Raw genomic sequence first — 270,879 nt, 5'->3', positions numbered from 1 at the left:
ATGAAGACGACCTGTATAGGACGTCGAAACGTCGGAATAAAATAACATTTGCCAGAAGAGCTCTTTAAACTTGATACTATGCCTGGCAGCAATAGCTTAAATAGTGGAGCACTTTGTCATATACGGACTAAATTCGTTACATTTGCTTTACCTTTATGTTTACGAATCGTTGCTAACACAGACTTAATACTGTTGTCTGATCAGAATATCAATTGATAATTAACTATAAACAGTTGTAAGGACAAATCAAAAGGCAACTGCAAATACTACCAATTATAAGGCCCAGTGTTTAATGGACAACTTTACAAAAACATGACATTTCGGTCGTTGAAACAGAATAAAAAGCACCGATTTTACGTACAGGGACATTTTTACATTTTTACGTACGTACATAAGCTTTCCAACGGCAAAGTTTTTACGCCCTTTTGTTGAATATCGATCAGCGACAGAAAAAAAGGGCAACGTGTTGTCTAGAATCCTAGCGTAAACTGGCGACCGCGATCCAGTTGATCGATTTCAGCCCACTAGCGCCTGTTTCGCAAAGGGGCGTGTCATCCAATCCAGTGAACACTTTAACTTTATTTTAAGATAAAGGGTTCTTGTTCTTGATTGCACATTTGAAACCCCTATATTGCTTATTGTGCCTAACTGAATTGAAGGAACATGCTTTAGGTATAGCTTGTACTTATAGCTTGTGTACACATAATTACACATTTGCAGAAACCCAGCCAGCTTTACCCAAGTGTACCCACTGCCTTACATGTTCTGAAAACACAACTATTATGTGTTTTGTGGCAGATAACTATGTCCAAGTTGCTCGAACTTGCAATTGTATCGTTGTGTGTCGCACTCTGTTATCGCGTTTGGTTCGCCGATCACGCCGATGTCGCCCGACCGTCGGCCGCATCGCAAGACTGGGAGGAGCTGTGGCAAGAAGCGAAAAACCAACACAACTATTCGAAATCCATTGAGAAGGCGACGGATGGAATATACGTGGCGATGAACTATGCACTGAGCAATGTGATTATGATAGAAGATACAGTCAATATGTTACGTCATAACATAAATTTAATGTCTTTCGTGGGCTATAGACAGACAGTGTAGATGACCCTAAAGTGCAGTGGTTCCCAAACTGAGGTTCGCGGATATGTGTGGGGTGTGCGCAAAAATTTTAAAGCGTTACCTATAAGGTAAACACTCTATAAGGTAAAAACGTTACCTATAAGGTAAACAATTCTTTGGATTTGTCTTAAAATTGCAATTAAGTACCCCATTACACAAGCAAACTCATAATCTGAAAAAAGAAATAAATTTGGATTCTGAACTTTTTTGTTTTGCAACACTCGTTTTAATTTGGCAACTGCAAATACTACCATTTATAAGGCCCAGTGTTTAATGGACAACTTTACAAAAACATGACATTTCGGTCGTTGAAACAGAATAAAAAGCACCGATTTTACGTACAGGGACATTTTTACATTTTTACGTACGTACATAAGCTTTCCAACGGCAAAGTTTTTACGCCCTTTTGTTGAATATCGATCAGCGACAGAAAAAAAGGGCAACGTGTTGTCTAGAATCCTAGCGTAAACTGGCGACCGCGATCCAGTTGATCGATTTCAGCCCACTAGCGCCTGTTTCGCAAAGGGGCGTGTCATCCAATCCAGTGAACCCGCTGACTGAGCTCACCTCGCTCGCTTGGATTAAACTTTCCGCCTGGTGTGGCAATAGATTCATGTTTTGGACTCCGTTAGGTGCACAGTGGTGTATTTTCACATGTTAAATCTTTTGCTTAGCGGTAAACTCGCGTTTAGTTTGACTGTCAAATGAAAGCGCCTGTAGTGGGTATAGTAAAGGCGCATCGCAAGTAGGTAAACAGCAGTTTTGTGGCCGGCGCTTGTACGTTGCAACCTGAGTTATTTGGATCTTTGCGCGGCTTCGTTGTTCCTGCCAGGAGAAACATTTCACACGGAGACGCGGTTTGAGCGCTGTGACGTAATGACAAAAGATGGCGGGCAGGCATTTTTGTCTCGTTAACTTAAGTAGTTGAAAAGTTGAAAAATATTATTTAAAACTTTTACAATGATGCTGCAAAGTATACAAGTGGTGTTTCTTGGTTTCCAAATACTAGGTTTTGTTTATAATGGTAGATATTAATGATTTTAGGTAATCATTTTGCTTAGGCTTGCAAGACTGCAAACTTTGAAGCAACAAACAGAATTTCAACAGCATTTATGGCAGCAAAAGTTTGCGGGCTGGCGTTTTCCGATTCGCAACTCTTCCGGCAGAAGAGTTTCCTCTATTATGTGCTTTAGATTACCTAAATATGTTTAGTCAGATGGCCAGAACGTTTTCCACTTTTGCGAAGGATGCTTATGTAGTCATAACCATTTTATGAATGCAGACACTTATTAGGCCCTACAGTGTGCACATGTCCAGCAATTGTCCTGATATCGGAAAGCAATGTTTACTGACCTTCACATAATGGATAACTGCTTTGGGAGGTAAGCTGGTAAGCAAAGATCGTGTTTGCTATACAATGCAAGCTTGTTTGGCTGATGTCCAACATAGCCCCATTGTGTAAACAAACCATTGAACATGCCACAATATGAACAAAAGTATTTGAAAAGATGGAAATTAAAATGTGGAGATTAAATAGAAATGATAAAGTAGGAAGTGTGTTGATAAAGTAGGAAGTGAAGTAAGGGTGTTTTTGAACTTTGCCAGTTATTTTTTGTTGTGTTGTTTAAATGAGGTTACATACAATTATCTTTGATTGGTTTGGTTTTGCATAACTTGGGAGTCAGATTTGTCATAATTGTTAAATATATATGTACATATATATCTTCCATAACCCAAAATACAAGCAGTTTCAGCAAAAAATTGCAGTTGACAGGCAGTTTAAAATGTAATGTTTAACCTTTATACATTTATAGCAATGCAAACAATACAAAATGTGTAGGATATAAAACAATAGTAAGCAAAATTCCCTTTAGGTTTCTTAAAGTTGTATGTATTCCCACATTATGTGCTTATATATTATTTAACACTTTAACTTTATTTTAAGATAAAGGGTTCTTGTTCTTGATTGCACATTTGAAACCCCTATATTGCTTATTGTGCCTAACTGAATTGAAGGAACATGCTTTAGGTATAGCTTGTACTTATAGCTTGTGTACACATAATTACACATTTGCAGAAACCCAGCCAGCTTTACCCAAGTGTACCCACTGCCTTACATGTTCTGAAAACACAACTATTATGTGTTTTGTGGCAGATAACTATGTCCAAGTTGCTCGAACTTGCAATTGTATCGTTGTGTGTCGCACTCTGTTATCGCGTTTGGTTCGCCGATCACGCCGATGTCGCCCGACCGTCGGCCGCATCGCAAGACTGGGAGGAGCTGTGGCAAGAAGCGAAAAACCAACACAACTATTCGAAATCCATTGAGAAGGCGACGGATGGAATATACGTGGCGATGAACTATGCACTGAGCAATGTGATTATGATAGAAGGTACAGTCAATATGTTACGTCATAACATAAATTTAATGTCTTTCGTGGGCTATAGACAGACAGTGTAGATGACCCTAAAGTGCAGTGGTTCCCAAACTGAGGTTCGCGGATATGTGTGGGGTGTGCGCAATAGTTTCAAGGCGTTACCTATAGGGTAAACACTCTATAAGGTAAAAACGTTACCTATAAGGTAAACAATTCTTTGGATTTGTCTTAAAATTGCAATTAAGTACCCCATTACACAAGCAAACTCATAATCTGAAAAAAGAAATAAATTTGGATTCTGAACTTTTTTGTTTTGCAACACTCGTTTTAATTTGTAGTAATGTTTCGCTGCCTTATTCTGTGTAAAGTGATTTACAAGAGTTTACCCAAGAGTCAGCAGACTTTATGCACAGGTAAACCATGTCTGTTACCACAGAAGGCTAAAAACCCCACCCTGTCTATGGTGTCATGGGATTTTGCTGCGCATTTAATATAATTAGAAAGGGGTTGGATGTTGGTAACAACCAAAACCATGTTATGACAAATGCATTGATGTGATCAGAGCATTCTGAGTGTAAATCTTTCTGTGAAAAAATGTTGAGAAAACTGAAAGCATTCTGGGGATAGGTGGTTAAACTAATTTATTAATTTACAAATTTTTAACTAATTCATAAATTAATTTTTTGTAACTGCAAATTACTCGCACAAAACATGTCTTAAAAGTGAAAGCAATGTAGCCGACAAGTCAACTCTGGTTGTGAAATGATTTTGCAGGGTAATAATTAACCTAGGTTGGCTTTTTGTCGTTCAGACCAGGGAGTCGAACCGCTTGTTATGCGGGTTCAGGTTCGGTTCGGGTTCACTTCGTTCGATTTTTAAGATTCGGGTTAGGTTCGGGTTCACTTCGTTTTGTTTTTAAGGGTTCGGGTTCGGTTCAGGTTTTTAAAAATGTATATTTTCGGGTTCGGGTTTTGTTCCGGTTTGGGCAAATTATTCGGTCCGATCCGGTTTGCGGTTTTTAAACCGGTTCAAATTTTCATTCGATTTAATTTAATTCTACCCATCATCTACCTGGCCTTATCAAACTCCAAAATTATTTTCACCGTGCACTGTTATTTTTGACACGCCCTATAAGTGTTATCTCGCGTATACTTTAGTCAGTTTAGTGCGATGTTTTGAAAATATGAAACACGCTGCATTTTTTTACTGGTTCAGTTCCGGTTCGGGTCCAACGCAAAACAAAACATGGGGTTCAACTCCGGTTCGGGTTTTTAGAAAATCGTATTTAGCGGTTCGGGTTCGGTTCGGGTTTAATGAAATTAACCGCTCAAACCGGTTCGCGGGTTCGGGTTCAGTTCCGGTTCGACTCCCTGGTTCAGACCACTGAAAAAAAAACATGGTCAACTTGAATATTATTAATGTGCTCTCTAAGCGTTACCGACAAGATCTCTCTGTGTCATTTTCTTTATTTTTCTTTTGCTTTGATATAGTGTGTTCTATGATTTAGTAAAATATTGGCATAAATAGGCCCTTTTAAGCTATTTAGTTGAAGTTAAAGTTTTTAAGAGTAATACTTACTTGACTTCCAACAACTCGAATCTACCTAAAGTTCAAAGGTTAATACAAACGGATAATTCAAAGCGCTGAAAGTCAAAATAAAATTCTATGTTCGGTTTCTTAAACGAAGCTCGTTGAAATGAAAACCCTTAATGCTTTATTTTAACTCCATTTTGCACCATTTAATATGTATGATAGACATACACTTGTTGTTGTTTTTCTGAAAGTTTAGGAGAGGACGGAATCATAATCGTCGACACTACGGAAAGTGCAGAGGTTATTGAAGAAGTCATGCTCGAGTTTCGAAAAATCTCCAAGAAACCTCTAAAGGCAATTATTCTCACACATTTCCATTTGGGTAAATAACAACTTTTACAAGGTTTTTATAGCTCCTTTGTGAACTTTTATCAAGTCGTGTTTCTTAATTTTAGATCACATTCGTGGTGTTGATTGGCTGCTGAAAAACGCAGAGGGCCCAGTGGAAGTTTATGCGCACAGACTGACCACAAAAGAAGTGTCAAGGAGCTGTAAGTATTGAGAATTGGGTAACGAAATTTTCGGGTAAACACATTCAGATAGCTATACGATCACTGTTTTTCAGAAAAGGGGTAAGGTCATCAAAATCGACGGCAGTTCAGAGGCACATACAGTCCTAGGGGTTGCTTTTCACGGCGATATGCAGGTATTACAGATTAGTAGCGTTAGTAGAAGTTAATAATGGTAGTTAGTAGTAGTATTGTGTAGTTAGTATTATGTAGTAATTAAATTATTATTAGGTAGCACATATTAGACGTTGAGTCATCAGCTACTGTTGTGTTTGTTGGGTCAAGGAGAAAAATGGCGTCTGGAAGGCAAATCACAAATTGGGCAAATTAGATCTATTATGTGTTTTACAGTGGTAGCGGTGGCAGAAAAGTCAACAACTAGTGAGCTAGAAACAACAGTTTTGACTAGAAAGAGTGCAAAGACGGTAAATATATAGCAACGTGACATACAATAACCCAGGCACTCTGATGCTATTTGTCTTTTTCGTGGGTAGCAAGATTTTTTCGTATTCACTGTGGCAATTACAATTGTTATTATTATGACAAATTGTTATTATTATTATTACAAAACGACCTGAAATTTTATATTTTTTTATATTTTTGACATTTGAAAGAAATTATAAAGCTTTTCGAAAAGTACATTAGTACTAGAAATACTACCATTTTGTTTAAACAAATATATTACTTAATTGAGTTTTTAGTTTAATGACTAGTAAGTTTACCGCTGAATGCCGCATACTCGTTTGATATTCTAAAAGTAGAGTCAATGTAGAACCACTGTAATAGACAATAGGAGTGCTTTCGACAGAAGCTAAGAGTGTAAGAACGTAAAGTATACGGTCTTGGCTTGCATCAGTTTTTGTTTTCTGTCAAACGGTGCAGAACATTACGTGATGAGGCTGTACATGGGGGTTATATTAAATTCTCAAGAGTCTAAGGAATTGTCATTTTTACATGATTTTGTTTTTATATGTAGTAATTACCTCACAATCTGGAGTTCGTCGTGCCATCAAACAATTCGGGATTGGCCTCAATGAAAAAGCAAAGCGCACGGTTCCCGGACCAAAACTGCGACTTAAAGGAACTCAACAGTTCGTTGATCTTCAACCGACACACGTAGTGGACGATATCCTCGAAACTACAGTTGCAGGTATCAGTGTTATCGTCCTATTTGATATCAATGGCGGTAAAACTAACACAGTAGAAAGGATAACCTTAAATGAAAAAGACCAGAGTCTTTCACAAAGCACAAATAGTTAGTAACGCGCCGAATCAGCATAATTTGGGTTCTGGTCGCAACCGAAGATACGGCAGGTTTGCCAAACAAAATAGAAAAAAAATAGATTCGGCCGAGGAAATTCTACAAACAGAATATTCGGTACATTACAACATATAAAGTGTTGTACTTAAAACTCTTAACCCGTCCTATACTTACTGTTTGCTGTATATCCGATTTACCAATATGCATCACATGTACGATTATTAAGACACAAATGACTATAAGTTAATTTTCGGTTATGTTGTACAAAACCACGTCGTCTGTTTGGTTTTAGGGTGTATGATTAACTCTTTATTTCTGTTAGCAGTTGGATTAAAACCAGACAACATAAAAAACCTTTTTGTTTTGTTTAAACAGGGGTGCAATTAAAGTTGATTCACATTCCTGGAGAGACCACCGACCAAGTTGCGGTTTGGATTCCTGGAAAACGAGCCATTCTACCTGCTGATACCATTTACCAGGCCTTTCCAAACATTAGTCCGCTGAGAGGAGACTTTCCTCGAAGTGCAGTTGACTGGTATACGAGCATCGATAAACTTCGCTACTTGCAACCAGACTACTTGATTCCAGCACATATGCCTCCAATGAACAACCAAGCAAAAATATTTGAGTTTCTGACCACGTACCGAGATGGAATTCAGTTCGTTCACGATCAAACTGTTCGTTTAATCAATGAGGGATTGCACGTGAGCGACATCGTGCGGAAAGTGAAACTGCCACCCTCGCTCGTCAATCTGCCGCATTTGAGGGGTTTGTACGGAACGGTGGAATGGGCTGTGCGGGCTGTTTATGCAAACTACACTGGATGGTTTAGTGGAGAAGCCCACGACGTCCACCCTCTGACAATAAAGGAGCGAGCTCAGAAAACAAAAGAAATGCTAGAAGATTACACTTGCAATTCTACTGGCTTGGATGCCATGATTCAAAGTTCTGAACAAAACGCTATAAAGTCAATGGATCATTTCAAACAGACTGGAAATATTTTGTTCATTGAAAGTCAATGGGCACTAGAGGTCGCCAACGCTGCCATTGTTGTATCACAAGATGGTAGCAGAGAGAATGAACGGGCAAAAAGGGCCAAGATAAATGCCTTGTTGATAATGGCTCGTTATTCTGAGGGCATTAATGCCAAAAACTACTACCTCTCGTGTGCCGCAGAGCTTGACGGAAGTTTCAACATACCGGACTTTGGAAAGGCGAGAAAAGTGGCAATCAACAAGATGGAAATTACCGACTTGTTGACTCTTTTCACCAGGAGAGTAAATCCCGAAAAATGCGACTCATACAAAAAGATCACAGCTATTTTATATTTCACCGACTTAAACAAAACCTACGGCTTTTTACTTCGTAATTGCGTTATTGAATACATCGACGATAACGCTCGCCTCCCTGAAACGTATGACGTCAAGCTGACAATGACGTCACAAGTATGGCGTGACTTATCGAGCAAGGAGCGAGGTGGAATGTCAGCTTACATGTCTGGAGATATGGTTGTTGATGGAAGTATGATGAGTTTTAAAGCAATCACAGATACAATGAAATAATCTATTGTTGTGGTTTTTAATTTCCTTTGTCTTTTTTTCTGGTTTGTTGTTGTTTCGTTGAGCTTCCAGTAAGTATTGTGTATTTCCATTTCAATCCAGTGTCAAAAAGCGCTTTTTTGCCCAAAAGCTGCCTCCTATTTTCCATCACATCATTTCTGTTCAGTGTTGTGCTTTTCCGTTCAGTATTTATATTGTATTGATACGGTTTATGCAATTTTGTCTTGTCTGTCGAATGGAGCTGATTTTGTTAATAAATGTTGATTTTGTCAATCGAGCTAGAACCGGATTTATATAACCACTTAGAAAAAAAGGTGAATGCAACGTTGAATATACACAAGTACTCTGGCAGTTATGTTTTTGTTATTAAAGTTACTCTACATTTATATAAAAAAGGCTTAAATCACAACGTTAATTACCTAAAATTACAAATTTTTGTATTCAGGCCAAGTTGAACCGTAATTGATTTAAAAATTCAGTGTTTCTAAACTAGACACAGGATAAAAGAAAATCGTGTTTACACATACAGGCAACGGCCCTGACATAGGCACATAGCACCTGCATAGTTGAACCAGCAGGCAACTGGAAGTTCGCCTGTAAATATTGCCAAGTACCGGTATTGCTCAGGTTCTTGTAAAACAAACATTGCTCAGCAATAAAAGTTTGAAGCTCAAAGCGGTGTATCCAGTGCACACTTATTCAGGTGTCACTGGGTAATGGGTCAGGCAGGCAGCAGTCAGATTTGGGTTTGATTTTTTTACTTAGGGATTTTTTTATTCCTTCGCAATAGCTTGAATTGGGTTAACATTTCTTTTCTGGGTACAAGTGTCAGAATTACGCAAAAACCATCACCAATTTGGAAATGGTTGCGAAAAAAAAGGGAACAGTTTGTGGGTCAACCCGCTCCAGCTAAATGTGATTATTACAAGGATTTGTTGCTATGGGTTTCTATTAAAGAATTTAGCGGGGATTTTGAATTCCTTTTTAGGTTTTTTATGGTTTAATCAACTTGAATTAAACATATTTATCGTATTTACATAAAAAAAATATTTACTTTTACTTTAAAGTTTTACGGTAACCTTAAAATGCAACTCTAGTTTCCCTGGAGTTCGTAAAGGGCAACATGTGCCAATACACTGTTTATGAACAGGGGTAAAACTGAAGGTAATACACATTCCCGGAGAAACTCCAGATCAAATAGTAGTTTGGATTCTTGAAAAGCGGGCACTTCTTCCTGCCGACACCATTTATGAATCTTTTCCTGATATTGGTGCTTTAAAATCCGACTTCCCTCGAAATGCAGTTGACTGGTATACGAGCATCGATAAACTTCGCTACTTGTAACCAGAGCACTTGATTCCAGCAAATATGCCTCCAATGAACAACCAAGCAAAAATATTTGAGTTTTTGACAATACCGAGATGGAATTCAGTTCGTCCACGATCAAACGGACAGACTGACCAACGAGGGTTGAACGTGGGCGATATAGTGCGGAAAGTAAAACTGCCCCTATCTCTCTCCAATCTGCCACATCTAAAGGACTTTTACAGTACAGTGGAATGGGCTGTGCGAGCTGTTTATGCAAACTACACTGGCTGGTTTAGTGGAGAAGCTCACGAAATATATCCTCTCACTATTAGACAAAAGAGCACAGAAAAACAAAGAAATGCTAGAAGACAGTATTGGTAATAGCAATAGTGGCGTGGATGCGATGATTCAGAGCTCTGAGCGAAACATGAAAAAGTCAATGGATCATTTCCGTAAGACCGGACAAGTGCTCTACATCGAAAGTCAATGGGCACTGGAGGTTGCTAACGCCGCGCTGGTAATCTCGCTGGTGGGCAGCAGAGAGTACGAACGGGCAAGGAAAGCAAAGATACATGCTCTAATGATGATGGCTCGTTACTCCATAAGCATTTGCGCAAAAAACTACTACTTGTCGTGCGCAGCAGAACTTGACGGAAGTTTCATTACACTTAAGATTGACAACGCAAAAAAGGTCCTAATTAACAAAATGGAGATTGGTGATTTGTTACGTCTTTTCACTATGAAAATGAATCCAGAAAAATGCGACTCTTTTAGCAAAATCGCAGTCGTTTTACATTTCACCGACTTGGACAAAACGTACGGATTCTTATTTCGCAATTGCATGATTGAATACATCGACCACGACGCGCGTTTCCCCGAAGCATATGACGTCAAATTGATGATGACGTCACAAGTATGGCGTGACTTGATGAACAAAGAACGCAGTGGAATGGGGGCTTACGTGTCCGGGGATATAGTAGTTGATGGAAGTATGATAAGTTTTAAAGCAATCACCGATACAATGAACTGAGCTTTAGTTTCTTATTGTCTCTTTCTATTAATTTTTCTGTACGTTGTACCTACCTATTTTGTTCAGAGCAGTCCGTGTAATTTTGTCTAAGAAAATGTATTTTTTGCATAAAAGACGCAACAAAGCTAGTGTCCAAATAGTGTTTGTTTTGCCAAGAGCAAAGGTCAAATCTCCCCTTGGGGTGAACTGAACATGGACTTGCATTAACACATTCGCTTTACCGGAAACCTGTGTTCAATGTGGACAAATATTTAGACTTCTTTAAATTTAAAGTCTGTTATGCTTATACTGACTATAACTGAGTTTGTTCGGAATTGTCAAAAAATACTTTTGTAGGATAAAATGCTTTGAATAACGATTCAATCTGTATGTTCTTCTAATAATGCACGAATTCACAAATGCAAACCAGTAATGTAAAATCATCCACTGATTCGTAGCCTAACGTGAGAAGTTGACTTACTTCTGAACTATGTTTCAATTAAACCTCTAAGAGAATCATGGTTATATTTGTTGGCAGTTAGTCCACGAACTCCCTGAAAAATGTGAAGACACCATTTTGAGAAAAAGTGGTATAGGCCTATATTTGTTAAGCTTTATAGAATATTTACCTAGCGCAGAAAACCATTGCGCCGACGAGAGATTTGTAAACGGGCGTAAAATTGAAGCCCGAAACGTGGCCCGAACCCGAATCGTTTTTGAGAAGCCCGTATAGGCCCGAAAGTTTGATTGACGGGTCCTATACGTAGGAAAGACAAACAACAAACACAATAAACAATAATAGACAGTGGGTCTTGAACAAGTCGTTTTAGGGCTGTTTGACATGAGGTCAGGTCCGGCAACTGGCTAGCTAGTTAAATGTATTCAAAAGAAAAATACCGACTCAGATTGGCCCGCATCAAGTCTGTTTCTTTGAAAAAACCTAACGCAAACTCGGCCCGACTAACAACTCTGGGTGACACAAAACCTATTAATCTTAGTGGCGAAGTCACAAACAAATTATTTTCAAAACGTTCAGGTAATTTCATGACTTAAGTTATGTAATGATTTGAAATTTTAGCCACGAGTAGGCTATATTATTTTATCAGATAAAACTCATTGTAACGTGTAATTACCCAAAAATTTCGCCACACTGACAGCTGTTGAAATTTACTCATGATAGTGAAAACGGTTATGCAAACTTTCGCCTGGTTATGTCCTTTAAGCAGTTGAAGTTTGTAATCGCTGTAACGTCGATTGCGAGAACTACCACGATTCATCACGACGTTATTAAGGCAAAGGTCAACCCCAAGAGCAGGTTTGTTTAATCACTTTGCCCTACATTCGATTGATACCGGCAATTCGTGATTCAGCATTTTAGGCTCGGTTTGATCGAGAGCGTTGTACCGCAAACAATCATCGTTAAACTTAGAGGCCGGCACTTGGAATTTGAAAAAAATGGATCAATAATGCATTTAAACCAAGTTGGATAAAAAGACAAAAACTCAAAATACTTAATTTAATAGATTTTTCTAACGAGGCATAATAATTTGTACACAGGCAAAGTTATGAACATGTTTTCATGTAACCGCCGATAAAGTCACGCTATATTAAATAGATCAGAGAACACCAGACCTTAAAAGGCGTTATTTTGCTTTATAGTCAATTTCCCAAGCACATGTAAGTTCTTCTTTGAGCAATTCACAGTCGACGTACGTCACGCCGTTTAAGTTAACCTATAGTAGGGTGGGCCATATTAGGATAACAAATACTTGGCAGGCCGCACAGGAGAGAAACTTTTGTAAACAAGGGCTGAATTTTCTATTCTAATTTACCTCATGTTTTAAGATCTAAATAAGATTACCACCAAGCAAATCTGCTAGCACTCAGTTACAACTCCTTTGAAATTGCTGCAAGTGCCGATGTTTGCAACTAAGAGAATTTGTTTATGTCGCCATTAAGAGCGGAAAGGCTGTTGTTGGCTCACGATAGATACAACGACGTTCTACTTGATGATGTGCAAATAATGTACTGCAATCGTTTCGATGATATATATGCAGAATTTGTTCGCAGGCGGCACAAAAGCTACGCCGCATGCGACCCGCGCGCCAGTCTTCCTGAAGCAGACAGAGTAAAAGTGGTAATAACGTTCAAAGTATGACCTGCTTTAGTCGTGATGGTACAAAGTTGCATACCGAAATTACGTTTTATGTTCTGACCATGAACCTCACAGCGCTTTTGCAGAGTCAGTGTAGCTTTCTGTAACCAACAAAATGCTTTAAGTGTAACACAGTTTATTGTAAAAATAAAGGCAGAAAGCGACATGCTTTATTCTTGACGATTTTAGCAAAAGCTCATAGGATCATCAGTGACATGATAAACTGCTTTTTAGACAAATTTTTTGATCAGACAAAAATCATTGCAGTTAAACCATCCGAATTCTTTAAACGTCCAAATGTATTGTGATGTAGGCTTAGAAGTGAAATTATTGAGCATATAGTTCGCAAGTTCTGCAGTAGTAATGCAGAAAACGAATATCTCAAATATTTGTTGTATTACGGTCTAAAATTTGCTTTGTCCTCGTAAGAAAAAAAGTTGTCTAAACAAAAACGTAATCTTCTTTGTTCCTGGCCAATAACGGCATTGTCCGTTTATTTGCTCGACAATTTACGATGCATTCCTTAAACTCCGACCCCTTAGAGCAGGGGTTCCCAACCTTTTTACGATCTCGTACCACTTGGACGCTCTGTACTGCCACGCGTACCACTTCTTGCAGAACAACTAATTTAATCGAATCAAACGCTATTTGTTTAAGCTATAAGCAGTAGAGGATATCTACCAAGAGCAATCATTTGACAAAATTAACCCACTGTCCCACAGCGTTGCACGGCTTTTCAAAGCAACTGTGCTTCTTGTTAAAAATTGACATGACCTGTATTGTGAAGATCATAATGATACGAAACAGCAGGAATAGTTACGTAACAATAACAATAGGCATCAGAAAAAAATGTAAACAAAACCAGATAAACAAAATATAAAGTTGTGAATCAAGGTTTTTGTGAAAAAACGGAAGCTACTTGCGTACCACCTGAAAAACCTTCGCGTACCACTAGTGGTACGCGTACCACCGGTTGGGAACCCCTGCCTTAGAGAAAAGAGATTTCTCTAATTTCGTGGCCATCAGTAGGTAGCGCCTCGCTGGGCCCACTTATACAACATGAGCTTGGCTTGTAGAACAGGCGCGAATAACTTGTAAACACGCATGGTATGTAGTAATCGCGCTAAACATTCAGTTGCATGCGGAATAAACAAAGTGCGGTAAGCCGGAGAATGAGAGAAAATATGCTATTTACAGATGTTTAAGTGAAATCTTTTAATAATCATTAATGCGTTTTTCGTTTCGTTGCATTGAACAGAATCAGAAGCCAATATTTATTAAATCTATCATTTGCATGTGAGATATATGGTGGAAACAGCAATTGTATATATTGAAGGCTATTTTTGTTGATATACGATGACAACCTGGTTAAAGTTTGGGTTGTTTGTGTTGTTCGTGGCATTGACGGCTCGCTACTTCCTCCAGCGGACGAAGAAGTTTATAGCACAACATTCGCCAGAGGTCGCAGTGGAGCAAAAACTGCGCGAGCACTCGAAAATTTTTGACGAAGCAAGGATCGTTAAAGTAACAGACGGCGTGCATGTTGCAATTGGATTTGCGCTAGGAAACATGATAATGATCGAAGGTATTTATGGTTGGCATGAATCAATTTTATACAGGTCCAAATGTTTTGTTTCAAATACAAAATGAACTTTGTTAACCCAATGTGCACAAGTATTTCAGATCTTTTCGTTAAAATACTATGCTCGGTTTCTACAGGTAGATACGGAGTTATTGTGGTCGACACAACCGAAAACAGAAACGTGGCTCTTAACATATTTAAGGAATATCAAACAATCGTCAATAAACCACTTAAAGCAATCATTCTTACCCATTTCCATGGTGGTAAGTTCGAATAAGCTTTGTAATCGCCCAAACCAATTTATGAATTAAGATGATGAGCAAAATAGGCTATTACAAGATTTCTTAAAGTTGTGATTGAAACTTTAATGTAAGTAATACACGCCAATTCCCCTTTTCACAACACAGATCACATTTTGGGGGCCAAGGCGTTAGTGGACCAGGCGGAAGGAAAAGTGGAAGTCTTCATGCATTCTACCACTGAATTTGAGTTGCGGAGATACGGTGAGAGTCGTATAGTGAAACGAAAACTCGAGGCTACGAATAACAAAAACAAACAAAACTAAGACCATGTAGTGGACTTTAAAAACCCGGAAGTGCTTGGGACAGCCAGGGACCACTATTGACTAATGTTACTGGAATCAATCTTCATTCAACGCTATAAACCGGAATTAAACGTTGATTCTAAGTCGGTTCCTCTGTTTTTGTTTAATACCTAATTAACTTATTGCGTATTTTTGATGTGACGTGCTGTCCTACTATTGTTTCTTTGTTTGCAAATATATTGTATGTCGTAGTTGCTCTGCACCTGTTTGGTCAGACGCAAAGTCTATTACATATACTTTGGTCAGACGCACACTCGCAGGTGGCTTACACCTCGCTTCTGCGCACCTTTTTATCTATCGTTTTTATGCGACGCTTGTTTCGCACCTTTTTATCATTCTTTTATGCCACTAAAGCAGTGGTTCTCAAACTTTTTAAGCATGCGGCACATTAAAAAACTACAATTTTCTTTTGCGGCACACTTCGCAGGTAAACATAAAAAACTTATTCAAAGAATGTTAATTTTCAACTTTATTCTGATGCCTATGGATGTTTTTCATTACCAATAACAAAAATATGAGCTTGTAAACGTTGTTTGCACACCAGTATTTTGTCATGGAATCCTAAAACACGAGGGAATGTTTGCACTTTAAAATAGGAAATATTTCGCGCAACACTTGGAAATCTCTCATGGCACACTAGTGTGCCGCGGCACACAGTTTGAGAATCACTGGACTAAAGTGTATATAAATGGGTGCAATTGATGTGGCCTTCATATAACTGATGATGGCATGAGCATTTGCCGAAACGTTTGAACAATAAAGCATGTCGCTTTTTACGTCCATTTGGGCCGTTATTTTCACCATTAAACTTATGAACAGATCCGTATGTAGTGTTACAAACAAAACTATTTTTCAAAACAAAACTGAAAGAGGAGCAACCCATGTATATTTTTGCAAACAGTGTAACCTTCATGTGTACTTGATATCAAAATACCTTATTAAATGAGATTTTTTCTTCACAGCTGCAACAAAGGACGAAAATATTCGTCGAGTTGTCCGTCAGTTTGGAGTTAAGCTGCGCAAGGGAAGTGATCATGTAAATTCAGGAATAGGGCCCTCTCTGAAGATCGGTGGAGTTTACGAGTTTGCAAAAGCAACACACACATTTGACAAACATGCTACCCATACTGTGGCAGGTAGAAGATTCGTTCCAGCACATCGCTGCGTTGGTACATGACTCAATTAGAAGCACTAATAACCGCTTCTATACCGCTGACAAAGAACGGTTGTAACAAAACTGATCAAACTTTAGGGCAAAGTTAGTACAAAAAACGGTTTAAGAATAATAATAATAAAAACAAGCTGGAATGTTATAAAAAATCATGAGGATTTTTGAAATTGTGAATGTAATACATTGTAGCAATGTAAAAACATCATTCTGCAAAAGTATCTAAAAAATATCACAATTGTAAAAACTTCTAGGCATTACCTTTGAACTTCTACACACGCCCGGTGAAACAGACGACCAGATTTCGGTGTGGATTCCAGAGAAGAAACTCCTGATGCCGGCTGACAACGTCTACGAGGCTTTCCCCAATCTCTACGCAATCAGGGGAAGTCCATCGCGCAACACCGAGAAGTGGTTTCGCAGCCTCGATGACGTGCGCGCACTCGGGGCCGAGTACATGGTGCCCTCCCACACCCGACCCGTCATCGGGGCGCAAAAGATTTATGACATCATCACCCACTATCGTGACGCCATACAGTACGTGCACGACCAAACGATCAGGTTGACCAATAAAGGTTTTCGCTTAGATGAGGTTGTGGAGAACGTGAGGCTGCCGACCAAGTTGGCCAACCATCATTGGTTGCAGGAGTTCTACGGAACTGTGTCTTGGTCCGTTCGAGGAGTTTACAATCATTACTTCGGTTGGTTCGATGGAGATCCTGTGAACCTAAACCAATTGGCAAGATCTGAGCGAGCCAATCGATGGCTCGAATTACTTTCCCCGGATCAACCAAAAGGAACTTCTGCATTGGACAGAATTCTTTCCAGTGCTCAGACAAGTCTGAATAAATCCGATGACCGGTACCAAGCGAAGGGAGTATTTCTCGTAAATGAGCTTCAGTGGGCGCTAGAGCTCTCCACCATCGCTTTAGACTGGAGTGCAGCAAATCGCCAACATCGCTTAAACGAAGTTAAACAAGTAAAGTACGATGCCTTACGCGCTCTCGGTGCCAGCAGTAAGAATGCCAACGCCCGAAATTATTACATGTCCTGCGCTAGTGAGCTTGACGACGGAGCGCCCCCTGCTGGAAAGAACAAATTGCAGGTTGCAAACACAATGAATTCAAATATGGACACGATAATGAAACTAGGAACCACTCGACTTGATGCAGACGCCTGCGACGAATCAATCGTGGTCAATTTAGTATTTGTTTTTACAGACCTTACAACCTGGTACCGTTACATTTTAAGGCATTGCGTTTTTGAGTATACACAGGGATCCGATGTAGCTAAATTACCTGACTCATTTGACGTCATGCTCACTATGACGTCAAGGGTATGGAAAGAGATAGTGACGCAGCAAAAGTTGGCCATGATGGCATACGAAGACGGAGAAATACAGTTGAATGGAAGCCTGACTGATTTCAAATCGTTCCTTGCTGTTTTTGAAATGGGAGCATGACTTTTCTAGACTCTACTAACTAGAAAATAATTTTCTAGAAAAAATTTGCACATAATTAATCCATTTATAAACCGATATGAATAAATTTGTTGTAACAAATTACACATTTTAATAAACTTGTTCTTACATGCTTGGGTATACTTACTTTAAAAACCACACAAATAACTGACATTATTATTCATCTAAATACATTTTTCTACTTAAATCCTTCGGTTGGAATAGACTTGTTGAAATGATCCGTTATGAACCAAAGTTATTGACCATTGCTTTTCCAAGTGATATTAACAACAACTGTTGTTGATCCAAATACTGAAACCAAAATCCTTCAGTCCAAAATTTGAAACTTTAACATCTGTAATGCAAAATGTAAGTCAAAAATTTTCGAAGTTGCTAACATGATGAAACCAGCAAGGCTACCTTTTATTTAAGCTGTATATGTACTAATCCTAACCAAAGTTAGTGTTTTAACATCTGACACAAACTTATTTTGACCGCTTGTCTGTCGTTCTTCATTCAGTAAGGCACACTGCTTTACTCTTAATAAATAGGTGTCTACCTTTTCCTAACTATAGCCACACCGAAAACTTGCCAGCACACATAAATTGCTTGCAACAACGATAAGCAAAACAAAGTTCCTTCTTGTAAAATCAAGAATTTGCTTCAATGCTTGAGGCATTTTACGCCTGCCGCTTAAATCACAAATCAGGACAATGCGTGAACTCACAAACTGATACAGTTAGGGCACTTTCATTGCCAATTCAGTTCAAACTTAATTTAAACCAGACCAATACAACTGTATTATATTTGCCTAACTGTGTTGCGCAAAACTTAGTATACTCCTAGAACTTTCTAGTTTTGCGTGAGTGAAATAGGTTTAATACACCGTTGCAACCAAACATATATCTACAGTTTCGAGTCGAAACTTTCGACTGATTCTATTTTTACAAGAAATGTTTGTTGCACAATTAATGTGGTTTGTGACGTCATTATAGTCCTTGTAGTCACCGTTCGTCCGGCCAGCACTTAAGAATCCGTGTTGTACAAAGAGGTGATATCTTGGCAGACCAGGCAGCACCCTGATGCCTCGTCGCATCAAGTTCTCAGTTCATGTAAAGTTTTAGAAGTTAAATGTTAACAAAAATGAAACACAGTATAGCATACAACAAAGTATTGAACAAGATCTACAAAAACAAATTTGACTCTACAGTGTGAATACAAGCTGCAGTGGATACCATTTATACACCCCTCAACGGACATCTCGAGGTCTTAGTCATTTTTCTACTCGTCGCAAACACATTGTAGATATGGCAACTAGCTGGATAAATGATTTCGTTAGGGCTGGTAGCACTCCGGTTCTTCTTTGCCGTAGAAATCTTGCCAAAAATCCGGAATGACTTTATGCGTGTGTAAATGGTCGCCATTTTGTAACTTCTTACAGAGATGACAGAATCCCATGACTTGGAAGTCTTCGTGCCAAATAGCCACGTGGTCGTCCTCTACCTCTCCTTCGCGGATTTTAAAAAGCGGATAAAACCCAGGCATGGTCCACCATCTGCAAAAACACATGTAAGTATTGTCAAAAACGTAATTTTTGGATGACTGCCAAAAGATGTACCTGAAATACTCTTTATATGCTGTGTCATTTGTTTCTAAATATCGAAGAAACTCCGCAAGTAGCTTTGGATCATTGTTAAAGTCTTCCACGTGTAGATAGGAGCCCGGCGGAGCCAAACGTTTCACGTTGTCTTTGGATGAACCTAAAACCACAGGAACCAGCCCAGCATACAACCCATTGTACCAAAACTTCTCAGTGATATAGTCTTTGCAATTAAACGTATTTTCAAAAGCAAAGTAAAACCTAAAAATAAGAAACACACTTTAAACTGCCTTTATTAAAAAAAAGTATTAAAATACAGGTCAGGGCAATTTCGTACCAAGTTTAACTAGACATTTAGTGCTTTTTTTGCTTTTCTTTGACCACAAAATTGTAACCGTCGCAAGGTAACGAAATCATAAGGATAAAATATGCATAAAATTATAGGTTATTGCAAGCATTTTTATGCAAATATATATTTTACCGAATTTTGTGTTACTGAAATTTTCGCGTTAAAATAAAACACCATAACCAACTCAAATTTGCCTGGTAACTGTGTGTCTTGAGCTAGTCGAATTTCTATGCTTTTGTATTTGAAACACAAGGTTAACAGATATTTCGTACCCAATATGCGCCAACCTACTTGTATTCTTGTAAAGCCTCGAAGAACTTGTCGTTGTCATAGGGCAGATATTTTTTTGAACATGCTCCAAACATATCAAACTTATACTCTCCTTCCGTTTCTATCCGTTTGCCAAATTCCATTCGGGCTTTGGCGCCCTTCATCAAGTCGCAATCGCTCACAACCCAAGCCGCACCTTTTTTCTTCGTCTGCAAAAGAAAATCAATAATTGATTAAATTTGGGACAAGTAAAAACTGTAGTTTAATTGAGCTCTACGAATCGCATGAAAAGGCCAGTTGTGCAGCCGAATAAACTCTGGTTATTATAACAGCATAAGTACCGCAGATAACTTAAAAATAAACAAACTTTTCGTCCACCATGGTTGCATATTTAACCAATTTGTCGTTCAACTGGCGTGATGCTAAAAGCAATTCTCGTTATTTTGTATATTTTATCTCTTGCAATTTACGGAGAGAGTATGTGTAAATATTTTTCGTCGAACCTTGTTTTGTTTTAATTTGCCCACCAATTTACGACGTCCAGCGATGTTTTGGCTTTTAGTTATTGTCAGTACAACGACGATTCACATTTTTTATGATTTGATTACAACACAAATATTTACTCTAGATTTATCTCAAGTAACAAGTTACCAACCTGCAATAATTTTTCAAACATAACATCAAATTCTTTCTCTGAAGTAACCAGTTTTAGTTCCTTGTAGGACGATTCGTTGGCTCTACACAACACAATAAACAACCATAAATGTAAATGAAAGCTAGAATCACTAAATTGACAGCACAATTTAGTCGCAACATGTGGAACAGACCGAGCCTGGCCACTGTACGATTCCCAAGTAATTATGTTGTAATTTTAGACAAATTTTCTATCATTTTGTGCAATTACATAACATTTAAAATATGTACTGTAGTTTACGCGAGACTGTTTGTTGCAAATAATATACATGGCCATTGAATACCTTCCCACACGATGCAAAAACCAATCCCTTGCGCTGTGTGGCATTAGGGCATTAATTACGTCCGAGTCGGATCTGTAGTGCATTGACCAGTTGAAGAAATTCTCATAGCCGTGCAAGTTTCGTCGATGAAAATTATTAGTTGTCCAAGCACTTTCACCACACCACCACGCGAACGCCTGGTCCGGACGCCTGCACGAGGAATCAAAGTTTAATTTTTTTTGTACAGGGGTCCGTTTCACGTATAAGTTCACAATTTTAAACGTTGTGACCACTAGAATGGTATTCTCTAATCCGAGGCAAATGAAACGCGTCGTACGAAAAATTCTTTAAATGATGGAAATGTGGCTATAATGTGACAACAATATCTATAATTATTTTCTTTTGTCATATTTTACCGCCGACTTAGTAGTTATGCAAACCTGTTACGATTTTGACTAAATTACTTTTATGTGGGTGTGTGGAGTTTCTATACAAACCCTTGTTTAAACAAAATGAAAAAACAAATAAATTCCCTCACATTCGATTGTAAACTACGAGAACCACCAAAAAACGCAAACACTTTTTACAATATTTTTTTGGTTACAAACTGAGAGTTTTACTCCCATTGCAAGCTGTGCAAAAACTACTGAAAATCCAATATACCTGTAACGCATGTAGGGGTGATTTTTGACTTCACTTGTTGTTTTCTCCATCCAAAACACAACGGCGTCACTTTCATTGAATCTCGTTATGTTATTGGTCAGTTCGCAACCATTGCCACATACATCTGTGTTTGGCAATTGCCATCTGTGATTGGGGAATGTTGGGTTCCATAAAAGAATCACCGGCGTTTCTAAAACATTGCACACAAGGTAAAGATCAAATGGAAATACATGTCCCATTTAAACCAAGGTTTTTCCTTTATCTCTATTTTTCTTTGCAAAGATGTGGGATGTGATGTAAGTTTAGAAATAATTTTACCAACTTATGTTTGGTCAAGTTATGTTAATATAACACAATACAAAAAATATAACCTTTTGAACAACATTTGGTTATTAGAACTTGTCTTCTATACTTAGTTAATTGCTTTAGTTTCTTACTTAGTACTTGTATTTCTAAATGGTGATGCTAATGCATTAGCGAAAGAATCAATGCAAGCCTTTAACATGTTTTTAGTGGTACTGAAAATGCCCTCTGGCGAGCATGTGACATTTAATTTTACATTAACATTTTGTTAAATGTATCCGTAAGTTATAACGAAATCCTCTAGATAGCAATTGATCTTGTCAAACTATAAAATACAGTGTTTCACTTTCCTAACATTTTGTTTGGTCAATACTACTGCAATTTATTGAAACTTTATTTAAAAACATTCCGAACCGAGCTGGCTTCCGTGTTGTGTTCCCTAAAACAGTGGTCAGCAACCGCCGGTCTGCGTCCCGGTACTGGTCCGCGACGAGTTTGCTACCGGGCCGTTTTATTTTTCAGGTTAAATGCTCTAAAACATTTTCCCCATGTATCCCGGGGATTATAAACTAATTTGTGTGTTTTCATTGCTAAATATTTGTAGTTTTTTTGAAGGCCGGTCAGCGATAAAATTTCAGTTTAAAAAACGGCCCGCAGTAGAAAAAAGGTTGCTGACCACTGCCCTAAAACAAAGCTACTAGTTCACCAAATGAAAAGAAAACCCGCGCCTTTTGATACTATTTTAAAGAGTCAAAGTTGTTTTGGCTAGTCTAAACGAGAACCAAGTTTAAAACATTTTTTTGCACTACCAACATTAACGTACTAAATGTTGTTGGTGTTGTTGTTGCAGGTTTTGAGGAGATCGCCGTAGCTGTAGTCAAAACTTGCCTTGACGTTTCCTGGACTCTAAAACTATCTGTCAAAATAAATCTTTGTGGTTATAATAAGTAAGAGATAATAGAGATCACAACTAATTTTGACACACACGAGGTCAAGAAAAAAGAACTCGTCGCAGTTGCTTTACCTGAAAGGAGATTTCATTAAAAAGAAAAGGTTTGACACACGCAATGACGATTGTACACTAAAACTAACAAAACTCCGTCAAATGAACACATCTAATTAATAAATAGTAAAGTTTTTTGTCTCGACGCTCAGAGTTACAATCAGAAATTCTGATTTTTTGTTAGTTAAATATTGAATGAAAACTAAATATAAGTATTTGTGACATCTAGTAGACAATTCAGGTTCCCTTACCGCTTTTTGAAAAATTGACATTATTTTCATTATTCCTTAATATTGTAGATTGTAGAAAGTCAGGAGTTGCTTTTGTTGACGGTATCATTACTTTTGTGGTTGCATTTCTAAACTCCTGGAAAGCTTCATGAAATTTGTGATACCACAAGGTTGCTGAGAAAATATAAGGTTTGTGTAAAAAATAACAAATCGACTACGTTAAAACAATGAAAATTTTAAGGCACCTTTTAAAGCAAACTAATATTTTCTTACCATGGTTGGGAATGGGAAAACTGTTTTCATATCTCCAGTTGAAGTAGAAGCCCATGCAAGCAAATACGGCCAAGAAAACCGATATTTGTGCAAACAGCTTTCTCATAATTCTAGTTTAAAAACAGCAACATACAAATACAACTCTGCCCGTACAAAAACAAAGTTAAAGCCAATCAGAATGTAATCATATACTGCTGAACGTGAGAGTACTTCTTTTCTGTTTGTCTTGTCATTAGCAATCTTTGTCGATTCAAGAAACATTACAAACACACCGAAAATCTTCTGTACTTATTGCTAAGATCAACGGTTTCCAAGGTGTTTTTATTTCGTGGCTAAAATATCAGTTTGTGTCTTAATATATGCTCCCAACATGGCTTGAATACTTTAAAGACAATATTCAGAAAACTTTTCACGTTTTAATTGGTGAGTTGTAAACCTGAAACAATGTTTTAACAATGAACTTTTTTAACATTAAATGTTTTGGTTTCGTTTCAGGTTTAAAAAGTTCCACCTAAGCCAAAACCTTGCCAGAAAGGACATTATCAGCCGAAATGTTTCTGCCATTCGAAGCTTCGGACATGGACAGGCAGTACTTAATAACGAACAACATATGCCAAATCTGATAAAAACGACACACACAAGAATGGTTTATATAGAAACACTTGCCCGTTGCAGTACAAGTTGTCTCTAATATCTGTAACTGACTTCTTCCCTTTCGGTTATTCGCCTCACTACAAAGTGTTAGCCCAAAACACAGCACTCCTGACGGCAAAGCAGAGTAGGAGGGTAATTTTTAGTTAAATTGGTTATTTAGATCACCACCTACCAAAAAGATGAATATTACCACTGTTTGGAGAAACGTACCAACTGACACGTGATTGCATACACATCATTAAGCAGATTAAGCAAACAAACCAGGGCGAAATTTCAAGGCAATAATTCTCGCAAAAAATATGTCAGGATCATTAATATCAGCTACTTCTCTGCAAAGAGTCTTTGCCTTGCAAGTGATTCAACTCACGAGATTTTACAAACATGATCGCTTTATCGTCTATTTTTCTGAACACTTAACTGACGGCGGGGAGCAGTCGCGCAACTAACACAGTAACACAATGGCACAGAAATACGACACAACCTGTCAGCATTGTGTGTCTACGACCAACTAATATGCCATATAATGACTTCATCTTTCCTGAAGTTGATATCATGTGTTGTTGTCTCATTGCTATTTTAACCACTGTGAATGCAAACAGACGTGCGTGAGATCTTTCTTCAGTAATATAGATACCATTTTCAGTTGTATAAATTCGTCAGTAATTTACGTAACTGGCGCATAGCTAATTGCAAGTAAACACATAGCACATAGACTTATGGTAGGTTTATACATTCAAGTGTAACTGTCTATTCAACCACAATCCTCCGATTCTGAAAGCTGTCTGTGGTAAAGTCATTTTATGACACAACACGCTATATAAGTCAAACAAACATTTGAATTAAGTAGCAAGAACTTGGTCTTACAAATAACCACAAACGTCATAGACACTCGGCACCCTCATCCCTTTTACATTAGGTTATGCGCATTTGTCCAATCAGCATCTCTGGGTGAATGGTCTCTTATTTTTAGGTCAACGTCTTTAACACGCGATTTCGTATTGGAAAACTTTATGCACAGCGCCACGTAGGTGGACAAGCTCGTATTTGGTTTGCACGCAGTGTTTTATGCTTCGCTAAAACTGCTAGCTTAGCCTCATTATCGGTCGAGTGTAACGAATGTAAGTCAGTGTAACTGACCACTTCTTCTTTCGAGTAACTGTCTTTCTCTATCTCTTTTCAAATAATTCTGACTCGTCTTCCGTATATAACTTATGAAGTGTAAGAGTTTATAGTAGAACACTCCGCTGTGCATTTCGCGTTTACGTTGTAGATCGCTGTATTTCATGTCTCTATGCGTATACTCGATTCTTTAACTAGTATTTTGCTAAATATATTTCTAACCATATAAAATGCAGTGGCGTTGTGCTTTACTTCAAGATAGGCAACCAAACAACATAGAACTCACTTGCGTCCTTATGGCTATCGTGTGAAATAAATCATACTCAATTACCAGCAGATGTTCGAAAGACACAACATTATGAATACACTGTTGCTGCCAGGCATAACGTATTAACAGAATTTTTAGCTCTTCCGGCAGTTTTTTATTGTAATATTTTTGTGTGTGTTTCGCCGCCCTTTTCGCTTTATAATAACTTGTGTTTGCAATGTATGTCATTACCCTGATGAAGGTGTTTCGTATGGGACATCGAAACGTTGGCATATTACAATAAAAAACTGCCGGAAGAGCTAAAAATTCTGTTGACACAACATTATGTTTATCAAGGCAGCATAAGGCAAAATACTGTATATCAACTGGTGGTCCGCGGCCCACTGGTGGGCCGTGACGTTATTCCTGGTGGGCCGCGAAGCTTTTCAAACTATGACAATACTAATAAAAAAGTTAAAAAAATTAACACAGTTCGTGAGAACGTACTTTATAAAAACCTATAGGTTTAACTATATTACTCTAATATTACTTAATATGAAATCCGTATAGGATTTAACGTTAAACAAAGCTTTATCACACAAACAAACTACAATTGTCACGTCACAACAGTATTTAAACTGCAATTGTCGCATCACAACACTATTAGTAACCATCACGAAATCGAAGACACGAAAGAGTCTTAACACTGAAACACTAAATCAGTGGTTCCCAACCGGGGAGGAATTCCTCCCTAGGGAGGAATTTTAGGAGTTCAGGGGAGGAATTTCATAAAAACTGTAAAAAAAAATTACATTGGAAATGTTACACAATATTTTTGTACACACATTATTATGTCCATTATAATTTGGACCCGGTTCACATTTGGAACCGGTTGTAAAGGTTTCTGAAATGGACATCCCTAATTATAAGGTCTATTTCAAATTGCTATAATTTTTTATGTTAGCCTATTTGTTTTTCGTCTTATGGGGAGGAATGAATAGTTCGAAAATGGGCAAAGGGAGGAATGTAACAAAAAAGGTTGGGAACCACTGCACTAAATGCTGCATTGCGTGTAAGCTTCTCTCCCAATAAACTCCGACTTGATGTCTTCATATCAAATCAGATTAACAAGAGTATTGCTTGTGTGGTTATTACTTTTGTTTCTTATTTTTTGTTCTCAGTAAACGGTGGTCCGCCAAAAAAATTTTTTTGAAAAGTGGGCCGTGAGGTGGAAAAGGTTGGGAAGCACTGCTGTACATAACGATATAGCACTCTATATAAATGTCTTGAGTAAGATTTTGTTCTCTGCAAAGAGTCTTTGCCTTGCAAGTGCTCCAGCTTACGAGATCTTACTAACATGATTGCAAAGGAGATTTATCGGTTATATCCTTTGAAACACTTAACTAACGGCGGGGAACAGTCGCGCAAATAGCACTATGGTACAGAAATGCGACACAACCTGTCAGCATTGTGTGTCTACGTCGTAGACTCTACGACCAACTAATATCATCTTTCCTGAAAATTTTAACAATAGACTTCGTTTGAGCGATGTTTTGGTTTCGTTTCAGGTTTGAAATATAGGACATATTCAGCCGAAATGTTTCAGGATTTCGAAACGGGCTATAGACAGGCAGTACTTATAATAACGAACAACAAATGCCAAACGTGATAAAAACGACACATACAAGAATGGCTGATTTACACCGGTTAATTCTTGTAGTCTGTTATGACATTACACATACATACATGAATGGTATATTTTTTGGCCAAAACGGTAGTGGGCAATTTGAAAAGCTATAGCCTTAATACGAAACAATCAGTTCAGCCTATTTTTGGAGAAACGTACCAACTAATACGTGTTTGCATCCGCTTCATAACCAGGTCAATCAAACAAACCAGTTTGAATTTTCAAGGTAATAATCCACGCAAAAAATATGTCACAAGCACTAATATCAACTACTTCTCTGCAAAGAGTCTTTGCTTTGCAAGTGCTCTAACTTACGAGATTTTACTAACATGCTTGCAAAGGGGCTCTATCGTTTATATCCTTGGGAACACTTAACTGACGGCGGGGAGCAGTCGCGCAACTAGCACAATGTTACAGAAATACGAGACAACCTGTCAGCATTGTGTGTCTACGACCAACTAATACGTTCAAGATGACTTTATCTTTCCTGAAGATTTTAACAACAGGCTTCGTTTGAGCGATGTTTTGGTTTCGTTTCAGGTTTGAAAAGTTCCGCCTAAACCAAAACCCTGCCAGATGGATATATTTAGCCGAAATATATTCAGCAGCTATTCGAAACTTCGGGTCATAGACAGGCAATACTTAATAACGAACAACACATGCCAAACCATGTTTACGATAATTACTGACTAAAACACCATTTTGTATCGTCAATTTTTACTCCGTTAGACAAATATTTGCTCATCAACCGCTCGTAGTTTTATAAAAATAACCAAGTTTATTTATTCTCCAGGTCATGTTGTCACAAACTAAGAAAAAGTAAAGAACTAAACGATTCTGGAACAAGGACGTTTATGCTGCTCTTCGTAATGAACATTACATCACAAAGCTGAGACATAGTAAATGAGTGCGCTCAACATGTTGTTAAAGTTTTGTTGTGGCAAGACGTAGTCATACTAAATAAGAGTTGTTTGTGGTCATCGATTGTTTTAGTTAAACAACTATTATAAATGTAAAAGCATAGAGCCAATAAATGATAAGCTGCAGACAGTGCACACTGTTTCGACCTATAAGGTCTCATCAGTGCAGCTGGTGACGAGAGATCGGCCGCATTGGCTAGTGCAGCCTTTCAACTATTATAAAAATGTATGGCGTCATTTCCGTCTCTTTGTCATCGTTTAAAATAAATAAAGGATGTCAAATCAATGAGTTACCTGGGAGAGATGTTTGTCGGGCGTTACAAGACATTACAAAGTTAGAGCTGAACTAGCTTTGGAAAACTCTCCAAAGTAAATCAATGCAATCACTTATTTTAAGAGCATAACAAAAAGCTTTTGGTAAAATGAGAAAAAAAAACTTGAAAAAACAACAACGTACTAGATAAATTTGGGTGCAACTTGATTTTAGTTAGTAACACAATTAAGGGCTTGTGTTCGTTGCAAAAACTCGAAAATATAATTTGCACTTCGATACAAAGGCGGATCAAAACCACATTTATACCAGTAAAATTAAATTAGTGATGCATTCCAAAAAGTGATGCAGTCTTGCCAAAACTGTCGAGGGCAGTTTTACTATCTGTAAACTGCATACAAAACAATAATTTATGTTGGTTAGGCACACAATGACACACACACACAAAAAAAACAGTTGTATCCTAACAGAAAGACTTGCTTGTTGGACTACAAATTGTCTCTAATATATCTAACCGGTTCTTCTCCTTCAGTTAATGGCCTTATCAAAAAGTGTCAACACAACACTCCAATGGTGGTATTTTTAGTTGAATTGATTATTTGGGTCACCACTTACCAAAAAGACAAATATTAACACTGCGTGGCGAAATGCAACATGGTGTGATATAGCGGAAAAAATGGTGTGATGACAACACAGACAAAGACTAATTCTCGTTTTCTGTGAAATGTGCTCAGGTTTCAAATTTCACTCTCTATGTTTTGCGAACATAAGGCAGGATGTCTTTTTTGCACACAACTCGTTTTTTTGGATGGTAACAAAAACGTTTAGGCTTGCCGTTGTTAAACAAACTAGAACCATGGATCTAAAAAATGAATGACTAATATATTTTCTCGTAACTCTCGTACCTTTTATCCGCATATATATTTTCTTTTTGGAGTGTAAAAATGAGACCTACGACGCAAGCTGGAGAAACGTTACACACTGTTTTATAACTACCAACTGACACCTGTTTGCATACGCTTCATATGCAGGTTAAGCAAACAACGAGCAAAAATTTTCAACATGATAATCCTCACAAAAACGGTCAGAATCACTGAACTACTTCTTTGCAATCAGTTTTTGCGCTTTATTGTTTAAATTCGTCTGAACACAACCAACGGCGGGGAGCAGTCCCGCAAGTAGCACAATGGTATAGAAATGCGACACAACCTGTCAGCATTGTGTGTCTCTGCGACCAACTAATGTGCCACATAATGACTTCAACTGTCCTAGAGATGATATCACGTATTGTTGTCCCACTGCTAATAAAACTGCTTTGGCAGAATTGTAAACAGGCCTGAAATTGGAGCGCGAAACCGAAAGTACAAGCCCGAACCCGAATCGTTTTTGAAAAGCCAGTTTAGGCTCGAAAGATTGGTTGACAGGCCCATACATTGTCGCCCCTGGAAGGACCAAGACAGCAAACACAAAAGACAATTGGTCTTAAACAAGGTGTTTCAGGGCTGTATGACATTAATTCAGGTCTATAGCAAATGGCTACTTAGCTGGGTAAATTTATTCAAAAGTAAAATACTGACACAGAGTGCAAACTAAGGCCCGAACTTTGAACAAACCTAAGTACGAACCCGACCCGAAAAGTTCATTTTCAGTTCTATAAATTCGTCAGTAATTTACATAACTGGCGCATAGCTAATCGTATGTAAATACATAGCACATAGACTTACTGTAGGTTTGTATATTTACTTCAAAAATCAAAAAATGGGCATGGGGCCACGTTTTAACCGATGGTTTAAACTTCAATTGTAACAGTCTATTTAACAACATGCCTCCAACTCTAAAAGCTGTATAAATGTAATGTTATATCTTACGAATGTTAGCTAGTAATTGGGTCATATTTGTTTCACTCGATCGCCACAAGGACGTACGTGAGTTCTATTTTGTTGGGTTGCCTATCTTGAAGTAAAGTACAACGCCACTGCATTTGACTAAAGACGAGTCAGCAATATTTAAAAAGAGGGAGAGAAAGACATTAACTCGGAAGAAGAAGCGGTCAGTCACACTTGACATGGCAATGATTATGGGGCTAAGCTAGCAGTTCTAGCGAAGCATGAAACGTTGCATGTAAACCAAATACGGGCTTGTCCACCTAGGTGGCGCCATGTTTAAAGTTTTCCATTACGAAATCGCGTGTTCAAAACGTTGACCTAAAAAACAAGAGACCACTCAACTAGATATGCTGATTGGACAAATGCGCTTTATCTACATAACCGAATATAAGAGAGGTGAGGGTTCCCAGTGTTTACGACGTTTGTGGCCATTTGTGTAATCAAGTTCTTGCTGTCTAATTCAAATGTTCCTTTGGCTTATATAGCCTTTATGTCATAACATGAGGTAACAAGTAAACCGTATAAATGTCTCGAGTAAGTAATTACCTTCAAATAATAAAAAAACGTCCCAAATTTGCAATTGCCCTTCGTTTAAGGATCTAACAAGTTTCTATTAAGTGAACAGTTTTGCCGCATGACAATACAAAGTCTACTCTAGATCTAAATCTGCGCACAAGCTCAAATCCCTGATGGACTAATTTTGGTCTGGGTTGATTCGTACCTGCTGCATACAAAGTAATCACAACTATGGATTATAAATGCTTGTTCTTCCACCGACAAACTATATAGTGCGGACATGTTAGCAGCAGAACAATGTGATTAGACGCTGTCCTAATTTACTTCTAGGCCAACAGAACAATGTTGAAACTGCTATGAAGTCAATATCTGCTATAAGACTAAGCAAACCCATCAAACATTGAATAAATTCCTTCAAAAATAAATTAGGAACCAAGGAAAGTTGCGCAATCACAACAAATTGGAACAAACAAAAAGATGAACATACACTAAAAATATAATTACAAATGTTGTATGTCGTCCAAAACAGAATTAGAAAACACATGTTGAAGAGAGAAGACCCACCTAATACACTTTATTTTTTCATGCAAGCACCTGTGTCTTATTTGTAGAACATAAAGAAATTAGGGTTTTTTGGCACATCGACATATATATCACGTATACTTTAGATGAAATTGTTCAAATCAAAACAGTCAACTACAGCTGAGGAGTATTCAATAATTTAAATGTTAAGTAAACACGAAATACAACATAAAAAATTCCAATGGCTTTGAATGTCTAAGTAGACTTCATTGCTTGAAGAACTATAATGTAGAAATCTTTAAATACACTGTAAATTATTTTGGAGAAAAAAATCGCAACATTTTGGGTAATAGGCTACCTGTAATAACCTATCATCACTTACGCACCAACGAAAACGCCAAGAAACGTATTCACAATTAAAATGAGGTTTCAATTAAATTCATAAAGGTTCGAAATGACAACATACTGCCTGTCACCGTCAAGCCTCCAGTTGCAAACTGGATAACAGTACTGCTCTCTTGCACGACCATTTCACGCCACGTAGTGGACGTTGTGGTAAGGGTTGCATCAACGTTAGGTGGCACTGCATCTGGATGTTTACGGTACTCGACCATACAGTTGCGTACAGTGTAGTAGTACGACTTCTGTATGTCGGTGAACACCATACCCACAGTCAGTAGCGTGTTCTCGTCGCATTCCTCTGCTTTAAATCTTAACGGAAAAAACGACATCAGCTCGTCTATGTTAAGATGAGTCAAGAGCAAGTCGCGCAAAGAATTCTTCGTCATGAGCAGTTTAAGGCCGGATTCAATCTCGCGTGCAATAGTCAGGTAGTAGTGTCTCGCGTTGGCGTTGTTAGAACACTTCGCGAGGCTACGTAAAACGCGAACGTGCAGTGATTTCGCTTCTTCTTTCACTTGATTTTCACTTGCTTCTACTGCCAGAGATGACAGTTCAAGAGCCCACTGCAGTTCATCGTTCATACACTCCCCTATTAATTCAAATTTATCATCAGACGCTTTGAGGCTGTTTAATGCGTCTTGCAAAATCTTTGCATCTGCGGTTGCTTTTGAATCTCTCGCGAGTAGCTGTTTCCATCGTCCAGCGCGCTGCGCTTTGGTCAGCGGGAAAAGGTTAACAGGATCGCCGTCGAACCATCCAATAAGCGAATCGTACACACCTCTGACCGACCACGCTACTGTACCGTAATGTTCCTGCAAATAAGGGTGTGCTGCAAGCTTAGGAGGTAGTTTCACTTTGTGAACGATTTCATTCACACCAAAGCCCTTATTCATCCACCGTACAGTCTGATCATGAACGTACTGGATTGCGTCACGGTAAATCGTAATGACGTCATTGATCTCCTTTTTACCACTTAGGGGGCGCGTATGGGAGGGCACCATGTGTTGCGCCCCCAACTGGCGTACTTTGTCCAGACTTTTGTACCATTTTTCGCAACTCCGAGGCGGACTACCACGTATAGCGTACAGGTTCGGAAAGGTTTCGTAAATATTGTCAGCGGGAAACACTACTTGTTTGTCTGCAAGCCAAACTGTAGTTTGATCGTCTGTCTCACCCGGCGTGTGGATAAGTTCAAAGGCCACACCTTGTTAAAACATACAAATATGTTTGGTTTGAACAAATTGAAGCTCTTTTAGCAGTCTTTATTATAATATGCCGACGTTTCGATGTCCCATTCGAGACACCTTCACCAGGGTCATGACATAAATTGCAATAATGTTTTGTTTTTGAATAACGTCGATTCTGTAACGTTCTGAATATAAGCAAAAACATGCAAGACAACGTAAACATTGACAGATTCTCGTTTTTTAAACTTGCCACATGTTGACAAACACTTTATTCAACGTTTAAAAAGCTAGAAATCGGGTAAAAAAGCTTGAAATAGCCAGTGCTAAGAACTTAGGTATTAAAATGAGAAGGGTACTTCGAGAATTGAAGCCATAGTGCATATTTATGTTAAATTTTTTCCCCACCTGCTAGGTTAAAAGTTTCTCTGTCTTTGTACGTATGAGTTGCCTCTGGTGCAACATGCATCATATTTGCGTCCTGCATTAACTGTGGCCCAATACCAGCGTTTATTTTTTCCTTGTCCTCATCCAAAAATATTCCAAACTGTCGGCTTCCTCGGGCAAAGTTGATTTCCCCCAAACGTACTGAAATTGATTTGGAATCACAAATTGTAAATTTTTGTACTAAAACAGTACATTAAACGAAACACCTTCGCGATATAATAGTACGATATTATGCTATTGATGTTAAGGGTCGCTTTCAAGTCTTTTTTTCTTCAAAACTGAACATGGATTGATAACTGGATTCAGCCCTGAAGCGTCTATGCCAGGGTTTCCCAACGTTTTTATGATCTCGTACCACTTGGACGCTCTGTACCGGAACGCGTACCACTTCTTAATTCGATCGAATCATATTTTATTCAGAAGAAGAACCAAAATAACACTAAAGCACCACAACCAACTTTGATGAGATTTTTGTTTACGGTCCACCATAGTAGCCAAACCTACAAATGTGATAGTCTAAAGTTGGTAACAAAATGTTAGTTACAACTTTTTGTAGTTTCTTTCCTACATTATCACATTACCACCAGTATCGCCAGTAAAGTATAAAAGAAAATATAAAGGTCTGAATACAGGTTTTTATGAAAAAACGGAAGCTACTCGCGTACCACCTGAAAAACCTTCACGTGCCACTAGTGGTACGCGTACCACAGGTTGGGAACTCCTGGTCTATGCAGACCAGCAATCACGGCACTTTCACATATGGCACTTTTTCTACCCTACGACTTTCCATTTTGGAATGTTTGATCACCGGCTTATTCGGTATATCGTCAAATCAAATGGGCCTGGTGTACTGCGATTGATATGATATATATATTTTTAAATACTACTAGCCGATGAATTAAACTAGTTCGTTGTGGTTTAAACAAGGTCTTGCTTATTCAAAACTTACCAAAACGGGCCAGTTCAGACTTGGTGCTCTCGTGCATGTAAATGTGAACTTCAGGGTGTTGACGTAGAAGAGACACTGCACCAACGACATGATCTATAAAATACGAATATCTTATAATCCGTTGATAATCACAAAAAACAGAAAAAGGGAAAGTATGTACCTAAATGGAAATGAGTTATAATGATTCCTTTTAACGGTTTTGAGGTTATCTTTCGCAGATCTTTAAAGGCTTTCATGGCTACGTCTTCATGTTCCATAGTATCAACCAAGATGATTCCATCAGTGCCTATATATATATGTATGCAAAAAGGGGTTTCATATATTATAGCAGCCATTTTAGTGATTTATAGTGATCAGTACTGGTTGACCAATCAAATACCTTCACATAGATTACAGCTACGGCGGATATGCTACCACAGAAAGTCTCAATGTTACGTTATTACGAAAATAAAGTTTCGTTTAAAAGTAAAAGTTAGGAGTTAATTTAAGCCCACCTTCGATCATTATCATGTTTGCCAATGCGTAACCAATAGCAACATGCACGCCATCGGTTACTTGGACGATCTTCTCCGAATCAAACTTGCGCGAATGTTCTTTAAGGCTCTCGAGCGCCCCCACGCGTTGTACATCTCTGCCGTTAGGTGGCAACCTTGAGCCACTAAACCACCGCCATGCCACCGCGGCGCATATTGCTATCGCTGCACACTTTATGAACGCGTTGACCATACTGTAAATGTACACAAATCATAAATACTTTTAAGTTCGTTAATAAGTTACTACCCATAAAACGCAAAGACTGCTTTATCGAAATTATAAACCGCCTTGGACTTGTAATGCTTGTTTCACTTCTGCCATAAGTTTAATTCTGAATCTTTTTTTATATTACAGGTATTGCGCCAATTTGAAGATTTCAAACGTATTATAAAACGTACACCTAGGATTGATGACAATAGCTTCTCATATTATTCGCTACTGCTTATGCGCATCCTGCCATCAACCTAATCTTTGCTCTACTTTCTTTCTACCTGGATGACAATCTTTCCAATTTACAGGGTGGTGATTGCAAAAAAGGCAACTAAGGAACAATAAACGCAGACTGAAAACAGAGCTTGTTTGATAACAAAACTACCAGATACCACGTAGACAGTGAATTTATTTAATTGCAAACATTTTGCGTTTGCATTTTCATCATCAGTGCAAACGGTAAACACTATATCCAAACCTACTGGTAGTTTTTTTTAAGAAACTGCAGTATCACTTGGTAAAATAAAAGTAAAACAAAATAACAACAGTAAAGCTAGCACACCTCATGATAGCTGTAGATTTGAGGACATTCATAAATGCTGTACATTTGTGGTCAACTACCTTACACGAGGACTGATAAAACTGTGCAAACAAGTTCAGTAACTTAATCTGGCCTAACGGACTGTCAACAAGCTATTACTTAAATAGGGCTGTTTGCCACAACTGATTGGACATAAGTTGTGTTCCAGGAAACAACTTTTCCGAAAGTCGTAAGGGAGCCGCTTGTAGTGCTATCATGCCCAGTCACCCAGCAGGGCACCAGAGAGAAGCCAGCGCCCAATCGCTTTACTCTCTGGTCAGCAGGGCCAGCAGCTTAAGCTGAAGTAAATAGCGGCAGCATGGTTAGAATGAATGTACACAAACTCATGTCAAATCTTTTGACCAATAACTCTTTGAAACTTAAAATCTCTTGCTTAGATTATATGCGTATGCAATTGTACTGGTTACGCAGTAAATTGCAATGTATAAGAAAGCACACAACTGAAACATGTCCTGTCAAAAGTCAACACAGTAGTATGACCTGAAGCGTAAAATATCAAGACTGCTCAAGTGGAACGAAATGGTATCTTTTTTCATCTCCAAAGGGCAGTAAGAGTGTTTCACCTTCAAAATATTCTTGTTGGTGTCAAAAAGTCAAATTTCTGTACAGTATCTTGTTGTTGTCACTCGCTTTGCATTGAGGTTTGTTTTGCAACTTTGTTTACAATTTAATCCGAGTTAATTAGCTTCACTTGTCATTCTGCCAGAAAAAAACGAAAAAAGCAAGAAGAAACGAGAGAACGTCAGGAATGATCGCGTAACAAACAGCTTGGCCAAATTGAAATATTGGCGAAATACGTTAATTTCAATACAATTTTTGAAATCTTTTCGGGCCCATTATTTTCTTTAAATTCGCAACATTGCTTAATCTGTTCTTCTATTTTAATAATCGGTTTTCAAAAAAGTGAACCAGACTCGATTATTACAGCAAAATGCAATTAACTAACATCCACTTTGAGACAAATGCCAATAGTGACGAAATATGCTAACTTCAATATAATTTTTGAAATCTTTTCGGGCCTATTATTTTCTTTAAAATCGCCAATATTCCAATATTTTAATTTGGCCAAGCTGTTTGTTACGCGATCATTCGTGACGTTCTCTCGTTTCCCTTACTAAGTTGCAAGCCATTGTTTGTATGCCAAGCGCTACCTTAGTGTAAACACTGTTGTGACGGTGAGTTGTAACTGATGCTGTTTGGCAATGCCATAAAGTACAACGCGTCTTGCCTCGAAACAAGCATGCCCTTTTACCGGAAACCTGGTAGTCTGAAGCTCGTTGAGTTCAACTATTTCCCAAACCAAAAATATGCTTTGAAAAGAGTGAGTAAAAAAACTTTTTGGCAAACATGAAAACAGTAGGCCGATGTGCACAGCTTTTAGCAAGAAAATAAAGTAAGGGGTGAATTGCCTAATTAGTTTTTCGGACGGAAATTGCCTATTTTATCATTGAATCAGATTTATTGTTAATAGTGCCGGGGATCCTGTGTACAAAGCTCTGACGTTATTCAGGGTTTATTTTGAGCTTAATTCTCTCCATAATTTATTTATGCCACTAAAAAAACATTGAACTGTTTTATGAAGTGAAAACATCGATGCATTATAATCGCTACAACATTTACAAACATGTTTGAAAACGTTTTGCATTAACCAAAGATAGCCATTCGACATATATTGATGGACTATAAAATATTACATGGCATGGGCTATACACAATCCCACGTATTTTAGATTTTAGAAACCCGGCTCCGTCAGGTCAGACTTTACACCTGCCACTGACACCACGTAGCCCTGCAGTGCAACCTGTCTCGGGTCGAGTTGCCGGCGACTAAACCGGCTCCCCCACTAGTTCCAACTTAAGTGAGGCGGGTGTGTAAACCCCAGGACTAGTCAAAGTTCTTGAGATCCAACGGTCATTCATATCTAGGTAGAAGATGAACATTACCAGGTTCTTGTCCAATGAAACACAACGATGAGCACATCAATCATTCAAAGCATAGATGGAAGAATGTGGTTAGCTGAACAAAGTGCCCCAACGGTATCAGTACTACGGGAATCACTTGACTTGACTTGTAGAAACCAAATTGCGACAAACGTTGGGTTCAAATTTCCTCTATAGGCAGTGATACTGTATTTCACCTAAAATATACACCTGTAAAGCTTTAAACACAAAAATCGCATAAAATTCAGAAATCTAGATCATCAATTTTAAGTTTACCTTTCTTGATGTTTTGTTTTACATTTTTTTACAGAACTATGTTCATACGCTCCACAATAACGGTGAAACTGGAAAATCGAGTAACAAAAAAAATGATTTGGGGCAAAAATAACTTTTGTCAAGAGTTGCACTAGGCACATTGTGCACTCAACCCTCTGACACATAGGCTATATCCGACAACTTTTGTTGTTGTATTTGTCATTTAAGTCAAAACACTTCAACATAAAAAATGATTAACAGATGTATAGGCTCCGCTAAGCACGATTTCCGCTCGGAATCACGAAGAACGAAGGAAAGGAGTTTGTTGGTTTTGCTTTGTACAATCTTGAACATTTTTTTTCGACATACTCATTTGAATATGGCTACGTGATCGCTGTTTTACATAAAGTTGGCACGGACTTGTGTTGCGTGCATACATTTTTGCGCAGCTTGGGCATGGTTGGACAGAATTTGTAAATAGGTTTTTCAATATTAACCAAATACTTGCGTTTAGTAAACTGTATTTAACTTGAAAATGGGTTTTAATTTGGCGTTTTTGTCACATCTTTGATTGTTTGTAAACTGTCAATAGTTTTTTTTGTGTGTTTAGGATAAAGAGAGGACAAAGAAAATGGGTTGCAATTTCAGTTACGAGCCAGAAAACAAACTACCAGAAATTATTCGATGTCACAACCATAAAAGACCGGACGAACTTCCTGACAATTGGCAAGCAAGGGTGGATTTAGCAACAGCTTGTCGTGGATTTTACTTGTGAGACTGCATTAATTCATATGCTTTTTATTCTTTTTTATACATGGCTTGGAGTTAAACAAAACGACTACAACTTTCACAGTAAACGCCTTCAGCAAGATGTAAGGGCTAAAAGCTAAAAAGTAAAAATTTCGTATGTTTCTCATTAGCTTCACAAAAGATTGACTAGAAGGGAATTAATGCCAATGTTACATAGTGGTAAATTATTTCTTAAATTCTTTAAATATCAAAACCTACGCTCCAAACAAGGCTTTTAAACCACAAAACCTAAGTGTTTTATTTCTTAAACAATACTTCTTACAGTTTAAGTGTAACCAAATAAAATGTAAACAAACGCTTTGGTGTTTACAGTTACGGAATCGGACTGAGAAATGCGATGTTTAACCACGCAGTCGCTGTTGCTAAACGAAAGGATGGAACCGGATCCTGCTATCTGCTAGGGCCTTTTGGAGTGCTTTGGAAAGGTAGACTTTATATGAAGTAAATAGAATATATATTCTATTTCCAGAATTTGATGGTTGTAATCGAGAATACAAAGCACGTACGCTGTAAAGAGACCAATTGTATAACCAATAAGGTATTTTGGCATATTTGAACGAATAAAATTTCCCGTAGGCTCGTACAGCAACCTACGGCATGTATTACTAATCAAAACCTACAGCATGTATTACCGAGCATATCCCTCAAAATTTTGAACAAAATATGTAGAATCAAAGCGCATAGCAAGTTCTTTATATTGGTGCAAATACCCCATTAAATGTTTTCATTTAACCTTTAAGTTGAATTAGTTTTCAAGATAACAAGCGTTAAAGTGTTTTCATTTGAGTAATATTGTCTCAACCAGACGTCACACCGGAATCGATTGTGGAAATCGATCTTTCGGAAGGTGAAAAGGCCTGGGAAAGTTTGAGAATGCCAGATACAGCTGTGCACATCATGATCGCACTGCAGAAGAATCGGCCTGACTGCATAGCTGTGTTTCATTGTCATCCAATTTACTCACTGAGTCTTGGTAAGACGACGGGGACAATGTAGATGCTAATTTTGACACGTCCACAGGAACACATCATAACGTTTTCGAGCGCTGACGTAAAATATAAGTTAGTTTCCAGATGCTTTTTACGGCTCGTTGTTCAACGTTAAACTAGTGCAAATAAACCAATGCGAGTATTAAGGGACAAATGTACACAATAAATTAAATATAATATTACCTTTTTTAAACTAAATTCAACATTACCATTATAATACCATGTGTGATACATTGCTGTTGTACCTCCCCAAAACGAGAGTGTAGAATTTTGACGGAAATCTAATTTCTTTACTAATTGTTTGTTTCTATGGGATTAGCCCCAAATGGTTCATTTAGACCAGTGACACACCCAAAAATAAATGATAGTGCAACATGTTTGTCAAAAAAATAATAATGATTTGTGCCGTTTTTTCAAGCATTTTTATATAAAATGACATAGTTCATGCGAAACACTATGAATAAGCTTGACGTATTTTAACTTCTAGCATGTACGAAAAACGCAAAGATTGAACAACTGAATATGACTTTTATGGAGCTCTGCCATGACATCGGATATTATGGAAGTAAGGTGGAAGATTGGGAAACTTATTACAACGATTGGTTCCAGACGTTGGGAAGTAGGTTGCATTTTGAAATCCCGATACAAATTGTGGTCGTACGCAATTTGGGAAAAGTAATGTCGCAGACATGTCGATACTAATGTCGATTGGCAGAGGTCAGCATTTTCAGGGCAATGATACATCGTTATTTCATAAACAGAAAACAAGCACGTCCTCTGGTTGGCCAATCACGGTGTCACTACGATCGGGCATTCGATAGCACAAGCATTTGAAAAGATGACGGCGATGGAACAAGCTGCCGAAGCTCAGGTAAAACTGTTGAGTCGTTCTCCATAATTTTAATGCATTTAAAAACAAGACATATAAATGATGTGTTACCACAGTACGATGCAACCTTTTTTGCCGAATAAAACGTTAATACATGATTGTGGAGCTTCGTTAATCGATCAAAATGAAAGATTTTAATGACACAAATGTGATACTTTGTTAAGCAGACGTGCTGCGGAATTTAACCTGAACAGCATGTGTACTGTTTGGAACTAAATCGTTTTAAGTCTGAAGTTAACTAACATACTCCACCAAGAATAATCCAACAAAGTTGTGTGAAGTCACCTAAATCAGAACATAACTTCTGAAACGCCGTTTTTACCTAGTCGTAACACTTTGTTTATGTATATGTTTGTAGGTGAAAGCAATGAGCACGGGTCAACCATTGAGACTTCTTGCACCAGAACGCACCAAACAGCTGATTGAACTTCTTCAGGACGACTATCCCGATCACGCCCAGGCTCATCTCGACTCATTTAGAAATTTGTTGCCAGAAAATTGCCTAAAGCCCGACTCCTAGACAGTGATGTCTTTGGTATTATATACATATTTTATGATAGCAATAGTCGGTTATCCCAAGTTTCATTTCATTTCTTAGAGTTGTACACAGTGCAAAGATTTTCTCCCGATCTGTTGAAATGTTGCTTTTAGTGTAAGCTATATGTCTTAAGTTGAGCAACGTACATAATATGAAAAAGGTGCAAAGCATTATATTATCTGTAGTATTATTCGACTTTTATGTACATTATAAACAATTAAAGCAACACCATATAGTTTTAAAATTCTTTTTAAAAAACATACCTTTATCGTTTTTTTTGGCAAATATAACTGTTCCAAAACATTCTTTGTCGGTTTTTGTCCATGTTTTCTGTCAAAGGGAACTATTCAGTTCACATTTTGTCCTAATTGTATCAAATAGGCTACAACCACCACACATAAACAACCCACACCAAGTCAAATTAGAGTCAGACAATATGGTAAAAGAGTGTAATGCATTGCGAGAAAAAAACATATTTTTGCAAACGCGTTGCTAGAAAAACATAGTTAAGTCAATTTTATACAAGTAATACATTTACTAGAAGCAATAATGCTCAGGTAAGTGCTGGTTTGCTTTATCAAAATGAGAGAGGTGAATGATATGCTGTAAATGACAACAGATCGTAAAGCGTTTACTTAATTTAGTTCGCTGTTTTGGTTTCGGCGGAACCTGTTTTGTGCTGGAAAGATTAACGACCCGAGGAAGGAGAATTGTGACAAAGCTTTTGCCAAAGATTCCGTGACACAGCTTGAAAGTTTTTGTCCCGAAAACTGTAAACTACTACATTGACGAGGCTGCAAAGCAAAATAAACAAGTCTTAAAAATTAATAAATTAAACACTGCCTGGTTATTCAAAGAGTAATTTGCTATATATTTCCTGAAAGGTCAGAAGTTGCATTTACCACAGCAAACAGGTACATCTCATGTAGGCTCCCTGTTTAAATTCTCGTGTTTTTAGAACAGACCTGCTATAGTGAAATAAAAGCACTTGCCTGTTTAACGATGCCAATGGCATAAGGATCAATGACACATAACTGTTGACGTCGCATGATGTTATTCCGGTGTAAAAAAGCAGTATCGCCACAACTCCTGGAACTAATCAAACAATATTCGGTGAAAAATTTGTAATGAAGTGTTTGTTATGTCTCTTTGAAATTGTAAGTCGAGTAGAGCTTTTCAGGTTTAGGTTTAGAAACAAGTTTACCTAAAACGGGCTTTATTCGTGACTGACTTTACACTAGACCACATTTGTGTAGCAATTTCACCATAGTGAATCCAAACATCGAATCTAGTTATGCTTTTATTTAAACATTCTTTCGGGTTAAGGTCGGGTATTAGGCTTGTAATTTTGTATTCAACCCGGGTCCAGACCAAATTTCAGACCCGCTTACAACTCTATAGTTCCCTTAGCGACTTTTAAAAAACGTTTTTGGTCTCCCTGATTTTGGTTATCTCTATAGCGAAAGATTTTTTATTCAGATCCTTTATCATCAAAGTTGTATTTAGCTAACCAAGGCAAGCGATGTGGTTTCATACAATATTTCATATTAGTTAGTCGGGTATTGGTTCACAGTTGAATTGTTACATATTGTACAGGATACCATTAACTTTGGGTAATTTATGTAAAAACATGCATAAGGGAAATCACTTCAGACAGTACGACGTTTACGTTTTTTCCCAACATTTTATACTTATGGTTAATGTGAATCCGATCTCCATTAATGCCAAACTTTTGCAAATTGAAATCTCTGTTTTTGAAGGACGAGTATGATCGTTTTGAAGATTCTCTGATTTCCGCGTGCTGGCGCAAACGAGGCAACCCGTCCATACAGTGAAGAAGGTCTGAACACAATTTTCGCATATTGTTGCACTGTTATCAGCAGCATAAAAAGCCCACAGGTCGACTAAACTGTGTTTTAGCCGAAAGCAGTGAGACAGACTACAGACTCTAAAACAGCGGTTCTCAAACTGGGGTCCGCGGTCCTTTTGGGGTCCGTGAGGCAGTTTTGGGTGGGCCGCGATAAGGTAGTAATTCTATAATCTTATTTGGGGTCAGTTTGTGCCACCAAATAAGTTTAAATCAAAGTAGAATTGAGAATCGACTGTATCCATTGCTAAACAATAGCCTTTATCGCATGACAATTATCAAAAATGTAATTGTTCGCGCACAATCGTAATGTTTTTTTATGTCTTGTCTATGATGTCACATGCTGTCTTTGGATCTTTGTTATGCGCAATTTTGCATAACTAGCTAAAATCCTGCAATCAACTTTCGTTTTTCTGAAATACACATTTAGGCTTATGGACCGCGAGCCCTCAAAATAATGGCGAAGGGATCATTTTGAAAAAATAATGAAAAAGTTTGAGAACCACTGCTCTAAAAGAACGAGTTTCGAAGTTCACCTTAATTTAAAAGAAACAGGACAAATAAAACTTGCCTGACATTTAATAAAGTTTCGGATATTATAATTTTGTACTCTCACCATTGATAAAAAGGGAACGATGACAAAAATAACCATGATAGAAATTTCCACCAACACAACCCTCTCGATTTCCACTTGAATCTGATACACGTACAGGAAAACGGTTTGGCAGTAGCTGGATACGTAACGTTTCCAATCTATCACTGTAAGTAAAAGACTGGCTATCACTGCAATGCCTCTAAACAAGGGGATTCCCAATTAAATGTCATGATACAAAATGGGGTCAAAATGGTCAACATGTCACAAACCATGGTGTCATCGGGTAATGAACTATTCTAAACAAAATCAAAATTTCACAAACGGGGGTGCCGCAAGGTAGCTCACTGGGCCAATGCCTTGTTTTTGTACAAAACAAAATTACCTGGTATCAAGCTCGTTGCTATTGCACCAAACCAAATAAAAGCGATCCCGACAAAAGTGGGCCTACTTCCAGTTGTCCTATATCTGAACGGCCACTTGATGGCGGTCCAGCGCTGTACGGCGAGGAAGTTAAGGTGGTCAATCGAGGCAACAAAAGTGAGTGCAAAAAAGAGAGAGCCAGCTATCGCCGTTGCTGAATTTTCTAGCTGCTTTTGTGCTATGTCCAGTTCGGATGAAGTCACTTGAAGGGTCCAGATTATATTAGGTATGATCACCAATAACACGTAAGCACCTGTTGACATTAATGTATCCGTATTACGATTAGCTGGATCAAATGAAACAATCTGGTTGTTATATATACTCATATATGATTTACACATTTATATGATTTACACATTTTCACTGTATTAACAAAAAAATCCATCTCAAAGTAAACATTTCCACGCGGTCCACGCATGCTGTTTCAATTGATAAAATAAATAATGAAATAGAATTGATGTAACGTGGATAGATAAGCAGAAATACCGTTGATTAAATCAGCGATTGCTAGAGAAGCCTTCACGTATCCCAGCTTGGTCCTGCCTTGATCTCCGTTGAAAAATACAGAACCGATCACCATCATGTTACCAACGAGTATGGCAACTGCCATCAGAACAAGCACAAGAATAATAATCGTGGCGCCAGGCAAGCTTAACGAAACAAGAAGAGGCGGTTTGTCGTGCATTGTGGTCCTCAGCTTCAACAATAATAACTGATAGGGACTTGACATGTGGCTTATCGCTATGTAGTAATAAATCCCAAAAAATCTTATTTCGTACATGTGAATAAACATTACGACAGATCCATAATAAAAAACGTTGTCAAAATCATACCAAAATAGAGAGCTGAAAAGAAAATTTCGCCGTGCAGTTATAGTTAACAACATCAACTTGTTTATCATACTTTTAAAAGCAAGGTTTAGCTGTACATTATTTTGTAAGCAAGCAGTAAATACACTATGGCTAAATAGCACATATTACTATCAAACACTTACCTGCATTCACTGCAAGCGTAAAGCGGAGTCGTTAAACAACTGTTGTAAGCTTGCTTGGAGCAAAAACCCGGCATTCCACAAAGAGAACCGTCTCTAGTGCGATCAAAACGAAAATAACTAGTATTCGTCATTTCGTTAACGAAATCTTATGCTAAAAGTCTCACACAAAATTGAAATCAGCTGTGTCCTATACTACTAATTGGCTTGAACATAAACTAAAAACAAATAACAAAAACACGACAGACATAACGTGAAGGTGAACAATGTTTTTCCTACTTCATTAACTGTCAGACTCCAAGCTCGGTAGTGAATGTGGTATCTCAGAAAATATTGATTGCACTGTTGACTTATTGACATGACTAGCCCCAAAAAATAACTCTTACATCACTTCATATATATATTGATTACGGTGGAAAATGGCTATACCCCATAATCTGGCACGTGTACAGTATTGTTGTACAGATGCGTGATGGATTTACAGAGGAAATTGTATTGTCCCACATAAAAGGCTGTCACGTGTTTCAGCGTCACGTGATATGTACGATCGGTTTAGTATGAAAACATTTCAAGCTGCTCCCCAAAAATTGGTGGGCATTCAACACATAAGACTTTTTTTGTTTTGCCTGAAAGCAAGGCCTTAGAACCTCTTTTTAAATCTTTTTTATTGCATCCCTCTTAGGCAATTGTTTGTTTTTGTGTGATAAAAAGATTTTTTTCTTAGCTGTACTTTTAAAGTTACAATTTAACCACTTAAACATTAGTTTAACGTTAAAAATCAATAAAAAAGATTTGCTAAACCACTCCTTTGAAATTAAACGTAACCTGGATTTATTAGGGATATGGTATATTGATCCATTGCAAGCATGTTGTTCGCAAAGAGTGAAACAACCGGTTGAAACTATGCCCAAACTAATCACCTACATAAAATCACACGGTTTAAGGGTAATCTATCGGTTATTTAGCACGTGTCATTTCCAAGGGCAGTGGCATAATTCCCCCCGTTCATTTGGCAACACCTTGCTACCAGACATCCCAAACACACCTTCATGTGTACAGGTAGCTTGTCGATTTGAACACACATCAGCTTTATTCAGGTTGAATTGTAAACTCAGCAGAAGCAACGTACAACTCTTGTTCCAGAGGGATCGTTTTTCGTAACAAAGGGTAAAGGTTGAAGTTGTTTCAGTGAAGAATATCTAAACCAAGTTTACAATATTTTTCAATGTTGAGTGCCACGTACACCAAGAACTTGTCGGCGACGTAGCCGACTTTAATCAGAAGTTACATTGTCCGCTTAAATGTAGTTCAGCACTTTCGGCATTAGAAATCTGTGAGTGGGACCTGATGACAGACAAGACAGAAAGCTTTCCCACACGCACTTGTGAATTACAGTTTCTGAAGCACCACCAGGGCACATGTTAGACGTTCGTCCACCTTAATGTTTACAAACCGGTAATATTTTTACCGAATGTTGGGCGTTAGTGCAACGTGCTGCTGATTTGACCTAGTATTCTTCAGCTTTCTTACCATTTGGGGTAACATTGCAGGGGGCTAACTGAATCAATTCTTTGCTTGTACGTTTGTACGGTCCAGCCAGTTTTAACGCTATTTTATAGTTAATACAATGGCTACAATTGGCCCGAAACAGGTAGATGTCTGATGAGCGCATGAAGTCTATATAGCGTCCAAAAACGACACATATTGCTGGAGGTTGGGCTAATCCACTAAAGAGCATCTTCAACCTCTCGTCTCTCCAGTTCCCTTTTAATTTTTAAATTTGAAAAACCCGCAGATGGGTCGCACTACCTATGGCTATCTTAGCTGCGGAGACAAACTCTCGGGACTTTACGTTGCGCACTACGTCAATTGCCAAACTCCTGTCAGAGAGTCCCTTGGCAAGCGCCAAAAATAGCACTTCGTTCTTTCCAGGGATTAGAGTGCACGCGGTAATTAGTTTGGTTGTTGAATATCATCCATGCGTTCATGTAGTAGTACTTGGCCGTGGTTAAGACCATGCTCATTTGCTTTGGATACTAAATCGTCATAAGATTGCTTTTATACGCTAGCGTCATGCGGTAATTCCACTAAAAAATCTTTGTTGACATGCGTATGCAAGAAGTATTTTTTTACTTCCTATGTTGCTCTCATGTTGTAAAGTACATATTAAACTTCAAAAACAGTATTTAAATTATTACCGCTCGTAAAACTAGGCAGCTTCACACACAAGTTTAAAGCCACGAGAAACAGGGTGCAGGGGTGTTCACCAATTAGTAGCGCTATTATTTTCGCGCCAAAGGTAAAGGATGCTATAACGTTGAATTCAACGGTTAGCCGGAAAAAGCAATGAACACACTGTGCAAATCTCAACAAACACATCGGCATATAAGCAAACCTGGCTTTTCTAATTTTCACAACGCGATTAAATTCGACGCAAGTTGCATTTGGTTAATTGATAAAAAACGAAACCAATTGACACCAAAGTTTTGCACTAAATTGACCAATATATGCGCCAACCTAACAAGATCGCCAGGTTAAAGATACACCGCCCTCTCGTTAGAAGGCTTCAGGGCAAAAAGCCACGTGCTATCTAAATTTTGATTGCAAAAACGTCTTAAAGAAAAAAAGTGAAGATGTGTATGTTAGTGCAACGCGCTGAAATAACGTAATAAAGTATTGGCAAAATAGTGATAAAACAAATAAGTAATGATGTTTACTACGAAAAGGAAATGAATGACATAGCATAGTGACGAGCCAACCACACAAACCCAGTATTCGTGACATAAGTGAAGAGAAAATGCGGCGTACAAAGTATGAAAATATCATGTTACTCATTTATTTTCACCTAATTGAGTTGCAGTTCTAAAATATGGGCATGACTTCTGTTTACAAGGTTAAAAAATTACGGGTGAAACTACTGCAAATACATTAAACCGGTTGTAAACTTTAAGTGTTGTTGTGGTCCATGGAAGCAAGTTATGTTTTTACCACTTTGGCAAAAACGGGAAAAATCAATCTAAATGATTTGAAAGGTAATGCCTGTACGGGTAAAAGGGTAAAATGAATAAAAAACCATTTGGATTAAGAAGGAGTTTCTGTCGGCCATTTAGGCTCATTCTAATCAATCTGTTCGCAAAACATATTTGGAGCAAACGACTAAAACATATTTGGAGCAAACGCCGAAATGACTTGATACCTAAATACTCACCTAAGTCGTTTCGCGTCGCAACACATAATTGGTGCTGTTACATCTTAATGCGTTTTGCTATTTTTTACCCCGAATGTTTTTGAGTTAAATCATCAAATTGCCGTAACTAACCATTAGCTTACAACAAGATGACCACCCAACAAATTACGATAAACTTTAGTAACCGAAATTTAACCCTTTTAGGTGTGTACATAATTTCGTTAGAACAGCTAAACACTATTATATGACTTCCTGTACAATACAGTACTGTTACCGACTGATCAATAGATGGAAGTCGAAGTTAACATGTAGGGAAGTTTCATGACAGTTAATAGTTTGTGTTAGACGTTGGTCGGAAAACCCTCGATTCTTTTCTCAGTTAAATAAATTGAGCACGTAATAGCTTACGACAGCAGTAAACAGAGAAAATTCGAGAATGCAAACAGGATTGCCGGTTTCCTTTGACATTATTTATTGTAGTCAATCTTGACATGATCGAATTTGTACCTTAACCTGTAATCTGAGGTTTGTCAAAAAAATCATGTTACAGTTCAATTGATTTTTTTACAAGCTGCTGCGAAAGGTATAATGTTAGGCATTTTTGTCACATGAGTTTTACAAGGTGGCAAACATTGGAAGTTGTTTTTTAACAAACAATATATTGATACTTCTGTTTTTTAAAAGAAACAGCACACGCTTATTTTGCAAATTTGGAAAACTGAATTGGAATTTTGCGAAACATTCGAGCTCCTTTTAAATGCATTGGTTAACGGATTAATTCGTTATTCGTAATCAAAATATACACGGGCGGTAGAAACACTTTGCTGTCTAAACAAGGACATCCTTGTTGTTTAATCACTGAGATTAGTTAGTTTAAGTCCTACTGCAAATTAGCAGAGTGAGAACTAGTGGTTTTCAGGCAAGAAACACGTCAGCGTCTGTACGTATCAACGGCACACAAAAGTTTTCAAGCAACTATCTTAAAAAACAAATAGATGTAGAGTATATAGCAGATTTTCCTGTGACAACTGTAAGTGTGTTAACTTAGTTGAAAAATCCTTTCAAAAAATGTAAAGTTTCATAAAGTTTTTAACAATATCTTTACGCTTGCTTTTCAGTGTAACTTACTTTAGGTTGGTAATTCAAACTGCTCGGTTCGCAATGGCGTCAAACGCGTCTCTTGGAATCAGATTTTGTGGAGTGCCAGGCTTCTGCCAATTTTCGGCCCAAAATGCATGTCAGTCTATACCCCTGTACAAATGCCAATCCTGCAATTATTCCTTTGCTATAGCGCATATTGTAATAGCCTCCCTGCTTGCGTTGGCTATATTCCTCGGTAATGGATTAATTCAATGGTCGGTGTTATTTGGAAGAAAAGGAAGAAGATCTTCACTGGATCTAATACGTCTTTCCCTTTCGTACTCAGACATGCTTATGGGTAAGTATAAGATTTTTAAATTAAATATTTATAAATCAGAAATACAGTACGCTGTAAAAAGTGATGTAACAGTATAACAGGCAGTGTTTCATGTGTTATTTAGAAAAGTTATTTTAGCTTATTTAAATGGCAAATCATTGTTTACAATATAAGAGGAACAAAGTTTTTGTCGAATGGCATGAACCTTCTTTTTTGGTACAGGGAAGGTCACTTTTAACAAAATGGGTTATGAAGTTTTAACCTGCCAAAATAAGCATAAACTTGTTTATTTTTAGGGGTCAGCATTTGCGCCACCCTCATACCAAACCTGTGTTTTACACTTCGGTCCACAATTCATGAGCTTGACATTTTTAGTATGAAGGTGTCTGATACTGCAAAGGCTCGGTTCCTTGGCGTTTTGTTCATTGTCAGCTACACTAACTCTATGTACCATCTTATGGTGATCAGCAGCTACCGCTTGGTGGCGATAACGTGGCCACTATGGACCCGGTCGGTAGGAAACAAATGTATCATTGGCGTGGTTTGCAGTGCTTGGTTTTTCGCCTTGACTTCAGCAACTTCAGCAGGTAATTAAGGATAAAGAATATGGGTGACGTCAATTTGTTCTTGGTGTTTTAAAATTTAAATGATGTTGCCATATTCACAATTCTATCAACAATTAGGAATTTCCTTTTTTACATATAGCTTGTTAATTAGTAGACACTTCAGCTCTGGGAATATAACCTGTGAAGTTGATAAAATGTTCAATTTTTAATGATTTTTGTATGGTTTAGCATCTACTACGTAGCCTATTAAGGAGAAATGAAGTGTAATTTGGCGATAAAGGTTGAGAATCACTGATATAGGCATTAATTCCAACTTCTTTTGTAACACAAAAGTGTATACCGTTAAACTTATTTTGGTCCCTACCAAAACTTTGTTTCGGCTGTGCCAATATCATAGATTGTTTGGTTGTGCATGCTGTAGACGTGATTCTTCTTATAAACTGGTCAATACGGTAAATACAACATTCAGATCTAATTTAGGCTTATTTTTTGCTCAGTTTTTAAAGTTTTAGGTTGGGCCTAAAATACATTACCCGCTTTTTACTTTGAAGTGTTTTTCAACTCACACATCCTCTTCAGCTACTATCAGTCAAGTTTTATTTTCATGCCCGCCTTGAGAGCTGTACAACATGCCATGAATCACGGAGAAACGATATTTCTTGCTTTGGCCTGCGTCATTGTTCCATATGCTGGAATGGTAAGTAGGAATTAAGAATCATAGTACGCCAGGCCCATTGAAGGCGTCAAACCGATCGGCCGGTCACCAAGCATTCACCACCATATGTCAAGGCGTATGGAAGAAAAATCCCCTACTGTATACGAATCTGACATGTGCAGCATACGAGGAAGGCAACGGTGCTTGTGGTTCAACTTTCAACGGATTCTCCACTGAGCCTGCGTAACTCAGTTGGTAGAGGGCGAGTACCGGAGAGACTCCTGACGTGGGTACGAATCCCACTACAGGCTAGATTTTTCTAGCCCACGACTTGCCGTGGTGAGTGCTTGGTGACCGGTCGATTCGGTTTGGCGCCTTCAATGGTCCTGGCGTACTGTGATGCTTCCTACTTTACGGTGTGCCGTGAGCGCTGGTCTGCATAGTAGACGCTTCAGGACTGATCCAAGTTATGAATTTATGTTCATCTTTCTGAAGAAGTTTAATTATACAATGTTTTGGTGTCATTCGTGAACTTTGTACCTGTACTGACAGCAAGATGCGTGCAAGCTAAAATGTATGCAAAATTATCTAAAAACCAAACCTTTTCCGCCCAAAAAGCGCAACCAGGACCTCGATGTCAAAAACCCCAATTTGGCAACAAAGGCACCACCCTGACAACACTGTTCGAATTGCAGACTGAGATAAACATTTTATTTAACATCATTTAAACACTTTTTACTTATCTTGCAGACCTCTTTGTTTTTCACAACCTTAGTGGTTCTTCGCTACAAAATGCGTAAGTCCGCCAGTCTATTTAGGCGTGGAGCGGAAAGTAGCAAAAAATCGTACAAACTCGAAGTTGACATCATCAAAACAATTGGATTAATGTACACCGGGTTCACGATAGCAACATGTAAGTGGGCCAATTTTAAACTGCAGCGCACATTAGATATCGTTTATACATAGAACATAACATTTCGTCCTGTTTTTTGCAGTGCCATTTTGCGTTGTTGTGACAATGGAATTTCGTAATGTTTTGACTTGCGGAGAAGTCGGACTTCCAATAATGACAGCTACACTCCTTGTGTGCTCAAACAGGCAAGTATCAGTTTTGACGACATCCCCAAACAAGTCAAAACCACGCATTTTTTCTCCCCAAAAACGTTTGCAAGTATGAACCGGCAAAACGATCCTTTGGGTGCCCAAAACAAAAATATATTTTTGGGTTCTTTGTAACATTCTTTTTTGAGTAACCTGGTGTTACTTATTTAAATATAGTTTGGCGTTTCAACTTTAGGGTATGATAGGTTTTTGGTGATGTAGGAAAAATAACTTTTTTGGTATGGTAACTTATAAACACTATTTTTGCACATTTTTTAACAGTTTAGTTAACGTGTTGGTGACGAGTTTTCGAGACAAGGAGTTCCAACAATCGGTATGTCGACTGTACAAGTCCATGCGCCATTGGGCGACGGGGAAAACCGAAAAAAATCGCCCCATGAACTCCGCTGTTACCAGTGTAATGTGATATGTTGCATCCACCGAATTTGATCCGCACATCATTTCAAGGGTATAAGAACAAACTTTTGGTCCATGTTTTGTTTCGTTAAAAAAGTTTTTTTCATATTTTTATGCTGTTGAGCAGAAATGTTTCCATTGGTTTCCATGTGTCACCCAGTAGGTACCTGAGTATATTGCAAGAACCGATGGACTTACAAAAGGAAGCCATACCAGTGATACAAGCGTGTCCTAATTGCAAGCTTGATTTCTTTGAAGTAAGTCCGAGTCCGAAAGGTTTTGAAACTGCGACACAAAACTTACCTGCAGGCGCCCATGTTTGTATCATTGAACACATATTCCTTAACTCAGTAGTTCTCAAACTGTGCGTCGCTTTAACTTTCCAAGGGCGTCGCAGAATAGTTTCGTTTCCTGGCTTTTTGTTGTTGTATTAATAATAAGTTTCTACATTACTCACAGTACGCCAGGCCCATTGAAGGCGCTATACCGAATCAGCCGGTCACCAAGCATTCACCACCATATGGCAAGGCGTAGGCTAGAAAAATCTAGCCTGCCGGTGGGATTCGAACCCACGACAGGAGTCTTTTAAAGCGCGCCTTCAATGGGCCTGGCGTACTGTGATTTATATATGAGTGTGCCGTGATCGCTGGTCTGCATAGACGCTTCAATGCTGATCCCAGTTATGAATTTATGTTCATCTTAAGTTTCTACATTATTATTATTTTTTTGCTGGTGCGTCGCAAGTCCAGAAAAACTTGTCCAGGGGCGTCGCAACAAAAAAAAAATTGAGAACCACCGCCTTAACTAATGGTGTGAATAAAAACTTTTCGAAAAATCATCGAACTTTTTATTTGTTTTGCAAAATGTTGTTTACGGTGTATAATGTTCTTTCGCCACTGAAACTTTATGTGGGTTTACAGTCTGCCAAAATGTAAGATATTGTAAATGAAACAGAAACATAGTACATCGCGTAGTAGCCTACAAAGGAAACCAAATTACAAATCCAAGCATCCTAATGCCCCTATCACAGACAATGTTGTATTTTTAACTCTATTTTTGACAATGTGGTTCAATGCGTATAACTAGTGGCAACAACACTAGATTTAATTCATCGCTTGCTGCCCAAGATTCTAAGTAGTCGTTTGGGCATAGTCACTTCTTCCTCTGGTTGTGCTGATTCTGCTAATTGTTTTGCCGAGTTACTTTCTTCCTCCTTTTGCCTGGCCAGTTCTTTTTCCAGTTCTACTTTGTGCAAAGGTTTCTGGCATTCCAGTGCGGGGCTGTGTAAAAAATCAATACAACAGAACGTGAAACCGAAAAGGGCTTTAGCTATTGTTTTCAAATATACTGTACTATACGAATGATTCTTTGGAAAAGGTAGACTTGTTTCCATTGCGGACATGCTAAAGGCACTTACTTTTCAGGATCAGGTTCTTGGACCGGTAATGTTAAATCATGGGCTTCAGTGGCTTCTGAGTCATCCGCAAGGTGGCGGTGCCGAGCAGCCCCAGTTGAAATGAATTTCATTAAAAGTTCCAACGCTTCTTGGTTTACCTCTATGGCCCCGTCAGGAGATATTTCATACAACTAGGTCACAAAATATGGTTATTACTTATTTATAAAAGTTTTCAGTGCATAAAGTATGAATAATCGCTTAATCAAGCAAAGAGCACAATAACTATTATTGGGGCAAAAACAAAAAAATTGAAAGTGGCATAACACTAAAACCATTCAGTGCCATTCAGTTCTCTAAACTGATTTTTTTGCCCAAACTGAACATCAACAAAAGTTGCCTGCAAGAATAATTAAATACTCTAGCACCTTTTAAAGATACAAAATGCATTTTCTGATTATATTGTCACTATCCAGCCACCAACAAAATTGAACTGTATATAAATGAAAAAAGGGGCATGTCTGTATAATACCTTCACACTAGTTTTTCCATAGCATAAGTTTCTCATTGAATTTGATTCAATATTGTCAGGGTCAATCGCTATTGTGTTGAGTTGGTAGCAAAAGAAGGACAACCACTGTCCATCTGTCACAATAGTCTGTAATAAACACAGTAAATGATAAGGCATATATTGCACACATTGTTCAGTTCTTTTGGTTAGTAATAATTAGCATACAACATGTTGAGTTAAGTTTATTTCACTTGGTGAAAGAAAAAATAGCAATAAAACATTGAGCTATAATAGTGCAATACACATAGAGATTTGCTTAGCAGCAATGGCCGGAGCAGAGCCAGAACCTGAGTACTTGGACCGAGTGTCGCTGTTTTTGATGCTCCGCATAAGCAGTTGCACAAACTGACCCAGGCATTACATTTGCATATTCATGTCCTGCTAACATACAAAACTAGCGTTTGAAAGGGTATCCAAGAACCAAAATAACTGTTTTTTTTTAAGGTTTCAGACAGTGAAAATATGCATATTTTTGGGGCCTGTACAGCCTAATACACATTGGTGACATAAGGACCCTTGGAAAGCTATAAAACTAGTATGGAATTGAGAATGTTTGTGACATCACAATGCACCGACCTCAGAGCATGGAGCATTAACATGAGGTGCTTAATGTTTGACCAAACAGAACGTTTGCATTTTTGGCCCATCCCTAGTGTTTAGTATAACTCAGTGGTTCTCAAACTTTTTTATTGTCGGGGCCAAATGGTATTTTTTTAGTGTGTAGGGAGCCGCAAAAAAACGAAACCTTGAGAAAATCGCTAAAGATTATGACTTTGAAAGCTAAAATAGCAATGTTTGGTGGTTTTCTGAGGTCTGGTGCGAGCCGCAAAATAAGTAGTTGGGAGCCGCATGCGGCCCCGAAAACCGAGTTTGAGAACCACTGGTATAACTGAATGATAAATAAATACATGACTACCACATGCTTCAGATTGACATTTGCATTACAAAATGTTTGCATTTTTTAGCCACACCACAAAATTATTCCAAACAAACACACAACAGTTGTGGAATGTTGTACCTGTGAGCAGTAGGGTTGGGCGATATCATTGTCCATCCAGTGCATATCAAAGTGAGCTTGTGCTGCATTCCACACCCATCCACTCATTATACCATTGGCCTTCAAATGCTCTTCAATCTCGTTTGTGATATCACCATGTTCCATACCATCCTCATACCAATCACGGGAGTAGCTATGGAGAAAACGTGACATGTGTGACGGTTTCATATAATGTCTCAAAACTTTTTGGCAAATGTAAAATTGTTTAATTCTGAAAAGGAATTAATTAGTGTGGTCTAAATGGCATACTAATATGAATTTCTTTGTCCTAAAATATATTAACATTTGTATTTGTTCTGTATAAAAAACGCCCTGACACGTCCTTTAGTTGTTATATTAATCACAAAGGTACAATCGGATCACAACAAAGGGGGCATGGGCCAAAAAAAGGTTGAAAAGCACTATAAACAGGGTTGCCATCGACATGAAACCAAAAATAAGGACAACCGAAAAATTAACTTTTCATACGAAACGAAACAAACGTTTTTGAACAAATATTTGCATGTATACGAGCCATGACATATCATATGCAATATTTGGACCAGAAACAATCTGTTCCAGCAACTCCTTGTTTATAAAGAATACTTCGTGCATCTCATGACAGCTCAGGTCTAGGTTTACTTTTACTTATAGCAGGAATTTGACTGTCATTTCACTAGTTTGTTCCTTGTAATTGTTGAAAATAAGACAAAATAAGGACGCAAGTCAAAAAGAAGGACATTTCTTAGAAATAAGGACAATAAACGTTTCTAAGACATAACCCTTCAAAATAAGGACAAATCTTAGAAATAAGGACGGTATGGCAACCCTGACTATAAACCAACCACCTCAATTTGATACATAAGCTATATATTGCTGCAGGCATAATATCAAGTTTATAGAGCTCTTCTAGCAAATGTAATTTTATTGCCAGAAGAGCTCTATTTGCTAACTGGCTCAGTGGCACACTTGCCAAAAGTCGAATCACAAATGCTACGCTGCTGCCATGTAAGTTGCACATGTCAAATCCTTATTATGGGATTACGAGTACGACTTTAGTAAATAAACATATTATGAATATAAATGTGCAGTCTTACTCATGGGGTAACAGATGCAACTGGGTGTGACCGTATGGTTGATCAGTGCGAATCGGAGGCACCAAATCACCGAGACGCTCATCATTAAGAGCAGTCTGGTAGTTCACATACTGGTTCCCAACGAACATTCGATAACCTGCAAAATATCAACAATTGAAAGTTGGAACAACAACAAAAAGACAAAGCAATTTGACTTACCTGCTGATATTGAATTTCTGTACTGGTCACGGGGCACCCCTAAAACATGTGGGGTTGTGTAGAATGTTGGAATTTCCCCAGACATAGAAAAGTTACCAGCAGTATTTGAAAAGTTTGAAAGTTGTTTGTCAGAGCGTATCTGTTCCAAATGCATAAAGTTTTTCAGAATATAATTGACACATTCTAAAGTAACAAATATTTTTAAAATACACATTTGTGACGAATACAATGGCATAAATAACTATAAAGTGACAGGGCATTAAACTTATAAACAAATCTCTGCATAATGTTCCAAAACACTTTTATTTTAAAAAACAATCATTTTTTAACAAGGGAAGATATTTACAATTCCACCAGAGTAGGATACAGAAAAACAATAAATTCAAAAAACAAACAAACAAAAGAAGCATGTAGTACACAGAAACTTATTGATGCAACACTTCAAAACAATTTAGTACAATACATGCAATCATTTCATTTTATTGAATCTATTTCCAACAAACAAAATTATATGTAATAAAAATAATCACAGAAATATCAAACACCCTAAGGTCGCCAGGCACCAATATAAGAGTATCTAACTTACTAAATAGTGTGTAATAACCTTGTGTTACCTGCAAAAGTGGAGAATCGTGACTCTGATAGGCTACTGGTAAATCATCACTCTTAGTCCATTTCAAAAATCCTCTTCCTCGAAACCAAAACATTGAGTTGTTTGCATCATAATCTACAATACTGTTTTCCAAAAATTCATTTTCTGAGATTTGTGAACTGACAAGATACTGAAAGATTCTTGTGAGAATTTGTTTCTTTTGTTCATGCTTTTTCTAAACACATTTTTTACATTGGTTATTTAGATGATTTTTACATGTTTAGGCAACTTCCACAACTTGCACATTGACATGTAGCCTTTATTTAATTTTTTAAAACATGCTGCACTGCATGATTTTATTTGTAAACATAAAAATTAATGCATATTGTGTTGCTTTCAACAAAAGAAATGAGCATATATATTTACCAAAGAATCATTTTCATCAGAATGCATAGAGGTATATAATAAAGAGTCTTGAACCACTCGTTCTAAATTGTCTATTTCCTCTTTACTAACAGTTGCATTTTCAACTTGATAAGGCAATCCATGAACATATTTCGTGTGTGTCAGGTGCTGATAAAAGTATGACATATTGGTGGTAGAAAATTGGTGGTTGAATGGGCGGATGATGTATTTTTTGTAGTTGTGGTTGTCAAGGAGTAGAGGAAAAAGCTGCTGAAGCTGCAAAAAAATACGAAGCAATTATGTTTCACTCAGTTTGATCAAGTTTTCTTGCAAATACCTGCAGAAATATCTTAACTTTTGACAGGACAAAGTGTTGTATTATAGGTGTAATGAAACTTAACTGCAAACAACCCAAATTAACTCTATCGACAATACAATCTGTGTGTACTTTGGAAGATTTTGCTACAGAATTGTTCAAAAGTCTATTGAGAAATATATTGGCCTATACCAGCGGTTCTCAAACTTTTTTATTGTCGGGGCCAAATGGTAGTTTTTAAGTGTGTAGGGAGCTGCAAAAAAATGAAACCTTCACTAAAAAATCACTAAAGATTGATACTTTGAAAGCTAAAATAGCAATATTTTGTGGCTTTCTGAGGTTTGATGCGAGCCTCAAAACAAGTTGTTGGGAGCCGCATGCGGCCCTGAAAGCTGGGTTTGAGAATCACTGGCCTATACAGATGAAAAAAAGTGACATCCTTTACTGTTCAGGTGTCTCAGCAAATGCTCATGCTATTATGTTTCAACAACAAACCATGTCACTTAAGTCTATGTTGGCTATTTTATTTCTCATTCGTCTGTGTGTAAATAGACATTTTTTATCTATATCAAGCTGAGTATGCAGTAGAGTTCCTTCTCGAGAAATTCTCGTCGAGAAATCTCGAAAAAATCGAGTCTCGATTCTCGAGAAATAAATAAAAATTTCTCGAGAAAAATTACATCACTTTTTTTTTCGTTTCAACTCGCCCTTTGAGCGCACTGGACACATTACTGTCTTATTTTGCTAACGAAACAGCGATTTTTGACGTACGTTGCTGGTAAACTTTCACCTTTCCTAAGCAGCAGTCACGCTTAGTTGTGTTATATCTAAAACTCGGACTAACAGTCGCTTAGGTTTTTGCTGGTTTGCTAGCAAATCACTACCTGCGATCGCTACTAAAAGCAAAAAAACATACAATTGGAATGTTTTTTGTTTGTTTTTGTTACAAAATCGGCTTAAATAAAAATTTCGAGACTCTCGAGATTCTAGAGAAATGAAGTTTTAATTTCTCGTTTCTCGAGAAACGAAAAAGTCGAGAAATAGAGGAACCCTAGTATGCAGCTGGCAAAATCCACATTTACCGACAAATTATTGGGAATATCTCACCACTAATCAAGACTTACATTTTCAGCATCAAAAAGTGCTTCTCTTTTCCTCTTATAGTTGATATCAAATCCTTGTGCACGTGGATGAAAAGGGATCCATCTTTGTGAGTATTGGTCAAACCATCGACTGTGTTTCCAACTTGCCTTATCAGTGTCCGAAACAGGATATTCTGAAAATTTTTTGCATAAACTTAAAACTAGGGTTCCTCTATTTCTCGACTTTTTTCGTTTTTCAAGAAACGAGAAATTAAAAATCCATTTCTCGAGAGTCTCGAGTCTCGAAACTTTTATTTAAGCCGATTTTGTAACAAAAACAAACCAAAAAATTCCGATTGTACGTTTTTTCGCTTCTAGTAGCGATCGCAAGTAGTGATTCGCTAGCAAACCAGCAAAAAACAAAACAACTGTTATAGATCTTACGCAACCAGGCATGACTACTGCCTGGGAAAGGTGAAAGTTTAGTGGCAACGCACGTTAAAAATCGCTGTTTCGGAAGCAAAATAAGAAAGTTATTAGAGGCGAGTTGAAACGAAAAATACACGTAATAATAGGTGTCGCATTTACCTTTTGTTTAAGATACGTGACATAATTTTTCTTGAGAAACTTTTAATTATTTCTCAAGAATCGAGACTCGACTTTCTTGAAGAGAATTTCTCAAGAAAAATTTCTCGAGAAGGAACTAATTAAAACCCACAAACTGTTTTACAGGTTATTTCCCTGCAACCTGTTTTTAAACTCAATGGTAGTAAAGGTGTGGGTTTGTAGTAGGGCTTCTCTATTTCCCGTTTTTTTAACATAATTAAATCAGAGTAAAAAAGATATCTTTAACATAGCCACGGGACATAATGCTTACCCCATGTCTTTCTCCGATTGCTTGCCAAAATTGGTTCTTTGTATAATTTCCAAGGCAGTGGCTTGCCAGCCTGTCGCATCCATCTCTTATCAAAGTAAGCTTTTTTCTTCTCGTGCAAATACCCGCCGGTGGAAATCTGACGCGAAACTATCTCACTCGAATTAGGCGATGCAAACACCCAACGCTTGGTAAAGTCTAAAGATGCACGCTTTACAGACATTTTTTGGACGCGGTTACATTTTGTTTGCCGAATATTAATTTTAAATGATCTGAAAATAAATCTTTAAGATGTTAAACATGTGTGACAAACCAGCATTTTTCACGACTTTCCAATATTTTCTCATAAATCTTTCCTGTTTTTTACCAGTATTTTTTCAACAACATGTCTGTGAATGTGAAGTCATGCGTGTTAAAAAGTCATTCGTCCATAAATTTTAAACTTTGTATTAGCATACGTACATAACTTTAGATTTATTTATTAACAGAGCCGAGTATTCAAAAAAGCACATAACAAAAAAAAACTATGTTCGGTCACTTCCGCTTAAATAAAGTTTTTTTAGGTCTTTACCAAAGAAGTACAATAAACCGTTAAAAACTAATCAAAAGGAAAGTTATGACACGAATATAAAAATTAGATTATCTTGGCATATAAAACATAAATGATTTGAAAGTGACGTTTTTTTACACACATCAAATTGAACACATAGCCATCGATACGCGTGATTGAATTCAAATGAATGCATCATGCTTATTGATCAGAGCTGAAGCCGCGAAGTATCGAAAATAGGAAGTCAACCTTCAACCCAGCGCAAATGTAAGTTGTTATGATTTGCTGTCACATAAAACCCTGGCCACTATATGGCCGTCGTAATCATATAATGTGTTGCAATATGGATTGTTTATGATGCTGCCTTGTTGCCAAATTATGGACTTTGAACCTTTAAGTGAAAACGTCAGCTCTGATCTGGTTTACAACTCTTGTGATTAGCAAATGAAGAAAAGAAGTGTTTACTTATGTGACTAGTCACCATGCAGACAATTAAAGTCCATTATTCTGAGACTGGTGCATGGTGTTCTGCACAAGTTGTTTAAAAGTTTAGTTGGAAAATCTGGTTCTGAATTTACAATCATTAAGGCCAATGTGAATCTCCTTAGATCATATGTATTTCTTAAAGTCTTTAGCAACTAAAAATCTCCGAAGATTTACAGCGCCAAGAAGAACATTACTGCCAACTTCTGTCAGTCGAGATTCACTTTCATCAGAAGATCCAATTGATGTCGGTAAGGACGTAAGTCTGGTGATTGAAGACGGCATAGATGAAATGACAAGAATGGATGGTAGGTATCTTAAATACAAGTTAGTCGTATGTGTATGTTGTGTCACTAAACAGATCTAAATGCTGATCATGAATATGAAATGTGTTAAATGTATGTGATATGCAAATAATGATTTGGTAGTGCTTGACAACTTGCAATAAACTGTATTATTTTCTGTCCAAACATGTTTCAGGTACTATGGAAATATGTTGTTATGACCTAATTTATCCATCAACCTTGTTACACTAGTTTATTTAAATGTCTCAGCACACCTAATTTTTTTTGTTTTTTATTAGGTTCAGTACGGTCCAGTTATGACAGTGTTATGCATGAAATGAAATTAAAGGACAGGGAAGAGAGAAGCAGACTTGTAATTTGGAGGCAACCCTTTAGAACTTTGTATTATTTCATCATTGAACTCAGCATTAAGATTCGGCAACTAATAATTAGGTGTGTTAACTTTGTTCTAACGCATCTGATTTAAACCTTTGATGACAGTTTGCTTTTGTATTTCTGTGTCAAATGTTGGTATTTTCAGTCAGAATATTAGGTAAATTTTGCATTATAGCAATGAGTTTTGCTTTGACTGTTGCATTATACTTCTTTGGTAGGTTGATGAGGAGAAAAACATCAGCTTTGGTACTTGCCTTATGTTTATTTGCAATCATTTTGTATTACAATGAAGGTCCCCACACAGAGGTAAGTGTCTGTTGCATTGTACCGAAGTCCTAACACAAGTTATCACTTTGCCTGCCAACTACGAGTTATCTCATAGTTGCCGATCTAGCCAGTCTTGCCAGATACGAGTATACTTGTAGTAGACTTTTTTCATTGCAACGCACTTAAAACGAGCTGGCCTCTCGAACTAACGTCGTCGATGCATTGGTGGCAACGTCGAGACCCCTACACCAGCATGTTACCTACGAGTTAACTCATAGCATGGCACACAAAATATTTCGACTTGATTTCAGAACGCCACTAAAACATATTTGGCAAGTTTGAGCACAACATAGGAATATCCCTTGGCAGTCAACGTGTTAATAACATGAAATTATTTCACTGTTTTTTTCTGCAGCATTAAAGTCTAAGTTTAGGGCATGACACATAATATTTGTTTGTTTTTTTAATTGACATTTAAAAAAAATCATTTTAGTATTTATGCAAATGGAACAAAGTTATTGCTTGGTGTGCTTACTGGGTTGGTTTGGGCATCTTGTCTTCTGTTGGACTTGGAACTGGTTTACATACCTTTCTCCTTTACCTTGGGCCTCACATTGCTGGTGTAACGCTTGCTGCTTTTGAGTGCATGTCTGTTGATTTTCCAGAACCTCCATATCCTGACCAGTGAGTATCTATGTTTAGAAAGTTTATTTGTGTGTTCTGGCTGTCACATTTTGTATGTTTATAAATGCATGCCACATTGCTAAAACCTGGAAATCTCTGTTTTTGTGCTAAAATCTAACTGTTTTGATTCCATGCTGTTTAAGTGTTTCATGTGCCAATCTTTTTTCTAAAATTGTCATTAATTTGAGTTTTTTGTTGGTCGTTTTTGTGTAACAACTTTTTTGCAGAATTGTTTGTCCAGAGCAAATGGAAGACACCATGACCATTTGGACAATTATAAGCAAAGTACGATTGGAAGCATTTATGTGGGTATGTACCAGTCGAAATGATGTTAAACGTTAAAAGTTTAGCAGCATAGTAACTGCAGTAATTTGTTGCTTGGATGCACAAGCCTTGTAGAACTACTTTGTTTGTTGAGTTAACACCCAATCACATATGTTAGGTTGCTATCTTAATGGTTTAACAGTGGCTAACATTAAAATGTGTATAGTAACTATGACTAAAAAGTCATAAACTATTTTTTACACTGGTTGTTAGATGCATTTCTTAATTTGCAGAATACACTGTGGCATGTTAAATGATAAGTTTTGTTTGAAACCATAATTTGTGAATACATGTGACTTGGGTTTATTAAATACTTAACTGATGTCAAATTTTGATAATAATAATAATGCAGTATAGTTTTCTGAAAATGCTGATGTTTCTTTCAAGACGAAAATGCAAATAAAAAATTGTGTAGGGTGCTGGAACTGCTTTGGGTGAACTTCCACCTTATTTCATGGCACGAGCAGCCACACTTTCTGGTATTGACCCTGATGATGAAGATTATGAGGAAGCTGCTCAAATGTTTGAAGCTGACTCCCCTGATGATGATAGTATAAGTACCAGGGTTAAAATTGGCATGAAAAAGCTGGTGCAGAAAGTTGGCTTCTTTGGTATATTATTGTGTGCATCGGTAAGTTACAGCAGAAAAAAATATTTTGCTGCTGTTTTTATTTCACTGTGTAAACTATGCACTAAACCTGTGGTTTCCGGGCTATTTTTGACACGACCCAAATACTTAAAAATGTTGTTTTGTGGTTTCTTGGGCCCCATGAACATACATTCTTACTATTTGGTTGTATTTTTTCTGTAAATCCGGAAAGCTTTTTGAAATCAAAAAATCAATCAAATATTATTCATTTTCATTTAACCCGAACTTTAGAGCTGGTATAAAGCATATCAGCCAGATAACGCTCAGCAGTGAGTTAACACATAAGTTATGACAACACCAACAGAATTAGTTTTCATGAAAATACAATTTAAAACCTTGGAAAATAATGCAATGAAACGAAGTCAAAACTCTTATTGTCACAAAAACAGGCAACCCAGCAGAATTTTCAGCAACCTATATGGGGGCAAGCACTGTATTAAATTGTATCAAAATTATATGATGCAGTAGATTAAACTATTTTTCAGATTCCGAACCCACTTTTTGATCTTGCCGGAATCACATGTGGCCACTTTCTTGTTCCCTTTTGGACGTTTTTTGGTGCAACATTAATTGGAAAAGCTGTAATCAAAATGCACATCCAGAAATTGTTCATTGTAATGACGTTTAGCAAACATCATGTTGAAATGCTAGTCGACTGGCTCGGGTAAGATTAAACTGCATAAAAGTGCCAAATGTATCGATGCTTAAAATCTCCAAGATAGTGTTACTGTACTTACAAATGCTTGCACTATTTTAACAATGTTTATACTGTGTCCTGTATACTTTTAGGTATATTCCAGCTCTTGGGCGCCATCTGCAGGCTCCGTTTAAGGAGTTTCTTCAAAAGCAGAAAGCAAATTTTCACCACAAAGTGGGAACGCAATTACCAGCGGTAAGAAATTGTATATGTGCTTGTACTTTTGCTCTAAAGATCCTCAAATGTTAATTTAGCCTGTGTTGAGGATTTTTATTGTTGCGTTTCCATTTCTAACGTTGTGTTATAAAATTAGTATCTCATTTCGAGCCCTGTGTTCCTATGACGCAGTAGCATTTCATTTTGATCCACAAGCTGAGTAATTCTTAATGTTGTGTACTTTTAGGAAATGTTATTGCCCTCTTTTTGACTTACATATTGCGGATGTTTCGTTGAATCTTTCTATTTAATCTTTTTACTTACATTACGCATACAACACTGGACTAGTTTTGTTTAAACTCAAGCCCTAACCCGGCCCGGTTTGACAACTTGGACATGTTAGCATTAACCAACCTTAATTTATTTTTTTCTTGTTCTCGTTTTTAACTCATTGTTTCTCACCAGTCTGAAAGTTGGTTGGCTTGGTTCTTTGAAAAGCTGATCATTGTCATGGTTCTTTACTTTGTTATCTCAATCGTGAACTCAATGGCGCAAACCTACATGGCGCGCAAACAGAAAGCCATCCGTGATCTTAAGATGCAAAAGTAACGCGCAGATATCCTTATTTGTTTGCCAGGTAACTTACCATTGTAAAAGTGTATAAGAACTGGTACCAATAAATCGCTTTTCTTTGTGACAGAAAATGCTGTTTTGCTGCTCGAGACGAAGAATGTGCAAATACAACCAAGAGATACCATTTTTACTGCTGCATTTTAAGTGAAAATAATTTTGTTTATTTATTGTTCACCGATTTTTTTTCTGTGTTTTGTGTGGTGTGTGAGTTGTGATTAACCCTGCCTAGGAACAGAGTAAAATGAACGAGCCTTCTGCTGTACGTTTCGGTGCATGTCAACAAAAACCAAACGCGACGTACGGAGAGGGTGTCTGCAGCTGTATTGCGGCCTGCGACATGTAAAAGCGGTTACATCCACACATGCTGTTTGGATATAGAAGCCTGTGTTTTTCTAAGAAGTTAACGCTGTGTTTTGCTGGTGGCAATCGCTGACACGACAATCAATGTGAAGGCTTAGGATGTTAAAATAATATGTTTTACTAAGCGCAAAGTGTGCCCGCACATATACAGGTAACAAAACGAGTCTTTTAACAAACAAGTACACTAGAGTTTTTATAAAAGAAACAATTAGTTAAAACCTTTAACACTTCTATTTTAACAAATACTTTTATAAAAATGGATAAGTCTTGGAATGTCATTAATAGCAAGGTTAACACTGATGAGACGAAAAGAAACAGAAAAATTCCCAACCAATAAATATACAAACCAGCCATAATTGTCCAGAGCCAACTGATTAATTATTGCAGTTTAAAAAACTATTAAAAATCAAAATTATAAAAGCCATAATATATACAATACACATAACTTAATTTGTTTCGAAAACAAACTCGACCAATAAACAAATAGTTTTTACAAAAAGCACAAAAATTAGGTTTAAAAGTAGAAACACAGTGGAAAACCTTTACCGCATAGCGGCACACTGTGATTTGGGTTTTTGATTTATAAAGGGTCGGCGTTCAAAAAACGACACAGTCTCTCTTTTCGATAAAGGGATTGGTTTTAGAATCGATTCCTATGATTAAAGGATCTTCTGGCATTCGTTCTGTAATGAATTCCATAACCACCTTGCAGCCCTCGGATGTCTGTAAGAAAGAAGCGGTTGTAACATACAGTTTGTTTTTGGTACTGCACGTGTATTATAGGCCACGGGACGCTTTAAATGGTAAAATTAAATTAACCAGGCACTGTTTTACTTGACAACTGCTGTAGGCTATATCACTGTTTTGCCAGATTTCAATAAAAACGAATGCCCGTTAGGCCTATTTGTTGTTTACAACCTTGCTTGGCATTTGCCTTTAGCACAAAGGCTGTAACGTAACCAGTGGTTTCCTGTTTTCATGTCGGGTCATTGTCGATTGTGACCAAAAAGTCGTTAAGCACAATCTACATATTTAAAATAGCCTGCTGAATATATTCACTGCCCTTTGTAAGCAGAAACTGGAAGATGGCTACATATAAATTGATCCACTATTTAACTTTGCCCATTGTCAAAAGCCTACAGCGCTATATCGACCAGGCGAGAGTCCCTCACGAATTCAATCCATTAAAACCTGACATGGCTGACCCGTGATCAGTTCCTTTTGTAATCCCAAAATCTTTTCGGGATTAAAGCTCTTGTGACCCTTGCCAGAGTTTATCGATTCGGAATGCTATATTCATCTATGAATTGAACTGTGCCGCATACGCAGACATAACCACTTTTTCGTTACATGTACAGGGGCAGAAACCACACATAAGCATTATATTCACCACATTTTATCAAAAACGATTTTCTGAGAACAGCTAATTCCACCAACCTTTGTGCGAGAAAGTAGATTCTCCTTCTTTAGTTGGTCAACATACTTTTGCAAGTCTTCGGGGCTTAACAAATCTAGGGGATCCTCCTCTACTTCTTGTGGTGGAGCCTGTTGTCCCTCCATTACTTTTTAAAGACTAACAGTTCTACAGCACGACTAATAATTAAATCCTAATGCAGGACGATTTAAACACCTTTTAGAAAAAATATTAAACAGGATATTGTTAGTCAGTAGAAAAAATTAAAGACGGTTTGAGTTGCACATAAATCATACACAACATCAATAAACAATCATTTTAAGCTGGCTATACTTCCCTGACCTCACGTCATTATCTGTATCCGATTTTATGAAACTATTATGACGACCTAATCACTTTATGCCAGATAGAACGTCTGTAGCAGTGATGCTTAAACGCGGCTCTCAGGGCCGCATGCGGCTCCCGATAAATTATTTTGCGGCTCCCACCAAACCTCAGAAAACCACAGAACATTTCTAGTTTAGCTTTTAAAGTAATAACCTTGATTTTTCGAAAGTAATAACCTTGATTTTTCGTTTTTTGCGGCTCCATACACACTTAAAAAACTACCATTTGACCCCGACAATAAAAAAGTTTGAGAACCACTGGTCTATAGTACCTTGTGTAAAAAATATTAGCATTTGCAAAACGCTTGTAGAAGTTGCTAGTTCAGCACAACTGCCTACAGCGCACCGCCAACAACTCATCAATGCCGACACTGTTCTGAACTGACCCTCCGCGTAAGATCTACAATGGTGCCATCGATCAGGCCTCACAACGGTGGCTTAATCGCCTTGCATCTGTTGCATAATACCAGTCAGTGCACCCTTCATTAAGCGTACTGGTATCCACTTGGTGATAATACGAAAATCGCGGCCCACAAGAATCCGACTGTACGTTGCTTGATGAAATAAAATATTGGATAACTGCTAAACTGCATGATGTGAACGTTTATCCACCAAACAGCAATCTGCCATTTTTTAAAATTTTTGCACTGTATTAAATTAAATTAGTTCCATATGTTCCTAATTTGTCATAGCAGCTGGTGAGCGAAAACGTTTTACATGTCATCTGGTCCATCCTACACCTTTTGCATTCACATTTACCACGGTTTGTGCGTTTCCGATTACATAATTTCGTCTTAAAACTGCATCAACCCGATATACGTCCCTTTTGTCATTATTTCTTTTGCGTTTTTGTTTATATGTGCTGCCAAGCGACAGCCTGGCCATCTTTTTCGTCCGTCCGTTACATATGCTACAATTGCCACGCCAATATTCATAATTCATGGGGAAGCATGTAAATACCTTGTATGAACCGCGAAATACAATTGATCGTGCACTTCTACTATCATCATGATGAACACCCCAATGTGCATTACTGACCTATAAATGTATTGTTAACGCAAAGGGTTTCCCTGCCGCAGGAGCAGCTAAAACACTTTTGTACAACGACTTTCCTGTCTGGCCCCAACATAGCTACAGAAAACATTTACTGTCCACACTATGTTTTGTTTGTCGCCGGCAAACGCCTACACCTCTCTTTAAGACTAACAAAACACGACCAATATATTGCTAGCACTGAGTGTCGTAATAGCATCACATGTAATTAACTGTCAAAACAATGTTAAACATGGTTAAGTTCAACTAAATTTGTCCGGTTTTCTGTCCTCTAATCTACAATACAGACGGCACAACCTGTAACCAAAGCCTTTACATACGTAGGTGGTTTGAAACATTAACCAATTCGTTGATGGCTGACGTGTTTTCCACTGGCTTCCTGATTCTGTCAGCTCATCTACTACTATAGTCACCGCGTTAAGCAGGCGTCAGAAATTGACATTACCAGTTGGCGGTTTGAGGTGTAAAACGTCGTGTCTTTTAGTAGTCTGTTATGAGTGACCATTTCTAGCGTTTTCCAGGCACCCTGACCTATCTTAAAACAACTTTAGTTCAACCAGTTTCTGTCTAGTAGTCTACGTTTACCCCACTGATACGTACAAAACAAATGTTTTCAAGGACTCTTGTTCGCTCAAAATGTCTCGATTCTCGTAACTCACTTCTAAGCAAACATCTTAACTTGGTCGTAAGCAGACAAAGTCTACTGTTGTCACATTTTGGTTTGTTGTGATTGCGTCGAAAATGAAAATATATGCTTACTCGTTGTTTCCGTGCAACTGTCAACATGCCAACCTTAAAAAATTCAATTGGTCACAGCCCGCATGTAACAGAATGCTGCGATTGTTCGTCACAAACAATTAACTTATGTTTGGCAGAATTTTGAACGTGGCAGCAATTTTTTAATCTAGTGCTAGTATAAGGTGGTTTACAGCTGGTAAAGATGTAGCCTATAATAAGCAATTTGGTAATCATTTTTTGAAAAGGTAGAGGATGGCACTGGAAAGGTAACAACGCTGTTTTTTGTTGATTCCGATTTCGTCCGGTCTATTTAAATGTTTATGAAATATATCTATCGTTTTATTTGGGTTCTGACAACATTGTGTATATTATGGTGTCATTATATTTGCACTGTAGGGGCTATTAGGCCTCATGCTGAGGTGAACCGGTGAAGATAATAAATTCATCATCTGTCTTCTAATTACACCACCGCAGTTAATTAATACCATAGTAATTAGCGCGTCTGAATTTAATGGTGTGATGAAATCATGTCTATATTTGAGTCTTACAGGTGATAATTGGGTGTTTTTTTAGACTTCAAAATAAGTTGAAGCACATTTAAGTGCGCTATTACATAGACCAGATTTAGCTGTAGACTAAAACCATTAAAAAAATACTGTATTAGGTATACAACACGACAAATCATATCATGGCTTTCAGTGAGGATTACCTAAAATGAAGCCTTGCATGTAAAAGAATAAATAAAGCCGTGTATAGAAGCAATATTTTGCATAACTCACATGTCTTTTTTATAATAAACTTGATTCATGCCAAGGATATAGTCCTATAGTTAAACTATATTCTTGGTAGTTATTAAGTTTACCATAACTTATATATAGTATAGAACTTAGAAATAAAATAAAATTGTCTACCTTTTTAAAACATTTCAAACAATAAACGTAGTTTTGTTGCCTGGCATATGTAAAGTTTATTACTAATGTAGTTATTCTGTATGTCTCTTTCACCGATCGATTTATTCTTTTTAAATACGATTTCGATGTGTTCCATCTCAACAAGTAAATACGTCTTCTCGACCGTGTCGTTTTTCCCTTTGATACATTATTTTTATTTTTTAGATCTATTGACCTACAACAGTTCCCAACCGGGGAGGAATTCCCCCCTAGGGAGGAATTTTATGTTTTCAGGGGAGGAATTTATAAAAACTGTAAAAAAATTACATTGAAAATGTTACAGAATATTTGTAAAGGATTCTAAAATGGACATCCCTAATTATAAGGTCTATGTCAAATTGCTATAATTTTTTATGTTATGTTTGTTTTTCGTCTTGTGGGGAGGAATGAATAGTGTGAAAATGGGCAAAGGGAGGAATGTGACAAAAAAGGTTGGGAACCACTGACCTACAATGTGCTTGGATTAGTTTACATGCTTGATCCAAAAGTAAAGCGGCTAATCGAAGGTTTGTACAAGTGTTGATGTAGAGTTATGTTCAGAATTCCCAGTAATCCACGTTTTGTTTTTATTATTTAAATGTTTTCTACAAAGCAAACACTGACATACTCATATAGGCATTGTGAACTTTTGAAATTTCTTAAACAGTTTTCTCTGCAATGTACCATATTGCAATACCAATTGAGCTGTTTAAACCTCAATTACAAAATGGGCGAATCGTGTTTTAGGTCTATTTTGTCTTCTAAACTCGGAACGGAAAATTATTGGTTTGTGTTTTATTAAACGATTTTGCTTGTACACACGAGTTACACACACGTTAGTCAGTAATCACAAATACACGTATTTGGGAGACGTTGTCTGTGCGCAATTGAGCCAAATACGTCAAACAAATGTAAAGCGAGTTTTAAATCGAAGCATTAAACCCTTTAATCCAGGGGTTCCCAACCTTTTTACGATCTCGTACCACTTGGACGCACTGCACTGTCACGCGTACCACTTCTTGCAGAACAACTAATTTGATCAAATCATATTCATTCAAAAGAATGGCCTACTAAATAACACTAAAGTACCACAATTAAATTGAATGAGATTTTTGTTTACTGTAAACAATTATAAAGTTGCGAAACCAGGCTTTTGTGAAAAAAACGGAAGCTACTCGCGTACCACCTGAAAAACCTTCGCGAACCACTAGTGGTACGCGTACCACAGGTTGGGAACCCCTGCTTTAATCGTTACATAGCAAAGACGAGCTAAAAAGCGATCCGTGTACGACAAACTTTCATGCATTTATGGGTGTAGAAACTTTTTTTCACCCATCTATAAGTTTGTATTTTCTAAAAAAAAATCGCTGGCAGTTATAACGGTCATTTCAAATTCTGCTTCATACGAAATTACGCATTCGGGCGATATTCCACTCTCTTTAAGCATTTCACTCACATCGGAAACAAAAACATCAATCACATTTGCGCAGTCGTCTTTAGTATCACGTGGCAGAATTCCATGACCTTTTGTGATAGCATAGTTCTTTTGCAACATCATCGAGTTCATAACATCAGTTATGTCCTTTAGCTCCCAATTGTCGTAGATTTGATGAAAAATCTCTTTTGATTTTTGCTTTGTCGGTATACCTTCAAAAGTCTGAGGATAGTTGTCTTTTATTTCGCGAAAAATTTGAACCAATTTGTCACTAGTGTTGTTGTTGATTGTCTTTTCCATGTGGTAACGGAAACTTGATGTTAGCTGCCTTTGAAGGCCAGCATTGGTTTTAGGAGTTATTTTTGGGACATCATACCCAATAACTGCAAGGCAGCCATCTGGCTTCAACACTCTTTGTGCTTCGGAGAAAAAACTGTCGATTTGAAACCAATGCATAGCTTCCGCAACTACCAGTAAATCAGCACTCGCATCTTTGGCATCAATTTTTTCAGCACTTCCGACTTGGTAGTTTATATGATCAAATTGACACAGTGTTTTTGCCTGTGCAATTTGACTTTCACTGATGTCAGAAGCAAGAACGTTCAGAAAAAAGGGAGCCAGCACATTAGTAGCTTGTCCACTGCCACATGCAACTTCCACCATTAGTTCGTGTTTTTTACCCTTAAGGTCAGATCGGATCTTTCCAACTATATGCTGAGCTATTTTGTTTTCGTAAGTAGGACGTCCTTTCGCGTATATGTCACTGAAAGTTGGGTTTTCAAACAACCGTAGTGATGTTTGGTCCATTCTTGCTGCCAAAATATTCAAATAGTACTATATAACAACCAATAGCTCCCTTCCGCTGCAATTCAACTGAACTTAACGTTCAAAAACAAGGAAAAAAGCGTTTTTGCCCAAAATACGCTAGCCGATACTAGTTCACACCTTTTCGTTTTTCGCAGTGTGAAAAGTTTGGGGCATAGGTTTGATTAACGCGTGGTTATTCATGTATGACTGACAGTTCAAACCGCCGTTACGGCCCAGAAGATTTTGCTGACAATGTTGCTTGAACCTATCAAGGCCATTGTAACAGTCGACACCTTTCAGACGTTGAACAAATATTTACTTGATCAACCCATTTGGATCGAAACTGTTGAACTATTGTTTGTATTTTTTGGTTGTGTCCAACATATGTCAGGTTGTTTGGCATTGTTGGGAGCAACGTTGTAAGTCATGTTGCACCTGAAGTAAGAAGTCATTTATGTTTTTAGTGAGCTGGGCTGATTGTGATGCAAAAACAGGGATAGCATATGGTAAAGCATGCAAACAGTTTGAATTGCACTAACACATTAATCGATTTTCGGTTTAATCCCTTTGTCTAAATTTGCTTTTTACCATATCTTACTTTTGACCTAAAAATCGACATGCTTTATTGTTCAAACTTTTCGGCAACAGCCCATGACATTATAACGGTATAATCTAGAGACAGGTCGATATGGTTTTGGCGATACCGATTTCGGTACTCAAGTAGGCCGACAACTGATACTTAAAGCGGCTGTTTTGTTTGCAGTATAAGGCGCTCGTATATCGATACATTTTTAACTGACAAAATCTCAAACGTTTAACTGAAAACGTTAGGTGAATGCGGGGCAGAGTAATAAAAATCGTAGTCCTAAAGTCGTGCATTGCTATATGTATTTAAATATAAACGAACCTAAATGTGTACAAATATAGTTAATGAAAGCCATTCCAGAGCATCAACGCTTTGGACGTCGATGTGCCTTAATATCGATCAGCGAATGGCCAATGCTCAAGGCAGAGACACTGTTGCACCAAGCAAAATTAAACATATAGTTACGATCGTGTATTGCAGAGTTGATATCAATGTTTAAATGCGATCACTGTTACTATGGTGGAAGAAAGAGGTAACATTCGTCAGCAATACCTACAAGCCGTGATCGTGTTTTTTTTAGGCAGCCACACCTGTTTAAAAACGTGTATAATTTCAGTGGTTTGACGTGTGTGTTTTTTAGACGTAAATAAAGGTTATACCGGCTGGTTTTGTTGCTGGATTTAGGTACAAACGAATGCGTGGACGTTAGCGTTGAATTTGTCTCCTAAATTAAATGAATTTATTACTTCTTCATAAGTTACATATGGGCTGTTTTCGAAAATTTGTGGAAATCTTGTCATTAGTGTATAATAGAGCGGAAACGAAAGTTGACTTGCAACACAAATTCAAAGATGTTAAAATAGTCATCGTTTAAAATTTTGTCACAAATAAATGCACAGAAGCCATAAATTTTGTTGCTTTACAATGTTATACATATACTGCCTGCTAAAGTTGGTTTGTACATTCAGTTGAAATTGCCGGTACCAAATATGCATAAACTAATCTGTTCATATGTTAAGGTCAGTTTTTACTTAGTTTATGTACACTGATTTTTACACACAGCAAGTATTAACAGTAAACAAGCACATATGGCGTAAAAGGTGAAGCATGTATAATATTTTTGTAGTGTACTATCCATCAGAAAATAATATCGAGAACCATGCAGTTTTAATAGGAAAAAACAGGGCTAATAGTTAACATTTTCAAATGCTTGACGCGGAAAAATTAATACAATGAACAATATGATTGAATATTTGTTTAAAATGGCAATTAACATGTGATTCCAAAATGAAAGAAGCCGCTTTTACATTAAATCAGTGGCAGTAATCACAAACATTTCAAAATCTGCTTCATACGCAACTACACAATCGGGTGATATACCGCTGTTTTCAAGCATCTCGTTTACATTACTCACGAAATCATCAATTACATTTGCACATTCGTTTTCTGATTTACGTAATACGCTTCCCTCAGTACCTTTTGTAACCACATCATTTTTTTCTAATATCATTGAGTTAAGAAAATCCTTGATGTCCTGTATTTCCCAATCGTCGCAGATGTGATGAAAAACCTCCCTTGATTTCTGTTTAGTCGGTATTGCCTTAAAAATGTTGGGATAGTGGTTTTTTTAATTGGCGATAACACTGAATCAGTTTCTCGCTAGTGTTGTCAAAGATCACTTTTTCATTGGAAGCTGATAATCTCGAAGTGAGATGCTTTTGATGGCCAGTGTTGGTTTTAGGAGTTATTTGTGGACGAACATATCCAATCACGACAAGACAGCCTCCTGGTTTCAACACTCGAAGAACTTCACCATAAAACTTTTCCACATCGAACCAATGAAGAGATTCTGCAGCTATAAGTAAATCAGCACTCAAATCATTGGCATCAATTTCTTCAGCACGTCCCACTTTGTACTTTATATGATCAAATTTACTCAATGTTTTTGCCTGTGCAATTTGACTTTCACTGGTGTCAGTAGCCAAAACATTATGAAAGTAAGGCGCCAACACATTGGTAGCTTGACCACTACCACATCCAACTTCTATCATCAGTTCGTGTTTTCCATCAACATATTGGATTTGATACTTCCAACTATATATTGAGCTATTTTGTCTTCGTAAGTTGGACGTCCCCTTGCATAAAGATCGCTGATGGATGCTGTTTCGAACAACTTAAATGATGTTTGGCTCATTTTTTTGCTTATGAGTTGTTTTCTCTTGCAAATAACTAATTCTATATCGAACTCGACGCTAAAAACAAAACTACAAGCTTTAATTAACCGTTTATGTACAAACATTTCAATGAAAAGGGGCCTGTTAACGTCCACATGGACCTTTTTGATATAAACAATTTAAAAGTTAGTTATGTAACAAATTTATTCCTAGTATCTTTTTTCTACAAAAATTCTGCACAGAAAGTTGCAATGGAAGCGATACACAGTTTGTTTTTTCTGTATGTTTTTCCCCAGCAAAGCGAAAACTGACAAACCCAGACCTTAACTTTAGGCAGGGTGAACAAATCGTTTTCTGTTCGAAACGTACGTCCTGAGTGATTATTTATCAAAACACCGTAACTTTGAACGATGGAACACGCATTTGCAGCACGACTTGCTTTTGTGACGCTTAAACATGACCGGAAACAAATTAGTCAATTTCGAATCTTCGGAGCTTTTTTGGTGTATACTTGGTGAAACCAATTCACTTGCTTAAGTACGATATCCAATCGTAAATGTCTCATACTGCTAGCTGAACAAAATTTTGCTGCCTTATACATACTTTTTTATTGCAGTTAAACAGACCTTTAGGTTGTTTGCAAATTGTGTGACTGACAGTCGTTTACAATTCCAAAACAAATCACTCGATCACAGCAGCTTTAAGTCTGATAGTGTTCAGTTAACTGGTCTTTACAAACTGTACGAGCTTCGATGTCTGCGAGGTACTTTGTATTTTATACCATAATAACAGTGTTCAGCTCTAACAAAAACGTCCGTTTGAGCGAGATTTTCGGTTTCAAACCCAAACCAATAAAACGTCAGCAAAATCAGGTTGTATGTCAACCAAGGATGGCAGTGCGGTAGGATACGTACGACGTACCTTGTTGCTAAGAGCGTACCGTACAACCGTATCTACCAAAGGTGGGCAACCTTTTTGCATGTGCGGGCCAAAACGTAGCGAAATATTGTGTCGGCGGGCCGCAACGATGGTCATGCAATAACATAGCAGTGCCAGGCAAAGTCAAATACACAATGATTTTGTCTTTGTACGTAACAATGCCTCTTCTTAGTTATAGACTAATACCTATTAACGTATAATGTAACAACTCTTTCGTACAAAAATGGGATTTAACACACATCCTGTCCGGCCAAATAAACTAAAATACCAGTCGCGGGCCGCTCAAAAGCTGCTCGCGGGCTGCATCCGGCCCGCGGGCCGTAGGTTGCCCACCCCTGGTATATACCGTACCAAATGTCAAAAACTGTCAAGTACAATACCACAGTACCGTACTGTTCATGCGTACCGTACGTTGTCTTAAACCTTATGTCAGTGAATCCGTCTAAAAAAGCTTGAGGTCCATTTTCGTAACACCCCCATAACCTTCTTTTTCTGTACATTATGTCAGTTTATTAATGAACATAAAAATCGCGTTGCAAATGCTTGAAAAATTAATGTGGTCTTTTCGTTTAGAAATAAATTAGTCACAAGTTGTGGTTTTATTTACAAACCCATGTCACTGATCTACCTTTAAATATTTTGGTCCTATTCTGCGACGGCTGTTGTTTATCTGTGCAGCTTCGATATCATGGATCAGGGATCTTCAACCAGGGTTCCGCGGAATCCTAGGGTCCTGCAACACTCACCAGGGTTCCGTGAAGTCTATAAGGGTTCCGCAGCGGTTCCCCGAGTTTTTTTGTAGCAATTCAAACATCTTTGTTGTAAACAGCAACGATCACCTGTACAATCTAGTTAACCTCAGTTACGCCATTGATCAACTGTGACGTAATAAAATCTGCCGATGCGAAATGCCCAGTACAAAAGTGGCGAACTAAACACATTAGTTTTAACACACATGGAGTTAAAGTTAACACACAATGAGAAACAAATATAAATTTTGCCACTGGTTTTAAAGTAGTATAAAGTTGACAGTTTGATTGTCAAGTAGGTAGGCTACTTCCATGTTATGTGCTCTGTGGAACGAATGTCCGTGTCACTGCGACTCATTCCGGTTTTCATTTGCGCAGTTTTCTTTTCAGAAAATTGCGTTTCCAGCGTCGAAATCGGCCCGTTTTTGCGAAGCAGTGACAAACATTCATTCAGATAGTTCTAGATTTTACTAATTTGTTATATACGTAGTTGAAGTGACTGTGATCTTTTTTTTTTAAATTCCGACATTTGTTTTCAGTGTCGGGTTTCAAAAAAATTGTCATTTCAGGTGAAAACGAACTAGGAACCATTTTTATTTTCAACCTTGTAACTAGGTTCACAAACAATAGGTAAAATATTACAAACTAGGTTAACTGTTGTATAAAAAATGATCGGGGTCAACCGATCAAAATTCTAAACCGTATTTGGAAATACAACGCTTAATGCCAAGTATTTGGTGTGTGCCTGAAACCGACAGCAAAACCAGACCGTTACCGTTATTCACAAGAAACAAATCAACTAAAGTAAGAAACTTACATCAGACAACGATTTCTGAATGGCGATGGGTGGCGCAAAGAACATTTGTCAATAATTGTGTAAAAATCTCAACGGTTGGGGCTGTCAGGGTTGGGAAGAGGTTTTGTTATGACAAGAAATCATACTTAGACACTTAGTTCCTAACGTAAATTACTTCCCAGATCAAGATAAATTAAAAAGAAAACATGAACCAAGTTGGAATTTACCAAATTTCGGTAATTTGACAATCTCATTCAAAGTATATTTCTTAGTTGTGACTCTCAGCCTTTCATGCACCTTGACCCCCCGAAATAACTTTCGAACTTCGTACCCCCATAAGTAACCCCTGTAAGCCCTGTGGCTCCCCATCGAAAAATCTATGCAGCAAACTTAACAAAATAGTAAAATCTGTGTCATATCTAGATAATATTTGGCTAAACCAAACCTCAATATGGACAAATAGTGTGGGAAATAGTCGACTAAATCATTTGCACCGACAACCACAGCACGAAGTGGGTTCTATTTATCGCCAAATATAACAGGGCTATCCTCAGATTTTTTGACGCAATACCGGCTAAGCAGAAAATCAATAGGACATGAAAGATTTTCTTAACTTAATGATATTACACAAACGTGACGTGATTACAAAGGTTGTTGAGGATAGTTTATTACGTAACTCTGAAAACGAATGTGCAAATGTGATTGATGATTCTGTAAGTAATGTAAACGGGATGCTTAAAAACAGCTGTATAGCATCCGATTGTGTAGTTGCGTATGAAGCAGATTTTGAGATGTTTGTGATTACTGCCACTGGTTTTATGTAAAAGCGTCAACACGCATAAACATCAAATAGTTCAGTCATTTTTTATTTTGAATTTTCATGTCAAATTCCAACTTTCTATACAAGCATCCAATCGTATTTCTTGTTGTATTAATTTATTTCCCGTCACGAAAATGTTAACTAAAGGCCTTTGATCTTCTTTCTTCTGTTGTTGAAACAGCACACTATATGCACTATTAAATTTATTGCATTTTTAACACCATGTGCTTGTTAATGACTGCTATGTGTAATAATAAGTGTACATAAACTAAGCAACAACTAACTACGAAACACGAACGAACGAACGAATTAATTGATGCAGGGTGGTTTGCTTATCGACAGACGAATCATTCCTCTGTTAGAAATTTATTGTTTTTTGTAACGCACATCTTGTGACGATGTTGGTTGACCCTATATTGCTTTGTTTTCTATGTGAAAAAAGTTTGAACGCAGTGTGGGATTTGGGCGTGTTTAATCAGGTATGACCGTCCGTACCAAGCACCGTCACGGCTTGTAGATTCTGTTGACGAATAACCCCTTCTTTCTAGTTTCCACTATACAGCAGATCAACTCTACAATAAAATTTCATTAAAACCGGCCAGTTCAATCATCGAACTTTTGGTTTTTAGTGTTGTTTTATTGTGTGGTCAAGATTTGAGTTAATTTCAACTCTATTTGTCAACAGTAAATGGGGTTTGCAGAGTCATGGTATGTCCGCTTTTTTTGTTACATGCGAAAAACAAATACAGTCAGAACACAAGTTGCATTTTATACGATTCAGGAGCGGTTTCGGATAGTTTCAATGTCCACTGTTTCAAAAACATTACTGCCCAACAAAATCTCCGATCACATTATACACGTATTTTGAAAATCATGTAGCAAAACGATTTACCCAACATGTTCAGTTGCCTGCATTTTTTAACTTGTTAAATGCAAGCCCAAATATTGTCGGATGCCTTTAACTTCATAATGACCTTTTTTTAAGAAAACGACAGGTTTTACCACAAATGTATTGTAATAGTAAGATGCAGACCAGAGTTTTCTAAATGTAGATGTAACATGTATTTTGGTTTCAAATCTTTTACGGTTTACTCAAAGTCATTGGCGGTTAACACAATCATTTCGAAATCTGCTTCGTACGATTTTACGTGTTCAAGCGACGTCCCGTTGCTTTTAAGGATCTCTCTTACATTATGAACAAAAGTATCAATCACCTTTGCACATTCGTTTTTAGATTTTCGGAGTGCCAATCCATCAGCACTCTGAGTACTGTTATCACTTTTCAGGAAAATCATTGAGTTAAGTACATCAACGACGTCCTGTAGTTTCCAGTCGTAGATTTGATGATAAATCTTCCTCGATTTCTTTTTAGCTGATATGGTATTGGACTGTTTCATAAAAACAGATCTGTTTTTATGAAACAGTCCAATACTATACTGATCAGAAGCAAGAATCTTTCTTTTATACATTTTATTGTCTGCGGGAGATTCGTTTAATAACAAAACTGTTTCAGCTAGCTGATATGGCTTTGAAAATCTGAGGATAGTGGTTTTGGATTTCGCGATAAATCCGAATCATCTCCTCTCTGGCGTTGTCGATGATTACTTTTTCAATCGAGGTTCTAAAACTTGATGATAGACTTCTTTGAAAGATGTCGTTGGTTTTAGGAGTTATATTCGGGTAAACATACCCAATCAGGGCAAAGCATCCTTCTGGTTTTAACACTCAACGAACCTCAGAAAAAAAACTTGTCATAATCAAAGAAATGAACAGCTTATGCAGCTATTAGTAAATCAGCAATGGAATCCGTTGCAGAAATCTTTTCAGCCTTTCCCACTTGGTATACCAAGTGACTATAGTTTACATGATCAAATTCACTTAGTGTTTTTGCCTGTGCATTTTGGCGTTCACTGATATCAGTTGCATGAGCTTGATGAAAATATGGAGCCAGCACATTGGTAGCTTGGCCACTACCACATCCAACTTCTGCCATAAGGACGTGTTTTCCGTTTTTTTTTCCTGTTTTGCACCGGATACTTTCAATTATATGTTGAGCTATTTCTTGGGTGCATGTAGGCCGGCATCTTGCATAATGTTCATTAACATAGTGTTCACTTAAAATAACCGGAATTGTGCTTGATTTATATAGGTTTCACCTGACAAAAAAACTGACAAATTCGATGAAATTTGGACTTCTATTTCCCAAAACTAGTATTGTAACCTGACATGTTTGTGGTCATCTACTAACAACTCTAACTGTAATCTCATCACCAATTTTACTTGAATACCAGATCGACTTCTGGTAGTTTTGCTTATGTGCGCATGGTGCTATTCGCCCTAATCATAACACACAAAGCAAAACGCAAATATTAGTAGCTTCTTTAGTATGTGCAACTAACAATCAAACTTGATATGCAGTACGATGTCTCAAATAAGGGTCAATATTTCTGAATCTGCAGTCTGTCTGTAACAAACCTGTTAAGACCTAAATTATTTGGCAAAGTAATTGTCAACGTCATTGTATGGCCACCTAGTATTTTTTGTTTTAACGGAACGAAACCTATTAAATTCGGTTGCTTATCACCTATCGAGGAATCACGACACGGAAACACAGAGCATGTCTAATGTAAGAAAACGCAGTTAAATGCTCAGAAATGAAAGACAATTTCTCAATCGCCATCACATTCCAAAACAAGGAAAACTCTGCATAATTTTAATCCTTGTAGCCTTGTCGGTATTATGACTGTTCATATTTCGATGATGTGTATTAAATATGCTGTAATTTTATGTTTCAACAGTCCAGTCGTTTGCAATTAAGTACTGTTGGTATTAACTCCAAACGCATTTCGGAAGTGACATTGGATACTGAACCCACAGCGGCTGATGCAGAAAATCGTGCCAGCATGAGTTACTGCAACTACCTTAAAAATCAACAGAAAAATGTTTTATTGTTTGTATGTGCTGTGATCATAAATATGTGGAAAGTTGCACTTTACTCAAATTCACTGGCAGTTATAACTGTCATTTTGTAATCAGCTTCATACGATGTTACGCTGTCGGGTGATATTTCGCTACTTTCAAGCATCTGGCTCACATTAGAAACGAAAGCATTAAGCACCTCAACACGTTTGTTTTCAGAGTCAATGGGAAACGTCTCATCTGGACACTTCAACAGAATCGCTGAGTTGACAAAATCACAAACGTTTTTCAACTTCCATGTATCGTAGATGCAATGAAAATATTCTTTTAATTTTTGTTTAGCCGGCATAGCTTCAAAAATCTTAGGATAACCGTTTTGTACTTCGTAGTAAATGGGAACTAACTTCTTGCCGATATTATCAATAATCGTATTTTTGACAGCATTAGTTAAACTTGCTGTAAGCTGCCTTTGGACTCCATTGCTAGTTATTGGCGTTACATTTGGATGAACATACCCAATCACGGCAAAACATCCTCCTGGTTTCAACACTCGACGAACTTCCGAAAAAAACTTGTCCAAATCAAAGAATTGAACTGATTCAGCAGCTACCAGTAAATCAGCACTGGCATCCTTGACATCAATTTCTTCAGCACTTCCAACTTGGTACTTTATGTGATCAAATTGATTACCGGCCTTTGCCAGTGCAATTTGACTTTCGCTTACGTCAGTTGCAAAAACATTATGAAAATACGGTGCCAGCACATTGGTAGCTTGGCCACTTCCACACGCGACTTCTACCATTAATTCGTGTTTTTCACCCTTTATCTTGGTTAGGATACTTCCAATAATGTGCTTTACTATTTTGTCATCGTAAGTAGGTCTTCCCTTTGCATAAAGATCGCTGACAAGATTCGTTTCAAACACACGAAACGAGGCTTGTTCCATAATTTTAACCTATTCCAGTTTGTTCTTTCAGAAGCTAAATCTGTAAAGTATAGGATAAATTTGTTATAATCACAGTCAATTTCGTAGCCCAATGAACACCAGCCTCAAACACTGAAACTTTGCATTAATATTCCATTCTAACCTAAAGTATGAGCCTCTGCTGCAGAATTTTCACGGTCAAAGGCTGGTTCCTGTTTGCAGCGCAAATAAAACGTTAATGAAAACAGCGAGTGGATTGCTCGCTTAGCCAAATGCGTGACCAATTTCCTGATGTAGTGTCACGACTCGCTTTGCCTTTTTTATTCACGTTCTGGAATATTTGTTATTTGAGTACTGCTTTTCCGTCTGGACGTGTCCTAAACGAAAAAAGCATTTTTTTTTTTTTCTGGCAACATTGCTTAAAAATGGTGATGGTTACATATTACACAGATACATATCGAAAAAGCGAATTTTTTTGATGTGGTTTCGTTGCTAAAAGCTGGTGATAAAACCTAATTAAATGTCTAATGATGTATATTGAGAAACTTTAATTCAGTGTGATTTTGTATCACATCATTACTAAATTGTCAATAAAATACACATTGCATATAACAACTGTTGCCACCGAGTTGTAAGTTAAAGTCCACATGAGTCCGTCTTTATGCAGATGTAAAACCAGTAAGTAAAGCTTTTGGAAGCCTAGTTTGGAAAACCACTTGATTGGTAAAAACACATCTTACGCAAACGGTATTGGACTACACCAGTAGTTTTTAAACTGTGCGTCGCGACGCCCTGGTGCGTCGTTTCAATTTTCCAAGGGCGTCGCAGTTCGTGGCTGAACTCAGTTTATCTCATACAAATGAGGTTAACACTTTCAGTGCGGTTGACTTATATCTGGCCTACGTCCAAAGACGTTTTGCGTAGAGTGCGGATTGACGTAAACTTACGTCAAACGTTTTTGATTAAAAGCGACTGCCCGTTAATGTACGTCGAGACCAAACAGTACAAGCAGCAAGTGCGTGATAGGCGCGTGTCTGGGGCGACGCTTGGCGGGCATTAAACTTGGTTTTAAATTTCTCATTATTTTTTGCTGGTGCGTCGCAAGTCCAGAAAACTTTTCCAGAGGTGTCGCAACAAAAAAAGTTTGAGAACCACTGGACTACACAATTTTTGGCCCCTCCCACATTTATGTCTGTCTGACCATTTTAGCTGCTGCACAGTTCACATCCGCTTCACTAAATGGAAACACAGCCGGTGCAATGAGAAGGCGGCAACCATTGCAAGGTCTGATGATATTCAGAATCATCTGTAAAAAAACTTTAATTTGCGGTTTTCCTATTTCTCTTCTCTATAGAACTCGAAATCCTACGTTTATTGCTTGCATTCGATTAAACAAATTCTCAACATATGTCCAGATCCAACTTCTTTCACAATCTGGTGTTTTTTATTACCTTGGAATGTGTACTGAAGTTAATTTTTTAATGGTATTGGAAACATGTTGTTCAGGTGTGATTTTTTGAAGTTGCTTTTCAACATGGAATCAATGCCTGTTCATTTTTCACTAAGTCGACTGACGCAAAACTAGAAAACGATTATTATGGTATAAATAATCACAAAACAACCCTATCATTATTAACAAAAAAAATTGATATCATTACTATGCACAAACAGGCAGTTAATTTGTGGAAGTTGTCAGTTTTTGTTCACAAACTGACTTTCATAATCTGTTATAGCCCAGATGGTCTGATTTTGTTCTGGCAAATTTTGGCCCGCAATAGAATTCATCGTAACTGTTGTTGATCTTATTTCCGCACTTGTGGAACTGCATTAACCAACCTTAAAACCTAATACTCACTCTCTCGACTTAAATTTTCGGATACTTTATTCCACCTATTTTTAATTGCAAGTTTTACGAAAACCAAGGTAGACTTACAATGACCAGGTAAAATGTCAGTTATTTTTGGGTGCGGAAAATGTGAATACGATCAGAATACGACATTAATACTGTAAAAACGAAAACAAACACCTAATAAGTTTTGTATGTGCACTTTTACATTTGCTTGTCACTATAGTCCAGTGGTTTCCAAACTTTTTCATATTTTTTTCAAAACGGTCCCTTTGCCATTATTTCGAGGACTCGCGGTCCTTAAGCCTGAATGTGTATTTCATAAAAACGAAAGTTGATTGCAGGATTTTAGCTAGTTATGCAAAACTACACATAACAATGATCCAAAGACAGCATATGACATCACAAACAGGACAAAAACATTACGATTGTGCGCGAACAGTTGCATTTTTGATGGTTGTCATTCAATAAAGGCCATTGTTTAGCAATGGAGACAGTCGATTCTCAATTCTACTTTGATTTAAACTTATTTAGTGGCACACACTGACGCCAAATAAGATTATAGAATTACTTCAACCGCTTCGCAGGCCCCCCAAAATTGCCTCACGGACCCCTAAAGGACCGCGGACCCCAGTTTGGGAACCGCTGCTATAGTCCAACAGCAATTATTTGTTATGTTATCATTGAGTTAATTAATTTTATCATTGACTTTGGCTCCGAGATTCTGTAAACCCGGTGAAATTTCGTCTCGAACCAAATAACTGTTCAATTTTTTTATGCAAGCCCGAAGCTTAACGAATCGATTGATCACGTTCAAAAACATTGTGCCCAATCCCAAACAATGACGACATTTCCTGAAGATTGGGGACATTATAATTATAATGGTTACAGCGGTAACCCTATCAATGCTGCTGTATCGGCGAATATATAAGGGAGCAAAACGATTTCTAAATGAAATAAACTATGTTAATCCCATAAACCAATCTGGCAGAAAGACCACATGGAGCTCTATTGAATAGATAGATGGTTGTATGCAACAACCGAATCTAAAACCGAATCTAGACGGGTAATTATTTTCAGTTTATGACGGAAACAGCTATTAAATGCTCGACCTATCCATTAGTTCTGTTGATTTTAATGCTATGAACTTTCATAAAACAGTGTTCAAAAAACAAAAGTAAAATGTGTATTTAAATAGAATTAATGTGATATATATTGTACTATTATGTGTTCAAGCTTTACAAAAATTCACTTGCAGTTACAACAGTCATTTCGAAATCAGCTTCAAACGATATTACGCAATCGGGCGATATGCCTCCTATTTTAAGTATCTCATTCATATTATCAACTAAACCAGAGATCTCGTTAGCATACTCGTTTTGTGTTTCACGCTGCAATAGTCCATCGGTGTGTTTTGTGTTTAAGTTATTCTTTTGAAGTATCATTGAATTAACAAAGTCTTTGATGTCTTTTATCTTCCAGTGGTCATAAATGCGATGAAAAATCTTTCTTCGTTTTTGTTTAGCCGGAATTGCTTCAAAAATCTTAGGGTAGCCATTAAGCATTTCACGAAAAGTGGCTACTAACTTAATGCTGTGGTTGTCATAGAGCATTTGTTTCATGACGTCTGTTAGCCTTTTAGTTAGCTGCCTCTGAGGGCCTGTACTGGTGTTGGGAGTTAATTTCGGATGAACATAAACGATCAGGGCAAGACATCCTCCTGGTTTCAACACTCGACGAGCTTCAGCAAAAAACTTCTCCAAGTCGAACCAATGTATAGCTTCTGCAGCTACAAGTAAATCAGCACTGGCACTACAAGCATTAATTTCTTCGGCGCATCCAACTTGGTAGTTTATATGATTAAATTTATTGAAGGCTTTTGCCTGTGTAATCTGACTTTCACTGATGTCAGTTGCATGAACATTATGAAAATAAGGAGCCAGCACATCGGTAGCTTGGCCACTACCGCATCCAACTTCTATCATCAGTTCGTGCTTTCCATCCTTCGCCTTGGTTTGTATACATTCAAGTATATGTTGAGCTATTTCTTGGTTGTAAGTAGGGCGGCTTCTTGCATATACGTTACTGATATGTTCAGCTTCAAACAACCGGAAAGCTCTTTTATTCATTATGTTCTGTCCATATGATTTTTACTTGACAAAACCTGCCTATAATTTGGCAAGTATTTGTGTTACACCAATTCTGTGCTCACTAACCAAACAGTTGATAATAAATCTTCGCACCAATTTCGCTTCAGCATCAGATGAACTTCTGGCGATTTTGACAATTGTCAATCATTAATGGTATTATAGCTTGATACAAGCGCTAGACCTTACGAATCGGTTTGTCACATTCAAACATAATGTGCCGAACCCCAAACATTGACGTCATTTCCTGAATTTTGTTGCCGTTAAATGCCACATCATTAACCATTTTAATTAGTGTTGTACCGAATCGGCGAAATTTCGATTCGGCCGAAACCGAATATTCGGTGGTTTTGCCGAATACATTCGGCCGAATCAACCGAATCATTTAGGACGTCACGCGAAGTCGTACGCTACGCGTTTGACATGAAAATATAAGTTTATCTACCAGGCAATTAGTGCAGAATGGTTGTGTTTCGTCCCTATTTTCCTCAAGCATGATTGCCAACCCGACAATGAATTACTGATTATTTGTCTGCAGTGGTAAAAACGATAATGTGTTAAAAAAGATAATGATTGGCGCGATTTTCGTTGGTACTATGCAGAAACGACACGTTTAACGCTTTAAATATGTTTTCGTAAAAGATTCGGTTTCGGCCAAATATGTGTTCGTAAAAGATTCGGTAACAAATTATTCGGCCGAAACCGAATCTTTGCAAAAGTGGTCGATTCAGCCGAATAAATTCGGCAAACCGAATATTCGGTACATCTCTACTTTTAATGCTTCATCGGCGAATATAGGAGAAAGCACAACGGTTTCTAAATAAATTGAATTATGTTAATCCCATAAATCAATATGACAGATAAGTCGATATGCTGCTCTATTGAATAGACCAGCGGTTTCCAAACTGGGGTCCGCGGTCCTTTAGGGCAGGGGTCGGCAACCTTTTTTGTACTGCGGACCGTTTTTAAAACTGAAATTTTATCGCGGACCGGTCTTCAAAAAACTACAATATTTTGGGGAATAAAAACGCATAAATTAGTTTATAATCCCCGGGAAGCACTGGCAAAATGTTTCAAAACCTTAGGCATGAAAACGTATACGGCCCGGTAAGAAACTTCTCGCGGACCGGCGGTTGCCGACCACTGCTTTAGGGGTCCGTGAGGCAATTTTGGGGGGACCGCGAAGCGGTTGAAGTAATTCTATAATCTTATTTGGCGTCAGTGTGTGCCACTAAATAAGTTTAAATCAAAGTAGAATTAAGAATCGACTGTCTCTATTGCTAAACAATGGCCTTTATCAAATGACAACTATCAAAAATGCAAATGTTCGCGCACAATCGTAATGTTTTTTGTCCTGTTTGTGATGTCACATGCTGTCTTTGGATGATTGTTATGCGCAAATTTTGCATAACTAGCTAAAATAGTGCAATCAACTTTCGTATTTATGTAATACACATTTAGGCTTAAGGACCGCGAGCCCTCGAAATAATGGCAAAGGGACCGTTTTGGAAAAATATGAAAAAAGTTTGGGAACCGCTGGAATAGACGGTTGTATGCAACAACTTTTAAATTATGTAAAGTTACTACCTTGCGCAAAAATGACAGATTTAGCACCAGAACCAAATCAAGACGGCTTAATCTTGTCCCGTCTTTCAATTCTGGGTCCACAAGATGCTCTCAATGTTATGGTTACAAACTTCAAAAAACTGGTTTAAACAATAAATGTAAAATGTGTATTTATAGATTTAGTATGATAAATACTGTAATATTATGTGTTTCAAGCTTTACAACAAATCATTGCAGCTACAACAGTCATTTCTAAATCAGCTTCATACAAAATTACCCAATCGGGTGATAAACCACTGTTTTTAAACATCTCAACAAAAAATCAGCGATCTCGTTATCAAACTCGTTTTTTGATTCACGTTGCAATAGTCCAACGAAGTTTTTCGTGTTTGAGTCATTCTTTTAAAGTATCATTAAATTAAAAAAATCTTCCATTTCATTTAACTTCCAATTGTCATAAAGGCGATGTAGAATCTTTCTCGATTTTTGTTTAGCCGATATTGCTTAAAAAAATCTGAGGATCGTCATTAAGCATTTCACCAAAGTGGCTACTAACTTAATGCTGTGGTTGTCATGAAGCATTTGTTTTATGGCGTCTGTTAGGCTCTTGGTTAGCTGCCTCTGAGGGCCGGTCTTGGTGTCACGAGCTCATAAAGTTTATGACATAAACGATAAGGGAAAGGCAGCCCTTAGGTTCAACGCTCGACGAACTTCAGGAAAACGTTAGAAAACGCAGTTAAATGCTCAAAAATACAATAACTTTATTACTTAACGGCCATCACATTCCAAAACATGGAAAATACTGCATAATTTTAAACCTTGTAGCCTGGTCGGTAATATGAATGTTCGAATTTTGATGATGTGTATTAAATATGCAGCATCATAGTAATGTTTACGTTTGCATATTTCCGTCGTTTACCGTTAACTATTGTTGCTTTTAACTCTGTTCGCTTTCGTAAGTAAAAATTAACTTTCTTATACTGAGCCCATGCACTGCCTCAGCGGCTGATGCAGAAAATCTTCCTAGCATGGTTACTACTTACTACCTCAAAAATCGATGCAAAAAATACAATTTGTTTAATTGTTAGCATACGCTGTGATTAGAAAGTTGTGGACATAAAGTCGGTAGCAAATAGTGGACAAGTTGCCTTTTACTTAAAATTACTGGCAGTTATAACTGTCATTTTGTAATCAGCTTCATACGATGTTACACTTTCGGGCGATATTTCGTTGTTTTCAAGTATCTCGTTCCAATTACGTACAAAAGTATCAAGCACCTTGGTACGTTTGCGTTCAGATTCAATGGGAAACGTCTCTTCTGGACACTTCAACAAAATCGCTGAATCGATAAAATCCCAAACGTTCTTTAACTTCCATGTATCGTATATGAGATGAAAATATTCTTTTGACTTTTGTTTGGCCGGTATAGCTTCAAAAATCTTAGGATAACCATTTTGTATTTCGTAGTAAAGAGGAACCAATGTCCTGCCCAGATTGTCAATGATCGTTTTCTCGACTGCATTAGATAAACTTGCTGTAAGTTGCCTTTGAGCTCCGTTGCTAGTTGTTGGCGTTACATTTGGATGAACATACCCAATTAGGACTAAGCACCCTCCTGGTTTCAACACTCGACGAACTTCCGAAAAAAAGTTTTCCAAATCATAGAAATGAACAGATTCTGCAGCTATCAGTAAATCAGCACTTGCATCTTTGGCAGAAATCTTTTCAGCACTTCCGACTTGGTAGTTTACATGATCAACTTTACTAAGTGCCTTAGCCTGTACAATTTGACTTTCACTGATGTCAGTTGCATGAACATTATGAAAATAGGGAGCCAGCACATTGGTAGCTTGGCCACTACCACATCCAACTTCAACCATTAGTTCGTGTTTTTCACCCTTCAGCTCAGATCGGATACTTCCAACTATATGCTGAACTATTTTATCATCGTAAGTAGGTCGCCCTCTTGCATACCGATCACTGACAGATGCAGTTTCAAACACCCGAAGAGGCGTTTGGGCCATGATCTTAACCTATTGAAGTTTGCTGTCTGGCAAAAGGGCTCTAAAACAGAATTGTTGTAAAGTAAAAATCTTAGTCTTTTGAACACCAGCCCTAAAATCATCAGTAACTTATTTTAAATTTGTTTCCAACTTAAAGCTGTGCGACCATATCTGTCTGTAACCTTATCACAGAACACTGTTGCTGAATTTCAACGGCGAAGTCTGTTTACTGTTTGCACATTGCAATCACGTATACAACCAGTAAATAACTGCCTGTTTAGCCGAGTGTGACTATTTCCTCAACGCGATGTTACGGCTTGCACTGCCTTTTTCTAAAGCAATGAAAAACTGCTATTGCGAAAAAAATGGTTTTGTGTGCAGCTCGTAAAGATTTAGCCGTTTGACCATATTTCAAACGAGAAAAGCTAACAACATTGACTGGGAAATTGCCAAAATGATGGCCACCACCAATGCCTTTTTTCTTTTTTAAAAAAGGGTCCAAAAAACACATTCCACATCAAAGAGGTTTTTACTGCTTTTTTACTACTCTTGTTTGTGCTTTGCAGTTTAACTTCTCTACAATTCGTTACAGCGCAGTTTATTTCAAGACAAATATTTTTATTCCAAAGTGGTTTCTTTGCTAAAAGCGGGTCAAAAAGCGGTCGTCAGCAGACTTATTTAAAAAAAAAAGCAAATTCAAATCGTCACTAGCGGAACATTTGCGAGAAGACCATCTGAGTATTCTCTAAGCTATTTGTTGTTTTTTTCGCAGAGAAGGCAACTGTACAGTGTGTGTTGCAATATAGAAACGGCTTAGAAGGGTGCATAGACTGTACAGGAATGTATAAACAAGAAGCAGTTGTGAAAGTAAGCGTCTCAGGATCTTTTCGATAAAAAAGCGAACTCAAATTGAGTGCTTGTTTTGGGTCACATGACAGTAGCTTGCATTTCTAGGCCGTCGTCCTCAATATATGGCGGAGAAGGAGTAGACGAACTGGATTCGCTGCCGCTGGTGGAAGGATACTTTGGAGCAGGTTCGGAAAATGTGGAATCAATCGGAATGAAACTGATGTTAGTGATCTGAAATATCAAGATCGTTTTAAACTAAGGTTTTGTTTTGCAGTTTTCAACAAAAGGACAGCTTTTAAACATTTTAATACACTGATACAACACACGTAAAATTATGAATTGTTTTTTTAGAAAGTTAATGGAATTTAGCATTCTCAGGCGCATTTTAGTTCATAGCTGTTGGTGTATTTCTATACGGTTTTTTAATGCATTTGCTCGCTGCGATCGTATATTAGATTACATATTTTGATGTGTGTGTCTATTCTTAGCTTATTTGTCCATTTCCATTAGTTTTGAGAAAACCTAATCATATCAGAATGTAAGTTTTGTCACAAATGCAATATTTGAAAATCTCACCATACGCATACTTACTCCGTTGTCCATCATTTCGCTTTCCTTTAGTTTATCTTTAAATACAGAAGTCGTTGACGTGGATGTTTCCAAATCACCGCCTTCTTTGTTTTCTTTGTACATCTGCGGGTCAACCGGGTCCGAACCCAGTCTAGTCCATGCCTTGTAACGCTCAGGAATCCAACAGAAAATCCAGTGGTCAAAAAAGAAATATAAAAGCCTGGAGTCAACTTCGCGACGATTCCTCCATCCACCTAATGAATTTAAAATTTGGACCATTGAGTTGACTTGCGTTTGTTTTGGTTGGTATAAGATCATAGGAACACAATTACATCACAATACTTTTTCTGAAAATAGCATTATTTGCATCAAGTTTTTAAAGCAATTCATTTTCATTAAAAACCATCGAGCCAATAAATAATAAGCTGCAGACATTGCACACTGTTTCGACCTATAAGGTCTCATCAGTGCAGCTAGTGACGAGAGATCGGCCGTATTGGCTAGTGCAGCCTTTAAACTGGAGTGCCGTTCGATGCCCGATCTCTCGTCACCAACCGCACTGAGACCTTATGGGTCGAAACATGCCGTGTGTACTGTCTAAACCAGGGGTTCCCAACCTTTTTACGATACCGTACCACCTGGACGCTCTGCACTGCCACGCGTACCACCATAGAGCACTAATGTGCTCTACAGTGCTCTATGGCAGGGGTCCGCAAATAGTGGGTCGCGACCCAAATTTGGGTCGCGAGACCTTCCAGTCTGGGTCGCGAAATATTTTATTTACCATGAATATAAGCGTCGCATCTACAGTATTAATGAACTTCGGCTTTTTCCGACCTTTTGATTAATTTTTACATAGTTACGTATGACTACGTAACTGTTACATACAGTCTATGTAACAATGCAACAAGATAAGCGCACCTGTGCAAGCATGCGGTTCTTATTTGTTAGAATAAATACGTTCGTTTACCTACTGTTTTATGTGAAAATATCAACTAACAATAGCATAATCCTAGTCTTAACATTGATATTTAGTTGTTTAGTATTTTCCACAAACTTACATGCTAACAAAATGCTTGGGTCGCGAGAATTTAGAGCAATTTTTAGGGTCGCGTCAAAAAGTATTTGCGGGCCCCTGCTCTATGGTACCACTTCTTGCAGAACAACTAATTTGTTTGAATCATATTTCATTCAACGCTATCTTAAGCACCAAAACAGTAGATATATCTATCAAGAGCAATCATTTGACATAATTAACGCCCACTGTGCCGCAGCGTTGTTCGGCTTTTCATAGCAAGCAGCAACTATGCTTTTTGTTGAGAATTGACATGACCTGTATTTTGAAGATCGTAATGATACGAAACAACAGGAATAGTTACGTAACAATGACAATAGGTCTGGGGACTGTTTTTTTGTAAACAAAACCAGACAAACAAAATATAAAGTTGCAAATTGAGGTTTTTGTGAACAAAACAGAAGCTACTCGCGTACCACCTGAAAACCCTTCGCGTACCACCAGTGGTACGCGTACCACCGGTTGGGAACCCCTGGTCTAAACCAAATCATTCCCGTGTAAACGAACGATTATGTCTGATTCCATTAGGGCAATCAGGGACATGGATAATATTTTGGTCATTTTAAAAGTTAAAAGTAGAAAGTGTAGCTAAACTTATACAGGTTAAGCCGAAAGTCACACAACAACGTGTTCAAAGCGTTTCTATAATTGACCAAAATGTCTCATTTTTGATAACTTTTAGTTTTTATTACTTGCTACCTTTACTAGCCTCTGCATGTACCGCTTTACCAAATAAACAGCTGCGAATTCTACTTTACACACATCAAACTGTATCAGAATTATTCTGCTCATCTGTTGATAAAGAACTCTACAGTAAGAGTTTGTGTTTCAATTTACTTACATGTCAGAAGACTGATAATGAGGCCTGTGAATAGGGTGGCAGCAAAACCAATACAGCTGTAGTATACATACGAGATTGAATACAAATCCAATACTCCCCCTGTCATTGGCTCAGCAGTGGTTGCTATCGGCGTTGTGGTCATAGGTGTTGTAGTCATTGGCAATGTGGTCGGAGCCGTGAGATTCTGAAAACGGCCAATATCAAGTTTTTGCCGGATAAAAACTAGAAAAACAAACTATTTCTACAACAGAAAAACGACAAGTCTCAGGTTACAAGGTATATACTAATCAAAGTGTGTTATGGTTTTAGGCCTACAAAGCAGATACTGGGTAAACTGTTGTTTGTTGGACAGTTTTTTTAAAAAAGCAGTTTTTTCAAGTGTTAAAACTTATATCAAATATTGGAATGTTTGGTTAGTTTAATTTAAATAAACAGTTAACTTTCATCAGAATAACACTTATGTGATTTGTGCATCAGTGTTTCAGGAACAGGGCATCCAACTTTTGTGTTTAAAAATAACTCAAGCTATGTGCTTACACAAAATGTTTCGTTGTAATAGCGAGGAAGAATGCGAGAAAAGCTGTTTCCAGCTGCTGCAATCTCATCGGAAAGTAATTCGCTGCCGATGTAAACCCAACATGACATTGTCAAACCAAGTACCAGTCCCACTCCCGCTCCCTGACAAGAAAGTAAACAATAAATAGTCGATTTTAGTTATTTCTTACATAGAAATCATAATAACTAATCTGCAGATACGAAATCGTAAATATGATGTTTATGAAATTGTGGTACGCCAGACCCATTAAAGGCGTGATACCAAATCAGCCGGTCACCAAGCATTCACCACCATATGACAAGCCGTAGGCTAGAAAAAAATCGAAACTTCAGGGTCGATGTCAGCTATTCATCTATGTCTTAACTGATTGTGATGTTTATGTGATTTCATATCTTACCAGCGAGTTTGCAAAGTTGAAGAACATGCCAAGTGTAAATAATCCAATGAGCGGGCCACCGACCAATCCGAGAATACTAAGAGCAGCCTCAAGGACGCCACCTAGCTGTGACGCGAGATAGGCCATTGCCAGGCACAATCCACCGTAGACGATCACAGCAACTTAAATCAAATTAAGTCAGTATAAAATAGAAAAAGTTGAATAAAACGAAGTAACAAAGTAGTTAAATTACAGTTTTTGAAAAAATAATGTTTCAAATGTGCACAGTAGTTGCCTTGCTGTGTTTGTACGAAGTTTGTTAAATACTCATTTCAATGAACATTCTTGAAGCGATTGAAGGCTTTTAATTTGTGAATTTTATAGTCAAGGCGTGACAGTCACAAAAGTCACAAGTTTAACGACCAGTAAAAAAACACGCCTTAAAAGTTTCAAAGAGTACATAAAGTCAACGTAACCCAAAGATCAAGTGAAGTTTTAAATATAGTTCAACCCCCAAGCGGGGTTTAAGTCGTTTCCGATAATAGTATTTAGTCAACGGAATTTTAGCATGACATTGTATTGTTAAATTTTGGACATAAATTGTTTACTGCTGCTGCGTATCTTTGCAGAACTCCAATATTTTACAAACTGTAGCCTACGATCATTTGTTTTTGATGATATATTTGAAACCGAGCAACACGTGAATTTTGTAGATGATTGTCCTTTGTTCAAATTGTAACCGACTGATGATTAGATGTAACTGAGGTATTATACTTAAATACCAACTTACTCTTTGACGCCCAAGTGTAATGTCTCTCCTTCCAGCTTGTCACAGGTTTAATAAAGTCCTCCACGGTTACACACGACATTGCGTTGATTCCCGAAGATACGGTGCTGCAATACAAAACACACATGATTTATGTTAGTACAGATAAAAAAAACATCAAACCGCACTTTTTGTGTGACCGTAATAACTTTTTTACATATATGCCCGGTGGTGGGATTTAAAATTTTTGTCAGTCGGTTCTATCACAAAAGTTATTTTTTTAGCCGGCTCTGTTACAAAAATCCATTGACAGTAACCAGTAATGCTAACCGGTTCGCTGATCTCATAAAATTTCGTAAGACGGTTCTATAGAACCGGTGCAAACCTGCTGAATCCCACCACTGGATATGCCACAACTGTTTTTTTAAGTGTCCCTAAGCTACGCAACACATCTTTCAACTTTTGCCATACCTTCGTTTTTGGAAAGATGTGAATAAATTTATGTTCAAGATTTTTTATTTTTGCTGAAGAAGAAGCTTTAAAGCGTTTTTAGGCTCAATACATTTCTACCTGGTTTGAATATTTTTTTAAAAATGTTTAACAACCGAAAAAAAAAATTACAAGCAAAATACCTGAGACTTCCCGAGAAGACACAAGAAACAACTAATCCTGTTGTTCCTGGGTTGTCTTTAAATATTGCAAGAGAAAAATACGGCAACAACTAAGACAAAAGAAACATTTTTGGTAACCCACATAGCTAAAAATCTTCACAAACTAAACGTGAGGAAGTTAATTGTCCCTGTTTTTACACAGTTACATACGTTACCCAAAGGATTCTGGCCTAATTGGAATACCCCACCAAAACGTCAACCATACAAATTCTATTGTAAAAAATTTTTTGAATTGGAGTGTAACCTATATCGAAAATGCAAGTAAAACAGTTAAGGTACCGTAAACACCTTTTATAAATGTACAAAACTGTACAAAACCAAACTTAGAATAAGATGAATATTTATGAAGCGTGGGACGCTTTTATATTTCATACTCAACGGTTCACGAAAAACAATTGTCAGCAACAGTGGAATAGTGCACTGGTAAAACCAGCGTGTTTAGACCTATATACCCAAATTACGTTTTAGTTGGTTTGGTTGTAACATTTTTGACTTTGTTTTGACAGCTTGGCTCGGCCTTACAAACTATGTATAGTTTAAACCTGCCACAACGGCTTTAACCACCAAAAGCGACATTTCCGGTTGAAATGTTCCGGTCAACCGAAACTTGTTTTTACCTGATCAGGTGCCATCACAGCTCCCGCATCTAGGGGATCGCATCCGTGGTAGTAAGCGTACATAATTGCACCATTGAGACAACACAAGCTGATGATGATCACCAATCCAAGCCAGTTTAGAAACAGTGCTCTGAAAGTATACAAATAATTAATCAACATACTTTGTGATCATTAGTCATTTTTTACTGGAGATGGAACAGTTTTATCTTTTTGTTTTGCCACACATTTAGTTTTCGCCTGATTTCTTTTGATTGTGTCGTATCGCGATAAAAAAGCGTTAAATTTAAACTAATTTCCAAAAAACCTTTGCATATGTTGTATATGCTGGGACGGTATGAGTGATTTTTGTTGACAAATCATGTATAATCTGGATTTGTCCTATTCAAGCAATATACAGTATGAGGCAATGGTATGGATAATGTACATATCTGTACGTTCCAATCTTGTCAAACAAGCTTGAAATGATGTTTTTGATATCCACAAATATGTGTGCGCTATAAAAATCGGTTTCTAGGAAGACGAATCAAGTTATAACATGGATGAGACATAACGCAATAAAAAGTGCTTCACAAAGAAATTAAACGTAAACGCACCACACCTATGTTTAAATGTTTGGATTTATTATTTAGTTTTATACCCTTTGGCTTGTCGTTCAGATTTGCAGGCAAGGTACCGTTGGACCATGGACTGACTGACACCGTAAACTCCCAACCACAGAAACGTACCACCGACAACAATCGTCCAAAATGTGTGTCGAATTCTCGGATCTGGTTCAAAGCTGCGTGAACAAAAGCAAACAATCAGTAAAAGTAACATGTTAGCTTTGTAATGGGGATTTCGCAGGTCTGTCTTTGTTTTAGCGTTTGCCTGCAAACATACAGAGCACACTTTATCAATAAATTTCGAGTGCCGGGCATATAGTCTTTACGCAATATTCCATTTTACGGAGAATTTGCACTTGTAAAGCTGCCTGCGTGAAAATGAAACTTTTTGATAGTTTGAATCACCGTCATTCAATTTTTCCACTGCTTCTTTACGTTTGGTAGATGCTGTTATTTTTTGTTTTTGCTTGATAAAATTATTTCCCACATAAGCTAAAAACAAGGCATATTGTTTCGTCCGACGACAAAGGTTCTCAACTTGTTTCGGGCCATGGACCACTGGCCCAGAAAAATAATACCGTGGACCATTTCTTTTTGGAGCACGATAAAAGTACGCGAACGAAACAACCATTTGGGCTTGAAACATAATTCTTTAAAATCGATTTTCAAGGAGTGAGATACAATTATTAACAGCCAACATTTTAAAGCTCTTTCAATGCATTATATGCAATCATCTCTAGTTTATCAACATATCTAGTGGAGGTCCTGTGGACCACCCAAAAAGTCATCATGGACAACTGGTCCATGAACAACCAGTTGATAACCACTGTCCTACGAGGTCCCATTAGTGCAGCTGGTGACAACAGATCTGCTGGATAAGCTCATGGCACCTTTCGGCACTCCAGTACGTTGGACATAATAAATCTTTTTGACATGTTTTTGGAAAATATTTCAGTATGTTGGTTTGCCTGGCATACGTAAAAAGAAGTTGCCTTGAAATGCCTCAACTGAAACAAAATCAACACCAATGTTCCAAAATACAGTCAAAAACTGGTGTTGACTGTTGATCATCAATCGCGCCAAAGCAAGTGAGTTATCACACTTACTGGATGAAATCAATCCTTCCGTTTTCTTCACAAATCTGCCAGGCTTTGTCCAGGCCTCCAACTTCAATTGAACCCTTTATGGTTACTGCCAGAAATCCAGCGAGCATAATTACAGCCTGGAACACATCTGTCCATATAACCGCCTTTAGGCCTCCCTGCAAAACATCGTGTTATACGATCAAAACATGTTTTCGGCTTAGACTACAACCACTCATGGTCCCTATAAAAAATTTCAATACCACGTTACATAAAATTTAGCTTTATCTTGTTTGGTTTCAGTTGCGATTTAGCATAACTGCTTTTGCTTTTCCTAGAGTAGTACCGATTTGGGTAAGTCACATTATGTAGAACCACTGGTTTCGGCTAAGGTGGAGACATTATAAAAACGTAGTTGTGTTTAGTCATTAAAGTGTCTTTTTGACATCACCTGGCAAACTAATTCGAAATTTGGTGTTTCCCAATAGTTTTGCATAGGGACGTTTACAAACTAACAGTGCACTTGAAAATGACCGAAAATATCTAGAAGCAAATTTTAAGTTTACAAAGTTGCCGGTAATTACCAAAGTGGTGTAGAACGTGCATACTACTCCCGTTGTGATAACAGCTGTCCACAGATCCAATCCGGTCACTGTAAAGACGTTGTGGGTTAAATACAAAGTTTGCTAGATTAAAAAAAGTTAAATCTACGAAATTTGGGATCGCACCTTGATTTAGAGCAAGCGCTGGAGCATACATAACTATTCCACCGTACAAGACGTTTTCCAACACAAAAGTAATTGTTCCTAACGCCCGTACCACTCGATTAAACCTCCTCTCAAGATACTGTAACAAATATATGGAATATAGGTTACTTTTGGTAAACTTTGTGACGATGTGTGGTTTAGCGCTATTTCGTAAAAATAAAATGGATATGAAAGGAATAAGATTAGTATTTTAGAAAACTTTAACACTGAGATGCACACAAATTATTATTATGGATGTATACACAAGATATATTATGCTACGTAACGTTTTTGCTGGTGGTTTACTACTGGGAAGACCCCTCAACAGGTATGTAATTACTAGCTGAATTCCACATGTGAAAAAAACACTGATGAAATTTTTCACTTAGATAGTTTCAGGCACAAGGAGGTGCAGAGAGTAACATATATATGATAATTACCTCATAAGTGCTCGAGATTCCCAGACGGTAAAACACAGGAATAAATATTTCCGCTGTTATAATGGCGACCAACAACATCGCGAGGAGAAACCTGTGAAGCAAATATTGGTTTCTGACGCTATTAAATATTGCAATGACGTCAAATGCGATTCGAAGAACCCGTGACTCATAAAAAAAGACTAAGAACACAACAAAGTCATGCATTATCAAAATGGGGGTATATTGAAAAATTAAAGCAACCGACTGACACGTTAGGACGAAATGAACATTCGTATATTGAGTCTTCATTTTACAACGACTTTAGCATGACTATAATACCTCAAACATGAAACGCCTCAACACGTTTAATGACCTAAAATAATATTTGTAAAAGTCGTAAATTTTTACTACCTTTTCCGCACAAATACAACTATGCTGTTTTTCTGTCATCTGAGCTTCTGCTTAGTCGGCGTTTTTTTATTTACTTGTTTGCAAAAGATTTGGGTGCATGGTTTCGCGGAGTTTTCTGACCTTAGGCAACGCAGTTTATTTACTTATTTATATGTTGCAGTAACGTTTTACACAACACCCACCTAACATGAGCTGTCAAGTAATGGTTGTAAAACGGAATTACCTAGTTTCTTGAAAGGTAATTAATCAACCTTAATTTTTGACAAAAATGAGTTAAATTTTTGACTGTTAAACTCAAATAAATACGGTCAGTTATTTCAGCAAATACAAAAACAACAAAAGTTGGCAAATTCATTAAAAAAATGATTGACTAAACATGTCATATTGATGGCAGTTTGTATTTATGTTGTCCTTGCGCAGTAGGCATTATTGAAACTTCTTTAAACAATTTCGCCAAACATTGCGTTTTAATGGGGTCATTGACAGCCGGTTTCGAAAAGCCATTAACGACTCCTAAACTTAACTACTTTAACGTTCCACATGGTAACTGTAACGCTACCTTAGCCTAAGTATGCACGAAACAACGAGTTCGATACAACGGTTTTCAACGATGGGTTGAAATATCAAATACTGCAATGGAAAATCAACATCAACTTTCACTAATTTTGTTCTGAAAGTTTGTAGGTATTGTCACTTAAAAACTGCTGTTAGTATTTGGGCACTCGAAAAATTTGTTTCTCTGAAAATTCTTCTGCCACGAAAACTGTTGCACCCTAGTAGTAAATTGGCAACTAGAAAATATTCGAAATACTTCCCGACAAGAGCCACTTACCACCAGTACATTGTTCCGAAGCGGTAAACCTCTGCGGGTGTTCCAAGCACAGTGACCGCCGACATAAAGCTTACCGAAAGGGACAGCGAAACGGGCACCATGCTCATCTGCCTACAAAGGGTTTTAAATGACAATCTTTTGCATGAAAGAATAAAGATGGACAAAATAGCATTATTTTTGAGGGTGGGAAACCAAATTAACTTGATATTTTGGCAGTCAAATAGTAAATAAGTTTACACTAGCAATTTATACTCGAATGATGTGATCCTTATTGCAAATTTTTTTATTGTATTTGAAATCTTCATCTAACTCATGCTACATGTGAGTGACTTGTCAAACATTACATGTTACCTTCCCCCCATCATGTATTCATCGCCGCTTGTTGCATTTCTATCCTTAATGGCGTAAAATATTCCAATGACTGCTGAAATTCCAAGGGTCAGACCAAAGACAACGTAATCAGCAACAGATAGGGTCTCCATGGTTCCTAAGGTCTGCCGTTACAAAAATGTTTACAAAACAAAACAAAAATGTTAATTGCATTATCGTAAACTCTATAATTCTACATGAAACTTCCAGAAATACTGAAAACTCCTGAAAGTTAAAACTATAAAAAGCATATTGCTGAGTTTTGCGACATCTGTGTCCGTTACAAAGCTTATTTCAAAGCAAAACTCCATAACTATTATAACCTGGTTTAATCACGAAAGCGTTGAAAACTGCGATAAAATGATTTCACAGCTAACAGTAAACAAAATTCGTGTCGTCAAATAGCGTCACTGTTTGATTATCCCAGCATTCTTACAAGCTTATACTGCAGCAGACTCGTTCAACAACAGAACAGACAAGTTGTTTGCGATCGTGCTTTAAGCTCCTCGAAAGCGTTTCTCGGACTTGTCTTCTACGCTTGCATGGCCGCTTTCTTCACAAGGCTTACTCAACTGCCAAAGTGTTACTCAAACACACTAGTGTGCGTTTTTCGGTTTGGAATCGCGTGCAAACATGATTTACAACTGTTTCTCTTCCCAACTCTTATTGGAGCTCAATATATAGGCTACAGGTTAAATGCTCCACTTGGATTCAAGTAGTCTGGTTGTTTGTCAGAATTAACAATACTTACATGACTGTAAGTTAAACAAGTTTGCAATTAGAATGCATTCATTCATACCTTTATATGTTTATCACATTGCAATAATACAGTACGGAACTTAATGACGCATTTAGGTAATAATTTTATAGCTGCCTGATAGTTAATAGTTACGTTTCTCTTATGGATACAGTAGTTACATCGTCCTGTTAAACTATGTCATACTAAAAACCATAACAGTACCGTAAACCCACTTGAAACCTCACAGGGAACATTGTGTTTGACAATTGTTGCAATTTTAGAAATGATTTTAAAACCCTATTTTCACAGCAAACATTTCATTATTCAGCGCACATTTAATTCTCCTACTTCTGTATTTCGGTTGGCTATCCACGGTTCAAATTTTAAGTGGAGAGGTTTATGACGTCACAGCAAATTGCAACCGAACACAAAAGAGCTGAAGAGGGATGGGATCAGCAACCTGTGTTGTTTCAGTTTTGTCAGGGAAAGAAGGCAAACACTTGAATTGTTTTGAGGGTTGCCACTTTAACACATATTACACACGTAGGACGCATTGTTTGATCCTGTTGATGATAAATCTACCTATCATGGAAAAGTAAATATTGTTGTAATTCTATATTGCTGTGCTTGTTTTTACACCTCTTTTTGGTGAGATCACATCTCTGCTTTCTGCAGCACATTTACATTCTCCTGTCGTTTTTCGTGTGTGCTACCTAGGAAGATTGATTTCACCATTCGAACTGTCAATACTGCACCTTAAACTCTCAATTACTTCGCGTTGGTTGCCACGTTCTGCAAATACTGCTTATTATGCCGAATACACACCTGACAAAACGGTAGCAGTCACGCAGTGGCATGGGTGCCGTCAGAAAATTAATAAAACGATCCTGTCAGTGCATTTAACCATATACCCTTATGCAGTCGGTCACAGTCCGATTGCACTACATACAATGTGGCCCAGAGTTGAAAGCGGGTCTAAAATTGTAGCCCCCATCCGTCCTAAACCCGAAAGTGTAATCCCGAAACCCGGCCCGACCCCGAATCGTTTTTGAGAACTTTCCGTAGGCCCGAAAGTTCAATTAACAGATCTATACATTAAAGCCTCAGAAAAGACCAAGACAACATACACAATAGTTAGACGCCTTGAACAAGGCGTTTTAGCGTTGTTTGACATTAGGTCAGGTCCAGCAACTGGTTACTTGACTAGTTAAATTTATTCAATAAATAAATAAAATAAATAAATACTGACACAGAGTGTAAAGTCAGGCCCGAACCTAAGCCCGTTTTTTAAAGAAATCTAAGCCCGAACCCGACTCGAAAAACCTGCCCCGGACTTACAACTCTAATGGGGCCTCACGCGTTTTCGCAATGCGTGTGCAAAGTTTTACATTTATATCGTCGTTAATAAATGCTGTTCAAATTTGGTCTAAATTTAGTTCATGGGACTGTAGCGGCTGATCACTTGCTAGATCTAATCCTTAATTGAAGTCCTTTTTGTGCACAATTATATCCGTAATGACTTTGTATTGGTACAAAAGTTAAGTTGAGTTACAGTGATGATGATATTAAAGTGATGTAGCATCGTTCGAAACAACATGTATATATACGTACAATTGTCAACGACAAACAGTCAACAAAAGGTGACAACATATGGTATACAGCTGTGTGGAATTAAATGCTTGAGGTGTTGATTGATTTACTTGACAAATACGTTTGTACAGATCATAATCCCACATAGGTATCCCCCCTGACAAGTGTTTTCTGTATAATGGTACAAATTACGATTTGGGTAAATTTGATAAAAGTTCGACTTTTCACATCTCCAAACACATAAGCGACCGCCACCAAACAGTTTTTTCCAATGACCATTGCGCGCTATTCGTTCTTCGGACAGCATAGTCTTTCAAATTGTTCCACGACTTGTAGCCTACATGCTTGATCAGTGTCTTCATTGGTGTACAGAGGTCGACATGATTGTTCGTTTTCTCAAGCGCGGTCATTTCTTCAGCGGTGCTTGCTTGTGTATTGGTGAATGTTACTCGGTCTTGTCCGGATGAAAAACTTTAAAAACAAAAATATAAACAGCAAAATTGCGGCAAACGTATTGTGATAACTATTGAGTGTAGGTGAAGAGGTATGTCAAAAAAATAGTTATCGGGCCAAACAAGAAATTATGCGTGTGTACGTTGGTAACGGTTTGCAAAGTTCTCTACACCCTATAATACTAAGCTCAACTCGCTAGCTTTGAGACATCACGGATTTGCTTAGCGAGGAGATGACGTTCCCTAATGCAAGGATTTACAGACCGTGGGATCAGACAATAAAAATAAATGAATGCAATACAATATGGCAGCCTTGCGACCTGCTAAATACGATTTCCCACATAATCGCAACCTCAGTGAGTCGACGGTTTCTAAAGATGACATGCCGGCGAGTTTCATTGATCGCTCGGTGTGTGCGTTTTGCTCATAAACAGCACATTAAGTAGATTGTTATTCCACCGTATCAAACACATACGTTACATATTTCTTCGTAGAAGTTATAGTTTAGTTGACATCTTACAACTACCATACACTAAAAAGTTATCAAGACTTGAGACAATTACGCAATATATTAAACTTTGACATATCCCAAGTTTGGGCTAGGCGTTAAATCTTAAAAGTGTAAATAAATGTAACATAACACAAAGTTAGGCGTAGCTTGGTAATATAACGTTCATCAATGTACAAACCTAACTCTGAACGTTTTTCACAAACAACATCGTCATCGACGTTCTGGTCCAGTTTGCTTTGTTCGCTTCTTTTTGCTTGTTTTCCATTTCCGTGGCGATTTTTGCTACTTCAGTTCACGTCGCTGTTTGGTTGGTTGAAGTAGGTTGAAGTATCAAAGTATCAGAAGGTGTTGCGAGTTCTGATCACGACGGGGTATCACCATTCATGTAGCGGCTGATCACTTGCTAGATCTAATCCTTAATTGAAGTCCTTTTTGTGCACAATTATATCCGTAATGACTTTGTATTGGTACAAAAGTTAAGTTGAGTTACAGTGATGATGATATTAAAGTGATGTAGCATCGTTCGAAACAACATGTATATATACGTACAATTGTCAACGACAAACAGTCAACAAAAGGTGACAACATATGGTATACAGCTGTGTGGAATTAAATGCTTGAGGTGTTGATTGATTTACTTGACAAATACGTTTGTACAGATCATAATCCCACAGGACAACGGCCCTTTGTGAATGCGTTGACATGAGTTTGGCTATAACTTGACGAGTTGGTACGGTCTGGTGGGGGAGGTTGTCTACCCAATCTCATAAACCTGGATCGTGGGAACAATAAGTCTTCTGTTTGCGGCATGATTCTTTGAACAAATATTTGAAAAGCGGTCAAAAATGACGTCAAACGTAGAGCTTTCAAAAAGTTACATTTTAGTTGATGGTGAAACATGAGCCAAACCTTACGAAGAGGCTTTTGTGTGCCTCGATCGTTACGATCTAGTGAATTTTTTATTGTTGGTGACCAAACAGATCGCTGTTCAGCATTTCCACTCTACGAAACATAGCGTATCCATCAAGAACACGCTTTCTACAGCCATTGTGCACAGTTCTTAGCTGTTGCAGCAGACTTGTTAACGGTTCCGAAATTGGAGCCCAAACCCAAAATTACAAGCCCGAAATCCGTCCCATTCCCGAAGTCCAAATGTAAGGCAGGCTACAAGACTTGGGGTAAGAAGCCTGTGCTTTTTGCCTGGACCCATCAGAATTCTAATTTCAAATCTGAAAAAATGTGGCACAAAATATGTCCCTGTGCGAATTCAGACCGAAATTAAGTCTGTTTCTCGGATCAAAAACTACAAAAGAATTTTGTTTGGAAATTGCCTGTCACCTAACGGATAAGTGAACGCTACTGTTGCGTCGCCGGGTGGTGCTGTAGTCTTTTCCCGATTGGACCTGCCTTTCCTCGGTTTGGCGCCAATGTAAATCTGAAATATAATAGTGCCACTTTGTGCTTACAATTCGACCTTTGACGCAGAGAATATTAAGACAATTCGTATTTAGTGTTCCAAATGTCAAATACAAATTTAATGCTGGGCAACCAGCGCCAGCGAGTAGCAAAACATGACTTTTATTTCAAATATTTGTTGTAGCTAAAGGCTGTGCTTCGTTGTTTGTGTGTGATTTTGTAGATTTGTGGGGTTGATATGGGACTATAGTCCATATATGGACGACTTTGTGAGATTGTCTACTACAGCCATACTGCATTAATAGACGACGCATCGTAAAACGATACCACAAGCACCCACAAAATCAAAATAATAGACCAGCATGTCGTGGAAAAAACTCGAATGCTTTAAAGTTATAAAATACAACCTTAGAAAATATTCTAGCGACTTGTAACCACCATCAGTGCTTGAAACCCGGCCAGCAGTAACGGATTGGGGCCAAGTCGTTTCCTGCGGAGGCCATATGTAATGTTTTTTTTCTGCAGGCCTATAAGTTTGTTTGGTGTGAGAGCACCTAAATAGCCTCCCATTACCAGCCAAGACATTTCTGGACAACAACTTGATTAATTTTCCACTCTTACAAATTCGGTCCCTGGCCCTTTTTTCTGTCAAGACGCAGTGTCTACTGTCCGCAATGCAATGAGGCGATTTAGTCAATGGTGACCTGAGTCGAATTCCTTTTGTACTGTTACAGGCAGTGCACAATTAAACAAAAGAGACAATGAGGAAAACAAATAGTTGCTGTTTGGTCACTTACAGAATAAAAAAGGTAGCTGCTTGCAGGCGTGGAACCATAAGACACGAGAAAAAATGGTAATTTACAGTAGACAGATAAATTAGTAGACAGATCGACCCTTGCTGCAAGAGACCAGGCAACGTAAAAGACAACTCGATAGAAACGACGACAGATTTACGACTGTGCAGTGTGCATTAAATCTGGAGGCGCGACAATTTTCAGGAAAGTCTGGAAAAGTCTGACATCGCACATTTTTACAGCTCTCCGAAATACACGGAAGGCTCTTTGATTGCTTTGTGTGAACAAGAAAGACACGCGTCGTTAGCGAGTGCTCGAGAGAATGAGTGACCTCTAACGCCGGCAAGGTCGAGGCATACTAGCGTCTGTATATCAGGAAATGAAAGGCGAAGTGTCAGCCCTTTCTACCAAAGCGCGTCTTTTTGTAGGGTCCATGAGAAATAGTTGATTTCGCAAGAAGAAAAAATGTTTCGTAGCAAAATCACCCGTGCGAATCGAAATCGAGTAAAAATTATTGTATTTTGGTGTCGGCATGCCGGCTTGTGCTGACTGCTGACACGTGGCTTCGATGAATGAACAATTATTTGTGTGCTCAGTGATCGCATCGGACTGGTTTTGCGCGTTTAGTCAAAAAATTGTCATTTGATTAGTTTATGTTTTTGTCACTTATTTTCTGCTGCCGGTTTTTAAAACCGATACTGGCCAATATTTTGCAAAACGTTTTGAAGATCATGTGACAGAAGTTTCTGAAAGTGTTTTCATTTTGCTTTTTAGATCAGTAGAATAACTTGGAACGGCGTTTGAAGCCACTTAATCATTTTAATTTATATTTGAACTATTTCTACTGCTTTGTGGTGCAATAAAACATGGCACTTTCCAAAACAACCAACCTTCTGCAGATGCTTCGGCAATCTGTGAATGTAACTTCTGTTTGTGGATTAAAAAAGGTTCAACCACAAAGACAATGTAAGTTTTTGTAGTTGGTGAACAGTAAAACTGCAATAATGGTGATTGTTTTCTTTACTTTGTAAGTTTTTGTATTCACTTAAGTGAACTTGCATCTTAAATTTCAGATTCAACGGACAAACGAATTCAAGTTGCCAATCCAGTTGTAGAAATGGATGGTGACGAAATGACTCGAATAATTTGGGAAATGATTAAAGAGAAAGTAATTTTTTTCAATTTGGAACAAAAAACTTTTCAAGAAGGGATTTGATTACAAGATTAAATGTTGTTTTTTTAGCTCATTCTTCCATACCTCAATGTTGATTTGAAGTATTACGATCTTGGACTGCCATATCGTGACCAAACAGATGACCAGGTAACAATTGATTCTGCACTGGCAACCCTGAAATACAATGTTGCTGTAAAGTGTGCAACGATTACACCAGATGAAGAAAGAGTGGAAGGTAATTTTCATTTTTTATCGACCTTACATAAAGTTGCTGTACATATGCTGTATGTTCGAGCTTGTTTTTGTTGGATTTTTAGTTCCATATGCTGTCGTGATCTTCTGTCTTGCATAAGCTTGCAGCCAAATGTTACTTTTCAAACAGCATTACAATTTATGGTTATGAACCTTATTTATTTCAAATTTGTTTTTAAGAATTTAAGCTAAAGCAGATGTGGAAGAGTCCCAATGGCACAATCCGTAACATCTTGGGAGGAACAGTCTTCCGGGAACCAATTTTGTGCAAAGTCGTGCCAAGACTTGTGCCTGGATGGAATGAGGCGATTGTTATTGGCCGTCATGCATTTGGTGACCAGGTAAATTATTCTTTTTTTCTGTAACACTTATTAACTCATAGACTTTTTCACGAAGGTGTGTTTACCATGCAAATGTGGTAAAATTAAAGACTACATGCATGTAAATACAGAAATGTTGGCCCCAGATGCTAATGAATTATACTTGTTGAATTGCAGTACCGATCTACTGACTTTGTAGCCAAAGGACCTGGAAAACTTCGTATGATTTACACTCCTGATGATGGTAGTCAAGAACTTGATATGGAAGTTTATGACTTCAAAGATGGCGGTGGAGTGGGAATGGCTATGTACAACACAGATGCAGTAAGTCTGGTGATGAATTACCATTTAGTTTGTACATGCAAATGTTTGACCGTTAACTCCCAGCATTTGTCAACTTGAAATGGCAGGTTGATCTTTGTCATATGTTTGAATTTCATGTGTTACCTGAGGAGACCTGTTTTTGTAAGTTACTGTGTTTTAAACTTAAATTGACATTGCTTTATTTTCAATGACCTTTTGACTTTCATGAGGACCACCCCTAAATGTAATTGGCTGAATTGATCAGAAGTTAATAGTTAATCAAAGTAGTGTTTGCCATGCAAGTTTGCTTGTAAACAACAAGTCAAAGAAATGTTTACCATGTATGTATGCCGATGTGAAGCATTTTAGGTTTCTATAACATGGAGTTGTTTACCTCATGAATTTGTTTGCTTTATTTCTTGGCTATTTATCTCTAAATTTCTTTTCAGTCCATCTCTGACTTTGCACACAGTTGTATGCAAGTTGCATTGCAAAAGAAATGGCCACTTTACATGAGCACCAAAAATACCATCATGAAGAAATATGATGGGAGATTCAAAGACATCTTTGAAGACATTTTCCAAAAGTGTGTCTTACTTAATTTGTCTTGTTGATAATAATATAACATGTGTATATATATAAATTGAGCAATGCATCAATAAAAAGGGAATAGTACCTTCTTTATTTAAAATCGTGTAACAAACAATGAGGTATATATAACCTTAGTTGGTAAAGCACCTGCTTTGTTCTATTTCAAGAACCTATATGTTTTCAGGCATTACAAAAAGGACTTTGATGCCAATGGAATGTGGTATGAGCATCGGTTAATTGATGACATGGTTGCCCAAGTTCTCAAATCATCTGGTGCATTTGTGTGGGCATGCAAGAACTATGATGGTGACGTGCAGTCTGATATCTTGGCCCAAGGCAAGTTTTCCTGTACATAACAGGACATTAGGACTGGTTTTTATATGTGATTTTGGTTGAAGGCATCTCCGATTAACCAAACCACAACGACACTTTCTTATCTAATAATAAGCTACATTTTTTAGATTTATTGAGCAGTAAAATGAAATTGGCAAGTAACGAGCAGTTGATTGTATTTTAATGTATATATATACAGTAAACCTTGGTTAAACTGGATTCAGTTAATACAGATCTACACCTAATTCGGACAAAACTTGGGATATGTATGATTGTAATGTGGTGAGACTTGGAGTAATTGACATTGGTTAATCCGGACAGTTTTTTGGTCCAAATGGGCCCAGATTAACCAAGGTTTATTGTAGATGTGTTTTTTTTTAAGTCAAAATGCTGTCATCAAATATATCACACTTTTAGTCTTCTATATTTTTTAATTTACACAGCACTATTTTGTACATAGGATTTGGCTCCCTTGGTTTAATGACAAGCGTTCTCATGTGTCCTGATGGAAAGACTGTTGAATCAGAGGCTGCTCACGGTACAGTTACAAGGCACTACAGAGAGCATCAAAAGGTTGGTTTGTTTGTAACTTAAGATGGAAACAGTTGTTACTAATGCTCACTTGACAAGTGATACTCCATTCAAGAGGTGGACGGAAATAGGCACTATGTTCTGTATTTAATCACCGAGAACACATTTTTAAAATAACTTAGTCAATAGTATGAGAAGAAAGGGTCATGTTTTGGTTTAGGAAATATATATATATAATATTTTATATTTTGTTGGTTGCAAAAAAGAAACTTTGTGGGTCAAATGCTTGCAGTGGAAAAAATAAATCCATAATAAAAATCTGAATTAACTACACAAACTGACTGCATAAGTATTTATGATAAGTTCAACTTTTCTACTGGATGTTTACTCTCATTCTAGTGCTACTGTTTTGCGTTTAAACTTTCGTAATACTTCGTAATCAACAAATTTTAAGCCCTTCCAGCAGTTTTTATTATAATATGCCAAAGTTTCGATGTCCCATACAAGAAACCTTCATCAGGGTAATGACATAAATTGAAAACGTAAAGTTGTTATAGGGCGAAAAGGGCACTAAAATACACAAAAAAACGCAGTGTGCACCAATGGTCGAGTGATAACACCTAGCTCAATGGTGCCAAAGCGACCAATAAGTTATTGGCATTAGAACGTCCGTTTTAAAGTTCATCGTGTTGATGTGAGAATGTATGTTCCACGACTCCATGAATCCTCGCTTGTGGAAGTCGGTTTCTCAATATTGTGAAGTATCTTTTAAACTTGCAGGCAAAACAACTGTGCATTTTGTTTGTTATTTTAGGGTAACCCCACCAGCACTAACCCCATTGCATCAATCTTTGCATGGACGCGAGGACTCGAACACAGAGGAAAGTTGGACGGAAACAATGACCTTATTAAGTTCTGCAAAACTTTGGAAAATGTTTGCGTAGACACTGTGGACAGCGGATGTATGACTAAGGATTTGGCTGGTTGCATTCATGGCTTAAAGAAGTAAGTTTTTGTTCAGTCACTGTGCACATTGATGTTTTCAACTAACGTTACATTTAGGTATTGATAATTGATAACTTTGAAGTAATGTAGTAGAGCAGAGTTTGCTGAAATTCTATAGGGTAGTAATTAGTAAGGACTGTTCTTATAGGAACACAACACATGCATCAAGATAAATAGTAGTTTAGTTAAAAATGTTTAGCGAGTTTTTGTGTGTATATGGTTTCCCATCTTTTTTGTCTTCTTAAGATCTTTGGCCACTTGCGCGGAAAACATTTACTCTCCAGTTTTACAAGAACTGCTACAAAAATAAAGTGTGGATAAAATCTTTGCTAGTGATCTTGTTGGGAGATTATTGCCTGTGTGCTTTTGTGAATCAATATGGGCTGAACGAGGGAATCTTTTTTCCTTGGTGGAGAAATGTTAAAACCTGTGTTGCTTATCCACAAGGCTTGTCAAATTTATCCCGAAAGAGTAGATTTTCCCCAATTGAAAACTTTTCTAATGTTGCATTAGTACTTTTTGTCTTCTGAAATTTGTTTTAAAACAAAAGGAAATAATCAGTTTATTTTTTTTCTAGTGTGAAACTCAATGAACACTATGTGATTACCACCGACTTCTTGGAAGCAATTGAATCTGGTTTGAAGAAAGCCTCAAAGTAAAACAGCACTGAACAACAGACCTACAAACTAAAAAGATATGATTTTGAAAGTTGCCCAAAGACAACATTAGCCATCAAATATTTTCCATTGCCTAGCATTTAAATCAACACCATTCATTTCTTTATTCATGTTCTTGCTGTGATAACTACTTCTGTAACAGTTTTAAATTAGGAACATATGTTGTATTCGAACTGGTGCTCTTTGTTTGGTTTTTAAGAATAATGTACTTCGGGTTAGTGATAATTTTGTAACTTGCTCTTGGAAGAACATAGTTCAGAAGTCAAAACCACTTTTGTGCAAAAATCTTTTTAGAAGTGCCTATTCAAAGACTTTACCGAAACAAGTTTTATTGATTTCTAGCTGTGTTTTAAACTTAGTAACAATACTATTTCTTGCAAATTCTATTTCTTTCCCCATCGTGTTAAATGAAATGTAGTTTTAGCTAGTTCTGTGTGTTTGTTTGTTGTATCAATCGCTCTTAGTCGTTTGCCAAAGATCCCGTCAAGCAAAGGCCTTTTAGCCCACTATGTTGTGGCTGTGTGGCAAGACACTTCAGTGATTGTTGATATTTTAAAGATTTTAGGAGAATTTTGTGAATTGCCTTCGTTTTGTCACCGACGAGTTAATGTTTTCTTTTCCCTGTGCGCCTGCTTCATACGAGCGACTGTTCGAGGCATGCTGTTAAATAAACGAATCCCAGTTTGGCGATATTTGTTTTTGTTTTTAGAGCCAGGTTTTAGCGAACTTGCTCCATTAGCAACATCTTTGTACGATAACAGAGCTTTTTAAACTTTACGCAAGTGTGCGTTACACAAACGATCTTTGAAGACTATTTGCAACAAGCGTCCAGTTAGGTTTGTTACCAAAATAAAAATCTGTACTCTTTGTGCGTAGTTTTATCATTTAATCTCAATGAAATTTGGTCCTAGAAAACTGTGAACCAAAACAATAACACGAAGTTTTGAAGTGCACGAAATATCGAAATGACAAAACTAAAAACAATTAAACAGTTACGCCAGTGTGTCTTTCAACAGCAGAGTATTACAATTGGCTGTTACGTAGTTACAATTTCAGTTTCGTGGTTACCATACAAATTTTGCGTTGCCTGGCACCAGTTTGCAAACGTGACATTAACCTTGAACACATAACAGAACAGAAAAACTCATGTAAAACATCTTAAAGATTTCCACCGATGTTGTTTTACACTGAAATCTAAATTTATGTGCGTTGCGCACGATAAGGACGTTGAAATCCGTTTTATCTGCACTTTTGTGCGATTGTTTTTTCAACAATTTTGGTTCATGCTACAACCACCAACATAAATAATGTGTTTGTGGAGCGTGTTACAGCTCGTTAACATTTGCAACATATCTTTATCAATAAACAGTAAAAAATATAAAAACAACAAAATCATTAGCCATGTTTGAAAGGCTGCATTTAAACAACTTTTGTACGTTTTAGTGTGTAGGAACAGTTTACTAAAAGCTATAAATAATACAGCGCTACAGTTATTAAAGTTACGACGAAAAAACGGGTGCGTTTTCGACTTGATGAAATCATTAGCGACACCTTGCGGGGACGAGGTAAAATTGTTTGGGAAAATCCAAAAATCCAAACGTAAAAAGCGATGGCCACGAACCATTTAAGAGCAATGATCCAGTTACTGCGCCCATGAACTTGACAAAAGTTGCAACTGGCTCGGCAGTGACGTTTCATCCACCGTGGATAGTGCTTCCCCATAGTTGTGTCTGTACAGTAGCCCTTTTCGGCCCATACTTTGCAGTCTTCGGCGTGTGTGGGGTTGTCAATGCATTCTCCATCAGCTGTCAAATAAAAAGTTCATGGTACAACGATAAAATGCTTTGGTGTTTTTTAGCGAATATGTATTATAATTATAAAGTCAATTCCGTATTGTTATCGCGACAAGTCTCATTCTGCGGCTTGCTGAGAGTCGGCTGCAATTTGTCGAGATACAACTCTAACTAAGTAATTTACACTGCAACAATAAACGAAGGACATGTTTAATTACCTGACCAAAATTGTGGTGGCACTGGTGGAAATTCTACGATGCTTGCAGGATTTGCAAACTTGGGGTTTTGATCTTCGTTGTCCTCGGCCTGGAACGACATAAACAGCTACGACTTAAAACTAGTTTTAAATAGTTTTATTAAACACCGTTTAGGCGTTTACCAACATACTGATATTATACTTCAGAGGGTCTTAGGTTTTCTTATGAAAGTTTACTTTTGACTTTGATGGCGTTAAACAAGGTGAAAAATAACTACGAAGGGTCATTAAAAAAAAACCTTTACGGTAGCATAAGCTATTATATATTGACGGAAAATTATTTATTTTATTTTTATCTACGGTTGAAAATATTCAGATTGCAAAACTCAAAAACCTACCTTGACAAAGACACTAACAAGTATCATCAAAGCCCAAACGGGTCGCTTCATTTCGAAAGTCACAGATCCTGTTCTTTGAGATCTCTATGCACTCGGTATATATAAAAACCTGTGACAAGGACCTGCAGAAGCAATACTTCAGCTCACAGACAGCTGATGAAAGTCAACTGGCACTGGCAAGGTCACAAAACATTTCTTTGAACGTTACTCGCGGCGTATACACGTCATCATTGCTGTGAACATGTACTCGAATATTAACCCTGGGGGCAAACAGCAGTCACGAAAAGCAGCAGTCGCTGTTTCGTCACAAACCCCAGTGTTTGCAATCAATCTCTGTTTAGAACACGTCTTTGATTGTATATTTGCAAAATCGCAGTCGAACATGTATTTTACTTGACCGGTCGGACACGCTGTCGTGTTACGTGTAAATTGCCTTTGCTGCTCCGATTGCAAAGCGCGTATCCGGTAATTACTGAAAACGGCTTTGGCTGCTGTTTTTGCCATTGATTATATTACCAAGGAGTCGGTTTATATACCATAGCGTGATCGTACGCGCAATTTTGGTAAATTATATATGTAATCATGTATATGAAGTATACCATTTCGTTATGGGTCGTAAAAGCTGGTGACGAAGAATACAGTGTTCTGTTTGTAAGTACTATTTGCCGTAAACTAACTCTTGTTGTCATATTTGTTAGCAAACTTTTCTTAAACTCAATCATTTTTTAACAAATGTGCAATAGACTGCTTAAAGTAAACCCGTCTCCATAAGAAAAAGTATTAAGTTTTTCTTTTAATTGTGTGGAATGTGACTTGGGCTACCTGAAAAAAGCGAAAAGCAAGCAAACAATTAACGCAATCAAAGATGATGAAAGAAAACAGACAAAACAGACATCTTGCGGTGGACAGGTAAGCCAATGCCCGAAAAAAGCAAATTGCGTCCGGCGCAACAGTAAGAAAACACATGCCAGGCTCAAAGAAAATTCATTCACCAAATATGCCACACATATGGTATTTTGCTTTCCAAAATGTTGCTCAAGCCAAAAAAATATTTAACACATGAACGGTCTATTTAAGATTGGCTGTAAACGCAGTTACGCTGTTAAGTGTTTTCATTGTGATTCTTGCAGGCTCGTTGTTCATTAATAGTAATGACTTCATACGTTTTGATCTCTTGCTTCTTTTCTCCTTCCTCCCCTGCGCTTTGCTCCTCTTCTCCTTGCGCAAGAGTCGTTTCCAAACTGTACCAAGCGAATCGCTCATTCCAAGGGTTGCTCCCTTTTCTCTCTTTCCTTCTCTTACTTTTATGTCCTCTCCCCTGCTCCCGGAGCGCTTCCTCTTTCGACCTTTTCCCTTTTTCTTCCCGCTTCTCTTTCGCCTTTTAGAGCGCGAATCGCGGTGATCCTGCATTTTCTTCAGGAAGAAGACCCGAGTTTCACCCTCCAGGATAAAAGTCCCGCAGAGTTGGTGGTTTCTTAATCCATGGATATCGATTACCGGGTTGTTCTGGCCCGCTATCGTTGTTTTCTCGTCAGGGCTTCGCTTCTTTTTCTTTCCTGCAAGGGCAATTGTCGTAATAATGTGTATTTGGACAGTTTGCAGTCCAACGAAGTCTATCACAAAGGTACAAAATACTCCAGTGCTCTTCAACCGGTGTGCATGGTGCACCAAAATATGCATGGGATGCACCAGTACGAAAAGGTAGTTTGTGTGCATCACAAACTTTTAATTAACCATTAATATTTGACTTTCAGGATATTAGAAAAAAAAGATGTAGGTTTCAACTGATGTATAAATGAATCTCTGTATTTTTTTAAAATGTTGATGTCTAACACTTTCAGTGTGTCTACGTTAAAAGACGTTTTGCGCAGAGTGCGGATTGACGTTAATTTATGTCAACCGCACTGAAAGGGTAAGACATAACGACATGCAAAACGATTTTCCATGTCACTTTTTACCTCAGTTTACCTTTTAAGTAAACAGGGTGCATGAGTTCGTCACAATAACTTTAAGGGTTCACCAAACCAAAAAAGGTTGAAGAGCACTGAAATACTTTACACGTTAAGACACAACTTAAAAATATGGCGGTACTGTAGCCTACTATGCCATTAAAGAAACAATTAGTCAAAATATTCAAGGAATTAAGTTTGTAAAAACTCAGAAATTTCCCTTTATACGGCTGTTTAAAACAGTTCGGCAGTAATCAGATAAAAGTCTATGCCAGTGGTTCCCAACCTTTCGTGGACCGTGGCCCCCTAAAAGTAACTTTTGGGCTTCGTGGCCCCCCTCAAGTAACCCTGTAGGATATGTGGCCCCCCTAAAAATGTAAATGGCAATCTCGTGTTGAAAATTGGTACTAATTTCGGCTTTAAAGAGGTCCAATAGCGTAAATAAGAATCTGTAATTGTAAAAAAACCTCACTATACACAAATAGTATGTGAAATAGTCGATTAAAATAGGGAATAATGTTAAAAAGAAAATGGCTTTTAGTGGGTGTTTCTGGTGAATCTACACTTGTGCCCCCCCAGAACACAGCTCGTGGCCCCCCTGGGGGGCTATGGGCCCTGGTTGGGAACCACTGGTCTATGCCATGATTTTTTTTGGAGCATCCAGTAAAATTAAAGCATTCAGTAGTGAGGATCGTGTTACAAAATAAACATGTCTGAAAATTCCTAAAGCATTTAATTGCAAACATATTGCTAAAATTTTCGTTTGGGTTTTGGAAAATCTTTGCAGTGTTATTATCGCCTTACATCAAGTTCGGTTTGGGGTCATTTGATTTTGTCATGTTGGCCCTGGTAATAGGGAAACACTTAAAACACTGAAATGCCTATTGACTTTTCCAATATTGTCCGCGGTTGCTTGTCGGGAAAGATATTTGACAGTGAATCACTCACAAGACTATGAATTTTATCGAACTTGACTAAACTAGGAAATATGTGATATCTGATCAATACATAACTGTGCATTTAATATGTCTGTTTTCCAGACCACTGCTATATGACTTTACACAAAACAACACATTTCAAGACGCATGTGCAAAAAATCGACAAGAAACGAAAAGGTTTTACGATTTTTTTGTTTTTAGTCGAGTTTTGATTGAAGTATTACCTTATGCCAGGCTTAGGTGTTATGGCGAATTAATTAGGTTTTCCAATCATCTTCGTATTGCAATGCATTGTTAAAAAAAGCTACTTATTCGGGGCTAGTTGCTAAACACATGCTTCCAAGCGAATATACGAAAGTCAATTTTTCTTGATTGTGCGCTGACCTTGCTTGTAGCTACAACGATTTTCCGAAATATATTTTTTTAACTTCTTTTTGCCCACGTTGCGCATTGGCAGCTTTCTATGATTAAATTTACCCCCTATGTGTAAACTAAACAAACACTCTATATACTAAATAGTTTTGTTCACTATTTAAGCCGAAGTCAAAATTTAACCCAGGTTTATACATTCAATTGCTGCATGTCATAACATGGTGACATTTTGTTACCTGTTGAGCGTCGTCTGCGGCGGGATTTAGTAACGTCATCCACCGATCCCTTCATTATCCTCCATACTTTGACTCTGCCCACAGAGGTACTGGTGTAGTTGGAGGTGGGGGTGGTTGCCGGGTCAGACCGAGCGGGATTTGCCTCCTGTTCGGCAAAGATTTCCAAAACAGTGCCGGTAAGGATTACGTCCGATGCCGCGGATTTCGTTTCTAATCCTTCTGTGTAGGTCAAAGGGTTTTGTCACATGATTTATGGATCCAAAATACGTGGTTTTGTGAAAATCTTTAGATTATATCATTCAAAGTAAAAATGCGCAAAACCGGGACCTTGGTAGGAAATTTAACTACTTGTGAAAGAAAATGTAACATTGACAGAAAAATGTGGAGTTTTTTCTCAGCGAAACACAAACTTGGCCTTGAGCAAATGCTTATAGTTCATACCTAGGGTGGGTTTTCCAAGACAAGTTCCCAAATCACCGCCCACGTCCAAGTCATGTGACCTGCCCACAATTTCTGCGGCATGACAGGAAGCCAAGCAGAAAATGACCAACGTCGCTATGCAAGACATTATATTTGACACATTGCTATTGGCACTAAAAACGACATGTATTTTGAATTTAATCTATGTTCTATCGTAGAACTTCTACGTGTACAAAACTTTCTCAAAATTTCACTTTCAAAAATTCCTGCCAAATTCTACCTGTTTAAAACATGACTGTGTGCATGCTTCCATGCAGTCAACATGTCGCTCATTATCTTGGCAAAGGCCTAAATCTTATCGCAAAAAGCACTAATAGTAAAACACAAACGCAAGTCCCTATAACATGTTGCTATAGAACCAAGACTTACTGATGAAAATCATTGTTGTACATTGAAACATATCTGTACAACAAAAACTTATGAAGAGAACCGAAATAACTTTTTAGGCATGACTTCTCCTATTTATGACAGTTCATTAGGCAACAACCGCCTACCCGGAAATCGAACCCAGCGCACTTGTTTGTTCCCTGTCTAGTACCTTTGTCTGGCAGCACTGTGAGGTCATAATTCAATGTGCGTACGTAACAGTCACATTTGGAATACACTTCTTGTTGCGAAAAAACATTTATCACAGTACTTGCCTTTGCTTGCAGCTAAAATGGTCAACCATGGCCTCTGATTTTGTGTACTCGTACTCCTCACCAACGCAAGGTTTTGCTGACTTATTCACCAAAGATCTAATATACAATTAGGCAACACGTAGGCTGCAAAAGAAGAAACTTAACTCTTCAACGAAGGCCCAACACCGTACATAATGCAGCAAGCACCTGACTGTAATAAACCTGCGACCAATAACTAACCAACCACAAGACTGCCTGCATGCCTCGCCACAGGAACCGCACTTCATGGTGAGATGAACAATACACATTTGAAAGCTGCCACGGCGAATCTCATAAACCAGATTTGCCACAAAGTGAGCTGTATCATCGCAAAAGCGGCTAAGCTTAGGGTCGTGTAAGCTACGAATTTATTTCACTGACACCTTTGTCTTTTTGTCAGCCTGAAGCCTGAGTCGCAACCTACGCCCTTGTGTAAACAGGAAAGCCGATAAAAGTCGGCAAGCAAACGCGCTTCGGCCTTCTGTTACAATCAACAACGACCCTTTGTATTCGCCAGCTTGGCCATTAGGCCCTGGTCCTTTTGATCCTATACTGTGATTTTTCTTGTCGATTTGACGAAACACGTTGTAACTAAAGTCAGTCTTTTCAATCGGTGTCGAGACGAGACTTCTACTGATTTCCGATTGTGATTTCGGTTTCGCGATAGCTTCGATATTTCACAGCCTAATTGTGCATTGAATCACACTCGAACCAAATCCGATTTGTCCAAGGCGATTATGCTGATTTTATCAGCTGGTGACAGGGAATACATGACGTTACTCATGAGTGCATTTACCACAGTGAAGCGATTGTCAATTGCCTTTTGGTGAACCTAAATAGCCTGAGGTAAATTATGGCAATGTTCACCTTTACCCGCTCAAGTTTTGTGTTTGTTCTTTGTTATGTAATTGTAAACCTTTGTCTATTTATTTTTACATGCAACAAGTTGAACTGTTTAAGTACCATTTGCAGTTGTGACGGATTTAGTCGCAAAATATATCGAAAATAATATACAAGTGAGCACTAGTTCGTTTATAGGGCCAAGTCATCAGTAGGGGTCTATCTAAGCTTACCGGTAACTTTTTTTTGGCATCTAATTCCTTGGTTTTGCTAATCGTTGTGAAAGTAAATCAAAAAACGGCTTTCGCACAGAATTCCCGCTTCGTGGCGCTGGTGCTGCACGTCGCGATTTGTTTCCTAGGTTACATTGGTACGCCTTTGCTCTTCCATTCATCCTGGTCGTGTCACCGGCCTGTGTGAAATCGGATACGCGTAAAATTCCGTAACAATAGTAGAGTTTTGCGGTGTCAAGGTAGTGGGTTACCGTGTTGGTGTTTTGTGCTTTGTTTGGGTCGGAATTTTTGGATAATGTGTTTGCACTCTGGGACAATTCTTCGACCTATTGTTTGATTTGAATGTTTGTTCTGTATGGTTTGAAAGAGTGTTGAAAAATTAAGTTTATGGCAAGTTAAAACGTTTACGATCGTTAGCTGGCATGTCAATATAGATAAACCTCTTATATGAATTTCTAGGTGTTATAGAAGTGCATTAAAATTATCTATTTTTATATATGTGTGTCACTGTGTTTACAAATATATTTAAACATAAAGGGCAAGAATGGTATAGTGTTTATTTTACATGTTAATGCAAACAAATGATAGAAAATATTGTTGTAGTTAATTGTAGAGGGCTTCAAGTTAGGTCTGTATATGTTTTGGACAGTAATGAAACTATTTTATAATTACTAAAATGGATGGACCTATAAACTGCACTCAGTGGATAAAAATAATCTAAGCACTTGAACAAGGACAAAGATGCGATGTTGGATTTGCGCTGCCAGAGTGTTACTTATTTTTGTCTTGGTGTCCATCCATTTTGACGAAACAGGTTTGGTTCAAATTTTGTTGCAAGTTTAATAATGTGTGTACAAAAATTGTAAGTGGATGATGTAACCTATTTACGATTTCCATGTTTACTGTCATTGTGATAATTTATGGATCACCAACGGTTGTTTTTTGATCAAAAACATGCCAGTGAACTTGTGTATAAAGAATATATCATGCAGGCATTTTAAAAATCACTGTTGTCATCATCAGTGCAGGTTGTCATTTAATATTTTTCACATACAAGTTCTACACTAGGCAGTTTTTGATTTAAATTTCTCTTCAAGTCTGTGTATAGTGTTCCTAATCAATTTGGCGATGGTGCAAGTTGTACCTTTTTTGCAACAAAATCTATTGTAAGATATTAATATTGTTTTTTTACAATGTTTGACAGATCAATATGGTACATCAAATACCAAAGAATCTAATCATGCCACAGATTTGGACAAGGTCTATTCATCTGTGCTTCCAGATGAAATTGACATGGCAACATTGCTTCCAGATGAAATCCCTTCTACCCCCTCGATTGACGACATATATGAAAGTAAGGCTGTCTCTATTAGTGATGGGACGATACCAGGTTTTGAAGCGAGTACCGATACTACGAGTACCACATGTATATACCTTCGATACCGAGTATGATTACCGGGTACTTAAGTGTACTGTTGTACTTAGTTGTATATCACTGACTAATTTATCTGATATGGTCGGGGTACAGGCATGCACACACACATGCTGAAAAATGTAATCACCATCATGATAGCGAAAAAGACATGCATAACTGGCGGAACTTTTTCCAATTTTGTGCTCTCGAATCAAATAATGGCGAAAAGTTGCCCGTATTCTTATGGTGTAAACCAGCCTTTGGTACTTGCACAGTGGTATCGAAAAATGAGACAAAATATTTCAATACTGAGTACGAGGATCGATACCACTGAAATCGTTCGATACCATCAATACCGAGTACCGGGTACTGGTCCCATCACTAGTCTCTATGTAAACAATTGTAAATCTTGAAATTTACTCTTTAACATTTACTCTATATATGTCACGGATTGGTATAAGTTTGGTGCTTTCTCCTTTAACATTAAAACATTGTATGCAATGGACTTTATCTATGTGTTAAAGGGCCAGTGGTTATATCACAGTAATATTTAATCCCATGAAAAATTGTGTCACTTATCTAAATTTGACAAGACATACTTGAACATTCCAAAATCATCTGTTGTCAAGTATCCAGTGCTCACTGCGCATACAAACAACAATTATCTTGTGTGGCTTCTGTTGTGTTAACTCATAATGGATCTGTTTTCTCAAGGCATTGAAATGTTTGAGCTGTGGGAAGCGGAACAAAGAGGTGAGGTTTGCTAAGCTTTCTGATATGTAGGACACACATAAGATATATCCTAAGATAGTACTTTCACTCATTCAGTAGTTTTGTGATATCTTATCTTTACTGATGTTAAAGATATTTCACTTGACTACAGTGTCAGTATTGTGTCATGGTATTAGGAAAAAACTTGCCTACAGCCTTACACCCTTGTCTAATTACGCTTTTTAAGACATAAAAATGTTGACATGTTTACCAAGTATTAAAAGTACACCTTTAAAGTGTATGCACCACACTTATTGTTCCTTAAACAATGATATTGCGAAATATTATTTTCTGTAATCAAATGAAGTATTTTTACAAGGCACAAACATTAACAGCTTGAAATTATAAAAACAAAAATTTTGACTCTTGTGCAGATCAAAGATTTCGCCGCAATGTGATTGGAAACGATGGTATGATATAATATATTTGTTTTTCATATGTTTTAAGCTGAAATTACCACATACTAGTATGAAAAACCATCTTGCACATGACTTCAGTTTACACCTGTACTAATAATTTATTTTTCCTTCACAAAAATATCTGTATTAATCAATAATGCATGAATGTCTGGTTTGGCATTGTTTAAATAATAAATGCTTATGGGTGTAAATGTATATTCCATAATCCTCTTACTGACTATTGACCTACTTGTGTCTCTCTGTACTGAAACTGATTTACATGATCATAAAATAGTCCCTGGTAAAAATACATAATAATAAACTCTCTTCTGTCATTGTTTATTCTGACCAAATGAAATATTTATCTATAGAGCAGTGTGTCTGCAAAGCTGTATAGTCCTTTATCTCTGTTTGCCATCGGTATAAAGTACAACCTTTTTTTACACAAAAAAACACACTTTCCAACTAAAGAGGGTCAGTTGAGTTTATTTTGCTTGGTTCAAGAAACCATAGCAACACAATTTCACTGAACAATCACTAATCCACGAATAGCTGTGCAACATTGAAACACTATAAAGCACAAAAAATTGGATGGCAGGGTTGGTGGATTATAAATAAATACACTGCAATTATTGCAGTGTATGAAGTGTTATTTGGAAGTAGCTCACCAGAGAGTTAGTTTGGCATATTGTGAGCAAAACGAGAAGGGGAAAATGTTGGCACGACATTTTTGGAAGTGTATACATGCAAAACAGTAAGTTTACATTTGTTCTTTCCGTAGACAGTGGAAGCGGTTCTACAACAGATTCACCTGAAACATCAACAGCAGACATGGTCACCACTCCAACAACCGATGACATTGGTAGTGGCACAGAACCTTCCACTACACAACCAACTTCAATACAAACAACAGCAATGGATACTACTACAGATGTTTTAGTACAAACCACAATTATGTCAACAGAACTTACAGACAGCACAGAAACTACAGAAGGGAGCGGGACTACACCTTTTGAAACGGCTCCCTTTACTGTTGAGACAACTCCTGTGCCTGAAGTTACTACAACTACAGTTATAGTGAATATCGTTAATACCCGTAAGTTTTGCTTATGTGGTACTTGGTTAGGATGGGGACTCAAACCACTTGTCAAATTGGTGCAGGTTTAATTCGGGTTCACTATTTATTGTTTATAGGAGGTATTGGTTGGGTTCTGATAAAAAATATATTTATTTTTTGGTTAAAGTCTTGTTCTGTTTTTTAAATTGTTTAAATTCCCATTAGTTTATTTTTGATTCAACCTGGTATCTATATGACCATATCAAATGCCAGAATATTTTGACTGTGTACAAAACAAACACCTTTTGACATGATGATTGTTGTTTTCGTACATATTTTTAAGTACTTTGTTATTTCGAGATCTATCAATTAGTGCTTAGTGCTGAGCATAAAAATACCACTGACTGCATTTTAACTGGTTTGGTTCTTGTTTTAAAAAAAATGTTATTGTGGTTCAGGTTTAATGAAGTAATGAATTAAACCACTTAAACCAGTTTGCAGGTTCGGGTTCAGTTCCGGTTCGACTCCTTGGGTAAAGAATTTTAATTTACTTTATATTTTATTTTAGTGACAAAATTACAGTAGGTTTGGCAAAAGGTTTTAAATCTCAAAATATTTTCAATGTTTAATTGAATTGTGTAATTTGTTTCTGCAGAATTTCGAACTGTCAATTTTGTAAACGCAACAACTCCTCAGTTTCGACAAGACATGAAAGACGCTTTGGAGACTTTGTATAATAATATAACAACCCCACCTGCAAGAAGAAGAAAGAGAGCAACATCACCTATATATAACATCACAGTAAGAGGGCCATTTCTTAACTATTTGTAGAAAAATGCTTTATGTTAAAAAAATATGCAAAGCAAGTTTTGAATAAGGATTATTACCTACACTTAACAAAGATTTAAAAAAAATATCAACCTAAAAAACAAACACAAAAATATTACCATTTGAAATCGTATATTTTAGATTGAAGATGCCCAAAACCTTGATAACAACACCATCAATGTTGACTATTCTGTGGCCACAGACAATATGACTATACCAGCTGATGAGGCAGTTGCAAGGCTTAATGTTACTGCTTCTGTATATGAGGAGGTTGTTTCTACTCAACTTAATACCAATGTATCAAGTATTGTTTTAGCTGCAGGTACAGTCATTAGCAAGAAATCCAACACTTTTTTTAATAAAACCAGTATTTTTTACAGTGGCTACACCAACAGTAACTACACCCTCCCCAACTACTAGTGCAAATAGCACAGCTGATACTACTGCTGTTTTCACTACACAAGAAGGAACAACAGAAACAGGAGCAGCAACTATATCTCCTATGTCAACAACCACTGCAGATAATGCAACTACCACAGACACAACAGCTGATAACAACACAACTGCACCGATACTATCTACACCTCCTGCACCAACTATGGGCACAACCGCGCCTACACCTAATACAACTTTTACTCCAACCACCCCATTTGTCACAGTGACTGTGCCAGTTACTGGAGATACAACAGTTAATGCTCAAACTGCTACAACTTCGATGAATGCAACAGATGCAATAACATCAGCTCCTAACACCTCTACTCCTATACCTACAACAGCAGTGGGAACAAATCCTACAATAGCTACAACAGTGGCAGTAACAGATTCAACTACTGGAAACAATACATCCAATATTACAACAGCTACGCCAATATCAACTGTGGCTTCAGCTACATCTGACACTGTTGGAACTACTGCAAATACTACAGACATCACTTCTCCAGTCTTTACTACACCAGCACCTATCACCAGTGAATCAAGTGTGACTATTCCAACCATTACTACACCAGCATCAGTTACAAACGTAACTATAACAGACACCACCACTGATGTTAACCCAACTACACCTTTACTTACAACTCCTATGACAACTATGGTCACCATTGCAACTACTGGAGACACCCTTACTACAATTTCAAGTACTACATCTTCTGTAAATGAAACCACTACTGGAATGGTTGACACTACAGTGCCATTCATGACAACACCCACTGTGATTGCTACAACTGGCACTGATGCGTCTACTCCATTACCAACTCCAACTACATCATCTGTAGATACTACAACTGAGACAACCACAGCTGCAATTACTGTAGCACCTGAAACTACTTCTATTGCATCCACAACAGAAGTAACAACTGCAACTGAATCTACAGGTAAGTCCATGAATAAAAGCATATCCTGTCAACGTATTTTGTGATAAAAATTTGTGCCACAGCTGCAACTACAGTCCCAACAACCCAAGATCCTCTTTTGGTACCTTTTGTGAATGACATTACAAAGCAATTGATATTCGGTAAGTGGATTATGTGACAATAAATATTGGAATTGTTAACTTGTAACCGAGTTCTAGAACAAGCAGCGCAATGGATGTTAGTTTTCAAATAACATTTTTTTAACAATCTTTCTTTTTAAAGTTTTTTTTTTCAAATAGTTAGCACACTCATCTGTAGAATATAAAAATGTGTGAAAAAGATAACATTTAAACACTGTCAAACAGGTTTTTGTAAATGTGGCTACGTTTATTTTTCTAATGCAAATTTATTGGTTTCCTGCAGTGGTGGGATTTAAATTTTTAGTCAGCCAGTGTGTGATGTCATAAAACCAGTGGTGCGATTCAAATTTCTATTGGTGGGATTTAAATTTTTTTCAGGCTAACTGGTTTACTGATCTCATAATATTTATTGAGACAGTTCCATAGGACCGGTGCAAACTGGCTGAATCCCACCACTGGTTTCAAGTGTTTTTTTTTTGTCTTGAAGCACACATCCACACAAATAATGTAATTTTTCGCAGATTATGATTACAATGAAAGCACAACCACTATAAATGTCACAGAAGCAACAAGGGAAGCTCTTATTGTTCTTTTCACGAATGAAACTGCTGTGGCCAGAAGAAAAAGGGCAACTAACATGTTTAATGTATTGGTACGATCTTTGCTATTAGTTTTTATGGGTCCCCTTCCCTGAAGGGGACACATATTGATTTTACTTAAATTGTTTTTGTTTTTTTCTTTTTTTTTCTTCCTTTTTTTTTCTTCCCAAAGTTTGTCCGACTCGTTTTTCCATCAAATGTTTGATGGATTTGGCTGAAATTTACACAGATGGTAGATATAGTTATGTAGATGTGCATCTCACTTTTTGTTGTTGATAACCCCAGTATTTATCCCGCTAGTCCCCTAAAATGGGTGTTTTTACCCAAAGTTTGTCCGACTCGTTTTTCCATCAAATGTTTGATGGATTTGGCTGAAATTTACACAGATGGTAGACATAGTTATGTAGATGTGCATCCCACTTTGTTTTTGTTGATAACCCCAGTATTTACCCTGCTAGCCCCCTAAAATGGGTATTTTTTACCCAAAGTTTGTCCGACTCGTTTTTCCATCAAATGTTTGACGGATTTGGCTGAAATTTACACAGATGGTAGATATATTCATGTAGATGTGCATCCCACTTTGTTTTTGTTGATAACCCCAGTATTTACCCCGCTAGCCCCCTAAAATGGGTGTTTTTACCCAAAGTTTGTCCGACTCGTTTTTCCATCAAATGTTTGATGGATTTGGCTGAAATTTACACAGATGGTAGACATAGTTATGTAGATGTGCATCCCACTTTGTTTTTGTTGATAACCCCAGTATTTACCCCGCTAGCCCCCAAAATGGGTGAGTTTTTAAACAGTGTCAGAATTGGCTGAAATTTGGATTTCTTGAAAAGTATGCCGTTTATAGGTGTCGATTGTTGTGTTCAACCCTGTAGTCCTAACATTTACCCCACAATCCTCTAAAGTGTAAAACGTATTTGTATGTTACTGGGCACCACAAACGAAAGATTTCTTTGGCACAATAGTGTTACAAGGGCAGGCAGTTGTATGTTACTCGTTGGTGGGTTGCTTGGTGGTCGTTTTTGCGCCATGGCAGTTAGGGGCTTGTTAACAGCCCTATGACGTCAGAATCATTAACGGTTGTTGCTCAAAACACCTCTAGTGGTCGAAATTTTAAACATTGGCGGATTGGGCTGAAATTTTGCAGTACTATTGATTGAGTCATTGTGGTTTTTATATATTTTTTAATTTGTGTGTCGAACCCAATTAGTTACCCTCCTAGCCCCCTAAAATGGGTCAGTTATTTAAAACGTTAAATAGGACATACTTCTAACAATATCTGGGGTGAATCTAATTTTATAGTTTGTATTCTTCATAGCATTATTATTTAAGCCCAGTGCCGATCACTGTGTTTTACCTTACAACACCCGACTTTCTTATGGTTGTCTCTTGAATTGCATTATTTTCAACTTTGCATGTGTGGGGACCCATGAGTTTTTGCCTGCAGAAACGACTAAAGTTATAAAAGACGGTGACTAATATGGGACCCAATACAAAATAATCATAGGAAATATATTTATGTTTTAAAATAGGTTATAGTGTATATGCAAGGGCAATATGTGCTAAGCCACCCTTCTAGTTTTTAATAGATAAAACAAACATTTACATTGGTTGCTGATATATTTTTCGCACGATGTAAGTTCTCCCTTTGGTTATACTTAAATGTTGCATTAGTATTTAACTGGTGTTTAGGATATTTTTTAACAATTAAAACACCTGTAGCTTTTTAGCAGCCAGGTTGTTCAGATTTCAAAGGAATTCAGGCTATTTCAGCCAAAGATTTTTACAGTATTTTTTTATTTTTCAGTTTTCTACAGATTCCACGTTTGGAAGTGGTTCTGTGCGAGCCAAGTACATTGTTGGTAGAGACAGTGTAGTGTTGCCAAGTAGTGAATCTGCTCAAATTATACAAGGAGTAACTGATACGCAGGTTCAGCAGGCAATAGTTCGCCAAGGCATCTCTGCCCCTGTAATTCGCACTGCAAGTATTCAAGGTAATTATTTTTCCTGCTAAGAATTTTGTGCTTGTCTATGTGTCCACTGCATACATTTTTTTGCAATTCTGTTTTTTTGGTCCAGCACCAGTGGCTATCTTTAAATTGTAAAAAATTTTTTTTAATGGAATTAACGTTTTCCTATGATGTGTTTAAAACTGGTAGAATGTGACTTTTTAAGCAAGTTATATAATTGTTACACTTATTTTTAGCACGAAACCGTGCCGCAAACACTCAGGAAATTTTGACAGGTACATGTTTTTTTTTGTTTAGGTAAACAGATTGTAAATGGCTTTCTCTTAACAAATTGACACCAATTTATCTGAATCTTCTAATCTACTATATTGGTGGTTGTTAAAATAGTAAGGAGTTATCTGTGTATAATTAGGCACCAAGTTATCTGTTTTATAGAGCATTGTTGATTTCAAATAAAGTGATTTACACATTTAGCATCACTTAAAATTTGTATTTTTTTTCAATTTATGCACTCATTTCTGTTTGGTAACAGAGTTTATTCTGACCGCTCCTTTTACTGAAAGTGATCAGACACTGATCAGTAATCTCACAGAAGCCCTGTCTTCATTGTACCCAAGAAACACTACAAGCAGTTTTATAAGTATTAATGTAAGTATAAAAGCAAAAGCAATTGGAATTGAGATGAGATGAAATGTGTTTATTTTGCTTGGAGAACACAGCGATACAATAGCACAAACAATCACCAAGCCGGAGATAGCTGCACAAAGTTAAAACGTTATGGAATGCAAAACAGTAAAGCGCACAGTTGGTGGATAATGGTTGAACCCACTGCAGCTAACCATATTATGAAGCGTTGTGGCTTAAATTGAAATTTAGCTTGTATTTAATTTGTTTGTGTGTTATGCTCAGTCAAAACTGCTGAGAACATTTTAGATCTTTTTAAATATAAGTTGAAATAAAAGTACCCAATTAGGTTTTTGATGGCAATTACAATTCCTCATTTCTGTTTTAATATATTGTAAAAAAATGATTGTTTATGAACCTTTATGTCATTGCAGTACAGTTATACACAATGTTTTTTATGTTGTTTTCACAGATAAAAATATATAATGGAAAACACAACCAGTATGGTAGTACCATGGTTATCATAACATAGTTATATATTTAAAGACTGAATACAGTTTAATATTTGTGATTGCAATATAAGGTGTTTTTAGGTAACTGATGTTGACAACACAGCCAACCAAATTTCTGCAAATTACACAGTGGATGCAAACGGATTCGATTGTAGTGAGAGTCTTTGTCATGTTTTACTGATTGCTGATGTAGACAATGATCAGTATATCAGTATGCTGAGTACTTGGTTTTCAATTGATCAAGTCATCACAAAAGCTTCACCAGGTACCATACTATACATTTTTCATAAATAAAAGATAAATTGATGATGCTTTAACTGTTTGTTACTTTTGTTTTGCAGTTAACCAAGTCCCAAATGGGCCATTTGTGGGTATGTACCTTTTCAACACAAGTGGACTAATAATGTAGTTGAAACCAAATCTTTATTTTCACGATGATAAACTTGTTAAATTAAAGAATTATAATCTTAACGATGGAACTGATGAGTAAAAATATAATTCTTATAAGCATACACTATAAACATTAACCATTTTGTAGGACGAGACAAGAATTTTACCACAACTGGAATTCGCATGGGTAAGCTGTTATTTGGTAAAAGTACAATGCTTGTTTGGGGCCCAATACAAAATTTTTAAAATAGGTCATAATGTATGTGTAATGGCAGTATATGCTTATCTACTTTGCTAGTCGACAATTTCTAATTCTAATTTGTGTGTAATGGTTTTGACTTTCTGGACCTGTAAGCCTGAAAAACTTGCAAGGACTTTTCGAACTATGCATGAATGTAATTCAACTTTCAGCAGACTGTGGCAGTCTTTTGAGATTTTAATTTTTATTTGTTTTGTTTAAGAATATACCAGCCAACCACCCTTGAATGACTACAGCATTGTGACAAGTATTCTGAGTCAAGAGTATACGGACTTGTTTGGTTCCGCAACAACTGTACAGGTGTGATGATGTTCTTTTTATGAAACAATTTTCTATGTAGGCGCCCATGAAAACCAAAAACACGTTAAATTTTTTTTTGGTGAGTGGCTCGTTAAAATTTTGGTGAGTGCCTCGACTTGCAGTAAAACATATGCAGTGAAAATTGTAACCCCTAACTATGACGGAAACTGTGGTAAATGAAGAAATGAGGTTTTTCATTCAAAACCCCATTGTTAAAATATCGGAGTTAAAATTCGTTTCGAAGTTCGTAAGTTACATTTCGCAATAACCGCTGCCTAATATAGTTTGTTTCTTTTTAGTCACTAAAAACTATAAAGAATAGTACTTTTAGGAAAATTTGATGTTAGTGTACATATGTTAATGTTGGTAAAAACGTTTTTCATCATGCGGGCACACATACACATTTACATTTTCAAAATGTCATTTTTTAGACCAAATATTTTATGTTATTTAAACTTTTTAAAACTTATAGGTTAGTAAAACTATTCTAATTTTTTTTTAGATGTATACTAAGGCATAAAAAGTTTACCTATCGACCGTTAACCCCGGCTCTGCATGGTTTAATTTTTGTTTGTAGCCAGTAATGCACAATCATTGAGTGGCGTGTTACATTCAGACATGGGCTTGAATACACGCGTCCGGTATTCGAATACTTTACGAATACCTGCATGACTGTATTCGAATTCATGAATACTTTGGCAATTTTTGAGTGACAGCAATTCGAATGGTATTCGAATAAAACGAATCAAGTATTTGTAATCATGAATTGTTGACCAAACTACAACGACAAGTAATTCGAATACTATTCGAATAAACCAAGGCATGTATTCGTATTCATGAATTCTAAGCACTTTTTGAAGTTCGGCAATTCGAATTGTATTCGAATAATGCGAGTCAGGTATTCGTATTCACGAATTGTTTCGTAATGTTAAGGTGGCAGCAATTCGAATTGTATTCGAATAAAGCGTGTCAAGTATTAGTATTCATGAATAGTTGACCAAAAAACAACAACGTGTAATTCGAATACTATTCGAATAAACCCCAAGCGTGTATTCGTATTCATGAATACTTCGTACTTTTTGAGACGTAGCAATTCGAATTGTATTCGAATTAATAGTTCTAGTTATTTGTATTCACGAATTGTTCAGTTGTTGTAAGAAGCAAACAATTCGAATAACATTCAATTTGTTGCGGAAAATAAAATAAATAAGTTGCGGAAAATAAAAGAAATAAAATGCCCCGAAACTTAAAAGGTATTCGATCAAAAAGTAACATGGGTTTATGAATTGCAATTTTATTGGTAAAAATGTAAACCAACGAGCTTTTTTGCCACGTTAGCTTGACTGATTTAAGTCTCCGTTATAAAAATTTCACCAAGTTTACATGAAATGTTTGCTTCATAAACACGCTACACCTGTCAGGTGCTGAGAACAACCCAATGTTGCAAGCTTTGTAACACAATTCCATTTATGTAACGTCACAATTAAACTTCTATATGTCATTGTTTCGTAACATAAACAAAAACTTGTCAAATCAGGTCACATTCACTGCCAATTTGAATTGTATTCGAATCTATTTGGCAAAAATATAGCAAAATATTCTCGACTACTTCTAGTCTGGAGGTAATCGACAATTCGAATTGTATTAATAAAAATGTAGTCATATATTCGATTTTACGTATCTTACGTTTCCAAAGGCTGACAACAATTCGAATGGTATTCGTACAAATGTAGTCATGTATTCGATTTTACGAATTGTTACCTTGCCGAAGGCCGACAACAATTCGAATTGTATTCGTAAAAAATATCGTGTATTCGAATTTGCAAATTCTTAGGTTGGCAAAAACCTACAACAATTCGAATTGTATTCGAATAAATTTACTCAAGTTTTTGTATTCATGAATTGTTGGTTCAAAAGTTAACTTCAACTATTCGAATTGTATTCATGGACTATCGAACGAAAGCCAAAATCATTCGAATACAGCACGAAGGTGCCGAAACCTGTATTCGAATGCATTCGAATACGAATGACGAATACGAATGGCCCCATGTCTGGTTACATTCCATACTTTTTTTTGCAGATATACGATTTTGATGCTACGTTTATAACGTACACAGTAACCTTGAACAGTGGTCGCATTGCAAGGGGAGCACTTGGTGCTGGGACAGGTTGGGCTGCTAGATGCTTCCTTCATTCGCGATTTGCTGATAACTCTATTACTATCAACATTACACAAATTTCGACAACAGAAGATAGATGCAGAATAGCTTTGTCAGCCGACGAATTTTTTTACTTCGGTAAGTTTTAGTAATGTGATTTTTGTAACAAAACTGTGTCCATTCGTAGCGTAATATGGCATCACCTTTTTGCCTTTTCGTTGTTGGTTGTTTGAAACGAGTAGTTTACCGATTAGCATTCTGAAATAGCGCTTCTCGGCCTGAAGTACTTGACGAGTAGATTTTTCGCTCTGTTTTTTGTACACTACTAAATGTGTGCAGAAATAGTAATTCTCTGCTCAGACAAGTAGATAAGCAAGAATACACACACGCTTAAATTTACGTAGACTACGTTTTAAAGGTGAAAACATAAATTTTCTTTTATACTTATTAGATTTTCGCGATACTTCTGCTCCTTCAAGAAATGTAACTTATTCATTTTTGGGCGGCATTGATTTCAGTGCGTCAATTATCGAAACATTCAACACTAATTTCGCCTCACGGCCAAGTGTAAGTAAATGTTTGTGCTCGACCTAAAATAAATATAATTTAGTTGTGTTCACACTTTGTGTTTCGTAGGTTTGTTTCATTGCCACTTCTTACGCCCCGTCAATAGTTACAATGCAACTTTTTGGTACGATCAGTGACATCGACAACTTTGAACCTACTTTGTCATCCATTCCTGCCTTGGGAAGCGTTCTGACATTGTCAGGTGAGCACTCTCTTTAATAAGCCTGTTTTTGTAACTTAGTAACTAAAAATGGGCAAAATTGGAAGTACACCTGTTAATTGCTTGTCTAAGTTAATGAAATTGCATATACAATCGATTCGATTCCGCTCGCGTTTTGTCCGCCGCGTCGATTAAGCTTTTGGTTGTTCTCCTTAACCAAAGTACAGTAAATCTTCAAACAACTTGAAATTCAGCTTGTCTTTTTTGTTTGTAGATTTAGCTCTTCATACTTGCACCATAATGCAATTCCAAAAATGTAATTTTATAGGTAATAAAACATAATTGTTTGTTAGGTCAATTAGAGATTTGAATGTGTTTTTTTTTCGACAAACTGAATTGCAATAATTTGTTTCAGGTAATGCAACCAGAACCCTACCGTGTTTGTATTCTCCAAAAGAGTTTTGTACCGTCACGTCTTGCCCCGCAACGGCCACTGCACCACCAGTAGAATGTCCCACAATCCCAACTGTCACATGCCCAACAACAAATACACTGACTGCAACAACTGCGTCAAACACTACAATGACTCAAACAGCTACAACGCCAACAGAAGCTTCTACCAATATGACAACCACCGGTCAGATGGTTGTTGGTCCAGCATGCATCCTGGTGTGGATATTTTGGGTGGTTGTCGGGTTATTGATTTTGTTCATAATTATCTTGGTGATCGTTATCATCATTTTGTGCATTCGTTTAAGACGACTTAAGGTAAGTTTTTTTTCATCGGTTAGAATTAATGCGTTGCAAAACTAAACACATCACTTCAGATTTCTTAACTTTTTTAACATTTTAATGAAAATGAGTTCAAAAAGGTTGTGTTAATCAAAATCATAATTACGCTTTAACAAGCGCTCGAAATTAACAACACAAAACTGTTTAATTTTATGTCTGTACTTTACTGCATCGAGGCTCGAACGCATAGGCTCGATTTCAAAACGTTTGAGACTGATTTGCACGACCTCCTCGAAACTTTTTATTTGTGACCTCTGCCCAGGCATACTAAAATTGTTGAAACTTTTGTTTTATTTCACAGGGTACACAAAAGGATGGACCTGAAGGGTAAGTCAAATGCAACATTTTTGAATGAAATGACTGTGTTTTTACTGAGTGGGTAAAGATAGTTAAAACATGGCATTATATGGTATACGATTTTTGCGTCCACAATATGAACGTAGATACTTAGGAGTCTTCAATTGTTTTTCACAGCTTGATCACAATTTCGGCACTTGTAAACACCTTTAGTTTGGTAAACGCTGCTAGGACTTAAGTCAAATAATTTATTACCACTTGTGCTGTGTCCCAAGTTGCTGAGAATGTTTGAATTTTTAGCTTGTCAAACTTTTTGCCGTTGCTGATCGTTTAGGCCAGGGGTTCTTAAACTGGGAGGCGTAAAGGTTTCGCAAGGGGGGCGCAGCACATTATGGCTGCAAAGTTTTCACTTTAAAGTTTATTGCTGCAAAAAGTTTTGGGCTTTATTTCTCTGAAATGGATGTCGAGTTACGTTTAATAATGATTCGTGCGGGCCGCATAGTTTACATGCCCTAGTGTCGTCTTTCCCAATTTAGCCCACGAGGCGATTTTTATAAAGGCGCCAAGATATGGTCTTGTTAAAAACCTATTTAAAATCTGTTAAATTGTATAGTTAGTCTCATCTTGCAAGCAATGCTTGTATATTCGGTCACAAGTAACACAATAAGGCAATTGTTTGCGCACAATTAACACTTTTTGTCTTGTCTGTGACGTAATAAACTGACATTGGATCAATCCTGGGTTTTGCAATCCTATGAAACTAGGTAATTTCAATTTTACATGTCGTAACGGTGAACTTTCGTAAGAAGTAGATTAATTTTTGACTGTAACAAAGTTATCAATACTATTTGGCAAACCCAAAAATGGGGTCGCGGGCCGTAGTTTGGTGACCCTTATACAGTACGATACAGTCGGCTGTGCATTTTTATTTGTTCGCAATTTCGCATTAGAGATTGCCTTGACTTTCAGTGAAACAACAATTTCTGGGCGACATATGCGTAGTTTACAAGAATACTGGCAACGTGGCTCTGTGCGCGCGCAAAAAAAACTTTTTTTGCAACTTATCAGTGTTAAAGTGGCTTTTTTAAACGCTTGGAACTAACTTGACAGTAGTTTTTCACCATGACAGTAGTTTTCGCGATTCTCAATCAAATATAAAAATGAATAGGCTTCTTTAAAGATTTTTTACAGTTATAACGTTTTACCACTTACAGGCGATAGTTGCCAATGAAACCTGTATTTTGTTCCAAAGGTTCAGCTAACGCAAGGGCGGGCAACTTCTCCAGTCGGCGGGCCTGATATGGGAAAATAAAGTACTTGGCGGGCCGGATTCCCGAATCGATACATTAATCGCGTATTTATCCAGTGATTTAAAACGGATTTTGACCACCTAAACCAGTGGTCTTCAACCAGTTTAGCGAAATCGCCCCCTTGCTAGGGCACTGACTCAATATCGCCCCCCATTATATCGTTTTTTTTTTAAGTTCTTGACTCTTGAGCATTTGCGTGCAACTAGATTTACCCAGCACCAACGAATGCTTATGTTAACAGTTAAAACCCAATTTAATTGCTACAACAACACTGAGGGTCAATTTCACGCAATTCTAACGCATCCAAGCAAAGTTTGTGACGTCATAGACAAGATAACATCATACAATTATGCGCAAACAATAGCTATTTTTGTTATTTTGATTAAAAGTAATGGGGCATTACTCGGCAAAAGAGAAACCTATACATTCCACATTAATAACTTACACTAGATTTATCAAATTTAATGATGATACAAAAACTTCGCAGTTTTTGAAGCGCTAGCAGACCTATAGAAAGTGTAAAAGTGAAACAAGTTTGAGGGAAAGCTCGTTACCGTTATATTAAAAAGGTATAGCCGGTCACCATACATAGCGCATACACCAATTTAATGCATACACCACAGACTTAGATAGTTTTTTTTGCTTAGATAGTAACGGCGGGAAAGTTTTTTGCTATTGGGGAGCGTTACTGTCCGTTACAACTACAATTTGACGTAGTATGCAAGTAGTGGGGGATTGCGGCAGACTGTGGCCGCGGGCCACATTACCATGTATGACCCGGAAACTGTCGGTCAAAATCCCGTCGCGGGCCGGATCCGGCCCGCGGGCCGTATGTTGCCCGCCCCTGAGCTAACGTAACGTTTTCACGTCATAGCAATGTACTCCAACGCCTGGTCTAGTTTAATAACCTTCACCAAAAAAACTTATCCTTTATTCTGGGTTGTGTTATTTTCTTATGTATCAACTATCTGATAGGCCAACGATTCCAACTGAGACCCCGAGGCCAACAATTCCAACTGGGCCTCCGAGGGCAACAATTCCTACTGAACCTATAAGGACAGTAATTCCACCTGAACCTATAAGGACAGTAATTCCACCTGAACCTATAAGGACGGAAATTCTAACTGAACATCCAAGTAGAGCTGAAACTCCGAGACCACATATGCCACTTAAACAACCTCAAAATCATTCTCCAGAGGCTAAATATGACAGACATAGCATACCACAGCCTGGTAAGCTTTCTGCACAGCATACTGTAATCCACACAACAATTTCCTAACAAAATCATATGACAACTTTGGTTTACAGATTTGCCCGAACGGTTGGTGCCAGACACGATGATGATGGCATCACCAAATCACGAAATCCCAGAGCGAGTAATCACAACCTTTCACCCATCCGTGGGACTTCCCCCGATACGACCCCCGCTAATGTCGGAACGCATGCGCCTGCAAGCGCCCCCGGTGAGTTTTCTGCCAAAAAAATTTGTTTTACGTGCGATTTTTAAGCAATTGTTACTTGGGGTGTCATACGTCTGCCTTTATTGCGTGAATTTTTACCCTTTTTATGTTGGACTTGTACTGTTAGTCGCATATTTTTGACACCTGATCAATTGAAAAACTATACTCGGATTTGTTCATTAGTTCAACGAAAAATATAAAATATAAAGGTACGAATATACAGAAAAAGCAATATGCTTTATTATTCAAACGTTTCGGCAAATGCTCATGCCATTATCAGTGATGTGAGCGGCCACGTCAATTTCACCCGTTTATAAACACTTAAGTCCCTTTTCGGGATGGCCGTGGTTTAAGAAACAAACATATTTGTCGTAAAAAATGTCTTAAAAACATTTTCTATCCTATTAAAACTGCAAAAGAGACACTTTAGTTTGAAAGACGTCATGCCATGGGCGGATCTAGACGGGGGTGTTTGGTGTTTGGACACCCCCCTAAGAAAATTGGTGCAATTTGCACGACTCCCATTTTGAAAAAGTTGTGCGTAGATATAGGCCAAACGTTCCGTTTACCGTTGCGTAATTACATGGAGTCGTTGTCTCAAAGCTATGCGCCTTCATCGTTTGGTATTGGCTTATCTATTAGTCTATTGTGACGTAACAAGGATTAAAATAAAGAGTTTATTGCGCTGACAATACAAAAGTGATTATCCGCCAAGGACGCTGAAGTGCTGACTGCACTAAATTTAATGTATTGAAACAATGTTAAATCCGCCTTAACTGGTTTAAACGTTTGATGCTATATTGTTTATGACCTACCAAACACGCAATTGTTGTCACAAATATTGAACCATGTTGTTAAGGTACACGTAATTGGCAACTTGCCAATGCTTGGCATTTTTTATGCCTTGCATAGTAACCAACTTAATTGCATTCGTAACGGTGCGCAACTTAAAAGGTTAACCATCGTTTCAAAAAGGCGTTCAGTCCTTTAAAGCAGTGGTTCTCAAACTTTTTTTGTTGCGACGCCTCTGGAAAAGTTGAAACGACGCACCTGGGCGTCGCGACGCACAGTTTGAGAACTACTTCTTTAAAGGTTATTTTTAAAGCACGTCTTGTATTTTGATTACCCGACCGTCACGTTTATCTTGCAACCACCGTTTTGTTGAGTAAGCAAGAGAGTAGAGCCGTAAATGGAAATTTTAACGATTTCTAATGACAGATGCTGTTCGATTTGCGACATGCCAAAGTTGCGCGTTAGGTTGAGGTCTTGTACTTTCGGGTTTAAACCTGCTTGCAGTTCTGGACAAAGCACACTGCCGCTTAATGCGTCGTTATAAACAATGCAACATCACAAGCTCTGTGCGTCCATGATAGTAAAACAGTTTTTCCCAACCCCAAATTTCTGTTATGCATTGAGCACTGCGTATTTACAAAATGATACCTTGCGACCGCAGCTTTTTTGGTGCGTGAGTGACGTCAAACTTATGACGTTTTTTAGAAAGGGGAATACCCAAATCATATTGTGTAACGTCAGTATTGCACTAGGGAATTTCCCAAATAATTGTTGGACACCCCCCTTAATTTTTTTCTAAATCCGCCCCTGCGTCATGCTATCTTTTTACCGTCAGATCTTAACGTCAAAACGTCTCCTGTTGTTTTGCAGATGACGCCCGAATTACGTGACCGTTCCGAAATTGAACGTCACAGGAACAAGCAGAGAAGTCGAAAAATGGCGTCGCGTCCTAAACATCAACTTCCGCCGGGTTCGTTTAGAAATTTAAAATTGTTGCAAAAGTTAATCTTTAAGTACACAGAAGGTTGGGCATGGCAAGTATGGTACATCCCAAATTGAAAAAAAATTTTAAGTCAAATTTCCAAGTTTTCATGCACAAAAGATAGTATAAGAACTATTGACGTTTACTATGAGTTTAACTATGAACCTGTAATCAATAGACATTTTGTTGAAATAAACAGATTAGGGTGCAAAAAATATGTTTGCAAGAAGCAGTTGTTTGTTGGGGATCCAACCGTCACAAGTTAAAATCCAGATTAAAAAAACTTTTTATCGTTTTTTGTAATGTTCAGAAGTTCACATTGTAATGTTTCTGATCATTTTAAGCCTTTTCTGTTTGTGTTTTTCTATATTTTTTGGCCGTCATGTTCCAGAATCTAGACGCTGATAATGATTTTTTTACTCCAGACATTGATAAATGATTCCCTTGACTACAACTATTATCACACATTTTTCCTTATATTGTCACCTCGGTCAGCTTCTGCTTTGAATCATATTCGTCGCCTTTTCTTCTCTAGTTAGTATTTTCGCATCTAATGTGCCCCCTTTGTTCAGATGTTGACCCAGTAACACAGAAAGCTTATGACGAAGCCCAAACCAGCATCGATGAAGTATTGGTGCCACGTGCTCCAGCAGTTTTTTACCCTCTACATAGGTAAGGCTTGTTTTATGTGAGCACTGTGTACAACTTCGCGTGGTTTGGTTTTACCAGTCTTTACGCTTACTTTCATATGTTGTACATGTTGTTGGATATTTTTTTTAACTTAATTGTTTTTAAATTTAATTAATTCGACTTCAAATCGGGTGTAACTAACTATCTGTTCTTACTTGATTAAATTAAATGCAGTATGATATTGAATTTAAAGTTGCTCTTTTTATAATTGGAGCAACCTTTTAGCGGTAAAAAAAATATTTGAAATGCACAGCAACTTCAAATAAGCGCAAGATTATCTAACATGTTTTTTCTTCATTCTTTTTGATAACTTCATGCAAAACATTTTTTGTGAAATTTTGCAACTAGACGTTTAACTTAATTCAAACCAAAACTTATTTTCTATTTATAGAAAACGCCCTCATAAAAGAAAGGGCAAACTGGACATGGTCCACCCACAACCTGATCCCGATCTTGAGGTGCTTCTGGGCCCTTCTAACCAACCGCCGGGCAACTATACAGTTGTAACCCCGCAACAACGAGCTACCGAGGGATTGCCTGACACTGGAAGCTCAAATTCTTGTAAAAAGATTTGTAGAATCCAACTGAATTAGCTTTGTTTTCTGGTTCAAAATATAAAGCGGAAAACGTTTAAAAACTTAAACCCTAATTTTCTTTGCAAAATCAATTGAATAGAAGTGTTCGTTGGTGTTTATCACATTGCTGTTGTAACACAGCTTTTGGGCCACGAACCTTTTTAGAACAAAGCCTAGTAAAATACGATCACTAAATGATGAAGTGTATCACCCTCAATAACTTTGCATATCGGTATATAGTTGTGACATTAGCCTTAACGATGCGTTTACGTGGCAAAATAGGCCACATGTATGTAAATTTCACTTAAATATGCCTAAAAGTGTCCAAACGAAGGTCTAAAATTGTAGTGTAATTCATATCAAGGCCGAATTAGTCCAGGTTACTTCATTAAACTGGTTTTGATATTTAGCTCATCGACCAGACGATACACGTCAGAAGATGGCAAAACTATTAGAAGATGCGTTCAGTCTTGTTTCTCCGCGTTCCCCTAGCAACGCAGTCGCCCCACAACACCCCCCTCTCACCCACGTGGGGTCAATGGACTCAGGAATTTTCCCATCGCCACCATATGACTCCGTAAGTTACAAACTTCATTGATCTCTGCTGAATTTTTTATTGGCGTTTACTTGCTCAAGCACATTCAGTCAGGCTTAAACTAGTATCTTTAAAAAGCAAGCTGCGCATTTAAAGTAAAGCTCTAACAAAAACTGTTTGGAAATAAGTTCAATTGTAGGCTACTACAGAACAGCAGTATCTACCTGTCTATATGTTTGCAATAACACCTTCCAGGGAACAATTCTTCTGCAAGATTTCTTAAATTTTGATGCTGTGTTTTAGCTGCAAATGATTTTCGCTCGTTTAAATGTCACTGTGGCCAAACGATAGCTGTGCAATCATGTCTTTAAAAGTCTATCTCTGTCATAATCAGACCAGCCTATATTGTAAACGGCATGGTTTTGTTTCAACATTCTGACACTTAAAGTTTGTTGTTATCATAAAAAAGATTGCAATTTTTTACTGTATAGAACAACTTTGGCTCTCCGGACGGCATCGCTATGCCACAGCCTCACGGTCGCGGATCAAAAGCCCCAAAACGTCGCCAGTTCAGTTCACCTACTCTTTCGCCTGATGAAACTTCTCACAGTGGGGACTCTCCCCTGTTTACGCGACGGCAACCTCCGCTAGTTCACGACCCACAGCCTGGTAAGACTGTCGTTTCAACAATTTTAATCGATATCATTGTAAAATTTGTTAACATTTCAAACAGTTTCTGGTAAATTGTTCTTTTCTGATTTGAAAGTAATAGATTAGAACTTTAGGAATCGTTTGCAATGATGAATATGTTAAATAATAGTTTTGCAAATGAAGGAGGGTTAAATAAATCAGGACAGAATAGAATACAGCGTCAAACTGGAAACATATACCTCTTTAATCGTCCACATAATCGAGTTGATAAAGTGTTTTTGTAATGTTGAACAGGTTTAACATGAAATCCTAGATAAACATGTGTCCAGATGTCTTTTTTTGCTAAAATTGGGGAGTTCTCTAAGCAACAAGTTATTGAGGGGACACTACAGAAAAAAGTTTGTGAAACGGTGGTACAACATTTATGATAAAAGTTAATTTTAAATGTGTATGTTTTAAGTCATTTGCTTCCTGTTGGATAATATATGCGTATATGTAGCCTAAAGTATGATTTTTATTAAACAACCAGTAAACTTTGCAGTCAAAAGTCAACCACAGTTTGTTTAGGCATATATAAATAAATATATATAAGTAATTGGCATCTTCATTTTCTTTTTCAAGTAAAATCTGCATAATAATTATAAAAATGTACAGAATCTCGCGATTCTTTAAAAAAGCAACCCACTAAACCCGAGGCTGTTTCTTAACATTTTACGAAAAATAAAACTTAGCCACACAAACTGAATGGAGTATATCGTCAAAACATGCCTTGTGTCACAACCTGCTTTTTTAGGTAGCTATTTTCCACTCATGTGGCTTTTCAAGTGTACAATGAATTTCGATTGATTTCTAACTTGAAAACCTCAAGTTGTTGAACTTCTTGTTCTTTACAAGTGGGCTTGACATTCTTTTGTGCGCATAAGAATAACGTTCTAAATTCCTTGGCACCAATGAGACTGTGTTGTTCTTTCAAAACCAAAGCAAAGCTTGCACAGGGTTGGAAACCTTTTTTTAAAAATCGCATGATGTACTGATGCAGAGGTTCTAACCGGTTTTGCCTTTTTTAATAAAGATACGCTTAACACTTGTACCTTCATTTTGAATATTTTTTTCGTATGAACTATAAATGTGTACATATTCGGCCGTCTGCACGTAATCGTTTGTACTTATAAACTAAAATCAACTAGTTTCACATGTTTGAAACTAACAAAGCTATCTTGATTTGTAACTTTTATTATTTCACTTTATGTAGCATTGATCATAGGGTCACGCTCACGCCTATTAAAAAGCTTTGTATACTGTCACACAATTTCGATTTGAATTGGAAAACCTTTTTTCATGTGAAGCAATGCTACTATTATCGTTGGTTTAATTAACAGGAGTCCGACCTCTCACGTACAAGGCTCCCGCATCGGCGACACCTAGCGGCGAAGCGGCTTACATAACTCCCATTCGAAAGACGCGCGGCGTTGGTTGGTTGCACATTGCATGTGTCACGTTGTCATACGCATGACGTCACTGTTGCCTAAATCATATAGGATTGCATGGGAATCGTTAGGCTATCAAAGGTCTCGCGAAACGCAGACCTATATGAATTAATTGTTCGTTTAGTTTTTTTTCCACAACTGGACAACGCAACTTAATGTTGTGGAGTTGTCACTTAACTGCGAACTAAGAATTGATGTATTGTAACAATTTCGGGTAATATGCGATCGACGTTTATGTAAAGCTGTGGTTCCTAACCCTTTTTTCGTTACCCTGAGAACAACCCATTGATAAAAAAAACTAGAAGTACCAACTGACGTCGCAAAAGAATGACGCCACATAACTAGTGTAATATACCCACTGAAATATGTCAAACTATCACTGTGCGAATAAATACCCAAAGGTTAGGAACCACTGATGTAAAGCATGTTTTTCACGGTCTTGTATGTTTGCATGAATCTTTATCTTCACCTGTTAGCTTTGAGACAAACATGGAGTTTTGTGCACTTTGCATGTTATTGACTACTTTCTTTCTTTAAGATCATTGTAGCACAGAATGTTAATCACATATACTTTTTATGCATTGTATGTTTTTAGTGAGCGTGAAAATTTCTTTGACTATTGCTCAAATGCATTGGGTTTTAGGTTAAGGTTGCTGCCTTCATAAAGCAAAATTATTTTTATCTTTCAATTTTTCACGGTGTTTTTACCCTAAACGCTTCAAATCGACGTTTTTGTATTGTGCATAGATCGGACACGAGAACATTCCAACAATTTCTTACTGAACGTTTAAACTATTTACAGGCAACAGTGTAATCTGGACCCCGTACCGCGCATTCGACGAAGTTTCTCGTCTAGAGAGTGAATCCGACTCTTTACCCAACTCCGCCCCGTCGCCCCAACGACCTGGTCAGGGATTACCCACAACGCCCCCACTTACCAATGGGACTGGTGACGTACGCCTCCCCTCTACTTCGTTGCCTGGCGATGCCGAAATGCAGCAGCAAATCAGAGACGAACTTGCACGATTAAGTGGCCAATCTACGTCTGCTGGAAGTTCAATGGGGTCCTAAAACCCCAGCATGGTCCCTAGGGGTCTTGAATTGTCAGCCAACTCTTTTGTAAATGTGAGGAATGTACTACAGTTCATCACTGAAGCTTTTTTAGTTATTTTTAGTCTTTTTTTCTATTTTTTATGCCGCTATTTTTGTACCGTTATGTTCCCGACGCTAAAATTGCATTTTTCGTCGCTTGGTTTTCAACCTAATATTGCATTTTTTTCGCACCCTTTCTACACCCGAACTATATTGTAGATTACGCCCACTCTCTATCACACAACGCGAGCAGCTGCATATTCTTTGCCGAATCTATTAAGTCTGCCTCTATATTCTAAACAAATGATGTAAAGTTCCTTATTGTACTTGTTCAACCGATATTGCATAAATCGTGGTAACAGTTTTCTTTTTTTAAACACTTACCTTTATGATATTGTTAATCATGAAAAAAGAACTATCTTTAACATACAGAATATTGCACCTTGTAGTTTGCTTTCATACACAAACGCCAAATACACATTTATCTATTGCACAGGTTATTACACAAAACACGTCAGGTTTTTTTTCCTACCACTTGCACTGTGCAAAATCGCTTTTCTATTTTTTGTGTATTTTATTGGTGCTCTGCGAAAAATCGTACTTCTGTTTTGTTTTTCTAATTCGCCGTATGTTTACTGTGGCGTGTCTTTGCAAGTGTTTAGCAAATTTTGCCCATTCCAAACTACGTACTGAACAGTAGCATTGTGTTTATATATGCGCCGTCTTTCCATATCATAGATATACATATACATGTACATATTTCGTATAGGAAGTGTCGTCAAATAACTGTGATTATCTAACCACGTTCCCACATTTGAAAACCGGTGTTGCTTCCATATCGTATTTACTCGATTGTAAGCCACCGCTAAGTTTTTACCATACCGTTTGTGCGGCTTACATGTCTAATGTCATGCCGATATTATTTGACCGCCCTGCAATCTGATACAATGTGCTTTAAATTTTCGTTTGCAAATATACATTATTAAACAAAACTTTTTTAACACCTCAACATGTGGCTTACAATCGAGTAATTGTTTTTTGTTTGTAGTTTTAATGATCGGATTGTAAATTGACATTCGTTTCAAAACGGTACGCACTGTTAGAGGATAAAGACCCCGTCCGATTTACGTTTGTATCAATTGCAATAGCCTAGTTAGATTGCCCCACACGTAACCACGTAAAGTATAGTTGTCACTTTGCCCAGCTAGCTGTATTTGCTTCCGTCGTTACGTCACACGCTAAGTGCCAAATAGCATTATTACGTCACTAGCTGTGTTGGGGGGTGACATAACTTTTTATCCTCTTTTTTACGTCATCTAGGTCTCGCCTTTAAAAAACAGTAAACATTTTCAGGACGCACATCATGTAAGCATAACACATCTGTTGGCATTTATTTGGGCCTTTATGTATTTTTCGTGCTGTGTCGTTCCTCAGATTTAGAGTTATTTCAATCGCGTGGATTTTCCACTGTAAAATCTAAATATTTCTTTTTTCTTTTTGTGTATTCGGGAATCAACAATGATGATACGTTATAACATGAATGGACGTTGTTACTGTAATGTACCAAAATCGATTGAAAGTTCAACCGGTTGCTTGCAATTCATTGATTTCCTGTTACGGTAGTTCATACATTTTTCAAGGAATTGTAATAACATCGTAATGCACCTGACTCCTGCCATGTGAGAAAATTACTTTACGAGTTTATTAATGTTTCGCCGATAGTCTTAATTCAAACTGTTGACAGAAATCATTTATCCATCTCCATGCGATACAAACACGTGTTAGAACAGTTAAAATGCTATTGTTTCGTTATATTTCAAACATGCCTATGCGTAAACATTAACTGGTGGCTAAGAAGTCAAATCTATTTAAGTTACCCTACTGACTTCTATAGTGACTGAAGTGACAATTAAAGGTTAGTTTTTTTTTGTCCTTTGTATAAACTCCTCGCATATAACGTTTGCTGTTTCTCTGTAGTGCTTGAATACTTAACGTATTAGGGCCATATGTCGAATTTTTGTTAAACAGTGAACGCTTTTGTTTATTGTTTTCCAAGCAGCGTTAACCATTCTCGTGCGCTGACGTTAAACATCAATAGGAAGTGAAACCGGGTTTTGCACGGATGCTATGCTGCAGACAAGCCCATGCAGGCCAAATCTGAAATAGAAGAAGCCGTTGGTCCAAGTAGCAGGTCGCCAATTACCAATGTCAGTTACCTTCACGGCAAAGTCATGGGTTTTTCGTCACTTGCAAAGAAATTTTATGGCGTTGGTGATTATGCAGGTACGGTGTTCTTTTCTATTATCATTACCAGCACCGTTGCCCTTCAGCAGTTAACCACGAAGCTCGGTTTTCGATGTCCTTGTGTCAATTCCAAACAGATGGTTAATTGTACAACGGAGGAACTTGGCAATGCGAAGTGTTCGGCAACATTAAACTACGCCTACGGACTTTCGTTTATGCTTGCCCCTGCAATCGGATTTTTTGTGTTCGGTGTGGCTGCAAACCCCAAAATGTGGAAGTCGATAACTGGAATCCTTAAAAAGGTAGCGTAGTAGGCTACACTTTATACAACTTAGGAGGACTTTTTTGTTACCACTTTTTTCATGTGCAATTTATCAAGGTATGTTTCCTTATATGTTCAAGACGATTTTGAAAATGTAGGGTCAAAAACGTAACAAGCATTAAAAAGATATCGGGATTTTTTAAATAAACAAGCTATACGCCAGCAAGCCCTTTAAACAAATATCTGTTGCCTTTGGGTAGTTCTTACTGCACCTAAACACTCTTATTAATAACCTTGTTACAAAAAACTTCCAAATCACTACAACCAAACTAAATAACTTACATTGCGTGTTTACCCAGTGATATTTTTACATAATAGCGTTATCATGTCATGTTATCTGTTTTTTAACACCAGGTTCAGCAGCACAGGCGGAGTGTGGAACAAGTGTCGTGGACCTTACTTGGTGTGTTCGGTAAAGCAATGATTTCACCAATTAGTTGGATTGCAATGGCAATGATCGACGGGCATTACTACGCATGCGCAGTGACGCAGTTGCCCTATGACGTGGGCCAACCCAATTCCATGTATGCATCCTGCAACAAAGTAAGCTTGGTGCAATATTGAAAGTACTTGATAGGTGAAACCAAATATAATTGGACTAAATTTGCTTTAAATAGTAGGTGTACAAACAAAGGTACGGATAAAGTGTGTTCGGTTGGTTGCAGAGTTGCACCCCTGCTCCAGAAAAAAACACACACACACACAGTTCGCGTGGAACTACTTTACAAAACCCTTTGTTTAAAAAAATTTAACTAACATTTTGTGATTGTGGAGGTAATTGTGATAGTATTTTCAGCGAATAAAACTGAAATATGCAATGATGGCAGTGCAGGCTTATACATGATTGACATACAGCCATAGCCTACCCTGCAGTTAAACTAATGGATTACGATCAGCAATCAATCACAGTACGCCAGGCCCATTGAAGTTTATGTGATTTATATATGAGTGTGCCGTGATCGCTGGTCTGCATAGACGCTTCAGGGCTGATCCGAGTTATGAATTTATGTTCATCTTAACTGATCAGCAATCAATATACTGTTGTCCAAATATCACAATCACAACATGTGTCCCCGTCCACTTTGCCTATAAATTTTTTAGATTTTTCTGCCACCAAATATGTTCTGCACTATGACACAACGCTGTTTGCTACATTTCCCAGATGGCTGCAGCCAAGACTCCAATCATGTCTGACGAATTTCATTCAAATCGAAACTTTTCGCAAATTATCGGTTGGATTCTCATTTGTGGAACGCTCTTACTGGGCCTGACCATATACGGTGTTAGTCAGTGCATACTTCCTCTTACTTATTACCACGCAAAGTATTACAAGTACTATCGGATGGCTGAAGAAGCTGAGTTTGATCAGGAGATGGAAATGAAGGCAAATTTGAATATTCAATTTATTTGGTTGAGTTTTGCTGATCTGGCGCATTTTGCGCACGAAAGAATGCACACGTTGGTTGTGATTTACATATTCGCCTAATGTATGTATATTACATAGTTAACAATAATTAGGTGCCGTTTTTAGAACGCATCAGTGATACTTTTAATGGTATTTATCTAGACACAAAATGATATATTTTCGTACGTATTTACAGCATTACTTTACTAAATACGTTATTTAAAATACACAGTTTTGGTTCCATAATTGTGCCTTTTAAATTAGATTATATAGACTCTACGGTTTCCCGTCACCCCTTGATAACATTTGCCAATTTGCAGCGACCCTAAGGATAAAATTAGTAGGCTCCAAATTAAAATTGGTTGTATGTTGTTTCTCAACAGTAAAGTGGTCTATGAGTTTATTTTATTTTTAGGGCTAGTGGTCCTTGGCCTAAAACAAGTTGGGAACCATGCTAAAGGCAAATTGTATGGCGATTCCAGTTAGGATCGCGACCCGCAGGTTGGGAACCGCTGATACAGAGCAACATCATTTTTCCCCTATCCAAAATGTTGTTTTGCATGTTACTCCACTTTTGCATCTGATTTATTTTTGGCCTACACTTATTTTTTCACATCCAGTCCATCAAATGTCTAAATCCATACGTTTTTTAAACACAGATCCAATTTTGCGATTTAAGATATGCTTATTTTCACTAAAGTTTTTTTTTTTTTTCACCAAGTTTTTTTTACGCAGGCTCATCACGAAGCCGAGCGCAACGTTCGGGCTTTCATGGACAAAAGAAGGGCAAAGGCGCTTTGGGACAAAATCGCCACAGTGTATTCTTTTCATCGGGACAAGAAAAAGTTGGCTTTGTACTCATATCTCCATCAGTGGGTGCTGGAAGAGAAATCCAAGGGAATTGAAGATATTCCAGATATTTCTGACTGTGAAGACGAGCTGACCCACTTAATGCATTTTTCCTAAACCACACAACCGAGATGCGAAAGATATTTTTATTTTTTCAATTGTTGGTAAATTCTTTTTTCGAATAGCGGCTTTTACCAAAAGAAGAATGTTGTATTGAAACTGTTTGAATTCTGTAGGTTGTACACCTTTTCAACAGTCACTGTTTCCACGTTTACAAAATCGGCAACTTTAAACAAATATTAAGAATTATTTGTGGTGTGTTAGAGTTAAGCAAAACTTGTTATTGCATATGATTTAGAACGCTTCATACAACCCTGATGCGGCACCACTTGGTGTTGGTCTAAATATATATACGCTTTCCGTTCCAATCTCCAATGTAGCGACATGCCCTGCAGCTAGTTCGCACCTATTTTGGTCGAAAAAGGATCGAAGGCTTCTGCAGAAGCTGCAGAATTCCGTGGTTGCATTTTAAACAGTGCACAAATAATTTTGCGAATACCCCTTAAGGCAGTAAACTGGCGACAAAAAGTTGTCAATACACTACATGAAATCAGTCTCTTTTGCCTATCGAATTTTTGAACTTTAGGCGATCCTCAAAGGTTACTCCTTCCGGTCTTCATGGTTTCGTAAAGCTACTAACATAATAATAACTCACAACATAAACAGTCTGCTAATTTTTGGTTGGTGGCACAAAAAGCATTTGCAAATAGTTGTAAGGAAATTGTGTGAAATTGCTAACGGTTCAGGCTAAGCGAGGTTTTGTGTTTGGGCGAGGTTTTGTGATAAAACTATCAATGACCCCAACTGATACACTTAGTTTCTAACCCTACAAATAGCTCCTAACCATGTCCCAGTCTTACTGTTAATTTAAATAACTGTGCGCTTTACACCATCTATTGGTATTTAGCAAACTTTGTCTGTTGTGGGTTTATGTTAGTAGCTCTACCTATGGCATTCGTGCTCTGTTACTTGTGGCGTTGGGATTCAGGTCCGACATAGACAGTGTCTCAATTCGGTTGGATTCACTTCATGTTTGGACGTTTTACGGTCTGTGTACGTTCGTTTCGCAGGCCTGTCAATATGTTGGTGCTTTTAGCACTTTTGGGTGTTTTATGACTATATCAAGGTTTCAAAAAATTTTAATGTTGCCTTTGTTAACTTGTTAGTGTACATTTTCTTGCAGAATACATTCTGACAGCACACAACAACAATAAATATTTGCGTTTTAGACAAGAAAAAGATAGCTTTGTACTCATATCTCCATCAGTGGGTGCTGGAAGAAATATCCAAGGGAAATGAAGATATTCCAGATATTTCTGATTGTGAAGACGAGCTGACTCACCTAATGCATTTTTCCTAAACCACACAACCGAGATGCGAAAGGTGTTTCTATTTTTTCAAATGTTGGTAAATTCTTTTTTCGATTAGCAGGCTTTTACCAAAAAAACGATGTTGTATCAAAACTATTTGAAAACAAGAGCTCCTGCACCTTTTCAACATTCACTGTTTTAACGTTTACAAAATCGGCAACTTAAAAAAAATATTACAAATAGTTTGTGGTGTGTTAGAGTTAAGCAAAACTTTTTATTGAGTATTATTCAGAACGCTTCACACTACCCTGGGGCACCACTTGGTTTTCAGTTCCAATCTTCAATGTCACGACATGCCCTACAGTTCCGTTGGCACCTATTGCGGTAAAAACGGTACGAAGGCTCCTGCAGAAGCTGCAGAATTCCGTGGTTGCATTTTAAACAGTGCACAAATAATTTTGTAAATACCTCCAGGCAGTAAGGCGATGGCCAAAAGTTGTCAATACACCGTTTGCAATCACCGTTTATAGCCTATCGCATTGCGCTATCTATAAGATTTAACCCTCCTTGAGTTCATGGTTTTCGTAAAACTACTAACACAATAATAACTCACAACACACAAGGTTTGCTAAATTTTGTTGGTTGGCACAAAGGGCATTTGCAAATATTTGTAAGGAAATTGTGTGAAAATGCTGACGGTTCTGGCTATTACGTTTGGGGCCAGGTTTTGTGATAAAAATATCAATTGACCCAACTTATAAACTTAGTTGCTAACCCTACAACTACGTCCTAACCATATCCCAGTCTGTTAATTTAAATAACTGTGTGCTTTACGCCATCTATCGGTATTTAGCAAAGTTTCTCTGTTGTTACTTTTATGTTAGTAGCTCTACCTATGGTATTCGTGATCTGTTACTTGTGGCGCTGGGATTCAGGGCCGACGTATAAACAGTGTCTCAATTCGGTTGGATTCACTTCATGTTCGGACCTTACACGGTAAGAGCAGCTCTGTGTACGTTCCCAGGGATTAGTGCTTTTAACATTGTCGGGAGTTTAGTGCGTAAGCCGTAAACAAAGGTTTCAAAAAATTTTAATTTTGCCTTTGGTAACTTGTTAGTGTACATTTTCTTGTAGAATAAATTTTGACAGCACACAACAACAACAATAAATATTTGCGTTTTAGACAAGAAAATGATGGCTTTGTACTCATATCTCCATCAGTGGGTGCTGGAAGAAATATCCCAGGAAAATGAAGATATTCCAGATATTTCTGATTGTGAAGACGAGCTAACTCACCTAATGCATTTTTCCTAAACCACACAACCGAGATGCGAAAGGTGTTTCTATTTTTTCAAATGTTGGTAAATTCTTTTTTCGATTAGCAGGCTTTTACCAAAAAACGATGTTGTATCGAAACTGTTTGAAAACAAGAGGTCCTGCACCTTTTCAACAATCACTGTTTTAACGTTTACAAAATCGGCAACTTAAAAAAAATTTCAAATAGTTTGGGGTGTGTTAGAGTTAAGCAAAACTTTTTATTGAGTATTATTGAAAACGCGTCACACTACCCTGGGGCACCACTTGGTGTTGGTCTAAAAATATCGGTTTTCGGTTCCAATCTCCAAAGTCACGACATGCCCTGCAGTTCCGTTCGCACCTATTGCGGTAAAAACGGTACGAAGGCTCGTGCAGAAGCTCCAGAATTCCGTGGTTGCATTTTAAACAGTGCACAAATAATTTTGTAAATACCCCCAGGCAGTAAGGCGATTGCCAAAAGTTGTCAATACACCGCTTGCAATCACCGTTTATAGCCTATCGCATTGCGCTACCTTTTAGATTTAAGTTCGTGGTTCCTTGGGTTCATGGTTTTCGTAAAACTACTAACACAATAATAACTCACAACACACAAGGTTTGCTAAATTTTGTTGGTTGGCACAAAGGGCATTTGCAAATATTTGTAAGCAAATTGTGTGAAAATGCTAACGGTTCTGGCTTTTTGTTTAGGGCGAGGTTTTATGATAAAAATATTAATTAACCCAACTTATAAACGTAGTTGCTAACTCTGCAGTTAACTCCTAACCATGTCCCAGTTTCACTGTGTAAATAACTGTACGCTTTACACCATGTATCGGTATTTAACAAAGTTTGTCTGTTGTTGGTTTTATGTTAGTAGCTCTACCCAGGGTTTTTTAAGGTTTGGTTTGGGTGACCGCTAGGTAGTTTTATGAGACGGCAAGTGTTTCATTTAAACATCAAAAAAAGAGCCAAATCCAAATTTTGGAAAACCGCTGGAGAAATTATGTGTCATAGCAATTTTGTGTTTCAATTCAAATGCAGCAGCACGCCCTGCAGCGCTTAGTTAACTATTTTAGTCAAAAAACGCACACGAAGGCTTCTGCAGAAAACCGCAAATTCTCTGGTTTCGTTTCAAGAAGCCCGCAAATAATTTGTAAATTCTCCTCCAGGCAGAGGAACGATGCCCGAAAATTGTTACAAAAAACGCCTCCAATCACCGTATATAGCCTGTCGAAATGAGCTTGGGCATGTAGTTCTGAGAAAACACCATCGAGTTAACATGTTGATTTTCTTCTTTACGTTGATGTTAGCACTGTTCGGTCGGAGCGTTAGTCAAGGTAATGATGCTTATTTCTACCCGCATTTATAAACATGCTTTCTTTGCTTGGTATGTGTTTGTAAGATTGTAAGTTTGAAGTTTTACTGTTGGTGTAGTCCAGGGGTGTCCAAATTTTTTTTTAGCGGGGGTCAATTTTACCAAGTGAAGACGCCTGCGGCGGGCCAACCTTTTTTAGAATTAGAACACAAATTTACGGGATTTAAGGAAATTGAGGGATTATGTTGAGTCAGCACCTTCGTTTTTACCGGTAAATGAAGTTGCATGGAAAGCTTTTCCGTGACGTAGCGTCGCCAAACCCCAAAAACCTAGTTCCAAACTATGGCGGACAATACGCAACAAAATTTTAAAAAAACAGACGCGGTCCACTTAAAATGTCGCCGGGGGCCGCATTTGGGCCGCAGGCCGCAGTTTGGACACCCCTGCTATAGTCTGTTTTACCTCTGTTTATTGAGAAGTAGATCAACAATATCAGTTGTGCATAAATCTGTTTCACGGTCCTGGTCTTTAGCATGCAACATGGAACACTTTAAGATGTTTGTCTAAACTCCACTATCGCGCAAAAGTTTAGGCTAAAATGCCTTTAGAAAAAAGCTATTTGTCATCCAAAGGCTGCTTGTAAAAAGTTACATTATTTAATTATGTATGTATTCTTTATGTGAAAATGTCGCAACATTTATGTGAAAATGTCGCAACATTTTTCGGTATTGGTTTGCTTGTCGCAACCGATGCTTGGGTAACAACTGACCTGACCTAATTTAAACTGATGTGATTGATCGTTAATTTTATGGTGAACATGGGTTTATAAAGCACGTTTATACAACACCATTTAGTCACATACTCAATATATGATTAACATTAGAATTCAGTGTTATTTATCCTGATGAAGACGACCTGTATAGGACGTCGAACGTTGAAATAAAAATACACTCTCCAGAAGAGCTCTATAAACTTTATATCATTAACACTTTGGATAAAATTATCCAAAGTGAGCATATTGTGTGTTTTTTAAATCACATGCTTTTAGAAACATTTTAAACTTGATATAGTTGGTCAATGGAACGCATGGACCGGTTGGACAAGCTGTTCAAAAACCTGCGGAGAAGGATCGCGGACACGAACAAGATCTTGCAGTACAGGACGGAATTCAGACTGTGGAATAACTTCTATGGAAACTTTATTGTGTAACAAGTTTGCATGTCTTGGTAAGCGCAATCTGTTGTCTGTTTGCTTTAAATTCACGCGTCGTTTTTGATATGACCGTTTGATATGTGACCTGAGAAATGCCTGACAAAAATATAAGATACGCACAAGCCTGCTAAATATTGCTGACTGACTGAAATAAAAAGCTTATTTAAACGAATACGTGGAAAATATTTCCATGCTTTTAACAAAGCACGTTTATATTCTGTGATTTTGTTTTGAATTTAGGTCCATCTTTGATAATATGATGTTATCTGTTACTGGATCGGGCGACCTAGGTTATTTTAGTTGTAATCTTTACTATTTCTTATTCTACGTCTTGCCCAGCTACTTTTTACAATATGCAAGCTTCTTATAACATAGATGCATTTTCGCTCATGACCCTTTTCAATTTGGTGTACACATCCGTACGCCGATTAACCTTTATCGCTTTTTATGTTAAGATTTTTAATAACTGGTTGCCATGTAAGCTTAAAAAATGTCGTAGGTTGGAGCGAATGGTCGAGATGGAGCAATTGTCCTGTAAGCTGTGGAAATGGAACAAGGTATCGTCTAAGAGGTTGCCTTGGTGACTCGTGCGAAGGTGAATACACTGAATCAGGAATTTGCGTGACAAAAGCATGCCCGTAAGTACAATATAATATGTTGCGATACATTAATTGACTACACGTAAACTACCTCATGTTTTAGTTAAACCATATTTGTTTTCCACATTTTTATCTTCACCCAAAAGCTCCATTGCAAACCAACTGCCAAATTTTTATAACACAGAGTCTGCGACGGGTGTAAGTGCGAAGATATACGAGCGAGTTGCAGTCAATTCAAACCTTACTGTTCAGATTTTCCGAGTTACGCACGTGATTACTGCCCCAAAACATGCGAATTGTGCCCAGCATGTGTGTGTGAAGGTTGGTTCGTAGTTTAACTGCACAAAAGACTAGTTTTTGTTTTTTACTAACAGGCGAAAACTTTTTTAACGAAGTTTTCATGCATCCTATTTCTTGTAGGGGATACATAGGCCTATACAGTTTTCATTGGTATTTTAATGCAACATAATAAAACTAATATAAACACGTAGGTGATGTTTAAAAGGTAACGAAAGTGAAACATATTTGCATTTGCACGTAAATATTAATGAAACAGTCCGCAGTCAGCGGACATTGGAAAAGTGTCCCCAAAGGGTATCTAAAATTGGTTCATAATATTATTTTAAATATATAAACCCTCACCCTAATAGCCCTAAACGTCAGTATCTTCAAATGTTTTTAGTAGACCTTTATGGATGGTCCACAGGACGTACATTATATTTAGTGATCAACAAGAAATAGTTGCATATAATAATTAATATTCAGTACAGTAAGTATAATTTCAATCAATTTTAACTCATCCTGTTTTTGTAGCTCTCACCGCTTCATTAAATATACTATCCTGATATAAGTTATATTTTCAGAGTGTGGTGATCCCCCTATTGTTGCTGATGGAACTTTCACCCCAGCACCTGCCTACACACCAACGGATACAATTACTTATACTTGCGCTAATACACATACACTTGAAGGACGTAGTACAATTACATGTCAAGAAGATGGAAGATGGACTCCTGGTCCAGCATGTGTTTTAATAGGTAAGTATTTGAAAAACATTTGCCGTGTAGCACTTAGGAACTTGCCGTGTAACACTGAGGAGTGTTCAACTGGTAGGTAGAAATGCAGTTTTTAAGAGATAAAGATTTTTCAAATCGTAGATACAAAACTGATTGGAGTAGACATTTATCTTGTATCCTAATATGCTTCTTTGTCAGCGTTTGGTGACCCCCCTACTATTGCCGATAGAACTTTCACGCGAAAACAACTGAAAATAGTTGCTTTCACCCGCTTCATTAAATATACTATCCTGATATAAGTTATTTTTAGAGTGTGGTGATCCCCCTACTATTGCTGATGGGACTTTCACTCCAGCACCTCCCTACACACCAACGGATACTATTACCTATACTTGTACTAATTCTACACATACACTTGAGGGAAATGGTACAATTACATGTCAAGAAGATGGAATATGGACTCCTGGTCCAGCATGTGTTTTAATAGGTATGTACATAAAACACATTCAGTTTTGTTTGGCATAAAGAAACCAATAACAACCATGGTGATTGATGGTATAACTTTGACATGAATGATACAAATCAGAGTAAGTTTAGGTGTTTTAGTAGATTAAATGTTTCCACTTTCTTACTTTTTGCACATTATCACACCCACACTGTATACTTTTTATAATTGAATATGTTTTTTGCAGGTTGTGATTTTTTTTATCTTGTTTTACAAAATTTTGACTAAATGTGTTTACTTTATTGTTATTATATTCTTTTTTTACTCAGTTTGCAATTACCCTCAATCATTGGTAATGATGTTGTCTATGTGTGGGTTGCATATTTTCTTCTTAAAAATATTGCCTGTTCTTATCTTCGCTGTTTCTTTTATGTTGCAGAGATAACTTGGCTTAGTTGGGATCCATGGTCATTGTGCAGTAAAAACTGTGGGACAGGACAAACGACGAGAACACGACTATGCAGTACTGGGATTACCAGCGATTGCGGAATGGAAAATCTACAGAGCTTGCCGTGTAACACTGAGGAGTGTTCAACTGGTAGGTAGAAATGCAGTTTTTGGCAGATAAAGATTTTTCAAATCGTAGATATAAAACTGATTGGAGTAGACATTTATCTTATATCCTAACATGCGTTTTTGTCAGCGTTTGGTGACACCCCCTACTATTGCCGATAGAACTTTCACCCCAAAACTGATTTGGATAGACATTTATCTTATATATATCCTTACATACGTTTTTGTCAGCGTGTGGTAATCCCCCTACTATTGCTGATGGAACTTTCAGCCCAAATCAGTTTACATCATTTCTTTTATCATTTTTCATTTTGCAGTTTACAGTTGGGGTCCATGGACAAGCCCGACTCCATGTACAGAACCGTGCGCAGGCGGAACCACAACCAGAATCCGGATGTGCAGTTCCGGATACACTCTGGATTGTGGACAAAACTCAACAGAAACGCTTCCATGTAACACTCAACCGTGTCCTACTGGTAGGTTATTGTAAAGGTATAAATTATTTAATAATATAAACTTTGTGTAGAGTTTGTTTGAAAAACAAAATGGATGATTTTGTATTGCTCCAAGCTTAATTACCGTCGATTTTACTTTGCAGTGCGTAACACTGACATGAAAATAAATTGTTACTAAACTTATCCAATTACCCCTGTTGATGTCGGTTGTCTTATATTTTTAGATTTCATTTATTAATATATATGTATGTTAATACTTAGAGATAGTGTTTTCAAGTTCGTTGAGTTGTAAACACAATGCCCGCTGGCATTGTTTTATTTCGGAATGTCATTTATTGAATAATAACTTTCCGGAGGTTGGAGCGAATGGTCGAGATGGAGCAATTGTCCTGTGAGTTGTGGAAATGGAACAAGCTATCGCCTAAGACTTTGCTACAGCGAATTATGCGAAGGACGTGACACTGAATTTAAGATTTGCGTGGCAAAACCATGCCCGTAAGTATGTTACGAATATTTTTTGCGATACATTTATTGACTACACGTAAACTACATCATGTTTTAGTTCATATTTTTATCTTCACTCAAAAGCTTCATTGCAAACAAAATGTTAAACGTTCAATTCACAGAGTCTGCGACGAATGTAGGTGCGAAAATAGAGAAGGAGCAAGTTGCGATCAAAGTTACTGTTCGGATAATTCGAGTTACGCAACTGATCTCTGTCCAAAAACTTGCGAATTGTGTCCAGCATGTACTTGTGAAGGTAGGTTTGAGTTTAACACAAGACCATATTTTTTACTTTCACACAAAATCATTTTGTTTTTTCTGTCTTGCGCCGATTTGTTAAAAAAGCGTGCTGCGATTTTTTACATAACACACGAAGTGGGCCGAAGGTAGTCCTACTAAATTTTGACTCCGATAACCCAGGGGTTCAACCAAAGGTCTCCAAAACGTGAAATTTTGAAACAGTTAAAAAGGGCTACATAACCCAGGTTAAACTTTGTTGGTTGCCTAATAGTTTATTTTGCATTGTTAGCTTTTAGTCAGATTTACCTATTTTTCACGTTATTGCCAAAATGTTCGTTTTTTATGTTTAAGGCCCTTAGTTAAGAAATACAACCGCTAATGTGCCAGAATTCTAAACATTGTTAGTACTGTTTGACGTTCCAAATTTTAGCTCGATCAGCCTATCTAGTCCTATATAGCTTTGAATATATGTCAACTTTGTATTTCCACGAGTCGTGATGGTAGTGATTGATACGTCTAAGTTAGGAAAGGCCACCGGGCATTTTTTTATGTTTGCAAATATTCTATTACATTGTTATATACTTTTCCCATGCTGTAAAGGGCAATGGTCTCCTTATGGTTTGTCTTGCTACTCTGCTGTTTTACAGCCTACAGTAAATTAGTGCTGTGTAGGTAATTTAGTGCTACAGTAGTAAAACAGCGCAGATCTGCTACAAGGTTGCGTGTTTTGTTTATTTTACATTAACGGAAACCATACTTGGTGTATGTGAGTTTTAGTAAAACCGCAATAAAACGTCATTATGAGGTTATTTCCGGTTTGGCTTCGTCGCGTCGGTGGGTGGTTGTCGTTCAACATCTAGGTTGGGCGAAAGACAATGAAAAACGGTTTGTCGTCGATTTGTTAGTGTTTGCTATATTATTATGATTTACTGCCAGAAGTTGCTATTTTAAAACTGGTTTTGGGCATAATATCCCAGCCAAAGCAACATTTAATGGTTTAATTTTACGTAATATCAATGCTTTGGTTCAGTAAGGTTATTGATATTATGTATTTGAAATTAGATGTTTGTTCGACTCAATTCAACCAACTTAATTTCAATGGAGAAGCTTCAACAATGTTCACGTGCAGTTCTGATTGCAATTTTACGTCATCTCTTGTTAGAGGAACAGGAATATATACAGAGGATTCTAACGTATGTGCCGCTGCTATACATGATGGTCAAAATACAGGTTAGATTTGCAGATAAACAATTACTGTGATATCGGTAGCGTACCTTTACTTTCTTGCGCAAGTTTTTTTTTCGATGAAAATACTCATCCAAAAGACAAGCTATAGGATCATTATCAATGTTTTGCATTTCTGCAACAGGTCATCATTATCTGTGTTGAGCTTAGTTTATATCGCGCAGTGAATAAATGTGTAGCAGCAAAACAGCACTAGAACAGTTACCAAGCCAAAATAGCTTCTCCACGAAATACTCAAAGGAGAAATTGGTGGATCAGACATCAGAGTCGGGCCGGGTTAGGGATTGGTTTCTTGAAACAAATTGGCTTGATTCGGGCCTGAGTTTTTAAAGAATTTTACCCAGCAAAGTAGTAGGTCGCTGGGCTTGTTTGTTCAAGACCTTTGAATGTTCTTGTCTATTGCGTTTGTTGTCTTCTGTATTGGCGAAGGCAGTAATATATAGACATGGCAATCAAACTTCTGGACCTAAATGTGCTTTCTCAAAAAAAACACACACATTCAGTTTCGGGCTCCAATTTCAGGCCCGTTTACAACTCTATGGTGGATAGCTACATTATTAGCACCGGGCGTTAGTGGCGGTAGTTGGCTTTAGGATAATATGTGACATTTTAGTGTCGTTAATTCAGGTATAGCTTAGTTAAATTGAGCTGATAAAAATACCACCGCATTTTCCCGATATTTGTACATTCTTATCCAAAAATAATTATTTGCAGAATCGGTTTTAGTTTTTATAACTAAAAGTGTAGTTTATAAATCTTTGCCACCACCATCAGAAAAATGCAGTACTATTCTTCTGCTTATCTGCTTTTTTGAAAGTGTGCTCCTTTACAGTGTATCACGTGAAGTTTGAGATTAGTCACAGTATGAATTGCACTAAGTCAGATGGTGTACTCAACTATCGATACTTTCCATGCAAACAGCAAAACATTATGGTCTTGTAGACACCAGACTGCAGCATCAAGTCGAGTAATTTTGTTAGTTAAACGAACTGCAATATGTGACAGAAAAGGCGTGTATGTCTAAATAAGATCAGGTGAAATGTACAAAAAACAGAACGCAACGACAGATAGGTAACGTACATATATGAAGTGCACTTTGTATAATGTTTGCATAAGTTTATTTAAAATATGGTTTGGTGTTTAAAACTAGAAATGTGGGCCTACGTGTGCTAATTTGTAGTGGTAAAAAAAGATATAGTCGTTCACTGCATAGTCAGTAACCACAAACACATACATCGTGTGCATTTCTTATGTTCTAAAGTTTGTGAAGTACTCTAAAGTTTCTAAACGACCTTTTTTTCAAAAAAACTTTTGATATTTTTATTCTATAAGATATTTATTTGACTGGTGGACGTGTACTGTACGATAATATGGTGACAAAAAGAACAGCTCGCGGTCAGATTGTCTTTTTTTTAAATGACAAGGAACTAAGTCATTACTATACCCATAAGTAAACAGGGCAGTTTTTCGAGGTTCGTTTACTGCAACAATATCGGTGTGCACAGTATTTTCATCATAAAGTCAAAGAATAGATCTGCACAGACTGCAAGATTTGTGTTCTTTTTTGTAGATAAACCATTTTCTGTGACTACGCTCGCTGGTATGCCTTCATACTTGGGAAGCACCCAGAATGAAATAACCAGCATGTCGTGGAACGGGACGTTGGTGGATGAGTTTATGGATGAGGTTATGCGGGAGCTCGCGCGTAGGGCAGTGGAGCAAATTATGCGTTCATTTTCGTTTGGAGGTAAAGATGACATGTTTCATGTTTAAGTGTGATTTAGCATTTCAATACCTCATTGAAATCACGACAACCAAACATTCACTGCTACCATGAAATTTTATGTTGTGCTGCAAACTCAACAATTACTCGCATTAATAGTCCATCATTGACGCAAGACACTAGCATGGTTTTGCCATACCATAATTTATGCCTGGACACGTTGTTTGCTGACCACTAACTTTCGCGATCTAATTGCGGCTGGACCAACAAGAGCTTGAAGTTCTACTGAAGAGGTGTGCAACCTTTTCCGCTGTGGGGCCAAATACAATTACCATTTTTAGATTGCGGGCTGCAATTTTAAATAACACAAGGTGAAATTACTTGTTGCATTGCAAATATTCCCAATTACAAGTAAATTTCGCATTTGATTCTAGCCGCACTATTGTTAGCTCGCAGCAAAATGTCACATTAATCCGCTCAAAAATACATAATAATTACACTCGTTTTCCAGTACCTTTGAAGTCCAAGCGTATTTGCGGGCCACACAACCTTTATTAAATGGGCCGCACTTGACAGCGGGCCGCAACTTGCACACCCCTATTCTACTGCAACTCTATTTGATAACTAATCGGTCGACTGGATAGCATCAAATTGCACGGGCTGTGCGTTATGCAATGCACTTTTATTTCATCACAAGTTATAATAGAAGCACTCTAACCTAGTTAACCTCGACAAGATATTCACTTTGCACTGCGAATGTCGTAGAAAATTGCTAAGTGGCCGCTACGAAAAATGTATTAGAAACTTGGTTCAGATAATTATTAAATAAATACATGTGTTTTGAAGATCCATGTGTCAAACGAGGCGAACAAATGAAGTTCCACGGAACAAAGTTCATCGAATTTGAATGTCCGAAAGGTTGCCTTGCAAAAGTAAAACTTTGGGGTTCTAGGATTTACACAGACAACTCGTACATTTGTGCAGCTGCAATACATGACGGACAAATAACAAGTAAAATGTTTTTTGATTACATAAGATTTTCACTGACTTGTAAACCTAACTTTTGTATGCCTCCATCGTAAATATTTACTGATTGCCACCAAAAATAATCGTCAGATTATTATTTACGAAACGTTTTCATTTTTTCGACATCAGGAATTCGCGCTTATGTCCGAGGACTTGATCGATCAGATTAGCCAGTTAGGGAATCAACAAAACGTTATATTGTGTTCTTGCGAAAACACTACTACCGCTTGCTGTTTTTCAGATGCTGGAGGACCTGTTACTGTTCATAAACTTGTTGGAATGAAGTCGTATATAGGAGTGTTTCGTAATGGAATTGATAGTAAGCCGTGGGGAAAGTTTAAGGGATCTTTCGCTTTTGAAGGTAAAACATTTTTTGTGAAATGCATTTTTCCAAGTTTAATGCAATCATGATGGACTTTTTTAACAAACAATAAGAAGTAATGGCATATTTTGTGTAATCAGTTAAGTTTAACCTTTATCATTCATTGTCCTATTTTATCAACCAATTGTATCTTGCGAACCCTATTCACAAAAAAACCTGTTTTATAATCACTAGACTAAACTCTCCTACTTGCAACAACGATAAGTTACATAGAAGATTTCCATTTATTGATGGTTTGCATTTTTCCTTTTGTGTTTTGTGTTTTTATTCTCCCTACCTCATCACTTAAGACTAAATTGTTAAAAATGTTAATGTGTTTTATCCCTTAGACCAGGTTTCGCCAATCTTTAGCACTCTAAGAGTCATTCGGACTAATTTCACAGAGTAAAAAGACGGCGAAAGCCACAAAGCTGTTTTGAAATTTGAAATGAAACGCCACTGCCAAAACTTTTTTGTCTCACGACATCAACTTTTAGTTGCTAGTTAGTTTCAGCACACTTGATAAACTAGTCTCGTCAGCAGTAAAAGCAATTGAATCGAAACTCCACACGTTCCCACGTAGCATTGTATGTTCCGTTTTCTTCAGACGCTGATTATTATTTATCTGTTTAACGCTTATCGTTACACAAATATTTACAAACAAGTATTGTTGCCCGTGCGCAAATCGTGCAAAACGTTGCGCGTTAACCTACAGGCCGTAAGTTTTCCTCTTTCAGACTTTATACGTTTCATGGTATATAGACGCGACTGTAGCTCACTTATGTTATTGTACTGCAGTTTTTATTTCTAAGTTTTGTGTTCGACATAATTGTAACAGAATGTGTGATCAAACATTTGGTAATTTCAAAAACTAAGCCCAATCACAGGAATCAAAGAGGCGGGTGCGTATCCAGAGCCACGGGTTGGCGACCGCTACCTTAGACTAAACACTGATCTTGCTTACGTCCGGAAATTTGACGATTTTTAAATTAAAAAATACAGTGTTAAAAGACAAGCAAAAAATATACAGTGTCAGAACTGCGGCACAAACAAAAAAAATAAGTATGTACTAGTACAGTGGTTCTCAACCAGGGCCCATGGCCACCCAGGGGGGCCACGAGCTGTGTTCCGGGGGGGTACAGGTGTAGATTTACCAGAAACACCCACTAAAAGCCATTTTACTTTTTAATGTGCATAATTAATTGTATGCTGCAAATAACTTTATTCCTTAACCTAATCGACTATTACGCACACTATTTGTATGTATTGAGATTTTTCACGATTACGGATTCTGGTTTGCTCTAGTCGACCTGTTTAGAGCCGAAATTACTACTTAATTCCAACTTTAATTTAAAACATTAACACTTTGTTTTTTATGGGGGTCCACAGGACTTACAAAGTTATTTGAAGGGGGCCACTAGGCCAAAAAGTTACTTTTAAGGGAGCACGGTCCACTGAAGGTTGAGAATCACTGTACTAGTATATAACATTGCATAAGTCTAAACAGAAGTTTTGACATGCAGTCAGTGTTTTAAATTTGTTGTGCAGCGCGGTATATATTTCGACATTTGGGTGTTTACACTTGAGGTTGTGTCAAGAAACGAACCCGAACCGAAAAGCCCGGCCCGACTCACAACTCTGACGTGATTTGTTTGGGCCACCGAACAAAGGGACCGTTGCGAAAAAAATATTAGAAAGTTCTCTTAAAAAAATTGAAAAGATTAAATACCCGAATGTACTGTTTTACAGATATGTGTTTCAAACGAGGCGGCCAAATGAATTCCCAGGAAAAAGGTTCAAGCGAATTTGCATGTCCCAAAAATTGCGGTTCACATGTGAATCGCCTTTGGGGTTCTGGGGCAGAAATATTTAAAAATTGTAACTATTGTTCACGCAGGGTATTCGTTTAATGTTTAAAATTTTGCCAGTTACCTTTACAAACCGTAATATGTGTACGCTATCAGTCAGATATAAGTCCCGAGGGAGGAATTCACTGGTTTACGATTAAGGCGGCAAAGCGGGAGTGCTCAGCTAGACGTCCGGACAGACGTTTTACGAGACAGTGATTAGAAATGAGTTGTTTTTTGTGCAGCATTGCTGTGTCGCTTCATTGAGTTATCACGCGCATTTCCAGTTTTGGCGAAGGTTTTACACCTAAGACGTAATTTAAACTCGATAAACGTACTTCGGTTTTGTTTATGTCTGACGAAACGTCGTTGATAAACGCAAATGAAAAAATAAACTTAACTTTTTCGAACGCCGCGATAAATAGTCTTTAAATTCTCGTTGTCAGCTTGACCGTCGCATAACCACGGGTCACTAAAGGTCAACTTGTAGGCATCACAACACAGTTAAGATATTTTCGTCACAACGTATCTTCTTTATTTTTGACAAATCAGTTCAAGAATTAATACTTAAGGACTGCATACTGTTAAAAACTGTTTCAAAATGTCATTAAACGGTCGTTTTTGCGAAACAAAGTTAAGTGAAAAACAAGTTGTTATGTATACCTTTGTAGCAAACGATTTTGTTATGAAGTGTCTAATCGCATTAGTTAGGCTTTCTGGCAAAATTTGTGTTTAAAAACTATATCAAGGTCAAAGCAAGAGATTAAATTAAAAGTATTTTCCCCGTTCTTTTTTCACCGATTTTTCTGTAATTTTATGACAATAATAATGCAAACAGAATACGGACAAAAAACATTTCAATTTAAGTTAATGCTTTGTGAAATGTTTGTCTTTAAAAATCTAAAAATAACCGTAACATAGGTTTACCGTAAATCCGCACAAACACGCGTGAGGGGGACCCATTCGTGTTTGCTTGCAAAAACAATCATATATGTAGACAAATTTGTGTATAGTATAGTAACTTGATAAATGTCGTATATAATATATATAATGGAAGTATATCAGAAAGCCACTTTTCTAGTTTTAAATTTAGTTCAGTAAGAAGAGTTTGTTTGGAAATAAAACTCACCTGTTTGTTTTTGTAGCTCTCATCGCTTCATTAAATATACTATCCTGATATAAGTTATATTTTCAGAGTGTGGTGATCCCCCTATTGTTGCTGATGGAACTTTCACCCCAGCACCTCCCTACACACCAACGGATACAATTACTTATACTTGCGCTAATACACATACACTTGAAGGACGTAGTACAATTACATGTCAAGAAGATGGAAGATGGACTCCTGGTCCAGCATGTGTTTTAATAGGTAAGTATTTGAAAAACATTTGCCGTGTAGCACTTAGGAACTTGCCGTGTAACACTGAGGAGTGTTCAACTGGTAGGTAGAAATGCAGTTTTTAGTAGATTAAGATTTTATGAATCGTAGATACCAAACTGATTGGAGTAGACATTTATCTTATATCCTAACATGCGTTTTTGTCAGCGTGTGGTGATCCCCCCACTACTGGTGATAGAACTTTCACCCAAAAACTGATTTGGATAGACATTTATCTTTTTTCGTCTTTTTTTGTTTATCCACCATTCGGGATATACGGCAAAACGACAGATGGCACACTATTTCGGTCGTTATTTTTAACATTGTATCCGCTTGCAGGATTGTTTAGGCGTACGAACATTCCATAATGTTAGATGACGTATGTAAGAGTTGCCCGTACATGATGACTTTTATGGATGTTCCGCAGGACTTCTATCATATAATAATTTTAGATCAACTGGAAATAGTTGCATATAATTAATTATGGGTTTCCTTCCCTGAAGGGGACACATATTGTTTTTGTCCGTATTTTTTTTTCTTTTTTTTTTCATTCTTCTTTTTTCTTTTTTTCTTTTTTTGTCTAACGCTGGTTTGTGAGACGCGTTTGTTCAAGAAAGTGTGCTTTAAATTGATTCAAATTGACAGAGATGTTAGTTAATAATCCAAATTTGATCCTCCTGAAATTTGACCCCGATTGACCCAGCGGTTCACCAACAGGCCTCGAAAACGTAAAACTGTTTAAGCGGCTGTATTGACTAAAGTACAGCATCTTGGAGTTTCATGCTCTGTTGTTTGATGCAATGTAAGGTTTTTTAAAGAATTTTGTGTCTTTTTTTCGGATTCACCCATTTTTCACACCCGAAATATTCGGTTTTAGTTTTAGGCCAGAAATACAAGCTCTATGGTGCAGAAATATTTAAAAAAATTAACAAATGTTTAAGCAGGGTATTGGATTAGTATTTAAAATTTTGCCAGTTACCTTTATAACTCATAATATGTGTACGCTATCAGTCAGATATAAGTCCCGAGGGAGGAATTCACGGGTTTACGATTGAGGCGGCAGAGCGGGAGTGTTTAGCTTGACGTCCGGACAGACGTTTTACGAGACAGTCGTTTAGGTGATTAGAAATCAGCTGTTTTTGTGTGCAGCAATGCTGTGTCGTTTTATTGATTTATGACGCGCATTTTCAGTTTTAGCGAAGGTTTTACACCTAAGACGTAATTTAAACTCGATAAACGTACTTCGGTTTTGTTTGTGTCTGGCAAAACGTCGCTGGTCAAGGTAAATGAAAAAAATTAACCCTTTTGGAACGCCGCGATAAATAGTCTTTAAATTCTCGTTGTCAGTTTGATCGTCGCATAGCCACGGGTCACTAAAGGTCAACTTGTAGGCATCACAACACAGTTAAGATATTTTCGTCATAACGTATCTTCTTTATTTTTGACAAATCAGTTCAAGAATTAGTACTGAAGGACTGCATACTGCTAAAAACTGTTTCAAAAGGTCATTAAATGGTGGTTTTTGCGAAACAAAGTTAAGTGAAAAACAAGTTGGTATGTATACCTTTGTAGCAAACGATTTTGTTATATAGTGTCTAATCGTAACAGTTAGGCTTTCTGGCAAAATTTGTGTTTAAAAACTATATCAAGGTCAAAGCAAGAGATTAAATTAAAAGTATTTTCCCCGTTCTTTTTTCACCGATTTTTCTGTAATTTTATGACAATAATAATGCAAACAGAATACGGACAAAAAACATTTAAAGTTAAGTTAATGCTTTGTGAAATATTTGTCTTTAAAAATCTAAAAATAACCGTAACATAGGTTTACCGTAAATCCGCACAAACACGCGTGAGGGGGACCCATTCGTTTTTGCTTGCAAAAACAATCATATATGTAGACAAATTTGTGTATAGTATAGTAACTTGATAGATGTCGTATATAATATATATAATGGAAGTATATCAGAAAGCCACTTTTCTAGTTTTAAATTTAGTTCAGTAAGAAGAGTTTGTTTGGAAATTAAACTCACCTGTTTGTTTTTGTAGCTCTCATCGCTTCATTAAATATACTATCCTGATATAAGTTATATTTTCAGAGTGTGGTGATCCCCCTATTGTTGCTGATGGAACTTTCACCCCAGCACCTCCCTACACACCAACGGATACAATTACTTATACTTGCGCTAATACACATACGCTTGAAGGACGTAGTACAATTACATGTCAAGAAGATGGAAGATGGACTCCTGGTCCAGCATGTGTTTTAATAGGTAAGTATTTGAAAAACATTTGCCGTGTAGCACTTAGGAACTTGCCGTGTAACACTGAGGAGTGTTCAACTGGTAGGTAGAAATGCAGTTTTTAGTAGATTAAGATTTTATGAATCGTAGATGCCAAACTGATTGGAGTAGACATTTATCTTATATCCTAACATGCGTTTTTGTCAGCGTGTGGTGATCCCCCCACTACTGGTGATAGAACTTTCACCCAAAAACTGATTTGGATAGACATTTATCTTTTTTCGTCTTTTTTTGTTTATCCACCATTCGGGATATACGGCAAAACGACAGATGGCACACTATTTTGGTCGTTATTTTTAACATTGTATCCGCTTGCAGGATTGTTTAGGCGTACGAACATTCCATAATGTTAGATGACGTATGTAAGAGTTGCCCGTACATGATGACTTTTATGGATGTTCCGAAGGACTTCTATCATATAATAATTTTAGATCAACTGGAAATAGTTGCATATAATTAATTATGGGTTTCCTTCCCTGGAGGGGACACATATTGTTTTTGTCCGTATTTTTTTTTCTTTTTTTTTTCATTCTTCTTTTTTCTTTTTTCTTTTTTTCTTTTTTTGTCTAACGCTGGTTTGTGAGACGCGTTTGTTCAAGAAAGTGTGCTTTAAATTGATTCAAATTGACAGAGATGTTAGTTAATAATCCAAATTTGGTCCTCCTGAAGTTTGACCCCGATTGACCCAGCGGTTCACCAACAGGCCTCGAAAACGAAAAACTGTTAAAGCGGCTGTATTGACTGAAGTACAGCATCTTGGAGTTTCATGCTTTGTTGTTTGATGCAATGTAAGGTTTTTTAAAGAATTTTGTGTCTTTTTACGGATTCACCCATTCTTCACCCTTTAAACCCGAAATATTCGGTTTCAGTTTTTGGCCAGAAATGCAAGCCCTATGGTGCAGAAATATTTGAAAATGTTAGCAATTGTTTAAGCAGGGTAATAGTTTAGTATTTAAAATTTTGCCAGTTACCTTTACAAACCGTAATATGTGTACGCTATCAGTCAGATATTAGTCCCGAGGGAGGAATTCACTGGTTTACGATTAAGGCGGCAAAGCGGGAGTGCTCAGCTAGACGTCCGGACAGACGTTTTACGAGTCGGTGATTAGAAATGAGCTGTTTTTTGTGCAGCATTGCTGTGTCGCTTCATTGAGTTATCACGCGCATTTTCAGTTTTGGCGAAGGTTTTACACCTAAGACGTAATTTAAACTCGATAAACGTACTTCGGTTTTGTTTGTGTCTGGCAAAACGTCGTTGGTCAACGTAAATGAAAAAATTAACCCTTTTGGAACGCCGCGATAAATAGTCTTTAAATTCTCGTTGTCAGCTTGACCGTCGCATAGCCACGGGTCACTAAAGGTCAACTTGTAGGCATCACAACACAGTTAAGATATTTTCGTCATAACGTATCTTCTTTATTTTTGACAAATCAGTTCATGAATTAGTATTGAAGGACTGCATACTGCTAAAAACTGTTTCAAAATGTCATTAGATGGTGGTTTTTGCGAAACAAAGTTCAGTGAAAAACAAGTTGGTATGTATACCGTTGTAGCAAACGATTTTGTTATATAGTGTCTAATCGTAACAGTTAGGCTTTCTGGCAAAATTTGTGTTTAAAAACTATATCAAGGCCAAAGCAAGAGATTAAATTAAAAGTATTTTCCCCGTTCTTTTTTCACCGATTTTTCTGTAATTTTATGACAATAATAATGCAAACAGAATACGGACAAAAAACATTTAAAGTTAAGTTAATGCTTTGTGAAATATTTGTCTTTAAAAATCTAAAAATAACCGCAACATAGGTTTACCGTAAATCCGCACAAACACGCGTGAGGGGGACCCATTCGTTTTTGCTTGCAAAAACAATCATATATGTATACAAATTTGTGTATAGTATAGTAACTTGATAAATGTCGTATTTATATATAATATAATATATATATAATGGAAGTATATCAGAAAGCCACTTTTGTAGTTTTAAATTTAGTTCAGTAAGAAGAGTTTGTTTGGAAATTAAACTCACCTGTTTGTTTTTGTAGCTCTCATCGCTTCATTAAATATACTATCCTGATATAAGTTATATTTTCAGAGTGTGGTGATCCCCCTATTGTTGCTGATGGAACTTTCACCCCAGCACCTCCCTACACACCAACGGATACAATTACTTATACTTGCGCTAATACACATACACTTGAAGGACGTAGTACAATTACATGTCAAGAAGATGGAAGATGGACTCCTGGTCCAGCATGTGTTTTAATAGGTAAGTATTTGAAAAACATTTGCCGTGTAGCACTTAGGAACTTGCCGTGTAACACTGAGGAGTGTTCAACTGGTAGGTAGAAATGCAGTTTTTAGTAGATTAAGATTTTTTGAATCGTAGATGCCAAACTGATTGGAGTAGACATTTATCTTATATCCTAACATGCGTTTTTGTCAGCGTGTGGTGATCCCCCCACTACTGGTGATAGAACTTTCACCCCAAAACTGATTTGGATAGACATTTATCTTTTTTCGTCTTTTTTGTTTATCCACCATTCGGGATATACGGCAAAACGACAGATGGCACACTATTTTGGTCGTTATTTTTAACATTGTATCCGCTTGCAGGATTGTTTAGGCGTACGAACATTCCATAATGTTAGATGACGTATGTAAGAGTTGCCCGTACATGATGACTTTTATGGATGTTCCGTAGGACTTCTATCATATAATAATTTTAGATCAACTGGAAATAGTTGCATATAATTAATTATGGGTTTCCTTCCCTGAAGGGGACACATATTGTTTTTGTCCGTATTTTTTTTTTTCTTTTTTTTTCATTCTTCTTTTTTTTTTTTTTTTTCTTTTTTTCTTTTTTCTTTTTTTCTTTTTTTGTCTAACGCTGGTTTGTGACACGCGTTTGTTCAAGAAAGTGTGCTTTAAATTGATTCAAATTGACAGAGATGTTAGTTAATAATCCAAATTTGGTCCTCCTGAAGTTTGACCCCGATTGACCCAGCGGTTCACCAACAGGCCTCGAAAACGTAAAACTGTTTAAGCGGTTGTATTGACTAAAGTACAGCATCTCGGAGTTTCATGCTTTGTTGTTTGATGCAATGTAAGGTTTTTTAAAGAATTTTGTGTCTTTTTTTCGGATTCACCCATTTTTCACGCCCGAAATATTCGGTTTTAGTTTTAGGCCAGAAATACAAGCCCTATGGTGCAGAAATATTTAAAAAAATTAACAAATGTTTGAGCAGGGTATTCGTTTAGTATTTAAAATTTTGCCAGTTACCTTTATAACTGATAATATGTGTACGCTATCAGTCAGATATAAATCCCGTGGGAGGAATTCACGGGTTTACGATTGAGGCGGCAGAGCGGGAGTGTTTAGCTTGACGTCCGGACAGACGTTTTACGAGACAGTCGTTTAGGTGATTAGAAATCAGTTGTTTTTGTGTGCAGCAATGCTGTGTCGTTTTATTGATTTATGACGCGCATTTTCAGTTTTAGCGAAGGTTTTACACCTAAGACGTAATTTAAACTCGATAAACGTACTTCGGTTTTGTTTATGTCTGACGAAACGTCGTTGATAAACGCAAATGAAAAAATAAACTTAACTTTTTCGAACGCCGCGATAAATAGTCTTTAAATTCTCGTTGTCAGCTTGACCGTCGCATAGCCACGGGTCACTAAAGGTCAACTTGTAGGCATCACAACACAGTTAAGATATTTTCGTCATAACGTATCTTCTTTATTTTTGACAAATCAGTTCAAGAATTAGTACTTAAGGACTGCATACTGCTAAAAACTGTTTCAAAAGGTCATTAAATGGTGGTTTTTGCGAAACAAAGTTCAGTGAAAAACAAGTTGGTATGTATACCTTTGTAGCAAACGATTTTGTTATATAGTGTCTAATCGTAACAGTTAGGCTTTCTGGCAAAATTTGTGTTTAAAAACTATATCAAGGTCAAAGCAAGAGATTAAATTGAAAGTATTTTCCCCGTTCTTTTTTCACCGGTTTTTCTGTAATTTTATGACAATAATAATGCAAACAGAATACGGACAAAAAACATTTAAAGTTAAGTTAATGCTTTGTGAAATGTTTGTCTTTAAAAATCTAAAAATAACCGTAACATAGGTTTACCATAAATCCGCACAAACACGCGTGAGGGGGACCCATTCGTTTTTGCTTGCAAAAGCAATCATATATGTAGATAAAATTGTGTATAGTATAGTAACTTGATAAATATCGTATATAATATATATAATGGAAGTGTATCAGAAAGCCAATTTTCTAGTTTTACATTTAATTCAGTAAGAAGAGTTTGTTTGGAAATTAAACTCACCTGTTTGTTTTTGTAGCTCTCATCGCCTCATTAAATATACTATCCTGATATAAGTTATATTTTCAGAGTGTGGTGATCCCCCTACTGTTGCTGATGGAACTTTCACCCCAGCACCTCCCTACACACCAACGGATACAATTACTTATACTTGCGCTAATACACATACACTTGAAGGACGTAGTACAATTACATGTCAAGAAGATGGAAGATGGACTCCTGGTCCAGCATGTGTTTTAATAGGTAAGTATTTGAAAAACATTTGCCGTGTAGCACTTAGGAACTTGCCGTGTAACACTGAGGAGTGTTCAACTGGTAGGTAGAAATGCAGTTTTTAGCAGATTAAGATTTTTTGAATCGTAGATGCCAAACTGATTGGAGTAGACATTTATCTTATATCCTAACATGCGTTTTTGTCAGCGTGTGGTGATCCCCCCACTACTGGTGATAGAACTTTCACCCAAAAACTGATTTGGATAGACATTTATCTTTTTTCGTCTTTTTTTGTTTATCCACCATTCGGGATATACGGCAAAACGACAGATGGCTCACTATTTCGGTCGTTATTTTTAACATTGTATCCGCTTGCAGGATTATTTAGGCGTACGAACATTCCATAATGTTAGATGACGTATGTAAGAGTTGCCCGTACATGATGACTTTTATGGATGTTCCGCAGGACTTTTATCATATAATAATTTTAGATCAACTGGAAATAGTTGCATATAATTAATTATGGGTTCCCTTCCCTGAAGGGGACACATATTGTTTTTGTCCGTATTTTTTTTTCTTTTTTTTTTCATTCTTCTTTTTTCTTTTTTCTTTTTTTCTTTTTTTGTCTAACGCTGGTTTGTGAGACGCGTTTGTTCAAGAAAGTGTGCTTTAAAATGATTTTAATTGACAGAGATGTTAGTTAATAATCCAAATTTGGTCCTCCTGAAGTTTGACCCCGATTGACCCAGCGGTTCACGAACAGGCCTCGAAAACGTAAAACTGTTAAAGCGGCTGTATTGACTAAAGTACAGCATCTTGGAGTTTCATGCTTTGTTGTTTGATGCAATGTAAGGTTTTTTAAAGAATTTTGTGTCTTTTTACGGATTCACCCATTCTTCACCCTTTAAACCCGAAATATTCGGTTTCAGTTTTTGGCCAGAAATGCAAGCCCTATGGTGCAGAAATATTTGAAAATGTTAGCAATTGTTTAAGCAGGGTATTCGTTTAGTATTTAAAATTTTGCCAGTTACCTTTACAAACCGTAATATGTGTACGCTATCAGTCAGATATAAGTCCCGAGGGAGGAATTCACTGGTTTACGATTAAGGCGGCAAAGCGGGAGTGCTCAGCTAGACGTCCGGACAGACGTTTTACGAGTCGGTGATTAGAAATGAGCTGTTTTTTGTGCAGCATTGCTGTGTCGCTTCATTGAGTTATCACGCGCATTTTCAGTTTTGGCGAAGGTTTTACACCTAAGACGTAATTTAAACTCGATAAACGTACTTCGGTTTTGTTTGTGTCTGGCAAAACGTCGTTGGTCAAGGTAAATGAAAAAAATTAACCCTTTTGGAACGCCGCGATAAATAGTCTTTAAATTCTCGTTGTCAGCTTGACCGTCGCATAGCCACGGGTCACTAAAGGTCAACTTGTAGGCATCACAACACAGTTAAGATATTTTCGTCATAACGTATCTTCTTTATTTTTGACAAATCAGTTCATGAATTAGTATTGAAGGACTGCATACTGCTAAAAACTGTTTCAAAATGTCATTAAATGGTGGTTTTTGCGAAACAAAGTTCAGTGAAAAACAAGTTGGTATGTATACCGTTGTAGCAAACGATTTTGTTATATAGTGTCTAATCGTAACAGTTAGGCTTTCTGGCAAAATTTGTGTTTAAAAACTATATCAAGGTCAAAGCAAGAGATTAAATTAAAAGTATTTTCCCCGTTCTCTTTTCACCGATTTTTCTGTAATTTTATGACAATAATAATGCAAACAGAATACGGACAAAAAACATTTAAAGTTAAGTTAATGCTTTGTGAAATATTTGTCTTTAAAAATCTAAAAATAACCGCAACATAGGTTTACCGTAAATCCGCACAAACACGCGTGAGGGGGACCCATTCGTTTTTGCTTGCAAAAACAATCATATATGTAGACAAATTTGTGTATAGTATAGTAACTTGATAAATGTCGTATATAATATATATATAATGGAAGTATATCAGAAAGCCACTTTTCTAGTTTTAAATTTAGTTCAGTAAGAAGAGTTTGTTTGGAAATTAAACTCACCTGTTTGTTTTTGTAACTCGCATCGCTTCATTAAATATACTATCCTGATATAAGTTATATTTTCAGAGTGTGGTGATCCCCCTATTGTTGCTGATGGAACTTTCACCCCAGCACCTCCCTACACACCAACGGATACAATTACTTATACTTGCGCTAATACACATACACTTGAAGGACGTAGTACAATTACATGTCAAGAAGATGGAAGATGGACTCCTGGTCCAGCATGTGTTTTAATAGGTAAGTATTTGAAAAACATTTGCCGTGTAGCACTTAGGAACTTGCCGTGTAACACTGAGGAGTGTTCAACTGGTAGGTAGACATGCAGTTTTTAGTAGATTAAGATTTTTTGAATCGTAGATGCCAAACTGATTGGAGTAGACATTTATCTTATATCCTAACATGCGTTTTTGTCAGCGTGTGGTGATCCCCCCACTACTGGTGATAGAACTTTCACCCAAAAACTGATTTGGATAGACATTTATCTTTTTTCGTCTTTTTTTGTTTATCCACCATTCGGGATATACGGCAAAACGACAGATGGCACACTATTTTGGTCGTTATTTTTAACATTGTATCCGCTTGCAGGATTGTTTAGGCGTACGAACATTCCATAATATTAGATGACGTATGTAAGAGTTGCCCGTACATGATGACTTTTATGGATGTTCCGCAGGACTTTTATCATATAATAATTTTAGATCAACTGGAAATAGTTGCATATAATTAATTATGGGTTCCCTTCCCTGAAGGGGACACATATTGTTTTTGTCCGTATTTTTTTTTCTTTTTTTTTCATTCTTCTTTTTTCTTTTTTCTTTTTTTCTTTTTTTCTTTTTTCTTTTTTTCTTTTTTTGTCTAACGCTGGTTTGTGAGACGCGTTTGTTCAAGAAAGTGTGCTTTAAATTGATTCAAATTGACAGAGATGTTAGTTAATAATCCAAATTTGGTCCTCCTGAAGTTTGACCCCGATTGACCCAGCGGTTCACCAACAGGCCTCGAAAACGTAAAACTGTTTAAGCCGCTGTATTGACTAAAGTACAGCATCTTGGAGTTTCATGCTTTGTTGTTTGATGCAATGTAAGGTTTTTTAAAGAATTTTGTGTCTTTTTTTCGGATTCACCCATTTTTCACACCCGAAATATTCGGTTTTAGTTTTTGGCCAGAAATACAAGCCCCATGGTGCAGAAATATTTAAAAAAATTAACAAATGTTTGAGCAGGGTATTCGTTTAGTATTTAAAATTTTGCCAGTTACCTTTATAACTGATAATATGTTTACGCTATCAGTCAGATATAAGTCCCGTGGGAGGAATTCACGGGTTTACGATTGAGGCGGCAGAGCGGGAGTGTTTAGCTTGACGTCCGGACAGACGTTTTACGAGACAGTCGTTTAGGTGATTAGAAATCAGCTGTTTTTGTGTGCAGCAATGCTGTGTCGTTTTATTGATTTATGACGCGCATTTTCAGTTTTAGCGAAGGTTTTACACCTAAGACGTAATTTAAACTCGATAAACGTACTTCGGTTTTGTTTATGTCTGACGAAACGTCGTTGATAAACGCAAATGAAAAAATAAACTTAACTTTTTCGAACGCCGCGATAAATAGTCTTTAAATTCTCGTTGTCAGCTTGACCGTCGCATAACCACGGGTCACTAAAGGTCAACTTGTAGGCATCACAACACAGTTAAGATATTTTCGTCATAACGTATCTTCTTTATTTTTGACAAATCAGTTCATGAATTAGTACTTAAGGACTGCATACTGCTAAAAACTGTTTCAAAAGGTCATTAAATGGTGGTTTTTGCGAAACAAAGTTCAGTGAAAAACAAGTTGGTATGTATACCGTTGTAGCAAACGATTTTGTTATATAGTGTCTAATCGTAACAGTTAGGCTTTCTGGCAAAATTTGTGTTTAAAAACTGTATCAAGGTCAAAGCAAGAGATTAAATTAAAAGTATTTTCCCCGTTCTTTTTTCACCAATTTTTCTGTAATTTTATGACAATAATAATGCAAACAGAATACGGACAAAAAACATTTAAAGTTAAGTTAATGCTTTGTGAAATGTTTGTCTTTAAAAATCTAAAAATAACCGTAACATAGGTTTACCATAAATCCGCACAAACACGCGTGAGGGGGACCCATTCGTTTTTGCTTGCAAAAGCAATCATATATGTAGATAAAATTGTGTATAGTATAGTAACTTAATAAATATCGTATATAATATATATAATGGAAGTGTATCAGAAAGCCAATTTTCTAGTTTTACATTTAATTCAGTAAGAAGAGTTTGTTTGGAAATTAAACTCACCTGTTTGTTTTTGTAGCTCTCATCGCTTCATTAAATATACTATCCTGATATAAGTTATATTTTCAGAGTGTGGTGATCCCCCTACTGTTGCTGATGGAACTTTCACCCCAGCACCTCCCTACACACCAACGGATACAATTACTTATACTTGCGCTAATACACATACACTTGAAGGACGTAGTACAATTACATGTCAAGAAGATGGAAGATGGACTCCTGGTCCAGCATGTGTTTTAATAGGTAAGTATTTGAAAAACATTTGCCGTGTAGCACTTAGGAACTTGCCGTGTAACACTGAGGAGTGTTCAACTGGTAGGTAGAAATGCAGTTTTTAGCAGATTAAGATTTTTTGAATCGTAGATGCCAAACTGATTGGAGTAGACATTTATCTTATATCCTAACATGCGTTTTTGTCAGCGTGTGGTGATCCCCCTACTACTGGTGATAGAACTTTCACCCAAAAACTGATTTGGATAGACATTTATCTTTTTTCGTCTTTTTTTGTTTATCCACCATTCGGGATATACGGCAAAACGACAGATGGCACACTATTTTGGTCGTTATTTTTAACATTGTATCCGCTTGCAGGATTGTTTAGGCGTACGAACATTCCATAATATTAGATGACGTATGTAAGAGTTGCCCGTACATGATGACTTTTATGGATGTTCCGCAGGACTTTTATCATATAATAATTTTAGATCAACTGGAAATAGTTGCATATAATTAATTATGGGTTCCCTTCCCTGAAGGGGACACATATTGTTTTTGTCCGTATTTTTTTTTCTTTTTTTTTCATTCTTCTTTTTTCTTTTTTCTTTTTTTCTTTTTTTGTCTAACGCTGGTTTGTGAGACGCGTTTGTTCAAGAAAGTGTGCTTTAAAATGATTTTAATTGACAGAGATGTTAGTTAATAATCCAAATTTGGTCCTCCTGAAGTTTGACCCCGATTGACCCAGCGGTTCACCAACAGGCCTCGAAAACGTAAAACTGTTAAAGCGGCTGTATTGACTAAAGTACAGCATCTTGGAGTTTCATGCTTTGTTGTTTGATGCAATGTAAGGTTTTTTAAAGAATTTTGTGTCTTTTTACGGATTCACCCATTCTTCACCCTTTAAACCCGAAATATTCGGTTTCAGTTTTTGGCCAGAAATGCAAGCCCTATGGTGCAGAAATATTTGAAAATGTTAGCAATTGTTTAAGCAGGGAATTCGTTTAGTATTTAAAATTTTGCCAGTTACCTTTACAAACCGTAATATGTGTACGCTATCAGTCAGATATAAGTCCCGAGGGAGGAATTCACTGGTTTACGATTAAGGCGGCAAAGCGGGAGTGCTCAGCTAGACGTCCGGACAGACGTTTTACGAGTCGGTGATTAGAAATGAGCTGTTTTTTGTGCAGCATTGCTGTGTCGCTTCATTGAGTTATCACGCGCATTTTCAGTTTTGGCGAAGGTTTTACACCTAAGACGTAATTTAAACTCGATAAACGTACTTCGGTTTTGTTTGTGTCTGGCAAAACGTCGTTGGTCAACGTAAATGAAAAAAATTAACCCTTTTGGAACGCCGCGATAAATAGTCTTTAAATTCTCGTTGTCAGCTTGACCGTCGCATAGCCACGGGTCACTAAAGGTCAACTTGTAGGCATCACAACACAGTTAAGATATTTTCGTCATAACGTATCTTCTTTATTTTTGACAAATCAGTTCATGAATTAGTATTGAAGGACTGCATACTGCTAAAAACTGTTTCAAAATGTCATTAAATGGTGGTTTTTGCGAAACAAAGTTCAGTGAAAAACAAGTTGGTATGTATACCGTTGTAGCAAACGATTTTGTTATATAGTGTCTAATCGTAACAGTTAGGCTTTCTGGCAAAATTTGTGTTTAAAAACTATATCAAGGTCAAAGCAAGAGATTAAATTAAAAGTATTTTCCCCGTTCTCTTTTCACCGATTTTTCTGTAATTTTATGACAATAATAATGCAAACAGAATACGGACAAAAAACATTTAAAGTTAAGTTAATGCTTTGTGAAATATTTGTCTTTAAAAATCTAAAAATAACCGCAACATAGGTTTACCGTAAATCCGCACAAACACGCGTGAGGGGGACCCATTCGTTTTTGCTTGCAAAAACAATCATATATGTAGACAAATTTGTGTATAGTATAGTAACTTGATAAATGTCGTATATAATATATATATAATGGAAGTATATCAGAAAGCCACTTTTCTAGTTTTACATTTAGTTCAGTAAGAAGAGTTTGTTTGGAAATTAAACTCACCTGTTTGTTTTTGTAACTCGCATCGCTTCATTAAATATACTATCCTGATATAAGTTATATTTTCAGAGTGTGGTGATCCCCCTACTGTTGCTGATGGAACTTTCACCCCAGCACCTCCCTACACACCAACGGATACAATTACTTATACTTGCGCTAATACACATACACTTGAAGGACGTAGTACAATTACATGTCAAGAAGATGGAAGATGGACTCCTGGTCCAGCATGTGTTTTAATAGGTAAGTATTTGAAAAACATTTGCCGTGTAGCACTTAGGAACTTGCCGTGTAACACTGAGGAGTGTTCAACTGGTAGGTAGAAATGCAGTTTTTAGCAGATTAAGATTTTTTGAATCGTAGATGCCAAACTGATTGGAGTAGACGTTTATCTTATATCCTAACATGCGTTTTTGTCAGCGTGTGGTGATCCCCCTACTACTGGTGATAGAACTTTCACCCAAAAACTGATTTGGATAGACATTTATCTTTTTTCGTCTTTTTTTGTTTATCCACCATTCGGGATATACGGCAAAACGACAGATGGCACACTATTTTGGTCGTTATTTTTAACATTGTATCCGCTTGCAGGATTGTTTAGGCGTACGAACATTCCATAATATTAGATGACGTATGTAAGAGTTGCCCGTACATGATGACTTTTATGGATGTTCCGCAGGACTTTTATCATATAATAATTTTAGATCAACTGGAAATAGTTGCATATAATTAATTATGGGTTCCCTTCCCTGAAGGGGACACATATTGTTTTTGTCCGTATTTTTTTTTCTTTTTTTTTCATTCTTCTTTTTTCTTTTTTCTTTTTTTCTTTTTTTGTCTAACGCTGGTTTGTGAGACGCGTTTGTTCAAGAAAGTGTGCTTTAAAATGATTTTAATTGACAGAGATGTTAGTTAATAATCCAAATTTGGTCCTCCTGAAGTTTGACCCCGATTGACCCAGCGGTTCACCAACAGGCCTCGAAAACGTAAAACTGTTAAAGCGGCTGTATTGACTAAAGTACAGCATCTTGGAGTTTCATGCTTTGTTGTTTGATGCAATGTAAGGTTTTTTAAAGAATTTTGTGTCTTTTTACGGATTCACCCATTCTTCACCCTTTAAACCCGAAATATTCGGTTTCAGTTTTTGGCCAGAAATGCAAGCCCTATGGTGCAGAAATATTTGAAAATGTTAGCAATTGTTTAAGCAGGGAATTCGTTTAGTATTTAAAATTTTGCCAGTTACCTTTACAAACCGTAATATGTGTACGCTATCAGTCAGATATAAGTCCCGAGGGAGGAATTCACTGGTTTACGATTAAGGCGGCAAAGCGGGAGTGCTCAGCTAGACGTCCGGACAGACGTTTTACGAGTCGGTGATTAGAAATGAGCTGTTTTTTGTGCAGCATTGCTGTGTCGCTTCATTGAGTTATCACGCGCATTTTCAGTTTTGGCGAAGGTTTTACACCTAAGACGTAATTTAAACTCGATAAACGTACTTCGGTTTTGTTTGTGTCTGGCAAAACGTCGTTGGTCAACGTAAATGAAAAAAATTAACCCTTTTGGAACGCCGCGATAAATAGTCTTTAAATTCTCGTTGTCAGCTTGACCGTCGCATAGCCACGGGTCACTAAAGGTCAACTTGTAGGCATCACAACACAGTTAAGATATTTTCGTCATAACGTATCTTCTTTATTTTTGACAAATCAGTTCATGAATTAGTATTGAAGGACTGCATACTGCTAAAAACTGTTTCAAAATGTCATTAAATGGTGGTTTTTGCGAAACAAAGTTCAGTGAAAAACAAGTTGGTATGTATACCGTTGTAGCAAACGATTTTGTTATATAGTGTCTAATCGTAACAGTTAGGCTTTCTGGCAAAATTTGTGTTTAAAAACTATATCAAGGTCAAAGCAAGAGATTAAATTAAAAGTATTTTCCCCGTTCTCTTTTCACCGATTTTTCTGTAATTTTATGACAATAATAATGCAAACAGAATACGGACAAAAAACATTTAAAGTTAAGTTAATGCTTTGTGAAATATTTGTCTTTAAAAATCTAAAAATAACCGCAACATAGGTTTACCGTAAATCCGCACAAACACGCGTGAGGGGGACCCATTCGTTTTTGCTTGCAAAAACAATCATATATGTAGACAAATTTGTGTATAGTATAGTAACTTGATAAATGTCGTATATAATATATATATAATGGAAGTATATCAGAAAGCCACTTTTCTAGTTTTACATTTAGTTCAGTAAGAAGAGTTTGTTTGGAAATTAAACTCACCTGTTTGTTTTTGTAACTCGCATCGCTTCATTAAATATACTATCCTGATATAAGTTATATTTTCAGAGTGTGGTGATCCCCCTACTGTTGCTGATGGAACTTTCACCCCAGCACCTCCCTACACACCAACGGATACAATTACTTATACTTGCGCTAATACACATACACTTGAAGGACGTAGTACAATTACATGTCAAGAAGATGGAAGATGGACTCCTGGTCCAGCATGTGTTTTAATAGGTAAGTATTTGAAAAACATTTGCCGTGTAGCACTTAGGAACTTGCCGTGTAACACTGAGGAGTGTTCAACTGGTAGGTAGAAATGCAGTTTTTAGCAGATTAAGATTTTTTGAATCGTAGATGCCAAACTGATTGGAGTAGACGTTTATCTTATATCCTAACATGCGTTTTTGTCAGCGTGTGGTGATCCCCCTACTACTGGTGATAGAACTTTCACCCAAAAACTGATTTGGATAGACATTTATCTTTTTTCGTCTTTTTTTGTTTATCCACCATTCGGGATATACGGCAAAACGACAGATGGCACACTATTTTGGTCGTTATTTTTAACATTGTATCCGCTTGCAGGATTGTTTAGGCGTACGAACATTCCATAATATTAGATGACGTATGTAAGAGTTGCCCGTACATGATGACTTTTATGGATGTTCCGCAGGACTTTTATCATATAATAATTTTAGATCAACTGGAAATAGTTGCATATAATTAATTATGGGTTCCCTTCCCTGAAGGGGACACATATTGTTTTTGTCCGTATTTTTTTTTCTTTTTTTTTCATTCTTCTTTTTTCTTTTTTCTTTTTTTCTTTTTTTGTCTAACGCTGGTTTGTGAGACGCGTTTGTTCAAGAAAGTGTGCTTTAAAATGATTCAAATTGACAGAGATGTTAGTTAATAATCCAAATTTGGTCCTCCTGAAGTTTGACCCCGATTGACCCAGCGGTTCACCAACAGGCCTCGAAAACGTAAAACTGTTAAAGCGGCTGTATTGACTAAAGTACAGCATCTTGGAGTTTCATGCTTTGTTGTTTGATGCAATGTAAGGTTTTTTAAAGAATTTTGTGTCTTTTTACGGATTCACCCATTCTTCACCCTTTAAACCCGAAATATTCGGTTTCAGTTTTTGGCCAGAAATGCAAGCCCTATGGTGCAGAAATATTTGAAAATGTTAGCAATTGTTTAAGCAGGGAATTCGTTTAGTATTTAAAATTTTGCCAGTTACCTTTACAAACCGTAATATGTGTACGCTATCAGTCAGATATAAGTCCCGAGGGAGGAATTCACTGGTTTACGATTAGGGCGGCAAAGCGGGAGTGCTCAGCTAGACGTCCGGACAGACGTTTTACGAGACAGTGATTAGAAATGAGCTGTTTTTTGTGCAGCATTGCTGTGTCACTTCATTGAGTTATCACGCGCATTTTCAGTTTTGGCGAAGGTTTTACACCTAAGACGTAATTTAAACTCGATAAACGTACTTCGGTTTTGTTTATGTCTGACGAAACGTGGTTGATAAACGCAAATGAAAAAATAAACTTAACTTTTTCGAACGCCGCGATAAATAGTCTTTAAATTCTCGTTGTCAGCTTGACCGTCTCATAACCACGGGTCACTAAAGGTCAACTTGTAGGCATCACAACACAGTTAAGATATTTTTGTCACAACGTATCTTCTTTATTTTTGACAAATCAGTTCAAGAATTAGTACTTAAGGACTGCATACTGTTAAAAACTGTTTCAAAATGTCATTAAACGGTCGTTTTTGCGAAACAAAGTTCAGTGAAAAACAAGTTGTTATGTATACCTTTGTAGCAAACGATTTTGTTATATAGTGTCTAATCGTAACAGTTAGGCTTTCTGGCAAAATTTGTGTTTAAAAACTATATCAAGGTCAAAGCAAGAGATTAAATTAAAAGTATTTCCCCGTTCCTTTTTCACCGATTTTTCTGTAATTTTATGACAATAATAATGCAAACAGAATACGGACAAAAAACATTTAAAGTTAAGTTAATGCTTTGTGAAATATTTGTCTTTAAAAATCTAAAAATAACCGTAACATAGGTTTACCGTAAATCCGCACAAACACGCGTGAGGGGGACCCATTCGTGTTTGCTTGCAGCATTGCTGTCACATATTGTTTTTGTCCGTATTTATGGGTCCCCTTCCCTGAAGGGGACACATATTGTTTTTGTCTATATTTTTTTTTTCTTTTTTTCTTTTTTCTTTTTTTTTCTTTCTTTCTAACGCAGATTTGTTCCCACGTTTTGGTCAAGAAAAAATGGTTCAAACTTTTTCAAATTGACACACATAATAGGTATTGGTCTAAAGATGGTCCATGTGAATTTTGACCCCGTTTGATCCCTCGGTTCACCCACAGCCCCCCAAAACGTGAAATTTTAGCGCGGCTATTGCTCCCACGTTTTGGTCAAGAAAGCAAGGTTCAAACTTTTTCAATTTTACGCACATTACAGATATTGGTCTAAAGATGGTCCATGTGAATTTTGACCTCATATGACCCAGAGATTCACCCACAAGCTTGCGAAACGTAAATGTGTCTAACGCTCGTTTGGTCATGAAAGACATTGTAGGCAGAAGTACCAAGAGAGTAACTCATTGGTTTACGATAGCGGGAGGGCTCAGCTTGACGTCGGACAGACATTTTACGAGACATCGTTTCAGTGATTAGAAATCAGCTGTTTTGCACAGCAATGCTATGTCGTTTTATTAAGTTATCACTCACATTTTTAGTTTTGGCGAAGGTTTTACACCTATGACATGATTTCAGCCTAATAACCGTGCTTCGGCTTTATATATGTCAAGAAAAACTTTGTTAATAAAAGTTAAGATGCAAAAATTAACTTGACTTTTTTGCCAAATAAATGTTTATTTAAATGCTCGCTGTCAGGTTGGCCGCCGCATGATCACGGGTTACTTAAGGTCAACTAGTCGGTATTACAAACACAGCTCAGAACTTTCTTCATAACGTAGCGTTTTTTTAACAATCAATTTAGGAGTCAATACTCAAGGCATGTATAAATTAGGCTTAACAGTATTGTTGAATACGAATGACGGCGTGCTATTGAAAACGGTGTCAAAAGGTCAAACAGTCGTTTGGCGTGTGCACCCTGAGAGGTTACTACAGGTCAATGGTACTCATTTTGCGAAACAAAGTTAAATGAAAAACAATTTGTTATGTATACACTTGTAGCAAATTGCTTTTTAATTTAAAGTGTTTGTAATTGCGTTCAAAACCCGACCTTGGAGGACTATATCTGGGTCAAAGAAAGAGATTAGATTTAAGTCTTTGTTACGTTTTTTTTAATTTTGCAATTACATGACAATAATAGTGCAAAAAGAATACGAACAATTTTTTTTATTGTTGGGTTAATGCTTTCTAAAAATTTGTCCTTAAGAATGTAAAAATCACCGCAAAATTTGTTTACTGTAAATCCGCACAAACGCGCGTGTGGAGACCCATCAGTTTTTGTTTACAAAAACAATCATATGTGTCGATCAAATGATGTGTATAGTTAATTGGTAAATATCGTATAGAATATATAAAATGGAAGTATATCAGAAAGGCACTCTTCTAGTTTTTTTTCTTTTTTTTTTTCATTCTTCTTTTTTCTTTATTTTTGTCTAACGCTGGTTTGTGAGACGCGTTTGTTCAAGAAAGTGTGCTTTAAATTGATTCAAATTGGCAGAGATGTTAGTTAATAATCCAAATTTGATCCTCCTGAAGTTTGACCCCGATTGACCCAGCGGTTCACCAACAGGCCTCGAAAACGTAAAACTGTTTAAGCGGCTGTATTGACTAAAGTACAGCATCTTGGAGTTTCATGCTTTGTTGTTTGATGCAATGTAAGGTTTTTTAACGAATTTTGTGTCTTTTTTTTCGGATTCACCCATTTTTCACACCCGAAATATTCGGTTTTAGTTTTAGGCCAGAAATGCAAGCCCTATGGTGCAGAAATATTTAAAAAAATTAACAAATGTTTGAGCAGGGTATTCGATTAGTATTTAAAATTTTGCCAGTTACCTTTATAACTCATAATATGTGTACGCTATCAGTCAGATATAAGTCCCGAGGGAGGAATTCACGGGCATATTCAGCCTATGTTTTTGTATGGAGTTTTTTCATTTCGTTTTCACTTTCGTTTTGAAAAACGAAATTTCGTTTCGTACGACACTTTTTCGCTTCGAAACAAAATTCAAAACGAAATTTTTGGGAAAAAACATAATACTAGGAAACAAAATTTTTTGGCAAATATTTGGCCACTTGAAGGTATACTTGAGCTAAGAAAAGGAGTTGATTTTTTCAAATCAAAGTTCGTCTGAATAACGTTTGCGAAACGAAATTTCATTTTGTGTTAGATTTAAAAACGAAAAATGCGATGGTATTGAGTTCCACCAAGAAATTAGTAAAATATTACAACATTTGCGGGAATAAATGAAATTGTAACTTAATTATCTGCCAGTTTCGATATTTTCGAGTTGTTTGATGCGACACTGCACTGTAAAGTTGTCATTGATGCAGAAAACAGTTAATTTTAGTGATAACATTCTCACCATACACAAAATCAGCAAAAAATCGAGGGTTCACAGTGAAGTAAGACAAAATAGTAATTGTTTATCGCGATAACGTGAATCTTGCACTATTTACGCCAAAAGATAATGTAAGATCTTGTATTCTAAACAAATCTGATCCTGTGTCGTGAAAGGGAATTATAGAAACGAAATTTTGGTTTCGAAATAAGTTTCTATCAACGTTTTCAAAACGACATTTCGTTTTCATGTTAGGTTTGAAAACGAAATGCAAGTTGATTTAGGTTTCACCAACAAATTAGTGACGTAATAAAACATTTGTGGGCAAAACGGAAATTGTAACATAATTATCTGCCAATTTCGATATTGTCGAGTTGTTTGATGCGACTGCAAAGTGTAATGATTTTATTTGTGCATAAAACAGATCAGTTCAGTAATAACATTCTTACCACACGCTAAATAAGCAAACCTTCGAGGGTTTACATTGAAGTAAAGCAAAATCGTAATTGATTATCGAGATAAAGTGAATCTTGCATTTTTTACACCAAAACTTGATAAAAGATCTTGTTTAAAAAGGAATTTGACCGTGTGCCGCAAAAGGAAATTAGAAAGGAAAATTTTGATTTCGAAATAAAATTTCGTTTCGAATAACGTTTTCAAAACGAAATTTCGTTTTCATGTTAGGTTTGAAAACGAAATGCAAGTTGATTCAGATTTCACCCAGAAATTAGTTAAGTAATAAAACATTTGTGGGAATAAATGAAATTGTAACTAAATTATCTGCCAATTTCGATATTTTCGAGTTGTTTGATGCGACACTGCACTGTAAAGTTGTCATTTATGCAGAAAACAGTTAATTTTAGTGATAACATTCTCACCACACACAAAATCAGCAAAACATCGAGGGTTTCACAGTGAAGTAAGACAAAATAGTAATTGTTTATCGCGATAACGTGAATCTTGCACTATTTACGCCAAAAGATAATGTAAGATCTTGTATTCTAAACAAATCTGATCCTGTGTCGTGAAAGGGAACTATAGAAACGAAATTTTGGTTTCGAAATAAAATTTCGTTTCGAATAACGTTTTCAAAACGAAATTTCGTTTTCATGTTAGGTTTGAAAACGAAATGCAAGTTGATTCAGGTTTCACCAAGAAATTAGTTAAGTAATAACACATTTGTGGGAATAAATGAAATTGTAACTAAATTATCTGCCAATTTCGATATTTTCGAGTTGTTTGATGCGACACTGCACTGTAAAGTTGTCATTTATGCAGAAAACAGTTAATTTTAGTGATAACATTCTCACCACACACAAAATCAGCAAAACATCGAGGGTTTCACAGTGAAGTAAGACAAAATAGTAATTGTTTATCGCGATAACATGAATCTTGCACTATTTACGCCAACAGATAATGTAAAATCTTGTATTCTAAACGAATCTGATCCTGTGTCGTGAAAGGGAACTATAGAAACGAAATTTTGGTTTCGAAATAAAATTTCGTTTCGAATAACGTTTTCAAAACGAAATTTCGTTTTCATGTTAGGTTTCAAAACGAAATACAAGTTGGTTTAGGTTCCACCAAGAAATTAGTTAAGTAATAACACATTTGTGGGAATAAATGAAATTGTAACTAAATTATCTGCCAATTTCGATATTTTCGAGTTGTTTGATGCGACACTGCACTGTAAAGTTGTCATTTATGCAGAAAACAGTTAATTTTAGTGATAACATTCTCACCACACACAAAATCAGCAAAACATCGAGGGTTTCACAGTGAAGTAAGACAAAATAGTAATTGTTTATTGCGATAACGTGAATCTTGCACTATTTACGCCAAAAGATAATGTAAAATCTTGTATTCTAAACGAATCTGATCCTGTGTCGTGAAAGGGAACTACAGAAACGAAATTTTGGTTTCGAAATAAAATTTCGTTTCGAATAACGTTTTCAAAACGAAATTTCGTTTTCATGTTAGGTTTCAAAACGAAATGCAAGTTGGTTTACGTTTCACCAAGAAATTAGTTAAGTAATAAAACATTTGTGGGAGTAAATGAAATTGTAACTAAATTATCTGCCAATTTCGGCATTTTCGAGTTGTTTGATGCGACACTGCACTGTAAAGTTGTCATTTATGCAGAAAACAGTTAATTTTAGTGATAACATTCTCACCACACACAAAATCAGCAAAACATCGAGGGTTTCACAGTGAAGTAAGACAAAATAGTAATTGTTTATCGCGATAACGTGAATCTTGCACTATTTACGCCAAAAGATAATGTAAGATCTTGTATTCTAAACAAATCTGATCCTGTGTCGTGAAAGGGAACTATAGAAACGAAATTTTGGTTTCGAAATAAAATTTCGTTTCGAATAACGTTTTCAAAATGAAATTTCGTTTTCATGTTAGGTTTCAAAACGAAATACAAGTTGGTTTAGGTTCCACCAAGAAATTAGTTAAGTAATAATACATTTGTGGGAATAAATGAAATTGTAACTAAATTATCTGCCAATTTCGATATTTTCGAGTTGTTTGATGCGACACTGCACTGTAAAGTTGTCATTTATGCAGAAAACAGTTAATTTTAGTGATAACATTCTCACCACACACAAAATCAGCAAAACATCGAGGGTTTCACAGTGAAGTAAGACAAAATAGTAATTGATTATCGCGATAACGTGAATCTTGCACTATTTGCGCCAAAACATGATAAAAGACCTTGTTTAAAAAGGAATTTGACCGTGTGCCGCAAAAGGAAATTAGAAAGGAAAATTTTGATTTCGAAATAAAATTTCGTTTCGAATAACGTTTTCAAAACGAAATTTCGTTTTCATGTTAGGTTTGAAAACGAAATGCAAGTTGATTTAGGTTTCACCAAGAAATTAGTTAAGTAATAAAACATTTGTGGCCAAAACGAAAATTGTAACATAATGATCTGCCAATTTCGATATTTTCGAGTTGGTTGATGCGACTGTAAAGTGTAATTATTTTATTTATGTGGAAAACAGATCAGTTCAGTGACAACATTCTTACCACACGGTACGGCAGACATAGTAATAAATGGCTGTGATCGAAAAAATCGTTTCGAAAACCGTTTGAAGAAACAAATTTGTTTTCAAAACCGTTTCAAGAAACAAATTTGTTTCTAAACTGTTTCAACAAACAAAATTTGTTTCGAAATCCGTTTCAAGAAACGATTTTGCCCTCAAAACGGTTTCAAGAAAATTTTAATAAGAACATAAACAATCTTTACAATACAGCTGACAATATCTAGTAGTAAAACAAACGGAGAACAAAGCGTTAAAATAAATAATTTGAACAGAACAATTGTCTGTTTAATAGAATTGAAGAAGAACATAAACAATTTTTGTAGAAAATGCTAACAATATTCGAAGAACAAAAGGCAATCAATCTGTTTGAAGTAACACTTGTACATCAAGCGAAGCGATTTCTGAAAGATTCACCGTAATTCAAGTGGAAAGCTGCTTGCTTATAATCAAAATCAAAGTACAAATACTTTGTTGGTAGGTTAGACGTGAAAAATCCAAAAAATGGTGCGTGTTATAGTAATTCAGTTGATATTAGTGCAACATGCTTATTGCATTTTCTAAACTTCTAACCACAGCCACTGAATACAAAGCATCGTGCCACTATCATAGCAATTGACTGCTACGTCATAAGCGCGGGAATAAACAACGGTCAGTGAACAAAGATAATGTTGCATACACTGGAGTACCAAAAACCCTACGGACTACAAGTTTTCTTTTTTTTCAACCTTTACAATACCGATGCATGAGTCTACAAATACTTCAGTTATAAGTAAGTTTTGGAGTAACATTTGATGCCAAGATTTATTGATATTTGTCACGTTCCCGTTTGCACGGTTACGCAAAAGTTTTGGGACTGACTATCGGAAGTTCTTTAACAACTAACGCTCGTGTACTCTGATCGGCAGCAAACCTCTTATTTTACATTTATTCACGTCCAACCACAACCAACACAACAAAAAAACAACAATTCAGCACTACTTCGCAGTTATCTCTATCTTCTTCTCTGTTACGTTACGTTATATCTTTATGGTTAGATAGGGGCGCTTATATATCACGCGTTTACAATTATTGAACGAAAAAAGGCGTTAATTCGCTGTGACGATTTCCTTTAGATAAACAATGGTGATTGGCACCTCGTAACAGCGCGAACTGATAAATTGGCACATTAAACACAAACAAAAGAAGTGATGGTGTGAAACGGCCATTCGCAACAAAAAGGCTTGACCCACACAGTAAAACTCCAGCCGTTTTGGGATAACGTCGCTTGAGAACTGGGTGGCAGGATATTGTCATGGGGCGGTCTAGAATATTTGTGACACAACCCCGTTTTTAAAAGGAGATTTTCCTCGAACATGAAAATCTCGCGCAATCTTTCACAAATGTTCCTGCAACCCGGTGCCAACCGAAGATCTTTGCTTGCCGAAGGTGTTGCTTTTTCCATCCACCGATTTCTTTCGTTGCCTTTTCCCTGCATACGTCTGCACCGAAACCACGTGTGGAAATCCCCCCGGAAAGTGACATGGCTTCGAATCTCGGAAGGATGATTCCGCACATTCGTCAACTGACTGCATGGGCTGTTTCATCTGACGGCGGGTTGTCACGGACGACAGAACACGGATACATGCGCTTTGTATATTGTACTCACTGGTGGGCGATACAACGAGACTGTCATCAGTTGGTTTCTCGAGAACCTGTTGCAATGAATTAATTGATATTCTCTCATCCAGTGTTTGCACCTCAACACCAGGGCGATTTTGAACCAATTCTTGATCTTGTTCATTGATGGCAGCGTGTGCTATGCCGCTCTGCTTTGTCGCCGTCCTCTGGTTCGAAGAACCCGTCTCGTCTCCCTCCACCGAATGCAACTGCGATTTGACCAGCTCCTGCGATAACTCAGCTTCTTGCTTACTGATTACCGTTTCAACCGTGGTGTTTTGTTCCGTCGCTTGTGTCGCCGAACCTGATTCTTCAGCGTCACTCATCTCCACTTCCGTTTCAGCGTGACCTTGCGACAAGTCCGTTTGCTCGTCTAGCGGTTTGACTTTTTGCTCCACTGATTCGCAGATTTCCGTCCTCCCAACAGAAGTTGTCAACGGCCGTTTATTCATTGGCCCTGGGATGCGCCCTTGCTTATCTTCCACCAGATGGGCACGATCCAGGTCGACATTCTTGTTTGTTTTTTCTCTACGGCGGTTCATAGCTTCCAGCTCAAGCTCTAGCTTCTTCATAGCCAGTTCGTGCTCGCGGACTTGTTGCCGCTCTTCCCTTTCTTGTTTTCTTTGCTCATCTTCACGTCCTTTCTGTTCAGCGTCAGCCTCAAGTTTCCTCTGCTCGATCTCAAGTCTCTTTCGCTCCGTCTCGGCTTCACGGTTAAGTCTCCTTTCCTCACGTTCTTCTTCCTTATTTATTTGCTCATCGACGTATTGACGCAAGTCTTGGTCAACCAGTCCCATCTGTTTTCCCGCCTCCACATAACGGTTTATAGACATCATTGCCGATCTTACAGGGGTTAGTGTTCAACTTCGCGTTTTTAAGTCAAATCCCGGACGAGCCCCCAGATGTCACGTTCCCGTTTGCACGGTTACGCAAAAGTTTTGGGACTGACTATCGGAAGTTCTTTAACAACTAACGCTCGTGTACTCTGATCGGCAGCAAACCTCTTCTTTTACATTTATTCACGTCCAACCACAACCAACACAACAAAAAAACAACAATTCAGCACTACTTCGCAGTTATCTCTATCTTCTTCTCTGTTACGTTACGTTATATCTTTATGGTTAGATAGGGGCGCTTATATATCACGCGTTTACAATTATTGAACGAAAAAAGGCGTTAATTCGCTGTGACGATTTCCTTTAGATAAACAATGGTGATTGGCACCTCGTAACAGCGCGAACTGATAAATTGGCACATTAAACACAAACAAAAGAAGTGATGGTGTGAAACGGCCATTCGCAACAAAAAGGCTTGACCCACACAGTAAAACTCCAGCCGTTTTGGGATAACGTCGCTTGAGAACTGGGTGGCAGGATATTGTCATGGGGCGGTCTAGAATATTTGTGACAATATTATTGACTAGGTATTTCGTGATCTTGAAATAGGCTTTAAAAATATTGATGACTTCCGTTATTGGCCTTTAATCACAAACAAACTGAAATAAAGTTAAACAGTATCCACGAGCCAACTAGTATTTGTTACGTCATAATCTGCCTGGTGCTTCAAGAGAATCAGTAATGTTTCTTGGTTTATTGAAATGCATCAGGTATCAGAGACTCGCGCAAAACGCATTTAGCTGTAAAACATCTTCCGAACTCTGCAGTGATATAGATTATGCCAAACAGAAAACAATAAGCAAGTAACGCTAACAGAACTTTCCAAGAAAGGTTGGCATGTGACTTAAAATTCCCTGTAAGATCAGTAATTTCTGACAGCCATATGGAAAAATCGCTCTACATTTTTCCATCGTCCATCTCACCGAATATCGCCAAACATATTAGAGAAAAACAAGGCCAAACTTTACATTGAAATATCGACTTGTGGCCTTTGTTGACTTAACTTTATCTTAGTGTGTTTATTGTTCTTATAACTGCAAACGAGGATAATACACATTTCCAAGATTAGAATTTCGGTGTGAGGATTTTTATAAGAAATTATAAGACAGGTATTTCTAAGATTCCAAATTAGCAGTAACACTCAAGTGGCCCGCGCAATCATTCGAAAACCGCATGTGGCCCTTTGGCCAAAAGGGTTGGACACCCCTGCTTTAATGGCTCTAAAACACGAACGAACAAGTTTAAAATTAAACGGTTTTCACGAGCCAACCTGGAATCCCAACCAGAAACGTTTCAGTTTGTTCAGATAAGCAAAACCGAAATGACAAGCGAACATGATACTTATTTGCGTGGGGACGACCGCTAACGCAATAGATGTAGGTCGCTGTAAGTATACTTTAATGGCTCTTAAACACGAACGAACTGAGTTAAACTTAAACGGTTTTCACGAGCCAACTTGGATTTGCAACCAGAAACAGCATGCAAAGTTTCAGTCTGTTCAGGTTAGCCAAACAAGAATGACAAGCGAACATGATACTTATTTGCGTGGGGACGACAGCAAACGCGATAGATGTAGGTCGCTGTTAGTATACTTTAATGGTTCTAAAACACGAACGATCAGGTTTAAAATTACTCGATTTTCAAGATCCAACTTGGAATTGCAACCAGAAACAGCATGCAAAGTTTCAGTTTGTTCAGTTAAGCAAAACCGAAATGACAAGCGAACATTATAGTTATTTCCGTGGCACGACCATCTAACGCGATAAATGTAGGTTGCTCTTACTATGCTTTAATGGCTCTGAAACACGAACGAATTGAGTAAAAATTAAACGGTTTTCACGAGTCAACTTGGAATCCCAACCAGAAACAGCATGCAAAGTTTCAGTTTGTTCAGTTAAGCAAAACCGAAATGACAAGCGAACATGATAGTTATTTTCGTGGGCACGACCACTAACGCGATATATGTAGGTCGCTCTTACTATGCTTTAATGGCTCTAAAACACGAACAAACTGGTCTAAAATTAAACGGTTTTCATGAGCCAACTTCGAATCCCAAGTAGAAACAGCATGCAAAGTTTCAGTTTGTTCAGTTAAGCAAAACCGAAATGACAAGCGAACATGATAGTTATTTTCGTGGGCACGACCACTAACGCGATAGGTCGCTCTTACTATGCTTTAATGGCTCTAAAACACGAACGAACAAGTTTAAAATTAAACGGTTTTCACGAGCCAACTTGGAATCCCAACCAGAAACAGCATGCAAAGTTTCAGTTTGTTCAGATAAGCAAAACCGAAATGACAAGCGAACATGATACTTATTTGCGTGGGGACGACCGCTAACGCTATAGATGTAGGTCGCTGTAAGTATACTTTAATGGCTCGTAAACACGAACGAATTGAGTTAAACTTAAACGGTTTTCACGAGCCAACTTGAATTGGCAACCAGAAACAGCATGCAAAGTTTCAGATTGTTCAGTTCAGCAAAACCGAAATGACAAGCGAACATGATGGTTATTTTCGTGGGCACGACCGCTAACGCCAATAGAAGTAGGTCGCTCTTACTCTACTTTAATGGCTCTTAAACACGAACGAATTGAGTTAAAATTAAACGGTTTACACGAGCCAACTTGGATTGGCAACCAGAAACAGCATGCAAAGTTTCAGTTTGTTCAGTTAAGCAAAACCGAAATGACAAGCGAACATGATGGTTATTTTCGCGGGCACGACCAGTAACGCTATAGAAGTATGTCGCTCTTACTATACTTTAATCGCTCTTAAACACGAACGAATTGAGTTAAAATTAAACGGTTTTCACGAGTCAACTTGGAATCGCAACCAGAAACAGCATACAAAGTTTCAGTTTGTTCCGATAAGAGATCATGAAATGACAAGCGAACATGTTACTTATTTGCGTGTGGACGACCGCTAACACGATAGATGTAGGTCGCTGTAAGTGTACTTTAATGGCTCTCAAACACGAACGAATTGAGTTAAAATTAAATGGTATTCACGAGCCAACTTGGATTTGCAACCAGAAACAGCATGCAAAGTTTCAGTCTGTTCAGATTAGCCAAACAAGAATGACAAGCGAACATGATACTTATTTGCGTGGGGACGACCGCTAACGCGACAGATGTAGGTCGCTGTTAGTATACTTTAATGGCTCTAAAACACGAACGATCAGGTTTAAAATTACTCGATTTTCAAGATCCAACTTGGAATTGCAAACAGAAACAGCATGCAAAGTTTCAGTTTGTTCAGTTAAGCAAAACCGAAATGACAAGCAAACATGATAGTTATTTCCGTGGCACGACCATCTAACGCGATATATGTAGGTTGCTCTTACTATGCTTTAATGGCTCTAAAACACGAACGAACAAGTTTAAAATTAAACGGTTTTCACGAGCCAACTTGGAATCCCAACCAGAAACAGCATGCAAAGTTTCAGTTTGTTCAGTTAAGCAAAACCGAAATGACAAGCGAACATGATAGTTATTTTCGTGGGCACGACCAGTAACGCTATAGAAGTATGTCGCTCTTACTATACTTTAATCGCTCTTAAACACGAACGAATTGAGTTAAAATTAAACGGTTTTCACGAGCCAACTTGAATTGGCAACCAGAAACAGCATGCAAAGTTTCAGATTGTTCAGTTAAGCAAAACCGAAATGACAAGCGAACATGATAGTTATTTTCGTGGGCACGACCACTAACGCGATATATGTAGGTCGCTCTTACTATGCTTTAATGGCTCTAAAACACGAACGAACAAGTTTAAAATTAAACGGTTTTCACGAGCCAACTTGGAATCCCAACCAGAAACAGCATGCAAAGTTTCAGTTTGTTCAGATAAGCAAAACCGAAATGACAAGCGAACATGATACTTATTTGCGTGGGGTCGACCGCTAACGCGATAGATGTAGGTCGCTGTAAGTATACTTTAATGGCTCTTAAACACGAACGAATTGAGTTAAAATTAAACGGTTTTCACGAGCCAACTTGGATTGGCAACCAGAAACAGCTTGCAAAGTTTCAGATTGTTCAGTTAAGCAAAACCAAAATGACAAGCGAACATGATAGTTATTTGCGTGGGGACGACCACTAACGCGATAGAAGTAGGTCGCTCTTATTATGCTTTAATGGCTCTAAAACACGATCGAACTTAGTTAAAATTCAACGGTTTTCACGAGCCAACTTGGATTGGCAACCAGAAACAGCATGCATAGTTTCAGTTTGTTCAGATAAGAGATCCTAAAATGACAAGCGAACATGATACTCATTTGCTTGGGGACGACAGCTAACGCGATAGATGTATAGGTCGCTTTTAGTATACTTTATGGCTCTAAAACACGAACGAATTGAGTTAAAATTAAAGAGTATTCACGAGGGATTTGCAACCAGAAACAGCATGCAAAGTTTCAGTCTGTTCAAGTTAGCCAAACAAGAATGACAAGCGAACATCATACTTATTTTTTCTTATTGTAGCCACTGACTGCTAAACATTGGGTGACTGTCATCACAGTTGACTGTTACGTCAAAAGCGAGGGAAAGACAGCGCATAATGAACAAGAAAATGTTGTAGATAGTGTATCACATAAGCCCTGCTATTGTTAGCACGTCAAGGATTATACGCGCTATAAATTTTCTGCAGCTTTTACTAAACAAATGCATTTATTTGCAAATACTTCGGTTTAAGTAAGCTAGTTAATTGTATTGATGTTTTCTATTGCTAGCGACAAAGCCAGCACTCAGGTCATTTCCTGATCTAAAACACGAATAAGACGAAACAAAATTGAACGGTTTTCACAGTCTGATTTAAATATACGGTAGCATGGTGCTCCAAAATTTTATTAGAACTAAATTAAAAACAAGCAACTGACGGCCTGATGTCAAACTGTTTGTGGACTAGTCATGAACGACCAACGTTTATTTGATAGGCAATTTTAAAACCAATTTTGTACAAAGAAAACGGTTTTCACAATTCGATATTTAATAGACTGTAATATCACTTTGCAAACTTGCAGTACAATTAAAGTTAATACAAACAAAAAACCCTGTCAGTCCCTTTGTGGACTGGTCGCGGCCGGAGAGCCAGTGTTGCGCTGATACTTTGTATGTCAAAAATCAATTGATTGATGCTTTTGGAAGCTGCGTCTGGTTGCAATTCCAAGTTTTCTCGTGAAAACCGTTTAATTTTAACTCAGTTCCTTCGTGTTTCAGAGCCATTAAGCTATAGTAAGAGCGACCCTACATCTATCGCGTTAGCGGTCGTCCCCACGAAAGTAACTGTCATGTTTGCCTGTCATTTCAGGTTCGATAACCTGAACAAACTGAAACTTGGCAAGCTGTTTCTGGTTGCAAATCCAGGTTGGCTCGTAAAAATGTTAATTTTAACTCAGTTCGTTCGTGTTTTAGAGCGATTAAGCTATACTATGAGCGGCCAATACTTCTCTATAGAGTTAGTTGTCGTGCCCACGAAAATAACTATCATGTTCGCTTGTCATTTCGGTTTTGATTAACTGAACAAACTGAAACTTGGCAAGCTGTTTCTGGTCGCAAATACAAGTTGGCTCGTGATTACCTTTTAATTTTAACTCAATTCGTTCGTGTTTAAGAGTCATTAAAGTATACTTACAGCGACCTACATCTATCGCGTTAGCGGTTGTCCCCAAGCAAATAAGTATCATGTTCGCTTGTCATTTCAGGATCTCTTATCTGAACGAACTGAAGCTTTGCATGCTGTTTCTGGTTGCCAATCCAAGTTGGCTCGTGAAATCCGTTTGATTTTAAACTTGTTCGTTCGTGTTTTAGAGCCATTAAAGCATAGTAAGAGCGACCAACATGTATCGCGTTAGTGGTTGTGCCCACGAAAATAACTATCATGTTCGCTTGTCATTTCGGTTTTGCTTAACTGAACAAACTGAAACTTTGCATGCTGTTTCTGGTTGCCAATCCAAGTTGGCTCGTGAAAACTGTTTAATTTTAACTCAATTCGTTCGTGTTTAAGAACCATTATAGTATACTTACAGCGACCTACATCTGTAGCGTTAACGGTCGTCCCCACGCAAATAAGTATCATGTTCGCTTGTCATTTCAGGATCTCTTATCTGAACAAACTGAAACTTTGCATGCTGTTTCTGGTTGGGATTCGAAGTTGGCTCGTGAAAACCGTTTAATTTTAAACTTGTTCGTTCGTGTTTCAGAGCCATTAAAGCATAGTAAGAGCAACCCACATATATCGCGTTAGATGGTCGTGCCACGGAAATAACTATCATGTTCGCTTGTCATTTCGGTTTTGCTTAACTGAACAAACTAAAACTTTGCATGCTGTTTCTGGTTGCAAATCCAAGTTGGATCTTGAAAACCGTTTAATTTTAAACCTGTTCGTTCGTGTTTAAGAGCCATTAAAGTATAGTAACAGCGACCTACATCTATCGCGTTAGCTGTCGTCCCCACGCAAATAAGTATCATGTTCGTTTGTCATTATTGATTGACTAACCTGAACAGACTGAAACTTTGCATGCTGTTTCTGGTTGCCAATCCAAGTTTTCTCGTGAAAACCGTTTAATTTTAACTCAATTCGTTCGTGTTTAAGAGCCATTAAAGTATACTAACAGCGACCTACTTCCATCGCGTTAGCGTTTGTCCCCACGAAAATAAGTATCATGTTCGCTTGTCATTTCAGGATCTCTTATCTGAACAAACTGAAACTTTGCATGCTGTTTCCGTTTGCGATTCCAAGTTGACTCGTGAAAACCGTTTAATATTAAACTTGTTCGTTTTTGCAGGTTATAACCAAGATTTTTTCAAAAAGAAACATTGACAAACAATTTTAATTGTCCTGTGAAAGTGAGAATTCCATAGTTCAAATGAACTGTTTTCTACACATAAAACATCATTACACTTTACAGTTGCATCAAACAACTTGAGTATACATAATTTGGAACAAAATTGCATCACAGTTTCATTTATTCCCACAAGTGTCGTAATATTCAACTAATTAGTGTAAGCAAAACCAACGCGTTTTCCGTTTTCCAACCTAACACGAAAACAAAATATCGTTTTGAAAACTTTATTCGAAACGAAATTTTATTTTGAAACCAAATTCTTTCTTTCTAATTTGTTTTTTTGACACACGGTCAAATTTGTTTGTAAACAAGATCTTTTATCATCTTTTGGCGTAAATAGTGGAAGATTCACTTTATCTCGACAAACAGTCCCGTTTTTGCTTTACTTTAATGTGAAATCCCTTGATGTTTCTCTAACTTAACGTGTGGTGAGAATGTTATCACTGAAATGAACTGTTTTCTTCACAAATTAAATCATCCTACTTTAAAGTCGCGCTAAACAACTCTAGAATATCGTAATTGCCAGATAATTATGTTACAATTTCATTTGTTTCCACTAATATTGCAAAATTTAACTAATTTCTCGGTGGAACACAAACTAACTGTTATTTCCGTTTTTGAACCCATCATGAAAACAAAATTTCGTTTTGCAAACGTTATTCGAAACGAAATTTAATTTTGAAATCTTAACTTCTGTTTATAATTTCCTTTAACGGTGAATGATTGGCAATAATAATGAAAAGTAACTTTTTATCTAATAAAAATGATTTACGATCGTATAATTAGAGCCCAGTCAGTACAAACAATAATGCAACACTCCACAGTCCTCTAGCGTCACCATGCGCAAATCAAAAAAATCCGAAACAAAATTCCGAAACAAAATTCCGAAACAAAAATTTTGTTTTCAATTTTTTTTTTCGTTTTGGACCGTGCTATAGGGTTTACGATTGAGGCGGCAGAGCGGGAGTGTTTAGCTTGACGTCCGGACAGACGTTTTACGAGACAGTCGTTTAGGTGATTAGAAATCAGCTGTTTTTGTGTGCAGCAATGCTGTGTCGTTTTATTGATTTATGACGCGCATTTTCAGTTTTAGCGAAGGTTTTACACCTAAGACGTTATTTAAACTCGATAAACGTACTTCGGTTTTGTTTGTGTCTGGCAAAACGTCGCTGGTCAACGTAAATGAAAAAAATTAACCCTTTTGGAACGCCGCGATAAATAGTCTTTAAATTCTCGTTGTCAGCTTGACCATCGCATAGCCTCGGGTCACTAAAGGTCAACTTGTAGGCATCACAACACAGTTAAGATATTTTCGTCATAACGTATCTTCTTTATTTTTGACAAATCAAATTAGTACTGAAGGACTGCATACTGCTAAAAACTGTTTCAAAAGGTCATTAAATGGTGGTTTTTGCGAAACAAAGTTCAGTGAAAAACAAGTTGGTATGTATACCTTTGTAGCAAACGATTTTGTTATATAGTGTCTAATCGTAACAGTTAGGCTTTCTGGCAAAATTTGTGTTTAAAATCTATATCAAGGTCAAAGCAAGAGATTAAATTAAAAGTATTTCCCCGTTCTTTTTTCACCAATTTTTCTGTAATTTTATGACAATAATAATGCAAACAGAATACGGACAAAAAACATTTAAAGTTAAGTTAATGCTTTGTGAAATATTTGTCTTTAAAAATCTAAAAATAACCGTAACATAGGTTTACCGTAAATCCGCACAAACACGCGTGAGGGGGACCCATTCGTTTTTGCTTGCAAGAACAATCATATATGTAGACAAATTTGTGTATAGTATAGTAACTTGATAAATGTCGTATATAATATATATAATGGAAGTATATCAGAAAGCCACTTTTCTAGTTTTAAATTTAGTTCAGTAAGAAGAGTTTGTTTGGAAATTAAACTCACCTGTTTGTTTTTGTAACTCGCATCGCTTCATTAAATATACTATCCTGATATAAGTTATATTTTCAGAGTGTGGTGATCCCCCTATTGTTGCTGATGGAACTTTCACCCCAGCACCTCCCTACACACCAACGGATACAATTACTTATACTTGCGCTAATACACATACACTTGAAGGACGTAGTACAATTACATGTCAAGAAGATGGAAGATGGACTCCTGGTCCAGCATGTGTTTTAATAGGTAAGTATTTGAAAAACATTTGCCGTGTAGCACTTAGGAACTTGCCGTGTAACACTGAGGAATGTTCAACTGGTAGGTAGAAATGCAGTTTTTGGCAGATTAAGATTTTTTGAATCGTAGATACCAAACTGATTAGAGTAGACATTTATCTTATATCCTAACATGCGTTTTTGTCAGCGTGTGGTGATCCCCCTACTACTGGTGATAGAACTTTCACCCCAAAACTGATTTGGATAGACATTTATCTTTTTTCGTCTTTTTTTGTTTATCCACCATTCGGGATATACGGCAAAACGACAGATGGCACACTATTTTGGTCGTTATTTTTAACATTGTATCCGCTTGCAGGATTGTTTAGGCGTACGAACATTCCATAATGTTAGATGACGTATGTAAGAGTTGCCCGTACATGATGACTTTTATGGATGTTCCGCAGGACTTCTATCATATAATAATTTTAGATCAACTGGAACTAGTTGCATATAACTAATTATGGGTTTCCTTCCCTGAAGAGGACACATATTGTTTTTGTCCGTATTTTTTTTTCTTTTTTTTTATTCTTCTTTTTTCTTTTTTTTTGTCTAACGCTGGTTTGTGTGACGCGTTTGTTCAAGAAAGTGTGCTTTAAATTGATTCAAATTGACAGAGATGTTAGTTAATAATCCAAATTTGGTCCTCCTGAAGTTTGACCCCGATTGACCCAGCGGTTCACCAACAGGCCTCAAAAACGTAAAACTGTTTAAGCGGCTGTATTGACTAAAGTACAGCATCTTGGAGTTTCATGCTTTGTTGTTTGATGCAATGTAAGGATTATTAACGAATTTTGTGTCTTTTTTTCGGATTCACCCATTTTTCACACCCGAAATATTCGGTTTTAGTTTTAGGCCAGAAATACAAGCCCTATGGTGCAGAAATATTAAAAAAAACTTAACAAATGTTTGAGCAGGGTATTCGATTAGTATTTAAAATTTTGCCAGTTACCTTCATAACTCATAATATGTGTACGCTATCAGTCAGATATAAGTCCCGAGGGAGGAATTCACGGGTTTACGATTGAGGCGGCAGAGTGGGAGTGTTTAGCTTGACGTCTGGACAGACGTTTTACGAGACAGTCGTTTAGGTGATTAGAAATCAGCTGTTTTTGTGTGCAGCAATGCTGTGTCGTTTTATTGATTTATGACGCGCATTTTCAGTTTTAGCGAAGGTTTTACACCTAAGACGTAATTTAAACTCGATAAACGTACTTCGGTTTTGTTTGTGTCTGGCAAAACGTCGTTGGTCAACGTAAATGAAAAAAATTAACCCTTTTGGAACGCCGCGATAAATAGTCTTTAAATTCTCGTTGTCAGCTTGACCGTCGCATAGCCACGGGTCACTAAAGGTCAACTTGTAGGCATCACAACACAGTTAAGATATTTTCGTCATAACGTATCTTCTTTATTTTTGACAAATCAGTTCAAGAATTAGTACTGAAGGACTGCATACTGCTAAAATCTGTTTCAAAAGGTCATTAAATGGTGGTTTTTGCGAAACAAAATTCAGTGAAAAACAAGTTGGTATGTATACCTTTGTAGCAAACGATTTTGTTATATAGTGTCTAATCGTAACAGTTAGGCTTTCTGGCAAAATTTGTGTTTAAAAACTATATCAAGGTCAGAGCAAGAGATTAAATTAAAAGTATTTTCCCCGTTCTTTTTTCACCGATTTTTCTGTAATTTTATGACAATAATAATGCAAACAGAATACGGACAAAAACATTTAAAGTTAAGTTAATGCTTTGTGAAATATTTGTCTTTAAAAATCTAAAAATAACCGTAACATAGGTTTACCGTAAATCCGCACAAACACGCGTGAGGGGGACCCATTCGTTTTTGCTTGCAAAAGCAATCATATATGTAGATAAAATTGTGTATAGTATAGTAACTTGATAAATATCGTATATAATATATATAATGGAAGTGTATCAGAAAGCCAATTTTCTAGTTTTACATTTAATTCAGTAAGAAGAGTTTGTTTGGAAATTAAACTCATCCCGGTTGATCTTGTAGCTCTCATCGCTTCATTAAATATACTATCCTGATATAAGTTATATTTTCAGAGTGTGGTGATCCCCCTATTGTTGCTGATGGAACTTTCACCCCAGCACCTCCCTACACACCAACGGATACAATTACTTATACTTGCGCTAATACACATACACTTGAAGGACGTAGTACAATTACATGTCAAGAAGATGGAAGATGGACTCCTGGTCCAGCATGTGTTTTAATAGGTAAGTATTTGAAAAACATTTGCCGTGTAACACTGAGGAGCTTGCCGTGTAACACTGAGGAGTGTTCAACTGGTAGGTAGAAATGCCGTTTTTGGCAGATTACGATTTTTCAAATCGTAGATACAAAACTGATTAGAGTAGACATTTATCTCATAGCCTAACATGCGTTTTTTGTCAGCGTTTGGTGACCCCCCTACTATTGCTGGTGGAACTTTCAGCCCAAATCAGTTTACACCATTTTTTATCGTTTTTCATTTTGCAGTTTACAGTTGGGGTCCATGGACAAGCCCGACTCCATGTACAGAACCGTGTGCAGGTGGAACCACAACCAGAATCCGAGTGTGCAGTTCCGGATACACTCTGGATTGTGGACAAAACTCAACAGAAACGCTTCCATGTAACACTCAACCGTGTCCTATTGGTAGGTTATTGTAAAATTATAAATTATTTAATAAACTAAACTTTGTGTAGAGTTTGTTTGAAAAACAAAATGGATGATTTTGTATTGCTCCAAGCTTAATTACCGTCGATTTTACTTTGCAGTGCGTAACACTGACATGAAAATAAATTGTTACTAAACTTATCCAATTACCCCTGTTGATGTCGGTTGTCTTATATTTTTAGAAAATGTCGAAGTTTAGTTAATGTATAATTTCATTTATTAATATTTATGTATGTTAATACTTAGAGATAGTGTTTTCAAGTTCGTTGAGTTGTAAACACAATGCCTGCTGGCATTCTTTTATTTCGTAATGTCATTTATTGAATAATAACTTTCCGGAGGTTGGAGCGATTGGTCACAGTGGAGCAATTGTCTTGTGCGTTGTGGAAATGGAACAAGCTATCGCCTAAGACTTTGCTACAGCGAATTATGCGAAGGACGTGACACTGAATTTAAGACTTGCGTGGCAAAACCATGCCCGTAAGTATATTACGATTATTTTTTGCGATACATTTATTGACTACACGTAAAGTACATCATGTTTTAGTTAAACCATATTTGCTGTTCATATTTTTATCTTCACTCAAAAGCTTCATTGCAAACAAAATTTTACCGTTCAATTCACAGAGTCTGCGACGAATGTAAGTGCGAAGATAGAGAAGGAGCAAGTTGCGATCAAAGTTACTGTTCGGATAATTCGAGTTACGCAACTGATCTCTGTCCAAAAACTTGCGAATTGTGTCCAGCATGTACTTGTGAAGGTAGGTTTGAGTTTAACACAAGACCATATTTTTTACTTTCACACAAAATCATTTTGTTTTTTCTGTCTTGCGCCGATTTGTTAAAAAAGCGTGCTGCGATTTTTTATATAACACACGAAGTGGGCCGAAGGTAGTCCTGCTTAATTTATTACTCCGATAACCCAGGGGTTCAACCAAAGGTCTCCAAAACGTGAAATTTTGAAACAGTTAAAAAAGGCTACATAGCCCAGGTTAAACTTTGTTGGTTGCCTAATAGTTTATTTTGCATTGTTAGCTTTTAGTCAGATTTACCTATTTTTCACGTTATTGCCAAAATGTTCGTTTTTTATGTTTAAGGCCCTTAGTTAAGAAATACAACCGCTAATGTGCCAGAATTCTAAACATTGTTAGTACTGTTTGACGTTCCAAATTTTAGCTCGATCAGCCTATCTAGTCCTATATAGCTTTGAATATATGTCAACTTTGTATTTCCACGAATCGTGATGGTAGTGATTGATACGTCTGAGTTAGGAAAGGCCACCGGGCATTTTTTTATGTTTGTAAATATTCTGTTACATTGTTATATACTTTTCCCATGCTGTAAAGGGCAATGGTCTCCTTATGGTTTGTCTTGCTACTGCAATAGGTCATCATTATCTGTGTTGAGCTGAGTTTATATCGCGCAGTTAAAGAATTTGTAGCAGCAAAACAGCACTAGAACAGTTACCAAGCCAAAATAGCTTCTCCACGAAATACTCAAAGGAGAAATTGGTGGATCAGACATCAGAGTCGGGCCGGGTTAGGGATTGGTTTCTTGAAACAAATTAGCTTGATTCGGGCCTGAGTTTTTAAATAATTTTACCCAGCAAAGTAATAATTCGCTGGGCTTGTTTGTTCAAGACCTTTGAATGTTCTTGTCTATTGCGTTTGTTGTCTTCTGTATTGGCGAAGGCAGTAATATATAGACATGGCAATCAAACTTCTGGACTTAAACGGGCTTTCTCAAAAAAGAACACATTCAGTTTCTGGCCGGGTTCGGGCTCCAATTTCAGGCCCGTTTACAACTCTGTGGTGGATAGCTACATTATTAGCACCGGGCGTTAGTGGCGGTAGTTGGCTTTAGGATAGGGTTGCCATATTTTATGAAACACAATCCCTGACAAAATTTATCTCGGTTGCATGAACCCAGTTTTTCTCAAACATTAAGTCTAAATGTGTTGACGTAAGTCTGAGTGTGTATTTCAGAAAAACGAAAGTTGATTGCAGGATTTTAGCTAGTTATACAAAATTCCGCATAACAATGATCCAAATCTGACATCACAGACAGGACAAAAACATTACAATTGTGCGCGAACAATTGCAGTTTGTTAGTTGTCATGCAATAAAGCCTATTGTTTAACAATGGAGACGGTCGATTCTCACTTGAACTTTGATTTCAACTTATCCAGTTGCACAAACTGACGCCAAATAAGGTAATAGAATTACTTCCACCTTTTCGAGGTCCCCGTAAAATGCCCTGGCTTAAAGGACTGCGGACCCCAGTCTGAGGACCGCTGCGTTGATCATTTTTTGCGATCCAAACACTTCTATTCCGGAATAAATTAGAATATTGGGAAGTCACACGGACAGCGACACGACATAACGTTACATACGATACTCTGATCCTTGTCAATTAACTTTCTGCGCACGCTTCTGTTTAGTTAAGTTCTTTTTTTACCAAAAAAAAACAAAGATTTTAATTTGTGTATTTAACGCATATTGTTAAACATCTAGTAACAAACAGGTATTGTTACGCGCGCACACACATCAAACAGTAACAGGTACGTTAACCTGCGCGCCGCCAGTTTATACCTCTTATCGTTTCATGGTATAGACGCGGTTGTAGCTGTCTACCAGAAACTTTCTCCGGTGGTACATTAATTTTGTATACAAATATTTTTCTTGAATTCCGGACTTTCAGGTGCATTTTACCATTTCTCCCTGACGCAGATTTAAACACTAAATTCCCGGACATGTCAGGGAAAATCCGGACGAATGGCAACCCTACTTTAGGATAGTATGTGACATTTTAGTGTCGTTAATTCAGGTATAGCTTAGTTAAATTGAGCTGATAAAAATACCACCGCATTTTCCCGATATTTGTACATTCTTATCCAAAAATAATTTCTCGCTGAATCGGTTTTAATTTTTATAACTAAAAGCGTAGTTTATAAATCTTTGCCACCACCATCAGAAAAATGCAGTACTATTCTTCTGCTTATCTGCTTTTTTGAAAGTGTGCTCCTTTACAGTGTATCACGTGAAGTTTGAGATTAGTCACAGTATGAATTGCACTAAGTCAGATGGTGTACTCAACTATGGATACTTTCCATGCAAACAGCAAAATATTATGATCTTGTAGACACCAGACTGCAGCATCAAGTCCAGTAATTTTGTTAGTTAAACGAACTGCAATATGTGACAGAAAAGGCGTGTATGTCTAAATAAGATCAGATGAAACGTACAAAACAGAATACATGGACAGATAGGTAACGTACATATATCAAGTGCACTTTGTATAATCTTTGCATAAGTTTATTTAAAATATGGTTTGGTGTTTAAAACTAGAAATGTGGGCCTACGTGTACTAATTTGTAGTGGTAAAAAAAGATATAGTCGTTCACTGCATAGTCAGTAACCACAAACACATACATCGTGTGCATTTCTTATGTTCTAAAGTTTGTGAAGTAATCTAAACAACCTTTTTTTAAAAAAAAACTTTTGATATTTTTATTCTATAAGGTATTTAATTGACTGGTGGACGTGTACTGTACGATAATATGGTGACAAAAAGAACAGCTCGCGGTCAGATTGTCTTTTTTTAAAAATGACAAGGAACTTTGTCATTACTATACCCATAAGTAAACAGGGCAGTTTTTCGAGGTTCGTTTACTGCAACAATATCGGTGTGGACAGTATTTTCATCATAAAGTCAAAGAATAGATCTGCACAGACTGCAAGATTTGTGTTCTTTTTTGTAGATAAACCATTTTCTGTGACTACGCTCGCTGGTATGCCTTCATACTTGGGAAGCACCCAGAATGAAATAACCAGCATGTCGTGGAACGGGACGTTGGTGGATGAGTTTATGGATGAGGTTATGCGGGAGCTCGCGCGCAGGGCAGTTGAGCAAATTATGCGTTCATTTTCGTTTGGAGGTAAAGATGACATGTTTCATGTTAAAGTGTGATTTAGCATTTCAATACCTCATTGAAATCACGACAACCAAACATTCACTGCTACCATGAAATTTTATGTTGTGCTGCAAACTCAACAATTACTCGCATTAATAGTCCATCATTGACGCAAGACACTAGCATGGTTTTGCCATACCATAATTTATGCCTGGACTCGTTGTTTGCTGACCACTAACTTTCGCGATCTAATTGCGGCTGGGCCAACAAGAGCTTGAAGTTCTACTGCAGAGGTGTGCAACCTTTTCCGCTGTGGGGCCAAATACAATTACCATTTTTAGATTGCGGACTGCAATTTTAAATAACACAAGGTGAAATTACTTGTTGCATTGCAAATATTCCCAATTACAAGTAAATTTCGCATTTGATTCTAGCCGCACTATTGTTAGCTCGCAACAAAATGTCACCGGGAGCATTAATCCGTCAAAAATACATAATAATTACGCTCGTTTTCCAGTACCTTTAAAGTCCAAGCGTATATGCGGGCCAAACAACCTTTAATAAATGGGCCGCACTTGACAGCGGGCCGCAACTTGCACACCCCTATTCTACTGCAACTCTATTTGATAACTAATCGGTCGACTGTATAGCATCAAATTGCACGGGCTGTGCGTTATGCAATGCACTTTTATTTCATCACAAGTTATAATAGAAGCGCTCTAACCTAGTTAACCTCGACAAGATATTCACTTTGCACTGCGAATGTCGTAGAAAATTGCTAAGTGGCCGCTACGAAAAATGTATCAGAAACTTGGTTCAGATAATTATTAAATAAATACATGTGTTTTGAAGATCCATGTGTCCAAAGAGGCGAACAAATGAAGTTCCACGGAACAAAGTTCATCGAATTTGAATGTCCGAAAGGTTGCCTTGCAAAAGTAAAACTTTGGGGTTCTAGGATTTACACAGACAACTCGTACATTTGTGCAGCTGCAATACATGACGGACAAATAACAAGTAAAATGTTTTTTGATTACATATAATTTTCACTGACTTGTAAACCTAACCTTTATATGCCTCCATCGTAAATATTTACTGATTGCCACCAAAAGTAATCGTCAGATTATTGTTTACGAAACGTTTTCATTTTTTTGACATCAGGAATTCGCTATTATGTCCGAGGACTTGATCGATCAGATTAGCCAGTTAGGGAATCAACAAAACGTTATATTGTGTGCTTGCGAAAACACTACTACCGCTTGCTGTTTTTCAGATGCTGGTGGACCTGTTACTGTTCATAAACTTGTTGGAATGAAGTCGTATATAGGAGTGTTTCGTAATGGAATTGATAGTAAGCCGAGGGGAAAGTTTAAGGGATCTTTCGCTTTTGAAGGTAAAACATTTTTTGTGAAATACATTTTTCCAAGTTTAATGCAATCATGATGGACTTTTTTAACAAACAATAAGAAGTAATGGCGTATTTTGTGTAATCAGTTAAGTTTAACCTCTATCATTCCCCGTCCTATTTTATCAACCAATTGTGTTTTGCGAACCCTTATTCACAAAAAAACCTGTTTATAATCACTAGACTAAACTCTCCTACTTGCAACAACGATAAGTTACATAGAAGATTTCCATTTATTGATGGTTTGCATTTTTCATTTTGTGTTTTGTGTTTTTATTCTCCCTACCTCATCACCTAAGAATAAATTGTTAAAAATGTTAATGTGTTTTATCCCTTAGACCAGGTTTCGCCAATGTTTAGCACCCTAAGAGCCATTCGGACTAATTTTACAGTAAAAAACAACAACGATGGAGCCACAAAGCCTTTTAAAATTTGAAATGAAATGGCAGTGCGAAAACGTTTTTTGTCTAACGACTTTCGACTTTTGGTTGTTAGTTAGATTCTTGCATTAGGCACACTTGTTAAACTAGTCTCGTCAGCAGTAAAAGTATTTGAAATTGAAACTTTCTACGTTCCCACGTAGCAATTTATAAGTTTATGACTTATCATTATACAAATATTAAAAAAAAAATATATTTCATCAACTATTCGGCACACTATTTGTCTGTATTGAGGTTTTTCAAGATTACGGCTTCTTGTTAATCTATTCGATCAGTTTAAAGCCGAAATTACTACCGAATCCCAACACAGGTTACCACCTTAATTTTTTTATGTGAGGCTACAGGACTTATAGGGTTACTTGAAGGGGGCTACGAGGCCAAAAAGTTCCATCAGGAGTCCACGGTCCACTAAAGGTTGAGAACCACTGTACTAGTATATAACATTTTGAAGGTGCATCAGTCTAAACAGAAGTTTTGACCTGCAGTCAGTTATTCAAACTTGTAGTATATGTTTCGACTTTTGGGTGTTTACACTTGAGGTTGTGCCAAGAAACGAACCCGAACCGAAAAGCCCGGCCCGACTTAACATAGACGTGATTTGTTTGGACCACCGAACAAAGGAACCGTTACGAAAAAAATATCAGAAAGTTCCTTAAAGATAATTTAAAAAAACATAAAAAGATAAAACACCCGAATGTACTGTTTTACAGATATGTGCTTCAAACAAGGCGACCAAATAAGTTTCCATGACGGACAAGATTCCCTACAATTTGCATGTCCAAAAGGTTGCTATACACATGTGAATCGCCTTTGGGGTTCTAGGATTTACACAGACGACTCGTACATTTGTGCAGCTGCAATACATGACGGACGAATCACAAGTAAAAAAATGTGTTCAATTGCGTAAGATTTTCAATGCTTTGCACAGCTAGGCCTTCATCGTGAAAATCTATTGATTGCCAGCAAAAGTGATCGTCACACCTATGTTTAAGAAAAGTTTTCATTTCTTCGTCGTCAGGATTTCGCGATTAACGTCCGAGGATTTGTTCCATCGACTTACACAGTTATGGGATCAACAAAACGTTATATTGTGTGCTTGCGAAAACACTACTACCGCCTGCTTTTTTCAGATATGGGTGGAAGTTTTACTGTTTACAAACTTGGTGGAATGAAGTCGTATATAGGAGTGCTACGTAATGGAATTGATAGTAAGTCGAGGGGAAAGTTTAAGGGATCTTTCGCTTTTGAAGGTAAATATTTTTTGTGTGAAATACATTTTTCCAAGTTTAATGCAATCATGATGGACTTTTTTAACAAACAATAAGAAGTAATGGCATATTTTGTGTAATCAGTTAACTTTAACCTTTATCATTCATTGTCCTATTTTATCAACCAATTGTATTTTGCGAACCCTTATTCACAAAAAATCCTGTTTTATAATCACTAGACTAAACTTTCTTACTTGCAACAACGATAAGTTACATAGAAGATTTCCATTTATTGATGGTTTGCATTTTTCATTTTGTGTTTTGTGTTTTTATTCTCCCTACCTCATCACCTAAGAATAAATTGTTAAAAATGTTAATGTGTTTTATCCCTTAGACCAGGTTTCGACAATGTTTAGCACTCTAAGAGCCATTCGGACTAATTTTACAGTAAAAAACAACAACGATGGAGCCACAAAGCCTTTTAAAATTTGAAATGAAATGGCAGTGCAAAACGTTTTTTGTCTAACGACTTTCGACTTTTGGTTGTCAGTTAGATTCTTGCATTAGGCACACTTGTTAAACTAGTCTCGTCAGCAGTAAAAGCATTTGAAATTGAAACTTTCTACGTTCCCACGTAGCAATTTATAAGTTTATGACTTATCATTACACAAATATTAAAAAAAAAAAAATTAATCAACTATTCCGCACACTATTTGTTTGTATTGAGGTTTTTCAAGATTACGGCTTCTTGTTAATCTTTTCGACCAGTTTAAAGCCGAAATTACTACCGAATCCCAACACAGGTTACCACCTTAATTTTTTTATGTGAGGCTACAGGACTTATAGGGTTACTTGAAGGGGGCTACGAGGCCAAAAAGTTCCATCAGGAGTCCACGGTCCACTAAAGGTTGAGAACCACTGTACTAGTATATAACATTTTGAAGGTGCATCGGTCTAAACAGAAGTTTTGACCTGCAGTCAGTATTTCAAACTTGTAGTGCAGCGCGGTATATGTTTCGACTTTTGGGTGTTTACACTTGAGGTTGTGCCAAAAAACGAACCCGAACCGAAAAGCCCGGCCCGACTTAACTCAGACGTGATTTGTTTGGGCCACCGAACAAAGGAACCGTTACGAAAAAAATATCAGAAAGTTCCTTTAAGATAATTTAAAAAAACATAAAAAGATAAAACACCCGAATGTACTGTTTTACAGATATGTGCTTCAAACAAGGCGACCAAATAAGTTTCCATGACGGACAAGATTCCCTACAATTTGCATGTCCAAAAGGTTGCTATACACATGTGAATCGCCTTTGGGGTTCTAGGATTTACACAGACGACTCGTACATTTGTGCAGCTGCAATACATGACGGACGAATCACAAGTAAAAAAATGTGTTTAATTGCGTAAGATTTTCAATGCTTTGCACAGCTAGGCCTTCATCGTGAAAATCTATTGATTGCCAGCAAAAGTGATCGTCACACCTATGTTTAAGAAAAGTTTTCATTTCTTCGTCGTCAGGATTTCGCGATTAACGTCCGAGGATTTGTTCCATCGACTTACACAGTTATGGGATCAACAAAACGTTATATTGTGTGCTTGCGAAAACACTACTACCGCCTGCTTTTTTCAGATATGGGTGGAAGTTTTACTGTTTATAAACTTGGTGGAATGAAGTCGTATATAGGAGTGCTACGTAATGGAATACTTAGTAAGTCAAGAGGAAAGTTTAAGGGATCTTTCGCTTTTGAAGGTAAATATTTTTTGTGTGAAATACATTTTTCCAAGTTTAATGCAATCATGATGGACTTTTTTAACAAACAATAAGAAGTAATGGCATATTTTGTGTAATCAGTTAACTTTAACCTTTATCAATCCTTGTCCTCTTTTATCAACCAATTGTATTTTGCGAACCCTTATTCACAAAAAATCCTGTTTTATAATCACTAGACTAAACTTTCTTACTTGCAACAACGATAAGTTACATGAAAGATTTCCATTTATTCATCGTTTGTATTTTTCCTTTTGTGTTTTTGTTTTTTTAATCTTCCTAACTACCTGATGACTTAAGACTAAATTGTTAAAAATGTTAATCTGTTTTTCCCTTAGACCAGGGTTCGCCAATCTTTAGCACTCTAAGAGTCATTCGGACTAATTTCACAGAGTAAAAAGACGACGAAAGCCACAAAGCTGTTTTGAAATTTGAAATGAAACGCCACTGCCAAAACTTTTTTTGTCTCACGACATCGGCTTTTAGTTGCTAGTTAGTTTCAGCACACTTGATAAACTAGTCTCGTCAGCAGTAAAAGTAATTGAATCGAAACTCCACACGTTTCCATGTAGCATTGTATGTTCCGTTTTCTTCAGACGCTGATTATTATTTATCTGTTTAACGCTTATCGTAACACAAATATTTACAAACAAGTATTGTTGCCCGTGCGCAAATCGTGCAAAACGTTGCGCGTTAACCTACAGGCCGCAAGTTTTCCTCTTTCAGACTTTATACGTTTCATGGTATATAGACGCGACTGTAGCTCACTTATGTTATTGTACTGCAGTTTTTATTTCTAAGTTTTGTGTTCGACATAATTGTAACAGAATGTGTGATCAAACATTTGGTAATTTCAAAAACTAAGCCCAATCACAGGAATCAAAGAGGCGGGTGCGAATCCAGAGCCACGGGTTGGCGACCGCTACCTTAGACTAAACACTGATCTTGCTTACGTCCGGAAATTTGACGATTTTTAAATTAAAAAATACAGTGTTAATAGACAAGCAAAAAATATACAGTGTCAGAACTGCGGCACAAACAAAGAAAATAAGTATGTACTAGTACAGTGGTTCTCAACCAGGGCCCATGCCCCCCCAGGGGGGCCACGAGCTGTGTTCCGGAGGGGGTACAGGTGTAGATTTACCAGAAACACCCCCTAAAAGCCATTTTACTTTTTAATGTGCATAATTAATTGTATGCTGCAAATAACTTTATTCCTTAACCTAATCGACTATTACGCACACTATTTGTATGTATTGAGATTTTTCACGATTACGGATTCTGGTTTGCTCTAGTCGACCTGTTTAAAGCCGAAATTACTACTTAATTCCAACTTTAATTTAAAACTTTAACACTTTGTTTTTTATGGGGGGGCCACAGGACTTACAAAGTTATTTGAAGGAGGCCACTAGGCCAAAAAGTTACTTTAAAGGGAGCACGATCCACTGAAGGTTGAGAATCACTGTACTAGTATATAACATTTTTAAAGGTGCATAAGTCTAAACAGAAATTTTGACATGCAGTCAGTGTTTTCAATTTGTTGTGCAGCGCGGTATATATTTCGACATTTGGGTGTTTACACTTGAGGTTGTGTCAAGAAACGAACCCGAACCGAAAAGCCCGGCCCGACTCACAACTCTGACGTGATTTGTTTGGGCCACCGAACAAAGGGACCGTTGCGAAAAAAATATTAGAAAGTTCTCTTAAAAAAATTAAAAAGATAAAATACCCGAATGTACTGTTTTACAGATATGTGTTTCAAACGAGGCGGCCAAATGAATTCCCAGGAAAAAGGTTCAAGCGAATTTGCATGTCCCAAAAATTGCGGTTCACATGTGAATCGCCTATGGGGTTCTGGGGCAGAAATATTTAAATATTGTAACAATTGTTCAAGCAGGGTATTCGTTTAGTATTTAAAATTTGCCAGTTACCTTTATAACCCATAATATGTGTACGCTATCAGTCAGATATAAGTCCCGAGGGAGGAATTCACTGGTTTACGATTAAGGCGGCAAAGCGGGAGTGCTCAGCTAGACGTCCGGACAGACGTTTTACGAGACAGTGATTAGAAATGAGCTGTTTTTTGTGCAGCATTGCTGTGTCGCTTTATTGAGTTATCACGCGCATTTTCAGTTTTGGCGAAGGTTTTACACCTAAGACGTAATTTAAACTCGATAAACGTACTTCGGTTTTGTTTATGTCTGACGAAACGTCGTTGATAAACGCAAATGAAAAAATAAACTTAACTTTTTCGAACGCCGCGATAAATAGTCTTTAAATTCTCGTTGTCAGCTTGACCGTCGCATAACCACGGGTCACTAAAGGTCAACTTGTAGGCATCACAACACAGTTAAGATATTTTCGTCATAACGTATCTTCTTTTGTTTGACAAATCAGTTCAAGAATTAGTACTTAAGGACTGCATAGTGTTAAAAACTGTTTCAAAATGTCAATAAACGGTCGTTTTTGCGAAACAAAGTAAAGTGAAAAACAAGTTGGTATATATATCTTTGTAGCAAACGATTTTGTTATATAGTGTCTAATCGTAACAGTTAGGCTTTCTGGCAAAATTTGTGTTTAAAAACTATATCAAGGTCAAAGCAAGAGATTAAATTAAAAGTATTTTCCCCGTTTTTTTTCTCCGATTTTTCTGTAATTTTATGACAATAATAATGCAAACAGAATACGGACAAAAAACATTTAAAGTTAAGTTAATGCTTTGTGAAATATTTGTCTTTAAAAATCTAAAAATAACCGTAACATAGGTTTACCGTGAATCCGCACAAACACGCGTGAAGGGGACCCATTTGTTTTTGCTTGCAAAAACAATCATATATGTAGACAATTTTGTGTATAGTATAGTAATTTGATAAATGTCGTATAGAATATATAAAATGGAAGTATATCAGAAAGCCACTTTTCTAGTTTTAAATTTAGTTTAGTAAGAAGAGTTTGTTTAGAAATTAAACTCACCTGTTTGTTTTTGTAGCTCTCATCGCTTCATTAAATATACTATCCTGATATAAGTTATATTTTCAGAGTGTGGTGATCCCCCTACTGTTGCTGATGGAACTTTCACCCCAGCACCTCCCTACACACCAACGGATACAATTACTTATACTTGCGCTAATACACATACACTTGAAGGACGTAGTACAATTACATGTCAAGAAGATGGAAGATGGACTCCTGGTCCAGCATGTGTTTTAATAGGTAAGTATTTGAAAAACATTTGCCGTGTAGCACTTAGGAGCTTGCCGTGTAACACTGAGGAGTGTTCAACTGGTAAGGTAGAAATGCAGTTTTTAGCAGACAAAGATTTTTTAAATCGTAGATACCAAACTGATTGGAGTAGACATTTATCTTATATCCTAACATGCGTTTTTGTCAGCGTGTGGTGATCCCCCTACTACTGGTGATAGAACTTTCACCCAAAAACTGATTTGGATAGACATTTATCTTTTTACGTATTTTTTTGTTTATCCACCATTCGGGAAATACGGCAAAACGACAGATGGCACACTATTTTGGTCGTTATTTTTAACATTGTATCCGCTTGCAGGATTGTTTAGGCGTACGAACATTCCATGATGTTATAGATGACGTATGTAGGAGTAGCCCGTACATGATGACCTTTATGGATGCTCCGCAGGACTTCTATCATATAATAATTTTAGATCAATTGGAAATAGTTGCATATAATTAACTATGGGTTTCCTTCCCTGAAGGGGGCACATATTGTTTTTGTCCGTATTTTTTTTTCTTTTTTCCTTTATTCTTTTTTTTCATTCTTCTTTTTTCTTTTTTGTCTAACGCTGATTTTTAAGACGCGTTTGGCCAAGAAAGAGTGCTTTAAATTGATTCAAATTGTCAGAGATGTTAGTTAATAATCCAAATTTGATCCTCCTGAAGTTTGACCCCGATTGACCCAGCGGTTCACCAACAGGCCCCGAAAACGTAAAACTGTTAAAGCGGCTGTACTGACTAAAGTACAGTGTCTTGGAGTTTCATGCTTTGTTGTTTGATGCAATGTAAGGTTATTTAAAGAATTTGGTGTCTTTTTACGGATTCACCCATTCTTCACCCTTTAAACCCGAAATATTCAGTTTCAGTTTTTGGCCAGAAATGCAAGCCCTATGGTACAGAAATACTTGAAAATGTTAGCAATTGTTTAAGCAGGGTATTCGTTTAGTATTTAAAATTTTGCCAGTTACCTTTACAAACCGTAATATGTGTACGCTATCAGTCAGATATAAGTCCCGATGGAGGAATTCACTGGTTTACGATTAAGGCGGCAAAGCGGGAGTGCTCAGCTAGACGTCCGGACAGACGTTTTACGAGACAGTGATTAGAAATGAGCTGTTTTTTGTGCAGCATTGCTGTGTCGCTTTATTGAGTTATCACGCGCATTTTCAGTTTTGGCGAAGGTTTTACACCTAAGACGTAATTTAAACTCGATAAACGTACTTCGGTTTTGTTTATGTCTGACGAAACGTCGTTGATAAACGCAAATGAAAAAATAAACTTAACTTTTTCGAACGCCGCGATAAATAGTCTTTAAATTCTCGTTGTCAGCTTGACCGTCGCATAACCACGGGTCACTAAAGGTCAACTTGTAGGCATCACAACACAGTTAAGATATTTTCGTCATAACGTATCTTCTTTTGTTTCACAAATCAGTTCAAGAATTAGTACTGAAGGACTGCATAGTGTTAAAAACTGTTTCAAAATGTCATTAAACGGTCGTTTTAGCGAAACAAAGTTCAGTGAAAAACAAGTTGTTATGTATACCTTTGTAGCAAACGATTTTGTTATATAGTGTCTAATCGTAACAGTTAGGCTTTCTGGCAAAATTTGTGTTTAAAAACTATATCAAGGTCAAAGCAAGAGATTAAATTAAAAGTATTTTCCCTGTTCTTTTTTCACCGATTTTTCTGTAATTTTATGACAATAATAATGCAAACAGAATACGGACAAAAAACATTTAAAGTTAAGTTAATGCTTTGTGAAATATTTGTCTTTAAAAATCTAAAAATAACCGTAACATAGGTTTACCGTAAATCCGCACAAACACGCGTGAGGGGGACACATTCGTTTTTGCTTGCAAAAACAATCATATATGTAGACAAATTTGTGTATAGTATAGTAACTTGATAAATGTCGTATATAATATATATAATGGAAGTATATCAGAAAGCCACTTTTCTAGTTTTAAATTTAGTTCAGTAAGAAGAGTTTGTTTGGAAATTAAACTCACCTGTTTGTTTTTGTAGCTCTCATCGCTTCATTAAATATACTATCCTGATATAAGTTATATTTTCAGAGTGTGGTGATCCCCCTATTGTTGCTGATGGAACTCTCACCCCAGCACCTCCCTACACACCAACGGATACAATTACTTATACTTGCGCTAATACACATACACTTGAAGGACGTAGTACAATTACATGTCAAGAAGATGGAAGATGGACTCCTGGTCCAGCATGTGTTCTAATAGGTAAGTATTTGAAAAACATTTGCCGTGTAACACTTAGGAGCTTGCCGTGTAACACTGAGGAGTGTTCAACTGGTAGGTAGAAATGCAGTTTTTAGCAGATTAAGATTTTTCAAATCGTAGATACAAAACTGATTGGAGTAGACATTTATCTTGTATCCTAACATGCGTTTTTGTCAGCGTGTGGTGATCCCCCTACTATTGGTGATAGAACTTTCACCCCAAAACTGATTTGGATAGACATTTATTTTTTACGACTTTTTTGGTTTTGTTTATCCACCATTCGGGAAATACGGCAAAACGACAGAGGCCCACTATTTTGGTCGTTATTTTTAACATTGTATCCGCTTGCAGGATTGTTTAGGCGTACGAACATTCCATGATGTTAGATGACGTATGTAGGAGTAGCCCGTACATGATGACTTTTATGGATGTTCCGCAGGACTTCTATCATATAATAATTTTAGATCAAGTGGAAATAGTTGCATATAATTAATTATGGGTTTCCTTCCCTGAAGGGGCATATATTGTTTTTGTCCGTATTTTTTTCTTTTTTTCTTTCTTCTTTTTTTTCTTTCTTCTTTTTTCTTGTTTGTCTAACGCTGGTTTTGAGACGCGTTTGGCCAAGAAAGAGTGCTTTAAATTTATTCAAATTGTCAGAGATGTTAGTTAAAAATCCAAATTTGATCCTCCTGAAGTTTGACCCCGATTGACCAAGCGGTTCACCAACAGGCCCCGAAAACGTAAAACTGTTAAAGCGGCTGTACTGACTAAAGTACAGTGTCTTGGAGTTTCATGCTTTGTTGTTTGATGCAATGTAAGGTTATTTAAAGAATTTTGTGTCTTTTTACGGATTCACCCATTCTTCACCCTTTAAACCCGAAATATTCGGTTTCAGTTTTTGGCAAGAAATGCAAGCCCTATGGTGCAGAAATATTTGAAAATGTTAGCAATTGTTTAAGCAGGGTATTCGTTTAGTATTTAAAATTTTGCCAGTTACCTTTACAAACCGTAATATGTGTACGCTATCAGTCAGATATAAGTCCCGAGGGAGGAATTCACTGGTTTACGATTAAGGCGGAAAAGCGGGAGTGCTCAGCTACGTTTTACGAGACAGTGATTAGAAATGAGCTGTTTTTTGTGCAGCATTGCTGTGTCGCTTTATTGAGTTATCACGCGCATTTTCAGTTTTGGCGAAGGTTTTACACCTAAGACGTAATTTAAACTCGATAAACGTACTTCGGTTTTGTTTATGTCTGACGAAACGTCGTTGATAAACGCAAATGAAAAAATAAACTTAACTTTTTCGAACGCCGCGATAAATAGTCTTTAAATTCTCGTTGCCAGCCTGACCGTCGCATAGCCACGGGTCACTAAAGGTCAACTTGTAGACATCACAACACAGTTAAGATATTTTCGTCATAACGTATCTTCTTTATTTTTGACAAATCAGTTCAAGAATTAGTACTGAAGGACTGCATACTGCTAAAAACTGTTTCAAAATGTCATTAGATGGTGGTTTTTGCGAAACAAAGTTCAGTGAAAAACAAGTTGGTATGTATACCTTTGTAGCAAACGATTTTGTTATATAGTGTCTAATCGTAACAGTTAGGCTTTCTGGCAAAATTTGTGTTTAAAAACTATATCAAGGTCAAAGCAAGAGATTAAATTAAAAGTATTTTCCCCGTTCTTTTTTCACCAATTTTTCTGTAATTTTATGACAATAATAATGCAAACAGAATACGGACCAAAAACATATAAAGTTAAGTTAATGCTTTGTGAAATACTTGTCTTTAAAAATCTAAAAATAACTGCAACATAGGTTTACCGTAAATCCGCACAAACACGCGTGAGGGGGACCCATTCGTTTTTGCTTGCAAAAACAATCATATATGTAGACAAATTTGTGTATAGTATAGTAACTTGATAAATGTCGTATATAATATATATAATGGACGTATATCAGAGAGCCACTTTTCTAGTTTTAAATTTAGTTCAGTAAGAAGAGTTTGTTTGGAAATTAAACTCACCTGTTTGTTTTTGTAGCTCTCATCGATTTATTAAATATACTATCCTGATATAAGTTATATTTTCAGAGTGTGGTGATCCCCCTATTGTTACTGATGGAACTTTCACCCCAGCACCTCCATACACACCAACGGATACAATTACTTATACTTGCGCTAATACACATACACTTGAAGGACGTAGTACAATTACATGTCAAGAAGATGGAAGATGGACTCCTGGTCCAGCATGTGTTTTAATAGGTAAGTATTTGAAAAACATTTGCCGTGTAGCACTTAGGAACTTGCCGTGTAACACTGAGGAGTGTTCAACTGGTAGGTAGAAATGCAGTTTTTAGCAGATTAAGATTTTTTGAATCGTAGATGCCAAACTGATTGGAGTAGACATTTATCTTATATCCTAACATGCGTTTTTGTCAGCGTGTGGTGATCCCCCTACTACTGGTAATAGAACTTTCACCACAAAACTGATTTGGATAGACATTTATCTTTTTACGTATTTTTTTGTTTATCCACCATTCGGGAAATACGGCAAAACGACAGATGGCACACTATTTCGGTCGTTATTTTTAACATTGTATCCGCTTGCAGGATTGTTTAGGCATACGAACATTCCATAATGTTAGATGACGTATGTAAGAGTTGCCCGTACATGATGACTTTTATGGATGTTCCGCAGGACCTCTATCATATAATAATTTCAGATCAACTGGAACTAATTGCATATAATAATTATGGGTCCCCTTCCCTGAAGGGGACACATATTGTTTTTGTCCGTATTTTTTTCTTTTTTTTTTCATTCTTCTTTTTTTTTTCTTTTTTTCTTTTTTTTGTCTAACGCTGGTTTGTGAGACGCGTTTGTTCAAGAAAGTGTGCTTTGAATTGATTCAAATGGACAGAGGTGTTAGTTAATAATCCAAACTTGGTCCTCCCGAAGTTTGACCCCGATTGACCCAGCGGTTCACCAACTGGCCTCGAAAACGTAAAACTGTTAAAGCGGCTGTAGTGACTAAAGTACAGCATCTTGGAGTTTCATGCTTTGTTGTTTGATGCAATGTAAGGTTATTTAAAGAATTTGGTGTCTTTTTACGGATTCACCCATTCTTCACCCTTTAAACCCGAAATATTCGGTTTCAGTTTTTGGCCAGAAATGCAAGCCCTAACATGCGTTTTTGTCAGCGTGTAGTGATCCCCCAACTACTGGTGATAGAACTTTCACCCCAAAACTGATTTGGATAGACATTTATCTTTTTACGTATTTTTTTGTTGATCCCCATTCGGGAAATACGGCAAAACGACAGATGGCACACTATTTTTTGTCGTTATTTTTAACATTGTATCCGCTTGCAGGATTGTTTAGGCGTACGAACATTCCATAATGTTAGATGACGTATGTAACAGTTGCCCGTACATGATGACTTTTATGGACGTTCCGCAGGACTTCTATCATATAATAATTTTAGATCAACTGGAACTAGTTGCATATAACTAATTATGGGTCCCCTTCCCTGAAGGGGTCACATATTGTTTTTGTCCGTATTTTTTTTCTTTTTTTTTTTTCATTCTTCTTTTTTCTTTTTTTTTGTCTAACGCTGGTTTGTGAGACGCGTTTGTTCAAGAAAGTGTGCTTTGGATTGATTCAAATGGACAGAGATGTTAGTTAATAATCCAAATTTGATCCTCCTGAAGTTTGACCCCGATTGACCCAGCGGTTCACCAACAGGCCCCGAAAACGTAAAACTGTTAAAGCGGCTGTACTGACTAAAGTACAGTGTCTTGGAGTTTCATGCTTTGTTGTTTGATGCAATGTAAGGTTATTTAAAGAATTTTGTGTCTTTTTACGGATTCACCCATTCTTCACCCTTTAAACCCGAAATATTCGGTTTCAGTTTTTGGCCAGAAATGCAAGCCCTATGGTGCAGAAATATTTGAAAATGTTAGCAATTGTTTAAGCAGGGTATTCGTTTAGTATTTAAAATTTTGCCAGTTACCTTTACAAACCGTAATATGTGTACGCTATCAGTCAGATATAAGTCCCGAGGGAGGAATTCACTGGTTTATGATTAAGGCGGCAAAGCGGGAGTGCTCAGCTAGACGTCCGGACAGACGTTTTACGAGACAGTGATTAGAAATGAGCTGTTTTTTGTGCAGCATTGCTGTGTCGCTTCATTGAGTTATCACGCGCATTTTCAGTTTTGGCGAAGGTTTTACACCTAAGACGTAATTTAAACTCGATAAACGTACTTCGGTTTTGTTTGTGTCTGGCAAAACGTCGTTGGTCAACGTAAATGAAAAAAATTAACCCTTTTGGAATGCCGCGATAAATAGTCTTTAAATTCTCGTTGTCAGCTTGACCGTCGCATAGCTACGGGTCACTAAAGGTCAACTTGTAGGCATCACAACACAGTTAAGATATTTTCGTCATGACGTATCTTCTTTATTTTTGACAAATCAGTTCAAGAATTAGTACTTAAGACTGCATACTGCTAAAAACTGTTTCAAGAGGTCATTAAATGGTGGTTTTTGCGAAACAAAGTTCAGTGAAAAACAAGTTGGTATGTATACCTTTGTAGCAAACGATTTTGTTATATAGTGTCTAATCGTAACAGTTAGGCTTTCTGGCAAAATTTGTGTTTAAAAACTGTATCAAGGTCAAAGCAAGAGATTAAATTGAAAGTATTTTCCCCGTTCTTTTTTCACCGATTTTTCTGTAATTTTATGACAATAATAATGCAAACAGAATACGGACAAAAAACATTTAAAGTTAAGTTAATGCTTTGTGAAATATTTGTCTTTAAAAATCTAAAAATAACTGCAACATAGGTTTACCGTAAATCCGCACAAACACGCGTGAGGGGGACCCATTCGTTTTTGCTTGCAAAAGCAATCATATATGTAGATAAAATTGTGTATAGTATAGTAACTTGATAAATATCGTATATAATATATATAACGGAAGTGTATCAGAAAGCCAATTTTCTAGTTTTACATTTAATTCAAGAAGAGTTTGTTTGGAAATTAAACTCACCTGTTTGTTTTTGTAGCTCTCATCGCTTCATTAAATATACTATCCTGATATAAGTTATATTTTCAGAGTGTAGTGATCCCCCTACTGTTGCTGATGGAACTTTCACCCCAGCACCTCCCTACACACCAACGGATACAATTACTTATACTTGCGCTAATACACATACACTTGAAGGACGTAGTACAATTACATGTCAAGAAGATGGAAGATGGACTCCTGGTCCAGCATGTGTTTTAATAGGTAAGTATTTGAAAAACATTTGCCGTGTAACACTGAGGAGTGTTCAACTGGTAGGTAGAAATGCCGTTTTTGGCAGATTACGATTTTTCAAATCGTAGATACAAAACTGATTAGAGTAGACATTTATCTTATATCCTAACATGCGTTTTTGTCAGCGTTTGGTGACCCCCCTACTATTGCCGTTAGAACTTTCACTCGAAAACAACTAAAAACAGTTGCTTTCACCCGCTTCATTGAATATACTATCCTGATATAAGTTATTTTTAGAGTGTGGTGATCCCCCTACTATTGCTGATGGAACTTTCACTCCAGCACCTCCCTACACACCAACGGATACTATTACTTATACTTGTACTAATTCTACACATACACTTGAGGGAAATGGTACAATTACGTGTCAAGAAGATGGAATATGGACGACCGGTCCAGCCTGCGTTTTAATAGGTATGTACATAAAACACATTCAGTTTTGTTTGGCAAAAACAAACCAATAACACCCATGGTGGTTGTTGGTTTAACTTTGACATGAATGATACAACCAGAGTAAGTTTAGGTGTTTTAGTAGAATAAATATTTCCACTTTTTTACTTTTTGCACATTATCATCTGTATACTTTATATAATTGAATATATTTTTCAGGTTGTGATTTTTTATCTTGTTTTACAAAATCTTGACTAAATGTGTTTCTTTTATTGTTATTATTTTCTTTTATACTCAGTTTGCAATAACCGTCAATCATTATGGGTCCCCTTCCCTGAAGGGGACACATATTGTTTTTGTCCGTATTTTTTTTTCTTTTTTTCTTTTTTCTGTCTAACGCTGGTTTGTGAGACGCATTTGGTCAAGAAAGAGTGCTTCAAATTTATTGAAATTTGGACATATGTTAGATATTAATCCAAACTTGGTCCACCTGAAGTTTGACCCCAAATTACCCAGCGGTTCACCAACAGGCCCCCGAAACGTAAAGTTTTTAACGCTGGTTTGTAACGCTTGTTTAGTGAAGAAAGCGTGCTTCAAATTTATTGAAATTTGGACATATGTTAGATATTAATCCAAACTTGGTCCACCTGAAGTTTGACCCCAAATTACCCAGCGGTTCACCCACAGGCCCCCGAAACGTAAAATTTTTAACGCTGGTTTGTAACGCTTGTTTAGTGAAGAAAGCATGCTTCAAATTTATTGAAATTTGGACATATGTTAGATATTAATCCAAACTTGGTCCACCAGAAGTTTGATCCCAAATTACTCAGTGGTTCACCCACAGGCCCCCGAAACGTAAAATTTTTAATGCTAGTTTGTAATGCTCGTTTAGTAAAGAAAGAGTGCTTCAAATTTATTGAAATTTGGACATATGTTAGATATAAATCTGAACTTGGTCCACCTGAAGTTTGACCCCGAAAGACCCGGCGACACACCCACAGGCCCCCGAAACGTAAATGTATCTAACGCTCATTTGGTCAAGAAAGACACTGTAGGCTGAAGTCCCAAGAGAGTACGTTTACGAATAATAGGGCAGAGCGGGAGGGCTCAGCTTGACGTTGGACAGACGTTTTACGAGACGTCGTTTCGGTGATTAAATCAGCTGTTTTGCACAGCAATGCTATGTCATTTTATTAAGTTATCACTCACATTCTCAGTTTTGACAAAGGTTTCACACCTATGACGTGATTTAAACCTAATAAGCGTTCTTCGGTTTCGTATATGTCAAGCAAAACTTTCTTAAACAAACTAAATATGAAAAAATAAACTTGACTTTTTTGCAGGATAAAAGTTTTTTTTAAATGCTTAGTTTCAGGTTGGCCGCTGCATGACCACGGGTTACTTATAAAGGTCAAATAGTAGGTATTACTAACACAGTTCAGAACTTTCTTACGTCATAACGTAGCGTTTTTTTTTTTTTTGAATCAAATACTCAAGGCATGTATATATTAGGTCAAACGGTGTTGTTGAACACCAAGGACGGCGTGTTATTGAATACGGTGTCAAAAAGTCAAACAGTCGTTTGGTGTGTACACCCTAAAGGTTACAACAGGTCAATGGTACTCGTTTGCGAAACAAAGTTAAATGAAAAACTCGTTTTGCGAAACAAAGTTAAATGAAAAGTTATTTATACACTTGCAGCAAATCGCTTTTTAATTGTCTGTAACACAACTGTTACAGCTTTCTAGAAAAAAATTGTGTTTAAAACCCGACCTTGGACGACAATATCTGGGTCAAAGCAAGAGATTAAATGTAAAGTATTTGTTTCGTTCTTTTTTATTGTTTTTGTAATTATACGACGATAATAGTGCAAAAAATACAAACAAATTTTTTTTATTGTTGGGTTAATGCTTTCTAAAAATTTGTCCTTAAGAATTAGAAAATCACCGCAACATTTGTTTACCATAAATCCGCAAAAACACGCATGTGGGGACCCATTAGTTTTTGTTTACAAAAACAATCATATGTGTAGATCAAATGATATGTATAGTAAATTGTAAATATCGTATAGAATATATAAAATGGAAGTATATCAGAAAGCCACCATTCTAGTTGGTAATGATGTTGTCTATGTGTGGGTTGCATATTTTCTTCTTAAAAATTCTGCCAGTTCTTATCTTCGCTGTTTCTATTATGTTGCAGAGACAACTTGGCTTAGTTGGGATCCATGGTCATTGTGCAGTAAAAACTGTGGGACAGGACAGACGACGAGAACACGCCTATGCAGTACTGGAATAACTGACGACTGTGGAAGTGAAAACTTTGAGAGCTTGCCGTGTAACACTGAGGAGTGTTCAACTGGTAGGTAGAAGTGCAGTTTTTGGCAGATAAAGATTTTTCAAATCGTAGATACAAAACTAATTGGGTTAGACATTTATCTTACATCCTAACATGCTTTTTTGTCAGCGTTTGGTGACCTTCCTCCTAACCATTTATCTGTTTGCTTATGCGTGCGACCATTCCATAATGTTAGATGGTGTATTTTAGAATAGCCCGTCCTTTATAACTATTATAGATCGTCCACAGGATGTCCATTATATTTAGTGACCATCTGGAAATAGTCGCATATAATTCATTTTATATTCGGTACAGTAAGTACAATTTTGTGGAAATTTAACTCACCCTGATGTTTTTTAGCTCTCACCGCTTCAATAAATAAGTTCTTTGTCCTAATACAAGTTATTTTCAGAGTGTGGTGATCCCCCTACAATTGCTGATGGGACTTTTACTCCAGCACCTCCGTACACACCAACCGATACTATTACTTATACTTGCACTAATTCTACACATACACTTGAGGGAAATGGTACAATTACATGCCAAGAAGATGGAATATGGACGACCGGTCCAGCCTGTGTTTTAATAGGTATGTACATAAAACACATTCAGTTTTGTTTGGCAAAAAGAAACCAATAATTGATGGTTTAACTTTGACATAAATGATACAAACCAGAGTAAGTTTAGGTGTTTAAGTAGAATAAATGTTTCAACTTTCTTACTTTTTGCTCATTATCACACCAACACTGTATACTTTTTATAATTGAATATCTTTTGCAGGTTGTGATTTTTTTTATCTTTTTTACAAAATTTTGACTAAATGTGTTTACTTTATTGTTATTATATTCTTTTATGCTCAGTTTGCAATTACCCTGAATCATTGGTAATGATGTTGTCTATGTGTGGGTTGCATATTTTCTTCTTGAAAATACTGCCAGTTCTTATCTTCGCTGTTTCTATTATGTTGCAGAGACAACTTGGCTTAGTTGGGATCCATGGTCATTGTGCAGTAAAAACTGTGGGACAGGACAGACGACGAGAACACGACTTTGCAGTACTGGAATAACTGACGACTGTGGAAGTGAAAACTTAGAGAGCTTGCCGTGTAACACTGAGGAGTGTTCAACTGGTAGGTAGAAATGCAGTTTTTGGCAGATAAAGATTTTTCAAATCGTAGATATAAAACTGATTGGAGTAGACATTTATATAATATCCTAACATACGTTTTTGTGAGCGTGTGGTGATCCCCCTACTATTGCTGATGGAACTTTCAGCCCAAATCAGTTTACATCATTTTTTATCGTTTTTCATTTTGCAGTTTACAGTTGGGGTCCGTGGACAAGCCCGACTCCATGTACAGAACCGTGTGCAGGTGGAACCACAACCAGAATCCGAGTGTGCAGTTCCGGATACACTCTGGATTGTGGACAAAACTCAACAGAAACGCTTCCATGTAACACTCAACCGTGTCCTATTGGTAGGTTATTGTAAAGGTATAAATTATTTAATAAACTAAACTTTGTGTAGAGTTTGTTTGAAAAACAAAATGGATGATTTTGTATTGCTCCAAGCTTAATTACCGTCGATTTTACTTTGCAGTGCGTAACACTGACATGAAAATAAATTGTTACTAAACTTATCCAATTACTCCTGTTGATGTCGGTTGTCTTATATTTTTAGAAAATGTCGAAGTTTAGTTAATGTATAATTTCATTTATTAATATTTATGTATGTTAATACTTAGAGATAGTGTTTTCAAGTTCGTTGAGTTGTAAACATAATGCCTGCTGGCATTCTTTTATTTCGTAATGTCATTTATTGAATAATAACTTTCCGGAGGTTGGAGCGATTGGTCACAGTGGAGCAATTGTCTTGTGAGTTGTGGAAATGGAACAAGCTATCGCCTAAGACTTTGCTATAGCGAATTATGCGAAGGACGTGACACTGAATTTAAGATTTGCGTGGCAAAACCATGCCCGTAAGTATATTACGATTATTTTTTGCGATACATTTATTGACTACACGTAAACTACATCATGTTTTAGTTAAACCATATTTGCTGTTTATATTTTTATCTTCACTCAAAAGCTTCATTGCAAACAAAATGTTAAACGTTCAATTCACAGAGTCTGCGACGAATGTAGGTGCGAAGATAGAGAAGGAGCAAGTTGCGATCGAAGTTACTGTTCGGATAATTCGAGTTACGCAACTGATCTCTGTCCAAAAACTTGCGAATTGTGTCCAGCATGTACTTGTGAAGGTAGGTTTGAGTTTAACACAAGACCATATTTTTTACTTTCACACAAAATCATTTCGTTTTTTCTGTCTTGCGCCGATTTGTTAAAAAAGCGTGCTGCGATTTTTTATATAACACACGAAGTGGGCCGAAGGTAGTCCTGCTAAATTTTGACTCCGATAACCCAGGGGTTCAACCAAAGGTCTCCAAAACGTGAAATTTTGAAACAGTTAAAAAGGCTACATAGCCCAGGTTAAACTTTGTTGGTTGCCTAATAGTTTATTTTGCATTTTTAGCTTTTAGTCAGATTTACCTATTTTTTACGTTATTGCCAAAATGTTCGTTTTTTATGTTTAAGGCCCTTAGTTAAGAAATACAACCGCTAATGTGCTAGAATTCTAAACATTGTTAGTACTGTTTGGCGTTCCAAATTTTAGCTCGATCAGCCCATTATAAGTCTTATAGCTTTGAATATATGTCAACTTTGTATTTCCACGAGTCATGGTGGGAGTGATTGATACGCCTAAGTTACGAAAGGTCACCGGGCAATTTTTTATGATTGTAAATGTTTTGTTACATTGTTATACACTTTTCACACGCTGTAAAGTGGACAATGTTCTCTTTATGATTGGTCTTGCTACTCTGCTGCCTTACAGCCTACAGTAAATTAGTGCTGTGTAGTAAAACAGCGCAGATCTGCTACAAGGTTGCGTGTTTTGTTTATTTTACATTAACGGAAACCATACTTGGTGTATGTGAGTTTTAGTAAAACCACAATAAAACGTCATTATGAGGTTATTTCCGGTTTGGCTACGTCGCGTTGGTAGGTGGTTGTCGTTTAACATCTAGGTTGGGCAAAAAACAATGAAAGACGGTTTGTCGTCGATTTGTCAGTGATTGTTATATTTACTGCCGGAAGTTGCTATTTTAAAACTGGTTTTGGGCATAATATCCTATCCAAAGCAACATTTAATGGTTTAATTATGGGTCCCCTTCTAGAAGGGGACACATATTGTTTTTGTCCGTATTTTTTTTTCTTTTTTTCTTTTTTTCTTTTTTCTGTCTAACGCTGGTTTGTTGTACGTGTTTGGTTGACCCCGAATAACCCAGCGGTTCACCCACAGGCCCCCAAAACGTATTTCTTTATAAACGGCTATACTTACTGAAGTACAGCATCTCTGAGTGATATGTTTTTTTGTTTGGTGCAATATAAGGTATTTGAAAGAATTTTTGTATCTTTTTTTCGATTTACCCACTTTCACCCCTTAAACCCCTAATTTTTCATTTCTGTCTAACGCTGGTTTGTTAAATGCGTTTGGTCAAGAAAGAGTGCTTTAAATGTATTCAAATTTAGACAGATGTTAGTTATTAATTCAACTTTGATCCTCCTGAAGTTTGACCCCAAACGACCCACCGGTTCACCCACAGGCTTCCAAAACGAAAAAAATTAAAAACCGCTGTACTGACCCAAGTACATAATCTGTGGGTTTCATGCTTTGTTGGTTGGTGCAATGTAAGCTATTCTAAAGAATTTTGTAACTTTTTATTGGATTCACCCATTTTACCCTTTAAACCCCAAAATAATAAGTTTTAGGCCCAAAATACAAGACCTAATGTGCTGAAATGTTAAACAATTGTTTGCAGTAGGTTAATCGTTCAGTATTTAAAATTTTGCCTTAATCGGCCAAATAGTTACTTTTACAGCCCATAATATGTGTACGCTGTCAGTCAGATAGACGTATCAACTCTCAAGGTAGTAATTCGCTTGTTTACGATAAAGGCGGGTGAATGCAGCGGGAGTGCTCAGCTTGACGTCCGGTCGGACGTTTTACGACACAGTCTGTGTCGGTAACTAGAAATCAGCTGTTTTTGCGCAGCATGCTAAGTCGTTATATTACGTTATCATGCACATTTTCAGTTTTGGAAAATTGTGTTTAAAAACTAACCTTGAACGACAATATCAAGGACAAAGATTAAATTAAAAGTCTTTTTCCCGTTCTTATTTACTGTTTTTTTTGTAATTATATAACAATAATGATGCAAAAAGAATACGGACAAAACTTTTAAAATTGGGTTATTGCCAAAGTTGGTTAGGTTTTTCCTTAAAAATCTTAAAATAACCAGGATGTTTGTTCAATGTAAATCCGCACAAACGCGCGTGTGGGGACCCATTCGTTTTAGCTTGCAAAAACAATCATATGTGTAGATCAAATGATGTGTATAGTAAATTGGTAAATATCGTATAGAATATATAAAATGGAAGTATATCAGAAAGCCACCTTTCTAGTTTTACGTAATATCAATACTTTGGTTCAGTTAGGTTGTTGATATTATGTATTTGAAATTAGATGTTTGTTCGACTCAATTCAACCAACTTAATTTCAATGGAGAAGCTTCAACAATGTTCACGTGCAGTTCTAAATGCAATTTTACGTCATCTCTTGTTAGAGGAACAGGAATATATACAGAGGATTCTAACGTATGTGCCGCTGCTATACATGATGGTCAAAATACAGGTTAGATTTGCAGATAAACAATTACTGTGATATCGGTAGCGTACCTTTACTTTCTTGCGCAAGTTTTTTTTTTCGATGGAAATACTCATCCAAAAGACAAGCTATAGGATCATTATCAATGTTTTGCATTTCTCCAACAGGTCATCATTATCTGTGTTGAGCTTAGTTTATGTCGCGCAGTGAATAAATTTGTAGCAGCAAAACAGCACTAGAACAGTTACCAAGCCAAAATAGCTTCTCCACGAAATAGTCAAAGGAGAAATTGATGGATCAGACATCAGAGTCGGGCCGGGTTAGGGATTGGTTTCTTGAAACAAATTGGCTTGATTCGGGCCTGAGTTTTTAAATAATTTTACCCAGCAAAGTAGTAGGTCGCTGGGCTTGTTTGTTCAAGACCTTTGAATGTTCTTGTCTATTGCGTTTGTTGTCTTCTGTATTGGCGAAGGCAGTAATATATAGACATGGCAATCAAACTTCTGGACTTAAACGGGCTTTCTAAAAAAAACACATTCAGTTTCGGGCCCGGTTCGGGCCCGGTTCGGGCTCCAATTTCAGGCCCGTTTACAACTCTGTGGTGGATAGCTACATTATTAGCACCGGGCGTTAGTGGCAGTAGTTGGCTTTAGGATAGTATGTGACATTTTAGTGTCGTTAATTCAGGTATAGCTTAGTTAAATTGAGCTGATAAAAATACCACCGCATTTTCCCGATATTTGTACATTCTTATCCAAAAATAATTATTTGCAGAATCGGTTTTAATTTTTATAACTAAAATCTTTGCCACCACCATCAGAAAAATGCAGTACTATTCTTCTGCTTATCTGCTTTTTTGAAAGTGTGTTCCTTTACAGTGTATCACGTGAAGTTTGAGATTGTATGAATTGCACTAAGTCAGACGGTGTACTCAACTATCGATACTTTCCATGCAAACAGCAAAACATTATGGTCTTGTAGACACCAGACTGCAGCATCAAGTCGAGTAATTTTGTTAGTTAAACGAACTGCAATATGTGACAGAAAAGGCGTGTATGTGCAAATAAGATCAGATGAAACGTACAAAAAACAGAATGCATGGACAGATAGGTAACGTACATATATGAAGTGCACTTTGTATAATGTTTGCATAAGTTTATTTAAAATATGGTTTAGTGTTTAAAACTAGGAATGTGGGCCCAAGGGTACTAATTTGTTAGTATCGTTAGTGTAATGATGGTGGTAAAAAAAGATATAGTCGTTCACTACATATTCAGTAACCACAAACACATGCATCGTGTGTATTCCTTATGTTCTAAAGTTTGTAAAGTAATCTAAACGACCTTTTTTATATTTTTATAAAAAATATTTTTAATATTTATGGGTCCCCTTCCTTGAAGGGGACTCATATTGTTTTGTCTATATTTTTTTTATTTTTTCTTTCTTTTATTCTTTCTTTTTTTCTTTCTAACGCAGATTTGTTCCCACGTTTTGGTCAAGAAAGAATGGTTCAAACTTTTTCAAATTTTCACACTTTACAGATATTGGTCTAAAGATGGTCCATGTGAATTTTGACCCCGTTTGATACCTCGGTTTACACACAGCCCCCCAAAACGTGAAATTTTTAGCGCGGAATTGTTCCTACGTTTTGGTCAAGAAAGAATGGTTCAAACTTTTTCAAATTTTCACACTTTACAGATATTGGTCTAAAGATGGTCCATGTGAATTTTGACCCCGTTTGATACCTCGGTTTACCCACAGCCCCCCAAAACGTGAAATTTTTAGCGCGGATTTGTTCCTACGTTTTGGTCAAGAAAGAATGGTTCAAACTTTTTCAAATTTACACACATTATAGGTATTGGTCTAAAGATGGTCCATGTGAATTTTGACCCCGTTTGATCCCTTGGTTCACCCACAGCCCCTCAAAATGTGACATTTTTAGCGCGGCTATTGTTCCCACGTTTTGGTCAAGAAAGAATGGTTCAAACGTTTTCAAATTTACACACGTTACAGATATTGGTCTGAAGATGATCCTTGTGAATTTTGACCCCGTATGACCCAGAGGTTCACCCACAGTCCCCCGAAACGTAAATGTGTCTAACGCTCGTTTGGTCAAGAAAGACACTGTAGGCAGAAGTACCAAGAGAGTAACTCAATGGTTTACGATGGGTTTAGCTTGACGTCGGACAGACGTTTTACGAGACGTCGTTTCAGTGATTAGAAATCAGCTGTTTTGCACAGCAATGCTATGTCTTTTATTAAGTTATCACTCAAATTTTTAGTTTTGGCGAAGGTTTTACACCTATGACGTAATTTAAGCCTAATAACCGTGCTTCGGTTTTGTATATGTCAAGAAAAACTTTGTTAATAAAAGTTAAGATGAAAAAATTAACTTTTTGCCAAATAAGTGTTTTTTAAATGCTCGCTGTCAGGTTGGCCGCCGCATGATCACGGGTTACTTAAGGTCAACTAGTCGGTATTACAAGCACAGCTCAGACCTTTCTTCATAACGTAGCGTTTTTTTGACAATCAATTTAGGAGTCAATACTCAAGACATGTATAAATTAGACTTAACAGTATTGTTGAACACGAATGACGGCGTGCTATTGAAAACGGTGTCAAAAGGTCAAACAGTCGTTTTTCGTGTGCACCCTGAGAGATTACTACAGGTCAATGGTACTCGTTTTGGGAAACAAAGTTAAATGAAAAACAATTTGTTATGTATACACTTGTAGCAAATTGCTTTTTAATTTAAAGTGTCTGTAACACAACTGTTACAGCTTTCTAAAAAAAATTGTGTTCAAAACCCGACCTTGGAGGACTATATCTGGGTCAAAGCAAGAGATTAGATTTAAGTCTTTGTTACGTTTTTTTAATGTTTTTGTAATTACATGACGATAATAGTGCAAAAAGAATACGAACGATTTTTTTATTGTTGGGTTAATGCTTTCAAAAAATTTGTCCTTAAGAATGTAAAAATCACCGCAACATTTGTTTACTGAAAATCCGCACAAACGCGCGTGTGGGGACCCATTAGTTTTTGTTTACAAAAACAATCATATGTGTATAGATCAAATGATGTGTATAATAAATTGGTAAATATCGTATAGAATATATAAAATGGAAGTATATCAGAAAGCCACTCTTCTAGTTTTATTCTATAAGGTATTTAATTGACTTGTGGACGTGTATTGTACGATAATATGGTTACAAAAAGAACAGCTCGCGGTCATGAACTATGTCATTACTATACCAAGGTTTTTTTTTAGGTTTGGTTTGAGTGACCGCTAAGTAGTTTTAAGAGACCGCAAGTGTTTCATTTAAATACCAAAAAATAGCCATATTTGCTTAAACCTTAAACGAATTATTTATTAGGCTACTGGCAAATTTTGGGAAACCGCTGGACCGTTTCGGTCCCCCCAAAACACCTTTAAAAAAACACTGACTATACCTGTAAGTAAACAGAGCAGTTTTTCGAGCTTCGTTTACTGCGACAATATCGGTGTAGATAGTATTTACATCATAAAGTCAAAGAATAGATCTGCACAGACTGCGAAACTTGTGTTCTTTTTTGTAGATAAACTATTTTCTGTGACTATGCTCGCTGGTATGCCATCATACTTTGGAAGCACCCAGAATGGAATAACCAGCATGTCGTTCGCAGCGCCGTTGGTGCCGTTGGTGCGGTTGGTGTGGTTGAGGCCGCTGTTTAGGCCGAAGTTACCGCGGATATTCTCATTTGTGTTTGGAGGTAAGTAAGCATGTTTCATGTTGAAGAGTAATTTGCAACTCTACGATGCCGCTTCGAAATTGAGTAGCCCTCTATATGCTTAGGTTTTTCCGACATATTGTGTAAGCTGTCTGCAATTAATTCCACTGGTTAGAGTTATACTGATAATTTGTACCCACAAAGTCTATAAAAGCAACAATTTGATATCACTTTATTTAAACTTATTTTTATTTTAATATTGGGGGGGGGGGGGGGGGGTTCGGACGCCCCCCCCCCCCCCCTTTCAAAAAGTTGTGCGTTAATTAAATGGCCCAAATCGTTTCCGTTTACCGCTAATAACAGGGAGTCGTTATCTCAAAGCCCTGAGCCTTCAATCTCTTGTATTCACTTGTTATCTAATCGCCAATTGTGACGTAACAAGCGTTTAACAAGGAGTTTTATGCGCTAACAATCGGAAAGTTGCGTTCCGGCTAGAACGCTGGTTGCAATTTCTTGGTTGGTGCTTAGCGTTTATCTTGCAGCTGCAGTTTTGCTGAGTAAGCTAGATAGCAGCGGCGACATCAGGAAACTACAAAGCTGTCGCGAAAATTATTTGTTCTTTCTGTCAAATGGACTTGGTGGCAGTTTGACGTGTGAATTACGTATTCAGTCTCGTGCGGTCTAGCGTGTTTGTGTGGGAAATTTTCTAAACAGATTTAATGACGTCATTAGGGAAGTTCCCAAAATAAAATGTTTGACCCCCTCCTTTAAAAATTTCTGGATACGCCCCTGAACACAAGGTGAAATTACTTTGTTGCATAGCAAATTTTCCCAATTACAAGTAAATTTCGCATTTAATTCTAGCCGTACTATTGTTAGCTCGCAGCAAAATATCACCGGGAGCATTAATCCCCCAAAAATACATAATAATTACACTCGTTTTCCAGTACCTTTGAAGTCCAAGCGTATCTGCGGGCCAAACAACCTTTAATAATTGGGCCGCACTTGAACGAAGCCCGCAGGTTGCACACCCCTATTCTACTGCAACCTTATTTGATAACTAATCGTGCGACTGTATAGCGTCGAATTGCACGGGCTGTGGGTTATGCAATGCACTTTTATTTCATCACAAATTATAATAGAAGCGCTCGCTTACTTTTAGACGTACTAAATTTGTGTTTTGTTTGAGACATTAGCATTTGGTTGTTAACACAATCCTTCGTTTTTCTGGGTAATAAATAGTTAACCTCGACAAAATATTCACTTTTGAACTGCGAATGTCGTAGAAAATTGCTAAGTGGCCGCTACGAAAAATGTATCAGAAACTTGGTTCCGATAATTATTAGATAAATACATGTGTTTTGAAGATCCATGTGTCAAACGAGGCGAACAAATGAAGTTCCACGGAAGAAAGTTCATCCGATTTGAATGTCCGAAAGGTTGCCTTGCAAAAGTGAAACATCTTTGGGGTTCTAGGATTTACACAGACGACTCGTACATTTGTGCAGCTGCAATACATGACGCACAATTAACAAGTAAAATGTTGTTTGATTACATAAGATTTTCAATGGCTTGTAAACCTAACTTTTGCATACCTTCATAGTAAATATTTACTGATTGCCACCAAAAGTGATCGTCGGATTATTTTTTAAGAAACTGTTTCATTTTTTCGACATCAGGAATTCGCGATTAATGTCCGAGGATTTGACCCACCAGCTTAGTCAGTTAGGGAATCAACAAAACGTTATATTGTGTGCTTGCGAACACACTACTACCACCTGCTGTTTTTCAGATGCTGGTGGACCTGTTACTGTTCATAAACTTGTTGGAATGAAGTCGTATATAGGAGTGTTTCGTAATGGAATTGATAGTAAGCCGAGGGGAAAGTTTAAGGGATCTTTCGCTTTTGAAGGTAAAACATTTTTTGTGAAATACATTTTTCCAAGTTTAATGCAATCATGATGGACTTTTTTAACAAACAATAAGAAGTAATGGCATATTTTGTGTAATCAGTTAACTTTAACCTCTATCATTCCCTGTCCTATTTTATCAACCAATTGTATCTTGCGAACCCTTATTCACAAAAAAATCCTGTTTTATAATCACTAGACTAAACTCTCTTACTAGCAACAACGATAAGTTACATAGAAGATTTCCATTTATTGATGGTTCGTATTTTTCCTTTTGTGTTTTGTGTTTTTATTCTCCCTAACTCATCACCTAAGACTAAATTGTTAAAAATGTTAATGTGTTTTGTCCCTTAGACCAGGTTTCGCCAATCTTTAGCACTCTAAGAGCCATTCGGACTAATTTTACAGTAAAAAAACAACGATGGAGCCACAAATCTGTTTTGAAATTTGAAATGAAAAGCCAGTGCGAAAACGTTTTTTGTCTAACGACTTTCGACTTTTGGTTGTTAGTTAGATTCTTGCATTAGGCACACTTGTTAAACTAGTCTCGTCAGCAGTAAAAGCATTTGAAATTGAAACTTTCTACGTTCCCACGTAGCAATTTCTAAGTTTATGACTTATCATTACACAAATATTAAAAAAAAAAAATTAAAATTTAATCAACTATTCCACACACTATTTGTCTGTATTGAGGTTTTTCAAGAATACGGATTCTTATTAATCTATTCGACCAGTTTAAAGCCGAAATTACTTCTGAATTTTAACACAGGTTGCCACTTTAATTTTTTATGTGAGGCTACAGGACTTATAGGGTTACTTGAAGGGGGCTATGAGGCCAAAAAGTTCCATCAGGAGTCCACGGTCCACTAAAGGTTTAGAACCACTGTACTAGTATATAACAGTTTGAAGGTGCATCAGTCTAAACAGAAGTTTTGACCTGCAGTCATTGTTTCAAACTTGTAGTGCAGCACGGTATATATGTTTCGACTTTTGGGTGTTTACACTTGAGGTTGTGTCAAGAAACGAACCCGAACCGAAAAGCCCGGCCCGACTCACAACTCTGACGTGATTTGTTTGGACCACCGAACAAAGGGACCGTTACAAAAAAAATCAGAAAGTTCCTTTAAGATAATTTAAAAAAACATAAAAAGATAGAATACCCGAATGGACTGTTTTACAGATATGTGCTTCAAACAAGGCGACCAAATAAGTTTCCATGACGGACAAGATTCCCTACAATTTGCATGTCCAAAAGGTTGCTATGCACCTGTGACTCGCCTTTGGGGTTCTAGGATTTACACAGACGACTCGTACATTTGTGCAGCTGCAATACATGACGGACGAATCACAAGTAAAAAATGTGTTTAATTGCGTAAGATTTTCAATGTCTTGCACAGCTAGGCCTTCATCGTGAAAATCTATTGATTGTCAGCAAAAGTGATCGTCACATCTATGTTTAAGAAACGTTGTCATTTTTTCGTCGTCAGGATTTCGCGATTAACGTACGAGGATTTGTTCCATCGACTTACACAGTTATGGGATCAACAAAACGTTATATTGTGTGCTTGCGAAAACACTACTACCGCCTGCTTTTTTTAGATATGGGTGGAAGTTTTACTGTTTATAAACTTGGTGGAATGAAGTCGTATATAGGAGTGCTACGTAATGGAATAGTTAGTAACTCAAGAGGAAAGTTTAAGGGATCTTTCGCTTTTGAAGGTAAATATTTTTTGTGTGAAATACATTTTTCCAAGTTTAATGCAATCATGATGGACTTTTTTAACAAACAATAAGAAGTAATGGCATATTTTGTATAATCAGTTAACTTTAAGCTTTATCAATCCTTGTTCTCTTTTATCAACCAATTGTATTTTGCGAACCCTTATTCACAAAAAAATCCTGTTTTATAATCACTAGACTAAACTCTCTTACTTGCAACAACGATAAGTTACATGAATAATTTCCATTTATTCATCGTTTGTATTTTTCCTTTTTTGTTTTTGTGTTTTTAATGTTCCTAACTACCTCATCACCTAAGACTAAATTGTTAAAAATTTTAATGTGTTTTTCCCTTAGACCAGGGTTCGCCAATCTTTAGCACTCTAAGAGTCATTCGGACTAATTTCACAGAGTAAAAAGACGACGAAAGCCACAAAGCTGTTTTGAAATTTGAAATGAAACGCCACTGCAAAAACGTCTTTTGTCTCACGACCTTCGACTTTTAGCAGCTAGTTAGTTTCAACACACTTGATAAACTGGTCTCGTCAGCAGTAAAAGCAATTGAATTAAAACTCCACACGTTCCCACGTAGCATTGTATGTTCCGTTTTCTTCAGACGCTGATGATTATTTATCTGTTTAACGTTTATCGTTACACAAATATTAACAAACAAGTATTGTTGCCCGCGCGCAAATCGTGCAAAACGTTGCGCGTTAACCTGCGGGCCGCAAGTTTTCCTCATTTAGACTTTATACGTTTCATGGTATATAGACGCGACTGTAGCTCACTACCAGAAGCGGATTCGCTTATGTTATTGTACTGCAGTTTTTATTTCTAAATTTTTATTCGACATACTTGTAACAGAAAGTGTGATCGAAACATTTGGTAATTTCAAAAACTAAGCCCAATCACAGGAATCAAAGAGGCGGGTGCGGATCCAGAGCCACGGGTTGGCGACCGCTACCTTAGACTAAACACTGATCTTGCTTACGTCCGGAAATTTAACGATTTTTAAATTAAAAAATAGAGTGTTAACCTTTCAAGTTTATACATCATAGTATTGGAGTTTATGAATTGCGTTTGTTTGACCTTATAGTCTGTAATAGACAAGCAAAAAATATACAGTGTCAGAACTACGGCACAAATAAAAAACATAAGTATGTACTAGTACAGTGGTTCTCAACCAGGGCCCATGGCCCCCCAGGGGAGCCACGAGCTGTGTTCCGAGAAGGTACAGGTGTAGATTTACCAGAAACACCCACTAAAAGCCATTTTACTTTTTAATGTGCATAATCAATTGTATGCTGCAAATAACTTTATTCCCTAACCTAATCGACTATTACGCACACTATTTGTCTGTATTGAGATTTTTCACGATTACGGATTCTGGTTTGCTCTATTCGACCCGTTTAAAGCCGAAATTACTACCTAATTCCAACTTTAATTTAAAACTTTAACACTTTGTTTTTTTATGGGGCCCACAGGACTTACAATGTTATTTAAAGGGGGCCACTAGGCCAAAAAGTTACTTTTAAGGGACCACGGTCCACTGAAGGTTGAGAATCACTGTACTAGTATATAACATTTTTAAAGGTGCATAAGTCTAAACAGAAGTTTTGACATGCACTCAGTGTTTTAAATTTGTAGTGTAGCACGGTATATATGTTTCATCTTTCCGGTGTTTACACTTGAGGTTGTGCCAAGAAACGAACCCGAACCGAAAAGCCCGGCCCGACTCACAACTCTGACGTGATTTGTTTGGGCCACCGAACAAAGGAACCGTTACGAAAAAAATATCAGAAAGTTCCTTTATGATAATTACAAAGATAAAATGCCGAATGTACTGTTTTACAGATTTATGTTTTAAACGAGGCGACCAAATGAATTTCCACGGAAAAGGTTCCAGCGAAATTACATGTCCCAAAAATTGCAGTTCACATGTGAATCGCCTTTGGGGTTCTGGGATTTACACTGACGACTCATACATTTGTGCAGCTGCAATACATGACGGACGAATCACAAGTAAAATGTTGTTTGATTACATAATAATTTCCCTGACTTGTAAACTTAACTTTTGTATGCCTCCATCGTAAATGTGCCACCAAAAGTGATCGTCAGATTATTGTTTAAGAAACTGTTTCATTTTTTCGACATCAGGATTTCGCGATTAATGTCCGAGGATTTGATCTATCGGCTTAGTCAGTTATGGGATTAACAAAACGTTATATTGTGTGCTTGCCAAAACACTACTACCGCCTGCTGTTTTTCAGATGCTGGTGGAAGTGTTACTGTTTATAAACTTGTTGGTATGGAGTCGTATATAGGAGTGCTACGTAATGGAATCATTAGTACGAAGTGGGAAAAGTTTACCGGATCTTTCGCTTTTGAAGGTAAAAGATTTTTTTGTAAAATATATTTTCCTAAGTTTAATGCAATCATGCTGGATTTTGTTTTGCAAAACAATGAGAAGTATTGGCATATTTTGTGTTATCAGTTGATATCAACCTTTATCATCCCTCGTCCTGTTTTATCAACCAATTGTGTATTGCCAATCCCTATTCACAAAAGTTTTTATAATCACTAGAATATACTCTTTTACTTGCAACAACGATAATTACACAGAAGATTACCATTTATTGATCGTTTTTATTTTACTATTTGTGTTATTGTGTCGCCTGTGTTTTTAATCTGCCAAACTACCTCATAACCTAAGACTAAATTGTTAAAAAATGTGATGTTTAATGTGTTTATCTTTTAGACCAGGGGTTGCCAACCTCTAGCACTCTAAGAGCCTTTCGGACCAATTTCACAGAGTAGAAAAAGCGATGAAGCCACAAAGCCTTTTGAAATTTGTGATGAAATGCCACTGCAAAAACAATTTTTTTCACGACTTTCGGTTTTTGGTTGTCAGTTAGTTTCTTGCGTTAGGCACACTTGGTAAACTAGTCTCGTCAGCAGTAAAAACATTTGACATTGAAACTCTCCACGTTCCCACGTAGCAATTTATTTGTTTAACGCTTATCATTACACAAATATTAACAAACAGGTATTTTGCTGAACGCTCACACACACTGAAAAACGTTGCGTGTTAACCAGTGGGCCGCTAGTTTGCCTCTTTCAGACTTATACGTTTCGTGGTATAGACGAGGTTATAGCTCACTACCAGAAGCGGGCTCGCTCATGTTATTGCACTGCAATGTTTATTTCCAACTCTTGTGTTCGACATAATCGACATAGAATGTCTAATCAAAATAATTGGTAATTTCAAAAACTGACCCCAATCAAAGCAGTTAAAGAGTCGGAACAAAAAATATAAGAAAGTTTCTTTTTGATCTTCTACAAATTCAAAAAATAATCATAACAAACTAAAATACCCAAGTGTACTGTCTTACAGATATGTGTGTCAAACGAGTGGACAAAATAAATTTCCATGGGAAAGATTCCATCAAATTTGCATGTCCGAAAGGTTGCCGTGCACATGTGAATCTTCTTTGGGGTTCTGGTATTTACCGTGACGACTCGTACATCTGTGCAGCTGCAATACATGACGGAAGAATCACAGGTAAAACAATTGTTTGATTATATAAGATTTTCACTGTCTTGTAAACCTAACTTTCCAGGCTTGTCGTAAAAATCTATTGATTGCCACCAAAAGTGACGGTCAGATCTATGTTTTAGAAACATTTTCATTTTTCGTCATAAGGATTTCGCGATTAACGTCCCATGATTTGTTCCATCGGCTTTCACAGTTATAGGTTCAATAAAACTTTGTGTTGTGTGCCTGCAAAAATACTACTACCACCTGCTTTTTTTCAGATGTGGGTGGAAGTTTTGCTGTTTATAAACTTGGTGGAATGTGGTGGTATATAGGAGCGACACGTAATGGAATTCTTAGTATGCCGAGAGGAGGGTTTAAGGGATCTTTTGCTTTTGAAGGTAAAAGTAAATATTCCTTGTAAGTATAAAATCAGGTTTAATGTTTCAATAAAAATTTCCAAACGACCGCTTTTCACATGTACATATTATTCATTTCCTTTTCGTTGTTTTATTATTTTTAGTGGAAACATATTATAGTATCACTAACATATTTTACTAAGTTTAATGCATTTGTAATTTCAGATGTTTTTTGTTTAAAAAAAGTTTTGGCTTTTTTCCTATAACTTGGTGGTTTTTATCATTTTTCATTCCGCAAATCTTTTTGTCAAACAAATGTAACTTGCGAATCTCTTTAGTTTTGATAATTATTGAATTAAACTCTCTTGATTGCAGCAACGATAAATCAAATGGAAGATTACCATTTATATGTTCGTTTGTAATTTTCCTTTCACGTTTTTTTTGTCGCCTGCGTTTTTCATCTCCCAAAGTACCCCATAACCTAAAACTAAATTGTTAAAACTGTTGATGTGTTTTATCCCTTAGACCAGGGGTCGCCAACCTTCAGCACTCTAACAACCATTCGGACAAATTTCCCAAAGTAAAAGACGGTAAAAGCCACAAAGGTGTTTTGAAATTTGAAATGAAACGCCACTGCCAAAACGTTTTTTGTTCCACGACATTCAACTTTTTGTTGTTAGTTAGATTCTTGCATTAGGCACACTTGGTAAACTAGTCTCATCAGCAGTAAAAGCAATTGAAAATGAAACTATCCACGATCCCAGTGGTAACCCCGTTTCGGACAGCAATGTTCCGTTTTCTTCAGACGCTGAGTATTATTTATTTGTTTAACACTTATCGTTACACAAATATTAACAAACAGGTATGTTGCTTTAACCTGTAGGCCGCAAGTTTGCCTCTTTCTGGCTTTACTTTTCATGGTAGACGCGGTTATAGCTCACCACCGGACGCGGGCTCGCTTATGTTATTGCACTGCAATATTATTTCCAACTTTTGTGTTCGGTATAATCGACACAGAATGTCCAATCAAAACATTTGGTAATTTTAAAATCTCAGTCCAATCAAAGGAGTCAAAAAGCCGGGTACGGATCCGGAGCCAAGGGTTGCCGACCGCTGCCTTAGACTATAAACAATTGGCACTTTAATTTTTGTATGGGGGGGCTACAGGACTTAAAGGTTACTTGAAGGGGGTACGAGGCCAAAAAGTTCCATTATGTGGCCACGGTTCACTGAAGGTTGAGAACCACTGTACTAGTATATAACATTTTCAAGGTGCAGCAGTCTAAACAGAAGTTTTGACGTGCAGTCAGTGTTTTAAATTTGTTGTGCAGCGCGGTATATATTTCGGTGTTTACACTTGAGGTTGTGTCAAGAAACGAACCCGAACCGAAAAGCCCGGCCCGACTCACAACTCTGACGTGATTTGTTTGGGCCAAACAAAATCACCGTTACGAAAAAAATATCAGAAAGTTCCTTTATGATAATTAGAAAGATAAAATGCCGAATGTACTGTTTTACAGATTTGTGTTTTAAACGAGGCGACCAAATGAATTTCCACGGAAAAGGTTCCAGCGAAATTACATGTCCCAAAAATTGCAGTTCACATGTGAATCGCCTTTGGGGTTCTGGGATTTACACTGACGACTCATACATTTGTGCAGCTGCAATACATGACGGACGAATCACAGGTAAAAAAACGTGTTTAATTACGTAAGATTTTCAATGTCTTGCACACCTAACTTTCTAGGCCTTCTTCGTGAAAATCGATAGATTGACAGCACAAGTGATCGTCACATCTATGTTTAAGAAAATGTTTATTTTTTCGACATAAGAATTTCGCGATTAATGTCCCAGGAATTGTTCCAACGACTTTGCCTGCTGCAGGATCTACAAAACTTCATGTTGTGTGCCTGCAAAAATAGTACTATCGCCTGCTGTTTTTCAGATGCTGGTGGAAGTTTTACTGTTTATAAACTTGTTGGAATGAAGTCTTATATAGGAGTGACACGTAATGGAATTGTTAGTATGCCGAGAGGAAAGTTTAGCGGATCTTTCGCTTTTGAAGGTAAACATTTTTTTGTAAAATATATTTTTCTAAGTTTAATGCAATCATGCTGGATTTTGTTTTACAAAACAATGAGAAATATTGGCATATTTTGTGTAATCAGTTGATTTCAACCTTTGCCATCCCTCGTCCTATTTATGGGTTCCCTTCCCTGAAAGTCGGTATATATGTTTCGACTTCGGAGTGTGTGTTTACACTTGAAGTTGTATCACGTGTTTTGTTTGGGTCACGGTACAATAGGAACGCTACGAAAAAACATCAGAAAGTTCCTTTTCGATTATTAAAAAATAATCATAAATAGATAAAATATCCAAATGTACTGTTTTACAGATATGTGTTTCAAACGAGGGGACAAAACAAATTTCCACGGAAACGATTCCATCCAATTTGCATGTCCGAAAGGTTGCATTAGTCGTTTCTTTTCTCTTTGGTGTTCTGGGATTTACCATGACGGCTCGCTAATTTGTGCCGCTGCAATACATGACGGACGAATCACATGTAAAAAGTTGTTTGATTAAATTAGATTTTTAATGTTTTGTACACCTAACGATATTGTCTATGTTTAAGAAAACGTTTTCATTTTTTTGACATAAGTATTCGGCTTTGCCTGTTGCGGGATTAACAAAACTTTATGTTGTGTGCTTGCAAAAATACTACTAGCCTACCGACCGCTTTTTTACAGATGCTGCAGGTGGAAGTTTTACTGTTTACAAGTTAGCCGGAATGAGTTCTTATAGAGAAGCGATGTGTAATGGACGTGGCTGGCCGTTTGGAAAGTTTGAAACGTTTGCTTTTGAACTTAAAAGTTAATGTTCCTCTTCTTGCTATTGCTCGGAAGTTTGACGATTTTCGAATTTAAAAATACAGCATTGACTTATTAAGACAGTTTGTGCATCATCGTGTTGGAGTACATAAATTGTTTTCTTAACACTGCAGTCTCGAAATTTGATAAATAAATACGCACTAGTGAAGCTAATTCAGCGACTTTTCTGTGTCCATCCGGTTGCGGAAACAAAGAAATTCGTTTGTGGGCTTGTGACATCTACACTAGTTACTCTTACATTTGTGCTGCAGCTTTACATTGTGGTGTTATTGAAGGTATACGAGAAATTTGTTAACATATTCCTGAGGTTATTACCATTCCAAATCAATGATAAGAAATAGCGTTGTGATTTACTCTTTAGGTCCAGTTGAATCAATATTTTAGGTGTCGTTGGTATGTTGTTTTACTGTGACTTACGTTGAACAACCTGTTTCTGTTAAGCCTTAATACCAAATACATTGCGCCACAGATGCATCAGGTGGGGTGGTTTTTGTGACAAGGATCACCTGGGCACCAAATATATACCGAGGTTCGGGGCGGAATGGAATTACTTCTTTCTGGGACACCTCAGTCGATGTATTTTCGGGTTTAGAAAATATACAATAACAACTACATGATGTTTTCCTACTAACACAATTTTTACAGTTTTAATATAATCGTGCAGCATCATTTGTGCATTTCGGTGTAAAAACGAATTAATAAAAAACGTTAAATAGCAAACATCTATTCAGGCTTGTAGTTTCCAACCTTTCTTGGCTTGCAAGCAAACCAATTGGGTTTTTAACTTGGTAGACGTTGACAACCAGTTAATTCGACGAAGAGGGAATTGTATGAAATTCTACTCTCACCGCAATTTGTTTTGATCAAACTCTTTTTTTGACCAAATGGTGAGCTATCGACAATGATACGGTTGTAATAAAGTTGAAAAAATACTAAACGTAAAGAAAAGTAAAAGCATAGAGCCAATAAATGATAAGCTGCAGACAGTGTAAAGAAAAGGCTTTGAGTACCTCTAAAATTGGTCATTGATGATGATGTAATGTGTAAGAACTGTTTTAAAAACGAGGGGTGGATTTTTTGTCCCGCTCCATATTTCATGATACACATGACAAAGAAAAAAAGAAAATAGGTATTTCTCTGGGTTGTCGAAAGCCAGCGTTCCTTACTTCACAGGCGATTTACCAACGCTGTTTCGAGGAGCTAATTAAGATAATTGTTCGTCACTGCGAACAAATTACATTAAATAAAAAAAATCCCTGTTTAATTTTGATATTTTGTCAATTTGTTGACATTTGCTTAATGGGTGATGATTTTTCAGCCTGACAGAACAGTAACAGGTAAAAGTATATTTATTTAGTTTTGTGTGTTGACCTTGTTTGGCAATGCTGTCGTTATATATTTGTCAGTGCTAACACTTTTTAACACAAAACCAAAAAAACATGTAAGGCAGGTAAAGGCGGTTTCTAGTTATTTATGCCCACATTTACTCGTTGGCGATTGTGAATAAAATTGTGCCCATGTTTAAAATCTACAGCTATCACAAATTGCCAAAGAAACTAAAAAAAATTATGCCCTGACGTTTTTTTCAAAGAGCCGCGGTCTCACTTTCCCCTGCAGCAAAAATTAAAAAGGCTTGTTTTCGGTCCAATCATTTGTTTTAAATGAGCTTGTAGGACCTATATGGCGGAAACTTTTATGACCCGCAAGGGTTGTGGTCCCTCAAAAAAAATCTCCGCCACTGTATGTAAGTGTATTGTCATAGCAAACTACAAGAATCAGCCTGTGTAACATGATGTTGACCTACGGATAAGTCTTCTTATCAAATATAACTTACTAAATATTCTCAAAATAAGTGGCAGACGATCAGAGTCGGTGTAATATTTTATTCGCAGATATGTACCACTGTATGTAATTTCCTTTTTTCTGTGATTTATCTTGCGCGTTTACACATGTTTTCACGTACAGTGATGCAAATCCACAAACCAAAGCTCTTTTTAAATCATGAATCGAAACTTGCAAAAAAAAACTAAAGCACTAAATGCATCACACAACAGATTGTAGTACAGAAAATTTTTGGTCATTTGGATACCAGTAGTCTAGAGAAAAAGTTTTTCACGGAGCAACAAAAAACTTTTCAGAAGAACGATGTTATATTGAAACCGTTTGAAATCAGCCAGTTGTTTAACTATAAAACGTTCACTGTATTGAATATCGGCAACCATTCACCACTTATATTTAAGTGATTTCCAGAACGCTTTATCTGATTCGAACAGGGTTTTCTTAAAATCCGTTTCCAAAAGTTTAATCAATTCGCTCTGCAGTTAAGTTGATATCTATTCTGGTCAGAAAACGCTCACGAAGGCATCGGCAGGAAGCCGCAAATCCCATGGTCGCATCGTAAACAGCGCGCAAATAATTTTGTAAATGACTCACTCGTCCCTCCAGGCAGTAAAACGGCGGCCAAAAGTCGTGGAAAATTCACAAGCAATCAGCGTTTTATCGCCTGTCGAGATAAAGCCAAGAACGCAGCTGTGAGACATGACCGAGATAACATGTTGATTTGCTTCTTTACATTGGTTGCAGTCCTCTCTGGATATAGTGTCAGTCAAGGTGAGAGTTTGTATTACTTATCAGTATGGATACATGTATGTAGTTCTGCTAGAAAAACTACAAGTCTATTAGTGCTTGAAATTATGCATATTTTTCTATACTTTTCGTAACTAGTCGTATAGAACTTATACCAAGGAAGATCATCTGTTTTACAGTTCTGCTCTTGTGTATCATACCATGATACGTAAACTTAAGGTTTTTGCCTGAACTCCTCATAATTTTGGTGCCCTGCACAACTTTAAGCTAAGGTAGATGTAATCTAATTTGGTTTAATATTGTTGAAATATTACAGAGGTTTGTGCGGATCAACTCGGCGCGGTTCAGTGTAGACTTCTGTCTCTTCAAGATGCTTGTCGAATCAGGCGAACAGAAATGTTACTGTCATGTGCCAAAACTTGCGATTTGTGCGCAACTGGACGTAAGATTATTTGTGGTTAAGTGATTGCTAGATTGCATCAAAAATGATCACAGAACAACATGAATTGATTTCTGGACTCTGTTTTTAAACTGTTTCAAAATCAGGCTGGAATTATCAGTGTCGTTCTATACAAATGCACTACTTAAGTAAAACGCAATTTGCAGCGTTGTTTTGAAGTGCAAAGGTTCAGCTACGCGAATTTTTTTGCCTTGGGCGTAAATCGTATGTGAATAGTGTTACGTATAAAATGTCGCATTCCTTTCGGTTGTTAAGTCTCACATTATTTAAAAATAGCCATAAACCGTCTTCTCATAAAATACGACTGACTTGTTCTGATATGTTTTTTGTAGGCTCCCTTCCTTGTTTTGATATCAGCGCTGCAAGCTGCAGCAGTTACGTTGTACTTGGACTCTGCGAGCAATTTAAGGATTCTTTGGAAAACACTTGTCGGTTGAGCTGTGGTTGGTGCACCGTAGGTAATAACACATTTCAAATACTTCTGATCTAAATTATTAGCTTACAGGTCTACACTGTAAGATATCCACCCCGAAACGCTGTAAGATATCCACCCCGAATATGCTTAAAACTTTCTGTTCCGACTTAACCAGCGTTCCTTTGTGCCCCACCACGGCGCAATCTCTTGCCCCTTTTCTATTGCCCCCTTTAGGTAGAACATTGCGTCCCGGCTTAGCAGTAGTATTAAAACAAATCCAACAAGATCTTGAAGTTCTACTGCAATCTTAATTGATAACTAAATGGGCGACTGTATAGCGTCAAACGTTATGTACTGCACTTTTATTTCATTACAAAGGACAACAGATGCATCTGTTGCAAAGGATTCATTACAAAGGACAACAGATGCAACAGACGCATGCGCTTGCTCACTTCCAGACTTACCAGTTTTGTGTTGTTTTTTTGGGGGGAAATCAGAGTTGGGTTGTTAACACAATGTTTCGTTTATCTGGGTAATATATAGTTAACCTCGACAAGATATTAACTTTGCACTGCGAATGTAGTACAAAAGTGCGAAATGGTGGCTACGAAAAATATTTTAGAAAGTTTGGTTTAGATAATAATAAATAATACAAAATAAAAATACCTAAATGTGTTTTTAAGATCCATGTGTCAAACGACTCGACAAAATGAATTTTCACGGAAATGATTCCATCCAATTTGAATGTCCGAAAGGCTGCCTTGCAAAAAAGGAGAATCTTTGGGGTTCTGGTATTTATACTGAACACTCGTCCATTTGTGCAGCTGCAATACATGACGGACGAATCAAAGGTAAAAAACGTGTTTATTTACGTGAGATTTTCACTGCCGTGCAAACCTAAATTATATAGGCCTTCATCGTGAATATTTATTTATTGCCACCAAAAGTGATCGCCAAATATTGTTCGAGAAAACTTTTCATTTTATCGACATAAGGATAACTGCCACGATTTGATCCATCGGCTTAGACAGTTATGGGATCAACAAAACTTTATGTTGTGTGCTTACAAAAAAGCTACCACAGCCTGTTTTTTTTTTTCAGATGCTGCCGGTGGAAGTGTTACTGTTTATAAACTTGTTGGAATGATGTCGTATATAGGAATACTACGTAATAAGATCCGCAGTAAGCCGTTCAAAAACTTTGAGAGATCTTTCGCTTTTGAAGGTAAAATATTTTTTTGTGAAATATATTTTCCTGAGTTTTTTGCCATCATTCTGGACTTTTTTTACACAACAATAAGAAGTATTGGCATACTTTGTGTAATCAGTGGATTTCAACCTTTATCAACCCTCGTCCTGTTTTAGCAACCATGTGTATCTTGCGCAGCCTTATTCACAAAATTTTTGATAATCACTACAAAAAACTATCTTACTTGCAACAACGATAAGTTATATAGAAGATTACCATTTATTGAGCGTTAGTATTTTTCCTTTATTGTTTTTGTGTCGCCTTTGTTTTTAATCTCCCAAACTACCTCATAACCTAAGACTAAATTGTTCAAAATGTTAATGTGGTTTATCCCTTACACCAGGGGTCGCCAACCTTTAATACTCTAACAGCCATTCGGACTAATTTCACAGAGTAAAAAAAGACAATATCTTTCAGACTTTAAGTTTCATGGTAGACGCAGTTGTAGCTCACCATCGGAAGCGGGCTCGCTCATGTTATTGCACTGCAATTTTTTTACAGCTTTTGTGTTCGACATAAATGTCACAGAATGTCCGAACAAAACATTTGGTAATTTCAAAAACTAAACCCAATCAAAGGAGTTAATAAGCCGCGTGCGGCTCCGGCGTCGCGAGTGGGCGACCGATGCCTTGGACTAAACACTAATTTTGCTAGCGCCCTTAAATTTGACAAATTTCAAATTAAAAAATACAGTATTAACCTGTCAAGTTTATACATCATAGTATTGGAGTATAATGATTTCGTTTTTTCGACCTTGAAGTCTCCACTATTTCCTAATAGTCTGTTATAAACAAGCGTGTTTTGTTGTCTGTTATAAATTGTGTCACGTGTTTTGTGTTTTGTTTGGGCCACCGTACAAAGGGACCGGTACAAAAAAATATCAGAAAGTTTCATCTAGATCTTCTAGAAATTAAAAAAAATAATCATAAAAAATAAAATACCCAAATGTACTGTTTTACAGATATGTGTGTCAAACAAGTCGATCAAATAAATTTCCACCATAAAAATTCCTTCCAATTTCCATTTGCTTGTCCCAAAGGTTGCAGTGCGAATCGTCTTTGGGGTTCTGGTATTTACACTGACGACTCGTACATTTGTGCAGCTGCAATACATGACGGACGAATAAAAAGTAAAAAAAAACGTTTTTAATTACATTTGATTTTCAATGACTTGTCAACCAAACTTATATAGGCTTTCATCGTGAAAATGTATTTATTGCCACCAAAAGTAATCGTCAGATCTATGTTTAAAAAATGTTCATTTTTCGACATCCGGAGTTCGCAATTTTTCATTTTAAATCATTGGCTTTGGCAGTTATGGGATTAACTAAATTTTATGTTGTGTGCTTGCCGAATCACTACTACTGACTGCTTGTTTTCAGATGCGGGTGGAACTTTTACTGTTTATAAACTTGGTGGAATGAAGTCGTATCTAGGAACGCTACGTAATGGAATCACTAGTACGAAGTATAATAAGTTTTCCGGATCTTTCGCTTTTGAAGGTAAAAGTAAACATTTCTTTTAAGTATAAAATCAGGTTTCATTTTTCACTAAAAATTGACGTTTTTTCAAAGGAACGCTTTCCACGTGTCTCATAAAAATTTTTCCATGTTTAGTTGTTTTATTATAATAAAACATATATTGAGTAACACACAACTTGCTAGCGTCAAGAAATTTGACGATTATGAAATTCAAAAGTACAGTAGTAACTTATTAGGACAGTTTATAGATTATCGTATTTGAGTATATCGATTGTATTCTTGACATCACAATCTCTATAGTTTCTTAATATTCCGCTATAGTCTAGCAAAAGTATAAACCGTGTCCGAAATGTCCGAAAATTACAAAATAAATACGCACTAGTCTACTAAGTTAAGTTAAATTTAAGGTACATAAATCTAAACACAATTTTTGACCTGCATTTAGTATACAAAATATCATTGATTTTGCATGTCCGATACCTTTGGTTTACAGATTGGTGTAAGAAACAAGCTGACCAGTTAACGCTTTGGAAAGGTACTTCAGCCCATTTTCTTTGTCCACCCGGTTGCGGAAATAAAGAAGAAATTAATTTATGGGGAAGTTATCCCTACACTGGCGACTCTTACATTTGTGCTGCTGCTTTACATCATGGTGTTATTACAGGTAACCGACAAAATTGTTACATATTTCTGAGGTGATTAGCATTTCAAATCAATGATGTCAAACAGCACTGTGATTAATAAACCGTATGAGTAAATTTTCTCGGCATCGTTGCCATGTGTTCTGTTCAATAACTTTTGCTGTGACTTACGTTGAACACCCTATCCTTGTTGAGATCCCTTGCAATGCCAAATATGTTCTGCTACAGATGAAACTGGTGGACCGGTTATTGTGACAAAGACCTGGGGACCAAAGAGCTACAAGGGTTCCAAAAAGAATGGAATTACTTCCAAAACCCGGGACGGCAGTTGCCTGAAGCCTTTTCGGGTTGAACAAAATATACAATAACAACTACATGATGTTTTCATACTAACACAATTTTTACAATATTAATATAATCTTGCAGCATCATTTGTGCTTTTCGGTGTAAAAACGAATTACGTAAAATAGCAAACATCTATTCAGGCTAGTAGTTTCCAACCTCTCTTGGCTTGCAACCAAACCAACTAGTTGGTTCGACGAAGAGCGACTAGTAACTTATGTAATTCTACTCCCACCGCAATTTGTTTTGATCAAACACTTTTTTAAGCGAGTGGTGAGCTACCAACAATGTTACAGCTGCGAACAAATGATATTTAGGCAAGAAATCCTTATGATTTTGATGTTTGAATATAGATTTCTTTTCTTTGTTCTAAAATAGAACACTTTCAACAAAACAAAAACATCTATTAAGACAGGTATGTCTATAAGGCGGTTTCTGGTTATTTATGCCTACATTTTCTTCTTGGCAATTTTAAATACAATTGTTACCATGTCTAAAAGCTATAGCTGTGAAACATTACCAAAGAAACTAAAACATTTAGGCGCCTGATGCTTTCGCAAACAGCCATGGCCTTCCTTGCCCTGCAACGAAAATTGGAAAGACTGTTTTCGGTCCAAATCATTCGGTGTTTCAACGCGCTTGTAGGATCTGTAGGGCGCAACATTTATGACACGAAGTGTTTTCATCCCTCTTTAAAAAGTGCTACGCCACTGTATGTAAGTGTAATGTCATAACAATCTACAAGAATCAGTTAGTGCACAGGATGGTGACCGGCGAATCTGTCTTCACTTATCAACTATACAACACATTCCGGCAGACGATCAGCGTCAGTGTAATATTTTTTTTCGCAGAAATGTAGCACTGTATGTAAGTTCCATTTTTCTGTAATTCATGTTACGCGTTTACACATGTTTTCAGGTACAGTGATTCAAACCCACAAAACAAAGCTCTTTTTAAATCATTAATCGAAATTTGCAAAAAAGAGCTAAAGCACTAAATGCATCACACAACAGATTGTAGTACAGAAAATGTTTGGTCATTTGGATACCAGCAGTCTCGAGAAATAGTTTTTCACGGAGCAACAAAAAAACTTTTCAAAAGAACGATGTTATATTGAAACCGTTTGAAATCGGCCGGTTGTTTTACTTGTTTAACTATGAAACGTTCATTGTATTGGATATCGGCTACCATTCACCACTTATATTTAAGTGATTTCCAAAACGCTTTATCTGAATCGAACAGGGTTTTATAAAAACCCGTTTCCAAAAGTGCAATCAACCCGTTTCATAGCAATTTCGTAAATCAATCTCAAAAGCAACAGGTCCTGCAGTTAAGTTGACAACTATTCTGGTCAGAAAACGCTCACGAAGGCATCGGCAGGAAGCCGCAAATCCCATGGTCGCATCGTAAACAGCGCGCAAATAATTTTGTAAATGACTCACTCGTCCCTCCAGGCAGTAAAACGGCGGCCAAAAGTCGTGGAAAATTCACAAGCAATCAGCGTTTTATCGCCTGTCGAGATAAAGTCAGGCACGCAGCTGTGAGACATGACCGAGATAACATGTTGATTTGCTTCTTTACATTGGTAGCAGTTCTGTTTGGTCAGAGTGTCAGTCAAGGTAAGAGTTTGTATTACTTATCAGTATTGATACATACATGCATGCTGTAGTTGTGCTAAAGAAACTACAAGTCAAAGTGCTTGAAATTATGCATATTTTTCTACTTTTGGCAACTAATCATACAGAAATAAACCAAGAAGGATTAGTTATTGATAAGTCTCTTTTACGGTTCTGGTCTTGAGTATCATACCATGATACGTGAACTAAAGGTATTTGCCTAAACTCTATTTTTGCCGCCTTGCACAACTTTAAGCTAAGATAAATATAATCTAATTTGGTTTAATATTGTTGAAATATTACAGAGGTTTGTGCGGATCAACTCGGTGCGGTGCAGTGTAGACTTCTGTCACTTCAAGATGCTTGTCGAATCAGGCGAACAGAAATGTTACTGTCATGTGCAAAAACTTGCGATTTATGCGCAACTGGACGTAAGATTATTTGTGGTTAAGTGATTGCTAGATTGCATCAAAAATGATCACAGAACATCATGAATTGATTCCTGGACTCTGTTTTTAAACTGTTTTGAAATCAGACTGGAATCAACAGTGTCATTCTATACGATTACACTACTACAGTAAAACGCAATTTGCAGTGTTGTTTTGAAGTGCAAGCTTCAGCTACGCGAATTTTTTTGCCTTGGGCGTAAATCGTAGATGAATAATGTTACGTATAAAACGTCGCATTCCGTTCTGTTGTTAAGTCCCACATTATTTAAAAATAGCCATAAACCGTCTTTTAATAAAATACGGCTTATTTGTTCTGATATGTTTTTTGCAGGCTCACTTCCTTGTTTTGATATAAGCGCTGCAAGCTGCAGCAGTTACGTTGTGCTTGGACTCTGCGAGCAATTTAAGGATTCTCTGGAAAACACTTGTCGGTTGAGCTGTGGTTGGTGCACCGTAGGTAATAACACAATTCCAAATACTTCTGATCTGAATTATTACCTTACAGGTCTACACCCTACACATTAATCTTGAATTCACAAATTTATTGTATTGCGTGTTGCTTAGACTTTGTCGTTCTTTCGTGCAGTTGTTCTTCCATCTTTTTTATTTTCACTGAAAGTTTAGTTCTTGTGATATTTGAAGCATCCTGCTATAGTATCACCGTAAGTTTTACTAATCCTAAAGATGCTGGCAAAACGAAATGCCTTGATGTTATAAAAAAAGAAAATTTAACGGTTTATTAATACGTTTTGCTGCTACGAATTATGACCCCTGAGTCACAACCATATGCTTCATTTGAAAAGATGATTGCACAAACAAGGCAACTTGCGTATGATATCATACCAATTCACAAAACATTTTTTTCAACTAACATCCCGCTTTTTAAGATTAGGAAAACTCATATACACGAAACACTTCTTTCAGCCTTTAACTCGTTCTTTTTGGGTTTAACAGGGGCTTGGGGTGCATGGGGTAGATGGACTCGGTGCTCGGCTTCATGTGGTCTGGGGAGTCAGACGCGAAAACGAACATGTCCAAGTCAGGATTGCGGAATTGCTCCGAGCCAGGAAGCACGTCAATGCAATGTCCAGTCTTGTAACACCGATCGTAAGTTGATGTAGCCTAAAATGTATCCAAAAATGTTACGTTTATGCAACATTATAACGGTTTTAACTATTGATGTATTTTTTTAACCCTTATCTAGGATAAATCTAGATTTATATTAACTTTGTAGAGCTCAGGTGCACAAGACACGGACTTAAATAGTAGCTTTAATGAAAACCAAATTGCCAGCGATGTAGAATAAAATGTATTCATAAAAGCCTTTTCTCCTTACTTTTCCTTGTGTATAAACGCGCTTGTTTTCGCTTATTGTATTTTCACTGATGATGACAATTGTTTTTGTTGAAACGTCTGTTTAATAAAATAAATGCGTTTTATTCTACATTACTGGCAATTTGGTTTTTATTAAAGTTTATAGAGCTGGTGTGGCAAATTGTACTTTGTACAAACTTTCTGTTAAATAACACTGAATGCGCGTAGTACATTGCACGATAAAAAAATGAAAACAGATTTAAACGCAAGCAAGTTAAAATGAAACGAAACACTGTGCGAAAGCAAATGATTAGGTTCATAATCTTTATGTTCAGAAAAATAGTAAAACAAAGTTTTTTTCACCAAAATGTAATGAACTCCTATGCTGTACATAACCCATGATAACTTTGTATCACTCGTTTAAACCTAATTATCCTGTATTTAAAGGTTACTCCACCTGGACTGCATGGTCTTCGTGTCCAGTTACTTGTGGTGCTGGAATTCGGGTCCGAACTAGAAGGTGTCTCAATCCAAGCACATTTTCTGTTCTTTTCATCCCATGTTCGGAAGTTTTGCGACAGGAGCAGCAATGTATTCGTTCCCAGGCCTGTCCAGGTTAGTACATACTGTCGCATATGTACTTCGTGCCAAACAAATTGTTTCAAAAATATCTATGGACTGCATTGTATTGTTTTGCTATCGTATGGACAAACACAATGAGACTATGGATAAACACAATGAGACTATAGATAAACACAATTTGGCTGTGAAACGATGGTGTGCCTTACTGCATAATTACTATTTTATTTAAACCGTGCAATTACAGTCAAAACGGCCGTGGCCGCTTAAAATGCCTAACCTGTTATACAATACATGCTTTGATTTATAACTGACAATCGCCGTTACAAAACACGTGTTTACGATACACACAGCAACTGTCGTAAAAGCCGTTTTGCAAAGAAATTACTGTTGCTGCAATTACTGTAATATGCAAAATGCATTTCTGTTTGTGTTTGATGTATTAACAATTTTAAAACAAATTACCTGTTCAGTTTATTCGGGGCTGAGTTGGTCAAACTGGGAAAGCTGCACTCGCACATGCGGGCAGGGAGTGAAAACCAGAAGAAGAAACTGCAACATCGGGGTGGCGTCAAACTGTCCCGGTGTACCGGTTGAAAATCAGTGCTGCAATGAATTTGATTGTCCAGGTAATAAAATTTGCCATATTTTTCTATTTAAACAACTTTTCCACATGGTCACTAATTTAAAGGAAAACAAATCTCCCAATTTAGTGTTCTCCTGGTTGCCATGGACAACGTGGAGTGCGTGTACGTTGCCATGTGGACGGGGAACGAGGTCACGCTCCTGATCATGTAATATTGGGCAGGAGAGCAATTGTGGATCGAATTGGAATGAAAATGAATACTGCAATGACTTCCCATGCAATGCAGGTTGGTTTACGATCGACAGTGAAAAAAGTTTTAGTTACAACAATTAAGATTACTTAATAGTTTACTTCTGGTCTGATTTAAAACACTTGCAGTGTAATATACTTTTATAATCGCCTTTTGCTACTACTACGCCTACCATATTCAATTTAAACAAACGTGAAACAACAACAAAAAACGTTTGGTTAAAATTACAGAAAACCTTGTTGAAAAAAAAAAATCTTTATTTTACAGCTTTTTGATCAAATCTAGTTGTCGTTTGTAAGACAATGTTTTATTTTGTTCAAAACATAACTTTCTGTTTGTTTTTTTGATAAGCTTTTTGTACGACTCTTGTTTTAGTTTACCTACACACGACAAGGTTTTTTTCTGCTTTGTGCTTAGATTTGCCATCTTGGAACCCATGGTCAGGTTGGAGCGACTGCACAAAAACGTGTGAGGCTGGATTTTCGTACTGTACACGAAGCTGCAGCGATAACACTGGAAGATGTGGAACAGAATATACTGAATCTATCTCGTGCAACCAGTTTGCCTGCACCGGTGATTTGAAAAATAGTTCTATTAAATATTTTCATGGCAAATGCGTTAAAACTACTGGGCCATGCGCTAAAACTACTGGAGGCTTTTTTAAGTATTTCAATTAAAAAAATTTGGATAGCTCAAAACTTAGGTAAGTAAATGTGGAATCCCGAATCAGAAATAATTCGAATTTTTTTAAGAGAAATGTACTTTTGTTATCACCATAATATCTTGCAAGAAGCGCTTCGTAATATTTAAAAGTAACGTAAATTTAACGTAATAATTCACAGTACGCCAGGCCCATTTATAGTAATATTTAGTGTTTACTTGGATGGACTGGACCAATTGGAGTGCTTGCTGAAAAAGTTGTGGAAGGGGAGTGAAGACAAGAAGGCGGAACTGCTATTATACTGGTCTAACGTCGCCCTGCACAGAATTTGAAGATGAAAATCAGTTCTGCAACAATTTTTTGTGCCCAGGTTAGTTGTGCTGTTTAAATTTCAAGTTAGTTGTGATCTTTTTAGCATTTTTTTCTGGACAGGTTATATTTTTGTGGTCCTTTTTTAGTCATAAATAAGTTAGATTGGGTATTTTACTTTGAATACTTGCTTTAAACGTGATTACTAGCACCAAATCTGTTTTTCAGATTTCGTTGTTGCCTGGTTAGAATGGAAACCATGGGGTAGCTGCAATCGTCCATGCGGAACGGGATTCCGGTTTCGGGAAAGAGAATGCAACACTGGTAACAACAGAGATTGTGGTGATCTCGTACAAGAAGCGCAAATTTGCAATCAACACGATTGTCCAGGTGCAAACGCATTTTTAGCTGTTTCAACATGAAAAAATCATGAATTTGTTTGGCAGTGTACTTAGATTCGTTGCTTTAAAAATGTATAGATATTAACAGAACGTTTTTGTGTTGACATTAAATATACCGGATTAGCGTTCCATGTCGAAACGAATTAAATGGATCAAGTAAATTGTTACCTCAACAAAAGATCAATCTTAAAAAGAGTTGTGTACTGATATAATTAAATCAACTTATTATCTTTTTTGTCAAAAATGATAAAAAGTTAAAAACAAACACTTTTAATTTTGATTGTCCTTTGCTTGTATTAGTTTATGTTACTAACAACTTTCTCGTTAAAATCAGTTTTTCAACTTTCAATTCGTATATGCAGCAATCCAATGGAACAGTTGGCGTAACTGGGGATCTTGCACTCATCCATGCGGAGGTGGAACTCGGTCTCGGTCAAGGATTTGCAGTTCGGGTCGTCGCTTGGATTGTGGAACAACTCATAGTGAATGTGAAGAGTGTAACATGCACGATTGCCCAGGTATAGATTTAAGTGCAGATTGCATTTTTGCTAATTAAAGTATGGTTTATTTTTGTCTGAATTCGTAAAAATTGTTTTGCAATTGTGTGGGACAGGTTGGGTGACATTGCATTGAAGTTTTGAGCCTTTATCAAAATTCGAACTATTCAGTTAGTTTAAACATAAATACCTTAACCGATAATGCATCTTTATTTTGACCCACAGGTCACACTGCTTAGAAAAAAACTTTTGCTAAAATTATAACTCATTGCATTACTCTGATTAAACTTTGGCCAACGTAAGTAAAGTTACATGCCACTTGAAAGGCTTTCACGTAAAAATGATACAATTTAAAACTGTCGAGTATCGATATGTATACAGCAGTTTAAAACAAACTTTGTTAATTAGACGTACAATGGAATGATTGGGGTCCCTGGACGCCGTGCACAAGATCGTGTGGCGACGGTGGAAAAAAATCAAGAAGTAGAAGTTGTAGGGGAGATGCGGGACCATTGGGCATGAAGGACCTTTGGCCATCATGCGTTTCTTTCAAACTGGCCGCTGTAGCGAGTTCTCAGTCATACGTTAAAGTACTTGTGTTGCAATAGTTTTAAAGCTGTAACAACAAGAAGGTCAGTCACTTACAGAAGAAACTGTGAGCATAACTAAGTTTTCGCAGCTTGAAAGTAAATATTTTGCTCCTTTACATTTTTGTAATTTCTTTGTAAGAGAAAGCTAGTTAAAACACAAAGTTTGCAGGATATTAGTTAGTTAGTTGTAGCGTTAGATGAGTATTAGTATTTCTTAAGTTGATCTGTGTAACGTAGTTCAGTCAGATAAGTTCGTAATGGCGGCAATACAGGACCATTGAGCCAGTTGTTCACTCTACCATAGGGCATGGCCCAAAGACTGTCAAAAACCTTTACACAAATGAATTGTTATATTAATAGAGTCTGATATTAGTCTAGTAAATCATATAACCTATGTCAAATGCCTACTTTAAAAAAAAATAAACAAAAAAAGTATAGACATTATACTGACTCTAGCTTGAGAAAAGCTGTTCTAGAGGTTTTTGATAAAAAATGTAGCACCCGAGAAGCCGCTTTTAGCAACAACATTCCTCGTGCAACTTTGCAAAGATACATCAAAGAGGCGAAATCTACATAAAAATTTTCTACTTTCAAACACAACACTTAATAAGCTCCCTCATACGTGGTTTAATGGTCCAATGTCACATGAAAATACAGGCCCAAAGGTCCTTTATGCGAGGCCCAATGTTCCCCAAGGGTAAGGACCTTTAAGCCATATTTTTTGTAATTTTTAAAACGGAATATCTTGCCAACTCATTTCGAAATAAGAAAGGGATGCCCTTGTGTAAGTGTGTTAAAACGTGAAGTATTAGTACAGGTGTTCAATGGCAATTTTTCTTTCGAACTCAAAGAAATAGTCATGAAAAACTGAATTTTGGCCCAATGGTCCCGCATCTCCCCTAATATACTGGAAGAAATGCCGATTGTGGAAGTGAAGACTCCCAGCAAACATGGGCTTGTAACACAGATGTGTGTCCCTTTAGTAAGTACAGGATGCCTCTGTGAACACTAACTGTTTAACACATATAACCTGTGAGAATAGTAGGGATATGTAGAGTTTTCCGACCAACAGTTTCCGCACGGTATTGTCAGTAACCACTTACTAATGGCGGTGGTATGGAATGCTGAAGAAGACATTGCCTACTATTTGTGTGAACTAAGTCCGAGTAACAGATTTGAGAATTTTTCAATAGTCACACTATTTTTTAATATAATAGGTTACAGATGGAACAATTGGGCTCAGTGGAGTCCCTGTACCAAGCCCTGCGGCTCCGGAACAAGGACCCGTACACGGACGTGTTCCACTGGACAAAATGCTGATTGTGGAACCCAGTGGAGACAGAAATGGAAATGCAATACAGAAAAGTGCAGAGATTTGTGGGTCGTCATGTAAAGTAGAGTAAAAATATTTGGTCTAAAATGGAAGCGAAGCAAAACCTCTGTTCCCATTTCTGGAATAGCCTTTTAGCGATTGAATGACTTATCTGAGGAACCATATGATTTAAATCAGTGCTATCCAACCTTTTTCTACCCATGTTGTAAAATGGAAATCATATTACACAACATAACGATTCTATCTTTTCAACTACAGAGTTTAAAAGTTACAGTAGTTTGTTTAATTTAAAACAACCTTCCAAAGACCACAGAATAAAAAACAAAAGGAGAGCTAGATTCTTGAGCGTGCATGTCCCAACCTTACCCAAAGTTGAAAAAACACCGGATTATAGACTCATGCAGGACAAAAGTAAACTTGTTTTACCCATGAGGTGTGCATAGAACCCTACTACTCGATGTAATACTATGTCTAAAACGCAAACTGTACTGACTCGGTGTAAAGTTGTGTTTCATTGCCTCCGACAAACGTTTTCTGTCATGATACAGTTGGTAAATGGAACGCGTGGAACGGTTGGACAACTTGCTCAAAAATCTGCTGAGACGGATCGCGTACACGAACAAGATCTTGCAGTACAGGACGGAATTCGGATTGTGGGACAACTTCTAAGGAAACTTTATCGTGCAACAAGTTTGCATGTCCTGGTGTGTATAATTTGCTGAAGTTTTGAAAATTATCATTGAGTAACCCCAGGGATACCATACAAAAAAGGAAACATATCCTTGTGATTTATGACTGTTAATCATTTTACTACATAGGTTTACATTCTGTAGGACATCTGTGACAAAACATACCACCGATGGTAACTTATTTTGAAACCAAATCAGCCAATGAATGTTGCTGCCATGCATAATGTATTGACAAATATGTGGCTCTTCTAGCAGTTTTTATTATAAAACGTTTCGACATCTCCGTGTTTTAAATTCTGCTATTAACCTGATGAAGCTGTCTCGTACATACGATCCCTCGGCTAATTTCTTTTTCTCGAAACGTCGGCTAATTTCTTCAAAAAAACTGCTGAAAGAGCCACTTATTTGTTAATAAATCAGTCAATGCAATAACGTTTGTTTTTAACCGCTTTCTTTAGTTTTTCAAACCTAACACTGGTAACATATATGGCCCCTAGCAGGGTCATTCTGCGGAAATTACAGTAATTTCGAGATTTAAAAACATGTTATACGTTTTTTACTTCAAATTAAAAATCGATTTTGGTTCATCTTGTATGTTTGAGGGTCAGGAATTGCTAATATTGATCACTTAGTCATTCTTTCTACAAGCCTGGAACAAGTGTGTTTGGAAAACACGAGAACATTCCAACAATTTCTTACTGAACGTTAAAAATATTTTCAGGCAACAGTGTAAGCTGGACCCCGTACCGCGCATTCGACGAATTTTCCTGTCTCGAGAGTGAATTCGACTCCTTACCCAACTCCGCCCCGTCGCCCCCAACGACCTGGACGAGAAGTACCCACAACACCCCCACTTACCAATGGGACTGGTAACGTACGCCTCCCCTCTACTTCGTTGCCTAGCGACGCCGAAATGCAGCAGCAAATCAGAGACGAACTTGCACGATTTAGTGGCCAATCTACGTCTGCTGGAAGTTCAATGAGGCCCTAAAACCCCAGCATGGTCCCTAGGGGTATTCAATTGTCAGTCAACTCTTTTGTAAATGTGAGGAATGTACTACAGTTCATCAATGAAGCTTTTTTAGTTATTTTTAGTCTTTTTTTTTCTATTTTTTATGCCGCTATTTTTGTACCGTTATGTTCCCGACGCTAAAATTGCATTTTTCGTCGCTTGTTTTTCAACCTAATATTGCATTTTTTCGCACCCTTTCTACACCCGAACCATATTGTAGATTACGCCCACTCTCTATCACACAACGCGAGCAGCTGCATCTTTGCCGAAATCTATTAAGTCTGTCTCTATATACTAACCAAATGATGTAAAGTTCCTTATTGTACTTGTTTATCCGATATTGCACAAAATCGTGGTAACAGTTTTCTTTTTTAAACACTTACCTTTATAATATTGTTAATCATGAAAAAAGAACTATCTTTAACATACAGAATATTGCGCCTTGTAGTTTGCTTTTATGCACAAACGCCAGATACACATATTTATTGCACAGATTATTACACAAAACCGTTTTTGCGAGCTACAATCTAATCTAAACCATCCATACACACCCCTAAATAATTTAACTTTTTTTTACCACATGTCCTTTCGTCATTGTTATTTAGGTATATTTTTTACGAACAGCTATTTACCTTTTACTTATGTATTAAGCGACGTGTTCGCATTGACAGTGTTCGTACTAATATTGCATCCTTTTGTGTTAACTAACTCTTGGAAAATTGAATTTAAATTTGGACGGTCTAGCAGCAGCTATTGCACGATTTTCCAGCTTTAGTGTTTAATGAACTTCGTGTAGTCAAGCATAAAATTGCTTCCGACAAGTGAACGCGTAAAAAGTGTTTGGCTACACATGGTTCAAACACGTCAGGTTTTTTTCTTACCACTTGCACTGTGCAAAATCGCTTTTCTATTTTTTGTGTATTTTATTGGTGCTCTGCGAAAAATCGTACTTCTCTTTTGTTTTTCTAATTCTCCGTATGTTTACTGTGGTGTGTTTTGCAAGTGTTTAGCAAATTTTGCCCATTCCAAACTACGTACTGAACAGTAGCATTGTGTTTATATATGCGCCGTCTTTCCATATCATAGATATACATATACATGTACATATTTCGTATAAGAAGTACCAAGTGTCGTCAAATAACTGTGATTATCTAACCACGTTCCCACATTTGAAAACCTGTGTTGTTTCCATATCGTATTTACTCGATTGTAAGCCACCGTTAAGTTTTTACCCTACCGTTTGTGCGGCTTACATGTCTAATGTCATGCTGATATTATTTGACCGCCCTGCAATCTGATACAATGTGCTTTAAATTTTCGTTTGCAAATATACATTATTAAACAAAACTTTTTTAACACCTCAACATGTGGCTTACAATCGAGTAATTGCGATAATTAGTCTTTTGTTTGTAGTTTTAATGATCGGATTGTAAATTGACATTCGTTTCAAAACGGTACGCACTGTTGGAGGATAAAAACCCCGTCCGTTTTACGTTTGTATCAATTGCAATAGCCTAGTTAGATTGCCCCACACGTAACCACGTAAAGTATAGTTGTCACTTTGCCCAGCTAGCTGTATTTGCTTCCGTCGTTACGTCACACGCAAAGTGCCAAATAGCATTATCACGTCACTATCTGTGTTGAGGGGTGACGTAACTTTTTGTCCTCTTTTTTACGTCATCTAGGTCTCGCCGTTGGTAAATAATAATAAACATTTTCAGGACACACATCATGTAATCATAACACATATGTTTGACATTTGACATTTATTTGGACCTTTATGTATTTTTCGTTCTCTGTCGTTCCTCAGATTTAGAGTTATTTCCAGGGAGTCGAACCGCTTGTCATATGGGTTCAGGTTCGGTTCGGGTTCACTTGGTTTTGTTTTTAAGGGTTCGGGTTCGGTTCAGGTCTTTAAAAATGTAAATTTTCGGCTTCGGGTTTTGTTCCGGTTTGGGCAAATTATCCGGTTCGAACCGGTTTGCGGTTTTTAAACCGGTTCAATCTTTTATTGGTTTCAATTTAATTCTACCCATCATTACCTGGCCTTATCAAACTCCAAAAAAAATTTGCCCGTGCACTGTTATTTTTGACACGCCCTATAAGTGTTATGTCGTGTATTCTTCAGTGTGCTGTTTTGAAAAAAAAATCACAAAATGTAAATCAGACTGCATTTTTTACTGGTTCGGTTCCTGTTCGGGTCCGACGCCAAACAAAATATGGGGTTCAACACCGGTTCGGGTTTTAAGAAAATCGTAATTAGCGGTTCGGGTTCGGTTCGGGTTTAATGAAATTAACCGCTCAAACCGGTTCGCGGGTTCGGGTTCAGTTCTGGTTCGACTCCCTGGTTATTTCAATCGCGTGGATTTTCCACTGTAAAATCTAAATATTTCTTTTTTCTTTTTGTATATTCGGGAATCAACAATGATGATACGTTATAACATGAATGGACGTTGTTACTGTAATGTACCAAAATCGATTGAAAGTTCAACCGGTTGCTTGCAATTCATTGATTTCTTGTTACGGTAGTTCATACATTTTTCAAGGAATTGTAACAACATCGTAATGCACCTGACTCCTGCCATGTGAGAAAATTACTTTACGAGTTTATTAATGTTTCGCCGATAGTCTTAATTCAAACTGTTGACAGAAATCATTTATCCATCTCCATGCGATACAAACACGTGTTAGAACAGTTAAGATGCTATTGTTTCGTTATATTTCAAACATGCCTATGCGTAAACATTAACTGGTGGCTAAGAAGTCAAATCTATTTAAGTTACACTACTGACTTCTATAGTGAACTGAAGTGACAATTAAAGGTTAGTTTTTTTTGTCCTTTGTATAAACTCCTCGCATATAACGTTTGCTTTTACTCTGTAGTGCTTGGATACTTAACGTATTAGGGCCATATGTCGAATTTTTGTTAAACAGTGAACGCTTTTGTTTATTGTTTTCCAAGCAGCGTTAACCATTCTCGTGCGCTGACGTTAAACATCAATAGGAAGTGAAACCGGGTTTTGCACGGATGCTATGCTGCAGACCAGCCCATGCAGGCCAAATCTGAAATAGAAGAAGCCGTTGGTCCAAGTAGCAGGACGCCAATTACCAATGTCAGTTACCTTCACGGCAAAGTCATGGGTTTTTCGTCACTTGCAAAGAAATTTTATGGCGTTGGTGATTATGCAGGTACGGTGTTCTTTTCTATTATCGTTACCAGCACCGTTGCCCTTCAGCAGTTGACCACGAAGCTCGGTTTTCGATGTCCTTGTGTCAATTCCAAACAGATGGGTAATTGTACAACGGAGGAACTTGGCAATGCGAAGTGTTCGGCAACATTAAACTACGCCTACGGACTTTCGTTTATGCTTGCCCCTGCCATCGGATTTTTTGTGTTCGGTGTAGCTGCAAACCCAAAAATGTGGAAGTCGATAACTGGAATCCTTAAAAAGGTAGCGTAGTAGGCTACACTTTATACAATTTAGGAGGACTTTTTTTCTTACCACTCTTTTTATGTGCAATTTATCAAGGTATGTTACCTTATATGTTCAAGAAGATTTTGAAAATGTAGGGTCAAAAACGTAGCAATTAAGCAAAGCTTACGCGGTGTATTTAAAAACAAGTTATACCCCAGAAACCCCTTTAAACAAATATTTGTTGGCTTTGGGTAGTTTTCACTGTACCTAAACACTCTTATTAATAACCTTGTTACAAAAAAACTTTCCAATCACTATAACCAAATTAAATAACTTACATTGCGTGTTTACCCATTGATATTTTTACATGATAGCGTATCATGTCATGTTATTTGTTTTTAACACCAGGTTCAGCAGCACAGGCGGAGTGTGGAGCAAGTGTCGTGGACCTTACTTGGTGTGTTCGGTAAAGCCATGATTTCACCAATTAGTTGGATCGCAATGGCAATGATCGACGGACATTACTACGCATGCGCAGTGACGCAGTTGCCCTATGACGTAGGCCAACCTAATTCCATGTATGCATCTTGCAACAAAGTAAGCTTGATGCAATATTGAAAGTACTTGATAGGTTAAACCAAATATAATTGGACCAAATTTGCTTTAAATGATAAGTGTACAAACAAAGGTACGCATAAAGTGTGTTCGGTTGGTTGTAGAGTGTGCACCCCTGCCCCAGAAAAAATACACACTCTCGTGCAGTTGTACTGACCTATTGATCAATGAAATCCAGAGTCCGATACACAGCCAAACAAATGATTGCCATACAGCAGTGGTTCTTAAAGTATGGGTCGCGACCCAAACATGGGTCGCGCTGTGATGATTCAATTCTGCCCAAACGAACTTTTTACATTTCAATTTTTGAGTATTTTCAATTCTCAGTCATGACTGAATTATTGTATCATAGCCATTTTATGTGGCTTTATCTTAGTAACCTTGGAGTATTGCAGCATAAGTAAGTGGTTTTCTGAGAGTTTTGATAGCACCGTAGCCAAATACAGCCTCACTCGACAACGCTATACAGCAAAATGAACCAATCATTATAACATACAGACATAGCCTTCCAATTTTCTATTACGCACACGGCGATTGTAACACGTTAGCACGGGGAATGCTAGGAGGTTAATCATATGAAACTGAACTTGAAAAGTAACAGTTAGCATTTAAGGATGATAACTATTCATACAAAAATAAAAAATACATTTTTGTTGTTTGGGGCTTTGGTCGCAAGATGTTCATAAAGCTCAGATTTGGGTCGCGGTCAAAAAAGTTTGAGAACCACTCCCATACAGCCGTTATACCTTGTCAGTAAGCTAATGGATTACGTTTAGCAATCAATATAAACGTGTCCAACTGTCACAACCACAACATGTGCCGTCGTAAAAAACTTTTTTTTCTCTTTAAATATGTTCTGTACTATGACACAACGTCTAAGTGTTGACTACATTTCCCAGATGGCTGCAGCCAAGACTCCAATCATGTCTGACGGATTCCACTCAAATCGAAACTTTTCGCAAATTATCGGTTGGATTCTTATTTGTGGGACGCTCTTGTTGGGCCTGACCATATACGGTGTTAGTCAGTGCATACTTCCTCTTACTTATTACCACGCAAAGTATTACAAGTACTATCGGATGGCTGAAGAAGCTGAGTTTGATCAGGAGATGGAAATGAAGGCAAATTTGAATATTCAATTTTTGTGGTTGAGTTTTGCTGGTCTGGCGCATTTTGCGCACGAAAGAATGCACTCGTTGGTTGTGATTTACATATTCGCCTAATGCAGGGGTCACCAAACTTTTTTCGCTGCGGGCCGGATTAGTTTGAAAATGATTCGCGCGGGCCACGTAGTTTTCATATCCTAGCGCCGTCTTTCCTTTAACTTAGCTGCAAGCGCAAGGCGATATTTCTAGGTGCGCCAAGATATGGTATTTTTACAATCCCATTTAAAACCTGGTGATGCGACTGTTAAATTGTATAGGTCGCCTCACATTACAAGCAATACTTGCATATTACGTCACAAGTAACAAAAGAAGGCAATTGTTTGCGCACAATTGACGCTTGTAGTCTTGTCTGTGACGTATCATACCGGCTTTGGATCAATCCTGGCCGTTGTGTTCCTACAAAACTGTGTAATATTATTCTACATATTCACACAGGAAAACTTTCGTGAGGAGTAGATTAATTTTTGAAAGTTACAAAGTTATCAATACGATTTGACAAACCAAAACAGCTGGTCGCGGGCCGGATCCGCCCCTCGGGCCGTAGTTTGGTGACCCCTGGCCTAATATATGTAGATTGCTTGGTTAACAATAATTAGGTGCCTTTTTCACAACACAATAGTGATACTTTTAATGGCATTTATCTAGACACAAAATGATATATTTTTGTACGTATCTACAGCATTACTTTACTAAATACGTTTTTTTTAAATACACAGTTTTGTTTCCATAATTTTGCCTTATCAGATTATATAGACTCTATCGGTTCCCAACCGTGCTAGTGTCGTGACTCCTTGATAACATTTGCCAAGTTGCGGTGACCCTAAGGCTAAGGATAAAGTTGGTTGTATGTTGTTTCTCAACAGTAAAGTGGTCTATGAGTTTATTTCATTTTTAGGGCTAGTGGGCCTAGGCCTAAAACAAGTTGGGAACCATGCTAAAGGCGACCGCGCAGGCAAATTGTCTGGCGACCCCAGTTAGGGTCGCGACCCACAGGTTGGGAACCGCTGATATAGAGCAACAACATTTTCCCCCTATCCAAAATGATGTTTTGCATGTTACTTCACTTTTGCAAAAATATCTAAATCCATACCCATTTTTCAAACACAGATCCCCTTTTGCAATTCAAGATATGATTAATTTCACTCAACAACTTTTTCACTCAGGCTCATCACGAAGCCGAGCGCAACGTTCGGGCTTTCATGGACAAAAGAAGGGCAAAGGCGCTTTGGGACAAAATCGCCACAGTGTATTCTTTTCATCGGGACAAGAAAAAGTTGGCTTTGTACTCATATCTCCATCAGTGGGTCCTGGAAGAGAAATCCAAGGGAATTGAAGATATTCCAGATATTTCTGATTGTGAAGACGAGTTGACTCACTTAATGCATTTTTCCTAAACTACACTTGCGCGTGGTAGCAAGAGACGAAAGTTTTTGATGATTTTAAATGTTGGTCAATTGGATGTTGGACTAATGGTCTCTTTTGGATTAGCGAATCAGAAGAAAGATGTTGTATTGAAACTGTTTGAAATCAGGAGGCCCCACAACTTTTTAAACGTTTACTGTTTCACCGTTTACAACTTTTTAACGTTTACAAAATCGGCAACTCAAAAAAATATTACAAATCGTTTGTGGTGTGTATAGAGTTAAGCAAAACGTGTTATTGCATATTATTCAAAACGCTTCATACTACCCTGGGGCACCACAGCGTTGGTCTAAATATATAGAGGCTTTCCGTTCCAATCTCCAATGCAGCGACATGCCCTGCAGCTAGTTCGCACCTATTTTGGTCGAAAAGTAACGAAGACTTCTGCAGAAGCTGCAAAATTTCGTGGTTGCATTTTAAACAGTGAAGAAATAATTTTGTAAATAGCCCTTCAGGCAGTAAGGTAATGGCCAAAAGTTGTCAATACACCGCTTGCAATCACCGTTTGTAGTCTATCGCTTTGCGAACTTTAAGCTATCTTTGAGATTACCCTTCCCTGAGTTCATGGTTTTCGTAAAGCTAACACAACAATAACTCGCAACATACAAAGTTGGCTAAATTCTGAAAGGTGGCACAAAAATCATTTGCAAATATTTCTAAGGAAATTATTTGAAAATGCTAATGGTTCAGGTTTTCAAGTTTGGGGCGAGGTTTTATGATAAAAATATCAATTAACCCAACTTATAAACTCAGTTGCTAACTCTACAGTTATCTCCTAACCATGTTCCAGTCTCCCTGCTAATTTAAATAACTGTGCGCATTACGCCATCTATCGGTATTTAGCAAAGTTTCTCTGTTGTTCGTTTTATGTTAGTAGCTCTAACTATGGTATTCGTGATCTGTTACTTGTGGCGTTGGGATTCAGGTCCGACGTATAAACAGTGTCTCAATTTGGTTGGATTCACTTCATGTTCGGACCTTACACGGTAAGAGCAGCTCTGTGTACGTTCCCAGGCCTGCCTATAGGTTGGTGCTTTTAACATTGTCGGGAGTTTAGTGCGTAAGCCGTAAACCAATGTTTCAAAAAAATTTAATGTTGCCTTTGTTAACTTGTTAGTGTACATTTTCTTGTAGAATAAATTCTGACAGCACAAAGCAATAAATATTTGCGTTTTAGACAAGAAAAAGATGACTTTGTACTCATCTCTCCATCAGTGGGTGCTGAAAGAAATATCCAAGCGAATTGAAGATATTCCAGATATTTCTGATTGTGAAGACGAGTTGACCCACTTAATGCATTTTTCCTAAACTACACAACCGAGATGCAAATGTTGGTAAATTCTTTTTTCGATTAGCAGGCTTTTACCAAAAAAAAAAGATGTTGTATCAAAACTGTTTGAAAACAAGAGGTCCTGCACAGGTTTTTTGTAAAGGTTTGGTTAGGGTGACCGCTAAGTAGTATTAAGAGACCGCAAGTGTTTCATTTAAATACCAAAACATTGCAAGTCCAAATTTTGGGAAACCGCTGGAGAAATCAAAACACCTTAAAAAACACTGGTCCTGCACCTTTTTAACATTCACTGTTTCAACGTTTACAAAATCGGCAACTTAAAAAAAATATTACAAATAGTTTGTGGTGTGTTAGAGTTAAAATTTTTTATTGAGTATTATTCAAAACGCTTCATACTAACCTGGGGCACCAGTGTTGGTCTAAATATATACGCTTTCCGTTCCAATCTCCAATGCAGCGACATGCCCTGCAGCTAGTTCGCACCTATTTTGGTCGAAAAAGGATCGAAGGCTTCTGCAGAAGCTGCAAGATTATGTGGTTGCATTTTAAAAAGTGCACAAATAATTTTCTAAATACCCCTCCAGGCAGTAAGCTAATGGCAAAAAGTTGTAAATACACCGCTTGTAATCAGTCTTCATAGCCTATCGAGTCGAGAACATAATCTACTTTTACAGCTAACACTCATTCCCCTATTTGAAATTAGGATGCCCTAAGACTTTTTAACCGTTACAATATCGGCCACTTAAACAAATATTACAAATCATTTTGTGGTGTGTTAAGTAAAACTATTTATTGCGTATTATTCAGAACGCTGCATATTACTTTGGGGCCCCACAAGTGTTGATCTCAAAATATATGTTTTTAGTTCCAACCTCCAATGCGGCGACATGACCTGCAGCTAGGTCGCATCTATTTTGGTCGAAAAAATATCAGAGGCTCCTGCAGGAGCTGCAGAATTCCGCGGTTGCGTTTAAAACAGCGCTGATATATGTTTGTAAATACCCCTCCAGGCAGTAAGCTAATGGCAAAAAGTCGTCAATACACCGCTTGTAATCACCGTTTATAACCTATCGCGTTGCGAACTTTAAGCTATCTTTAAGATAACCCAGCAGCGGTTCTCAAACTTGGATCCGCGGTCCTTTAGGGGTCCTTGAGGCAATTTTGGGGGCACCGCGAAGCGGTTGAAGTAATTCTACAATCTTATTTAGCGTCAGTTTGTGCCACTGAATCAGTTTAAATCAAATTAGAATTGACAATCGACTGTCTCCATTTCTAAACAATAGCCTTTATTGAATAACAATTATCAAAAATGCAATTGTTCGCGCACAATCGTAATGCTTTTTTGTCTTGTTTGTGATGTCACAAGCTGTCTTTGGATCATTATTATGAGCAAATTTGCATAACTGGCAAAAATCCTGCAATCAACTTTCGTTTCTCTGAAGTACACGTTCCAGCTAAAGGACCGCGAACCCTCGAAATAATGGCAAAGGAACCGTTTTGAAAAAATAATGAAAAAGTTTGAGAACCACTGAGATAACCCCTCCCTGAGGTTATGGTTTTCGTAAAGCTAACGCAATAATAACTAACAACGTACAAAGTTTGCTAAATTTCAATAGATGGCACAAAGAGCATTTGCAAATATTTGTAATTGTGTGAAAATACTAACGGTTCTCAGGCTATTAGGTTTGGGGCGAGGTTTTATGATAAACAATATCAATTAACCCAACCTATAAACTTAGTTGCTAACCTTACAGTTAGCTCCTAACCATGTCCCAGTCTATTGTTAGTTTTAATAACTGTACGCTATACGCTATCTATCGGTATTTAGCAAACTTTGTCTGTTGTGGGTTTTGTGTTAGTATACCGACCTATGGTATTCGTGCTCTGTTACTTGTGGCGTTGGGATTCAGGTCCGACATAGACAGTGTCTCAATTCGGTTGGATTCACCTCATGTTTGGACGTGTTACGGTCTATGTACGCTCCCAGGCCTGACTACAGGTTGGTGCCTATAACATTATCGAGTGTTTCAGACGTAAATCAAGGTTTTAAAAATTGTTAACGTTTCCTTTGTTAACTTGTTACATTTTCTAGTAGAATCGATTCTGACAACACACAACAACAAATAAAC

General features: G+C 37.2%; 27 protein-coding genes and 1 long non-coding RNA gene across 39 annotated transcripts; 14 read left to right on the top strand and 14 right to left on the bottom strand.

Annotated features, from left to right (window-relative positions):
• The first annotated feature begins 6,863 nt into the window (after positions 1-6,863).
• On the top strand, positions 6,864-8,618 carry LOC145214287 (linear primary-alkylsulfatase-like). Its single transcript, XM_080082787.1, has 2 exons — positions 6,864-6,980; positions 7,239-8,618. The coding sequence occupies exon 2, from the start codon at positions 7,457-7,459 to the stop codon at positions 8,423-8,425; it is 969 nt and encodes a 322-aa protein (XP_079938913.1). The 5' UTR covers positions 6,864-6,980; positions 7,239-7,456; the 3' UTR covers positions 8,426-8,618.
• Positions 8,619-14,250: 5,632 nt separating this feature from the next.
• LOC145215044 (linear primary-alkylsulfatase-like) lies at positions 14,251-17,710 on the top strand. Its single transcript, XM_080083691.1, has 5 exons — positions 14,251-14,479; positions 14,614-14,739; positions 14,884-14,979; positions 16,043-16,216; positions 16,503-17,710. The coding sequence occupies exons 1-5, from the start codon at positions 14,251-14,253 to the stop codon at positions 17,708-17,710; spliced, it is 1,833 nt and encodes a 610-aa protein (XP_079939817.1).
• LOC145215045 (uncharacterized) lies at positions 14,691-18,294 on the bottom strand. Its single transcript, XR_013857190.1, has 6 exons — positions 18,128-18,294; positions 17,856-18,062; positions 17,547-17,744; positions 16,510-17,208; positions 16,015-16,095; positions 14,691-15,012 (listed from the first exon to the last, which is right to left on the bottom strand). It is a non-coding gene; the product is annotated as an uncharacterized LOC145215045 (long non-coding RNA).
• A 189-nt stretch (positions 18,295-18,483) lies between these two features.
• On the bottom strand, positions 18,484-23,738 carry LOC145215219 (4-galactosyl-N-acetylglucosaminide 3-alpha-L-fucosyltransferase FUT6-like). Its single transcript, XM_080083893.1, has 9 exons — positions 23,355-23,738; positions 23,103-23,255; positions 22,672-22,764; positions 21,546-21,735; positions 20,904-21,092; positions 20,582-20,663; positions 19,948-20,135; positions 19,326-19,568; positions 18,484-19,262 (listed from the first exon to the last, which is right to left on the bottom strand). Exons 1-9 carry the CDS (start codon positions 23,458-23,460, stop codon positions 19,043-19,045), a joined length of 1,464 nt encoding a protein of 487 aa, XP_079940019.1. The 5' UTR covers positions 23,461-23,738; the 3' UTR covers positions 18,484-19,042.
• Positions 23,739-30,884: 7,146 nt separating this feature from the next.
• LOC145214885 (linear primary-alkylsulfatase-like) lies at positions 30,885-36,008 on the bottom strand. Its single transcript, XM_080083497.1, has 5 exons — positions 34,653-36,008; positions 34,319-34,444; positions 34,159-34,251; positions 33,171-33,350; positions 30,885-32,782 (listed from the first exon to the last, which is right to left on the bottom strand). Exons 1-5 carry the CDS (start codon positions 34,882-34,884, stop codon positions 31,593-31,595), a joined length of 1,821 nt encoding a protein of 606 aa, XP_079939623.1. The 5' UTR covers positions 34,885-36,008; the 3' UTR covers positions 30,885-31,592.
• A 2,277-nt stretch (positions 36,009-38,285) lies between these two features.
• LOC145214285 (putative aldolase class 2 protein CC_1201) lies at positions 38,286-41,207 on the top strand. The gene is made up of 6 exons (XM_080082785.1): positions 38,286-38,469; positions 38,821-38,933; positions 39,314-39,481; positions 39,985-40,116; positions 40,259-40,368; positions 40,745-41,207. Exons 1-6 carry the CDS (start codon positions 38,330-38,332, stop codon positions 40,904-40,906), a joined length of 825 nt encoding a protein of 274 aa, XP_079938911.1. The 5' UTR covers positions 38,286-38,329; the 3' UTR covers positions 40,907-41,207.
• A 405-nt stretch (positions 41,208-41,612) lies between these two features.
• LOC145213216 (uncharacterized) lies at positions 41,613-45,147 on the bottom strand. Its single transcript, XM_080081449.1, has 7 exons — positions 44,801-45,147; positions 44,293-44,456; positions 43,769-44,059; positions 43,408-43,550; positions 42,616-42,766; positions 41,827-42,019; positions 41,613-41,718 (listed from the first exon to the last, which is right to left on the bottom strand). Exons 1-7 carry the CDS (start codon positions 44,929-44,931, stop codon positions 41,613-41,615), a joined length of 1,179 nt encoding a protein of 392 aa, XP_079937575.1. The 5' UTR covers positions 44,932-45,147.
• Positions 45,148-52,964: 7,817 nt separating this feature from the next.
• LOC145213430 (large ribosomal subunit protein mL65-like) lies at positions 52,965-60,023 on the bottom strand. The gene is made up of 10 exons (XM_080081701.1): positions 59,708-60,023; positions 58,873-59,024; positions 57,454-57,708; positions 57,050-57,262; positions 56,436-56,574; positions 56,238-56,373; positions 55,123-55,294; positions 54,066-54,191; positions 53,558-53,727; positions 52,965-53,420 (listed from the first exon to the last, which is right to left on the bottom strand). The coding sequence occupies exons 1-10, from the start codon at positions 59,925-59,927 to the stop codon at positions 53,249-53,251; spliced, it is 1,755 nt and encodes a 584-aa protein (XP_079937827.1). The 5' UTR covers positions 59,928-60,023; the 3' UTR covers positions 52,965-53,248.
• A 306-nt stretch (positions 60,024-60,329) lies between these two features.
• LOC145213431 (vacuole membrane protein 1-like) lies at positions 60,330-65,089 on the top strand. Of its 5 annotated transcripts, none has more exons than XM_080081706.1 (11): positions 60,330-60,521; positions 60,917-61,045; positions 61,321-61,474; positions 61,636-61,723; positions 62,178-62,368; positions 62,596-62,677; positions 63,108-63,323; positions 63,827-64,005; positions 64,131-64,233; positions 64,660-64,831; positions 64,895-65,089. In XM_080081706.1, the coding sequence occupies exons 2-10, from the start codon at positions 61,030-61,032 to the stop codon at positions 64,801-64,803; spliced, it is 1,173 nt and encodes a 390-aa protein (XP_079937832.1). In that variant the 5' UTR covers positions 60,330-60,521; positions 60,917-61,029; the 3' UTR covers positions 64,804-64,831; positions 64,895-65,089. The 5 variants fall into 5 exon arrangements, with proteins under 5 accessions (XP_079937832.1, XP_079937829.1, XP_079937831.1 ...); XM_080081703.1 differs by having other exon boundaries at positions 60,909-61,045; XM_080081705.1 differs by having other exon boundaries at positions 60,890-61,045.
• On the bottom strand, positions 64,889-66,838 carry LOC145213432 (guanine nucleotide-binding protein G(T) subunit gamma-T1-like). The gene is made up of 2 exons (XM_080081707.1): positions 66,625-66,838; positions 64,889-65,910 (listed from the first exon to the last, which is right to left on the bottom strand). Exons 1-2 carry the CDS (start codon positions 66,745-66,747, stop codon positions 65,785-65,787), a joined length of 249 nt encoding a protein of 82 aa, XP_079937833.1. The 5' UTR covers positions 66,748-66,838; the 3' UTR covers positions 64,889-65,784.
• Positions 66,839-70,523: 3,685 nt separating this feature from the next.
• Positions 70,524-72,124, bottom strand: LOC145214407 (uncharacterized). The gene has a single exon (XM_080082919.1). The coding sequence runs from the start codon at positions 71,947-71,949 to the stop codon at positions 71,044-71,046; it is 906 nt and encodes a 301-aa protein (XP_079939045.1). The 5' UTR covers positions 71,950-72,124; the 3' UTR covers positions 70,524-71,043.
• An 8,881-nt stretch (positions 72,125-81,005) lies between these two features.
• LOC145213215 (uncharacterized) lies at positions 81,006-81,878 on the bottom strand. Its single transcript, XM_080081448.1, has one exon. It carries the CDS (start codon positions 81,876-81,878, stop codon positions 81,006-81,008), a length of 873 nt encoding a protein of 290 aa, XP_079937574.1.
• Positions 81,879-84,941: 3,063 nt separating this feature from the next.
• On the bottom strand, positions 84,942-85,832 carry LOC145213214 (uncharacterized). The gene has a single exon (XM_080081445.1). The coding sequence runs from the start codon at positions 85,830-85,832 to the stop codon at positions 84,942-84,944; it is 891 nt and encodes a 296-aa protein (XP_079937571.1).
• Positions 85,833-88,567: 2,735 nt separating this feature from the next.
• LOC145213213 (putative methyltransferase DDB_G0268948) lies at positions 88,568-89,440 on the bottom strand. Its single transcript, XM_080081444.1, has one exon. The coding sequence runs from the start codon at positions 89,438-89,440 to the stop codon at positions 88,568-88,570; it is 873 nt and encodes a 290-aa protein (XP_079937570.1).
• A 561-nt stretch (positions 89,441-90,001) lies between these two features.
• On the bottom strand, positions 90,002-100,364 carry LOC145215227 (sodium-coupled monocarboxylate transporter 1-like). Its single transcript, XM_080083905.1, has 15 exons — positions 100,184-100,364; positions 99,833-99,943; positions 98,611-98,701; positions 98,153-98,270; positions 98,009-98,076; positions 97,449-97,603; positions 96,378-96,518; positions 95,741-95,870; positions 95,085-95,173; positions 94,477-94,580; positions 93,708-93,868; positions 93,292-93,432; positions 92,755-92,938; positions 90,860-91,092; positions 90,002-90,499 (listed from the first exon to the last, which is right to left on the bottom strand). The coding sequence occupies exons 1-15, from the start codon at positions 100,312-100,314 to the stop codon at positions 90,347-90,349; spliced, it is 2,010 nt and encodes a 669-aa protein (XP_079940031.1). The 5' UTR covers positions 100,315-100,364; the 3' UTR covers positions 90,002-90,346.
• Positions 100,365-106,460: 6,096 nt separating this feature from the next.
• On the top strand, positions 106,461-111,575 carry LOC145215228 (isocitrate dehydrogenase [NADP], mitochondrial-like). Its single transcript, XM_080083906.1, has 10 exons — positions 106,461-106,669; positions 106,777-106,871; positions 106,947-107,112; positions 107,310-107,470; positions 107,627-107,773; positions 108,202-108,338; positions 108,528-108,679; positions 109,137-109,249; positions 110,022-110,212; positions 110,790-111,575. Exons 1-10 carry the CDS (start codon positions 106,570-106,572, stop codon positions 110,869-110,871), a joined length of 1,344 nt encoding a protein of 447 aa, XP_079940032.1. The 5' UTR covers positions 106,461-106,569; the 3' UTR covers positions 110,872-111,575.
• A 177-nt stretch (positions 111,576-111,752) lies between these two features.
• On the bottom strand, positions 111,753-113,498 carry LOC145215230 (uncharacterized). Its single transcript, XM_080083910.1, has 3 exons — positions 113,277-113,498; positions 112,901-112,988; positions 111,753-112,694 (listed from the first exon to the last, which is right to left on the bottom strand). Exons 1-3 carry the CDS (start codon positions 113,325-113,327, stop codon positions 112,357-112,359), a joined length of 477 nt encoding a protein of 158 aa, XP_079940036.1. The 5' UTR covers positions 113,328-113,498; the 3' UTR covers positions 111,753-112,356.
• A 556-nt stretch (positions 113,499-114,054) lies between these two features.
• Positions 114,055-117,391, bottom strand: LOC145215229 (uncharacterized). 2 transcript variants are annotated; one of them, XM_080083908.1, is made up of 3 exons: positions 117,213-117,391; positions 116,772-116,987; positions 114,055-114,832 (listed from the first exon to the last, which is right to left on the bottom strand). In XM_080083908.1, exons 1-3 carry the CDS (start codon positions 117,337-117,339, stop codon positions 114,345-114,347), a joined length of 831 nt encoding a protein of 276 aa, XP_079940034.1. In that variant the 5' UTR covers positions 117,340-117,391; the 3' UTR covers positions 114,055-114,344. The 2 variants fall into 2 exon arrangements, with proteins under 2 accessions (XP_079940034.1, XP_079940033.1); XM_080083907.1 differs by having other exon boundaries at positions 116,772-116,990; positions 117,213-117,390.
• A 2,177-nt stretch (positions 117,392-119,568) lies between these two features.
• Positions 119,569-144,821, top strand: LOC145214731 (uncharacterized). 3 transcript variants are annotated; one of them, XM_080083324.1, is made up of 31 exons: positions 119,570-119,797; positions 120,188-120,337; positions 121,112-121,150; positions 121,543-121,578; positions 122,348-122,662; positions 123,279-123,424; positions 123,593-123,773; positions 123,832-124,824; positions 124,887-124,964; positions 125,465-125,595; positions 127,356-127,542; positions 127,755-127,793; positions 128,051-128,166; positions 128,736-128,919; positions 128,996-129,025; positions 129,193-129,231; positions 129,506-129,603; positions 131,684-131,900; positions 132,214-132,329; positions 132,399-132,531; positions 132,905-133,257; positions 133,583-133,608; positions 135,864-136,120; positions 136,197-136,351; positions 138,011-138,110; positions 138,695-138,794; positions 139,204-139,373; positions 139,798-139,964; positions 140,414-140,591; positions 141,953-142,045; positions 142,863-144,821. In XM_080083324.1, the coding sequence occupies exons 1-31, from the start codon at positions 119,725-119,727 to the stop codon at positions 143,129-143,131; spliced, it is 5,169 nt and encodes a 1,722-aa protein (XP_079939450.1). In that variant the 5' UTR covers positions 119,570-119,724; the 3' UTR covers positions 143,132-144,821. The 3 variants fall into 3 exon arrangements, with proteins under 3 accessions (XP_079939452.1, XP_079939450.1, XP_079939451.1); XM_080083326.1 differs by lacking the exon at positions 140,414-140,591 and having other exon boundaries at positions 119,569-119,797; positions 142,863-142,928; XM_080083325.1 differs by lacking the exon at positions 141,953-142,045.
• A 261-nt stretch (positions 144,822-145,082) lies between these two features.
• On the top strand, positions 145,083-148,325 carry LOC145214737 (calcium homeostasis modulator protein 6-like). Of its 2 annotated transcripts, XM_080083339.1 has the most exons (5): positions 145,294-145,435; positions 145,534-145,698; positions 146,073-146,261; positions 146,881-147,102; positions 147,859-148,325. In XM_080083339.1, the coding sequence occupies exons 1-5, from the start codon at positions 145,358-145,360 to the stop codon at positions 148,087-148,089; spliced, it is 885 nt and encodes a 294-aa protein (XP_079939465.1). In that variant the 5' UTR covers positions 145,294-145,357; the 3' UTR covers positions 148,090-148,325. The 2 variants fall into 2 exon arrangements, with proteins under 2 accessions (XP_079939464.1, XP_079939465.1); XM_080083338.1 differs by having other exon boundaries at positions 145,083-145,698.
• Positions 148,326-151,668: 3,343 nt separating this feature from the next.
• On the top strand, positions 151,669-180,724 carry LOC145214776 (C4b-binding protein alpha chain-like). Its single transcript, XM_080083376.1, has 14 exons — positions 151,669-151,975; positions 153,024-153,179; positions 153,665-153,803; positions 153,949-154,085; positions 154,628-154,801; positions 155,091-155,267; positions 164,395-164,568; positions 166,674-166,847; positions 168,968-169,141; positions 171,276-171,449; positions 173,560-173,733; positions 175,871-176,044; positions 178,154-178,327; positions 180,437-180,724. The coding sequence occupies exons 1-14, from the start codon at positions 151,819-151,821 to the stop codon at positions 180,688-180,690; spliced, it is 2,412 nt and encodes an 803-aa protein (XP_079939502.1). The 5' UTR covers positions 151,669-151,818; the 3' UTR covers positions 180,691-180,724.
• LOC145215467 (uncharacterized) lies at positions 155,671-161,761 on the top strand. Its single transcript, XM_080084168.1, has 9 exons — positions 155,671-155,823; positions 156,116-156,274; positions 156,610-156,748; positions 156,880-157,013; positions 158,060-158,227; positions 159,813-159,989; positions 160,812-160,976; positions 161,233-161,352; positions 161,703-161,761. Exons 1-9 carry the CDS (start codon positions 155,775-155,777, stop codon positions 161,759-161,761), a joined length of 1,170 nt encoding a protein of 389 aa, XP_079940294.1. The 5' UTR covers positions 155,671-155,774.
• Positions 180,725-188,891: 8,167 nt separating the features above from the next.
• LOC145214253 (uncharacterized) lies at positions 188,892-191,068 on the bottom strand. The gene has a single exon (XM_080082747.1). It carries the CDS (start codon positions 190,472-190,474, stop codon positions 189,356-189,358), a length of 1,119 nt encoding a protein of 372 aa, XP_079938873.1. The 5' UTR covers positions 190,475-191,068; the 3' UTR covers positions 188,892-189,355.
• A 7,049-nt stretch (positions 191,069-198,117) lies between these two features.
• On the top strand, positions 198,118-244,102 carry LOC145215465 (uncharacterized). Its single transcript, XM_080084166.1, has 28 exons — positions 198,118-198,124; positions 199,355-199,540; positions 201,639-201,812; positions 214,031-214,204; positions 216,315-216,488; positions 218,582-218,755; positions 221,607-221,780; positions 222,048-222,224; positions 224,403-224,561; positions 224,950-225,126; positions 225,508-225,666; positions 225,856-226,014; positions 226,377-226,515; positions 226,664-226,797; positions 229,122-229,289; positions 232,840-233,013; positions 234,339-234,506; positions 234,764-234,883; positions 236,062-236,232; positions 236,481-236,600; positions 238,455-238,622; positions 238,871-238,990; positions 239,995-240,162; positions 240,417-240,536; positions 242,015-242,182; positions 242,440-242,559; positions 242,890-243,057; positions 243,242-244,102. Exons 1-28 carry the CDS (start codon positions 198,118-198,120, stop codon positions 243,367-243,369), a joined length of 4,248 nt encoding a protein of 1,415 aa, XP_079940292.1. The 3' UTR covers positions 243,370-244,102.
• LOC145215466 (cysteine-rich secretory protein LCCL domain-containing 1-like) lies at positions 201,857-211,388 on the top strand. Its single transcript, XM_080084167.1, has 12 exons — positions 201,857-201,884; positions 202,075-202,233; positions 202,596-202,734; positions 202,882-203,015; positions 206,015-206,191; positions 207,020-207,184; positions 207,441-207,560; positions 208,723-208,893; positions 209,143-209,262; positions 210,434-210,604; positions 210,854-210,973; positions 211,330-211,388. Exons 5-12 carry the CDS (start codon positions 206,047-206,049, stop codon positions 211,386-211,388), a joined length of 1,071 nt encoding a protein of 356 aa, XP_079940293.1. The 5' UTR covers positions 201,857-201,884; positions 202,075-202,233; positions 202,596-202,734; positions 202,882-203,015; positions 206,015-206,046.
• Positions 244,103-245,721: 1,619 nt separating the features above from the next.
• Positions 245,722-250,643, top strand: LOC145214741 (cysteine-rich secretory protein LCCL domain-containing 2-like). The gene is made up of 9 exons (XM_080083345.1): positions 245,722-245,992; positions 246,285-246,410; positions 246,761-246,886; positions 247,527-247,694; positions 247,945-248,067; positions 249,053-249,220; positions 249,473-249,592; positions 250,065-250,235; positions 250,441-250,643. Exons 1-9 carry the CDS (start codon positions 245,935-245,937, stop codon positions 250,578-250,580), a joined length of 1,200 nt encoding a protein of 399 aa, XP_079939471.1. The 5' UTR covers positions 245,722-245,934; the 3' UTR covers positions 250,581-250,643.
• A 234-nt stretch (positions 250,644-250,877) lies between these two features.
• On the top strand, positions 250,878-256,329 carry LOC145214739 (coadhesin-like). 2 transcript variants are annotated; one of them, XM_080083343.1, is made up of 9 exons: positions 250,878-252,173; positions 252,476-252,601; positions 252,951-253,076; positions 253,574-253,726; positions 254,381-254,548; positions 254,986-255,141; positions 255,226-255,384; positions 255,766-255,921; positions 256,221-256,329. In XM_080083343.1, exons 1-7 carry the CDS (start codon positions 252,116-252,118, stop codon positions 255,300-255,302), a joined length of 864 nt encoding a protein of 287 aa, XP_079939469.1. In that variant the 5' UTR covers positions 250,878-252,115; the 3' UTR covers positions 255,303-255,384; positions 255,766-255,921; positions 256,221-256,329. The 2 variants fall into 2 exon arrangements, with proteins under 2 accessions (XP_079939469.1, XP_079939470.1); XM_080083344.1 differs by lacking the exon at positions 250,878-252,173 and adding an exon at positions 252,244-252,382.
• A 1,492-nt stretch (positions 256,330-257,821) lies between these two features.
• On the top strand, positions 257,822-266,550 carry LOC145214738 (calcium homeostasis modulator protein 6-like). 3 transcript variants are annotated; one of them, XM_080083340.1, is made up of 7 exons: positions 257,822-258,788; positions 259,024-259,183; positions 259,688-259,843; positions 260,550-263,662; positions 263,803-264,292; positions 264,665-264,853; positions 265,771-266,550. In XM_080083340.1, the coding sequence occupies exons 5-7, from the start codon at positions 263,891-263,893 to the stop codon at positions 266,092-266,094; spliced, it is 915 nt and encodes a 304-aa protein (XP_079939466.1). In that variant the 5' UTR covers positions 257,822-258,788; positions 259,024-259,183; positions 259,688-259,843; positions 260,550-263,662; positions 263,803-263,890; the 3' UTR covers positions 266,095-266,550. The 3 variants fall into 3 exon arrangements, with proteins under 3 accessions (XP_079939466.1, XP_079939467.1, XP_079939468.1); XM_080083341.1 differs by lacking the exons at positions 257,822-258,788; positions 259,024-259,183 and adding an exon at positions 259,190-259,572; XM_080083342.1 differs by lacking the exons at positions 257,822-258,788; positions 259,024-259,183; positions 259,688-259,843; positions 260,550-263,662 and having other exon boundaries at positions 263,909-264,017; positions 264,080-264,292.
• Positions 266,551-270,879: the final 4,329 nt, after the last annotated feature.

The sequence above is a fragment of the Phallusia mammillata genome, chromosome 2 (assembly GCF_965637545.1).
Source record: "Phallusia mammillata chromosome 2, kaPhaMamm4.hap1.1, whole genome shotgun sequence".
Classification (NCBI taxonomy): Eukaryota; Metazoa; Chordata; class Ascidiacea; order Phlebobranchia; family Ascidiidae; genus Phallusia; species Phallusia mammillata.
This window is presented reverse-complemented; position numbering and strand designations above follow the sequence as displayed.

Excerpts from the sequence above, each read along its gene's own strand:
- LOC145213215 (XM_080081448.1), bottom strand. The coding sequence starts at position 81,878 with ATGGAACAAGCCTCGTTTCGTGTGTTTGAAACGAATCTTGTCAGCGAT.
- LOC145214776 (XM_080083376.1), top strand. The coding sequence starts at position 151,819 with ATGCCCGAAAATTGTTACAAAAAACGCCTCCAATCACCGTATATAGCC. Across the intron at positions 155,268-164,394 it reads TCCAGCATGTGTTTTAATAG|AGTGTGGTGATCCCCCTATT; the intron begins GTATGTACATAA and ends TTATATTTTCAG. Across the intron at positions 176,045-178,153 it reads TCCAGCATGTGTTTTAATAG|AGTGTGGTGATCCCCCTACT; the intron begins GTAAGTATTTGA and ends TTATATTTTCAG.
- LOC145213432 (XM_080081707.1), bottom strand. The coding sequence starts at position 66,747 with ATGGAGGGACAACAGGCTCCACCACAAGAAGTAGAGGAGGATCCCCTA. Across the intron at positions 65,911-66,624 it reads ATCTACTTTCTCGCACAAAG|ACATCCGAGGGCTGCAAGGT; the intron begins GTTGGTGGAATT and ends TCTTTCTTACAG.
- LOC145214738 (XM_080083340.1), top strand. The coding sequence starts at position 263,891 with ATGCAGGCCAAATCTGAAATAGAAGAAGCCGTTGGTCCAAGTAGCAGG. Across the intron at positions 264,293-264,664 it reads TAACTGGAATCCTTAAAAAG|GTTCAGCAGCACAGGCGGAG; the intron begins GTAGCGTAGTAG and ends TTTTAACACCAG. Across the intron at positions 264,854-265,770 it reads TGTATGCATCTTGCAACAAA|ATGGCTGCAGCCAAGACTCC; the intron begins GTAAGCTTGATG and ends TACATTTCCCAG.
- LOC145213214 (XM_080081445.1), bottom strand. The coding sequence starts at position 85,832 with ATGAATAAAAGAGCTTTCCGGTTGTTTGAAGCTGAACATATCAGTAAC.
- LOC145214407 (XM_080082919.1), bottom strand. The coding sequence starts at position 71,949 with ATGGACCAAACATCACTACGGTTGTTTGAAAACCCAACTTTCAGTGAC.
- LOC145214739 (XM_080083343.1), top strand. The coding sequence starts at position 252,116 with ATGTTGATTTGCTTCTTTACATTGGTAGCAGTTCTGTTTGGTCAGAGT. Across the intron at positions 253,077-253,573 it reads CTGTGGTTGGTGCACCGTAG|GGGCTTGGGGTGCATGGGGT; the intron begins GTAATAACACAA and ends TGGGTTTAACAG. Across the intron at positions 253,727-254,380 it reads CCAGTCTTGTAACACCGATC|GTTACTCCACCTGGACTGCA; the intron begins GTAAGTTGATGT and ends CTGTATTTAAAG.
- LOC145215466 (XM_080084167.1), top strand. The coding sequence starts at position 206,047 with ATGCCTTCATACTTGGGAAGCACCCAGAATGAAATAACCAGCATGTCG. Across the intron at positions 210,605-210,853 it reads ACATGACGGACGAATCACAA|ATATGGGTGGAAGTTTTACT; the intron begins GTAAAAAAATGT and ends TGCTTTTTTCAG. Across the intron at positions 210,974-211,329 it reads GGGATCTTTCGCTTTTGAAG|ACCAGGGTTCGCCAATCTTT; the intron begins GTAAATATTTTT and ends TTTTTCCCTTAG.
- LOC145215230 (XM_080083910.1), bottom strand. The coding sequence starts at position 113,327 with ATGAAGCGACCCGTTTGGGCTTTGATGATACTTGTTAGTGTCTTTGTC. Across the intron at positions 112,989-113,276 it reads TTGTTAGTGTCTTTGTCAAG|GCCGAGGACAACGAAGATCA; the intron begins GTAGGTTTTTGA and ends ATGTCGTTCCAG. Across the intron at positions 112,695-112,900 it reads GCCACCACAATTTTGGTCAG|CTGATGGAGAATGCATTGAC; the intron begins GTAATTAAACAT and ends TTTATTTGACAG.
- LOC145213431 (XM_080081702.1), top strand. The coding sequence starts at position 60,868 with ATGTATTTCTTAAAGTCTTTAGCAACTAAAAATCTCCGAAGATTTACA. Across the intron at positions 63,324-63,826 it reads GTATATTATTGTGTGCATCG|ATTCCGAACCCACTTTTTGA; the intron begins GTAAGTTACAGC and ends ACTATTTTTCAG. Across the intron at positions 64,234-64,659 it reads TGGGAACGCAATTACCAGCG|TCTGAAAGTTGGTTGGCTTG; the intron begins GTAAGAAATTGT and ends GTTTCTCACCAG.
- LOC145214737 (XM_080083338.1), top strand. The coding sequence starts at position 145,297 with ATGCAGGCCAAATCTGAAATAGAAGAAGCCGTTGGTCCAAGTAGCAGG. Across the intron at positions 145,699-146,072 it reads TAACTGGAATCCTTAAAAAG|GTTCAGCAGCACAGGCGGAG; the intron begins GTAGCGTAGTAG and ends TTTTAACACCAG. Across the intron at positions 146,262-146,880 it reads TGTATGCATCCTGCAACAAA|ATGGCTGCAGCCAAGACTCC; the intron begins GTAAGCTTGGTG and ends TACATTTCCCAG.
- LOC145215467 (XM_080084168.1), top strand. The coding sequence starts at position 155,775 with ATGGAAAATCTACAGAGCTTGCCGTGTAACACTGAGGAGTGTTCAACT. Across the intron at positions 155,824-156,115 it reads CACTGAGGAGTGTTCAACTG|TTTACAGTTGGGGTCCATGG; the intron begins GTAGGTAGAAAT and ends TTCATTTTGCAG. Across the intron at positions 156,749-156,879 it reads TGCGTGGCAAAACCATGCCC|AGTCTGCGACGAATGTAGGT; the intron begins GTAAGTATGTTA and ends TTCAATTCACAG.
- LOC145214287 (XM_080082787.1), top strand. The coding sequence starts at position 7,457 with ATGCCTCCAATGAACAACCAAGCAAAAATATTTGAGTTTCTGACCACG.
- LOC145214285 (XM_080082785.1), top strand. The coding sequence starts at position 38,330 with ATGGGTTGCAATTTCAGTTACGAGCCAGAAAACAAACTACCAGAAATT. Across the intron at positions 38,934-39,313 it reads TTTTGGAGTGCTTTGGAAAG|ACGTCACACCGGAATCGATT; the intron begins GTAGACTTTATA and ends TGTCTCAACCAG. Across the intron at positions 40,117-40,258 it reads TTGGTTCCAGACGTTGGGAA|AAAACAAGCACGTCCTCTGG; the intron begins GTAGGTTGCATT and ends TTTCATAAACAG.
- LOC145215229 (XM_080083907.1), bottom strand. The coding sequence starts at position 117,339 with ATGTCTTGCATAGCGACGTTGGTCATTTTCTGCTTGGCTTCCTGTCAT. Across the intron at positions 116,991-117,212 it reads TCTTGGAAAACCCACCCTAG|AAGGATTAGAAACGAAATCC; the intron begins GTATGAACTATA and ends TGACCTACACAG. Across the intron at positions 114,833-116,771 it reads CCGCAGACGACGCTCAACAG|GAAAGAAAAAGAAGCGAAGC; the intron begins GTAACAAAATGT and ends TTGCCCTTGCAG.
- LOC145214253 (XM_080082747.1), bottom strand. The coding sequence starts at position 190,474 with ATGATGTCTATAAACCGTTATGTGGAGGCGGGAAAACAGATGGGACTG.
- LOC145215228 (XM_080083906.1), top strand. The coding sequence starts at position 106,570 with ATGGCACTTTCCAAAACAACCAACCTTCTGCAGATGCTTCGGCAATCT. Across the intron at positions 108,680-109,136 it reads GTCTGATATCTTGGCCCAAG|GATTTGGCTCCCTTGGTTTA; the intron begins GCAAGTTTTCCT and ends TTTTGTACATAG. Across the intron at positions 109,250-110,021 it reads ACTACAGAGAGCATCAAAAG|GGTAACCCCACCAGCACTAA; the intron begins GTTGGTTTGTTT and ends TTGTTATTTTAG.
- LOC145213430 (XM_080081701.1), bottom strand. The coding sequence starts at position 59,927 with ATGTCTGTAAAGCGTGCATCTTTAGACTTTACCAAGCGTTGGGTGTTT. Across the intron at positions 56,575-57,049 it reads ACGATTCTCCACTTTTGCAG|ATACGCTCTGACAAACAACT; the intron begins GTAACACAAGGT and ends CATTTGGAACAG. Across the intron at positions 55,295-56,237 it reads TTGCATCTGTTACCCCATGA|CTACTCCCGTGATTGGTATG; the intron begins GTAAGACTGCAC and ends TTTTCTCCATAG.
- LOC145214731 (XM_080083324.1), top strand. The coding sequence starts at position 119,725 with ATGCGATGTTGGATTTGCGCTGCCAGAGTGTTACTTATTTTTGTCTTG. Across the intron at positions 120,338-121,111 it reads GATTGACGACATATATGAAA|GCATTGAAATGTTTGAGCTG; the intron begins GTAAGGCTGTCT and ends TGTTTTCTCAAG. Across the intron at positions 129,026-129,192 it reads CCCAAATGGGCCATTTGTGG|GACGAGACAAGAATTTTACC; the intron begins GTATGTACCTTT and ends ACCATTTTGTAG.
- LOC145214741 (XM_080083345.1), top strand. The coding sequence starts at position 245,935 with ATGTTGATTTGCTTCTTTACATTGGTTGCAGTCCTCTCTGGATATAGT. Across the intron at positions 247,695-247,944 it reads ACATGACGGACGAATCAAAG|ATGCTGCCGGTGGAAGTGTT; the intron begins GTAAAAAACGTG and ends TTTTTTTTTCAG. Across the intron at positions 250,236-250,440 it reads ACATCATGGTGTTATTACAG|ATGAAACTGGTGGACCGGTT; the intron begins GTAACCGACAAA and ends GTTCTGCTACAG.
- LOC145213213 (XM_080081444.1), bottom strand. The coding sequence starts at position 89,440 with ATGGCCCAAACGCCTCTTCGGGTGTTTGAAACTGCATCTGTCAGTGAT.
- LOC145214885 (XM_080083497.1), bottom strand. The coding sequence starts at position 34,884 with ATGGTCAACGCGTTCATAAAGTGTGCAGCGATAGCAATATGCGCCGCG. Across the intron at positions 34,252-34,318 it reads TATAACTCATTTCCATTTAG|ATCATGTCGTTGGTGCAGTG; the intron begins GTACATACTTTC and ends CGTATTTTATAG. Across the intron at positions 32,783-33,170 it reads AGAAACTTTTAACCTAGCAG|GTGTGGCCTTTGAACTTATC; the intron begins GTGGGGAAAAAA and ends TGTTTTAACAAG.
- LOC145215044 (XM_080083691.1), top strand. The coding sequence starts at position 14,251 with ATGACAACCTGGTTAAAGTTTGGGTTGTTTGTGTTGTTCGTGGCATTG. Across the intron at positions 14,480-14,613 it reads AAACATGATAATGATCGAAG|GTAGATACGGAGTTATTGTG; the intron begins GTATTTATGGTT and ends CGGTTTCTACAG. Across the intron at positions 16,217-16,502 it reads TGCTACCCATACTGTGGCAG|GCATTACCTTTGAACTTCTA; the intron begins GTAGAAGATTCG and ends AAAAACTTCTAG.
- LOC145213216 (XM_080081449.1), bottom strand. The coding sequence starts at position 44,931 with ATGACGAATACTAGTTATTTTCGTTTTGATCGCACTAGAGACGGTTCT. Across the intron at positions 44,457-44,800 it reads TACGCTTGCAGTGAATGCAG|CTTGCCTGGCGCCACGATTA; the intron begins GTAAGTGTTTGA and ends TGTTTCGTTAAG. Across the intron at positions 42,020-42,615 it reads CGGATTCACATTAACCATAA|TTCCAGGAGTTGTGGCGATA; the intron begins GTATAAAATGTT and ends TTGTTTGATTAG.
- LOC145215219 (XM_080083893.1), bottom strand. The coding sequence starts at position 23,460 with ATGAGAAAGCTGTTTGCACAAATATCGGTTTTCTTGGCCGTATTTGCT. Across the intron at positions 21,736-22,671 it reads AACAACACCAACAACATTTA|AAACGCCGGTGATTCTTTTA; the intron begins GTACGTTAATGT and ends GCAATGTTTTAG. Across the intron at positions 20,136-20,581 it reads TGTTTGAAAAATTATTGCAG|ACGAAGAAAAAAGGTGCGGC; the intron begins GTTGGTAACTTG and ends TTTCTTTTGCAG.
- LOC145215465 (XM_080084166.1), top strand. Across the intron at positions 226,798-229,121 it reads TCCAGCATGTACTTGTGAAG|ATGTTTGTTCGACTCAATTC; the intron begins GTAGGTTTGAGT and ends ATTTGAAATTAG. Across the intron at positions 236,601-238,454 it reads GGGATCTTTCGCTTTTGAAG|ATTTATGTTTTAAACGAGGC; the intron begins GTAAATATTTTT and ends ACTGTTTTACAG.
- LOC145215227 (XM_080083905.1), bottom strand. The coding sequence starts at position 100,314 with ATGGAGACCCTATCTGTTGCTGATTACGTTGTCTTTGGTCTGACCCTT. Across the intron at positions 99,944-100,183 it reads GAATACATGATGGGGGGAAG|GCAGATGAGCATGGTGCCCG; the intron begins GTAACATGTAAT and ends AACCCTTTGTAG. Across the intron at positions 98,077-98,152 it reads AGCGCTTGCTCTAAATCAAG|TGACCGGATTGGATCTGTGG; the intron begins GTGCGATCCCAA and ends ACGTCTTTACAG.